At 33.8% G+C, this 288358-nt stretch overlaps 2 protein-coding genes and 1 long non-coding RNA gene across 6 annotated transcripts; 2 read left to right on the top strand and 1 right to left on the bottom strand.

Annotated features, from left to right (window-relative positions):
- Positions 1-58334: 58334 nt before the first annotated feature.
- On the bottom strand, positions 58335-135919 carry LOC124983649 (uncharacterized). The gene is made up of 4 exons (XR_007108476.1): positions 135511-135919; positions 134428-134525; positions 66162-66400; positions 58335-58389 (listed from the first exon to the last, which is right to left on the bottom strand). It is a non-coding gene; the product is annotated as an uncharacterized LOC124983649 (long non-coding RNA).
- Rnpc3 (RNA binding region (RNP1, RRM) containing 3) lies at positions 135434-160093 on the top strand. 2 transcript variants are annotated; one of them, XR_007108470.1, is made up of 16 exons: positions 135434-135925; positions 137562-137609; positions 141460-141578; positions 142702-142785; positions 143197-143308; positions 143991-144059; positions 145108-145250; positions 147342-147467; positions 148549-148700; positions 151600-151761; positions 152803-152897; positions 152982-153040; positions 155434-155566; positions 156136-156207; positions 158718-158793; positions 160072-160093. XR_007108470.1 is itself a non-coding variant. In XM_047551041.1 (15 exons), the coding sequence occupies exons 1-14, from the start codon at positions 135734-135736 to the stop codon at positions 156193-156195; spliced, it is 1554 nt and encodes a 517-aa protein (XP_047406997.1). In that variant the 5' UTR covers positions 135434-135733; the 3' UTR covers positions 156196-156207; positions 157238-157377. The 2 variants fall into 2 exon arrangements, 1 of the variants encoding a protein (XP_047406997.1); XM_047551041.1 differs by lacking the exons at positions 158718-158793; positions 160072-160093 and adding an exon at positions 157238-157377.
- On the top strand, positions 158662-203877 carry LOC124983625 (pancreatic alpha-amylase). 3 transcript variants are annotated; one of them, XM_047551065.1, is made up of 11 exons: positions 158662-158793; positions 196594-196807; positions 197168-197314; positions 198126-198323; positions 198821-199051; positions 199819-199952; positions 200683-200805; positions 200903-201002; positions 202019-202137; positions 202237-202362; positions 203660-203877. In XM_047551065.1, exons 2-11 carry the CDS (start codon positions 196640-196642, stop codon positions 203847-203849), a joined length of 1536 nt encoding a protein of 511 aa, XP_047407021.1. In that variant the 5' UTR covers positions 158662-158793; positions 196594-196639; the 3' UTR covers positions 203850-203877. The 3 variants fall into 3 exon arrangements, with proteins under 3 accessions (XP_047407021.1, XP_047407015.1, XP_047407029.1); XM_047551059.1 differs by lacking the exon at positions 158662-158793 and adding an exon at positions 187800-188106; XM_047551073.1 differs by lacking the exon at positions 158662-158793 and adding an exon at positions 188228-188332.
- The last annotated feature ends 84481 nt before the right edge of the window (positions 203878-288358 follow it).

Here is a 288358-nt window from a genome sequence, read left to right as displayed (position 1 = left end):
TATTGTAGGAGATAGTATCTTTCTTGTAGTAACCAACTTTATTATAACTTTATAATTTCAGAATGTTGTGTGGCTATATGGCTAGTTTCCACCTTTTAATGACTCTAAGAGTAAATAAATGGCCCATTCAGTCTCTTATTGACCCTTTGAAGTACAAAACCAGACATTATTTCTTTTTCTTAAAATACCCATGATAATTTAGAAAGTATCATGTTAATAAATGTTCCAATTGTCTATATTCTAGTTTTAAGTATGTCAATATATTGTAGATAAGAAGTTTTGGTTGTCTAAATATATCCTATGCTTACTAAATAATTATTTCTTGATATTTAATATTGATCATGCGCCAATGATGTAGGTGTGACTCCAAATAAACCTAAGATCTGACATGGCACTGAGCACGGTAGGCCAAACCTGTAATCCTTGCAGCTCAGGATACTGAGGCAGGAGGATCAAAAGTTCAAGTCAGCTCAGTGAGGCCCTCAGCAACTTAGCGAGACCCTGTCTCAAAACATTTTTTTAAAAAAGGACCTGGGATGTAGCTCAGTTGTAAAGTACCCCTGGATTTGATACCCAGTGCCAGGAAAAGATAAATTAAAAAGATTTGACATAGTGTCTTTTGAAAAAATCAAAAATTTAAGTGGAACAAACTTTAAATATATAAAAATCTTGGAAAATTCAGAGCTTACCAGTATATTTTCATATACCTGAGATCAAAAATATAATGAAAATATGTATTGTTAGGCTGGAAAACTAAGACATTGTTCTCAGTAAAGAAATCTCAGTGAATAAGAATATTCAAACATAAAATTACCAGTGATAATAAAAGTAAAAAATGGGAAAATAAGATATTATTTTTGCTATGATCAATTTTGTCAATTGAATATATGGTTTTACTGAATGACAGCAACTAGTTACTTTTAAAATACTATAATGTTTATTTTGTTCCAAGTCTTCATAAATTTATCTCAATTCAATTTTAATAATTTATCATTCTCTAAAATATTAAATACAATTTAGTAAATGTTATGTACTATTAACTATATTCATTCCCCCTATATATACCTCACTTAAAAAATGTTTGTACAGTAAACAATACTCAAATATTTAGTCTCTACCTAACATCTATTGTTGCTAAACCATTATTAGTATTTAGAAAATCATCTTTTTTCCTATAATATCTGAGTTATTATGGTCATTTAGACTTCTCATACAATAGTGTTGGTAAAACATGATGATTAAAATGGAATCTGAACTAAAACAGGAAAGGACACTAGAAATGACAATGTTTTATTAATTGAGAAATAAGCATGAAAACCCAAAAGCTGCATCTGTTGGTGGTACCAGAGAAGGAGTTTGAGCATACTCTGGTGAGGAGGAACACAAAAGAGCATTCCAGGATTAGAAGGGTTTCAGGTCTTACAGAACACATGGTTATGACAAGCAGAAAATCTGTACAAAAAGTAGAGCTCTCAGTCACCTAACCTACTCATCACAGCTAGGTAACTGCCATTCTTCCTCCAGACTCCCACATAGTTGTGGATAAGCTCCCACCTTCCAGAAAACTTGCAATTTATTCTCTGATGAATTTTAATAGAAGATAATTTAAACTTGAGACAACAGGCACAGGCGAAGACTGGAGACCTCTTCTAAAATTAGCAGGACTTGGGGAAGTTTACCACTGGACAGTGAATCCCCAGCCTTTTTCTATATATGGACCCCATTGCTATACTAGGACAGTAAAAGAGCTGTTTCTGGGGAAATGAGCCCAAGAGAATAAAAACTTTCAAATGTCTAAGGCATTCCCCCCAAAAAGTGGATCCTTGTCCAATCATTTTACATTAAACTTCAGTAATAAATAAATTCCACTCTAAAAATACACATACACACAGTTATTAATAAGCATTTTTAGTGCTCTATTTATAAATTTAAGTAACTGCAGTATGAAAGACAAAGACCAAAATTCCAAGAAAATAAAGGAACTTACAGAAAATGGAAAAAATAGACAGTAAAAATTAGGTGTACAACTAAAATAAAAGTACACAAAGAAGAGAAGATTTTTCATCCATGCATTAATAAAAATATTTCCTTAGAGAAGGAAAATTTGGGGAGTTAGAAAATCTTATAAACTAAAAATAGCATTTATTAGCAGAAATAACTTTAATGAAGAGATACAATACAAAGCAGATAAAATTAAGCAAAGATGAAAATATATGAAATAGGAAGAATCAACCTAGAAATCCAATATTCTAGTAATAGGAATGCCAGAAAGACTAGAAAAATTAGAATGTTTTCAACAAATATAATGGCATTTCCTAGAAAAACACAAATTTTCAGATAAATTGAGCTTTAGTATATAGAATGAGAGATTTTCCAAGTCAAAAAACCCAAATCATGATAATTTGGTTTACTCCAAAATTTCAGAACATCTAGTATAAGAGAAAAAGAAAAAAAAAATCTGAAAGTTTATAAAAAGCAAAAATAGGCAACACGTAAGAGAACATGAATAAGGATGATGTCAGGGCTTTCCGTAGCAACAATAGATTCAGAGAGAAAATCAACAAATGCTTTCAAAATTCCGACAGACCATTTCCTGTATATATATGCATATACACACACACACACACACATAGATCACATCTATATCTGTACTTATGTATATACTGCATATCTACATATTTATCAAGATTTATATATACACATATTATGCATAAGTATAAATATTTATATACGTGATGTTTATTCATGTTTATATAGATATAGATACACAGAGGGAAAGTTATTTTAATGAATTGTCTCAAAATATGTGATGGCCAAGTCCAAAATTCATAGGGCAGCCTAGAAATTCAGGTAAGAACTGATGTTGCAGAATTCACTGCAGGACCATGGGCTGGAAACTCAGGTAGGGTTTGTCTATTTCCATCTTGAGATTTCCTTCCCTTTTAAGGATCCCCCATGTTTGCTCATATGGTCTTCAACTAATTGGATAGATCTATCAACATTGTGGATGATAATTAGTTTTATCCATACTCCACTAAGTTAAGTGTAAATCAACCTCCCCACCCCCACACACACAAACATAAAAAGAGAAAAACAAACAAACAAACACACACAAAAAAAACTCCGAGCAACATCTAGATTGGTACTTTACCACATACCTGGGCACCAGAGCCTAACCAAGCTGATGCGAAATTAACCATCAAACCTATTGAGGACATTATACCCAATCAAAAATACTCAAAATGAAGAGGGTATAATGAAACCCTCATTCAAGGTCTCAAACAAATATTTCCTATGCACTCTTTTTTGGAAGAAATACACAACTAAACAAAGGAGGAAATGAAGACACAGTGCTGGTATCAAGAAAATAAATATCCCAACATGCAAAATATATAAAAGCCAGTTGTGAACAAAAATCCAAAGACAATAGAAGTACATCAGGCCTAGATATTAGCCAGTCTAAATTAGAACAAGAAAATGGGAGAGTTACAGGAGGAATATCCTCGCACTAATCTCCAAAAATGGGTCAGATGGAATATTTGACATGTTTCTGTTATAGAGGGGAATTTACACTTTAAGTCAGAACATTCATCATGAATTTTTATGGGCATATAGCAAATCAAGGAGTCAGCACAAAAGCACCAATTATGAAATAAAAATCTTCAAGGAAATGTGTGAATATATTACATGAATCAATTATAGGTTTTCACTCTTTCTCAAAATATATCTATAATATCACCTGTGAAAGTTAATTTTATGTCAGTTTGAGTTCAGTAATGGATGCCTGGCTAACTTGTAAAACATCGTTCGGATGTCACTGTGAATGTTTCTGGAAGAGATTAGCATTTGAATTGCTAGAAGAATACAAAAGATCTGCTCTTACCAATGTATGTAGGCATCATTCAATCCACCTAATGTCCAGAAGAGAAAAAAAACTGATGGAAAAAGGGAGAAATCTCTATATCTCTGAGTTGGAACATTCTTAGTTGCCTATTCTCAGATACCAGAGCTCGGACATCAGAACTCCCAGTTCTTGAGCCTTCACATGTCCCCACACACCTTCACCACTGGTTCTCAGGCTTTCTGGCTTGGAATGAAAGTACATCATAGAATATTGACTGTCAGAGTTTTCATGCCTTTAAACTGAATTACACCACTAGTTTTCATGGTTCTCTAGCTTGCAGAGTGAAGACGGTAAAATTTCTGTTTCCATAGTCATGTGAACCAATTCCTTTTATATATGTGTATTATATACATTTACACATACATACATGTTCTGTTTCTCTCATGAATGAATGGTGAACACAATCACCATTTCACAAAATTCCCACCACTCTGGTTCAAGCCATCATTCTCTTACATGGATTCTTGCAAATGCCTCCTAACTAGTTTCCCTGTATATTAGTCCATTTCAATTGCTATACCAAAATACCTGAAGCTTAGTAATTTAATGGGAAAAAAGGGAGTGTTTTCTTTTTGTTTTACCTCAGTATTTTGGAGGCTGAGAGTCCAAGATTTGGTAGCTCATTAGTTTGGCCTCTGGTGAGGGCCTAATTGATAGTATCATTGCAGGATCGTTTGCAAGAGGAAGAGATCATATTACACTAAAGAAGCCCAAAAGGCCTGGCCTCCAAATCCCTTCCAAGGGCACACTCCAATGACCAAAGCACCTCCAGTTGGGCTCCACTTCAGCCTAGCCATCCTGAGAACCCAAGTCTCCAACACATGAACCCTTGGGGAAGAAACAACCCCCAAACCACAGCACCTGGCTTTCTAATAATCCCTTCTACAATCTGGTCTCACCAGAATAGATTAAGTGATTCAAAGTTGAAGCAAAAGTGAAAATATTATCACTCTACCTCAAAATCCTCTAAAGCTCTCCATTTCAGTTACAGTAAAAATTGCTAAAATTCTCATAATGACCTTCAGAGCTCAACACAACATGGCCCTCTACTTACTCTCTAACCTTCTTTAACCTTAATTCCTCCCACTCTGCCTCTTCTTCCTGCTCTATTGTATGAATGTACCAGGGACATTTATAACTCAGAGTCTCTGCCACAGTTATTCGGTCTATCTGGAAATGTCATTCCCCTATATCTCCTACTGGTTACTTGATTACCTCCTACAAATATCTGCTACATGTGATCTCAATAAGTATACCTGAAAACCTTCATTTAAATTTGGAAGACACCTTCACATTCATCCTTATTATTTGGTTCTATTTCTTCCCTTAGCACTTACCTTCTATGAACTTAATGTACTTTATTCATTTATCTTGTTCATTTTTTATTGTCTGTTTCCCTTCGCTAAAATGTAATCTCCTCAAAGTCACAGATGTCTGTCTGTTTTGTTCACAGATGGATCTTTAGTATCCATAGATTGGTATGGCAACTTACAAGCATATGATATTTTTTATTTTTATTTCTTTTATTTTTACGGACTGCATTTTGATTCATTGTACACAAATGGGGTACAGATTTTCATTTCTATGGTTGTACACAATGTAGATTCCACCATTTGTGTAATCATACATGTACAAAGGGTAATGATGCCTATGTCAGTCCACTTTCTCTACCCACATTTAACTCTACACAATCCACAGTTCCTCCATTCTTCTCTTACCATCTCCCCCAGTTATGTATCATCATCCACTTATCAGAGAAAACATTCGGCCCTTGTCTTTTTGGGATCGGTTTATTTCACTTAGCATGATATTCTCCAACTTCATCCATTTACCCGCAAGTGCCATAATTTTATTCTTCTTCATGGCTGAATAATATTCCATTTTATATATATATATATATATATATATATATATATATATATACATACACACATATATCATAGTTTCTTTATCCATTCAACTATGTTGGTTCCATAATCTAGCTATTGTGAATTGAGCAGCTATAAACATTGATGTGACTGTGATACTGTAGTATGCTGATTTTAAGTCTTTTGGGTATAAATGAGGAATGGCATAACTAGTTCAAATAGTGGTTCCATTCCAAGTTTTCTAAGGAATCTCCATACTGCTTTCCAGAGTGGCATTCAGTGTAGTTCTAGTTTGCACAAATTTGCAATTCTCCCAGCAATGTACGAGTGTGCCATTTTCCCCACATCCATACCAACACTTATTATTGCTTGTATTCCTGATAACAGCCATTCTAATTGGAGTGAGATGAAAATATTAGGGTGGTTTTGATTTGCATTCTCTAATTACTAGAGATGATGAACACTTTTTCATATATTTGTTGATTGCCTGTATATCTTCTGTCAAATGTCTGCCTAGTTCCTTCCCACTATCACTATTTGAAGACAACATGATTCTATATTTAGAGGATCCAAAACACTCCACCAGAAAACTTCTAGAACTAAAAAATGAATTCAGCAAAGTAACAGGACATTTGATGTATTTTGAGTGAACAAGTAAATAACATACACAGGCATAATCTTATAAATGCTAAATATTAACCCAAAATTTGCTAAGCTCCTAACCAAATCTTGGAATGGATAGAGAAATGAGACAATTAAGTAGGATTATGTAATATAAGAAGGCTAAATCTTTTATTCAACTCCAGACTAGCAATAAATAGTATTTGAGACAAAGAATTTACTTTCAGAAAACATTAAAAATATTATTCTGTTATAAGCAAATAAGGAGACATGGATAAAGGAGTGAAAATACACATCTCAAATACTAAAAATGAGGAATATTGAGGAAATGACAGAATAACTGACTTTTATAAGAAATCCTATTAAATAAAAGCATTTTATACCCCATGTATTAACTTAATTTAAAAATTAAATTTCACATATGATTCTGGGATAAGGTCCAAAACTATCTTGAATTTTAAATCTGAAGGTCTGTTTTAAAATCCCCAAATCCTAGAGTTTCTTAAATGGGTTGGGGATGTAAATCAAAATCCTTGAACACACTGAAAGTAAAAGAAAATTGTGAATTTAGGAGTATGTTTACAATCTTTTAGAGACAAAGTGCAAAGCTTATTAGATTTTATGAAAATCTCTTTATGGTCCCTAAAGAGTAAGTTCAACACTCTTATTTTCTTTGTACTATCACTGAGATTCAAAGTAAATTGATCAGAATCACACACATGACGACACACACACATAAACACAAACACACACCACACATTTGGAGCTCAAGCACTGATCTCCTAACTCTAATAGATTTTGATTAAGTATTCATCAATGTAAGTTAACTAATGGTAGCTCCTATTGAGTGTGAAGTATTCTTTCAACCAGTAACATAATATTGTGAATTTCTCTTATTTAAAGAATTTCATAAAATATAAAGAAATTAATTTACTTTATATTTTTTAATTTTTTCTTTTTAGCTATACATGACAGTAGAGTGTATTTTGACTTATTTTACATATGTGGAGTATAACTTATCCTAATTAGGATCATTCTTATGATTGTACATGATATGGAGTTTCACTGGTCATGTATTCATTAATATACATAGGAAAGTTATGTCCCATTCATTTACTGAATTTCTAATCCCCTCTGTTCTCCCTTCCCTTCATTCCCCTTTGTCTACTCCAACGAATTTATATTTTCTCCACCCCTTATATTGTGTTAGCATCCACATATCAGAGAGAATAGTCAGCCTTCGGTTGTCGTGAGATTGACTTATTTCACTTAGAATGATATTCTCCAACTCCATCCATTTACCTGCAAATTCCATAATTTTATTCTTTTTTATGACTGAATAATATTCCATTGTGTATATATACCACAATTTCTTTATCCATTTATCTATTGAAGTGCACCTAGGTTGATTCCATAGTTTTACTAAGGTGAATTGATCTGCTATACACATTGATGTGGTTGTGTCACTGTAGTATGCTGATTTTAAGTCCTTTAGGTGTATACCAAGGAGTGGAATAACTGGGTCAAATGGTGGTTCTATTTCAAGGGTTCTGAGGAATCTCCATTCTGTTTTCTACAGTGTTGCACCAATTTGCAGTCGCACCAGCAATGTAGAGTGTACCCTTTTCCCCACATCATTGTCAACATTTATTGTTACTTGTATTCTTGATAATTGCTGTTCTGACTGGAGAGAGATGGAACTTCAGTGTAGTTCTAGTTTGCATTTTTCTAATTACTAGAGATGCTGAACATTGTTTCATACATTTTTGACCATTCATATTTCTTCTTCTGTGAATTGCCTGTGCAGTTATTTTGCCTATTTGTTGATTGGGTTATTATGTGTGTGTGTGTGTGTGTGTGTGTGTGTGTGTGTTAACTCTTTTGAGCTTTTTATATATCCTGGATATTAATGTTCTATCTGAGGTTCTGGGAGCAAAGGTTTTGTTTCCTATGCTATAAAGAAGCTTTTCAGTTTGATTTCACTCCTTTTATAGATTTTATTTCTTCTATTTTAGAAGTCATGTTGAGGAAGTCCATCCATTCCTAGGTTGACATGATGGAGAGTGAGGCCTACATTTTCTTCTAGTGGGGGCAGGTTGGCTGGTCTAATGCAAATATCCTTGATCCACTTTGAGTTGAGTTTTGTGCAGGGTGAGAGACAGGGGTTCAATTTCATATTCCACTATATGTGGATTTCCAGTTATCCCAGCACTATTTGTTGAATAGGCTATCTCTTCTCCAGTGTATGTTTATGGCAACTTTGTCTAATATGAGAAAACTATTTATGTGGGCATGTCTCTGTCTTCTATTCTGTTCCTTTGGTCTTCATGTCTGTTTTTGTACCAATATCATGGTGTTTTTGTAACTATATCTCTGTAGTATAATTTAAGGTCCTGTATTGTGAAGCCTCCCGATTCACTTTTCTTGTTAAGGATTGCTTTGGCTATTCTGGACCTCTTATTTTTCCAAATGAATTTCATGACTGATTTTTTTGTTTCTATGAAGAACGTCATTGGGATTTTAATAGGAATTGCTTTAAATATGTATAGAAATTTTGGTAGTATGGTCATTTTGATAATATTAATTCTGCCTATCCAAGAACCTGGGAGATCTTTACATCTTCTAAGGTCTTCAGTTTCTTTCTTTAATGTTCTGTAGTTCTGTAAGTCTGTAATATCTTTTTTTAGATTGATTCCCAAATATTTGATTTTTTTGAGGCTATTGTGAATGGGAGAGTTTTCCTAATTTCTCTTGCAGCTGATTCATCTTTGGTATATAGGAACACAATTGATTTATGGCTGGTAATTTTTTATCTTGCCATTTTGCTGAATTTGTTTATGAGTTCTAGAAGCTTTTGGAAGAGTATTTTGTGTCTTCTAAATATAGAGTCATGTCATATGGCATATAGGGATAGTTTACACTCTACTCCTATTTGTATTGCTTTAATTTCTTTCCTTTGTCTAATTGCTCCTGCTGGAGTTTCAAGGATTATGTTGAATATAAGTGGTGAAAGAGGGTATTCCTGTCTTGATCCAGTTTTTAGAGGGAATGGTTTCAATTATTCTCCATTTAGAATGATGTTGGCCTGTGTTTAGCTTTTATAATGTTGAGGTAAAATCCTACTTTCCCTAGTTTTTCTAGTGTTTTGAGCATGAATGGATGCTGAATTTTATCAAATGTTTTTCTGCATCTATTGAGATAATCATATGATTATTGTCTTTAAGTCTATTGATGTGATGAATTACATTTATTGATTTCCATATGTTCAACCAACCTTCCATCCCTGGAATCAACCCCACTTGATCATGGTGCACTATCTGTTAAATATGTTTTTGTATGCAGTTTGCCAGTATCTTATTAAGAATTTTGCATCTATGTTCATCAGGGATATTGGTCTCAAATTTTCTTTCTTGATGTGTCTTTGGTTTTGGTATCAGGATGATAATAGCATCATAGAATGTGTTTGGAAGGTTTCCTTCCTTTTCTGTTTCATGGAATAATTTGAGGAGTATTGGTGTTAGTTCTTCATTGAAGGTTTGTAGAACTCAGATGAGAATTCATCTGTTTTGTCTAGTTCTGTGCTTTTCTTTGTTGGTACACTTTTTTTTTTAATTTTATTTTTATTATTGTATACAAATGGGATACATGTTGTTTCTCTATTTGTACATAGAGTAAAGGCATACCATTTGTGTAATCATACGTTTACATAGGGCAATGATGTTTGATTTTTTTTTTCCTTCCCCCCCAGCCCTCCTACTCCTGTTTCCCCTCTATACAGTCCTTCTTTCCTTCATTCTTACCGCTCTCCTTATCCCTAACCCTAAACCTAATCCTAAACCTAATGCTAACCTCTCCCACCCCCCATTATATGTCCGCATCCGCTTATCAGCGAGATCATTCGTCCTTTAGTTTTTTGAGATTGGCTTATCTCACTTAGCATGATATTCTCCAATTTCATCCATTTGCCTGTAAATGCCATAATTTTATCATTCTTCATTGTGGAGTAATATTCCATTGTATATATATGCCACAGTTTCTTTATCCATTCATCAACTGAAGGGCATCTAGGTTGGTTCCACAATCTGGCTATGGTGAATTGAGCAGCAATGAACATTGATGTGGCTGTATCTCTGTAGTATGCTGATTTTAAGTCCTTTGGGTATAGGCCAAGGAGTGGAATAGCTGGGTCAAATGGCGTTTCCATTCCAAGCTTTCTGAGGAATCTCCACACTGCTTTCCAGAGTGGCTGCACTAATTTGCAACCCCACCAGCAATGTATGAGTGTTCCTTTTTCACCACATCCTCGCCAACACCTATTGTTGCTTGTGTTCTTGATAATCACCATTCTAATTGGGGTGAGATGAAATCTTAGGGTAGTTTTGATTTGCATTTCCCTTATTACTAGGGATGTTGAACATTTTTTCATATATCTGTTGATTGCTTGTACATCTTCATCTGTGAAGTGTCTGTTCATTTCCTTAGCCCATTTGTTGATTGGATTATTTGTATTCTTCGTATAGATTTTTTTGAGTTCTTTATAGATTCTGGAAATTAGCACTCTATCTGAAGTATGGTTGGTGAAGATATTCTCCCACTCTGTAGGCTCTCTGTTCACATTGCTGATAGTTTCCTTTGCTGAGAGAAAGCTTTTTAGTTTGAATCTATCCCAGTTGTTGATTCTTGCTTTTATTTCTTGTGCTATGGGAGTCCTGTTAAGGAAGTCTGATCCTAAGCCAACAAGTTGAAGATTTGGACCTACTTTTTCTTCTATAAGATGCAGGGTCTCTGGTCTGATTCCGAGGTCCTTGATCCATTTTGAGTTGAGTTTTGTGTAGGGTGAGAGATAAGGGTTTAATTTCATTCTATTGCATATGGTTTTCCAGTTTTCCCAGCACCATTTGTTGAAGAGGCTATCTTTTCTCCATTGTATATTGTTGGAACCTTTGTCTAGTATGAGAAAATTGTATTTATTTGGGTTTGTGTCCATGTCCTCTATTCTGTACCATTGATCTACCTGTCTATTTTGGTACCAATACCATGCCGTTTTTGTTACTATTGCTTTGTAGTAGAGTTGAAGATCTGGTATTGCAATACCCCCTGCTTCACTCTTCCTGTTAAGGATTGCTTTAGCTATTCTAGGTTTTTTATTCTTCCAGATGAATTTCATAATGGCTTGCTCTATTTCTGCAAGGTACATCATTGGGATTTTAATTGAAATTGCATTGAATCTGTATAGCACTTTAGGTAGTATAGCCATTTTGACAATATTAATTCTGCCTATCCAGGAACATGGGAGATCTTTCCATCTTCTAAGGTTTTCTTGAATTTCTTTCTTTAGTGTTCTGTAGTTCTCATTGTAGAGGTCTTTCACCTCTTTTGTGAGATTGATTCCCAAGTATTTTATTTTTTTCGATGCTATTGTGAATGGGGTAGTTTTCCTAATTTCTCTTTCTGAAGATTCATCACTTATGTATAAAAATGCATTGGATTTATGAGCATTGATCTTGTAACCTGCTACTTTACTGAATTCACTTATGAGTTCTAAAAGTTTTCTGGTGGAATTTCCAGGTTCCTCTAAATATATAATCATGTCATCAGCGAACAGGGATAGTTTGAGTTCTTCTTTTCCTGTTCGTATCCCTTTAATTTCTTTGGTTTGTCTGATTGCTCTGGCTAGAGTCTCAAGGACGATGTTGAATAGAAGTGGTGAAAGAGGGCATCCCTGCCTTGTTCCAGTTTTTAGGGGGAATGCTTTCAGTTTTTCACCATTTAGAATGATATTAGCCATGGGCTTAGCGTAGATGGCCTTTATAATGTTAAGGAATGTTCCCACTACCCCAATTTTTTCTAGTGTTTTTAGCATGAAGGGATGCTGTATTTTATCGAATGCTTTTTCTGCATCTATTGAAATAATCATGTGATTCTTAACTTTAAGTTTGTTGATGTGGTGAATGACATTTATTGATTTCCGAATGTTGAACCAATCTTGCATCCCTGGGATAAAATCCACTTGATCGTGGTGCACTATCTTTTTAATATATATTTGTATGCGATTTGCTAAAATTTTGTTGAGAATTTTTGCGTCAATGTTCATTAAGGATATTGGTCTGAAATTTTCTTTCCTCGATGTGTCTCTGTCTGGTTTAGGTATCAGGGTGATATTGGCTTCATAGAACGAGTTTGGGAGGGTTCCCTCCTCTTCTATTTCATGGAATACTTTGAGGAGTACTGGAATGAGCTCTTCTTTAAAGGTTTTGTAGAACTCGGCTGAGTACCCATCTGGTCCTGGACTTTTCTTTGTTGGTAGGCTTTTGATGACCTCTTCTATTTCATTGCTTGAAATTGGTTTATTTAAGTTGTGTATGTCCTCCTCGTTCAGTTTAGGTAATTCATATGTCTCTAGAAATTTGTTGATGTCTTCAAGGTTTTCTGTTTTGTTGGAATATAGATTTTCGAAATAGCTTCTAATTATGTTTTGTATTTCACTCGTGTCTGTTGTGATGTTTCCTTGTTCACTCTGAATTTTAGTAATTTGAGTTTTCTCCCTCTTTCTCTTTGTTAGTGTGGCTAAGGGTTTATCAATTTTATTTATATTTTCAAAGAACCAACTATTTATTTTGTTAATTTTTCCAATTGTTTCTTTTGTTTCGATTTCATTGATTTCGGCTCTGATTTTACTATTTCCTGTCTTCTACTACTTTTGGTGTTGGTCTGCTCTTCTTTTTCTAGCGCTTTGAGCTGCAGTGTTAAGTCATTTATTTGTTGATTTCTACTTCTTTTTTTGAATGCGCCCCATGAAATAAATCTTCCTCTAAGTATTGCTTTCATAGTGTCCCAGAGATTTTGATATGACATGTATTTGTTCTCGTTTACTTCTAAGAATTTTTTTATTTCCCTCCTGATGTCTTCTGTTATCCATTCATCATATAATAGTGTATTATTTAATCTCCAGGTATTGGAGAAGTTTCTGTTTTTTATTCTGTCATTTATTTCTAATTTCAATCCATTATGATCTGATAGAGTACAAGGTAGTATCTCTATCTTCTTGTATTTGCTAACAGTAGCTTTGTGGCATAAAATATGGTCTATTTTAGAGAAGGATCCATGTGCTGCTGAGAAGAAAGTGTATTCATTCTTTGTTGGATGGTATATTCTATATATGTCCGTTAAGTCTAAATTGTTGATTGTGTTGTTGAGATCTATAGTTTCTTTATTCAATTTTTGTTTGAAAGATCTATCCAGTGGTGAGAGAGGTGTGTTAAAATCGCCTAGTATTATTGTGTTGTGGTCTATGTGATTTCTGGAATTGAGAAGGACTTGTTTGACGTACATGGATGAGCCAACATTCGGGGCATAGATATTTATGATTGTTATGTCTTGCTGATTTATGCTTCCCTTAAGCAGCATGTAATGTCCTTCTTTATCCCTTCTGAATAGTTTTGGTTTGAAGTCCACATTATCTGAAATGAGAATGGATACTCCAGCTTTTTTGCTGTGTCCGTGTGCATGGTATGTTTTTCCCCATCCTTTCATCTAGTCTATGGGTGTCTCTTTCTATGAGATGAGTCTCTTGCAGGCAGCAAATGGTTGGATTTTTCTTTTTAATCCAATCTGCCAGTCTATGTCTTTTGATTGATGAGTTCAGGCCATTAACATTCAGGGTTATTATTGTGATATGATTTGTATTCCCAGTCAATTGACTCATATTTGTTTTTGACATGATTTGATTTCTCCTTTATTTGGCTATTCCTTTAGGCTAGTTCCTCCCATTGCTGATTTGCATCATTGTTTTTCATCTCTTCCTCATGGAGTATTTTGCTAAGAATGTTCTGTAATGCTGGCTTTCTTTTTGTAAATTCCTTTAGCTTTTGTTTATCATGGAAGGATCTTATTTCATCGTCAAATTTGAAGGTACGTTTTGCTGGGTATAAGATTCTTGGTTGGCATCCATTTTCTTTCAGGCTTGGTATCTGTTGTTCCAGGCCCTTCTAGCTTTTAGGGTCTGGATTGAAAAATCTGCTGATATTCTTATTGGTTTCCCTCTGAATGTAATTTGATTCTTTTCTCTCGCGGCCTTTAAAATTCTGTCTTTATTTTGTATGTTAGGTATTTTCATAATAATGTGCCTTGGTGTGGGTCTGTTGTAATTTTGTATGTTTGGAGTTCTATAAGCCTCTTGTACTTGGTTTTCCATTTCATTCTTCAGATTTGGGAAATTTTCTGATATTATTTCATTGAATAGATTGTTCATTCCTTTGGTTTGTTTCTCTAATCCTTCCTCAATCCCAATAATTCTTAAATTTGTCCTTTTCATGATATCCCATAATTCTTGTAGATTCTGTTCATGATTTCTTACCATCTTCTCTGTTTGTTCAACTTTGTTTTCAAGGTTAAATATTTTGTCTTCAATGTCTGAGGTTCTGTCTTCCAGGTGTTCTATCCTATTGGTTATGCTTTCTATGGAGTTTTTAACTTGGTTTGTTGGTAGACTTTTGATGGTATATTCAATTTCATTACTTGAACCTGATCTGTTTAAATTGTTAATATCCTCCTGATTTAATTTCAGTAGGTCATATAGCTCTAGAAATTTATTGGTGTCTTCAATATTTTCTACTTTATTATAGTATAAATTTCCAAAATAGTTCCTGATTATCATCTGTATTTTATTAGTGATATTCCCTTTTTCTTAAGTCTAGTAATTTGAGGTTTTTTTCTCTTTTCATTACCTTGGCTAAAGCTGTATCGATTTTATTTATTTTTTCAAAAAAATAGCTTTTGGTTTCATTGTTTTTAAAATTTTTTGTTGTAATTTCATTGATTTTTAGCTCAGATTTTGATTATTTTCAGGTTTCTGCTTTCATTGTTGAGTTGTTCTTTTTCTAAGGTTTTGAGATGTAATCTCAGGTTATTTATTTGGTGATTTTCTATTCTTCTAATGGATGAACTCAATGCAATGAACTTTCTTCTTAAAACTACCTATGAAGTACCCCAAAATTTTATATGTTGTATTGCTATTCTTATTTCCATGTTTTTTATTTTTAATTTCATCTCTGACTTCTTTTGCTATCCTTTGGTCATTCAATAGCATATTATTTAGTTTCCAGTTGTAGCTTCTATTTTTTTTTTAAACATTGATTTCTAATTTTATTCCATTCATATCTGACGGAATGCAAGGTATTATCTCTATTTTTTTTGTATTTTCTAAGAGTTGCTTTGTGACCCAAAATATGGCCTATTTCAGAGAAAGATCTATGAGTTGAAAGTGTATTTAGTCATTGATGCATGAAATATTTTATATATTTTATATATTATATATATATATGTTTGTTAAGTTATTTTAGTTCTATAGCTTTTTCATTTGCTTTTTGTTTGGAGGATATATCCAGTGATGAGAGAGGTTTTAAATTCTCCAAGTATTATTGTATTGTGGTCTGATTGATTCTTGAAATTAAGAAGTGTTTGTTCGATGTATGTAGATGCTCTGCTGTTTAGGGCATGAATATTTATCATTGTTATGTCTTGTTTATCATAGAAGGTTTTTATTTCATCATCAATCCTGAAGCTTAATTTCTCTGGGTAAAGTATTCTTAGCAGTCCTCCATTTTCTTTCAGATCTTGGTATATATTATTTTAAGACTTCCTAGCTTTGAAGGTCTGAGCTGAAAAATCAGCTGAGATCTAGATTTGTTCCCTCTAAGTGTGATGTATGTTTTTCTGTGGCAGGCTTTAAAATTCTATCTTTATTCTGTATATTAGGCATTTTCATCATAATTTTCCTTGCTGTGGGTCTATTGTAATTTTATATATTTGGGATACTGTAGGCCTCCTGTATTTGATTTTCCATTTCATTCTTAAGGACTAAGAAATATTCAGATATTATTACATTGACAAGATTGTGCATTCCTTTTGTTTATATCTCTGAGACTTCATCTTCCCAATAAAGCTTAAGTTTGGTCTTTTTATGTTATCCCATATTTCTTGGAAGTTATGTTCATGGTCTCTTCACATCTTTTCTCCATGATCTACTTTATTTTCTAGATTATATATTTTTGTCTTCATTGCATGAAACTGCCTTTCAAGTGGCATCTAGTGCACTGGTAATGCTTTCCAGTGAGTTGTTAATTTGGTTTATTGATTCCTTTATTTTGAGGATTTCCAACTTATTCTTCAGGATCTCTATTTTCTTACTGAAATGATCTTACACTTCTTCCTGATTTCATTTTTCATTTTCTTTCCTATTTCATTTCTTAGGTCATATTTTACCTCATAGATCAGTTTAACCAAGAACTCTGAATTCCATTGCCGACATTTCCTCCACTGTGATATTCAATGGTGTCTATTGTTGAGGTATTGTGTGTTGTTTGGGATGGTTGTTCCCTTGATTTTTCATATTTTTTGTGTGTCTTCCCATGTTTCTAGATGGATCTGAAGCTCTAGGGTTTATGTGGTACCTCTACAATACATGTACTTCACAGTTTGGAGTGGGGAGACCAATGATAGCAACAATTTATGCAAACAATGTATTGTGGTAGACTAGATACTCAGTTCCTATTTTAATATATTCAGTGTTAATTGGTACAATATGCAGAAATAGAATGATCAGAAATTCCCATCACTAAAAATAATAATTAATCATGAATTATGTCTGGCTTAAAATCAAATAATAATTGTTGTCTATGACTTCTGCCATATTAATTATTGTTGGGATGTTGGTAGTAGAGGCAAATGTTTTATACATCAATCAATATTGAAAGGAGTTGAAGACAGAGTTGAGTATGAAGAAAGAAGATAGGAGGGCAGAAACGTGTTTGCAATTTCAAAGGGTAAAAGGGACAGATGCAGGGGTAACTTAGGATACGTTGTTAATGATAAAGGGGAAGAAGAAATATAAGACTATAAAGGAGGAGAAAGAGAATGGAATTTGTCAGAAATAGAAAAAAGAGAGGGAAACAAGGGAGCTAGAGTAGTGGCAAAGATTATACAAAACAAAAATCAAAATATGCTATTCAAAAACACTAACCCTCAAAACACAAAACATGGGAAAATAACAACTTCAAAAAAAAAAAAAAGGCAAAAAATGAGGAGAGGGAGACAAATATGTATAAGCATAGGAGTCCTTGAATCAATCAGCACACATTCAAATAACAGAAAATCCAATATCAAAATAGAAAAACAAAAAGCAAAGCAAACCAAAAATAGCAAAAGAAAAAAATAAAGGTGAAATCTTAGTGAAATATTAAGAAATTAAGGAGTAGTTTCCACTATGGTGGACAAAAAAGTGAGAGCATGTGTTCACTGTCTGTGCCCAAATGATTTTCTTTTTTTTGTTTCTTCTTAAGGTATAAACCAAGTGTGGGAGTATGGATTGTGGGCTGTGGAGTTCTTCCTTTTTATTGTGTTGCTCACCAAGTTAAAGTTTTGGGTTTAATACTTCCCAGTTTCCCTTTCTGGTAGATTAAAATGGGTGGCCAGGCTCCAGGTCAGGTGGAGAAACTGCTGACTGGGGAAGGTGAACCTGGCAGCAAATTGGGCAATGTGGGCTATGGTCAGATGAAGAAGCAGCTGGTTGGGCCAGGAAGGGCAGTGCCCTGGCGGGTGGGCCCAGCCAGACAGGACTGGGTGGGTCTGGCAGGTGGCTGGGAAGTGGTGGGCCAGTCAGACCGGACTGTGGCTGGTTGGTGAGGTGGTTGGCCATACCTGACAGGACTGGTGGGCCTGAGTCAGGTGGATTAGGGTCAGATGATGGATCCTGTAGGCTGGCAGTGAAGATGTATGCTAGACTGGACAGGTGTGGCAGTGAAGTGGCAGCCTGACAAGGTAGGCTATGGGCTGGGGTGAAGCTGTGGGCCTAGTAGGTGGAACAATGGGCTGGACAGGGAGGCTAGGGTTTCAAAGGATTGAGGAATGGGGGGTTAGGGGGCCTAGGTGGGTGCTGGACCCAGTTTCCATTCGGACCTGGGAACCAGGTGGGTGCCAAACTGGGAAGGGTGCCAGGGACTGAGCTGGTGCTGAACCTGGCAAGTTCCAGGCCCAGGTGGGCCCCAGGAACCCGGTGAGTGCCCAACCGGCTGACTGGGCACACCAAGAACTAAATGCCCTCATACCCACCCTTCCAACCTCATGATCCACTGTAGCTGGCCCTGTCAGCTCTGACAAGCCTCAGGACTCACAGGGCTGGGGAGAGATAGGCTGTGTCTAGCCTCTCCAACCTGTGTTTCCCCAGGGCAAATAGTTCCCAGTTTCTGACTTCCATGAATTTGCTAGACTCAGATAGGCCCAGGCAGACCTAGTTGTGAACTCATGTATCTGGGTTTCTCCAGTTCCCATTGGTTCTGCCTCACTGCATTTGCAAGGGGACTCCTGAATCAGCTTTCTGATAAATTTGGGGTGATTTTAAAAATAAAAAATTTTAGGTCTGTTTAATAAGTTGAACAGGCTCTGGTTCAGCTAGGGCATACTGCCTATCCAGTCTTGAGATTTTTTACTCCAAAACTTGGGGAGAAACAGTATTTCTGCTGCTTGAGTTCTGAGTAGCTGAGTTAGGAGCAATGTTGCCTCACTCTAATCCACCAACTTGCCCTCCCCCAGGAAATTATTTCAATGGTCTTGCCACAGGTTTTTATTTTCCACCAGCATCCTTTCATTCTTGTGATTTCCAAGTTGCCTAGGATGAGGTCAACTTTTCTGGTTGGCAACACTTTGTGCATGTTGCCACACATTTTAGCCAGCAGTATATGTCACTATTTATGATTTTATGGGGACAAAACAAGAAATTCCACATTTAGGTACCTCATACACTGCCTTATTGCATCTCTTCCTATAGCTTGTTTTCTGCATCCTTTTCCTGTAATAAATGTAGTCATGAGAAAAACAGGTATCAGTGAGTTCTGTGACTCTTTACAATAAGTTATCAAAACTGAGGATGATTAGGCAAAATTCTTGAACTTGTAGTAGTTATCACAGTGGGGGGTGTCCCTGCAGACTTGGACAGGTAGCTAACTCTGGATATCATGACCATGTGTTTCTCTGTCCAGTATCATTACCTTTAAAAATTCATGTCTTGAGGGGCAGCTTCTCAGAGCAGGGCAGGGCAGCTAAAGTCTTCCCCAGGCAGCCCTGCTCCCTCCGGCAGCAGACTCCTTCCACGGCCAGCTTCTCGGAGCAGGCCGCCCAGTGAGATCCTTTTTGCACAGATCCAGCTCCAAGTCCCGGAGCCAGTGGTGAGCTGCGGCCCACAGGCAGCCTCTGGGAGCAGGGAAGGCCAGCCAGAGACTTCTCCAAGCAGCCCTGCTCCCTCCGGCGGTAGGCTCCTTCCATGGCCAGCTTCTCGGAGCAGACAGCCCAGTGAGAGCCTTTCCGCACAGAGCCAGCTCCAAACCCTGGAACCAGTAGCAGGCTAGGGGCAGCTTTCTTCGGAAACACTGCATTATCAAGTTCCGTCAAGACTTCAGGCTACTGATGGCTGGGAGGTGATATAGTGGAAATCTAAAGGGACACTATAAGTCAATAGAGGAAATCTGCAATATCCCAGAGTCCCACTGACATCTGACCAATATGAGAAAACAAGGGAAGAAAATGTCCCAAACAAACCTAGATACTATATCAATAAAACCCAAGGACAGCACAGCAGAAGAAATGTCAGAAAGGGAGTTCAGAATGTACATAATTAAAACATCAGGGAAGCAAACGAAGAGATGAAAGAGAAAATGCAGGCATTGAAGGAGGAGATGAAAGAGCAAATGCAGGCATTAAATAATTGCACCAATCAACAGTGAAAAGACCAAATACGGGAAGCAAGTGATCATTTCAATAAAGAGTTAGAGATACTGAAAAAAAAAAAAAAAAAAACAGAAATCCTTGAAATGAAGGAAACAATAAACCAAGTTAAAAACTCCATAGAAAGCATAACCAATAGGATAGAACACCTGGAAGACAGAACCTCAGACATTGAAGACAAAATATTTAACCTTGAAAACAAAGTTGAACAAACAGAGAAGATGGTAAGAAATCATGAACAGAATCTACAAGAATTATGGGATATCATGAAAAGGACAAATTTAAGAATTATTGGGATTGAGGAAGGATTAGAGAAACAAACCAAAGGAATGAACAATCTATTCAATGAAATAATATCAGAAAATTTCCCAAATCTGAAGAATGAAATGGAAAACCAAGTACAAGTGACTTATAGGACTCTAAATATACAAAATTACAACAGACCCACACCAAGGCACATTATTATGAAAATACCTAACATACAAAATAAAGACAGAATTTTAAAAGTCGCGAGAGAAAAAAATCAAATTATAAGCAGGGGGAAACCAATAAGAATATCAGCAGAATTTTCAATCCAGACCCTAAAACCTAGAAGGCCAGAAACAACATTTACCAAGCCCTGAAAGAAAACAGATGCCAACCAAGAATCTTATGCCCAGCAAAACTTACTTTCAGATTTGACGAAGAAATAAAATCCTTCCATGATAAACAAAAGCAAAAGGAATTTACAAAAAGAAAGTCAGCATTACAGAATATTCTTAGCAAAATACTCCATGAGGAAGAGATGAAAAACAATGATGCAAATCAGCAATGGGAGGAACTAGCCTAAAGGAATAGACAAATAAAGGAGAAACCAAATCATGTCAAAAAACAAAAATGAGTCAAATGACTGGGAATACAAATCATATCACAATAATAACCCTGAATGTTAATGGCCTGAACTCATCAATCAAAAGACATAGACTGGCAGATTGGATTAAAAAGAAAAATCCAACCATTTGCTGCCTGCAAGAGACTCATCTCATAGAAAGAGATACCCATAGACTAAAGGTGAAAGGATGGGAAAGAACATACCATGCACATGGACACAGCAAAAAAGCTAGAGTATCCATTCTCATTTCAGATAATGTGGACTTCAAGCCAAAACTAGTCAGAAGGGATAAAGAAGGACATTACATACTGCTTAAGGGAAGCATAAATCAGCAAGACATAACAATCATAAATATCTATGCCCCGAATGTTGGCTCATCCATGTACGTCAAACAAATCCTTCTTAATTCCAGAAATCAAATAGACCACAACACAATAATACTAGGCGATTTTAACACACCTCTCTCACCACTGGATAGATCTTTCAAACAAAAATTGAATAAAGAAACCATAGATCTCAAAAACGCAATCAACAATTTAGACTTAACAGACATATATAGAATATACCATCCAACAAAGAGTGAATACACTTTTTTCTCAGCAGCACATGGATCCTTCTCTAAAATAGACCATATTTTATGCCACAAAGCTACTGTTAGCAAATACAAGAAGATAGAGATACTACCTTGTATTCCATCAGATCATAATGGATTGAAATTAGAAATAAATGACAGAATAAAAAACAGAAACATCTCCAATACCTGGAGATTAAATAATACACTATTATATGATGAAGGGATAACAGAAGACATCAGGAGGGAAATAAAAAAATTCTTAGAAGTAAACGAGAACAAAGACACATCATATCAAAATCTCTGAGACACTATGAAAGCAGTACTTAGAGGAAGATTTATTTCATGGGGCGCATTCAACAAAAGAAGTAGTAATCAACAAATAAATGACTTAACACTACAGCTCAAAGCCCTAAAAAAGAACAGCAGACCAACACCAAAAGTAGTAGAAGACAGGAAATAGTTAAAATCAGATCCGAAATCAACAAAATTGAAACAAAAGAAACAATTGGAAAAATTAACAAAATAAATAGTTGGTTCTTTGAAAAAATAAACAAAATTGATAAACCCTTGGCCACACTAACAAAGAGAAAGAGGGAGAAAACTCAAATTTGACGCCATCCAGTGGAGTCAATTTGACACAGGGGACAAAAGAGTAGCGAAGCTCTTGAAATTGGAACGGTTTATTGATGAATCAGGAAACCTGGGAACTGGAACCTCGAAACTGGAACCTCCAACCTCGAACCTCAAACCTCTAAAAAAAACCCCTTTTTTGGCGCTCAAGGAGAGCTGGCTTATATCCCCTCCAGGAGGCGAAGGGTAAGGCTGACGCCAATCATGCAAAGATTAGGCGAGAGCTAGCTGCCCAGTCATGGTAAAGGTCAAAAACGAGCAGGCACGAGCAGGAGCACCTGTCACATGTTGTGTGGGTGGACTTAATTGGAGATGGCCAATGACAAATCACCTGGGTGTGCTTATGTCAATCAACCTCTTCACCGCCGATGTGATCAAAGCTACCTCTGGCTGGCTGCCAAGCGCCATTCCGGCGCCTTCTCCACTGCATAGCTCCCAACAAAATTACTAAAATTCGGAATGAACAAGGAAATATCACAACACACACAAGTGAAATACAAAACATAATTAGAAGCTATTTTGAAAATCTATATTCCAACAAAACAGAAAACCTTGAAGACATCAACAAATTTCTAGAGACATATGAATTACCTAAACTGAATGAGGAGGATATACACAACTTAAATAAACCAATTTCAAGCAATGAAATAGAAGAGGTCATCAAAAGCCTACCAACAAAGAAAAGTCCAGGACCAGATGGGTACTCAGCCGAGTTCTACAAAACCTTTAAAGAAGAGCTCATTCCAATGCTCCTCAAAGTATTCCATGAAATAGAAGAGGAGGGAACCCTCCCAAACTCATTCTATGAAGCCAATATCACCCTGATACCTAAACCAGACAGAGACACATCGAGGAAAGAAAATTTCAGACCAATAACCTTAATGAACATCAACGCAAAAATTCTCAAAAAAAATTTAGCAAATCGCATACAAAAATATATTTAAAAGATAGTGCAACACGATCAAGTGGGTTTTATCCCAGGGATGCAAGGTTGGTTCAACATCCAGAAATCAATAAATGTCATTCACCATATCAACAAACTTAAAGTTAAGAATCACATGATTATTTCAATAGATGCAGAAAAAGCATTCGATAAAATACAGCATCCCTTCATGCTAAAAATACTAGAAATAATTGGGATAGTGGGAACATTCCTTAACATTGTAAAGACCATCTATGCTAAGCCCATGGCCAATCTCATTCTAAATGGTGAAAAACTGAAAGCATTCCCCCTAAAAACTTGAACAAGGCCCGAATGCCCTCTTTCACCACTTCTATTCAACATCATCCTGGAAATTCTAGCCAGAGCAATTAGACAAACCTAAGAAATTAAAGGGATACAAATTGGAAAAGAAGAACTCAAACTATCCCTGTTCGCTGATGACATGATTATATATTTAGAGGAAACTGGAAATTCCACCAAAAACTTTTAGAACTCATAAGGGAATTCAGTAAAGTAGCAGGTTACAAGATCAATGCTCATAAATCTAATGCATTTTTATACCTAAGTGATGAATCTTCAGAAATAGAAGTTTGGAAAACTACCCTATTCACAATAGCATTGAAAAAAGTAAAATACTTGGGAAACAATCTTACAATACAATGAGAACTACAGAACACTAAAGAAAGAAATTAAAGAAAACCTTAGAAGATGGAAAGATCACCCATGTTCTTAGATAGCAGAATTAATATTGTCAAAATGGCCATACTACCAAAAGTGCTATACAGATTCAATGCAAATCCAATTAAAATCCCAATGATGTACCTTAAGGAAATAGAGCAAGCAATCATGAAATTCATCTGGAAGAATAAGAAACCCAGAATAGCTAAAGAATCCTTAACAGGAAGACTGAAGCAGGGAGTATCGCAATACCAGATCTTCAACTCTACTACAAATCAATAGTAACAAAAACGGCATGGTATTGGTACCAAAATAGACAGGTAGATCAATGGTACAGAATAGAGGACATGGACACAAACCCAAATAAATACAATTTTCTCATACTAGACAAAGGGGCCAAAAATATGCAATGGAGAAAAGATAGCCTCTTCAACAAATGGTGCTGAGAAAACTGGAAAACCATATGCAACAGAATGAAATTAAACCCCTATATCTCACCCTGCACAAAACTCAACTCAAAATGGATCAAGGACCTCGGAATCAGACCAGAGACTCTGCATCTTATAGAAGAAAAAGTAGGTCCAAATCTTCAACTTGTTGGCTTAGAATCAGACTTCCTTAACAGGACTCCCATAGCACAAGAAATAAAAGCAAGAATCAACAACTGGGATAGATTCAAACTAAAAAGTTTTCTCTCAGCAAAGGAAACTATCAGTCACGTGAAGAGAGAGCCTACAGAGTGGGAGAAAATCTTTGCCCCTCATACTTCAGATAGAGTGCTAATTTCCAGAATATATAAAGAACTCAAAAACCTCTACACGAAGAATACAAATAATCCAATAAACAAATGAGCTAAGGAAATGAACAGACAATTCACAGAAGATGTACAAGCAATCAACAGATATATGAAAAAATGTACAACATCTCTAGTAATAAGAGAAATGCAAATCAAAACTATTCTAAGATTCCATCTCACCCCAATTAGAATGGCAATTATCAAGAACACAAGCAACAACAGGTGTTGGTGAGGATGTGGGGAAAAAGTTACACTCATACATTGCTGGTGGGGTTGCAAATTAGTGCACCACTCTGGAAAGCAGTATGGAGATTCCTCAGAAAGCTTGGAATGGAACCACCATTTGACCCAGCTATTCCACTTCTTGGCCTATACCCAAAGGACTTAAAATCAGCATACTACAGAGATGCAGCCACATCAATGTTCATTGCTACTCAATTCACTATAGCCAGATTATGGAATCAACCTAGATGTCCTTCAATTGATGAATGGATAAAGAAACGGTGGCATATATACACAAATGGAATATTACTGCACCATAAAGAATGATAAAATTATGGCATTTACAGGCAAATGGATGAAATTGGAGAATATCATGCTAGGTGAGATAAGCCAATCTCAAAAAACTAAAGGACGAATGATCTCGCTGTTAAGCGGATGATGACATATAATGGGGGGTGGGAGGGTTTAGCATTAGGGTTAGGGTTAGGGTTAGGGTTAGGGTTAAGGAGGGAGGCGTAATGGAGGAAAGAAGGACTGTATAGTGGGAAAAGAGGGGTGGGAGGGGTGGGGGGGAAGGAAAAAAATAACAGAATGAATCAAACAACATTACCCTATGTAAATTTATGATTACACAAATGGTATGCCTTGACTCCATGTACAGAGAAACAACATGTATCCCATTTGTTTACAATTAAAAAAAAAATTCATGTCTTACTGAAAAACATGAAATAAAAGATACAGAATTGTAGTTTCACGAAAATAAAAAGCAAGCATTTCTAAAGAAATTTGTGTCTTATATTACCAAGAATATATGAAATATCCATCTATATTACTTGTTTCTATAACAGATAAGACATTATGGGAACGTCATGATTTATAATCAATTTCCTTTTTCTTTTAAAAAATATTTATTTATTGGCTAGAAAGTTGCTTTCAATCTGTCATGAGCAAATGCTTTGGAACAAAATTGAAAAAACATGAGAAATTAATATTACCATTTATCAACTTTTATATAATTGATACTTTGAAAGACATCAGTTTGCTCTTCAAAATGGAGGTATAAGTGAAAAAGTAAGAAAAAAGATGTTCTAATGAATGGATTATAATGATATTATGTTGTTAATGCTTGTAATAATAATACATTCTAATTTATGAATTCAAAAGTATCTCAGTTATTTTGCAGTGCTAAGTAAATAAACAGTGTTTCTCCAAGCAATTGTGAAAAACCTAATAGTTGATTTTTCTAGGTTAGAATTATTAATAGAATGTGGAAAGAATTGTGTTCTTAGTCAAGACCAACAGCCTGCAGTAAAGACCTTTATGAAAAATATTTGAAGTTCTCCTCTCAGAATGGAAAGAAAAATATGAGTGTTGATTCTGGCAGCTACCAGCATATGCTTAACCACTGATCTTCCTGTGAAATGATGGACAGAATCATAACAGAACATACTACACAATCAAAACCAACCCAGTGTTCCTCAAAGCTTTTTACGTTTAGAACACTTCACCAGGAGGATCATTTCCCACGAACTGAACAAAGTAATAACTGCTTAAATGCTTAAGTAAGAAGACAATCCTCTAAATACTGCAAAGTCAAAAGATCATGCCTCTTACTCTACCAAGTGACACAGGTAGATCTGAGCACACTGTTAGAGAACTGACATCTGCCACAAGAACTAATACATCATAGAATTTTAGAAACACTTAGAGTCATATACTGTCAGAGACTAAAGTGCAAAATAAGACCAGATTCATCTAAGTTATCAGCAAATCATATTCTGTGAAGATCTATTAAATAAACAAAACATGTCCTCAAATGGCTCCTGAATACTAAAAAATGGAAATGGTTGGAGACATTATTGTCAACTGGCTGAAGTAGGCGCCTGATTAAGTCCAAGACTGGGTCAGATAAGGTGATGTTTCCTTTGAGGAGCAATGTTACTGTGCACCCTACTGTTGCCATTTAAACAATCTTCAGTCAGGGACTTCCCCTGGAGGATGCTACTGAGGGTTCAAAGGGGGATGCAGGCTTCGTGTGGTCCCCTCCCACAGACTGACTTGTTTGTGTAAAATAATTGCCCTGCCAGAGACCTCCCTCCCAGAGATTCTGATTTCCATTTACAAACCTGCTGTTAAAATTTTCAGGACAAAATATTCATAATATTAGAAAAATATTTTTGATGAAAGCAGCACATAATTCAATTAAAAAATTAAGCATTTAAAATTATATTTTTATCATGTCTATGATTATTGATTAGCCAAAAAATAGAATGTTAAAGTGCTAATAGAAAAAGCATTGGGACTGGGGATGATAAAGCTCAGTTGGTAGAGTGCTTGCCTTGCAAACACAAGGCCCTAGCACTGCAAAAAAAAAAAAAAAAAAAAAAAAAAAAAAAAAAAATGCATCTTAGGGATACTAAAATATTGAATGGAGAAATTCATTTAACACTGAATCATCACATGTGTATTAATTTCATGATTAAATCACAAAAGAAGTCACATATTACTTGACTATATTTTACTTGAGGTTAGGCAAAAATTAGAGGAAATGAAGAAAAGATGTACATTATCTGTCTACTGTTTATCATTGTCCAAAAACATAGTTGTTGATAAAAAAGTTGGAACACCTACATCTTTAAATCTTTTCATCTAAATTTAATCATAAATAAGTAAATCACCTCTGAAAAAGAAGTTTTACTTATATGTCCTATAATTTTTAGAACTATTCTATAATTCAGTTTCATACTTTAAAGAAGAAATAACTCACAAGATAAAATAAACAGATATAATAAATCAGCTAATTTTCTTATCAAACTAAATATATTAAATTCTACAAAAATAGTTTCACAAAGACTAAAACTGATTCCCTGAATCTAACCATATGTTTAGTTGGTAAATTCTCAGCTATATCCCCTCTTTATTCAAACACAATTCAACTAGATTAACATCTACTTGCTATATGGGGATTTTAAAACAGTAGACAATATTTATCCTTGTTATGAAAGACATTTCAGTGCAATTGATAAAAACCAGCATACTCTGAAGAACTGTGGATTCATCTATTATGGCAATTACTATTATACAAACAAGTTACAGTATTTACTAATGCTCTACTATACTGCAGGATTAAGCAATTGTATCCCTAGGAAATAACAGAGCACCTTACAAACATGAACAATATTAGGAAATAGTATCATTCATTCATTCATTCAGCAAAGATTTATTAGGCATTAGTTGTAAGCTAGTAAGTTTCCAAGAATTGACTACATAACAGTGATAAAAATGAATAAAGTACAGAATTTTAAGGAAAATTATATTCCAGATATAGTTAGCAGTTTTCTTCTTTATCTTTTATCTGAGTCTTCAATCTGTTTCCCTACCATCACTTCTCTAAATCTGGCAAAAACTCAGTCTGGACCTATCATGGTATCATAATCTTCTGGCAATAATTAGTTAAGTATTATGCATATGACTTAAATAAAATAATATGTTTCCTCTTATAGAGTTGATGTTTCTCCTTAAGTTAGTTTCCATTTCTGTCAATTCAATTTAAAATATTCCAATTAAAAATAAATTCATTGTGCTAAGAAATTTTAAAATAAAGATAGTCATTGTGGTTTGTCATCGGAGAAAAGTTTGGAGGAAAAAAATAAATTATAAGCAAACCTTAATAAGAATAAGATTTAATTTGGTAAATTAGCCATCTCCAAAGAAGTTGGTCCCTGGAACTTATTACTGAAGACAAGTAGAAAAAGAGGAACTGACAGCAATTTTTAGGAAACTACAGGGAAAAGTAAATTGTGAGGAACCAAAGGTGATCTTCCCTTTTCCATGCTCCTCTCAATAACTCTTGGACCAAATTGAAAATGCTTTGTTTCACACATCTCCACCCTTTTCAGTTTGGAAATTATAAACTCCTAAGAGCCATGACCTTCACAGCCCTTAATTCAGAAACCAGCAAGGGGCAATGGGGGATTAAAACAAACAGACACACATAGAGAGTTAAAAGGCGGGACCAGATGGAAGAACAGTGACCCTAAGTTGGCTCTACACATTTATTATATAGGTTTTATCATCAAAAGGTTATTTGTGGGAAAGTTTCTGCAAAGCGGGCAGCTTGAAGATCATAGCATGGGCCAGACATAATGGTTATCTTGCTAGTTCAGAATCCTCTGTTCCTAGGAGACAGTGTCTGCGACTCAAGGTTAAAACTGACATCTCTGGACATTTGCCCAAAGAGACCAAGGGCCAGCATGCCATAGCAACTGAGGAATGTTAACCCTGTTTTTTTGCACAGGGAAGTGTTAACCCTATATTTTCATACAGGGAAATCCCAGCACAAGTGCACCACAACCACAAGGTAACCAGACACTTGATTCACATCACAGCTTCCCATTCTTAAGTACATAAATCTCTGAGAAAAAACTGCTGAAAATTAGTTTTCAAAGCCACCACTTTGGAAGAAAATTACTAAAAATAGATATTTTCAGAGACTCTCTAAAGATTTTTTAAAAGAACACATTCAATAATAGTCCTAATTAAGATATAATTTTGAGGCCTCAGTTAATTTACAATATAGCTACATTGTTCCCAACCAATATAATTGAATTTAGTCAGCTTTTCCCTGCTGTGACTAAAAGACCTCACCAAAACAACTGTAGAGGGGAAAAATTTATTTGCAGCCTCATAGTTTCAGAGGCCTCAGTCCATAGTAGGTTCCATTTCTGGGAGATGGAGGTGAGGCAGAACATCACCGCAGAAGAGTGTGACAGAGGGAAGCAACTCACATGATGATCAGGAAGCAGAGAGAGAGATTCCACTCTCCAAATACAAAATATAAGACCCAAAACTACACTCCTCCAGACACATCCTACTTGCCTTCAGTTACCACTAAATTAATCCCATCAGGGCAATTACTTCACTGATTGGATTAAGATTCTTAAACCCAATGATTTCTCCTCTAAACCTTCTTGCATTTTCTCACATATGAGCTTTTGGGGGACACCTCTCATCTAAATCATAACAGTAATCAAAATTCATGTTAAGTTCTTTGTGTATATTATCTTATTTTTTTAAAGTCCTTTTGTATGTTGTAGATATCATATTATTATTATTATGTATCCTCAGTATGTTCATCAAGAAATCAAAGTGTAATATGCTAAATGCAGATTCCAAAGGTCCATTGTAATCTGAAAAAATGTGAAGCAGGGAAGGCCATGGGAACTTCGGGGAATGAACTCTACCAAATTACACTATGCCTATGTACTAATATACCACAATGAATCCTCTGTGTGTGTGTGTGTGTGTGTGTGTGTGTGTGTATGCATATATATACATGTTATTTTACATACTAATGAAAATAATAGAAGGGAGATCAGTATAGCAGAGCAAGCAAATTGGTGAAAGGAGGAAGGAAGGGAAAGAGAAGGCAGTGAGGAATGTGATTGATCAAATTATGTTATATGGATGTACAAATATGGTGTAATGAATTCCACTATTATGCATAATTATAATGCTCCAATAAAAGTATGTAAACTGAACTTATCATCAACTTCAAATATCCTAAATAATCTCAAGAAATAATTTGAACAGATAATATAATCTGGACTCTTCCCTTTTTTTCTCAGTACTCAATATATACATATCTTGAGGCTGCTCCTGAGTCAAGGGAAGACTTCTCCCAATGAAAGATGACTATCTTTCTAGAAAGTTTACAATTCACCATGTACCCTTGTTACAACTAACATTTATAGAGATTCTATTTATAACTGAGGTACACTGGGAATGCTTTTGGTGAATCGTTGAATGTCTGCAGATACAATCCAACACTTAACCAGAGTTAGTGTTTCCAAATTAAATATCATCATCATAGAATTAATTTCTACATTATAAGCATACATATGAAGTTTTATCAAGTAATTTAATTTTTATTAGAAATTATTAAAACACATTAGTCAAAATTTTAAAAGTCCGACACCACTGTGCAGCAACAGATAATTGCTAAACAGAAATTCACTTTCAACTGAGGTCAGTAAGGAGGGAAGACCTTGTTTGGCTGGCTCCACTAAAAGACCTGTATATTTATATGTATATAAGGCATGTAAGATGATGCCACCATTACCAAGTCATTAATCCTTTCTTCTCTAACAGTAATTGATATATATAAAGAATCGTATATATATTTTTACTCTTAGACACAAATATTTTAGTTAGTGGTGATGATGCAGTTTCAGGATGCAATCTCACGAACTAAAAATTGTATGCAACTTGAAAAAAATAGCTCTTAAATTTATATGAAGACTTAAAATTTTATTTTTTTCACCTGTAGTTATGAATTATAGTACTTTTTTATAGTTAGAATTTTTTGTAATGGCTCAATAGACAAATATTAGAAAAAGAAATATAGATAAATGATTCCCTGGGGTTGAGTGTAGGAGGGTGATGGGTAACAATTACTAATGGTTCTAGAACTTCCTTTCTGACTGATGAACATGTTCTAAAATTGACTGTAGCAATGGTTACATAAATATCGAACACAGTAAAACCATTGGATTGCACACTTTAAATCGGTGAATTACATGAAGGACAGCTGTATTACATCTCAATAAAGCTGTTTGAAAAGCAAAAATGTAATAAAGTCAAGGAGCTTTCAGTTTCTAGTCCACCAAGTAGAGTTTAGAAGTCACCACTGTGCCCTAGACAGTGAAAAGATGAACCATCTGAAAAATCAACAAATGAATTGTAGTACTTTTAAAGCCAATTCCTTGTGAAAAAAACCTTAGTGGCCAATTTTACATTCTTCTAAAATTTTTCTTAAGATAAAAAGAATCTCCAGGATAGGATTAAGTAACAATAATATATAATTTTTAATATATTTTATTTGTAGATAGGTGCAATAACTTTATTATATATTTTTTATTTTTATGTGGTGCTGAGGATCAAACTCAGTGCCTCACACATATTAGGCAAGTGCTCTACTACTGAGCCACAGCCCCAGCCCTAAAACATATATCTTAAAATTTATTTTGCTTATTATTGAGAACAATGGATGTGCCACATACTTCTAGAAATATTAGAATTTTAATATGATGCTTTGAAGAACATTAATGCAGCTAAAAATTCTTTTTACTATGGTCATTGTCATTGATGTATAATAGGACTGTAGGTGACCTTCTCACGATGAGCATTAAATATCAAAGCAATAGTGGGAAATTTATACTGCTAGTCAAGTTTTCCATCTAGAAACTTAGAATTTTGAATTGAGAGATAGAGAGATGAAAATTATTTTTAATGGGTCATCTTATTGTCCTAGCTCTAAAAGGATGTCCCAGTGTCTCTACTGGTAAGATTTCTGGAGCTGTCCTGGTGTTAACCCTTCCTAAGTTCTTAGATACCATTAGCCATTGATATATTCTCTCAATAAATTTGTTCTTAGATTCTGTTACTTATGACTAAATGTACCTGAGATGTAAAGATTCTATGCTGTCACTAGCCTTTTACTCCTAACATTTAAGTATTTCTTATTATATTTAAACATTTTTGATGGTTGAAATTTTTTCAGTTATTCAAAGTTCTGATAAATAATATATAGTATATTGGAAGTTTTGTGTCGATACATGAATATTAAAATATCTTAATGAAGATTATCTTAATATTAAACATTCTAATGTAGTATTGTATAGAAGAGTAGACATGGAAATCTCTTAGGAAAGATAACAAACAAGCAATAAGTAAGTACCAAAACTTAGGAACTTTTAAAAAAAACTTGAAATTTAAAAATATAAAAATCTTTGTTTTCCCAGTAGAAAGCCTCTGGTTTTTAATACCCAGTTCTCAGTGGATATCTATTTATTTCTCTGTACAGTTTCTGGTCAATGGTAAAATAGGAAAAATTATATTTTCATCCCTATAAGTTATGGTTTAGATATGAAGTGTCCCTCCCAAACTCATGTGAAACAATGCAAGAAAGTTTAGAGGTGAAATGATCGGGATATGAAAGCCTTAAACTAATCAGTACATTAATCCCCTTAAAGGGATTAACTGGGTGGTAACTGTAGGAAGGTAGGGTGTGATTGGAGGAGATGAGTCATTAGGGATGTGTCCTTGCAGTTTATATTTTGTCTCTAGTGAGGGGATTCTCCCTCTCTCTCTCTCTCTCTCTCTCTCTCTCTCTCTCTCTCTCTCTCTCTCTCTCTCCCCCCTTCCTATTGCCATATTCCCAGCTATTCTCCTCTGCCACATCTTTCTGTCATGATGTTCTACCTCACTTTGGGCTTACAGCAATAAAATTATGCATCTAAGGACAGAGACCTCTGAAACCATAAGTGACAAATAAATTTTTTTCCTCTAGAATTGTTCTTTCAGGTCTTTTGGTCACAGCAATGAAAAAACTGACTGAAACACTAAAACTCTGTAAAATGCTGTTATGAAAATAATGTGCAGGAAAACATTTGTGTTGCAATATGAATACAATTGGCAGATTTTCACAATTACATTTTGATATGACTGGTGCTGTGAGTAACATCACAGTGTCACAGAGCTAATCTATCATTGTTTTTTGTCCTCTAAAATGTTTTCAGCCTGAGCTTATTTTTAACTAGTGTGGTGCAACTGCTACCCATATTTTTGAGAAAGTGATGAATTATAGAGAATTTAGCAATTTAAGTAAGAAAAGTGATTCAAGTGGAAGTAAATAGTTTTTCTGCATAAAATAGTAATGTTTAACAACCATACCAACTGCTTGGAGATCAGAAATTATTGTTTTAAAAAATTGTTATTAAATCCTAATCAAATAACTTGTTATTTACATTTTATTTATATCTTAGATTTTTTTTTTCCTAAAAGAAGAATGAAGGGAAAACTTGTTACTATTTTCATGAAGTATTTGAAGCAACAATTTCCTGCAATTAACATACTCTACAGTGTAGAGAAAAAAACAGTTCCCAAATTAATTTATAAGAATTCAGCAGACAACTTAAGGCCATTCTTCCTCATTATTTTTGATGCAAAGATTATACATAAAGATTAAAAAAGAGCACTAAAAGAAAAAAAATATATCATGTATTATGAAGTTAAAGAAGTAAAGATTTTTCCATGTAATACAAAAGACATTTAAAAAATTAAACATTCATATGAAATTTTTTGATGCAGGAAAAGTAAGCTTAGTGGTGTAACATTACAAATATTCCTACTAAAGTTATGAGTAAGACAATCCCTACCACTATTTGAAATTGTCTGAAAAGTGCAATGTAATTTAAACAAGACAATGAAATGAGCATCAATTTTTTTTTAGTTTTTGCAATGATAGTTTGAGTTCTAGGAAACAAATAACAACTGAAGTTCAAAAGAGAATTATTTAAGATAGCTTATTACAAAAATGAAAATTCTTCACTTAGACAAATGATAGGAAGAAAGTATAACAAAAGAAATGATATGTACAAGTATAACAAATGTTCATATATAGAAGTGAATCAGTCTGGAAGACAAAGAACAGAAATGTTCCTCAATTTATAATGAATTTATGTTGTTAAACCCATCATCATTTGAAATTCTTTTAATATACCCATGTATGGGATTTCATAGTTTAAATTCAATAAGCTCAGAATACTTACATGAGCCTATATTTGAGTAATATCATTAAACACAAAATCTTTTTTATAAAGAGGTTTCAATATTCCATGTAACTTCTTGAATTGCTTTTTTAATGAAATTGAAAAACATAGGTTTTATGGGCACACTTTTCACCATCATAAAGCCAAAAACTTGTGTCAAACCATCTTGAGTCAGAAATCAGTCTGGAATTCTCTGGAGGGAACATTAAAATTCACTTAAGTATTATAAGTAATTATCTGAATAAGTGAAAATAAATGGAAAGAACTTTCTCTTATATTGCCAAATTCAATATTGTAAAAATTCAGTCTGTGATGGACTGACAGATCTGGCTCCATGAGAATGTTATAGGCCAGACAGACTCCATTTTGCTCTGAGACTCCATGTTATGTAGGAAATAAGCTTCTCCCATGGGAACACCCCACCTCTATACCCATCATCAGTTACTTAGTGTGACATGTTTAGCAATACAAAATGACAATTCTTATGTAAAGAAAAATTGCTCTTTTTTGATTCCTATTGCTCCTAAACAATGTACCATGTGAACAGTGATTGTGTGGATGTTAGTAACCATTCTTTAGTTTGTACCTAGGTAAGGGTCCTTTTGACCCACTTCCCCCTCTGTTGATGATTTCATGATGTTAGTTTGTAATTTCAAGTCAGCAACAGACACTTACGATTGATGTGATTTTTGGTATAAGAACCCCTCCAACCCTATGGTTGGGGCTGTTCTCCCAATAGCCATTTTTGGAGGCATTGTGTGAGTCAGTAGACCAACTTAATAAAGGCTCTCAAATTTGGACTTCTCAGCGTTGATTAATCTGTTCTTAAGTTGCACCCCACAACAAATCCTTCAAAATGAATATATAAAGTTAACATACTCTCAATATAAAGCCCAATATATGCTTTACCATTCTTGTTTCTTTTCTATGCTCTTAAAAAAATTAAAACAAGTCTAAAGCTCATTCAGATAAATGTCAACATACAAAATATCCAAAAAAATTTGAACGTGTCATAAGTGAAGATTCCCAATAACATATTAAAATATAAAACTACAGTAATAAAACATTGCATTTCAAGCACTGCTACAGATAGATTAGTGTGGAGAGGATTAGATAATAGATACACATGTAGTAAACATGATGATTTAGTACATGATGAAATTGTCCCATATAATTCAGAACATTTAAGGTTACAAGTGAAAGGAACACAAGTCAAACCAGTTACTTTGGTTTGAAGGTTTGTATTCCCCCCATATTTGTAGGTAGAAACATAATCTCTAATGTAACAGCATTAGGAAGTAGGGTATTGGAGAGAAAATTAGATCATGAGGGTACAACCCTCATAAATAGGATTAGTATCATACATTAAAAAAAAAAAAAAGGCCCCAGAGAGCTGCCCTGTCCCTTCCACCATGTGAAGACACAGAAAGCACAACCTATGAACTAGGAAATGAATCCTTATCTGACTCCAAATCTGCTGTGGCCTTGATCTTAGATTTCTCAGATTCCAGAATGGTAAGATAAATTTTTGTGCTTTATAATCTACCTAGTCTATCATATTTTATTATAGAAATCTGAATAGACTAAGACACTAGGTAAAAGGGGAACTTTATTAGTTCATGGAACCATACCAGGCAAATAAAATATTTGTAGCTGTATCAACAGAAATCAAGGATTCCTCTTTCTGTGACAGTCTATAATGACTTCATTACATGAATAATAAATGCAATTCTTTTTTCTGGTCTATAGAATAAAAACAACAAATATTTGTTAATTGAATGCACAGATTAAAAAGTAGCCTGGAGTCCAGAATCAGTAATGGAGATGGGAAATGCAGTGGTAGGTATAAAATGGAACTTGATTCTCAGTCTCAGACAATCATGAGGTTAGAAGCAAGATTGTGTCCAAATTGTTTATACCTTAGAGGATACACAAAACTGGGAACAGAAGAGAAGGAAACCAGTTAAATATTGGGTGAGGTTTGAGATGCAGAATTTGAGGGAGAAGGCAGAATGTGTAGTGGAAGAGATAAATCTACAGGTGCGCAGGGTGTGCTTCTTGAAGTGGCAGGAGTAAAGTACAATGTAGACAGAAAAATCACATACAAATAAAAACAAGAAATAATAATTTTAAGTCAAATGAATTCTATTGAGAGAGAACATTACTCAATTGTAATAAGGGAATTTTTAAAAGACCTAATGTTCATTAAATTCTTGCTGTGATTCAGAGAAATTTCTAAGTTATTCAGTAATCAACAATAGCTTAATAAGAATTACAATGTTATCATTCTCATTTTTTGGGTGAAAAATTAAGAGGGTTAAAAATTTGTCCAATATCACAAGGTTAATAAACAGAGATCTGAGTTGTACTTGACTTCAGGGCCCATGGATATAAACATTACACTGAACCTAATTGTGTGTGAATAAATTTGAGAGGAAAACTAAATTCATTAGAAAATTTAATTATTTTAAATTGATGTTACATGTATTTATATGCATTCATTTATACATAGCAACTGTTTCTTCCAGTTAATATGGAAATTTGAAAAGCAGCTTTCAGAACATTTTGTAAATAATGTATGTACCAATCCTGAAATATACTCATATAGCTTTAAGTATTTTAGAGCATTTATACAAACATAACACAAAATATTATTTGATAATTTAGGGGTATTTCTAAATTTAGACTTCTTTTAAAATTAACAATAAACTATAATTTAGCAAGTTTGAACACAGAATGCAACTCATTGAGAAATCTGTATGCGATTTGCTAAAATTTTGTTGAGAATTTTTGTGTTGATGTTCATTAAGGATATTGGTCTGAAATTTTCTTTCCTCCATGTGTCTCTGTCTGGTTTAGGTATCAGGGTAATATTGGCTTCGTAGAATGAGTTTGGGAGGGTTCCCCCCTCTTCTATTTCATGGAATACTTTCAGAAGTATTGGAATGAACTCTTCTTTAAAGGTTTTATAGAACTCGGCTGAGAACCCATCTGGTCCTGGACTTTTCTTTGTTGGTAGGCTTTTGATGACTTTTTTTATGTATGTATGTCTCTAGAAACCTGATGATGTCTTCAAGGTTTTCTATTTTGTTGAAGTATAGATTTTCAAAATAGCTTCTAATTATGTTTTGTATTTCACTCGTGCCTGTTGTGATATTTCCTTGTTCATTCCAAATTTTAGTGATTTGGGTTTTCTCTAATCTTCTCTTTGTTAGTGTGGCTAAGGGTTTATCAATTTTGTTTATTTTTTCAAAGAACCAGTTATTTATTTTGCCAATTTTTTCTATTGTTTCTTTTGTTTCAATTTTATTGATTTCAGTTCTGATTTTAACTATTTCCTGTCTTGTACTACTTTTGGTGTTGGTCTGTTCTTCTTTTTCTAGGGCTTTGAGCCATAGTGTTAGGTCGTTTATTTGTTGAGTTTTACTTCTTTTATTGAATGCACTACATGAAATAAATTTTCCTCTAAGAACTGCTTTCATAGTGTCCTAGAGATTTTGATATGTTGTTTCTTTGTTCTCATTTACCTCTAAGAATTTTTTAATTTCCTTTCTGATATCTTCTGTTATCCATTCATCATAAAATAGCATATTATTTAATCTCCAGGTGTTGGATTAGTTTCTGTTTTTTACTCTGTCATTTATTTCTAATTTCAATCCATTATGATCTTATATAATACAATGTAGTATCTCTATCTTCTTATATTTGCTAACAGTAGCTTTGTGGCATAATATATGGTCTATTTTAGAGAAGGACCCATGTGCTGCTGAGAAAAAAGTGTATTCACTCTTTGTTGGATGGTATATTCTATATATGTCCGTTAAGTCTAAATTACTGATTGTGTTATTGAGATCTATGGTTTCTTTGTTCAATTTTTGTTTGGAGGATCTGTCCAGTGGTGAGAGAGGTGTGTTAAAAATCACATAGTATTATTGTATTGTGGTCTATTTGATTTCTGGAATTGAGAAGGATTTGTTTGACGTATATGGATGAGCCAATGTTCGGGGCATAGATATTTATGATTGTTATGTCTTGCTGATTTATGCTTCCCTTAAGCAGTATGTAATGTCCTTCTTTATCCCTTCTGACTAGTTTTGGCTTTAAGTTCACATTGTCTGATATGAGGATGGATACTCCGGCTTTTTTGCTGTGTCCATGCGCATGGTATGTTTTTCCCCATCCTTTCACCTTTAGTCTGTGGGTATCTTTTTCAATGAGATGAGTCTCTTGCAGGTAGCAAATTGTTGGATCTTTCTTTTTAATCCAATCTGCCAGTCTATGTCTTTTGATTGATGAGTTCAGGCCATTAACATTAAGGGTTATTATTGAGATATGATTTGTATTCCTAGTCATTTGGTTCATTTTTTTGTTTGTTTGTTTTTGACACAATTTGATTTCTCCTTTATTTGGTTGTTCCTTTATGGTAGTTCCTCCCCTTGCTGATTTACATTGTTGTTTTTCATCTCTTCCGCATGGAATATTTTGCCAAGAATGTTCTGTAAATCCGACTTTCTTTTTGTAAATTCTTTTAGCTTTTGTTTATCATGGAAGGATTTTATTTCATTGTCAAATCTGAAGGTAAGTTTTGCTGGGTATAAGATTCTTGGCTGGCATCCATTTTCTTTCAGAGGTTAAAAAATGTTGTTCCAGGCCCTTCTAGCTTTTAGGGTCTGGATTGAAAATTCTGCTGATATCCATATTGTTTTCCCCCTGAATGTAATTTGATTCTTTTCTCTCCCAGCTTTAAAATTCTGTCTTTATTTTGTATGTTAGGTTTTCATAATAATGTGCCTTGGTGTGAGTCTATTGTACTTTTGTGTATTTGGAGTCCAATAAGCCTCTTGAACTTGATTTTCCATTTCATTCTTCAGATTTGGGAAATTTTCTGATATTATTTCATTGAATAGATTGTTCATTCCTTTGGTTTGTTTCTCTAAGCCTTCCTGAATCTCAATGATTCTTAAATTTGGCCTTTTCATATTCCATAGTTCTTGTAGATTCTGTTCATGATTTCTTACTATCTTCTCTGTTTGTTCAACTTTGTTTTCAAGATTAAATATTTTGTCTTCGATATCTGAGGTTCTGTCTTCCAGGTTTTCTATCCTATTGGTTAAGCTTTCTATGAAGTTCTTAATTTGGTTTATTGTTTCCTTCATCTCAAGGATTTGTGTTTGGTTTTTTTCCAATATCTCTAACTCCATTGAAATTGTATTTTGCTTCCTCTATTTGCTCTTTTAACTGTCGATTGGTATGATCATTCAATGCCTGCATTTGTCCTTTCATCTCATCCTTCAATGCCTGCATTTGCTCTTTCATCTCCTCGTTTACTTCCCTGATCATTTTGATTATTTACATTTCTGAACTTCCTTTCTGACATTTCTTCTGCCATGCTGTCATTGGATTTTATTGCTATACCATCTAGGTTTGTTTGGGACATTTTCTTCCCTTGTTTTCTCATACTGTTCAGGTATCTACCCCTCTAATAGTGAAAGCCTGGGATATTGCAGATTTCCTCTATTGACTAATATTGTCTCTATAGATTTCTAATAACTCATCTCTTAGCCTTCGGTAGCCTGAAGTCTTAGGAGGAACTTGATTATGCAGTGCTCCACTAGGAAGCTGGCCTTCTTGGGGTGGTGGCCTTCAAGTGGAGTATATTTCCTGGGGTCTCTGAGTTGTCCCCGAGTCTCTCAATACCTCCTCTTCTTGGCTCCTGGGTCTTGTCAAAGGTCTTCTAGCCTCCTGTAGGTGTCTCAGGAAGGGAGTTGCCCTTCCAATGATGATGGTCACGCCCTCAGGAGTAATTCAAAATGCCTGCACCAGCCTATAAATGAAAACAATTAACTTATTACATAATACATTTAATTGTAAGAGGTAAAACTCCAAAACTTTTAGAAGGAAATAAGGGGAAATATCCTTTGAGACCTAGAATGAGGCAAAAAATTCTTAGACAAACAACAAAACACAACCACCAAAATAATAAAATTGAAAACTTGACTTCATTAAAATTAAAGATTTTTTGTATAAAAAAGAACCTATGAAAAAACATGGAAGACAAGCTACAACTGGAAAAAATTGCTTGTCTAGAATATATAAAGTACCCTTAAAATTTAATAAAAACTTCACACCACTCAATTTGAAAATAAAAAAGATATACATTTTCAACAATGAGAATGTACACATATGTAGGGAACTTTCCTCAAGCTTATCTGACAGCAGTCACTGACACCATGGTCTAAGTAAGCCAAACAGTCTGAACAGAGAAACTGAGGTAATGCTAAAGACTCGCCATGGAATGAAGGTCTTTGCAGTTGCTGAGGCTGAGTTTGAGCTGAGGGGAGGCTTTGTTCCGACATGCATCACAGAAAGCTGTGATGTGAACCCGTGCTGCCTTGCCTCATGCAGTGTGCTGGAGCTTGCCATTCCCCCAGTTCTTTGTCTCAGATGTGTTGCTGGGCAGAATTGGTTAGGCATGCTTGGTTTATTTGTTCTACCTCGACCCTCGACGTATAGTTCACCTATAGGCTGACTCTGTTATACTTTAACAAATGTTTTAACCTGATTGGATAATGTGCCTATATATGTCCTGTGCAACCCTAAATAAAATTAGATATGTGCCTTGAGAAATCCATCTCCCATGCCTGAGTAAGCGCGCTGGGTAAGGCTAGGTAGGGTAGGCATTATTCGTCCTCACCCTCAGCAAACCTGTCTCTGAACATCTACACACAAAGGAAAAATCATTTTAAAAGACTTTCAGAGGGGACAAGATGGTGGAAGAAAGGAACCAACACCCAGCAGTTCTTCAAAACAGACTTATGAAGTGGGAAGACTACCCCTCAGTGAGGTGAGTAACAAAGCAATCTCACTGAAATATAATACTTAACTGTAAAAAAAAAAAAAAAAAAAAAAAAAAATCCTAGAACTACTGAATGTTGGTAACTTAAGCATAAGAAAAAAATACCTTAGAGTGATGCCCTGGTTCTGGCAGTCCAAAGAGCAGAGCAGGGAGCACAGATAAGAGATGCATGGACAGTAGGTAAAGAAATCAAAAGATAAAGAAAAATTGATTTAGGGAAACCTGTGGTTTATTGAGAAAGGTTGATTTTAATGACACAGAGTTGCTAGGGTAAGTGTCTCAGTGGGAAAAAAAAAAAAATCTAAAGTGGACCTCTGGGGTGAAAGTGTTCCATGTGGGCAGCAAGCCCTCCACAGGCACAGAGTGAAAGGCCCTATGTTAATGTAGAATACACAGGCAGGTAAGGAAAAGTTCCCAGCCTCTGAAGGCTGTCCCTATATGCAGCTGTGAACAGAGAAGGGGGAACTCATAAAGGAAGTTAACAGCAGCCTATGAAAACATTCCTAGAGGGTACCTGAATCAGAAAGACTAAAACAGGCATAAAGAATATTTTACCTGAACCATTTACCTCTAAATCCCAAGAGAGAAAAATCCCATAATAGCTGGCACTCCATACAACTCACTGTGGCCATAGGAGCACATTTGCTTTCCAGTGAGGACACATGGCAATTCACATCCATAGTACTGAAAGTGAAACGTGGAATCTCAGTCCCTATGCCTAAAAGTGGATTTTTCTGGAAGCCCCAAGAAGTTCAGAAGCCCAGCAGATATAGGAAGCTCCACATCAATAGGGGGAGTGGACAAAATCTCAAATATCCACCAACAGAGTTTCAAAAGTCACTGAAGTCCAAACCACAACTAAAAACTCCAGCCTAAAATTCTGCATCACCCCTAGTACAGGATTACACAATTTATCAGCACTCTCCAGTCTATACCATCCAAAACTGGGAGATTTGAAGCTAAGAATTATACCCGATTGGCAGCTATGTAAGGAACATAAGAACAGTGGCCTCCAAAAATATAAAGACTGAAAATCCATCCCTGACAACAGATTTGACTACCATCATGGAAACAAGTACTCTCTTATTAAGATTTTTTTTCTCCATTTTTTAGACTATTTTTTCCTCCATATTCCCACTTCTTTTTACTCTTTTTAAATTTTAATCTTTTTCAATTTTTTCAAACATTTCATTTCATTGTATTATTCTTTGCTTTTTTTCATTTTGGATGATTTTGTGTGTGAATGTGTATGTATGGTGTAGGGTTGTATATGCTCTCATTGCATGGATATACACACACACACACACACACACACATTTTAGTAGAACTTTACTTACACAATAATAGTTCTCTCTTACACACACCTATCATTTAGCTTAGATTAGACTTAATTGGTGTACAATAATACAAGGGTTCAAGTTATTTTGATCTTTGTTGGTTCATTCATGCCTAGCTTCTGGGCTCTCCTATCTCTCCTTCTTTACTCTATTTCCTAAGTAACAGTCAAAATTTACTATTTCCTCTTCCTCTCTTTCCTTTTTTCACTACCTTCAGTTAACTTATTCCTTCTTCTTTATAGTTGACACCTGCTCCCTATGCTTCTGCCTTTCCTCTGATCACTTTTTCAAACACTTCAAACTTTCTCTTGCCTTCCTACCCTGTTTCTTCTTACTTAAGAAACTAATTCAACTAAACAATATAAATTATATAAATTAGATAGTTCCTACTCCATTCAAGTTGTTTCGATTATTAATACAATGGACAACATCGTAGACACCTGCCATCGAATGTCTGATCAAGTTCATGGTTTTTATTGAGGGTAATGTTGTTAAATGCTGACCCCACCATTCCTACATAGGTGGCAATGAGTGTTATAGATGTGAAAGTAGACACCAGACGTTTATCTTAAGATTGTAGTGTTGCAAACATTAGTGCCATTCCTGGCTCCCTCTTACCTCTAAGAGGGGCTGGAAAGAGATTGGGACATTTTAGGATCATAGAGTAAAGATTCTGCGGGTGAAAAGTATTCACACCTCAACCAAGCAAGAGTGAATATCATCCCAAGAGTGAATATCACCCCAAACACAATCAAGTCCCACTAGAGCCTTAACATTATTCCAACCAAAAGAACTGAGGAAACAAAAGCCCCAAACCATAACCAGGAGCTAAGGAGGAACAATCAGAGAAGGACGTCAGGTCCCACCCTTTGACATCTACTCATAAAGCAAAAACAGAGTGAAGTTCCAGAACAAATAAGATAGTTACATGCAAAAAGACATATGTAAAAAAGAGGAAGGGGATTCCATCTCAACTGACTCATAAGTCCAAGACCTCTGAGAACACAAGGAAATTGGAAAACAAATCTTCCCCCAAAATTCACAGTGCTCCATGTAAGGATCCCACTGATATTAAAGTGGACAAAATCCCAGATGAAGATTATAAAAAATTGAATAGTAAAATGTTCAATTAACTAAAGATCTAAGGAATGAATTAAGACAGCAAATATAGGAGATGAAAGACTACTTCAATAAATGAATAAACATTGAAAGGAAACCATCAGACCTCCTAGAAGTGAAAGACACAATCAATCAAATTAAAAACTTACTTGAAAGCAACAGATTAAATTGCATAGACAACAGAACTTCAGCCCCTGAAGACAGGGTATGTGAACTTGAGTACACAGAATGAAATAAAGGGGAAAATGATAAAATGTGACCAGAATATACAAGAATTCTGGGGCAACATCAAGAGACCAAAACTGAGACTCCTTGGAATAGAGGAGAACATGGTGATATAAACTAAAGGCATTAAGAATATTTTCAATGAGATGGTTATGGAAAACTTTTTCCATCTCAGAAATGAGATAGACATCCATATACAGGATGACAAATATACCTAATTAAATATGAAGATCTTCAAGACACATCATAATCAAAATGCCTAACATAGAAAATAAGGAAAGAATATTTAAAACTGCAAGAGACAAACATCATTTATCATTTAGAGGCAAACCAATAAGGATCATGTCTGATTTCTCAATTTAGACCCTAAAATCAAGGAGGGCCTAGAATGAGATATACCAAGATCTAAAAGAAAACAACTACAGCCACAGTTACTGTACCCACCAAATTTCAGTGTCAGTTTCAAATTTGAGGAGTAAATAAAAATTTCTATGAGCACAAATTGAAATAAAAAATTAAACAAAATTAAAGCACATATTAAATTAAAAAGTATAAATTGAAATAATTCATGAACACCAAGCCAGAACTACAGAGAATACTCAAAGATAAAATGTACATAGAGGAACTTAAAAACAAACCCCAAAGCTCCCAAATAGAAGATGATCAACAGAATAGAATCAAGATAGTATTAAATGTAGCAAAACACCCAAAAGGAAGGAAACCACAAACACATATCCACACTAACACTAAAGGCTAATGGTCTCAATTTGCCCCTTATAAGATATAGATTAGCTGAATAGATCAAAAAACAAGATCCAACTATATACTGTTTACAAGAGACTCATCTTATAGGCAAATTCTCAAAGGCTGAGAGTAAAAGGATGGAAAAAATACTCCACACAAATGAACTCCAAAACAAGGAGGAATACTTATTCTCATATCTGTCAAAGCAGATTTTAAGCAAAAATTAATCAGAAGAGACAAAGAAGACCACTACATCCTGGTAAAGGGAAAAATTTAACAAGGAGATATAACTACAGTAAATATTTGTGCCCTAAATGTCAGTGAACCCAGTTACATTAAAAGAAAAGAAAAACATTCCATGACATTAAATCTCAGATAGACCCCAACACAATAAAATTGGATTATTTCAACACACCCTTATCATGAATAGACAGGTAATCAAAACATAAAATCAATTACAATATTTCCAACCTAAGTAAAACTATGAAACTTTTTTCCAAAATAGACTTTATTCTAGGTTCCAAAGTAAATCTTATCAAATACCAAAAAAAGATATAATTTCATGCATTTTATCAGATCACAACGGAATGAATCTAGAAACCCACAGCAAGAAAAATAATAGAAATCACATAAACACAAGGAGATTGAACAAAACTCAAATGAAGACTGCCTCAAAGAATAAATGACAATAGAAATTAAGAATTTCTTAAAAATGAATGAGATGCAACATATCAAAATATCTGGGACACCAGGAAAGCAGTTCTAAGGGGAAAATTTACAGCACTGAGTATCTACATTTAAGAAAATAAAGAGATCCCAAATAAATAAGTGTATTCCCTACCTCAAGATCTTAGAAAAAGAATAAACTAATTCCAAAATCAGCAAAAGAAATGAAATAATTAAGATAGAGCTGAATTTAATAAAATTGAGAATAAAAACAAAATACACAGAATCAATGCAATGGAGAGTTGGTTCTTTGAACAATAAATAAGATTGATAAACTTTTAGCCAAACAAAACAAAAGAGAGAAGACCCAAGTCAATAAAATTAGAGATGAATAAGGAGCTATCACCACAGATCCTTCTGAAATTCAGAGAATCATCAGAATATATTTTGATAAGCTATACTCCAAAAAATTGGAAAATCTAGAAACATTGACAAATTTCTAAACACATATGACCTGTCCAAATTGAATCAGGGTGACACAGAAAACAAACAGACCAATATCAAGTAATAAAATTGAAATAGTAATCAAAAGCCCAAGACCAGATGGATTCTCAGTTGAGTTCTACCAGACCTTTACAGAAGAACTAACACCAATATTTTTCAAATTATTCCATGAAATGGAAAGGGGGAAACACTTCCAAATATATTCTATAAAGCAAATACAACCCTAATAACAAAAACAGATTAGAATGTATCAGGGAAAGAAAACTGCAAACCAATGAAACCTGATGAAAAGAAATGCAAAAATCCTTTATAACATATTAGCAAACTGCCTTAAAAAAAACACATCAGGAAGATAATACACCATGATCAAGTGGGGTTCATTCCCGGGATGTAAGATTGATTCAACACACAAATCAATAAATGTAATTCACTGCTTAAAGAGAATTAAGGACAAAATCACATGACCATCTCAATAGATGCAGAAAAGGTCTTGGATATAATTCAGCACCCATTCATGTTAAAAATTCTGGAGAAGTCAGAGTTTGAAACAACTTCCCTCAGCATCATAAAGGCTATTTATCACAAACCCCAAATGAACATCATACTGAATAGAGAAAAGCTAAAAGCGTTTACTCTAAAATGAGGAACAAGGAAGACCTATCTACTTTCACCCTTCCAATTCAAATATTAACCAGAGTGATCAGGCAAGAGAAGGTAATCAGGCAAAAGAAGGCAATCAAAGTGATACAAATAAAAAAGAAGTCAGAGTATCTATGCTGATGACCAGATCCTATATCTAGGGGACCCAAAAAATTCCACCAGAAGATTTCTAGAGATTATTGAGTTCAGCAAAGCAGCAGGATACAAGATCAACACCAATAAATTAATAGCTTTCCTATACTCCAACAGATCCAACTGAGGAAGAAATCAAGAAAACCATCCCATTCATATTAACTTGAAAAAATATTTGGGAATTAATTTAACCATGGAGGTAAATAACTTTACAACAAAAATTATAGGACACTGAAGAAAGAAATTTAAGAATAGCTTAGAAAATGGAAAGAACTACCATGTTTTTGGATAGGCAGAGATATTTTCAAAATGGCCTATTCCCCAAAGCATTATCATACAGATTCAATGTAATCCTTATCAAAATGCCAATGACATTCTTTACAGAATTAGAAAAAAAAATCCTTAAATTTATTTGGAAGAATAAGAGATCCAGAATAACCAAAGCAATACTGAGCAAGAAAAGCAATGTAGGAGGCATCACTATACCTGATCTGAAATTATACTATAGAGCTATAGCAACAAAAACAGCATTGTTTTGGCATCAAAACAGATGTGAAGACCAATGGAATAGAATAGAAGACACAGATACTTAGTCCATCTGATACTTGACAAAGGTGCCAAAAATATATTTTGAAAAAATCGCTTTTTTAACAAATGGTGCTGAAGAAACTGGGTGGTTTTATGTAAAAGAATGAAACTATAATCCTATTTCTCACCCTACACAAAACTCAAATTTAAATGGATAGAAGACTTAGGAATTAGAACAGAGACCTTGTAACTGCTAGAAGAGATGACGTCAACACTTCATCTTATTGGTGCTGGCAATGACTTACTTAACAAGATCCCCAAAGCACAAGAAATAAAACCAAGAATCAGTAAGTGAATGCCATCAAATTAAAAAGCTCAACAGTAAAAGAAATAATTAACAGTGTAATGAGAGATCTTACAGAATTGGGGAAAATCTTTGCCAGTTACCCCACATTGGAAGGGTATTATCATCCAGAATATATAAAGAACTCAAAAAACTTAAGTGTGGGGAGCCATCCTTATCTAGCATAATCAGACATGGTTGAACCATGCAACACAGAGGCCTGACTCCTAGGAACTGGCAGTCACGGAGGACTGTCCCAGATTGCTGGGGAGTATGTGGCACTGTGTCAGAGTGGTTCCCTGTCTGGTTCTATGATAGTTTCTCTGAGCAAATGGCTCCCTAACTCTACCCCATCCTGTTCATCACAGAAGCAGCTCCTCCTGGTCTTGGCCCCCTTTACCTGTGTGACTATAAATGAAGGAGTGGTGGGCTACTCCATCTTGTTAGAGGCCAGATCTGGTATGGCCCGATCCGTCACACTCCCTCTCATTTAAAAAGTTTTGGCTCTTGTATGTTTATTGATTAGATAAGTTTATGGATACTTGATTTATAGTCAACATCGTCATCCACATGGGATGTGGCTGAAAACCCCCTACACTTAAGAGCAAAAACAAAATAATCCTGGGCTGGGGCTGTACCTCAGTGGTAGAGAGCTTGCCTCACACATAGGATGCACTGGGTTCAATCCTCAGATTGAACATAAAATAAATAAATAAATAAAGATATTGTGTCCATCTACAACTAAAAAATATTTTTAAAAAACCAAATAACCCAATCAAAAATGGGCAAAATAAATTTTAAAAAAATTCTCAAAAGAAGAAACACAAATGACTAATGAATATATGAAAAAAATGTTCACCATCTCGAGCAACCAGGAAAATAAAAATCAAAACTACACCTAAGATTTCATCTTATTACAGTAAGAATGGCATTTATCATGCATGCAAGTAACAATAAATGTTGGCAAGGATGTAGGGGAAAAGGTACACTCATACATTGCTGATGGGACTGAAACTTGGTGCAACCACTCTGGAAAGCAGTATGAAGATTCCTCAGAAAACTTGGAATGGAACCACCATTTGACCCAGTTATCCCACTCCTCGGCATATACCCAGAACACTTAAAAACAGCATACTATCATGATGCAGCTACATCAATGTTTATACCAGTCCAATTCAAAATAGCTAAACTATGGAGCAGATGAATAAATAAATAAAATGTGGCATATATATGCAATGTAATTATTACTCAGTCATAAAGAAGAATGAAATTATGGCATTTGCCAGTAAATGGATGGAACTAGAGACTATCACACTTAGTGAAATAAGCTAATCCCAAAAAACTAAATGTTCACTCTGATATGTGGATGCTGACTCATAATGGGCAGAAAGGGGAGGAAGGTTCATCAGATTGGACAGCGTGGAGTGGAAAGAAGGGAGGGAGATGTGAATGGGAAAGACAAAAGAATGAATCAGACATTACTTTCCTATGTTCATATATGAACACATGACTAGTGTAACTCCACATCATGTACAACCACAAGAATGGAAGTTATGCTCCATATATGTATGATATGTCAAAATACATTCTACTGTCATGTGTAACTAAAAAGAACAAATAAAAAAAATTATAAAAAGAAATAGGACTCAAAACCAGAGAAACTTCACAATGATTCTCATGCTTAGGGCCTATGGAGCAAATAATGGGGTTGGAGGTGAATAGGGAAGTAGAGAAGGAATGGAACCTAGAGTTTCTGTGAACTTGGTTTGGGTGTTTACAAATAATGTCAACAATATTTAAGCAGTCTATTGAAACATTTGGAAGAAAAATTATTAGTACATTCATAGGAAAATAAGCAAATGAAAAAAATGAAACCATTATTAAACATCAAGATTAAAAGTTTATACAAAAAGGAAATCTAATCATCAAACATTACTTGTGTCTATAGTGAACAACTTATATGGTCATTATAATGTAAATGCTGAGCATTGATTTAACCAAAATTTTATAACTACATTATGAAGATGGGGTAGCAGCCACACCAGCAGTGGTGACAAGAGGAGAGAAAAAGACCTACGGCCTTATTCACCATAATAGAATAATACCTAAAACTGAAAAAAAATACAATACACCAGAATAAACAAATTGGTTAGAAGTACTGCAATTAATACTGAAAGAAGAAAAAAAAAAAAAAAAAAAAAAAAACCAGGCTGGGCCCAGTGGCACCTGCTTGTAATCCCAGCAGTTTGGGAGGCTGAGGCAGAAAGATCTTAAGTTCAAAGCCAGCCTCAGCAATAGCAAGGCACTAAGCAACTCAGTGAGACTCTAAATGAAATACAAAATAGGGTTGGAGATGCAGTTCAGTGGTTCTAGTACCCCTAAGTTCGATTCCTGGTATATAAAAAGAGAAACAAAAACAAAAACTAGGGATGGAATCACCATAAGACCCACTTATCCTACTCCTTGTATTTTCTCAAAAGAACTAAAATCAGTATATTATAGTGCTACTGTTTGTAGCAACACCATTTACAATAGCTAAATTATGGAATCAACCCAGGTACTCATCATTAGATGAATGGATTAAGAAATTGTGGTATATATACACAGTAGAGGTCTATTCAACCATAAAGAAGAAAGAAAGTATGGCATTTGCTGGTAAATGGGTGGAAATGGAGAACAATTATGTTAAGTGAAATAAGCCAGACTCAGAAACTCAAAGGTTGAATATTTTCTCTCATATATGAAAGCTAAAATAAAGGAGGAGGGAAAGATAGGATATTATAAAAATATAGGGAATATCAGTAGTATATGGAAAGGAGATTGAGAGAAAGTGGAGGGATGGGAAAGGGGAGGTATTGTAGAATGGATGTTTTTAAAATCATGTTAAGTGTATATATAAATGTAACACAGGGAATTTCACTTTTATGTATAAATAAACAGGGGCAATCAAATATAAATGAATAGATGAGTAAAAGGAAGTCTAGCAGAATAGAGGAAGAAGAATGGGAGAGGGGAGGGAAAAATGGGAGGAAAAGGGAGAGGGAAAAGGGGAGACAGTGAACTGAAATTGAATTCTATGCATGTATGATTTTGTCATGATGAACCAACTACTATGTATAACTATAAAGCTCTAATTAAAAAAAAGATTTTTAAATTTTTAAAAATCATAAACTAATAGTGTACTACAAATTAAAACAATAGGATATCATTATATATCTACTAGACATTTATAATTCAAACAAAGTGAAAATACAAAATTCTGATCTGTAAAAGATCTAGGTCTCATATATATTGCTATTGGGGATGTAAAATGGTACAATCACTGGAAAAGAGTCAGGCTGTTTTGTACAAAACATAAATGTTGATAGCAGCTTTATTATTAATAACCAAAAAGTAGAATAAAATCCTTCAATAGATGAATGGTTAAATTGTGGTACATCCATACACTGTGAATTCAAATTCTTATAATTGTTAAATTCTGAAATTTAATACATTAGTTATTTTAAAAGTTTTGAGCAGTATAAGAAATAGAATTTACAGTTTCTGCTAGTTTGTAGTAAGCTCAGTATTGTGATCACCCTGACATCTAGAAAAAAACATATAAAATCATAACTTTTCTTGAACCTATAAGAGAATTGATGTTGCAGCACAACTGAACAGTCTGAAATCTAAGGAAAAACAGGCACTCCAGGGAAAGACAGGACAAATTAACTTATCTAGGGAAGAAACAGAAAGGAAATGGAGCTGGCATTCATATGGCTAAGTATTTAGTCAAATATGGAATAACTGCTGAGATCTGAGTATGGGATAGCATGAGATTATAGAGTCTCTAAAAGCCAGAAACACAAAGGTAGTTTGTTCCATTGACATGCCCTTCACACAGCCTCCCTTGTGGTGCACATGGAGGGAACAGCCAACACTGTGGAAGAATAGAAAGTTCTACCTGAATTCTTCTTCCTTACCCAATAAAAAGCCTAAGTCACTAAGCAAAAGGCAGCAAACAATCCTGTTAGTGATATTATGAGTGAAGAGTCACTGTAGCAGGATAAGACTTGAACTAATTTTTATTTTTCTATGATTCTTGGAAGGAAGCAAGAAAGACTCCAGGAGTCAGACCATCTGAGAAGATTCCTTACCACTTGGGGCAGGACAGTATTTCTGAGAAAGCTACAACCTCAAGAAATGGGACACAAAGCCAGCCCAAGATCAAGGATCATCTAAGACAACAAAAGGCACAAAATAGCCATCTTCTTCCTTCCCACTTATCTTGGATTTACTACTATGCTAACAAATGAAATAAGCCAATCCCCAAAAGCCAAAGGTCTTATTTTTTCGCTGATATGTAGAAGCTAACCCACAATAAGCAGGGTCAGGGAGAAGCACAGCTCTTCATCATTGGGAGAGGAACAAGAACATGAGAGAGAGCCTTTGAGACATGCAGCACATAGGGAAAGTCTAAGGCTGAGGTTAGGGAAGGAACTTGGGAAAAAAAAATATCTCCCTATTAGCTGCCCATCCTCAAGCAAAGGGTAACACTAGAGCACCAACTTGAACATGGTGCAACAAACAAATGCATGAAAAGTACCTTCACTACCAACAAGATTTACTTAAAACCTCAATTAAATGTCTAGGAAAAAGATAGTTGCTTATTTCCAGGCATCACCATTTATCTCAATCTCTACTTTCCTACACAGGAATGTCTATGTATGAAGCATGTGCACACACACACACACACACACACACACACAAGCATACAAGCACACACACACAAGCACACATTCAAGATACAAAGCAATCAGCAACGAACAAAACTATACTTAGCTAAGGCCCAGACACTGAGACTATCAAACTGGGAATTGTCAGTTCATAATTCTTTCCAAAACAGATGGGAATTTCAAAAGGAAAGAGAGTATAGGAAGAAATCAAATAGGAATGCTGGAAACACACACACACACACACACACACACACACACACACACACTAGAGATGAAGAATGGCTTCAACTGGCCAAAAGTATACTCATTATGACTGAAGAAAATGTCAATAAAAGATACATCAATAGAATTAAAACAAAGAAACTAAGAAGAAAGAGAATGGAAAGTAAAAATAGAGAGAACCATAAGCAATCAAACAGTATTGAGCAGTCTAACAGTGTAATGAAGAGACTAAAAAAAGAAGAGAAAAAAAATAGTTTTAATTATTTTAAAAATATTTTATGAGATAATGGCTGAATTTCTTTTTAAAATAATAATAAATTAAATTACAGTACCAAGAAACTCAGAGAAAAGCAATAAATAAAACAAAAAATATTAGATGTGACACTTTAAAGTTCTCAAAGTCAAGAATAAAAAGAAGACAACCATAATAAAAAGGTATTAGGAACAGAGGAAGAACTATAAGAAGTGCAGCAAAGTTCTCATTAAAAAAAAATAGGCAATTACAAGATAATGGATTGAGAATATTAAAGTGTTGAAATAAAACAAAATTCTCAGTCCATAATTCTATAATCATTGAAAATACTTTTCAAAATTAAAGAAAAACATTTTTCAGAAAAAAACAAAAATGAAAACTCTGAGAACCTATCACCAATGAAACTGTTCAATAAAATTCTATAACCAGAAAGGAAAGTACCCCAGACTGAAACTTAGATGTAAATAAATAAATAAGTTAGAGTAATAGAAATGATAAAAAAAGTGAAGGTTAAACACATATTTTACTTTTATTTTTAATATCTCCAAAGAATTAAATGTTTAAAATATTTAAAAGATTTAAACATCTAAATGATTTAAACTTTCAAAATACAGTAAGAGCAAATAATCTTTTTATAGAATATGTGAAAAACAATATATGATAATAAGGGTTGAAAGATGGGAGGGTAAAATTGAGAGCATATTTTTAAATTTTCTTATACTTTGGTAGAATGTTATTTAAATGTGGATTGATAAATTAAGACATTTATTGAAAATGCTGTGAAAAACATTAAAAATTGGGGAAGTGCAGCTTTATCAGTGCTTGAATAATAAAAAAATGTATCTCTGAATGTTTCTGTTAAAAAAGGAAAATGATTCTCAAATCAAAGATCCAACCTTCTGCCTTATCAAACAAAAAGGTAAATAGAACAAAATAACCCACAACTCACAAAAGGAATCAAGCACGATCCAAGCAAAAACAATGAAATTGAAAATCAATAGAGAAAAACCAATTAAACCAAATACTAGTTATTTTTAAATACAAAGAAACTCACAAACTACTAGTTAGACTGACAAAGAAAAAATAGACAAATAATGACTATCAAAAATTAAAGAATTGACATCTTTATAGATTCCACAAATCCAGACCTGAAATAATTCTACAAATCACAAATCTAGAGATACCATTATGTATATATTACAACTTTATATTAAGAACCCAAAGAATAGAAGCTGGCCATGGTGGTACATGACTAATCCCAGAGACTCAGGAGGCTGTGGCAGGAGAATCTCAAATTCAAAGTCAGCCTCAGCAACTTAGCAAGACACTGTGTCAAAATAAAAAATAAGAAGGGATGGGAGTGTGACTCAGTGGTTAAGTTCCCCTGGGTTCAATCTTCAGTATCTCCACTACCACCAAAAGTAAAGAAAGTAAACAAGTCAATTAAAAGTGGACAAAAATGTCATTATGAAGTATCAACATTTCGTCCAAATTATTATGATATTGACACCATGTAAAAGTATTTTGTGCTTAGCTTGGGTCATTACAGTCTACCACAAAGTCCATCCTGAATTATGTACACAGTTTCAAAAGTATGGCATAGGCAGTAGATGATCCTTTCAACATTCTTAAACAGAGGTGAAAGTGCACTTAAGTCCAGATCTAAATGAAAGCTAATTCCTCAGGCATTATTGTTTAGCAAAGAACTTTCATATTTGAGCCTTATATTCACCTATGATGGTATGGCAGAGAAAGTATATTCCTGTTTATTTAAAAATAAATTACCCTATGTACATGTATGATTACAAGAATGGTATGAATCTACATTGTGTACAACCATAAAAACGAAATTATGTACCCCTTTTGTGTACAATGAATCAAAATGCAGTCTGTAAAAAATTAAAAGTTAAATTTAAAAAATTATTTAAAAAATAAAATAAAATAAAAATAAATGAGGAAATTGAGACAGAATTCAAATTGCACAGTTAGCATCCAAGCCAAGAAAAGAATATATTTTTCTGACTGAATTCCATGCCAATTCTATGATCCCTAATAACCCTGAACAGAATATTGGATAAAACCAGTTTATCTTGAATCACATTTGGGGAAATTTAGTTGTGTCTGTACTAAAATGTAGGTACATTTATAGGTTATTCCAACATATATGCCAAGTAGAGTGTTAGGAAGTTTGCCATTGCAGAGTGCTTTCACACATCTAGTATGCTAGTCAATGTCTGTCTCTGACAACGTTGTGATTTTTCTTTTCTTTTTTTTTTTTTTTTTGCGGTGCTGGGGATCGAACCCAGGGCTTTGTGCTTGCAAGGCAAGCACTCTACCAACTGAGCTATCTCCCCAGCCCACGTTGTGATTTTTCTAATGCTGAAATATTACTATTTATTTATTTATGATTTTTAAAATTTGTTCTACTTAGTTGTCCATGACAGTAGAATGCACTTATACATTTTGATAAATCATACATAAATGGAGTATAATTTCTAATTTTTCTGATTGTACGTATTGTAGGATCACATTGGTCATGCAGTCATGTATGTACATGAGGTAATAATGTCTGTTTCACTCTACTACCTTCCTACTGCCACACCCCTTCCCCTCCCTTCACTCCCCTCTATCTAATATAAAGTAACTCTATTCTTCCCTAGCGTGCCCCCCACACCGCCCGTTATTGTGAATTAGCATCCACATATCAGAGAAAACATTCAGGATTGGTATTTCACTTAGCACGATATTCTCCAGTTCCATCCAAATTACCAGCAAATGCCATAATTTCATTCTTCTTTAAAGCTGAGTAATATTCAATTGTGTGATATATATATATATATATATATATATATATATATCACATTTTCTTTATCCATTCATCTGTGGAAGGGCACCTAGGTTGGTTCCATAGTTTAGCTATTGTGGATTGAGCTGCTATAAACGTTAATGTGGCTGCATCATCGTAGTATGCTGATTTTAAGTCCTTTGGGTATAAACCAAGGAGTGGGATAACTGGGTCAAATGGTGGTTCCATTCCATGTTTTCTGAGGACTCTCTGTATTGCTTTCCATAATGGTTGCACCATTTTGCAGTCCCACCAGAAATGTATGAGTGTATTTTTTAAAAGAATGAAATTCACTTGTCTAAATTTACTGAAGAGAGAGAGAGAGAAAAAAAAGGAAACAAGAAAAGAAAAGGTCTATCCTGAACCTCACTGTAAGTAGTTAATATGACAGAAAGATTTTTTTTTGTTTTGTTTCACTTTGTTTTTACAAATCATCTGGAGGGTTTCACGGCTGTTTCCTTACTTTGTAGAACTTCAGTGACCAATTACTCTTAACAGACAAGTAAACTCAATTGTATTCTTGGTCTAAAGAATTATACTCTAATTGGCTTTGTGAGATAGTAAACTGCTCTAGTCTCACTCCCTGAATACTATCCTTATTGCCACAAATTTCTGGCTCTTTCACAGGGTCTACTTGCCCAGAACCGTTGGAGTGGAGGTTTTATATTTTTATTATTGTGTTTTAAGCATACTTACCTCTTAGACTAGAGCCAGAAGTTTTGAGGGTAGTTGTTGATAACAACCTACACCTGATGGGCAACTGAACACTTGACTGAATTTTCCACTTGGACTACCTCAAAAGCACTATCATACTAGTCTCTGGTTCCAATGAAGACAGACTTCCTGGAGCATTCTGAACTGGAATCTCTGGCCTACTGGGCACATGAAATCCTGCCAAATTAGACCTGTATTCCTGGACTCCTGATTTATAAAATAAATAAATAAAGAGTTGCATATCGGATATCTCTGACCTTCTTTCATATCCACTGATAGCAAAATTTGCTTGCTTTTCTTTGATCTTAGCAAGATTTCTTTGAATAAACAGAAAAGGAGTAGAGATGATAATAAGAGAGTGAGACCAGTAGGCTAACTTTAAAAGCAGCTCCCACAGGAATAAACAGGGAGTTTGGCTTAGAAATCTTTTTCATGAATTATATATTTGTGTTTTGTCTGTTTGTTTTTTCTTGATAGGTTGGCCAAAATTAGAAATATGAGAATTTAATTCTTGTTCTAATAGGTTATCATTACCAACTTATTTTTCATATATTTCTAGCGTTCACGTATTCTAGTATGATTTCACTGACAATCAGCTAATCATATTGAACTTTACATGTTTAGAAATATAATTTATGTCCTCTCTAAGTAAAACCCATGGTAATAAGCAAATGACTGGATGAGTTAATGGTGCCTTAGAAACATAACTTTGAAAAGTGAAATATCAGTCTAAATCACAATACCCATTAAGACTAAAGTTTTCAATTCTGCAAATATTTCAACAAAATTTACATGTGCATTAAAATAGGTTGGAAATTATAATCTAGAGCTTTTATATTTACATTATATTAGTATATACATATATATTTGCTATTAATATTATTTTGTTATGATTATATAATTTTGTGCCATATTTAAGTTTTTATAGGTGTTTTATACCTGGGAGAATGGGACAAAATGGTTTGAAAGACTAGTGGTTTCTAAACTTTGCTGAATATTGGAATCACCTAAGAATCTTCAAAAATTGCTAATGCCTGACTCCACCCACCAAGTCATTTAATTAGTATGGATTTCAAACTGAGTACTGAGATTACTAAAAGATTTCCAGATAAACAGTCTAGTGGGATACAAATGACACAAGAATCTTAAGTTTTGAGTTAAATTCAATTTGCTTATCTACTGTAGCAGTGTCTTGAGAAAGTTGATCTCTCCAAATATTTTTTCTTATCAATAAAAAGATGTTGATCATGCATTTTATGACTAACAGAAATTTTAAGATTTTTTATTACTTCATTTTAACGATACATAATGTTGAGGTTCATTTTGACAAATTAACATGCATAGAATAAAATTTGCTCCAATTCAGCCCCCAGTATTTCCCCTTTCCCTTTCCTCCTACCTCCCTCTGCTCCCCTTTCTCTACTTATCTTACTTTTATTTAAGGCTTTTTAAAAAATTAGTGAATTATGGATATATACAAAAGTGAAATTCACTGTGGTATATTCATTTATGTACTTAGGATCCTAACTTTTGTCAGATTGATTATACCATTCCTGCTTTTTTCCATTTTTCTTCCCTCCCCTTCTTTACTCCCCTAATCTCTCTTCTATTTTCATGGAATCCCCCCCACCAATCTTTTTTAGTTTCCACATATGACAAAAAACATTTGATCCTTGGCTTTTGGAGTCTGACTTTTCAATTAGCATGATGTTCTCAAGTTTCATCCGTTTACCAGAAAGTGCCATAATTTCATTCCTTTTTATGGCTGGTAAAACTCCATTGTGTATGCATACCATATTTTCTTTATCCATTCCTCTATTGGGTGCACCTCATCTGGTTCCCTAGCTTGGCTACTGTAGATCGTGCTGCTATAAACATTGATGTGGCTGCATCCCTATAATATGCTGATTTTTAGATTTTTTGGATATATACCAAGAAGTAGGATAGCTGGGTCATATGGTCTTCCATCCATAGTTTTTTGAGAAATCTCCATACTGCATTCCAAAATAGTTGTATTAATTTGCAGTCCCACCTATGAAAATAAAATGAAATAATATAAACGAAGTCATGTTATAGGTTAGCAAGTTTAATGTTAAGCGACTTAAAAATGAGTATAAGCGTGCATGTTTTTATATATGTACATATACACACATATGTATCTTTTTTTCAGACCATAGATAGTTCTATGATGTTCAAATGAGATAATGCATGTGAATTTGCTTTGAAAACAATTAAGACTTTTTAAACATAAAGTATTATCATGGTTACCCTTTTAAATAAGCCACGCAGCATAAAATTTCAAGGAAGAATAAGACCAATACAAAATGTAAGTTTATAACTACTGCATTATTTTAATTTCTCTTTTGGCCCTTATCCTCACCTCTACTTTGCCCAAATTTTACTATATTCTGACTTGAAAACAATAAATCAATTCTGACAAATTGTTATGGAAAAGTCATATTAAGAGAGATCTTTTAAACTTTAATTTTTTTCCTCAGAGTTACACCTAGGAAAACATATCTCAGTTAGATTCCAGTGGTTTCTGAGACTGACCATATGAGCAGGTGGTATGATCTGAGAAATACCAAGAGGCCTCCTGTGCCAAGTATATCTTACCTTAGGGCCATTCCTGGAATTCTCATCATTACAGACAAAGCAGAGTCCTTTTACATTGCACAGAGGCTAGGGGTTTCACTCAATGATAGAGCACTTGCCTAGTATGCACGAAACCCCAGGTTCAACTACCAGGACCACAAAATAAGTAAATAAATAAAAACAAAATAAAAAGCATAAAGGTGTTAACATATCATTGACTCAAGTGACTATCTGAATAAAAAATGGATAGAAAATAATTTGCTATAATTCTAGGTGGAAAAAGAAGCAGTGTGTTATATTCATCTTTGCTCTTAAGAATTTTTTTATTTTTAGACAAAAATATAGTCCAACTATAGAAATTCACAATAAAGAATCATAAGTCAGCCCCACAAAGGTTTGAAGTAATCTTCTTTGGCAAATAAGTTTTTTTTCTTTGAGAAATAGTTTTTGGTTTGTTAGCAGAATATGAACAAGACTGAATGACCGATTATGGAATAAGTGACCATATGATTTGAGTTGTTTATCAAAATTTGGTGTTCTATGATGAACCAAAACCTAAAGTTTGGCATGCTTAAAAATCCTTTTTTCATTAAATGGAAATTATATAGAGAAAGGTTCAGTCTATAGCATCATATATATTCATGACCAAGGGCATTCTGCTTTTCTTCCTATTGTTTTCATCTTGAGATGTAATTGTCATGATGGATACACACCTCCATTAATATGCTAAAAGTCTTTAACTTTTACTTAGAAATTAAGTGAATTTTATAGAATAAAGAACATACTTTATGTGAATGAATTCTAAAATATCATTTAGAGGTCTGGAAATCCCAGGATTAAATGAAGAATGTTATAAACAAATCTAAATGTATTGCAAATGTATGAATGAATCTCACTGAGGTGTAAGATAAAAGAGTACTTCCCATACGATTTTGGACATGAGTAGAGACAGAAGTAGTCTCTTTGTCTTAAAGGAGAAAGACATGTAAAAAGGTATTATATTCTAGCCCATACAGTTGTTCATGATTGAGTTTATGGATTAGCAATTCTGAAAATACAATACATGTTTTCTGGACTAGGACAATTAATTAAATGAATTGTAGGAGACAAATTTCTCAGTGTGGGGAGAAGGAGTATAAAGATAAGCAAGGAGAGAGACTACAATTGTCCAGTTGGTAATGCGATAAATTTGGAGACATCAGCATGAATTTATGCTTGCATTAATAGAGATACAGTAGTCTCCCCTTATCTAGGAGGATATGTTTCAAGACCTCCAGGGAATGCTTGAAATCTTAGATAATACTAAACCATATTGCTCTGTTTTTCTCCTGCACAGGCAAACCTATGATAAAGTTTAATTTATAAATTAGACAAGGTTAAGTGTGGAGAGTGGTGTCAGAGGATGGGAGAGCAGTGACTGAGATTGGGGGTCTCTGATGACTTCATGGCTGTGGCATGCCCAGTGCCTGGGAATGTTTCTGTGGGAGGGCACAAGATACTTAGCTGCTGTGGCAATGCCCTGCATGAGGAGGCTCTGTGCAAGAGTCCTTTCAGCTCTGACCTTGATCTCAAGTACACAGCTCCCAGGAAGGAAGGAACTCTTATGCTAGACAACAACAATGTTTCACCAGCTCTGTTTCTCCAGTTCCTGCAGGCCATATAGTAACTTTTACCAATGGACTTTCTTGAGAGTTACACAAAGCTCCTAACATTGCACTTTGCAACTGTGGATTGCAACTATGGAAAAGCTACATAAGATGTCCTAGTTTCTGTAACTTTCCCGAATACAAAGAATAATGGTTGCATAGTCTTAAACCTGATAATGAGACATATAAATAAAGATTGCTGGCATAACTCTTTAGATCTGCATCTCCACCAGAGAGCAGAGCTCTACCTGATTCCAGCTTAATCTTAGAAATCTGTGTTTGTGAATCTTTATTTTCCAATCCCCCTTTGCCCCTCGCAGGACCTGAGAGTTTGGTTGCGCTGGTTGCTGCAGGTAAGAGATGAACAAAAATAAGTAGTGATAAAATACAACTGTTCTAATAATATTGTAACAAAATGATAAACATCACTACTCTTGCACTTTTGGGTCATTATTAAGTAAAATAAGGGTTAAAGGATATAAGCACTTAGATACTCTTGTAGCTAATATGATAACTGAAATGGCTATGAAGTGATTAATGGGAAGGTAGTGTATACAAAATGGACACACTGGGAAAAAAGGATGATATCTTGGTGGAAATAAGTGGGACTACATGAGTTTTCATTTACTCAGAGCAGAATACAATTTAAGACTTATGAATTATTTCTGGAATTTTCTTTTTAATACTTATTGGACTGTGGTTGGCTTTAGGTAGCTAAAAATCATAGAAAGTGAAACCACAGACATGGGGAGACTACTGTATCAATGGTTGCATATGGATTTATAGATATGTAAACATACAAGCATCCTTGCTCTGTCAGTTGAAAGGGAGTATAAATCATGGGTTTGTTTGAGCCAACATAAGGCAGGGAAGCTGCTTTTCTGAGAACTCCTAGGTGAAATTCCCCAGTTCAAGAAAGCCCAGGTCACACTGGCACCCTGCCTTAGCTCACAGTCCCAGGTTCAAACACAGCCATCTGGAGATTGGAGTAACCTGCCAAGCACCAAACAACCTGTTTACCTCAATAACCCTGCCAAACTGAAATCTTTGATGTACTTTCCCTTAAATAAAGGATTGGGATCCTTTTCAGTTGTTCAGTTCTGCTCTACCAGGGTGCTAGTAACCCCAGCAAAAGGGCATAAAAATAATAACACCATAGTAAAAATGAGCACACCTAATTTCCATATTGTACATTCTAATATCATTCTTCAGTACAAGAAATCTAGGATCCATCAAGAAATGGCTAATTCTAGGACTGAGGCAGAAAATATACAAGATAAACACAGCATATCTTTTAATGACAATAGGCAAGATATTGTTTAAACCACAAAAGCTCACAATTATGAGAGGAAAATATGACAAAGGGAAGCAGGAGTCAACTGAAGAACATCCAATAGACACATATGGAATAATTAAAGCAAAGAAATTAAAACTATTGAATTATAATCGAAAGTAAAAATTGATAACTTTGAATCCATACTGATTGATAAAAATAAATGATTAAACAAATAAAAAAGTGAGAAAATATGATTCTCTCATTCAGAAGAATTATAAGTAAATTTTTTTAAAATACTCTGCCCTCAAGAGGAAGTTCATAATTTCCTACTCATTAAGTATGAGCTGTACATAGGAACTGCTTCCAAAGACTATATAAAAAGAAAATAAAGAGTAACTTTATAGTGCATAAATCTGACAAACAGTATCTCAAGCCAGGTGGTCAACATTAATATCAATAGTGATAGCTTATATTGGTAGTATATTCCAGTATATAATGAGAATGGCATTTTAGCTCTGTAGTCTTCTCCAAAACATATTACTCCAGTAAAAACATGAGAAAAATATCATAAGAATTCCAATTGAGAGGCATTCTACAAAATACATGACAAGCATTTCTCAAATTATCAAAGTCATCAAAAATAAGGAAAATCTGAGAAATTGTCATAGCTAAGACAAGTTTAAGGAGGCATGGAAATTAAATGCAATGTACTCTAGATGGGATCTTAGAACAGAAAAAGAACATGAGGGAAAAACTGAAGAATGTGAATAAAGTATGAAATTTAGATACTAATAATGTATCAGTATTGGTGAAATAATTTTGATCAATATACCATACTATGGCAAGATGAGGAACTGGGGAATAATAATAGGTGAAACTAGGTATTGGGTTTATAGGAATGCTCTGTACTATCATTTCAATAAGTCTATGAATCTAAACCTCTTCTAAAATAAAACAATTATTAAAACATCTATGCACAGTATTATTAATTAGTATTTGAAGAGGTTTACCCCATATGTAATCATTTTTTGGAGGACGTTTACTGCCACTCTAGCCCTTTTGTCATCATTTCCTAGAAAGAGAAAAAGGGACCTTTACAATATTTTGAATAAAAATAAACTCTGTCAAATGTATGTACTTGAAGAAAGTAATTTCTATTTTGATTAATATATGCACAATATTTTATAGGTCAAATATTGATAGTATCTACTATATTAACTGTGCCATATCTGAGCATAATTTTTAGGAAGTTCAATAGCTTTTTCAGAATTAAGGAACTGAATTAGGTATGTAGATCCCTTTTATTCCAAGAAAGTTTATATTTATCTCATTTGAATTTCCTAAATAGCTTCATGACACTGCATTTTTTGTTTTTTTATAACATATGGGTTAGCAGAGGCAAGGCATATAACGATATCTCTAAAAATTTGCACTTTCTATTATTTTATACTTCAGATATATACGCACGTGTGTGTGTGTGTGTGTGTGTGTGTGTGTATTATAAAAGACCAAGAGAATAAGTTCTCAGTATTATTTCCCTGACTTTACTATAAAAAGAGGTATTCAGATTTTAGCTTATATTCAGAATAGGTATGGCTAGATGTTTAAGCCTATTTTACCCCTGACCTATATTGAACACAATGAACCTTCTATTTTATGTTTCTTAAGTTTCTGCATTTATTTAAATAAAAATGTTAACCAAGCCAAGTAAAATACCAGTTTGGTAAAGCTGAGTTCCAGCAAAAAAAACTTGAGCCAGTTCCACAAGTACAAATGAAAGGGGCCTGGTAGACTCTAAACTTTATTTTTCTCTTTATTTAACTACTAATTAAGAATGGTAGCTGTAAAACAAACCTAAAACTACATAATGGAGAAACTTAAGATTTTCAACTCTATTCTTCTAGGAACAAATACACTCAAAATACTTTATTCCATTCTTAACAAGCATGAAAAATCTGAACTCCAGATGGACCTACTTTACAAACCTATTTGTAAATATTACATTTGTTCTTTCCCTCACTCTTTTTATGCTACCATTCTAAATACTAAGTAAGATTTATAATTTTTTAAATATATATAGATTATAATTTACTTATGGGCAAAGATCTCATAAATTTGCAGATATCCACAAACTGCACTTTTGCAATAACCAGTACCTACAATGAAAATCACTTCTTAAATTACTGCATTCATTCTCTATATGGTCTCTGTTGTGTACAAGATGACATAATCACATGACTGATCAGCACAGATTCCCCTACATTCTTCCAAGTAACAAGTTGACCTAAAGCTATTAGGTATGGTTTCCAGGTGAGAAAAGTCACAATATCTAAGACTATGCTGTTACCCTCAGGTTATTTTTCTATCAGTTATTAAGTGTTCTAATTTCTCTAGATTCACTGCAATATTTGAAAAGAATAAAAAAAATTGTGAATTCACTAAAATAACAAAATATTTTACAATAATTGATTATCAGGACTAACAAGACCATAGGAGGAAACAGTAAATATAACCAGCCCTGATATTCTCAGGACTTGGTACTCTTCTATGGTACATATTAGTATAAATTCCATGTGGATATTTTTGCTTGAGCTGTCTCTTCCAAATAGTTTTAAGATGACCCAAATGCATTGTTTACATAATGTTAAAAGATATATTCATACCACTTTTCAAATGAAGGCATCCAAACAATGAAAATTCAATTTTGTTTTTAAAACTACATAGATCTACATTATTTTGTCTTTGAAAAGATATGAATTTGCCAAGTGTGAAGAAAAACAATATAATTCTGCATATATTAAAAAATAATGGAATAGATAATGAAAGATTTTGACTATGCTTTCTTGACTGGCGCTTATATGTCATTTACTCTTTAGGTAAGAATGTTGTCAGTCTCCTTCTTTCCATTTACTCTGAAATGAAGCTTCCGTGTAATTCTCCCCTGAATTCCAGACTGCAATTACAAATTCCCTGCTAGACATCTCCTATTGAATGTGTAATAAGCATTTTAAGTCTCATACATCCCAAATTGGAACTTTGTTTGCCAATTGCATTAATTTTCTATCACTGTGGGACTAACTTTAATAGCTTAAAACATTTATTATTTCACAGTCCTACAAGTCAGAAACCTAAGCATAGAGTTTATGAGTTCTCTGCTTAGAATACACATAAGGTTACAACAAAGGTATTGGCTCATCTTGAGCATGGGTACACCTCTAAGTTCATTCAGGTAATTGACCAAATTCAGTTCTTTGTTGCTATATTACTGAGACTCCTATTTTCTTGATACTGACCATGGACAATAATGAACTCCCAGGCTGTCCTCACATCTTTGTTATGTGATCTCCTCCCTCTCACCACACATCAGTTTGCTTCGTTGAGGTCAATAGGAGAGCATTTTTCTGACACTTCACTTTTTGTTGCTATCAATCAAGATGTCATAAAGTTCTGTAAACTCTACCTCCAAAACATAACCCCAATTGTTTTTATCTCCTTCTTTTCATTAATTTCATCTATAATTCTTTCTCCATGCAAGCAGAACTTTTTAAAATTTTAAATCAAATCATTTTATACTTCTTAGTTTCCTTTCACTGTCTTCCTACTTTGAATAAAAGTCAAACTTATTAACTATTATAAGGTTCTATGTGAAGATGCTATGGATTGAATATTTCTCCAAAGGCTCTCACTTTTGTGTTAAAACTTAATCCCCACTGTGATAGTACTAGGAAGTGAGTTCTTTTGGGAAATGATCAAATCATGAGGGTTCATGAATGGATTAATTTCTTTATAAGATAGGCTTCAGGGAGAATTCGCCCCTTTTTCACTCTTATGAAGACACAGTGTTTGTTCCCTCTAGAGGATGCAACAACAATGGAAGCAGAATGTAGTTCTCATCAGACACCAAACCTTCTGAATATGTGATCTTAGATTTCACAGTTTCTTTATGGCAATAAAGTTCTATTACTTATAAATTACCCAGTTATATTTGATCACAGTGGTACAGAGTAAGAAGGCCTATCTGAAGGGGTATTATTTAATATTTAAACAACTGACTAAAGGGAGCCAGCTTGGTAACCATCACAAGGTAACCAGGAAAGAATACAAAAATTCTGAAGCAGAGATATGCTTGACATGTTTGAGGAACTACAAGAAACCCAGTATTACTAATAGCACCTTATAGTGAGTAAAAGGGGGTGGTTAACCACAGTATCTGACTCCTCTGGGAAGTTTCAGGAAAGAGAATATTGTGACTAGTACCAGTGTAATTTAGCATTGATTTTCACTAACCTTAGATATTTAAGCTGCTAGTTTTGGGGTACTTTGTGGATTCTCTGAACATCTCCAATCACTGAGGTCTTGCACATTTAGTTCCCTTGATGAATGTAGTATATCCATATTGGGTGTTACTTATTATTTCTGTCAGTATTATCTATATATCTATAACTTGTGTTATGATATCCTTTTCCTTTTAGGCAGAATCTTGAAGTGGGTATAAGACAATTCTGGCCCTCTTATGTAGCCCACACCTGGAACAGAGGAAACATAACTTCAGTGAAATTATGGTGGGAATACCACCACTTTCCATCTCAATGTCTCCTAGGCTTCCTCTAGGCTTCCACAAACTGCTTCAGTCATACTTTTATGTTTATCTTTCTTAGTGTTAATCAGTCCAGGTCTCTGTGCCCATCAAGCTGCTATGAGTACTTATGAAGTTCAACATATATTCTGAATGAATTTCCCATTTGACTTGAGGAAAGTGTTCTCAATATACTACCATTTGTGGGACGCAGACACTCTTACAAGTACTTTCAAATTCCTAATTCCTGGCTGAACTATTAATCATTACTTATATAAAGACTGGCATTTACATTATTTCCTATGTTATTAGTACATAGATTACATGGTGGCACTCTTCAGATGGTAGGAATAGTGTATATACAGAACAGAGAACATATTTGAGAGAACTAACTCTGGCGCTATTTTGCTGGATTCAACTCCTGACTCTGCCACTCACCAGCAGTATGACTATAACCAAGTCACTTAAACTTTCTATGTCTGTTTCTTCATGTATAAAATATAGAAAATAATAGCATGAATAAGATTATTAGAATTAATTATATATACATTCTTACACATAATCCTATGCATACCTAGCTATACACACACACACACACACACACACACACACACACACAGAGCTCGATATGTATACATATTTGTACTTATTTATATAAGTGCATGTATATATTCTTTTTTTTTTTTTTTGGAAGTATAGCAAAATTTATTTGAAGGGAAAAGAGAAGGGGTAAAAAGAGACTCTTAAACGGGAGTGGGCCTTATCAAAAGAGCAACAACTCACTCCTTTGTGTCCCAGCTTTTATTGGAGTAGAAGGGAGATTATTAGAAGGTTCCAACCAAGTATTAACTCTTGGCTCTGGATTGACAGAGTTCATTAGTTAATGACCTAAGGGCAACTCATGGTCATCTTGGCCTAGCTGACAAGTCCTTACTGGAACTAGTTTTGCAGAATTTATGGTCACTGGGCTCTGGTCTTAATTATTTCACATTCACAGGTCTGGGAAATCTCTGATCTGGCTTGAATTGCCCCTTACTTTCAAAGAGTCCCATCTCTATGCTAACCTTGTAATACAGGGTGGTCTTGGAACTTTCCCCTTATCTCCTAAGAACCAGATCCCTCCCCACCTTTGTCAGCCACATATTTTTTTAAACTGGATCATATGGTAGTTTTATTTTTATTTATTTTGTTGTTCTAATTAGTTATACATAACAGTAGAATGCATTCTGATATATCATATATAAATGGAGTATAATTTCTCATTCTTCTGGTTGTACATAGTATAGGATCATACTGGTCATGTAGTTACATATACACATAGGATATTAATGTCTGATTCATTTTACTATCCTTCCAACTCCCATACCCTTTCTCCTCCCTTTACTTCTGTCTGCCTAATCCAAGGTACCTTTACTCTTCCCTAGTCAAACCTCCCCACCACCATTGTGAATTAGCATCCACTATTCAGAGAAAACACTTGATCTTTTGTGGGGGGGATTGCTTATTTTGCTTAGCATGATATTTCCTGGTTCCATCCATTTACCAACAAATGCCATAATTTCATTCTTCTTTAAGACTAAATGATATTCTATTGTGTGTATATACCAGTTTCTTTATCCATTCATCTGTTCAAGGGCACGTAGGTTGGGTCCATAGTTTAGCTATGGTGAGTTGAACTGCTATAAACGTTGATGTAGCTACATCACTGTAGTATGCTGATTTTAAGTCCTCTGGGTATAAACCAAGGAGTGGGACAGCTGGGTTAAATGGTGGTCCCATTTCAAGTTTTCTGAGGAATTTCCATGCACATATGTATTCTTATTCACTAATAAATACTCTATGTATATATTGCCTTGTTACCTATTTTGTTGTCAGTCTATGTATGCCTTAAAACCAAGATAAAAAGGACTCATGTTAAGGTGCTATCAGAAAAACATAAGAAAGAGAAAATAAATATATTGAAATATATTCACAAATAAAATATGGCATAATATTTATAAGTAAACCATGTGTGTAGTATATATACATGTGTTCCAAAAATGTCTGAAACACATATGAACATAAACTTTCAAACAAAAAAAATCAAATCACCATTTTATAACAAAATAATTTGAATGTATAAGTTCTACTAAGAAAGGTCATTACATTTTTTAACATTAACACCCACATATGTATTGCACTTCATTCTCAAAATGTATTAATTCCATTATGAATTTGATTTATATTATGGCATTTGATGCAAAAGGCATTTCACAAAGCATTATGACATTTTTACTTATTTTCACATATGAAGAAGTTGTAACTAAGAAACACTGTGAAGATTACAAGATGACTAGCAAAAAGGGTGATGGTGCTAAGAATAAAACAATCCTCCAGCAGTTTCCTGTCTAGTGATCTTTAAATTGGACATTGCTCCTTAGCTTAGATACAGGAGTAGACAGTCCCTCCATCAGCAGTGATTATCACACAACATTTTACAAATTCTTTATAAGAAACATGATTAGTATGTTGAATGCAAGTCTTGTAGGGTAAGTTCAAATCACATTTCTGTTTTAGCTCTAACACCCCTTTAAAATTTATTCAATGTGAGTAATCTTTCTTGCCCCTGGATGGAAAATTGGCTATATTACACTACTTTCTAGCTTTATCTTAGGTAATAGCAGCATTATGACCCCTTACGTCACAGAATGTTGACTCCAATTAAAAAATATAATATCTATGATCCAATCTATTAATCAATGTTTCAATGACTATTCAAATTAAGATTTCTCCCTGCTAAGGTCAAGGCCTAGAGTTGCCTGCCTCAACACAATGAGAATGGTTGTTTGTCTTCTGCCTTTTTTCCCTTTTTCTACTTCTTCTTTCACTGGCTAGCTGCTTTCTCGAAGCTTTTGGGAGATCAAAATGAGCAGAAGTAAGAGAATAAAATAATATTCCCCTGGCTGATTGTACCATATTCTTTGTATCTGACATGTAGACAAATTTTATTTTCTTATAAGAATTAAATTTGGCAGTTTCTATAACTATGGAATTTTATTCTCCTGACTGTATGGTCACTCACTATTCAGTTCCTGATTTCCCTGGAGATCTCTCTCACATAATCTCACACTACTGGAGACTACTGGTGTTCCTTGGGTAATTTTTGTTTATGCTCTTGGTTAGTCTTTAAAATGGCTCTGTCCAGCTCTCTTTCTTACAGTGGCCTATATGTGGCCCACTGATATATACTTTACCATAACAAAGGTTTCTTGGAGACCAGACCAGACCAATCTCAGAGCAGCAGCAAAACTGTCCTGGCTATATACTATGCAGATAGTCATTCCTTTCCATTCCTTTTCTCACCCTTTAGATAAACTGGGCAAGTGTCTGACTCCAAGTTGCAGTCTGCCAATGTCAGGAAACTCACATACAGTTGTGTTAATGGTTTCATTGAAGCCTACTCTAAGACCACATCAGTCTGAGAAGAAGAGTTTTACCACACCATATTCTTCAGAGAGTTTCTCCTCAATGCATTTAACCACTTTGTACGCTGATGTTTTTCAAATGTCCTTGAACTACCCTACGAACTCAAAAATCAGAGAACTGGGTTTCTAGATTTTTTTTTGTATATTTGACAAAGGGGCAAAAAGTAAGGTCTATCTTGTTTTTATTTCAAACTATTATATTATCACTTTAGTAAAAAATTTAGTTTTAAAGGTATCTACTTACATATTATACATTTCTTAGTTACCCTGCTAAACTATAACCTCCTTATAAAGAGATACTGCGTTTTAGGGCTGGGGATATAGCTCAGTTGGTAGAGTGCTTGCCTCACAAGCAAAAGACCCTGGGTTCAATCCCAGTACCGCAAAAAAAAAAAAAAAAAAAAAAAAAAAAAAAAAAAAAAAGAGAGAAGAGATACTGGGTTTTAGTTTTTTTTTTTTTTTTCTATATTTGTTATGACACACAAAATAGAATCTACAGTTGGATCAACATGGACAGCTAGACAAAGGCTAGGGCCTGGGATTGGGTGGGATATGGCAGAGTGTAATAGTGAAGAAATTCAAAGTAAGAAAGACATGAATTTAAATCTTCACTTGGACTTGTGTTAAACTTGGAAGGCACTGAATTTCTTATCTGCAAAGTGTAGATAATAAAGCTTCCCTCAGGAAGTAAAAAATTACAGAAGAATGTTAGCTACTTTTATTAGTAGTACTAGTAGTATATTTAATATTACACACTTTTCTAGAAGAATGATAGATCTGGCTCCAAATAGAAATAGACTAATATTTATTTTATAAATAAGCTTATGATTAAATTAAACAAATAGTTCAGCAATTATATGAACAGATTAATTACTAAAACATAATTTTAGTGAATTCCTAGTTCCTTTAAATTCATTTTTCATATATATGTGAGAAGGAAGAAAAGAAATGAAGGGAGCAGGGAAGGGAGGAAAAGAGGGAAAGAGGAAGCAGAGATAAAGGAAAGAATTGCTGAAAAAAGACTATTAAAATACTACATAAGGGAAAAAGAAGGTGAATGTTACATGTTAATTTCTTTTAATATGATTCATCATAGAAAATGTGATCACAATATATGTTGGTTTCAAATTTACTATATGGTAGTTAGTTGGTCAGTGGTAAATCCAAAAGCCACTCTCTAGATGGGAACCACCTCTTTATTGCTAATAAACACCAGATATTTATTAACAAGTTCAATGATAAGTTGGATTTCACAGGTAACATTAGATAAGTAGATTAACTAAAATATTATATAAACATTTGATTCCCTAATTGGGTGTACAGGTTATAAGATTCTGCAAATCTTTCACTTTTTAATAAATGATACCTTAAACTTTGCTATTTTCTAAATAGTGTTGTATTTAGCCAGTGATTCTGGAAAGTTATGGGTCATCTGACTGAGTAGAGAGCTAAAATACAGTAGTTTCCCTTTATTTGCTGTTTGGCTTTCTGCTGTTTCAGTTACCAGCAGTCAACCACAGTCTGAAAATATTAAATGAAAAATTCCAGAAATAATTCATAAGTTTTAAATTGTGCACTGTTCTGAGTAGATTCATGAAAAATCTGTGGTCCCACTATATCCCACCCTGGACATGAATCATCCCTTTATTCAGTCCATCCACATCGCGCATATTACCCATCCATTAGTCACTTCATAAGCATCATGGTTATCATCAAATCAGCTGTCATTGTGTTGCAGGCATTGTACTTAAGTAGCTCTTATTTTATTTAATAATGGCCCCCAAAGTGCAGGAGTAGTGATGCTGGTGATTTTACTATAGTTAACGTTTATAATTATCCTATTTTATTATTAGTCATTGTTAACCTCTTACTATACCCAATTTATAAATTAAACTTTATCATAGGAATGTAATATATAGGCAAAAAGCATAGTATATATTGAGTTTGGTACTAGCCTTCATTTCTGGCATTCACTGAGGGCCTTGGAACATATCCTTTTTGGTAATCACAACAATTTGGGAGGCTGAGGTAAGAGCATCACAAGTTCAAGGTCAGCACAGGAAACTTAGCAAGACACTGTCTCAAAATAAAAAACAAAAGGGCTGAGAACATAACTCAGAGGGGCTGGGTTCAACACCTAGCACAAAAACAAATAAGCAAAAAACAAAAACAAAACAAAACAACAAAAAAATGTAATAAATAGTTTGGAAGAGATGCAAGGTATAATCATTATTTTAGGTTATAAATGCAAGAATATATGTGTTTATATGCCTATGTAATATTTTTACCTTGCATCTCTTCTAAACTTATATTACATATATACGCACATCAGTAAATGCCTCCTTTATAGAGTCTACTGTCAAATACTAATTAAAAAAAACTTGAATATAGCTCTTCCATACCACACGATACAAAGTTAAACACAGTTTCTGTGGTTCTGTAGTCTGCTCTTAAGAAAATATAGAAAAGGAGCTGCAGTGTAAGTCAAAGACAGAACACTGCAATTGATTCGTATTTCACAGGGATCTGGAGAACTGTGGGTCTAGATTGCAGCTCTTAGCCACTAGCCAGTTTTGCCTGAATTTCCATGATAGGCTCTGTCTTCACTTTTTAAAATACTAACAGGCTTCTTGTGGGTGGGATCAAATGACTGCCCCTCTCCCTTCACCTGTGAAATTTCAGAGCCTATTTGAAAAGGTCCATTGTTTTCCAGGAATGCCAGGCCTAGTCCAGGAAAGAAAGTCTTCATTTCAACAGGAATTTGGAGCCTGCCTGAGAAGGCCAGCCAGTTACTTGGTGAAAACTGTGGCAATTCATTCAAGCTCTGAGCAGTTACTATCCAAGCCTTACTTGCTTACTTTCAACTCCTAATTTTTATGACTAATGTGTTTTTTCCTTTAAATCACACGGATGTGTGCATGTGCATCTGTGCATGCACGTTGCAGATAAAAAGAAGTATGTATGTGGTGCAGCATGTACACAGGCAGTGAGATGATGGAGAAAACCTTTCCCCAAACAGTGAGCTGCTGCCTGAATGTGAGACATAGGTTCCTCTGTTCTAGTGTTTGCCCCTGTATTCACAGCACTTGAGTACATTCATGTGAATAAGCTCATATGTTTAACAAGAATTTGAAGTAGGTTCCCAATAAAATATATTTGTACAAGAATACAAAACAAAGATACAGTACATGTATTCAAGACCTGTACAGAAGGCTCCTGTCTGAAGCACATTAAAAATAATTTCTAAAGCAAAATTAGGACTAGAATCCAAAAGAAGGGAAATAGGTACCTTGATAGAGACAGAATCAAATCTTTCTGGTTAGAGTCTACAGGGAAAGACTAGCAGTTATCTAAATTTCCTCCTGTTTATATTCTCTGACACTTGCTATAAAATAACATAGAAATTTTCCAAAATTTTTCATACTACTAATTATTTATGAATCCTTAAAATTTACCTCTGCTCCTGAAAAAATTCAAAACATAACCCAAGAATTCAATTGACTAAAGTGTAAAAGTAAAATCAACAAACAAAAATAATGTCAATGAACTTGAAAGGAAAACATTTATCCTTATGATTTTTTATCAAAACAGTGATGCCAATACACCTTCAGGATAGATTTTGGACTTTTATTTTCCCTAAGGAAAAGGCAAGTAGTCCTGAATATGAACTGATATTAATTACTATGTTGAACATCTAAAGATTAGGGGAAAGCTTTATTTTATGACTCTGACACATAACAGATTTAATCTGTAATTTAATGTTAAAGCACCGTTAATTTGTGGCAAATCACTATGTAATTATTTTCCAAAAGGAATGTTGGAAAATCAGAAACAGAGTGAAACAGGCTAATCGACTCAAAAGACAGCTTTTTTTCCTCCTCTTCTCCTTCGTCAGATGTTTCCTATGATCTTGGGAAAAACCTGATGTGACATTATTAGTCACTGGACTTGAGGGTGCACAAAAAGAAGCTTGTCCTTTTGGGACCTGGTTTTGAACCAGTTTCAGACGACAGAAAAATACTCTTTTGTGGCTATTAAAGTTCAGGAATGAATTCTGGCAGTCTTACCCAATTCCCTAAAGCAGAGTCCACATTACCAACATCTAATTGGCAGGCTTTGCTTGTACTCCCACTAGGGCCAAGGTAATGAATGGATTTAGTGAAGGTGTCCTGAGTCATCTGTACTGTGGCTGGTTTAGGCACTAAGGCTCTTCCTTCTAACCTCCCAGACATGTCACTCAAGGGAAAGAGAGAGGTCTATGTGCTTGCATAACAGTGACAAGACACAGCAATTTTATTGAATTGTAGTCCCAGAGAAAGCTGTTATCTTTATTTGATCTGGAGAAACAAAGGAGTCTTAGGAAAGAAGACATATTCTTTTTGAATCACTTTATTCATTAATTCCCATTCCAAACACTTATTTTTGGCTTAAATATTCAGTTAACTAGGGTTGAATGTAACTTCCTACAAGCCTACTCCAGATTATTCTTTAGGCATGCAAGAAAGAAATTTGGACAATTTCTACCTAGACAAGTCCATAAGGGTTTAGTTTCATAACTAACTTTTATTTCTTGTATTTAAGAGGGAGAATTTGTTTATTCCCTTTTTTTAAGTACATATAAATAATATCAAATACTTAGTGTTGATTCATTTTTATCTTGTTAATTCTTTAAATCATGAATGCCAAATCCTTATCTGAAAATATTACATTCCTTTTTAGTAAAGCTCATCAGTCTCCCAAATCCAGCAACCGGAATTGAATACTGACAAATTTTATTGCCAATAATATTGCCTTACTTAAGTTAAGAGTATAGGAGAGAGGTTGTTAACAAAAATAAAATGGCAACCATGAGAAAAATTAATGAATGATTCATTAGGTTGAAGAAAGTACACTCATTTTCTACCAACAGACTTATGAAAAAGTAACATTATTAACTTTCCTAGCAAACATTTTTAGCACTGATTCTGCTTAAGCTCAAATAAAGAATTACTATGTGAATGTCACAAGGATTATATTTTCAGAGAATTTTCCTGTATTTGTTATGTTCTTAAATCCTTTCCCTTTTCAGAACCAAAAATCAACACATATGCTACACTCCAATTTTTTTAATGAATAAAAAGATACAGTGAAGTCCCAAGAACAAAATCCACATTGAAAAGTTAGGTGCTTTGAACTTTCTCATCACCTTACCAGGGTTTCCGCACGGGTAGTCTAAAAGACAACTCAGCAATGTCTGAATGAACTACAAACAATGGCTCCTTCACAAGTGGGTCTTTAATTGATTACGGCTGTGTTTATGGAAGCAGAAGAGAATTTACAAAAAAATAACAGATTCCCTTCATTTTGAGGGAATTCTACTGGCATTTGTGGTAAGGGTGGTTCCTCTATTAAACAGTCCTGCTCCCTTTCCCTATCTATGCCCTCCTAGTAGCTATCCTAACTGGAAAAAAAAAATTAAAATTATTACTTTATATCAATTTTTTACTAGAATTGTCCCCTCAGTTTTGTTTTGTTTTTTAATGGGTTGTATTCATGCTAAGACACAGCTCATGTTCAGAGAATCTATGTTATAGATTCTTATATTAAATATTAGAGAAGGTAATTAATTAGGAATAATTAGAACTCAAATTAGTGTGATCTCTTTGCTGTCAAGTTGCCTATAAACTAGAGACAGGAAATGTGGGAAGTCGAATGATTTGGCTAATCCATTCAAGGAGTAATATGTACTTTTTTTCATTTAATTTTCCGAAAATTAAAATTTAATGTTGTGTTTATTTATATAACACCTTAATATGGGATAGTGGTATGGACTGTCTAGTGAGTTGAAACAGATGGAAATTAAAATTTAGCTATCTTAATGTGTAATTTCAGAAGTTTTTTCATTTGTCTGTTAATAGTGACCTCTACAGGTCAAATGTAACAACAACAAAGCATCCACATATAACTGCTTTAGGGTGAAAGATTTAAGGGAAGACAAGGGGTAAAAAGTAATATTAAACTTAAAATTTCTAAGGTTCTCAATATCAATTTATATCTTTGAATTCAAAAAATTAGTAGTCTCATAAACATCTGTGGACTCAATCTCAAAACAAAGTAATATTTAATAAGATGTTAATTGACTTATTCAAAGAGAATTAATAAACTTATTAATTCATGCATTTTTATGTTCTTAAATCCTTTCCCTTTCCAGAACACATATTTTTGGTGAAACTTAATGCTAATCTTTCCTTATAAAAATGAAGATGATAACATAATATTATGGATTCTTTTTCTGAAAATTATGTGAACATGAAAGTTGATAATAAAATATTTATCTTACCTCAAAGCTTAAATGGTATGCTTTTCACTCATTCAAGAGTGAAAATAAGTAGTAGTGGAACCTTTTTTGGGGGGGTGGGGGTACAGGACTTATACTTTTATTAACATGTTATTAATTTATTGGTTTTTAAATGAAAATATACTCTGATAAGTCCACACAAGATAAACATCTCTGATTGAAACATTAAATTTGATAATTCTTAATAAATAAGTTGGGAAAGGTTGCAATATTGCTTAAATTACTTAAACATTTTGAATTTTCATTCTAAAATTCTTTCTAGCTCAAGTCACTCAAAATAATCCAATAAATTGACTCTCTAAATTTACTTATTATTCTCTAGTTAAACTAGATATTCTTCTAATGAACACCTAAAAACTGTAAGTTAAATACACCAAAACTTTCTCTCTTCAACCTCTTAATTCTTCCATCTCATTGGTTTCTCAAATTCATGGATCTCTTTATATTTTTCCTATCATGGCCCTACAATTCAGATACTCTCTTGTGAATATCCCAAACTCCTCCCCTCTAATGCATTCATGCCACTCGACTAACAAACACCAACCCTTATACTTTCATATCTATCGTGGGTATGACTATTTTCAGACAGAAGAATTTGACAACTTAAGGATATGTTTAAGAAATATATAATGCCCAATAAAGCTAGGCAAAATCTCTTGAAAATAACAAGATAGGGTTTGTTGACAAAGAACTATTGGTTTTTAGAATGAATAATAAACTTCTGAAATCTGGGATAAAAATGAATTATGAAAAATAGGTCCAGAGTTATCCAGCTGTACATTAAATGATGGCTTTGAAAGCAGTTATTGTAAATAGGTAGGGTTATGCGACACTCTTGGTTTTCTAAAGTTAATATTAAATGATTCTTGCTCTGTTCTTTGCTTGCTAAATACCCTATGTATCAGTTTTCTCTTGTGTAAAGTGAGCATTAATGGATATCTAATATGATGAAATATAAGTACATTTGAATTGCACTTTGAATGGTGATCTGTTTTTAATATGGTAAAGAAAATAAATACTACTCAAATTCACACAATAGTAATTAATGATTCAAGAATTTTGAAAAATAGTGGAAGTATGCTTCCTTCTTCATGTCTTTTAAAGTCATTCTGCTCCTAATTTTGCACATGAAAACTGAAAATATTTTATGCATACCAGATAAATTTTGCTAATTACTGAATAAGCTTTTAAGTATATTTTTTAAAAAATTAAGAATTGTAAATAGAATATTGACTATATTTTTAATTTTTAATTTTTAACTTCAAACTCATTTTAAATCTCAAACTCATTTTAAATCTCGAACTCATTTTAACCTAAAACTCATTTAGCATGATTTCTATCAAAACAAGAAAGAAAGAAAGAAAACTGAGGATGCAGAGAAACTGAAACTCCTGTGCACTGTTGTTAGAAATGTAAAATGATGCAATTGTAGTGGAAAACAATATGATGATTCCTCAAACCAAAAAAATAATAAAGAATGACCATATGATCTAAAATTCCCACTTCTGTGTAAATATCAAAAGGAGTTGAAAGCACTATCTCAAAGAGTTATTTACACATTCATAACAGTATTATACATAACAGACAAGAAATGGAATCAATCCCAGTGTCCCTCAATGAATGAATAAAGAAAATATGATATAAATATATATGCTATTACATGAAATAAATGAGGATATTATAATAAATGAAGCAAGTTAGTCACAAAAAGACAAATACCATATGATTTCACTTAGGTGAGGTACCTATACCCCTCAAATTTATAGATGAGGCAAGTAGAAAGGTGGTGTTCAGGGACTATGGGGAGAGAGAAATGGGAGTTGTTTCATGGGTACAGAGTTTCAACTACTCAAAATAAAGCAGTTCTAGAGATATGTTACACAACAATGCGAACATATTTAATACTATTAAGCAGTACAGTGAAAAATTATAAAATGGTAAATTCTGTTTTTACCACAATTAAAATTTCAAAATTATGTAATATTTTAAGCATATAGAAAGGTTCTTGAAATAATATAATAAGCATCTATGTGTCCATCACATAAATAAATATTACTCACTTGAGATTAGAGAATTGAATACTGGGTCTTCTAGCTTGAATGGATGGATGAATATTTATATTCAGAAAGGAAGAAACATTTACAACAAAGAATTTAGAGGTAAAGAAGGAGAAGGTATATAGATATAGATGACTGAGGGTAAATTTGGCTGTAGAAATGTGGTATTGTATTGAAATCAGATATCTTTTATAATTTGTCCAGATGTACTACAAAAGTGATAGTCAATTTTCTTTAATGACCCCACTTCCATTCCCCTAACTTCTGCCAAAGAATGCATAATTCCTTAGGATAGGTTCCATGAGAACAAAACAAAAGGAACATCTGTAGGAAATATTAAAGGTAGTTTCACCTTATTTCATCAAGTAAAAATCTCATGGCTGGATTTATACCTTGCCTGTCTATCTCTTTACCAATCTAATTATGAACTGAGATAACTAATGTACTTACAGTAATACACTTATTTGAATTTCAAAATAAATGTAGACTTATTGACAAAGAGTAGTCAGAATGTGGCAGATCTGCTACATAATGAAGACAGTCTGTACTAATAAGACTATTTAGTGTTGTTTTCATATATTTAAAATAGTTTTTAAAAATTCAAGAGTTTGATAAAATAAAAATAGTATACACAATACTATATTCTCAATAATTAAAATTAACAATGTCTATATTTTCCTAATCTTGTTTCAGCAAATGTGTTACAAAATCTTCTTAAATTCTCTTATTTCAATTACCTCCTCTCAAATAAGAAAGCACATTCTAATGACTTGATAAAGAGTCCTCTATGTCAGGCATTTTTCAAATCTTTGCTTCCAATAAAACTAAAGGATAAAGTTAGCAGATAGAGCATTAGGAATAAATTTTTAATAAATTGCCATGTCAATTTTGTACTATAAATGAGTTTGGAAAATTGAGTGTACACTCCTTCCATTGTTACTTATTTACATAAATGAGAGCTCTGCTGTGACCTGAATGCTTATGTTCTCCCCCCAAAATTTATATGTTGAAATCCTAACCCTAAGACAATGGTATTAGGAAGCAGGGGATTTGGAGGGCATTTGGATCATGAGGGAAGAGTTCTCAGGAATGAGACTGTTGCCCTTATTAAAAAGGGCACAAGAGACCCATATCCCTTCCACCACGAGCCGACACACCAAGTTGGTATCATCTGTGAACCAGAAAGTTGTTCCTAATCAGACACTAATCAGAATTTTCCCATACCTTTACCTTATACTTTTCAGCCTCCAGAACACTGAGGAACAAACCATGCCCGGTGTGCACCCCTACAATCCCAGCAGCTCAGGAGGTTAAGACATGAGGATCTCAAATTCAAAGTCAGCCTCAGCCACAGTGAGGCGCTAAGCAACTCAGTGAGACCCTGTTTCTAAATAAAATACAAAATAGGGTCGGGGATGTGGCTCAGTGCTCGAGTGGCCCTGAGTTCAATCCCCAGTAACAAAAAAGAAACACTGAGAAATGATTTTTTGTTTTTATATGTAAGCTACCCTGTTGATATTTAGAAGAACAAATGAATTAAGAAATTTGGTAATCACATTTCCATTACTGGCTTCTGCTGAGCTGAAATATTAACTGGAACCTTAAGTCATAGTCCTAAACACTTCAGGTATAGACTTTCCATCCATACCCATGAAGCTCTCTCCAGAGCATTCTTTAGCACCTTTGCCATATGAATTAGCTGGGAATTTTCCAAATCATCAACTCAATTTCCTTATAGCTTAAAGTGTCTACCTCAACTTATCTTTTACTTCTCTTATTTTACTATAAACAGCAAAGAGACACTATGTCAAACTTTCCATACTTCCAATATGTCTTTCTTTCCATGTCTAATAGCATATTCTCTATTTCCATATATGGCTTTTCAAAGTACTTTACTCAATCCAGTAGATTTTAGTACAGTAAGTATTAAATCACTAAGGCATCTCAGTTTCATTTTATAGAACTGTGATCTAACATTTTTAAAATGAGATGCTTATAACAATGGCAATTATATTCTTTCTAACTTTAATCTTATAAAAATTTAGAAATAAAATATTTGTTATACTTAATTTTTCAAAAATTTTTAGTAGTAGTAACTTTTGTAATAAATATATTTAGTTTTCTGCAATGACAAAATTTTCCTGGAAGCAGAGATATTAGTGGGAATTGAGTGATTTGACAAAATTATTTATCTATCATCTGTGTGATTCAACACACTTCAGTTAAGTAGAATGGGGATAGAAGGAGTCTGAACCCATTTGTCTTTAGAATGTAATAAAGCACAGCCTGTCTCTTCTAGTTCAGACTTCCTTTTTCCAATCCATAGCCCTGCAAGGAATATCTGTTTATTTCATGTAGTGATTGAGGTTTTGGGGGCTTGTCACAACGTCTGAGTTGACCTAACTGTCCCATAAGGACATTTGCTGAATAGGGGATATTCTTACAATTTAAAAAGAAGCCATTTTTATAGTAGGAAAACATAACTGAAAAGATATTGATGACCGAGTTATTATCAAGCAATGAAAGAGGAGAAGGGCAAAGAAAATGGAATGAGTAGTGGCGTGAAAGCCTAAGAGTGTGGTTTATTGGAGAAAGAACAAAGGATACAGTGTGGCCGGGTGTAGGATACTGTGGGAGAATAGGATACTGTGGGCGAATACTTGACATCAAAGGTGAATTAGGGAAGCAGTGCAAGGTAGAGGACCAAACCAGTCTGGGAGGTCACTTGGGGATCTGAAATAAGGCAAGAGTTGTTTAGAAAGATTTATTTTAAGAAGTATTAAGGATGAAGAATGAGTAAGATTTTATTATGTGGAAAAATGAGTGGAAAAAGTTCTAAAATTAACTCCAGAGACATGGCTTGAGTGGATATTTGCCCCAAAAAAGATGACAAAAGAAAAAGCATCAGTAATATTTCAAGTTGTACACTATGTGTGGGCATGTGCTTTTGAGTCCAAGAATATGGGAAGGACACAGAATAAGACAGACTCATTTTTCATTTTATGAACTGAACTGACATTGTATAGATGTTTTAAAAATTAAGCCATGAATGTTTTTAGATTATTAACATTAGACATAATTCCTAAAAAATCATAACCTTTTTTTGACAAGCTTCAAAAGAACAACAATGTTGGTAAATGGAGTAGACTTTCTATAATGTGATGCTAAGATACCAAAGCTTATTCATCTTCCTCTTTCCAGAGGGGAAAAAAAAAAACACTGGGTTTAAGGTTATAAAATTTGTGTTCCAAACCAAATTTTACTATTTTTTTTTAAACTTGAATTAGATCCTAGGCATCATTTTCTTCTCTAATTGTCTTTTCAATCTCTCTAGAAAATCTATTGTTTTACTCTTTTCCTTGTTTTTTTTTTTTTTTTTGTTTTCTGAAGTAGACATTATGTTTCTTCAACCACACTGTTGGAATTTTACCTCATATATTCATAGATAAATATTACTTTAGTTCCAAATGTAGAATTAGAATCCTGAATATTCTCCTTCATTTTACTTTATTCTTCAATATCTCAAAAACTGGTATAAAATAATATATGATAATTGCTTTTAGTATAATATTCATAACAAAATTTTAAAATGTAAATTTATTTCAATAGTATAAGAACATGACAAAAATAATATGCTAAATATGCTATATTAATAACATGCAAAATTGTATATAACATTTATTATGCTTTGTCAGTAAATTTATTTTTTAGGATTTTGTCATTGTTTACAACTTTATTTCTCAAAGTCTTGAATGTGGTGCTTGTAACAGGGGCAGGATTATAAGGAGAGAAAGATGAAGCTATACCCATGAAAAGCTTTTAATTACATACATCTGAATTAAATTCATAGTATTTCCAAAAAGCATAAAAGATTAATCCATATTTTGTTCAAGTTTCTCAGAACTTACAAAATTCTACTTCAGTTAAAAACTAAAGTATTTCTATAAAAGTTTCATTTTAATTCAACACAAAAAATTTATCAAATGTTCTTATCAACTTGTTTATAGAGAATTTAAGTTTTCAGAAGAAAAGGATAGAGATAAAATAGATAAATAGAATTCATAAATAATCCAAAATCAGATTATAGACAATGTCTGACCATCTATGATAACTGAATACTAATAAGAAATACTAAAATTTCCTATGTAATTCATTTTTTAATTTTCTATCTTCTCAAAGACTGAAAGAATTATGATTAAGATGTGAAAGTCAATTTGGAAAATAATTCAACAAATATGAACCAAAGTAATACTTATATGGATATAGTAATTACAAACAAAAAAATAGCTATTGAAGCATTCTTGCTCTGTGTATGTGTGTATGGGTGTGTGTGTGTAGTCAGTAAATAAATGCTAAAAGTAGTTTTGTGAGGACTGCATAGCACTTCTAAATTTTTATTTAGTAGTTGATCCCAAAATATATAAATACTTCAAATAGAACTGTATGAAAAAATATCAAACTTAATGTCATAGTGGGAAAATTTTCACACAGTTATGAAATGTTACTGAATCATAATCACAGTGGAATTAAGATGACAATAAAAAACTCCAAAAATAACCAGAACATTCTTAGATGTTTGCAGTCAGGAAAACCACTTCATATTGCTTTATGAGATAAGGGAGAAATCTACTCAAATCAGAAAATATATTTGAACAGATTAGAATTACTATACTAGAACTTGGGTATATAGTGAAAGTCATAGCTAGAAAAAGACTTATGATTGTAAATGTATATAATAGAATAAATGAAAATCAATAATGACAATTTGTATTTAAGTTGCTATTTTATTTTTCCAAATTGTCATTATTGATTTTCATTTATTTTTTGGATTTTGAAAAAAATAGAATCAATAAATTTCTTATAAAATTGACCAAGTAAAAAGAAAATCCAGATAAACAAGATTAGAAATGAAGTGGGGATATAACAATATATACTTTGGGTATTGAAATTATAATGAAAATATATAAAAAATGATTTATGTCAATAACTGAAAATTTGGATGACATAAACAAATTAGTAGAGACATGGAAAACCTCAAAAAGAAATAGAAAATAGAAAAGACCTACAACTCTTTGATTTAAGACCGATTAATTATGATCTCTAACCAGGTATCACCTACAATTTCTACAAAGATTAAAAAATACTAGACCCGAATGCAACAAGAATGGGTGATTGACATCTAGAGAGAAAATGTAGCAAAAAGAAAAACCCCCAAATGATCAAATGTTGGAATAGCAGACAACAACTTAAATCATCTCTGTTTAAAGACAAGTGGATATTCTAACGTTGGAAAGTATTATACATGAAATTTCAAAATTATGGCTCTAATAGCAGATAAGAGATTTCAGAAGAAAAGATTACTGAGGGTAAATACAGGTCAATATAAGTTATCCAATACAAAGTACACAAATTAAAAAGTTAATAACCAGAGCCTAAGTGCCTTGTAAACAAGTATCACAGTTAGTAGCATTTTTAGGTAACAGAACAAATGTGCAGAAAACATATTTCAGGAAATAATTATTAAAAAGTTTCATAGACTTGGTTTAAAAATTTACTCAAGGCAATCCAAGATGGAGGCCTAGAGGGAGACTGCACCCCCAGTCGCTCCAGAACCCAGGAGTTAAGAAGGGGAGGCATTGAGAGACTCGGACTGAAATAGAGCCATGGGTGAGTCTGCCCACTGGTAAAGCTCGGCCCGGGTGGCAGGCCCAGATAGAGGCGGCTTATCGGAGCCGGGCAGGGCAGCTAGAGTCATCCACAGGCAGCCCTGCGCACTCTGGCGGTGGGCCCCGCCCACACAGCCAGATTCTCCAGGTTCTCGGAACGGAACTGGCCCGCTAGTGAGAGCCTTTCTGACCAGAACAAGCTCCGAGTCCCGGAGCCACTGCAGCGCAGCGTACTCCGGCAACGAACCAGCGGAGAGCCTCGATCCGCAAGCAGCCTCTGGGATCAGGGCAGGGCAGCCAGAGACCTCTTCAGGCGGCTCTGCCCACTCCGGCTGCAGGCTCTCTTCATGGGGCGATCCAAGATGGCGGCCTAGAGGGAGACTGCACCCCCAGTCGCTCCAGAACCCAGGAGTTAAGAAGGGGAGGCATTGAGAGACTCGGACTGAAATAGAGCCACGGGTGAGTCTGCCCACTGGGTAAAGCTCAGCCCGGGTGGCAGGCCCAGATAGAGGTGGCTTATTGGAGCAGGGCAGGGCAGCTAGAGTCTTCCCAAAGTAGCCTTCCACACTCCGGCAGTGGGCTCCTCCCACACGGCCAGCTGCACGGTGCCGGCCCACAGTGAGAGCATTTCCGCACAGAGCCAGTTCCAAACCGTGGAACCAGTAGGGGGCTAGGGGCAGTTTTCTTCGGATGAGCTGCTTTATCAGATTCCTCCAAGACATCAGGCTACTGAAGGCTGGGAGGTGATATACTGGAAATCTACAGGGACACTATAAGCCAATAGCGGAAAACTGCAATATCTCAGGGTACCACTGACAACTGACCAAAATGAGAAAACAAGGGAAGAAAATGTCCCAAACAAACCTAGATACTACATCAATAAAACCCAATGACAGCACAGCAGAGGAAATGTCAGAAAGGGAGTTCAGAATGTACGTAATTAAAACGATCAGGGAAGCTAATGAGGAGATGAAAGAGCAAATGCAGGCATTGAAGGAGGAGATGAAAGAGCAAATGCAGGTATTAAATGATCGCACCAATCAACAGTTAAAAGACCAAATACGGGAAGCAAGAGATCATTTCAATAAAGAGTTAGAGATACTGAAAAAAAAAAAAAAAACAAACTGAAATCCTTGAAATGAAGGAAACAATAAACCAAGTTAAAAACTCCATAGAAAGCATAACCAATAGGATAGAACACCTGGAAGACAGAACCTCAGACATTGAAGACAAATTATTTAATCTTGAAAGCAAAGTTGGCCAAACAGAAAAGATGGTAAGAAATCCTGAACAGAATCTCCAAGAACTATGGGATATCATGAAAAGGCCAAATTTAAGAATTATTGGGATTGAGGAAGGCTTAGAGAAACAAACCAAAGGAATGAACAATCTATTCAATGAAATAATAACAGAAAATTTCCCAAATCTGAAGAATGAAATGGAAAACCAAGTACAAGAGGCTTATAGAACTCCAAACATACAAAATTACAACAGACCCACACCAAGGCACATTATTATGAAAATACCTAACATACAAAATAAAGACAGAATTTTAAAGGCCGCGAGAGAAAAGAATCAAATTACATTCAGAGGGAAACCAATAAGAATATCAGCAGATTTTTCAATCCAGACCCTAAAAGCTAGAACAGCCTGGAACAACATATACCAAGCCCTGAAAGAAAATGATGCCAACCAAGAATCTTATACCCAGCAAAACTTACCTTCAAATTTGACGATGAAATAAGATCCTTCCATGATAAACAAAAGCTAAAGGAATTTACAAAAAGAAAGCCAGCATTACAGAACATTCTCAGCAAAATATTCCATGAGGCAGAGATGAAAAACAACAATGCAAATCAGCAATAGGAGGCGCTAGCCTAAAGGAATAGCCAAATAAAGGAGAAACCAAATCATGTCAAAAACAAATATGAGTCAATTGACTGGGAATACAAATCATATCACAATAATAACCCTGAATGTTAATGGCCTGAATTCATCAATCAAAAGACACAGACTGGCAGATTGGATTAAAAAGAAAAATCCAACAATATGCTGCCTGCAAGAGACTCACCTCATAGAAAGAGACACCCATAGACTAAAGGTGAAAGGATGGGGAAAAACATACCATGCACACGGACACAGCAAAAAAGCTGAAGTATCCATCCTCATCTCAGACAATGTGGACTTCAAACCAAAACTAGTCAGAAGGGATAAAGAAGGACATTACATGCTGCTTAAGGGAAGCATAAATCAGCAAGACATAACAATCATAAATATCTATGCCCCAAACATTGGCTCATCCACATACGTCAAACAAATCCTTCTCAATTCCAGAAATCAAATAGACCACAACACAATAATACTAGGCGATTTTAACACACCTCTCTCACCACTGGATAGATCGTCCAAACAAAAATTGAATAAAGAAACTATAGATCTCAACAACACAATCAGCAATTTAGACTTAACGGACATATATAGAATATACCATCCAACAAAGAACGAATACACTTTCTTCTCAGCAGCACATGGATCCTTCTCTAAAATAGACCATATTTTATGCCACAAAGCTACTGTTAGCAAATACAAGAAGATAGAGATACTACCTTGTACTCTATCAGATCATAATGGATTGAAATTAGATATAAATGACAGAATAAAAAACAGAAACTTCTCCAATACCTGGAGATTAAATAATACACTATTATATGATGAATAGATAACAGAAGACATCAGGAGGGAAATAAAAAAATTCTTAGAAGTAAACGAGAACAAAGACACATATCAAAATCTCTGGGACACTATGAAAGCAGTACTTAGAGGAAGATTTATTTCATGGGGTGCATTCAAAAAAAGAAGTAGAAATCAACAAATAAATGACTTAACACTACAGCTCAAAGCACTAGAAAAAGAAGAGCAGACCAATACCAAAAGTAGTAGAAGACAGGAAATAGTTAAAATCAGAGCCGAAATCAACGAAATCGAAAAAAAAGAAACAATTGGAAAAATTAACAAAATAAATAGTTGGTTCTTTGAAAAAATAAATAAAATCGATAAACCCTTAGCCACACTAACAAAGAGAAAGAGGGAGAAAACTCAAATTACTAAAATTCGGAATGAACAAGGAAACATCACAACAGACACGAGTGAAATACAAAACATAATTAGAAGCTATTTCGAAAATCTATACTCCAACAAAACAGAAAACCTCGAAGACATCAACAAATTTCTAGAGACATATGAACTACCTAAACTGAACGAGGAGGACATACACAACTTAAATAAACCAATTTCAAGCAATGAAATAGAAGAGGTCATCAAAAGCCTACCAACAAAGAAAAGTCCAGGACCAGATGGGTTCTCAGCCGAGTTCTACAAAACCTTTAAAGAAGAGCTCATTCCAATACTCCTCAAACTATTCCATGAAATAGAAGAGGAGGGAACCCTACCAAACTCGTTCTATGAAGCCAATATCACCCTGATACCTAAACCAGACAGAGACACATCAAGGAAAGAAAATTTCAGACCAATATCCTTAAGGAACATCGATGCAAAAATTCTCAACAAAATTTTAGCAAATCACATACAAATATATATTAAAAAGATAGTGCACCACGATCAAGTGGGTTTTATCCCAGGGATGCAAGGTTGGTTCAACATTCGGAAATCAATAAATGTCATTCACCATATCAACAGACTTAAAGTTAAGAATCACATGATTATTTCAATAGATGCAGAAAAAGCATTCGATAAAATACAACATCCCTTCATGCTCAAAACACTAGAAAAAATTGGGGTAGTGGGAACGTTCCTAAACATTATAAAGGCAATCTACGCTAAGCCCATGGCTAATATCATTCTAAATGGTGAAAAACTGAAAGCGTTCCCCCTAAAAACTGGAACAAGGCAGGGATGCCCTCTTTCACCGCTTCTATTCAACATCGTCCTTGAGACTCTAGCCAGAGCAATCAGACAAACCAAAGAAATTAAAGGGATATGAACAGGAAAAGAAGAACTCAAACTATCCCTGTTCGCTGATGACATGATTATATATTTAGAGGAACCTGGAAATTCCACCAGAAAACTTTTAGAACTCATAAGTGAATTCAGTAAAGTAGCAGGTTACAAGATCAATGCTCATAAATCCAATGCATTTTTATACATAAGTGATGAATCTTCAGAAAGAGAAATTAGGAAAACTACCCCATTCACAATAGCATCGAAAAAAATAAAATACTTGGGAAACAATCTCACAAAAGAGGTGAAAGACCTCTACAATGAGAACTACAGAACACTAAAGAAAGAAATTAAAGAAAACCTTAGAAGATGGAAAGATCTCCCATGTTCCTGGATAGGCAGAATTAATATCGTCAAAATGGCTATACTACCTAAAGTGCTATACAGATTCAATGCAATTCCAATTAAAATCCCAATGATGTACCTTGCAGAAATAGAGCAAGCAATTATGAAATTCATCTGGAAGAATAAAAAACCTAGAATAGCTAAAGCAATCCTCAGTAGCAAGAGCGAAGCAGGGGGTATTGCAATACCAGATCTTCAACTCTACTACAAAGCAATAGTAACAAAAACGGCATGGTATTGGTACCAAAATAGACAGGTAGATCAATGGTACAGAATAGAGGACATGGACACAAACCCAAATAAATACAATTTTCTCATACTAGACAAAGGTTCCAACAATATGCAATGAAGAAAAGATAGCCTCTTCAACAAATGGTGCTGGGAAAACTGGAAAACCATATGCAATAGAATGAAATTAAACCCCTATCTCTCACCCTACACAAAACTCAATTCAAAATGGATCAAGGACCTCGGAATCAGACCAGAGATCCTGCATCTTATAGAAGAAAAAGTAGGTCCAAATCTTCAACTTGTTGGCTTAGGATCAGACTTCCTTAACAGGACTCCCATAGCCCAAGAAATAAAAGCAAGAATCAACAACTGGGATAGATTCAAACTAAAAAGCTTTCTCTCAGCAAAGGAAACTATCAGAAATGTGAAGAGAGAGCCTACAGAGTGGGAGAATATCTTTGCCAACCATACCTCAGATAGAGCGCTAATTTCCAGAATCCATAAAGAACTCAAAAAACTCTACACGAAGAATACAAATAATCCAATCAACAAATGGGCTAAGGAAATGAACAGACATTTCACAGAAGAAGATGTACAAGTAATCAACAGATATATGAAAAAATGTTCAACATCCCTAGTAATAAGGGAAATGCAAATCAAAACTACCCTAAGATTTCATCTCACCCCAATTAGAATGGCGATTATCAAGAATACAAGCAACAATAGGTGTTGGCGAGGATGTGGTGAAAAAGGAACACTCATACATTGCTGGTGGGGTTGCAAATTAGTGCAGCCACTCTGGAAAGCAGTGTGGAGATTCCTCAGAAAGCTTGGAATGGAAACACCATTTGACCCAGCTATCCCACTCCTTGGCCTATACCCAAAGGACTTAAAATCAGCATACTACAGAGATACAGCCACATCAATGTTCATTGCTGCTCAATTCACCATAGCCAGATTGTGGAACCAACCTAGATGCCCTTCAGTTGATGAATGGATAAAGCAACTGTGGCATATTTATACAATGGAATATTACTCCGCAATGAAGAATGATAAAATTATGGCATTTGTAGGCAAATGGTCGAAATTGGAGAATATCATGCTAAGTGAGATAAGCCAATCTCAAAAAACTAAAGGACGAATGATCTCGCTGATAAGCGGATGAGGACATATAATGGGGGGTGGGAGGGGCTAGCATTATGTTTCGGGTTAGGTTTAGAGTTAGGCTAAGGAGAGCGGTAAGAATGAAGGAAAGAAGGACTGTGTAGAGGGAAAAGAGGGGTGGGAGGGGTGGGGGGGAGGGGAAAAATAAAATAAACATCATTACCCTATGTAAACGTAAAAAAAAAATAAATAAATAAAAAAATTTACTCAATATTCAAGAATCTTAATGCAAAACATGCTAAATACAAACAGCCATAATGAGGCTGTCATAGTCAAGTTTTTGAAAAACAGAAACAGCAAATATTTCACCCAGGGGGAATAAAATCTATATATTATACAGGGAAAGAACAATAATAATTATGGCTGTTTCTTAAAAGGAAGAAAATGGAAATAGAAGGTAATTTAACATGTTTGGCATCCTTAAAGAAAAAAGAATGACAACCCTGAATTCTATTTCCAGTGATAATACATTCTATTTATATAAGGGTTTAATACAGACATTTTCAAATAAAACATGAGAAAATTGGTCCCAAACAGACCCACCCTGCAAGAATAATAAAGGAAGTTCTTCAGACTGATAGGAAATGGCACTGGATGAAAAAAAATCATCTGAGAAACAATGAAGAGGACTAAAAATAGTAAATTGATGGGTAAACACTAAAAGGAAAAAAAAAAGACATTTTATTTTGTTCCAAAACATTTTAAAGCAAAAATCAGAGCACTATATAATGATGTTTATTGCATATGCAGATTTAAAATACATGACAACAGTAGCCAAAAGGATGAAGTACAAATGGAATTTTACTACTGTAAGGTTATTACAGGTTTTTATAGTTATATGAAGTAGCATGGTATTAACTTGAAATATGCTATGACAAATTAAAGATGCATATTGTAATTCCTAGAAAAAGTGCTTACAAACGATGTACAAAGAAGTATAACTAAACAACTATGAAAGGAATTTCAATGGAATTTTGAAAAATAGCTAAAATGGATGAGTTTGAAAGCAAGGACAGTGAAAAAGAATTCAAACTATAGCATAATAAACTGAAAGTGGAGGTAGTGATCTTCAAATGCTTCAGGCCAATTTCCCTTTCTCTGTTCCCCTGATAATGCATTTCACTCTTCAGTGTACTGTATTGTCAGCTTACTTGTGAAATAATTCTTTTAGGTTTGTTTTGGAATTGATTACAGAGACATATTATGAATGTAATAAGGCTTAATATTCCTTATGTAATATTTATATTTGCCCAACATGGAGAGGTTGGTTTAGTACAAAGTTGTTTGCCAAGAGCCAAAAATATACCTGTATCAATGATTGTGAGCTGAAGGCACAAAATACCAAACATCTACTAGAAGAAAAAATATTACTTCATGAAATCCCTGAGAAAAAATGCCTGTGAATACAGGGCAAAGGATCTATTTGTAGTCCCACTCTTTTGATTATCCTGATAATATTAACACTTGTTACAGGTAAAGGGAAGAAGTTTAATTTGGAACGGTACTAGGCAAGATTAAAGAATAAAGAAAGGGTTTTAAACCTCTGTGAAAATTTACTTGTTGCAACTTGGCTTGAGATATCCTAGTAACTATTTTGATGATGTCTTATGAATTTCAATGAATTAAAAAATAAATTATCAATAAATTTACTTAAAACTTTGGAATTCAGAATAATTGACCAGTGTAATGATCCTCAATATGTTACTCAAGTATCTCAGAGACTAATAATCCTAACACAGAACTAACCCTAGACAAGGGAAAATAGGACTCACCCTTAGAGGCATATGAGTTTTAGTACTTTGGAGCAACTTCTGTGATCGCTTCCAAGTAACCTTCTAAGTTCCTGAAACCAGTCAGGTTTGTAAAGGCATCTGAAGTTCAGACCAGGTTCCACATAGAGTTTATCTCTGTTTTTCCCTTTGACACTCTCCAGATGGCATACATACTATGGGATTTGCACCTGTAGGGTCTATGATTGAGCTCTGATTCCTGGGAAGTCTTGAATCAAAAAGGATCACTCTTACTACCTTGAACAGTATTTCTCTAATGAGATACTGTGGGATTGACTCCAGAATGCTCTTGGTATGATAATAATTTTTTGACTCACTCCTGTGAGGCACATGCCTAGTTGTGGACTACCACTGTCCCTCATTGAACCTTAGTATGAAACTGTACGTATAGTCCTGTGCATGGGCTATTACCTACATGTAGTGTCACCCTTGGCAAACAAAACCCAAAGAAGGTTGTGATAGCAGTATTCTTTAACCTGTGAACTTTCTGTTGCTGTACTCAGAGTCATCAACCTACTCTCTCAGAAAACTCCACATCACAGGTTAAGCCAACTTTCAGTGGTGACCATTAGAGACTTTTGTTGGAAACTAGAGTTTTCACTGTGAAGGGTTTCTTCGAATTAATGCTCTTTTTTATATTTAATCAATGTGGTAATATCATGTTACTGCAGGTGAATTTTAGGCCTTTCCAGGCCTAAGGAACAGTCATCATACAAATGGGACCATTCTTCCTGTACACGGATAGGCCCTCATCTTTTCTTCTACCATCAGTAGTATGTGTTGGTGCAGTTTACTTTGAAAGAGCTCACATTTTAGGAATGTTGTTTATAGATGAAAGAATTCAAGAGAAGATATGGTTGGAAATGGGTTGCTGTTTGTATATGCTATAAAATAACAAACTTAAGTAAGTTTAACCAGACTAGAAAATAAATTATCAGTAAAATTATTCCATGTACTAGGACTTGCGTGTCACCACGATGAAATACTTTGAGAAAGGCAGTGTACCACTATTAAGAGCAGAATGATGGAGGATATAGCATCATATGTAGTAATTAACCAGCATTAAATAAATAATAAATGGTACTGGAAATATAGAGGCAAATTGGTCTGTTTTGCTTCAAAACAAATGGGTTCCAAAGAGCCATGTATTGTGAATAATAAGTGTTGCTACCTTTTTATTGTGATGGTAAATAGGTGATTATGTAGGAATTGTACTTTTGACAAAAAATAAATGGTTCCTGAATCTAAACACGCAGAAACAGTGCCTGAACACTATGAAGAATCTTCATTTTTTTCTTGATGGCAATAAACAAATATGTATGTGTTATTCTCTATCCAATATTCTAAATCTTAATAAATTTCTATGCCTTAATGGATCTATGAATTTCACAAATGTTTTAACTCAGATTATTTATTTTAACGAGTCTCCAAAAACGTTTTTTCCTGCTGTTCTATATATCCTAGCAATGGCTCTACTTTTTGTAAAAGGCAGGGGCCAATATTGTATGTAAGAGAGTTGGAAGACAGTAGAGTTAACAACTATGTTTGAGTCTCTGTACTAGATATTTAATATTAATTACACATCTAATCCCCACAACTGGTCTATAAAATAGACATTTATTTATTGCTTACCAATGAACAGAAACTTAGAAAACAACTTGTTCAAAGTCATATAACTGGTAGTGTATAGAAGCAGGATTGAAATTCACATCTGTGTTCTATGCTACATTAGTCAAATTTTAAACTGAAACAAATAAATTATTTCTATCCAGAAGAGTTTGTTTCAATATGATGACTCTTAGAAAAATAATATAATGATAAATACATCTCAACAATAATTTTTACAACTATATAATCTGTCTTGTGAGTGGTCAATTGTATTTTTAAATTTTCCTGGCAGTCTTCCCTTTACCAAAAAAAAAAAAAAAATTATTTAACAATGTAAAACAAAGTTTAGAATATTCATGTCTAGTTCTATAATAAAGGCATATAACAACAACTTTAAATCAGATTTTGCTGCCATCAATGAGAAACTAAATAGGTCCGCTTAACACCAATTTTAAAGTGTAGGATTAATGCAGTTTTAGGGAAACTCATTATGGGAAATACTGATCTTTAATGGTAATTGACCAATTAAATAGAACAACTGCAAAAGATTCATACTATTGGGTGTTCTGGTAAAATTGAATGCAGGCAGCAGGAAATTTTTTAAAAAACGCTGATTGATTTTCCTGTGTTTCTCCAGATTGCTTCTTTCAGGGAAAATAATCTTTCATTCTGAGCATAATGTAAAGGAGGTGATGTAGCCATAGCTAACATTTAGATAATGGTAATCCCAGACACTATTCTAAATGCATTACACATATTAACTCATTAGATTCTTATAACATCCTAATGAGGAAAATATAATTTTAAGTATTTTCATCACCATTTTATAGAAGAAACAATTGAGACACAGAGGCTAACTCATACAATTGGTTAGTAGCAAAGGGGAACTTGAAGCCATCAAGCAGATTTCAAGCTCTATGCATTAATAATAACACAATACAACTTCTCTGTGTGGTTGTGGTGGCAAAGAGCATAAACTCTGGAACCAGACTGCCTGAATCCAAAACCCAGCTTTGCTACATACATTATGTGAGCAAAAGTTTTCTCAGTCTCAGCTTCCTCCTTTGCATACTGAAATGATATAAAATCTTCATCAGGACTGAATGAAGTAGTCCACTTAAAGCACTCAGCACAATCATTATGATAATGAAATAACTCTTGCTAGTAGATAGGTAGGGTAAAGTAGATTAAATGAGAGATAGTCTAATTCTTTTGTAACCCTAGATGGGGAAAAAGCATCAACCAATATATGGATATGTTAACATATAAATATGGTATATCCTTAAACTTGGACTTAATTTTTTAATAAAAATTAATTTTTAATAAAAATTATTTAATAGTAAGTATTAAATAGTAAGTATTTAATAGTATTTAACAGTACTTAACTACTATTAATTAGAGTAAATATTATTTAAAACATTTTCTCTAAGAAGCTCCTGATTATATCACACAATATATTTATAACATAACATTGGCAAATTCCTCCTAATTAAATTATGAATAAATGATTTTTCACTTACAAGTTTATTGAAAACATTAGCTTGTAGTTAGATACACATTTTTAATATGTATCTCTTGAGGAAATATTAGAAAAATAAGTTAGTTCATTTATTAAAATCTTCCTTACAGTTTGACCTTACTATGTTCCAACATAATATTGTTCCTATGTCATCAAAAATATTGGTGATACATTTTTTAAGAGTCCTATATTGTTGTCTTCAGATTTTTCTTTCAAGTTCCTGACATCCAGTCTGAAGTTATGGTAATTTTGCTTTCCTAATTGAATAAGTTCAACTGTTTTTCTTCCAATTCAATTACATTTTGTCAGACCTTAAGCAGCTCTGTTAAGCCAACAGAATGTTGTTTAACAAATTAACATTTCAATACTCTGTCATTTATCTTGTATGACACATGAATTTGATCATTTCAGTTTCTTTTACCTTTGCAATTTATCTATTTCAATAAATTTAGTAATATCTCCTGGTTCAAATGCATTACTTAATATGTAGTAACATCACATGTGGTTTCAAAACACGTAACTCAATGAGGAAGATACAATATAAATCAATGTACCATGTTTACACAGGTACAGGCACTGACTACTATGCCACAATTGATACTTAGTTGACCACAGTTGTAAAATGCAAGCTCATTTCAGATATGTTAATTTTTGGAAAAATAAATATCTTCAATTTAATGAGAAATATCCCCAATCCCTCTAACTGGAACATTTTTAACATTCTCAAACTTCATAGTTTGGAATAGAGAGAGCTACTTGTCCTGTAGCAGTGCTTATACTAACTAATCTTCAAAAATCTAGATAAAAACTCGTGAGATGTATTTTATACAGATTTGACCTGTTCTATTTTATATTTGTATTCAGATCTTCCCTCATATTCTACACCCATCATTGAACTTAATTATGCTTTTTTGAAGTATATTATATTACAAGAACTTGCTAATTTTTTTTTTCTAGATCTGAAAGACATGTTAACTACAAATCAGAGTTTCAAGATTATGTTTTACATATAAAGGCTATAATCATTTAGTCAAAATTCCTAGGTCCTTTCCAACAAAGCTGTTGAAAGGTTTGCACAAAGTTGAGAATAAAAACTCAATTGGATCTTTGCATCTCCAGCATAAAAGTAATTAAATACAAATTTTTGGATAATGACCATTAAGTTTTTGATAATTGTTTTTAAAATCTTTATCTTAATAGTGTTTGCTTCCATTTTAAAAATTCTATATTAATAGTTTAATAATCACACAGAAATAAGCCACACAGAAATAATCAAATGTAGTATAACTTTTCAAAGTATCCAACAAGTTCCAGACAATAGAGGTTAGGGATTAAAGAACAAAAAGAATATTCTGACTAAAACTGAAACCTTAAGTAGAAATCTTTAGCAATCTTCCTTAACAAACTAAGTCTTTCTCTGTTCTTAATAAACTAAAGGGGAAACTTTTCCAACTATTTGGACTATAATTACATTCTTAAATGAATTGTTTTAACTGGTATTTTATCTTTTATATTTACTTTCAAGGTATTTTACTTTTTCCAGGTATTTTAGAAATTAGAGTACTTTAGTATTTAAAATATTTTAAGGTATTTTAGAATTTAGAGGAAATATATGCAATAAATTCCAGTTCATTTATTTATTTACATACTTAGATATATTTATGCACACAGTATTCAGTTGTTAAGTTATAGGAGATTAAATATATATAGTGCCAAAGTCTGCATCAAGAAAAAACAAAATGATAAAAAGTAGTATCATATGGTACAAAAATGTGTTATTTTAAGGGCACTGTATTCCTTTACCTCTGTTGTGTTTTATCATTTGAAATTTGGTTTGGTTTATGTATCAAAGATCCACGTTCAGAAACCTAAGACAGCGGTGCTCTATTTTTAACCTGGGCCTTGTAAGGGCATCTGAGGAAAAATCTTCATTTGTCAACAGGAAGAATAGAGTGTGAAAGGACACATTTAGGAAGCTTTTATGGTACAGATCTGAAAGGATAGTGAATCACTTTTATTTTCCACTGGCTGGAATTAAGTCACATGACTATTTCCAACTGCAATGGAACCTGGAAATGATTATTAGCTGAAAAGGAAAAGTTGTAGTTTTGTGAGCAATTGGCAGTTGTGTCATTTTTCCTCAGGGGATATTTGTAATCATTAAATGAATTAATACCTATGGAGCACTTCGATGATATCTCTTTTATGATAAGAGCTCCATTAGTGTCTGCTATTATTATTTTCCATTCTTTTCCCACAAATTCCAGTTCTCCAATACAGAATAACTAAGTTTTGTTAAAAGCATCTTAAAAAAAAGTATTTCCCCCATTTATTTTGTCTCTCTTACAGGTGCTGATCCCTACTAGCTAATTATTTAAAGAGATCTAGCTTACTGAAATATAAATTTCAGTATGAAATTTCTACATTTCCATATTCATTGTATTGCTTATCTAGATTATTAATTATCTTAAATGTGAAAAAAGTTTTCTCATATTGTTGTTATATATAAATTTTATAGTTAAGTAGGGAGATACATATTGAGATTTGTTGGTTTATATGTTGAATTGTGACATATACAATAGGATTATTATTTCTTCTTCCACTTCCTGACATTCTGTTATAACAATTCAGGGGGCAAAATGCCCACACTGGTGTAACTGGGCTAGATAAGATAGTGAAAAGGAATTCATGAGAAAGTTTTGCCTATTAAAGTAAAATTTTAATTGATAACCAGTACTTAAAAGCTTCATTTAACTAAACGTTTATCTTATTAAATATTACTGTCCTTGGAACTTGTGATTAAACAATTCTTTTAGGTAGCAGTTCAAATGGAAATTAGTGTAAATATATCTTATTTTATTCTGCTTAAAAATACAGCATTATAAAGTTTTCACATTGTACTCTGAAATCACAAATCATTAAACGTCTCAGCATGCCATTAAATTGTGTATTCCAATTCAGAATGTGGCTTTAATGATCTCTTAAATGAACTTACCTTAAATAAATTAAATGTTAAAGGAGAGCTATTGCTTGGTCAACAAGGCATCTGAAGGATATTATTAAATATAAAAGGATATGTGTGGCAATCACTAAATGGTAAAACACATTTTTTAAAAATTTCTAAAAGCTTTGTGAATTTTTTGTGATTGTAATTTTAAGGACCAACTAGGACACCATGAAAGTAGTCTGTTTGGTAAAATGGATAATAATTGATGTTGGGCAAAAGTGAAGGATATCGGAATGGGTTTACAACTTTTATATTTTGCTGATGCCCTTCTGCCAAACACCAAGAACATACATACCTACAGTACAAAAGGTTAGGTTCTACTAATTGTTAAAGCAAGAAAAAATGCATACTCTGGAGAATTATGGGACTTTTCAGTAAGAAGATGTTAGAATTTATAGGATTAGAACTTTGCTTGGATAGTTTGTGAGGATCAAATAAGGATGCCCTGGATTGGATTCCATCAGAAAGTTAGTACACTTTATGATTGGTATCTCAGTAAATATAATCTGTAGGTAAAGCAGACTAGAATGCAGATAAAGCTGTAAGTGGCAAAGCGTCAATCACTCACATTAGCTAAGACAAGGAAGTGTTTGCTTGCTTTGGCTTCCACATTGTTCATGTTTTATTTGTGTTCAGACATGCTTATAAAGTGGGCCAGTTATTGTCTTGCTCCATCATGGTCACAGAGTATCTTTATCTAATGTTGGTGTTTTATCAAATTGTTCTATTTTTCACTAAGCTTACCTCTAAATGTCTGAGTAGTTAATAGAAATACCAAAGCCTAGTTGATAGTATTGTCCCTGGAAGAGTTCTTAGAGTGGGGCAATTTTTATCAGGACACAAGGGGTCCTTGGCAAATGTGACAGAAAAGATTTTAGCATAAACTAGTCAAGAGACACAATTTATTTAGGAAAACAGATAATCAAAGGAGAATATCACCTATCTTGAGAGAAGTGTCTTTTGTGATAAAGTAAGAATACACTCTCAAGGGAGAATGCCAGGCTTTTCCAAAGGGAGAGAAAGCAACTTCTTGTGTAAGGGGTCAATATTTATAGAGGGAAAGTTACTAAGAACTGGATTAGAGGTAGTATCAGGGCAGAGTTATCAATTTATTGTCAATTTTCCCTGCACTTGAGAGTTGCACGCATTGTTACTTTTTAAAAGTAAGGACGTGGCCAAAAGGGTTTGAGTCATGGACTTGGGCAAAGGCTGGGCTGCTCAGAGAATACTTGTTTTGCATCTCAGAGGTTCATGGGCATTTCTGCATTCTAACAGATCATACATACTTCTTTTTTAAGACTCTTCTTTTTCTGTGTCCCAAATCCCTCAGTAGTAGGCCAGTTCCCAAATGTCGGGGTCTGCTTTTCTATTCCTAAGGAGACACTTGTAAAAATAATTATAGTCAGCACTCCATATCCATGAGTTCTGCACTCATAGATTCATCCCACCAAGTATGGAAAAATATTTAGAAACAAAAGTTGAATCTGTACTGAAACTGTCATTTTCCTTAAACAACAACAACTTGTTTAAATAAGCAACATGACAACTATTTACATAATAGCATTACTAGCATTTACATTGCATTTTAGGTATTAAAGTTATCTAGAGAAGACCCAAAAGTATACAGGAGGATGTGCATAGGTTATATGCAGAAACTATGTCATTTTATATCAAGACCATGAGCCAAGGCTTTGATATGGTTGGGGGTTGGGGGTTCTGGAACTAATCTCCCTATGGAGAGATTTCAAGGAATATCTGTAATGGATTTGAATTGGTAAATGTGTACATGAAAAAAAGTACAAATTTTTACTAAATTTCGTACTATATCATCATTTGTACTGACACAGGTTAGAGTGAATTCAATATTAATTTTACTAAATTTCATTTTTATTATAATCAACAATAAATTTTTTAAAAAAATCTAAATGTTCATAATATCTAATGGTCTTCCACTTTATACTTTGAATCACATGAGAAATTTATCATTAAAAATAAAAATGCAATAAGCCTTGAAAACATATGGAGATAATATTAGTTGATGTAAGAGCTGGATTTTTGTTTGCTTCAGAATTACAAAGTTTCAATAAAGTAGCAGAAAGTACATAGGGCAGAAAGAGTCACTAACATTTTTGAGCTTTATAAATCAATTATTAACCAACACTGAGTGCTTACTGTGGGCCAAATTACTTATAAGTAGTAACTAATTTACTTGTTTTTGTATCTTGCCTTTAGTCTTTTTTTTTCCTCTTTTTTTATTTTGACTCAGTGTACACAAATGGGGTACAACTAATATTCCTCTGGTTGTACATGAAGTAGAGTCATACCATTTGTGTAATCATACATGTACATAGGGTAATGATGTTTGTCTCATTCTATTATCTTTCTTTCACCCTGCCCCCTCCCCATCCCACATTTCCCTCTACACAATTCATCCTTCTTACATTCTTCCCTTATCCCTCCCCACTGTTATGGATCATCACCCACTTATCAGAAAAATTATTCAGCCTTTGGTTTTTTGGGATTGGTTTATTTCACTTAGCATGATATTCTCCAACATCATCCACTTACCTGCAAATGCCATAATTTTATCATTCTTTATGGCTGAGTAATATTCCATTGTATATATATATACCACCATTTCTTTATCCACAAATCTATTGAAGGGCATCTAGGTTGGTTCCACAATCTAACTATTGTGAATTGAGCTGCTATAAACATTGATGTAGCCGCATCACTATAGTATGCCGAGTTTAAGTCCTTTGAGCATAGGCCAAGGAGTGGGATAACTAGGTCAAATGGTGGTTCCATTCCAAGTTTTCTAATCTCCACACTGCTTTCCAGAGTGGATGCACTAATTTGCAACCCCACCAGAAATGTATGAGTGTACCTTTTCCCCCACATCTTCACCAATACCTATTGTTGCTTGTATTCTTGATAATCGCCAGTTCTAGTTGGGGTGAGATGGAGTCTTAGGGTAGTTTTGATTTGCATTTCTCTTATTACTAGAGATGTTGAACATTTTTTCATATATCTGTTGATAACTTGTATATCTTCTTCTGTGAAATGTCTGTTCATTTCCTTAGCCCATTTATTTGTATTCTTGGTGTAAAGGTTTTTGAGTTCTTTATAGATTCTGGAGATTAGTGCTCTATCTTAAGTGTGTGTGGCAAAGATTTTCTCCCACTCTGTAGGTTCTCTCTTCACGTTGTTGATTGTTTCGTTTGCTGAGAAAAAGTGTTTCAATTTGAATCTATCCTAATTGTTGATTCCTGCTTTTATTTCTTGTGCTTTGGGAGTCATGTTAAGGAAGTCTGGTTCTAAGTCAACATGATGAAGATTCAGACCTACTTTTTCCTCTGTTAGGTGTAGGGTCTCTGGTATAATTCCTAGGTCCTTGATCCATTTTGAGTTGATTTTTGTGCAGGGTGAGAGATAGGGATTTAGTTTCATTCTGCTGCATATGGATTTCCAGTTTTGTCAGCACCTTTTGTTGATGAGATTATCTTTTCTCCCTTGTATGTTTTTTGGCACCTTTGACTAGTATGAGACAACTGTATTTATGTGGGTTTGTCTCTGTGTCTTCTATTCTGTACCATTGGTCTACCTGTTTATTTTGGTGCCACTACCATGCCATTTTTGTAACTATTGCTCTGAAATATAGTTGAAGGTCTGGTATTGTGATACCACCTGCTTCCCTCTTCCTGCTAAAGATTGCTTTAGCTATTTTGGGTCTCTTATTCTTTCAAATGAATTTCATGATTGATTTCTCTATTTCTATGAGGTACGTCATTGGGACTTTAATTGGAATTGCATTGAATTTGAATTTGTATAGTGCTTTTGTTAGTATGGCCATTTTGACAATATTAATTCTGCCTATCCAAGAACATGGGAGATCTTCCTTCTTCTAAGGTTTTCTTTAATTTCTTTCTTTATAACAACATGAGTTCTAGCATTTTCTCTATTTTACAAGTGAAAGAAAAAAGATATGTTGCATACCTTGTCTGTGTGAATGCAGAGGCAAGTCCTCAATATTTATACTAATATTTGTCCTAAACAGAGTTTAAGATTATGAGATATCAACAGCCAGAGTAGACCCCTAAGATGAGGGTTTAGATCATATGGTATCAGTCATTAATATAGTAATTATTTTAGACTAGATAACACAGTGTAATATTAGTATAAATTAGAATGGCAGGGTCATAACTAGTTCATATATATGGTTTTCTGATATATGTAGTTTTCTATACATACTATATGTGTATATATGTACACACTACATATGATTTAATGAGTAGCCCTTTCACAAGAAAATGGGCTAGAACCTTTCATAATCTATTTCACAGAGCAAAGAATTAGTTGCATTATGAATATATAATAGCAGTTATATATTTTTAAACACTCCTTAAAACTGTACTTTCCCTTAATTTTTTAACAAGTATACTAGACATGTCTATCAGTTCTCTCCTAGACCTTCATTTTCTTGGATCTGCTACAACCATGGATCAGGAAAAAGCACATGACCTTTTCATCCACCTCCTTGTGTGCAAGTATGCAAAATCATCTGGTCAAAGTCAGTCAAAGTACTGATAATCCAATCATAAATCTAAATCTCAGTAATGTAATTGAGACAGAGAAATTATAATTACTGACAAGAATATAAGCTGAATAGTCACAGGAATTATTGCTAGTGATTCCAGTGAACAATATACAGCAAATAAAGGAATGGTGAGAAAGATAGCCAAATAGCAATTAGAAATTAGGAAGCACATTTTAAAGTCAATAGGGTGCATGGGAATAAGAGTCGTCTCAGTGTCTGACATTCTAAATTCAGCCTCCATGAGGCCCAACATTTTCATTTTCATTCTTAGGAATCCTGGGACATCTGTAACTTTATAATAAACAATTTCTTCTTATTTGACCTAGTTTTCATTGGTTTTTGACCTTGAGCCAAAAGAATGTGACAGAATATACACAAGTAAATATTAGAGAGCACTTTTTTTTTTTTTTTTTTTTTTTGTGGTGCTGGGGATCGAACCCAGGGCCCCGTGCTTATGAGACAAGCACTTTACCAACTGAGCTATCTCCCCAGCCCCTGGAGAACACTTTAATAATTCCACTTCATATGAAAAGTTGGGATTCCAGCTAGCACATTACAATTTTTAATTGTGTTCCTGGGACAACCCCAACCTGACAGTCAAAAGAGAAGTAAGGACATCAGTCTTACAATCTTAAGAAATAAAGACTGCTAACACCTTGAATGATCTTGAAAATGGATTCTCTCTGGACCCTTATTCCAATGCATTGATTTTGACCCTCTGAAAGCCAGAGCAAAGTAACCAGCTGGACCAATCTGGACATCTGACCTGTGGCATTGTGGGTTTATGAGAAAATAAATTTGCATTGTTTTAAGCCACTCAATTTGTGGTAGGAAATTAATACTTCATCTTTGACCATCTACCTGCCACTGAATCTTCAGGTGACTACAATCATGTAAGGATCCAAAGTAAACCTAGCCCAACTGCTAATCCATAGCTAAGCCATCAAGATTCTTTGTGGTTTGTTAGACAGTAAAAGAAAGGCTGATAAATAAAACTAAGTACTGAAAATTGGAGTCTGCAGTATTAAAAATATAGAAAAAATGACATGGGTTTTATGATTTGGTAAAAGGTTGACCTTAAAAAGCATAAAGGCAACTGTTAGTGAAGACTCCCCCCCCCCCCCCAAAATTGTGAGGAAACTGCTTTAGGAAGCAGAAAAACTCATATGCCTAGATGCCTGGAGAAGATAAGTATAGTAGGAAGAGCACAGTCAAATCCCTTGGAAAAAGAAACATGTAAGGATTCAGACAGAAAAAAAATCTAAGGAGATTGACAGGTAGTTTTTTAGGAGAGGAGACAGGTAATCAAGAAAGAGTGATCCAAGCAAATCAACATTCAAGGAGAGGCCAGAAAGTTGTTAGAATTTTGACAATATGGATTCCAGGATTATAAAACATATGTACACTTTTGACTTATAATTGCACTTTCAGAAAATTATCCTAAGGAAAATCACGAAATATTTTAAATAGAAATTTTCAAAAACAACCATAACATATTAAGTATTGATTAAATAAATAATGACACAGCCATATTGTGCAACTACAAAATGTTGGATATTGGTTGGCATTTCAGCAAACAGTAGAAGGAACGTCAATCTCGTACTTCCTGCTTCTCTTCTTCTCTAAGTTAGCCATAAATCCTGGCTGATAGCAGTTTCTTCTCTAAAGCAATCCATAAAAGCAACCTTCCCCAGATGTAGGTCATAAAACCCTCATTCCAGAGGAGTACTCCCAAGTTTTGGAAGAAAGGAATGTTCTCATCTCTGAAGTAAGACACACCAAAAACCTGAACAAATACGTCTCACTAAGTTCCCTCTAGTTTATTACCCTTTTGTTTTTCAATTGTACTCTTCATAATTGTCCATAAAATATACTGATTCCCATGTTTCTTTGGGTCTTCCTTTCTGAAGACTCCATATCATGTAAAACTTAAATTAAATAAATCTATATGCTTTTCTCTTTTAATTCTGTCATTTGCTGTAAGGGTCTCAGCCATGAACAATGCAATGAGTGAGGAAAAGACATTACATTTTCATATGTGTGATTGTGTATGTGTTTATATCTGCATTAAATAGATATACACATGTATTAGAAAAAAATCTGAACATTTATGTAATAAAATATGAACATACATATATAATGTTAAGGTAGTCATTGGCATAATTAAATAATAATTTATTATTTTTTCTCTTAATGTATTTTTTAATTTTCCTATTTTAAATAAATGAAAGGCAAGCTTCATTTTTAAAACTTTAACATTAGTGAAGACATCTTTCTCTGCAAAGAGTGCCCAGAAATAAATGCCACAAAAAATAAATTTTTTTAAAAAAGAGTGCTTATTTGACCTGGCATTCAATAGGTTGTTCACAACTTAAGAAAAACCATTTCAGTTGAATTTGAGACCCCTGGAGTTAATGAGCAGGAGTCCTCACTTAAGGGGGATGTCATGAAGATAAAACAAGAAAATGTGAGTAAAGAACTTAATCAGTTCCTGATCATCACAGAGTAAACAACCAATTTTATGGGAGAATAATATCCATATTTTAGTATGCATGCTTTGGTTCAAGTTACTTGCAGCAGCAGATCTTTTAGCCTCTTTCAATCTGTTTCCTCATTTGTAAATTAAGAGTAGAGGATAGGTGCATATATTTCATCCAATAACAAAGAATTAAATTTGGTAATATACATGATGCCTAATCCCTAACATTGACTTAGAAATATTTCTGCATAAATGAAGAAGGGGTGGTGAGGGTAAACTGGCACAACCCTTACAAGAAGGTTGGCTGTGAAATGAAGGCATGAGTGTGGTCACGATATACAGAACAGACAGAGCACAATTTCAGGAGAAATTGAGTATATCAATTTCCTGAAGAGAAGAAAAGAGTGATGAGTGAAGAGAAATGATAACTTATTTGTGAAACAATGTCCTTGATGTGATGAGAGTGAGTGGGCTCTAAAGCATAGGAAATGCATTGACCTTAGTTTGTGTTCCTATGGGAAGGAAGGTATGGATATTAATGTGGAAGAATCAAATCCTTAGGAAGAGATTTTCTTGGAGTGATCTACCTTGAGTGACCTATATTCATGTTGACTCATAAGTCTGGAGGCATCTGCTGTTATGATTATTAGGATTTTTATGTTCTTCTTGTTTTAAAAAAAGGCATCCTTGCCCTCACCCTCAAAAAAGAAGTAAAAAAAGAGTGGAAACTTAGAAAGGTACCTCACTGAATAAAAAATAAAAAACAAGAGAAGACATTTACTTACTTGAGCAGTGCCTTACCCAAACACCTTACCCCCAAATTACTGCCAAGTCCCAGATAACGCTACATAATTAAGCCTCAGTAATTTGAATTCCCACTTCATATAAACACTGGTTGACACAAGGTATGGGCTTGTTCCTCAGTACTTCAAATTAACATTTTGAACATTTTTAATTTGTGGGGTTGTGTAAAGGGAACATTTTTGAAGGTATTTTTGGCAGGTGCTTTGGCTAGCTTCACTGAATCTATTCATTAGTATAAGGGGGCATTCTCCACTGGTTTCGGACAAAACTGAAGGTAAAACTTACTGAGTAAACACTCCTGTTTACCTGTGCTGATACATTATTTATGATTGAGTTATTTCACTGTACACAATAATTTTGTGAGTTAAATTAATAAATAACAAAAAGGAACTAAGTAGACAGTAAAATCTCAAGGACAGTATAACACTGTGAGGTCATCAAGTGCATTTTAATATATGTAGCTATATTGCAATTATGATTATCATCATCACCATCACCACCATGACCATCATCATTTTACTTTCATGTGGAATAGAAGTTTATATTTGAAAAATAAGCATTAACATACTTCACATTTAGTAACTATGTTGGTTATGTTCCTTATATTAGTCTTCTCCAGAGAAACAGCAACAATGAGGTGTGTGTGTGTGTGTACATGCATAAAGAGACTTATTTTAAGGAACTGACTCGTGATTATGCAGGCTGGAAAGTACAGATTCTACAGGGTGGAGCAAGAATAAATAGCAGTGTTGACCACATATATAAACTTCGGGGTAATAATTACATAGATATTCACATGTGTGAGGGTACATGTATACATATATATTAAGAGGAGAAGTATCTGGGCATGGTGGCATATGCGTGTAAACCCAGCAGCCCAGGAAGCTGGGCAGGAGGATTGCAAGTTCAAAGTCAGCCTCAGCAACTTAGTGAGGCCCTAAGCAACTTAGCAAGACGCTGTCTCAAAATAAAAAATTAAAAAAGGGGTGGGGATGCAGCTCAGGGTTAAGCCCCTCTGGGTTCAAATTGTGACTACACGTTTTCTATTTTGGTAAAATAATTCATCTCCCTCTGGTAAGAATTTGCTTTGTCATAAGGTATATTAGACTCATTTTGAAAATGACAATTTGCAAACACTGGAAAATTTTTCTGTAGGTACAAAACAAACTGTGAATTGTTAGTTACATAGAAAAAAATTTTTTCATACATAAGTACAAGCCATTACCACAATTGTGCTTGTAACAACTTATCCCACAACTAAGAGGCATAGAACAACAATATTTTTTTTCTTGTTCATAAATGGGTATGCTGACTAGAGGCTTACTTAGGCTGAGCTTGGCTCCAATCTATAGTTTAAGCAGAAGTTCTCTCTGTGTTTCTCTTGGACTCACAGGACTAGTGACCCGATGAAAACATATCATTTATGTAACAATAACAGAAGTACAGGAGAGTCAGCTCAACTGCTACATTAATTTTCAGACTTTTACATGTATCATGTTTGCTAAAAGTGCATAGGGCAGTGCTGGTCATATGTTCAATTTCAAAATTAAGAGCTGAAATAGTATCTCCCACACATAGCAAAGGTGTGAATATACATTATTGTGTAACATATATGATTAAGCTGAACTCAGAAACACATTATCTCCTAAAATATCATTTCAAGTCACAAGACAGCTCAATATCAAGGAGTAGTAAAGAATACTTTTTCTCTTTAATTTTGTTTCATTTATTGTGTGTGTGTGTGTGTGTGTGTGTGTGTGTAAGTGAAAGGTTACATGGTAAATAATTATAGATAAGGAAAGAACTGAAAATAATTCCTTCTACCGTAAAAGCGAAACAATTTACCCAAACCCTAATTTCTTATAAATGTTGAAATGTTGATCAATGCATCTACATATGTATGTATGCAAGTATGTATCTATCTATATTTCCACTATTCATGTGTACACACACACACATATACACACACATATACACACACACAATATATATCACCAGTTTTGGATATGGAAGTTCAAAAGAAAAGAAATCAAGACAGCAGGTAGGAGACAAAAATAGTATTCAATTCTTATTTATTATTCTGATATGTACTTTGAACATAATCCAAAAAAATGTACTATGTGAATACACTGAAATAACATTTGGGACTAGGGAAATTAAGATGCAGGTTATTTTTTGTTTCATTAGCATGTACATTAATGCAATGAATGTTTAGCTGACTTTTCCAATAGGAAAAGCCAAAATAAGATGATTTTCAGATTCTCTTTTGTTTTTATTTAACAGAAGACTCTATAATTTGCTTTGTTACTCTTCTACTACTAAAATGTTCTTGGTTTTCATGACTGATGTTTCTTATCCCAAGTCTTCTCTAATTTATCTTACCTGCTATAAAGAAATTAGTATAGTTGGACAAACCAATGAAGATTTTCAGCAACCTTGATATCAGGCATTCTATAAAAGTGGCTGCCAGCAATATTCTTCAATTGAGACATTTAACGTGAAACTTTGATGTGAGTATTTAATAAAATATAAAATCCACACTTGACCAGATATGCTTAGCATCAAATTTAACTATAGATTTAGTTTTAAGATTCTTTCAAGATGGCAGAATAGAGAATGTCACTTTCCTGGTTGCTCTGTGGCATAAAACCAATAAATCAGATACGTAGCTTTTCAGCAAGGTGGTTGATAAAAAGAGGGTCTTTTCTGGGATTTAATACTAGACATTCAAAGCAGATCAGGTACTCAGGAGGTTGGATATAATAAAATGAGAAAGAAATCCCCAGCACAGCCTCCCTTGCCACAGCCGGAGACAGTAGCCAGGGTGGTCCTCCAAGAGCAAAGTGGAGGGATAAGGCAATTAAAGGAACCAGCATTTTAGGAGGCCTGAGGAGTGTCTGATTATGGAAAGCCCAGTGATCAAAACCGAAAGGTGTGCTGCATGATATCCTTGTGTGGGCAAGAAACCACATCTCTCCCATGCTGCCTGCAGAGAACAGAGGAAAGAACCATTTTGCAGCTGTAGTGTGGGACCCACCAGCTGGGGGAGCCAATTCCTGGCAAATTGGAGTTTGGTTTGAAATAAAGTTCTGGCATACCCACACTATGTGACATAGAGTATGCCTAAGTGACCGGGAGAGAAAGTCAAATGTAGAGAAGGGTTTACACAGGAGATTGCTGGTCTTGGAAACCCACCTGGCTTTCTTCCTCATCATCCAACCTGGCCACTTGTGAGACAGCCTGGGTGAGATATGCCAGGCCAGGAATTTGAAAGTGTGGGGCAGAAGAGATTGAGTTTGGAGACTGAACCCAAGGGACCAGAAAATATGGTGTCTGCAGGTGATGGAGTGGACTAATCATTGACTTCTCCATTGCATGAGTAAAACCCAGGGGAGATGCAGAGATCTGTGAGGTCCAGTCTTCCAGCATAGACTGATAACTGCTGGGCCCTGAAGCTGTGCTGATTTAAAAATCTTCAGACCAGTCACCATTCAAACGAGAACCAAATGATTAAGTGAGCTTAAACTCCACCTCCGGGAGTTCTGCCTACAGGATTCCTCTTACACTGTAGCAACCCCACCCTGAAGGTGGAGGAGGAGGAATCACACACCAACATTCTAGGCGACTCCACCTAACACTGCTGAGAGGGAAGCTGAGAATCATGTGAACTCCAATGGAAACAATTCTTTAACCTTCATCAAATCTTTTTTTATTTGATTGTAATGTTTTTCTATTTTCTTTTCTCTGTTTAACTGTAACCTGAATGGTTCATGGACATTTATACATACTCATATATTTTTTTTTCTCATTTCAAGCATTTTTGAAGTCAGTTATATTTCATGGATCAGTATTTTGACAACTAGGATGTTTGATTAATACAGTTCAGTTTTATTTTGAATTTTATTTTTATTTTTAATCATTTAAATTTTTACTTTATATATGATTTTTCTTTCATTTGTTTCCCTTGATTCTCTTTCTTCTTCCACTAAACAATCAATCTCTGTCCCTCTTCACTCTTCTTTTAATTTTTTCTATTTTCTTTCCTTCTTCCTCATAATCATCACATTCTACATTGCTTCTGTTCTCTCCCTGTCTACCATTTGAAATTTCAAAACTGTTTGCAAACTTATTATTATTACTGTGGGTGATAAATGATCACATCATTTCTGTTATGGTGACAATTAACCCTGTAGATGTCATAACTGGAACTATTTGATTAAATACTATATATTGTCTGCATTTGTTGTTGTTATTATTTGTCTCTCCCTAAATGTAAAGATACTGGAAACCTTCAGCGATCCTATAAATTCACAGGGTAGAAACTCTTCTGCCTCAGATTCATACTATTAGATGGGTAGACACACAAACAACATGAAAAGCAAGGGAACAAATCACCCTAAACAAATCAAGATACTTCAAGAATAGAATCATTCCATTCTGCTTAAGAGAATTATACATTGACAAGACATAACAATAATAAATATTTATGCCTCAAAGAGTGGAGCAGCTACATACACCAAACAAACTCTTCTTCATATCAAGAATCAAATAGACCACAATGCAATGATAATGGGTGACTTTAACATGCTTCTCTCACTACTGGCTAGATCCTCCAAGCAAAAATTAAATAAAGAAGCTGTGGAACTAAATATACAAATAATAACTTAGACTTAATAGACAAATATATATATATATATAAAATATTTCATGCATCAATGACTGAATACACTTTCTTCTCAGTCACACATGGATCCTTCTCTAAAACAGACCATATTATAGACCACAAAGCAAATCTTAGCATATACAAAAACAAACAAACAAACAAAAAAGAACCAGAGATAATACCTTGCATTCTATCAGATCATTATAGAATGAAATTAGATATCAATGGTAAAATAAAAAATAGAAGCTACTCTAACACCTGGAGACTAAATAATATGCTGTTGAATGAACACTGGATAGCAGAAAAAATCAGGGAGAAAATAAAAAAAAATACTTAGAGGTAAATGAGAATAGTGACACAACATATCAATCTCTGGGACACTATAAAGGCAATGCTAAGAGAAATGTTCATTGCATTGAGCTCATTCATTGAAAGAATAGAAAGTCACCAAATATACAACTGAACATTACATCTCAAAGCTCAAGAAAAAGAAGAACAACTTAACACCAAAAGCAGTAGAAGACAGGAAATAATCACAATCCCAGCTGAAATCAATGAAATTAAAACAAAAAAAAAAAAATTCAAAGAAACAATGAAACAAGAAGGTGGTTCTTTGAAAATATAAATGAAATTGATAAACCATTAGCCAAGCTAAGGAAGAGAGAGAGAAAAGTCAAATTACTAACATTCTTGATAAAAAAGGAAATACCACCATGGACACTACTGAAATACAGATGATAATCAGACACTATTTTGAAAATTTTACTCTAATAAAACAGACAATCTTGAAGGCAACAACAAATTTCTAGAGCCATATGAACTACCCAAACTGAATCAGGAGAACATAGAAAATTTAAACAGATCAATTTCAAGCAATGAAATTAAAGAAGCCATTAAAAACCTATCGACAAAGAAAAGCACAGGACCAGACAGATTCTCAGCTGAGTTCTACCAGATCACCAAAGAAGAACTCACACCAATACTCCTCAAATTATTCCATTAAATAGAAAAGGAGGGAACCCTTCCAAACTCATTCTATGAAGCTAGGACCATCCTGATATCAAAACTAGACAACAACACATCAAGGAAAAAATATTTCAGACCAATATCCCTCACGAACATAGATGCAAAAATTCTTAATAAGATACTGACAAACCGTATACAAAAAACATATTAAAAAGATAGTGCACCTGATCAAGAGGGGTTCAATCCAGGGATGCAAGTTTGGTTCATCATATGGAAATCAATAAATATAATTCATCACATCAACAGAATTAAAGACAAGAATCATGAGTACCTCAATAGGTGCAGAAAAAGCATTTGACAAAATTCAGCATCCATTCTTGTGCAAAAAACTAGAATATCTAGGAATGGTAGGAACATACCTTAACATTGTAAAAGCTCTCTATGCTAAACCCAAGGCCAACATCATTCTAAATGGAGAAAAATTGAAAGAATTCTCTCTAAAAACTGGAACAAGAGAGGAATACCTTCTTTCACTACTTCTATCCAACACAGTCCTTGAATTAGCTAGAACAATTGGACAAAAGAAAGGAATTAAAGCCATACAAATAGGAGAAGTATTAAACTAGCTCGGACTATCCCTATTTGCTAATGACATGATGCTATATTACAAGACACAGATTCTATAGAAGACACAAAAAACTTCACCAGAAAACTACTAGAATTCATAAACAAATTCATCAAAGTATCAGGATATAAAATTAACACACATAAAGCAATTGTGTTCCTATATAACAATGATGAATCAACTGAAAAAGAAATTAGGAAAACTCTCCCATTCACAATAGCCTCGAAAAATAAAATACTGGGGAATCAATCTAGCAAAAGAGGTGAAAGACTTCTACAATGAAAACTATAGAATACTAAAGAAAAAAATTGAAGAAGACCTTAGGCAATGGGAAGATTTTCCTTGTCCTTATATACACAGAAACATTGTCAAAATGGCCATACTACCAAAAGTACTATACAGATTTAAAGTAATTCCTATTAAAATTCCAATAACATTCTTCCTAGAAATAGAAAACACAAACATGAAAATAAAAGGCCCAGAATACCCAAAGCAATCCTCAGTGAGAAAAGTGAAGCAGGAGACATCATAATACCAGACTTAATACTACAGAACTATAGTAACAAAATCAGCATGGTATTGGCACCATAACAGACAGGTAGATCAATGATACAGAATAGAAGATACAGAGACAAACCCACATAAATACAGTTATCTCATACTAAACAAAGGTGCCACAAACATACACTGGAGAAAAAAATAACCTCTTCAACAAATGGTGCTGGGACAACTGGAAATCCATATGTAGCAGAATGAAACTGAATCCCTATCTCTGACACTGCATAAAAGTCAAAGTAGATGAGGATCTATCCATTAGATCACTGACCCAAGTAGAAGGAAATGTATGCCCAAGTCTTCATCATGTTGGTTCAGGAACAGATTTCCTCAACAAGACTCTCAAAGCACAAGAAGTGAAATCAAAAACAATAAATGGGATGGTGTCAAACTAAAAAGCTTCTTTACAGCAAAGGAAACAATCAAGATCATGAAGATAGAGCCTATAGGATGGGAGAAAATCTTGGCCACCAGCACCTCAGACAGAGCATTAATCTCTAGGATATATAAAGAATTCAAAAAACAATACCAAAAAACAAATAACTCAATCAATCAATGGGCAAAGGAACTGAACAGGCAATTCGAAGAAGAACTACAAATGGTCAACAAATATATGAAAAAATGTTCAACATCTCTAGCAATTAGAGAAAGGCAAATTAAAACCTCACTGAGATTCCATCTTACTCCAGTCAGAATGGCAATTGTCAAGAATACAAGTGTAGGGCAGCTCAAGATGGTGGACTAGAGGGTGGCTGCATTTCATGTTGCTCCAGGACTCAGGATTCAAAGGAAGAGATATTGAGAGACTTGGGACCAATTCAAAGCCACCGGGTGAGTCTCTCCTTTTGGGGAGGCATCCCGGATGGGGTGGTAGTCCCAGAACGCAGAGAACATTGTGAAGTAGAGTTGCCCAACAAGACACCCCTCCCCCTGCTGGAGCAGTGAACACAGACAACTGGGAGCAATGTAGAGGAAGCTACTCAGCAAAACGCTTGCACTCGGAGCAACCCACCGGGGCTCCGGGCAGCTGCCCAGAGGAGGGGGAGCACGGCGAGCTGTTTGGACTCAGAGCGACCGCTCCTGAATACCGGGGGGGGGGGGGCTGACCGGAGGATGAGGAGGAGCGTGGCGGGTCGCTTGGACTCAGAGTGGCTGCACCAGAGCTCCGGGTGGCTGCCCAGAGGAGGAGGGGAGTGGTGAATTATTTGGACTCAGACCGATTGCGCCTGAACACTGGGGGGCTGCCTGGAGGAGGAGGAGGAGCAGGGCGGGTCCCTTGGTCTCGGAGAAGCTCTTCCTGAACACCAGGGGGGCAGCCCGGAGGAGGAGGAGGAGGAGCGCAGTGGGTCGCTTGGACTCAGAGTGACTGCACCAGGGCTACGGGTGGCTGTCAGGAGGAGGAGGTGCGCAGTGAGTTGCTTGGACTCGTAGCGACTGCACCGGAACTCCGGGCGGCTGCCTGGAGGAAGAGGCGTGTGGTGGGTCCCTGGGGCTCGGAGCGTCTGTATGGGGCTCCAGGTGGCTGCTCAGAGGAAGGGACGCATAGTCAGGCGATTAGGTACAGAGCAGGGTCCCAGGACCTAGGAGGCTTCTTGGTGGAAGAGTTGCACAGAGACAAGCTGAGGGGCAGAGAGAAGGTTCCAGGACTCCGGGCAGCTTATCTGAGGAGGGGCAGCCTAAGGAGACTTGTCTGCAAAGGGCAAGGCTCCCAGGCCCAGGAGGTAGGTCTGGGCCCCTGGGAACGTTGCAGAGGAAGGGTGCCCAGCCTAGGCAGTAGTTGTGGATTGAGGGGAACCTCTCGGAGGGGAACTGACCAGTGAGACCTCCCCACCGGGTGAGTCTTCCCCGCCGGGAGAGGTTTTCCCACAAGGACGGTAAAGCCAGAGACACAAGCCCAAACAGGCCTTGCCTCAGCCCGCAGCCTACTTCCCTTTTGGATGACCACTGGTCAACAAGTGGAGGCACCTCTGCCCACTAGCAGGGAATATACCCCACCTGAAGGCCACCACCCCTAGATAGACAGCTTCCTTGTGGAGCACTGCATTATCAACTTCCTTCAAGATTTCAGGCTACTGAAGGCTAAGAGATATATCAGAAATCTTCAGGGACATTATAAGTCAATAAGAGGAAATCGGCAATATCTCAGCGGTCCACTATTACCTGAACAATATGAGAAAACAAGGGAAGAAAATGCCCCAAACAATTCTAGATGTTACATCGATAAAATCCAATGACAGCATGGCAGAAGAAATGACAGAAAGGGAGTTCAGAATGTACATAATTAAAATGATGAGAGAAGCAAACGATGAGATGAAAGAGCAAATGCAGGCATTGAATCATGAAATGAAAGAGCAAATGCAGGCACTGAATGATCGCACCAATCGAAAGTTAAAGGAACAAATACAGGAAGCAAAAGATCATTTCAATAAAGAGTTAGAGATATTGAAAAAAAACCAAACAGAAATCCTTGAAATGAAGGAAACAATAAACCAAATTAAGAACTCCATAGAAAGCATAACCAGTAGGATAGAACACCTGGAAGACAGAACATCAGATATTGAAGACAAAATATTTAACCTTGAAAACAAAGTTGACCAAACAGAGAAGACGGTAAGAAATCATGAAGAGAATCTCCAAGAACTATGGAATATCAATAAAAGGCCAAATTTAAGAATTATTGGGATTGAGGAAGGCTTAGAGAAACAAACCAAAGGAATGAACAATCTATTCAATGAAATAATATCAGAAAATTTCCCAAATCTGAAGAATGAAATGGAAAATCAAGTTCAAGAGGCTTATAGGACTCCAAATACACAAAATTACAACAGACCCACATCAAGGCACATTATAATGAAAATACCTAACATACAAAATAAAGACAGAATTTTAAAGGCTGTGAGAGAAAACCAAATTACATTCAGGGGAGAACCAATACGAATATCAGCAGATTTTTCAATCCAGACCCTAAAAGCTAGAAGGGCCTGGAACAACATCTTTCAAGCCCTGAAAGAAAATGGATGCCAACCAAGAATCTTATAACCAGCAAAACTTACCTTCAAATTTGACGATGAAATAAAATCCTTCCATGATAAACAAAAACTAAAAGAATTTACAAAAAGAAAGCCAGCATTACAGAACATTCTCACCAAAATATTCCATGAGGAAGAGATGAAAAATAAAGAAGCAAATCAGCAAAGGGAGGAACTATCCTAAAGGAATATTCAAATAAAGGAGGAACCAAGTTGTGTCTAAATAAATAAATAAATAAATAAATAAATAAAATGAGCCAAATGACCAGAAATACAAATCATATCTCAATAATAACCCTGAATATTAATGGCCTGAACTCATCAATCAAAAGACATAGACTGGCAGATTGGATTAAAAAGAAAGATCCAACAATTTGCTACCTGCAAGAGACTCACCTCATAGAAAGAGATACCCATAGACTAAAGGTGAAAGGATGGGGAAAAACATACCATGCACATGGACACAGCAAAAAAGCTGGAGTATCCATCCTCATTTCAGATAATGTGAACTTCAAGCCAAAGTTAGTAAGAAGGGATAAAGAAGGACATTTCATACTGCTTAAGGGAAGCATAAGTCAGCAAGACATAACAATCATAAATATCTATGCCCCAAACACTGGCCCGTCCATGCATGTCAAATAAATCCTTCTCAATTCCAGAAAACAAATAGACCATAACCAATAATACTAGGCGATTTTAACACGCCTCTCTCACCACTGGACAGATCTTCCAAACAAAAACTGAATAAAGAAACCATAGATCTCAATAACACAATCAATAATTTAGACTTAATGGACATTTATAGAATATACCATCCAACCAAGAGCGAATACACTTTCTTCTCAGCAGCACATGAATCCTTCTCTAAAATAGACCATATATTATGCCACAAGTCAATGTTAGCGAATACAAGAAGATAGAGACACTTCCTTGTATTCTATCAGATCACAATGGATTGAAATTACAAATAAATGACAGAGTAAAAAACAGAAAGTACTCTAACACCTGGAGATTAAACAATATGCTATTGTATGATGAATGGATAACAGAAGATATTAGGAAGGAAATTAAGAAATTCTTAGAGGTAAATGAGAACAAAGAAACATCATATCAAAATCTCTGGGACACTATGAAAGCAGTTCTTAGAGGAAAATTTATTTCATGTAGCGCATTCAATAAAAGAAGTAAAACTCAACAAATAAATGACCTAACATTACAGCTCAAAGCCCTAGAAAAAGAAGAACAGACCAACACCAAAAGTAGTACAAGACAGGAAATAGTTAAACTCAGAGCTGAAATCAATGAAATTGAAACAAAAGAAACAATACAAAATATTGACAAAATAAATAGTTGGTTCTTCGAAAAAATAAACAAAATTGATAAACCCTTAGCCACACTAACAAAGAGAAGATGAGAGAAAACCCAAATCACTAAAATTCGGAATGAACAAGGAAATATCACAACAAACACGAGTGAAATACAAAACATAATTAGAAGCTATTTCGAAAATCTATACTCCAACAAAATACAAAACCTCGAAGACATCAACAGATTTCTAGAGACATATGAATTGCCTAAACTGAACGAGGAGGACATACACAATTTAAATAGACCAATTTCAAGTAATGAAATAGAAGAAGTCATCAAAAGCCTACCAAGAAAGAAAAGTCCAGGACCAAAAGGGTTCTCAGCCGAGCTCTACAAAACCTTTAAAGAAGAGTTCATTCCAATACTTCTCAAAGTATTCCATGAAATAGAAGAGGAGGGAACCCTCCCAAACTCATACTATGAAGCGAATATTACCCTGATATCTAAACCAGACAGAGACACATCGAGGAAAGAAAATTTCAGACCAATATCCTTAATGAACATCGACGCAAAAATTCTCAACAAAATTTTAGCAAATCGCATACAAAAACATATTAAAAAGATAGTGCACCATGATCAAGTGGGTTTCATCCCAGGGATGCAAGACTGGTTCAAGATCCGGAAATCAATAAATGTCATTCACCATATTGATAGACTAAAAGTCAAGAATCACATGATTATTTCAATAGATGTAGAAAAAGCATTTGATAAAATACAGCACCCATTTATGCTCAAAACACTAGAAAAAATAGGGGTAGTGGGAACATTCCTTAACATTGTAAAGGTCATCTATGCTAAGCCCATGGCTAATATCATTCTAAATGGTGAAAAACTGAAAGCATTCCCTCTAAAAACTGGAACAAGGCAGGGATGCCCCCTTTCACCACTTCTATTCAATATCATCCTTGAAACTCTAGCCAGAGCAATTAGACAGACCAAAGAAATTAAAGGGATATGAATAGGAAAAGAAGAACTCAAACTATCCCTATTTGCTGATGATATGATTATATACTTAGAGGAACCAGGAAATTCCACCAGAAAACTTTTAGAACTCATAAGTGAAATCAGTAAAGTAGCAGGATATAAGATCAATGCTCATAAATCTAATGCATTTTTATACATAAGTGATGAATCTCTGGAAAGAAAAATTAGGAAAACTACCCCATTCAAAATAGCTTCAAAAAAAATAAAATACTTGGGAATCAATCTAACAAAAGAGATTAAAGACCTCTACAATGAGAACTACAGAACACTAAAGAAAGAAATTCAAGAAAACCTTAGAAGATGGAAAGCTCTCCCATGTTCTTGGATAGGCAGAATTAATATTGTCAAAATGGCCATACTACCAAAAGTGCTATACAGATTCAATGCAATTCCAATTAAAATCCCAATGACGTACCTTACAGAAATAGAGCAAACAATCATGAAATTCATCTGGAAGAATAAGAAACCCAGAATAGCTAAAGCAATCCTTTGCAGGAAAAATGAAGCTGGGGGTATCGCAATACCAGAACTTCAACTATTCTACAAAGCAATAGTAACAAAAACGGCATGGTATTGGTACCAAAATAGGTCGATCAATGGTACAGAATAGAGAACACGGACACAAACCCAAATAAATACAATTTTCTCATACTAGACAAAGGTGCCAAAAATATGCAATGGAGAAAAGATAGCCTCTTCAACAAATAGTGCTGGGAAAATTGGAAATCCATATGCAACAGAATGAAACTAAACCCACATCTCTCACTGTGTACAAAACTAAACTCAAAATGGATTAAAGACCTCAGAATCAGACTAGAGAACCTTCATCTCATAGAAGAAAAAGTAGGCCCAGATCTTCAACATGTCAGCTTAGGACCAGACTTCCTCAACAGGACTCCCTTAGCACAAGAAATAAAAGCAAGAATCAATAACTGGGATAGATTCAAACTAGAAAGTTTTGTCTCAGCATAGGAAACTATCAGCAATGCGAAGAAAGAGCCTATAGCGTGGGAGAAAATCTTTGCCAATCATACTTCAGATAGAACACTAATCTCCAGAATCTATAAAGAACTCAAAAAACTCAACACCAAGAATACAAATAACCCAATAGACAAATGGGCTAAGGAAATAAACAGACACTTCACAGAAGAAGATATACAAGCAATCAACAATTATATGAAAAAAATGTTCAACATCTCTAGTAATAAGAGAAATGCAAATCAAAACTACCCTAAGATTCCATCTCACCCCAATTAGAATGGCGATTATCAAGAATACAAGCAACAACAGGTGTTGGCAAGGATGTGGGGAAAAAGGTACACTCATATATTGCTGGTGGGGTTGCAAATTAGTGCAGCCACTCTGGAAAGCAGTGTGGAGATTCCTTAGAAAACTTGGAATGGAACCACTATTTGACCCAGCTATCCCACTCCTTGGCCTATACCCAAAGGACTTAAAAGCAGCATACTACAGAGATGCAGCCACAGCAATATTCATAGCTGCTCAATTCACAATAGCCAGAATGTGGAACCAACCTAGATGTCCTTCAATTGATGAATGGATAAAGAAACTGTGATATATAATATATATATATACACACACACACACAATGGAATATTAGTCATCCATAGAGAATGCTAAAATTATGGCATTTGCAGGCAAATGGATGAAATTGGAGAATACCATGCTAAGTGAGATAAGCCAATCTCAAAAAAATCAAAGGACAAATGATCTCGCTGATAAAGTGGATGATGACACATAATGGGGGGTGGGAGGGGTTAGTGTTAGGGTTAGAGTTAGGGTTAGGGAGGGGGGCAAGAATGAAGGAAGGAAGGACTGTATAGAGGGAAAAGAGGGGTGGGGGGAAGGGAAAAAATAACAGAATGAATCAAACAACATCACCCTATGTAAATTTATGATTACACAAATGGTGCCTTTACTCCATGTACAGAGAAACAACATGTATTCCATTTGTTTACAATAAAAAAAAATAAATTAAAAAAAGATGGTATCTTATCAATGTAGGAATATAGAATGTATTTTACTTAATAGTTTCCTAGCATTATTATAATATTTAAATAAATACATTAATGGTTAAAAAAAAAGAATACAAGTGTTATGGTTAATCTGAATTGTCAATTTGATTGGATTAAGAGATGCTGATGATTAAGAGGCTTCTGGGTATGTCTAGGAAAGACTGGAATGTGGGATAGTGAACTGAAGTGGAGACCCTCCCTATGCATGGGCAGCATTGCTCAAGGATAATGGCTTGGATGGAATAAAATTTGGAAGAACAAGGAAGCAGATGCAGATGCAAGCTCCACTCTTCTTGAATGGGTTCTTGTCTGCTGCTTCAATCTTCTGAGGATATTGGACAAGAAAGCTTCACTCTTCCAAGATGGACTCTACCAGTGATACTCCAGGGAGTTTCCAGAAGCCTTGGTCTGAGACTAGGGTAGCACTGTTGATCCCTCAAGTTCTGGGGCTTCCATCTTTCATATTGGACAGCTACTGGTTCTTCCAGCTCTCCAACCTGCAGACAGCCCTTGTGGACTATCCAGTTTCTAGTCGTGTAAGGCTATCTAATAAATTCCCTTTTTATAGTCGTACTTCCTGTTGCTTCTGTTCCTCTAGAGAACCCTGACTAATACAACAAGTAACAATAAATTTTGTCAAGGATGTGAGGAAAATGGTACACTCATACATTGCTGGTGGGACTGAAAATTGTTGCCACTACTCTGGAAAGTAGTATGAAGACTCCTCACAAAACCTGGAATGGAAACACCATTTGATCCAGTTATCCCAATCCTTGGTATGAAGTCAAGGACTTAAAATCAGCATACTACAGTGATGCAGCCACATCAATGTTAATATTAGCTCAATTCACAATAGCTAAGCCATGGAGCCAACCTAGATGCACTTCAACAGGCGAATCTATAAAGAAAATGTGGTATATATACGCAAAGGAATATTACTCAACCATAAAGAAATGTGAAAGTATGGCATTTGCTGGTAAATGGATGGAACTGGAGACCATCATGCTAAGTGAAATAAGCCAATGCCCCAAAAGTCAAAGACCCATTGTTCTCTCTGACATGTAGATGCTAATACACATTAAGAGTGGGGGAGGGAAGGATATAATTTAATTGGATTAGACAAAGGGGTCTGAAGGGAAGGGAGGAGGTGGAACTGAAAGAGAGAAGAATGAATTGGGTATAACTTTCCTATGTTCATATATTATACAACCAGTGTAATGCCACATCATGTACAACCACAAAAATGGGATCCTAATTAGAAGTTATACTCCATGTGTGTATAATATGTCAAAATAATTATACTGTCATGTATATCTAAAAAGAACAAATTTTAAAAAAGAAAAAAAGGACTATTAGCCTTTTCAAATGTATTTATAAATAAATATCAAATCAGAAAAAAAGATTGTTTTAAACAAAAATTTAAAGGTTATAACAATACAACAATAACTAAGTGTTATTAAATTAAGGCAAGTTGATAATTCATTCATTGCAACAATGGTAATTGATATTCACTGAACTCATATATATATTACATAAATTATTAAATTCCTACTTAATTATTTAACTTGATATTATTATTACTTATGTTTTGCACATGAGTTTCAGAGAGTTAAACAATTTCTCATGATCAGAAACTAAGAGTTTTCTTACTCATTTATGCCTATCTTTATATCAATATATTAAATCAGCTTTTTAAAAATTATCACGTAGTTTAGGCAAAACAATCCTAACTTTTTTTCTTAACAACTTATAATGTTATTTTATTCATTATTCATTTTTTAGACAGGTATTAACTATGCAGTTACAAATGTGCAAACATTATTTTAGGAACTGAGAACAAAGACATAAAAAAGGAAGACATGGTCTACTTTCGTTAGTCTTCCTGTCTGACAAGTTTAATAAATGTATACTGGCTGACCAAGTGGCTAAGAACTGTGGGCCTGTTATCCCACATCAAGTTTGTATTTCAAATGGTTGCTCAAAAACCAGAAAACAGAGTTTTTTAGACATATTCATAAACTAAACATACATATTTTAATGAAGAACTAAATAAATCACCTATAAATAAATTTGTTTGGATTCTTTTGGTTGCAAGTGACAGGAAACTCAACAAAGTTCAATGTTATAAAAATAAATAATAAAGAAAACTGGTTAACATAAGGGTAGATTTATCTCTAGGACAGAAAGAAAATTCTCCTTGATAAATTTCCGGGCTCTGCTCCCTTTGGTACCTGATCTTAAGTCACTGCCTCTACTTTTAACAAAATGCCTTGCTACTTCCACAACACTCACTGTCATTTCAAGTCCAGTGTTGAAGGGAGGATCAATCTCACCATTTTCACAACAAAAGTCATGAAACGTGTTTGACAGGTTCAGCTCTCCTGCCTACCCCAGTCTTTCTGTGACTGCCTTATTTCCCTTAATGTAATCTGCAGTTTCCATCCACAATGTCACAAATGATAGGATTCCTTTGCCTCATAGCTGAAAAGTATTCCATTGTGTATATATGCCACAACTTCTTTATCCATTCGTCAGCTGATGGACACTTACGTTGTTTTCACTTCTTAGGTATTGAACAGTCTTGCCCCAAATGCGAGATTTCATTGCCTTTAGACATATACTCCATAGTGGGATTGCTGAATCATATAGTAGTTCTATTTTTCAAATTTTTTTTGAAATTAATTTGAATGTATTTTAAAATGCATTATACTATATCATTAGAATGTATCATGTATTGTGCCATGTATCTAATATATTTTCATTTCAATAAGAAAAATTGAGATACTTAACATTTTAGAACTTGACCTTCAAAATTTTGTATTTTACAATTAACACCATTTTAATTTGGACTGTCCACATTTCAAGTGTTTAATACCTCAATTTCAAGTGATCAACATGTTGTTAATGATTACAATATTAGACAGTGCAGGCCAAGTACACATTTCCATGTTTAGTTACAGTCACTGCTTTTCTTTACTCATTTTTTAAAGATATGAAATGACTACTGTATCACAGGTTCTATAATAGATACAGAGATAGGATGTGAAGGAGCAAAATCTGGACCCTCTTGTCATAACTTTCTCAATACAATATAGTGTATTTAATATCCCAGTGAGTAGAGCTTTGGCAACATCTACAAATTTTAATATTTAGGTACTTAAAATTATCCCTTTCAAAACTAATTTTCATTAGGAAAACAAATTTTCAAATATATAAAAAATCATGAAAGAATTGCAGAAACAAAACAAATTTTTAAAAATTCACCTAACATTTATATGGCTTTTTTTTTTTTTTTTTTTTTTGTGGTGCTGGGGATTGAACCCAGGGCCTTGTGCTTGTGAGGCAAGCACTCTACCAACTGAGCTATATCCCCAGCCCTATTTGGCCATCTTTTTCCCAAACTTGTGTTATCTCCCTCACTTTCCTTTATTTTTTAAATTTATTTATTATTTTTAAATTTGGTACTGGGGATTGAACCCAGGGGTGATTAACCACTGAGCCACATTCCCAGACCTTTTTATTTTTTATTTTGAGATAGGGTCTGACTAAGTTGCTGCAGTTGGCCTCAAATTTGTGATCCTCCTGCCTCAGCCTCCAGAGCTGCTGGCATTACAAAGGCAAGTGATGCTATCTATGCCTGACCCTCAGTTCTTTTTCATGAACATTTAAAGGAGATTCCAGACATCATAGCATCTTGTATATATAAATTTCAGAATTTATCCCTAATGAGTAGACATTTTTTTACATAACTAAAATGCTATTTTCCACACCCAATAAAAATACTTTCTTAATATTATCTACTAGAAATATTCCCATTTTCCCAATTGTAAAAATGTCACAACCTGAAGAGTCATTCTTTCATTGCATTTGATTGATATGTCTCTAAGTTTTTTTCAAAATTTTAGGAGTTCTAGGCCTTTTTTTCACTGTCCATTTTATGGGTTGAGAAGCTGGGTCACTCCTTTTATATAATTGCCCACATTTAGATATGCCTCTTGTTTGTCATGTAATTTATTCTTCCATTCCCTACCATCTCTAAACTTGTAGTTGGATCTTCAGGCTTAAATTCAGGTTCTATACTTTTCGTGAGATGTGTGTATTTTATTGCATCACATTATGAGGCACACATTTTCTTGTCCTACTTCTGATCAGTGGATGCAGATGCTGTTAGCCTGTTCTGTTCACTGTAACATTCAATTCTGTGGAGAATTAGTTCTATATCCATTATTACATTATATGTTATAACATGTTTTTTTCTAATAGAACTGCCTAATTCTATAATTCTTTCTGCATTTATTAGCCGGAATTCGCTAATAAAGAACTTTATCTCATCAATTTCTGGTTGTCCTGAAATACAGTGTATATCACAGGCTACATGACTTTTCTTTCTTTTCATTTATTCATTTTCAGAGTGAGATGGTGCCCTGGCAAACTTCATAGGTACACCACACAGATAGAATAGGGCTGATAAAAGTAAGGACAAAAGCTTTTTCACATTTACTTCTTTAACAAAGTTCCTTTCTAGACTGAATTTCCTATAGTTTAACATGGCTTGAATGGCAAGGAAAAGCTTCTACATAGTTATTAAATTAACATATTGTTTCCTTTAAATACAAACTTTATATTAAGTTGTGAGAATGAAGCAAGAGGGATTCCTATATTCAAACATTTTCCTCTACAATTTATTTTCTAATGCTCCTTAATACTACATTCACATTTGAAGAATTCTTATAATTATTAAGTTATATTACAGATTTGCTGATGGTAAGGTGTGAATGTTGTCTGAAGGTCTTCTTACATTCTGAACATTTGTAGGGTTTCTCACCAGAATAATATATAATGATATCTGATGTTGAGTAAGCAACAGTCTAAAGGCCGTTCCACATGGGGTTTCTCATCAGTCTGAATACTCATGTTGAGTAAGTTGTGAGAGCAATCTGAAAGTCTTCTTGCATTCCTTACCTTTACAATGTTTCTCACCAAAATGAATGCTCCGGTGTTGTGAGAACAGCCTAAAGGCCTTCCCACATTCCTTACAGTTATAAGGTTTCTCTCCAATATGAATATCTTGATGTGATATTAATTCTGATTAAGATGAAAGAACTTCTGACATTCCTTGTATTTGTAAGCTTTCTCACCTGTACGGATTCTCTGATAGAGAGTAAGGTCATAGCCTGGACTAAAGGTCTTCCCACACTTCTTACAATTACAGGGTTTCACACCAGTGTGAATACTCTGATGTAGTATAAGTTGTTGCCCGACCCTGCAAGCCTTTCCACACTTTTTGCAGTCACATGGTTTTTCACCTGTATAGTTTGTGATGGGTTTGAAGGCTGGTACTGCACAGAAAAGCCTGCATGCATTCCTTACACCCACAGCACTTCTCATCAATGTTACCTCTCTAGTGTTGAGTAAAGTACGCATACTGTCTGAAGGCCTGCCCACATTCCTTACATTCATAGGGCTTCTCACCAATAAGAATTCTTTGACGTACTCAAAAGTGTGAGCTACATGTAAAGATCTTTCCACACTTTTTACATAGTTTGTCAGCTGTATGAATTCTCTGAAGTCTACTCAGGTGGGCACATCATCTAAAGGCCTTTCTACATTCTTTGCATTCATAGGGTTTCTCACCAGTTTGGATTCTCTGATGGAAAGTAAATTGTTGGTGTACTCTAAAAGCCTTCCCACATTCCCCACATTCATAGGGTTTTCCTCTGTTATGACTTTTCTGACATAGAGCAAGAGATGTGTTTTCTGTAAATGGGTATTTTTTCAGGGTTTTTTTTTTTTTTTTTTTTTTTTTTTTGTCACTTTCCTTAAGTATAATTTGTGAGGACTCTCTTGTTCCTCAAACTTTTTATATCCACAGTCTTTTCCAAAAAAGGAATAATCAAGGTCATGACATTTAATTCTTTCCATTATTTCCCAGTGAGATAAATTCATTTCATAATTTATCCTTTTCTTGAAATAACTTTTAGTGTCATACTTGGATTCCAAATCTAGGCTCCATCTTCCTTTTTCATCCCTCACAATCATCCAGAGCTTCCTCCCTTTTTCCAACATCAGGCTTAGAAATGGAATATCCCAGTGACAAGAAGTTGCTACAGTTCTCTACAATCATATCTCTGTACAAATTTCTCTCAAAGGAGTTCAAGCATTCCAATTCCTCCTGAGAAAATTCTACAGTCACATCTCTGAACATCACCAAATCATGAGTCATGATTTTAGAATTGCAAGAAATGGTCAGTTTTCCTCAAGTTTCATTTACTGAAGAAGCACAGTTCACAGAGGCCAGAGTGCCCTCAGTCCTCACTGGTCCCTGAGGGCTGTCTAGTCCCAGATTCTGCAACACAGAGATCCTGGAGAGTGCCTAGCTTGGTACGTTCTATTTTAAAAATTTTTGAGTAATCTCCATAAAATCTTTCCTCTATAATTTAAAACACTATTGTATAACAAAAAATTCTTCCTCAGTTTACTTTATACTTACCTGAAAATATATCATTGTACTATATATTATGCTAAGATGTTGTCACTGCTTCTAATGTGCTAAATAAATTAGTGAGATGAATGAGATTCAATAAAGACAAAATTTACACACAGGTAGCTTGAGGCTCTAAAGTTAATACATTAACATATTTATTTTATATAAATTTTAGATGATTTGATATATATAAATGCTATTAAGGATTTTTTATTTTTATTTATTTGTTTTTAAACTTAAACATAAAAACAAAATTTGTGCAAATTGTTAGAATAGTATGATGTTTTGCTAAACTGTATAATGCTTAAATCAGATTAAACATATTTATCTCCTCAGATATTTTTCATTAGTTTTTGGTGAAAACTTTCAGAATACTTTCTTCTAGCTTTTTGAACTGTTATCTATGTGCAATAACACCAGAATTTGTAATTTGAAAACAATTTATAATCACACAATATGATGTTACCTGAATATGGCTAAAAATTTCAAAGCAATATATATAGTATAAATGGTAATATTTAATTTTTACAAATACACATAATATAGGAAGAGTAAGGAACAGAAGTAATCATACACAAAGTTGTTATAAAATCTTTATCAGTGGTTGGTAGGTTATACTTTTTTTCATTTTGCTAGTAAGTATAGAGTTTCAACAATAAATATTACCTTTAAAAATAATAATGTATAATTTCAACTAAGTATAATTATTTTTCAAATCTGTTCTTTAGGTTGACTAAGTCTGGGATATTTGTGGGACATAAATGTAGTTGAAAATGTACTTGCATGACATCTTCTCCCTAGAATAATAGCTCATCTCATGAAGCCTCCCTGAAGTTGGCTATAAAATAATTCATGAATTATGTTTGAAAGAGAAGTGGGAATGGGGTAGTGGGAATAGAGGAAGTTGAAGTCCATTCTAAGACTCAGAATTAATACTATGTATTCCCATGATAAAAGAAATCACTCTTGATGAATGTTTCCTTCTACTTTGAATCATTTAAGCTGAGAAAGATTATCAGTATGTTTGAATCCCAGCTACCATCACTAATGATAGCATCTTAGCTATGCCTAGTTTAACTTGAAAATGTAAGAAAGAAATTAATGCCAGCAACTGAAAAGCAAGAATAAGCTGTAATCACCTTTCTTACTAAGGAGAGGTGCTGTGGTAAATGTATCCCTCTGAAATTAATATGCTGAAATTCTAATTCCAAGATGATGGCATTAAGATAAGAAGTAGCCTTTGGGATGATGATTAAGTTTTGAGTATACTAGTGTTCTTACAAAAGGACTCAGAGAGCTTCTCTTTCCCTTCTACTGTGAAGACATAATGAAAAGATGCCAAGAAGAGACCAGAAAGATACTTCGCCAGATCCTGAGTCTGCTGGTACCTTGATATGAATCTATTAGCCTCCAAAATGTAGAGAAATACATTTTTTCCACCTACAGATGCTTAATTTATGGTATTTTGCTAAATCATCTCAAATGGACTGACACAAGAGAAAAGGGAGGAAAAAAGTTTCTTTTAGTTAATAATATGTCACATCCAGGAGTAAAGGATAAAAGAATATTTTAAACATATTTTCAAAGTCTATATCATTAAATAGCTATGTTTTCAAGAAATGAATAATGATTCTAAATACTACTCTAATGAAAACTATTACTGCTGCCTTAAAGTGCTGTTGTTCATTTTGCTATTCCCATAATTTGAATATACTTTGATAAATGTAGCTTATGAAAGAATATATATATATATACACATACACACACATATACATACACTTAAATAATTCTAAGTAACATATATATATATAATTAATTTCAATAATTCAAAAAGATGACCATTTAGAGATTGATTATCTAATCTGTAGGTTATTCAACACTAAAAAAATTAGGAATTATTTTTGCTTGTTAATTTTATTACACAAAGATGAGGTTGGACATGAACAAAAACACTGGTCTAATAATTTATTTTCCAAAGATGGCACGTGGAGAATTGGAAGAGAACAAAAATCAGTATAGGCTGTATATATCAACATCAAATGACCAATAATAAGACAAAATTACAGAGGTCTTGTTCAATAATGGAGAGTGTTGGGGGGGATATGATAAAGAGTAATTTATGTACCAGTCAAAATAAAAGCATTTTGGAACAAGCAGGTAAAGGGCTTGAGGCTGAAAGAACTAGGAAACAAGTACATTAAGAGTTCTTTCTCACATCGTTTTTTAAATAGCAATAAATTACTATAGTAACAAGAGATTAGTGGAAATAAAAGTCACTATGCAAAAAATGAACTATTCAGGAAGGTTACAGTATAATGGAATAAGCAGAAATATCATATAAGCAATGCTTACTTATGATTAAACCTTCAGCCTTTTATCATTTTAGTAATCTAAAAAACATGTATGACATTTTTCCCTACCTTAGGTCTGCTGTCTTCAGTTTATAAATGCCTAGTGCTTGTACCGTTCGTGTTTTCCTAGGACAAGACTGCCTTCTAGTGACAATGGCTGGTAACTACAAAATAAGGGAATGCGAGGCATGTACACAAACAGCTGTGTACCGTACCTTAATTTTAAGCCATCTTTTATTAATCCGAGAAATATTTATAGAATTCCTATTATAAGCAGAAATTTGAAGATGGAATTACAGAAAATTAACATTATTACTAAAATTCTAGTGAAAAAGAAAGGCACTAGTCAATTAAATATAAAAATAATAAATATAACTTCTATAGGCATTATATTTGCCTACTACTGCCACTAAGCCTATTAGGTAGACACAGTATCTACATTTTACAGATTTGAAAATTGAGGCAGAGTGGTTAAATAGCTTCCTCTATATTCCACAATAGGATAGGAATATTACCCTAGTAATTTGAATCCTCAAACCTGTGCTTTTAGCCACCTCTAAATGAAAAAGACAGAGTAATAATGACAAGATAAACAAATGATTAGACAACCTCCATTCATTCATTTTTATCATCTGTTTATCCAGTCAACAAATATTGCGTACCTACAATGTGCCAGGTATATTTTGGGTCTGAGGATAAAGTAGCAAACGTGACCTTTGTCATGATTAGCCTCAGGCAGATTATGTCTTAAACGTGCATATTAACATGTACTTTTCTAGGCTGTTATATTCCAAGACATTTATAAGGCAGGATAAGTGATTACTGCTGGGTAGGTGAGGAAGGGTACTATTTTCAGAGTAGTCATGGAAATCCTCTCTAAGGAAAAGACATCTGAAGAAAAATGAAAAAAATATGAGCATCTGGAAAGACAATGAATGCAAAGACATCAGAAGGGATTCCACTTCTCATTCTGCATCTCCACCCCCCCATTGCAGCAAGAGTGACTAATATGACTAAATATTCATGAAGTAGCATAGTAGGACAAGAGAGTTTAGAAGTGCCTAGAAAGACTTAACAGGACAAGATACGAACCTTTAGATGGTACTGCAACATTCCCAGTAAGATAAAGATGATATTGAATAAGCAAAATAAATTCAAAAGTGATTATATGGGAAACCGGGTCATAACAAAATATATAGATATCAAAGGAAAGACCACATTTAAATAAGGATCAAGAAACTTATCACCAAGGGGGTAGCATATGCAGCACATCTGAGCATACAGAATAAAAAATGTATATTTAAAAAGAAGTAAACAGTTCAATTTCCCTGCAGCATAAGGGGAATATAAAAGTAAAACATAAATTAGAGCCAATGGAAGCACTCAAAGGATTAGAAAGATAAAAATTAATCCTTCCTTTATTTTTATTTCTTCTCTTGGATTTCTGATATTGCTTCCAGGATATTGCTTACATACTGGTTTCTATCTAATATGGTACTATACATGTCATTTTAATGTCTTGGAGAGTACTGGGCACAAAAAATATTCAAAATTTACTATTTATTCTTAAAAACAGCCAGACAATAATGCATCCATGGATTGACAAAGTTAGGCTTATTAATTTGTTATAGTAAGAGAATCTGCACATTAAAGAAATGATGGGGCATTTCACCAAAACAAAGGAAGGAAGAGCCAGTGTTCTTACCATTTGAGAGTAAGGTACAAGTGAAATTTAAATGAATAGTTCTCTGATAGGTTAAAAGCAAAACAGGGCTGTGTTAGGAGGAGGCCAGGACTACAAACTACAAAGTTAAGAAGAGTGTGAACTTTTGTCTCTGAAAACACATTACCTGAAGCTTTTACCTGAGTAAGAAACAGGCCACTATTCTGTGTTAAAGTGCTCACATAGTTCAGTTCCCTCGTTGAGGGGTTATGGAAAATAATATTCCTGTAAGGCAGACCGCAAAGAAAAATGGAGAGAGGGAAGGCTCCAGAAGAGAGAGGGGAAACTAGCCAAGGATTTACCTCCCAGCAGATCCTTTTCTGATAACAATGGGCCCTGGGGGAAAGGGGCAGATACTGAATGCTGGGCCCTAAACCTTGATCTTTCCCCATGGATAATTAGTCCTAAATGGAGGCACAGCAAATAACAATGGGCAAGATTTGAGTACTCATCCATGGAGCATGGACTCTTATCTCCCCAGACAACAAGTTTCAACCTTTTTACAACTACCCTCCTAAGTTAAAAAAGTTTTAACCTGTACAACTAGCCCTTGACAGTCAAAACTGCATGTGCACAATTTCCAATGATTACATCCTCATTGTACCCTATAAAACCAAAATCCCCTCTGTAACTGCAGGTCATTTTCACATTGGAAAAATGAGCCCCAATGGTACCTGAATCTGCGAATAAATAAAAGTTTCTCTGAATCCTTTGAGGTCTGCATCCCTTTTGCACTTACACCATTAATGGTGGAATATTCCCATCCCAGCAATATTTTTAAAATAAAAGTTTCTGATAATCTGTGGCTTTAGAGAATTAAGTTTTTCAGTACCATCACTGGAATTAATTAACAAAAGAATTTTTTGTAGTATTATGCATTGTAGCATGATTTTAAAACATCCATTTTTCTGTGAAGTAGGAGCATGCATCTTGGGAATGAATGAGGAAGAAAGCAAAGGAACTTAAGTAAATTGGGGTGAGACTACCATTTGTTCAGACCACTTTTAAGCTAGCACTAAGAAACTGGAGCTTTCCTGGAAACTAACTCATAATCAGACCAGCAAATCACCAAAAGGGACAGCTGGACTCAATCTTTGGGACCCTACCCCAGGAGTCTATTTGCTGGGATGGATGAGTTCACGTGGATGGAAGCAAGGACTAACACAGCACATAGGTGTCAACCAGAAAGTACATTACTGATATCATGAAACTACAAGGCATAAATTCTTCAAGTCTCCCTTAAGGAACCCCAAAATGCTATATAATTTAGTTTCCATCAACAGCCAACAGAATTGCCTCCTGACACCCAGAAAATCTTGAAATAGGAAGAGAAAGTGAAGGAACAGGGAAAGCAAGGGCTATGCCTCCAACCCTACTACAGGTTCCCTGAGATCAAAGGACATAGCCTAGAAGTAAGATTAGTATTTGAAATTGGATTGAAAGTGAATTCTAAGTAGTTGATTGTTTTAAAAATCAAAATGAATAGGAAATCTAAAGAATATTATAAGGAAGAGAGATCCAGTATAGCATGTTTGAAGCAGTAAAATAAAGTTTTTGTTTCTTCAATATTTTTTGGTAGTCCACTAGGTTCAAGTAATTCAACCATTCAGTAAATTAGTGATGTACAAGTGCTTTTATTTCAGTAAGATACATTTGAAAAAAAAATGCTGAATCAAAAAAGCATATATGTACATTTTATCTGAATATTCAGTTGGTTTTCCAAAAGCCTGTGACAAAAATTTACCCTGATATGCATATCAACATTAGATTTTTTGACTATACAAAATATTTTCCAGTCTGATAGTGAAGTCACAATTAAAGACAGGCAGTTAGTATAGATAGGTGATCTGGTTGGATCGAGAAAATGGAGGTTGGTTTGGATTTGGGAAGTTTGAAACTGCCTCTGGGAGAGTGGAATGTTAATGTCTCCAGAGCCCTTTGATTACCAAGATTACCTGCCTATACTACCCCTCCCAAAAGGTTGCAGACAGGGAGTTATTAATTAAGGTCCCCTGGGCTGCTTCCTGCCTGGATCAATCCCTTTGGCCCTTTCCCCTGGTCCACCTTTTGGCCATCCTATGGGCATCTCCTGGGTCTAGTACTGGGCCTAGTCACTGTATGCAGGAAGGAGAGAGGTAAGGGGGAAGAAGGCAGGAGAACAAAGAAAGTCTAAAATATATAAATGGGGCAGGATGCTCTCACTTCTTGGGATACCAGAATACCAGCTAAGGCCCCCTTCTCCCTCTGGGGAGAAGTCTGTGTTACTACTTTTAAATAAAACTTGCTTTATATGTTTGCCTTGGCATGCTTCTCTAATGTTCAAAGTTGAACATTTCAAGAAGCAGAACTCATCACTGATAACTGGCAGTATCAATAGTTATGAATTAATATCTTCCCATGGAATGGAATCAGTATTTACTTTACTACTGGTGAGGTCAATCATCTTCTCATCTATTAATGACTCATTTATAATTCTCTTTTGAAAACTTACCTGCATATATCCTTTACATACTTTCCCCATTAATTCTTCTTTTCCAAAATGTTTTAGTGACCTATATTTTCAGACCGTTTATCATTTGTCTATATATATTTTTTTATTTTATGAGAGGGTAGTCTAGCTTTATTATCTTACAGAAAGACTACTTATGCCAGTACCAATTATTGGCAGAATTATCTTTGAATGTTTATTGGTCAATATTTTGGTTGACCAATAAACACTAAAATGTATAAGTTTTATATGTAGAAAAATATCCATTCAGGTTGTATGTTTTAAAAACTGTGTATGCTAATCAAATCAATCACTAATTACAAATGGAGTCAAGCAAATATTTTAGAACAAGCATGTTTTTATGGTGCTACTTCACTACCTTCTATAGATTCTATCCCAAAATAGCAGAAATAAGCAAGTTACATTACAAGAGGCTGATTTTCCCTGTAGGAGCCAAAAATTCATGAAAATTATACTTTTGCTCATTTGTTATTTAAAGGTAAAGAATAAACCTATAAATGACTATGTGTGAAATTCACACATATACATCTATAAAAAGTAACAGAAAAATAATGACATATTACATTTTTCATAATTTTATAAAAGAAATCTTTAGCCTTGTTTCTTAAAGTCACCATACAGATGACTATATAATACAATGACTATATAATACAATGAATATATAATACCTTGTTGCCACCAGAATGTATTTTATTTCTTGTGAGTAACATTAATTTACATGCTTTAATATTCAATGATCATCAATCTATTTGTAAGGTTCTATGTCAATGCTGGGAGGGTGTGAATATGAATAGATCATTTCCTATCTTCAAGGAGCTTACCAGTGATAAGGAAATCATTTATATATATGTAATTATAATAAAGTCTATATGTGATGACTTCTATACTAGAGGTAAAAAGTCCTGCAAAAAACAAGATAAAGACAAATTATGCTTTGGAAAAAAGGAAAACTCTTTGATGGTGGTTATTCTTAAATAAGTTCTGAAGTTTTGAGATGGGTTATTACATAGCAATAGAGAACTAAAACACTGGAAAATCTGTCTCTAATGTGATCTCTAGTCTTTCAGCCCCTGCAATATAGAGAAGACAATAGAAGATGTAGAGAGGGTATTGACTGATCATAGACAATTTAATGAGGTTGTATTTGAGCAACTGAGGGAAGGAAGCTAACCAAGTAGATAACTGTGAGAAAGGATTTCTGAAAGAACAACAAATGCAAAGATCTGAGTTGTGGGTCTGCAGAGCACAAGAGACAGGTCATTGCTGGTCCACAGCAGTGCAAAGGAGGAGGAGAATAGATATCAAAAATACACTGGGTGAGCCAGATCATGTCAGCTCTTATAAACCAAAGAAAGAGCTTCAGCTTTTACTCAGAAAAAAAGCCGGTAGAGAGTTTTGAGGATTTAACAGACTCACTCTGGTCTCTGTGATAAAACTATATTGAGGAGTTTATTTTTAATCATGATAAATGGGCTTTGCCATTGCAAAAATACACACTAAACTTTCAATGTCTTTAACGTAAAAAGCTTATTTTCTACTTATTCAAAGTTAAGTGGGAGTCAAGCAACTCTGCAGGGCAGTTGGGCTGTAGTCACTTACATTCTCACTTGTTATTCTTGGCAACATTTACCTTATAGTTCTACCACCTCAATGTGGCCTCCACAAAAATGCTTTCATTGGTTTCCTCCAACACACACCTACCAAAAAACAAAAACAAAAACAAAACAAAACAAAAAAATTCCATTGGTTGCCAATTGTTTTTCAGATAATCAAGGTTCCTAACAAACCTTCAAGGGCTGTCTCTGACTACTGACAATTTTGGGATGGATTTTGTTCCCAATCAGTGCTCCAGAAGAGCAGAACTAAGAGCAGAACTTTGATGTATTGTTGTCTGCTACATCTCTCACAAGTACTTGCACAGCAAATAAAAGACCAGGAAGAGGCACTCCAGTTCTCTACACTGTAGCAGCTGCACCTAGGGTGCTCCTGGAGTCAGGGCTTGATTTCTGACCTTCACTGTATTCAGATTCTAGGCAGAGTAGTGGATCAGAGTGTAGACCTCAAGCCAGAATACCAAAGATCAAATCCCATCCTGTATATTAGCGGTTAACAATCTCTTTTTACATCAGTGTCTTCAAAAATCAGGGAGAAGAGTACCCACATATATGTATGTTGTGTATTCCAGCCTGTTTAGTTATTAGGAGGATCTCTCTTCCTAGAGGCTGACAGTTTTGTGTAATGAACCCTGGCAGGGGCCCGTCAGGCTGCTATACTCCTGCTGATTCAAGGAAATAGTCTCCATTTTTTTGTCCCTTACACGGAGTTCTCCTGTCTACATGGACGCTACATGTCCACAGATTTCCTATAGACCAGTTATGGGTTTTACCACACCCCATATTTCTGCATAAACTTGGGCTCCCTGTGAGGCTGTCAGTCACTTCCCCAAGGCTGGGATTAAGAGCCCAGAGAGCAAAGACTCACGCTGGCCCGCTCGCACATGCGCAGCAGTGAGTTCTTCTGCCCTTAGCGTACAGATGTTCCTTCATTTACGTGGCTGGGGGGTGTTTTTTTCTTCTTTAGTTATAAGGTTTTTTTTTCTTTTTAAATCCTCCCGTATCTCTGAGCAGTTTTTGTTTTTAATACTTTCGGCCGTTATCTGGCATTTAAAACACCTTGCTTTACCTTCATTGTAGCACCTCGTACTCCGAGGAAAAGATCACCGCCCAGGGCCCGCTTGACCGTGGCGCATTCTCGCGAGAAGTAGACAATCTCTCGCGGTGTTTCCTTGTTTCCAGAATCCTTAGCGCGAAGCGGAAAAGTACTCATTTATCTCAGGTTCTGTTGATGCCGCAGTTTTGACGGAGGCTTCTTCCCCTGCGGTTCTTTTGCTTTTTCTCCAAGGAAAATGGCGGCCCCCGAGCAGCCACTGCCGATGCCGAGAGGATGCCCAAGCTCCACTTCGCTCTCCCCACCCCGGGGCGACAGGACCCTTCTAGTGAGGCACCTGCCGGCCGAGCTGACCGCCGAGGAAAAAGAGGACTTGCTGAAATACTTCGGGGCGCAGTCGGTGCGCGTTCTGTCCGATAAGGGGCGACTGGTAAGGGTGCACACCTCGGTTTCTCCCCGGAAGGCCCTTGGGTACTGGTCTGGGAACGGGGATTGCTCAGAAGGAAGGGGACCGGGAGAAGGGACAGGGCGCTCGCGTGGTGGGAGAGTCGCGGTCTTTCCTCTTTTAAATCAGAATACTTTGCGTGAGAGGCGAATCTTTAATTATCTCTGGTCTAAGTATTCGCGGCATTGCGGAGAAAGGCGAAGTAGACGAATGGGAAACAGCTTAGTTATGTTCCGTTTTTGGACCCATCCTCCAAATCTCCCAGCTCTTCTGAATTGAGGATGTTAGATCCAGAGAACTCTTACAGATATGTAACAGATTATTATTTTTTAAATCCTGGGTTCAATCAGAAGTTTTAAAACAGAATAACGAAAGAGCTACGATAGAGAAGGAGCTACAGTAGTCAATAATATGAGTAAATAATACAAGATTTCTACTAGAGTTTTGATAAGAAGGCTCTTTATAAAGGTCTTCCGACGGAATACTTTAAAGATTAGTATTTTAACACTTAAAAGTTCCTCTGCAGGAATTTGAACACTTTTTAAAAAAATAACAGCAGTATTTTTGATGGTTTTCTCTTTATTAAAATATTAGCGGTGGTGTTATATTTGCAAGATAGCCCGTGATAAAGCAAGACATCAAATGTTTTATCTTCTTAGGTGATTCTAATGTGCAGTCAAGGTTGAGAATCCCTGAATTAGAAAAAGACTAATTTTGATCAGTCTAAGTGTCATGTATGCCAGCAAATACAAATATAAGTACTCCTTTGGCTCAATTTAAATATACTCAGATCATCTTGGATCAGATTAAATTAAATTAGGAAGTGTGGTATTAATTACCCAAGCAACTTGTAATAAACATTGACATCTTATCCCTAATATAATTTGTTTACTTTTGACCTTTTTTTGGTGATTAAAAATTAATTTCAATATGTATTTAAAAGTAGAATTCTCTCATTGTTACAAAAATAAAGCTCAAATGAAACATACCTATTGAGAAATAGTTTCTGTATTTAGTGAACATTTTTAAACTTTGCCTCAGGCTGTGTAAATTTTAAGATCTTTGGATGTGTTATAAATAGGGGATAAATATATAACATATCCAAAGATCTTAAAATGTAGATGTTTACAAGTATTCTTGGTTATCAAAAATAGTCATGTAGCTTTGGGATTTTGAATTGGTGAATATTCACAATGTGTGGAAAAGCGTGATACGACGATCTCAATCACACGAAATGGAATATTGTATATGTATACACATGACCTGGAGGGACATGTCCAACTAAGCTGCTCGTGACTGGATACTTTTTTCTTTGCTTGTATTTTTATTTTTCCTGTAATGCACATATTAACTTTTAAAAAATAAAAGCTATTTTTTTAAAAAAGTGATTGTGTATAATACAGGATTTTACTCTTCTGGCTTATTGAGCTGTTTGTATGTATAATATATGCTAGTTTGTACACCTTTATATGAAAAAACTGCATAGCTTTCATTTCAAAGTCTGACCTAACCAGGATCGAAACTAGTAATCAGTTCAATAGTCTCAATTTCCCATTCTTTACTATGATTTTATAGGAACTGAAATTATATTGCAGTAATTTGTGCCTTTATTCTGTTTCAGAAACATACAGCTTTTGCTACTTTCTCTAATGAAAAAGCAGCTATAAAGGTAAGTTTTTTTCTTTACTATTAAAGTTATCAGTAATTTTTTTTTTTTATTATTAGTCGTAATGTTGGGAAGTAATGTTAAGCCCTAGTTTTTAGAAGCAAAAACTTTGTATTCCAAGAGTTTACCAAATAGGTTATGTTTGTCATTTGGTTGTCATTTGGCAGACCTTGTCCAATGCTTAGATATTAGGACACAGAAGTGGTAGACTAACTATAAAACAAATTAAAATTAACTGCATATGTAATTGAAAATAACACGTTCTGAAGAATGAAAAATGGATAACTATCTCTATAAATGTTTCAAGGAAAGGTGTGTTAAGTATTATAAGGAATACCCAGGGAATCATTTGCAAAGGAGTTGGCTTTTAAACTAGACTTTTGATGATTAGTTGAATTTTGAGAACAAAACAAGAAAAAATGGTCCTTCCAGATTTAGGGAATACTAAGTAAAACTAGGACCATGGAAAGTTTTAATTAGGGCAAGAGCTAAGAGCTGAGATGGAACGAGCACTTGAAAAATATAGAGCCTAAATTTGAGTGGAAGAGAGGTATTGAATTTTGCTTAGTAGTTTACTCTAAAGGCATTTGGTGCTTTTGAGCTGACTAAAAATATAATAAGATGTTTGAAAAATACACAATAGCATTTATATCTCGGATTGGATATAGAGAAATATTGGAGATGAGAAGACCAAATGGAAAGATATTTTAGTGGCTAAGACAAGAATAAGTATCTGAAGAAATCAAAGGTCAATTTACATAAACATTTGGTAAAGATTGAGTTTATAGTTCTTGTGGCGAATGGGTTGAGAAAGAGGGAATAGTTCAAATTTTTGTGGTCGTGAATTTAAAGTGGGACCATGCAGCTTCTGATGAGCGTCCATAAGAAGTCAGAGTAGGAATGTGTTTGTAGAGGTATGTAATGAATTTATATGCCATTTAACTTTGAGAAGACATTGCACTACTTCTGTGGAATATTTATTAAACATTTGAAAATACTGGTCTAGAGCTAAGGCAAGGTCAAGAATGGAAAATTTCTTCAACCATGTGAGTAGATATGCTAGATATCATGACCCTCTGGAAGATGAACCCAGTGAAAAGACTGGGAGGCAGAAGTTAAGAAAATAGGAGAACTAGAAAAGAAATTTTCATAAATGTAAAAAGAGTAGTGTTAAGAGGACCAGTTTCTGTGATGACATATACTGAGGAATGAACACAGTCTGTTAAGGACTTTTTACCATGAAAAAATAGAAATACCAAATTCTCATCAATAAGGGGAAAGATAATTTGCTATACAGAGAGCATCCTCAATCTGTGATGTTCCAACACGTAGTCACAAAGTTGAAAAATTCATACTTCATGGAACAGGGCACAGTCAAAATTAAGGTACATTAAAATTATTGTATAAAATTAACTTTAGGCCATATGTAAAAGTTATATCTGAAATATAAATGAATTTTCTATTTGGACTTAGGTCCCATCTACAAGTTATCTCATTATGTATTTGCAAATATTCCAAAATCTGAAAAAAATCCCAAATCTGAATTCTGGTCCTAGGCATATTGGATAAGGTGTACTTAATCTGTGTGGGTGGTTAAGGTAATATTTAGCTGATGACTTGAAGAAGGTGAAGGAAGATAACTGAAGAATTATCTGGAAGAAGTGCATCCCAGTCAGAGAACAACTAGAACAGAGAGACACTAGGATGTGAACATGCCTTTTGTGTTCAAGGAAGCCACTGTGACAGGAGTAGGCAAAATGAAAGGGAGATTGTTGGATTTGAAGTTAGGGAAGTAATAGTGTCCTTACTATCTAGTTTACATAAGGACCTTAGACTTTACCTTGAGAAAAATGGGATCCACTAGAGTTTTATGAGCAAGGTAGTGATATGCTCTGACTTATATTTAAAAGGACCACTTCGGTTGTGTTAACAACAGACTGAAGAAGGGGGAAGAGTAGAAATGGGAAAATCTACTAAAAGATTATTATAATTTAGTCCAGAGATGATTTTTGCTTGGATAATTATTGCTCAGTCGTAACATGGGAAGCGTTAAAGCAATGGTTAGATTCTGGGTAAATTTTGGAGGAAGAAGCAATCAAGATTTCTTAGTGGCTTGGATATGGAATATATGAAAGAAATAGGATAATTCTAAGATTTTTGACCTGAATAACTGGAAGAATGGAATTATTATTAACTGAAAGAAAAAAAGCTCCAGATAAAGGACATTTGAAGTTGGGGGAGTGTTAAGTGGTTCAATATTTGAAGTGTTGAATCTGAGATGCTTGACACTTGAGAGGAGCTGTTCATCATTTGGATATTTATTCCTGGACTTCAGGACAGTTCTGGGCTGAAGATATAAATTCAGGTATTTTCATCATAGAGCTGGCATTTAGATAGAGAGGAAGACCAAGTTGGAGCTCTGGAGCATTCCAACCTTACAAATGTAAAAAAAAAAAAAGAGATCCAGTAGTAAAAAGACCGTGAGCACCCCCCCACACACACATATGTGTACATGTATATATTACATGCCTGAAAATAAGCAGATAACATGTATCAAGGTGGGAGTAATCAACTATTAAATGTAGTATAGTGAAGACTAAGAGTGAACCATTGACTTGTTAATGCAAAATTTCTAGTTGTCTGTGAAAGGCAGTATCAGTGGATTTAAGTCATAAGCCTGACTGGAATAGATTTGAGACTGAATGGGAGGAGTTATAGATAGGAGAGTTTATATAATTCTTATGGAGTTTAGCTACAAGAATAAGAATAAGCAGTGCTAAGTAGAATCATAGAAGAAGAAGAAAATTAGAATGGGAGAAATGGGAGCATGTTTGTATAGTGATGTGGGAGATCCAACAGAGGACAGAAAATTAATAACATAGGTAAGAACACCCCTTGGACATGTCTAGAGAGTAGCTAAAGAAACACTTTATAGATGAAAGAGGATTAGATTTAGCATGCAAGTCAAGCAGCTGGATTTAGATTAAAAATATGCATAGTTAATTTGTGGTAACAGATGGAAAATATGTTGATGCAGGTGCTGATAGGGAGTTTTGAGAGGAGTCTGAAATTCTCATCTGGTCTCTTCAGTTACCTCAAAGTAAGGAAAAAAGGTGCTAGGCTAAGAATGGGAGAGGAAATATTGTAAGGTTGAGGATCAAAGAGAAAGTACAAAAAATATTCTGTTTGAGATTAGTAGGAAAAAATGGACTTAGATCGTCACATGTAACTGACATCATTAAGGACCGTCCTGAGATGTGTGTGGTTGTGAATATAAAATGGAACCTTGCAGATTTGTTATTTATTTTTTTTCTAGCCATTTTCAGCTTCCTAATTATAAGAAGAGTTGACAGAGGGTTGGAGTTAGCTAGATTTTTATTTTGCTCAGTTATAGGAAACAGTCCTTTGGTAAATAATAAAGACTTGAACATAGGAAAGTTATGGCCAATTGATTCTGCTGTTTCTTATTCCTATGTTCATATATGAATTCAGCACAATGAATCTTCACACCATGTACAGTCACAAGAATGGGATCCTAATTAGAATAAGATATAGTCCGTGTGTGTGTGTATATGTATATATATATGTATATATATATATTAAAATATACTCTACTGTCAGGTATATCTAAAAGGAACAGATTAAATAATAAAAAAAAATTAGGTTGTCTAACAAATCAGTTCAAAAAAAGTAAGGAAGACTTGATAGCCTGAGATTATAAATAAAAGAAATAGCCAAGTAAATAAGTAAATGTTTACAGCAATAAAACATGTAGACATTATTTTTTTAATGTAATAACTAGCAACTGGTTTTTGGTATAATAAATTTTTTATTCTTGTTCTTCCAACTTAAGGCATTGACAAGACTTCACCAGCTGAAACTTTTAGGTCATACTTTAGTAGTTGAATTTGCAAAAGAGCAAGATCGCATTCATTCTCCATGTTCCACTTCAAGCACTGAAAAAAAGAAGAGGTATGTAGATTTATTTAGGTTTTCCTACCATTTTAAGTTGGTGTGTGTGGGTGTTTTTTAACCAGTTGTGTAATTACTGCATTGTTCTCAGACTAGTAAGTAAATAATTTGAAGCCATAATGATAAATTTCTTTATTAAATCAAGTATAGTGAAACAATATCTAATTTCACTTCTGATTTTGCATCGGGATCCTGAGTGTTGGTAAAATAAATATGAAGTGAGAAGAAAGTGACATACTTCATTTTTTTTTAAGTTTTGAAATATTTGCAGATACATAATGAGTTATCTTCGAGTTGAGACTCAAGTCTAAACACAAAGTTCATGTATGTTTCATGTATACCTCATATACCTGAAGATAATTTTATGTGATATTAATAGTATGCCTGTTATATGAGGTCAGGTATGGAATTTTACACTTCTGGCATGATGTTGACTCTCAAAAAGTTTCAGATTTGAGAACATTTTCTATTTCAACCTGTAATAGAGAATCCTTTCAATGATGATAGTAAGGTGTCATGAATAGGCGTGGCCTTTGAAAATGATAAGTATTTGGTTCTCAGTTAAGACTCTTGGTTAGTTTATATAACCTTCACAGATTTACTTTATACAAGTGGGTCTCAAAGTAAATGCCTGGACTAACTGAATCATTTAGGAATTTGATTCAAATACAGAATTCTAGGCCTTAATACACAGACCTAGTCTTACTGAATCAGAAACTTAAGTGGGGTAGGGAGAAGGAGGTACAGTGGTAAACACCTGTGAGATTGGACAAAGATACACAATAAAAAAAATTGGGGTATTGCTTATGCAATATAAAAATTTTAGTGTTTTTTTTGGGGGGGGTCTTTGAGAATTATCATACTAAGTTCATATACTTCCTGTGAAAAGTAATGAAAATGTGGAGTGTCCAATTTTACAATAATGCAAAGATATACAGTATAATTAAATTCTACCTCTCTTCCTTTTCATTGATGATTGCTTGAGAAATGCATAAAAGTTCTTTTTTTCCATAACCGAACTGTTTTCATTGTTATATTTGAAAAGATAATTTTTCTTTTCTGTATGTAATTTTTCACCATTTCAAAAAAATAAAATCAACTTTGATTCTTACGCTCTATCTAGGTCTGATGACACTGTGGAAGATGATAAAGAAAAGAAAGAATTTGGTTGTTTAACAATAGAAAATGGAATTGCTCCAAACCACGGGTTAGCATTTTTTGTTTGTTCTTTTGTTGGTTTTTTGGCTTTATCGCTCTGTATGTGTGTGCACATACACATATATATTGCAAATAAGATTATTTCAATGAAGAAATTTAATGTCATGTATAATTTTACTATGTTGAATAAACATTTTGAACTAGGTGTTTGTCCTTGAATTCAGTTCAAGAAGCATCTATTCAGGTGTTCAGAGCTATATGTAAACTCTGAAAATGTTTCCTTTTTTGGTAATGCAATGAGAAGTACTTAAAAATACTTGTCTAGATCTTTAAGGAACAAGGTAACTGTAAGAGTGTATCACTTGAGCAATTTTTTATGTTATCAGCTTACCTAAAGTGAGTTATTGATATAAAATCATTAAAACATAATAAACACTCAGTTTTTTGTTTTTGAATTTAGGTTGACTTTTCCTCTGAATTCATGCCTCAAGTATATGTACCCACCACCTTCAAGCACAATCCTAGCAAACATAGTAAATGCTTTAGCAAGTGTGCCTAAATTCTACGTACAGGTATGTAAAATAAAACTTATTTTGCTCAAAATACTTATTTGTTTAGCACAATACTGTATTTCCTATGCTGGTTTTCATATTTATGTATAATGGTATCAATCAGACTAAGTAAAGACAGGCAATGATATACAGTGCTTCAATGTAATAAAATATTACTCTGAAGTAATGGGTTTCATAAACTGTATTGAAAATGGATTCTAATAAAGAGAACCTAATTTGGGAAATGTCATTTCTGGTAATTTTCTCTTACTTTAGAATATACCTTTAATGTGGAATTTCCTAAGGAAAAGAGTGGGTCCTCCAGCAATTGTTTGATAATTTTAGCAGTAATAGGATACTTCTCTGCAGCAGAAAATATAGATGATGTCTTTTTCATTATTGTACTCTGTAGTCTCAGTAATCAGAAACATTGATTGATTAACATTAGATTTTACATTGTAAAAGCATTGCATTCTTATTAATGGAGATAATCTGTAGAATTGACAAAAATTTAGGAACATTTACCTGAGACATATCAGTGCTTTGTTTTTCCTTGTCTTGGGTTGGTAAAGACAAGGGATGACCTTTCTTTTCACTAAATTAATCAGTAGTGTTTTTGTAAAGTTTTTAGTACATAAAATACAAGATGTGAGTTGAACATCTTTTTAATACTTTATGATTTTAAATCATTTACCACTTTAAGGTACTTCATCTTATGAATAAAATGAATCTGCCCACACCTTTTGGACCAATTACTGCACGACCTCCCATGGTAAGAAAGCTCTTAGAATTTTCAACTGTCAAAATGTCTCTTCCTGATTAGAATTATTGAGGATAAATTATACAAGTGTTATGTCAACTTTTGATGTACAGTAAAGATAAAGAATATGGTATAAAGTAAATGTGATGCTAATAATAAAGCTGAGAACGAACAGAGAGGAAAACCAGAATATGAAAGAAATGCTTTGGTAATAGAGACCAAAATTTCTTCCAGTGTTCAGTTCTTTAATGTTGCATCATTATAAGATAACCACAATAATGGAAATAGATAAAAATTCCATTGTTGTGGTTCTGTTGTAAATAGTGCATCATTTGGGAAAGACAAAAAGGTTGCTAATATTGTTTTAGATTTTACTGTGCAAATCTTTTAATAATTTATATATTAAGCTGTCTGCTCTGAAAATTATTTCCATGTACTACTGTGTATATTTTTGGATAATAGTAATGCAAAATTATTTTGAGTGTTAATATACAAGTAGAAGAGAATTTGCTTTGGACTTGACTGCTCTTCTGCTATATGTACTGTTAACTTTATAATTTTTCTTTGTAGCTTCAGCACCTACTCAGTGGTTGTTATATTACAGGGTTATTAAGGATTATGCTAACTGCTGTTAACAAAACTTAAACTCTTAACTTTTAATACAGAAAGATATTCTACTCTACGGAGTTATTCAAAAAACCTGAGTTGTCTTCACCTAGTGCCTTCTCAGGTTGATGAGGGCATTACCAGTCTCCAGATCAGAAAAGAAGAATTATGTTTGAGTTCTTTTTGCTCCTATTCCATTGACTAAAACTTAGTTACATGGGTAAGGATCACTGTAGGGGACATTTGCAAATTTAGTCTAACCAGAAGTCAGAGGAAATTAAACAAATTTTGTGATCAACTATTAGTCTGCCACAGCACACCTGAATGTGTGCTGAATATACAAAAGAATATTATGAGATAAAGGGAAGTGAGATTCAGGTGTTTATATGGAAATAGGTTTGATCTGCAAATATCACAAATTGCCACAGTGTTTTTGTTTTGTTCTTTTAACTAGTACGAAGACTATATGCCTTTGCATGCCCCTCTTCCACCTACATCTCCTCGGCCACCTGAGGACCCTCCTTTGCCAGATGAGGATGAGGAGTTATCTAGTAAAGAATCAGAATATGAAAGCAGTGATGATGAGGACCGACAGAGGTAGTAATGTGAATACATTGTTTAGCTTATAAGAAGCATAGAATGCAGGAAAGACTTTTTTGTTTTTCCTATATTTTGCATATAATTCTTCAGAGTTTGGAGTCATTAGAATTTGTCTGTTCTCAGCCACCACTCCTCTAGCATATATAGTGTGATAAATTAAGACCTGAGAATAGATTCTAGGACCTAAGGGAATATTTGGGGAATATGCATGATTTTTTAGATGGGTGATAATGGCATTATAAGCACATCATGGAACCTCATTATTTGTGGATTCTGTGTTTGAATTTGCCTACTTGATAAATTTATTTTAGCCCCCAAATCAATAGTTACTATACTTTTGAAGTGTTTTGTGGATGTGTATGTGCATAGCTTGGAGCAAGATTTGAGTCACCTGAAGTACAGGTACCAAATGAAGTCAAATAAAGTGTCTGTAATTACATCATTATAATGGAATACGTGAGGGCTTGAGATAATTAGAAAAAGATCTATTTATTTATTTATTTGTTTATTTATTTATTGGCCTCCCCAGTTTTGGAGGTTCTGATCTGTGATTGATTGGCCTCATTATTTTAGGCATGTGATGAGGCAGCATATCACACATGGCAGAGCAGAGCAGAACCCACTCACCTTATGGTTAGAAAGAGGAAGGGATCACAGCTCATAGTACACTTCAAGGGCATGTCCCAGATGTCCTCAGGACCTCTTTATTAGGCTCTGCCTCCTGAAGGTTCCCTTACTACTTGACAAGGCCACGCTAGAAACCAAGATTTTAAACACATGGGCCTTTGGGGGCTATTCAAAATGCAGATTTTGCAGTTATCCTCTGCCTTATTGTTTTAACTCTCATACTATATATGAGTGTTCTTTGCAGAGTCTATTGAGTATCGTGTTTTTCTCTTTTTTTTTTTTTTGAGTTTTTTTGGGTCATTTTGCTGTTTAGAATGGCCTGCCTAGGTATAGTACTGAAGTGTTACCTAGTATTCATTTCTGCCATTAATTCATCTTGAGTCATGAGAGAAAACAAAGACTGCATATACCAACCTGTGTTTTCATGCTTCTCTGTGACCTATGAAACAATTTTTTTTTAAAAAAAAGGTAATATTCATTGGTTTGGCAAATGTTTATTGACTTCCTAATATATGTGTGATCTTGTTTTAGAGATTTGGTGAACTTTAGGTGAGCAAATTATGAATGTAGACAATGTGATTTAAATCACTGGATTCTTCATAAAATTTTTAGTAAGCTATGGTTATAAAGAGACTTTAACAAATTACACCATATGTTGTCTCTGGGGAAAAAAATTTAAAACCTACTTTAGTCATACCTCCTCTGTATTTTGTTGAGTGTATTTGTTATGTTTCCAAATTTTACAAATGAAATTCTGAGAGGTGAAGTGGTGACTGCTGGTTTCTGAGCTCCTTCTGTATGGAAAATGCAAAAAAAAAAAAAAAAAAGCCTAAATAAGATTTAAATATTAGGTATTCATACTCCTAATGAAGGAAAGGTATCAGTATCACTTCCTAATTATTACTTTCAAGCTACTTTTGAGTATAGTATTTGAAAACTACTAGGTAGTTTGTTACCTTGCTTATTTAATGATTCATTTGTAGCATTTATGCACTGGCTGCTTTTCAGTGAAATACTTTCTATGATCTGTTTGAATGTGAATCAAAATAGTTTTATTCTCTTGGTAAAGTCTTTTGAATATCTGTCAAAAAAAGATCAATACAGTTACCTAACTTTGTATTAGTGTATCCTATTCAATTGTTTGGTATAAGTCCACCATTTTATTTGGACAGCTGACAATGTTTATAATAAAAAATATTTTTTAAGATAATTTGACAAATTTTAAGTAAATTCTTAACTCTTTCAAAGAAAGTTAGAATATAAGCTTCTGTCAAATATTTTATCCCTGCATTTATGGCTTAGAAGTTCTTATTCCTTGTAAATATTTTCCATATTAGAAAAGTAAATTGTTATAATTTATTTTTATACATTCACATATAAATTTAAGCTTACCAGCAACAGTGTTGAATAATTATACTTCTAGATAAGGATCTCGTTTACCTTCCCTCTCTTCCAACATAGAATGACCAAACTAATGGAACTAGCAAATTTTCAGCCCAAAAGACCAAAAATGGTAAAGCAGCGCCATGTGAGAAAAAAGCGAAAAATAAAGGATATGTTGAATACACCTTCATCTGCTTCACACAGGTAGTTATATGTAGAATTATGAAAATATGTGTTGTCCATATGTACTTCATTTACTTGCTTAACTCATATTATTTATAAATGTGGCTTTTCTTTAATATTAGTTTACTTGATTCACCATTGGCTTCCTATTTGCCACATTCACAACTATTCATAATTCTCTTACAGTTCACCATCATTTGATAATATTGAGTAGCCCAGATCTCAGAATTTTCCACCTTTCATTTTATAACATCATGATCTCTTTTTGTCTTTTCTATTTACTGTCTCAATATTAATTGAAATTTTAACTTCATTTAGTTTTTCTACAAGATATATTTGCCTTGTATAAATTAATAGAATTTAATTTTAAAATTTGATTTTAAAAATTTATTTTTTCTATTTTTAAAGGAATACATTTTTAATCATTTATTTCAATTTAAATAGAAATAATATGATGTATAATTTGATGCCCACCTGTCTTGACACTTCTTTCCATGGTTTCAATCTCTATAGCAGTACTGAAGAACAAAAACAATGTGAGCCACAGTAAATTTTCCAGTAGCCACATTGAAACAATAAGAAGAAGCAAATGAAGTTAATGTTGATAATATAATTTATGTAACATATATATTGAAAATATTATTTAAGCCTAACTCAGTATAAAGTGCAGATATTTATTATACATTCCTTTTTCATAAAGAATCAGTAGCTACATGTAGCTATTAGTTACTTTGTTAACACAGTACTATGCATATTGTGTAAAATATAGTACATTTAAAACTCACATATTTATATAAAATTAACCTTTTTTATTACTAAATATCCTGGGGTATAAAATCAGCAATCTAGTATTGCCCCTGTTACCTAGTAACTTTATGCAAATTATTAACATCTTTTAACTTCTATCTCCTCATCTCTAAAGTAGAAATTAAATAATATATTAGTGCATTTGTTAGGATTTACTGAACTATTTCAGTCACTTTATTCAGTTCTTGTAAGTGTATTGAATGTTTTATCAAAGTGTTAGCCTTTTAAATTGAAATTGAAATAACAGTCTCAGGATTTACAATTACAAATTCATGCTGTGGTTATTTCTAAATAGCAATGTACATCCTGTGCTGTTACCTTCGGATGTATTTGAACAACCACAACCTGTAGGTAATAAAAGAATTGAATTCCACATATCTACAGACTTGCCAGCTGCATTGAAGAAAGATTCAGAGAAGGAACAAAATTGTGAGGAAAAAAATTCTGGTAAGAATAGTTAGTTCTTTCACATGATACAGTCAACCTTATTGTACTAGAATTAAGTTTCATTTATAATGTTTGTCTACTCTAGTATTTGTCAGTTTTATTTAAAATATGAATTAGATCTTCCTTAATATAATGAAATAATACATTTTCAACTGTTTTATGTACATAAAACAAACTAATTTATAAGATTGATATTGTTACTTTTTTACTAGGAATGACATCTAGAGTAAAATTTATGTTTTTTGGCTGGTATGTACACTAATAATATGACTTTTGTCTTAACTTCTTGTTGCCTGTTTAATGTATTCTATGGTTTTATATCATTGTATTATTAGGAAACAAGCAATGTGGCTATCCTGTGAGTTATAGATTTTATAGATGCATGTATATGTGTGTGTGTGTGTGTGTGTGTGTGTATGTATGTATGTGAGAGAAAGAGAATATGTGTGTGTGTTTTATTTTTAAATATACAGCTCTTATAGGATTGTTTACCAGATACTGTTCTTACATTTAAATATAGCATATTGAAATTACAGGGTTTGTTTCCTGCTGTTTAAGACATTAATGTTTTATTAACAGTGGCATTTCTTTGTTCCTTAAAGCTTTATATTTCCAAAATCATACAAACTCATTAGAAATTAATTCAGAACAGAAATATAAAGTAAATTTTTTAAAAATATTATCATCTCCAAACCCTACTAACCTCTGTCCCACTACACAGAGGAAACCAATGTTTTTGTTTGTGCGTTCTTCAAGACTTTATCCTGTGCATTACTTTTGCATTGCTATAACACAACGTCCTCTATAATCAATTTAGAGGAAAGGTTTATTTTGGCTCACAGTTTGGGAGGTTTCACCTCATTTTAAGTAGGCTCATTTCTTTGGGAACTATGGTGAAGCATCACATGATAAATGAAGCATGTGGCAGAGGAAGCTGCTTATCTCCTGACATCCAGGAAGCAAAGAGAAAGAAAGTGCCACAGACCAGTGTTCCATAAGTCCTGTCAAGAGCAAGCCCCCAGTGATGGGAAGACTTCCCACTAGGCCCCACTCCTCAAGTTTCCACCACCTCCTTATATTGCCATGGGCCTATCAAGCCTTTAACACAGACTTTTAGGGGACAATCTAGATCCAAACTGTAGCAGCCAGTACATGTAAACATATTTTTCTTTCATTCTTGTTTTTTAAATGAACATCATGTTTTACAGTGTTCATCATTCACTCAGTGACTTATTGAAAGTTTGTTATATAGCAGACTCTGGACAGGTCAGACATTGTCTCTTGTGTTTTAGAATTTACAGTCTAGTGGGGCTAGCTTACTATACCAAAACATAAAAATATATACCATACTTTTTTTATGACTGTATAATAGAACATAATATAGTAATATCAGTCATTGTTTAATCATACCCTATTATAAGTTTTCCAATTTTTAACTGTTACAGAAAACAATAGAATATACTGAATATCTGAATACTTTTGTGACTATGGGATAGAATTCTAGTGGGTATTATAAATGTAGTGAGTGAAAATCTCTTAGTTTTAATTCCTGTCTGATAGTTAGTGAGAATGCACTGATTTTTGGGTAGCTTCATTTTTGTTGTTTTCAATATTTATATTTTTCTTTTTGTAAGTTCATTTTTAAGTTACTCATTAACACAAAATTCTATTAATCTAATTTTGTCTGTACTAGGACATAGAAATTGTACTTATTTATGGAGTACAATTTTCTTAAGTTTAATTTGCTCAGATTTATGCATGTATGAAAGGGAGACAGTCATTCTACATCATTGGAAAAATAGTAATGTTGAAGGAATAGTAGAAGCATTTTAAGTTTTTGTTGTTGGTTTTAGGCAACAGAAGTTGTGTTTCTACAATGATTATTTTACATTATGAAGAGATTTTTATAATTCTAAATGTAGCATGCTATTTACACCATTTTCCCAGCTAGCTTTTTGGAGTCTTTTGGTTTTCTTTTTTAGGTAGTAATACTTAGAATATTTCTATCCTTCTAAACAATTTTCCCCTAGCCAGATTAATTGTTGCTGATGCTAAAATTCATATTTTATAAATGAAATCCAGTATGTTTATCTGAAGTAAAAAGTCTATAGTATTTTTTAATTTACTTAATTTGAGTAAGTTTTAAATTTTGATTTTCTTCTTAAAGAATCAAGATTATAATTGTCTTTTTTTTCTTTGTCGTGTGGGGAGGTGAATGGATTTTTAGTATCCACCAAAGGATATACCTTGTTCTATGGCATTTATTTCAGCATAATATACTTACCCTAATCTTATAATTGTTGAGAAGATTGAAGGTTGTTTCACAATGTTCTGGTGTAACACAATAGAATCTTCACAACCATTCTATAACCTTGAGTAACTGTATCTTATTAGCAGAATTATGTAACTTATTTAATGAGTTACTAATTTCTTTTTGTTCATACAAATTTTGTTATTAATATTTCAGAGAAGATAGGTTAATCACAAGCCAGTGATTGCCCTGAAAAATACACACACATTCTACCTAGTGAACATTTCTGATGCCCCTTTGGCACCTTAGATTGATTATGTTGAAACTGGATTTATTTTCCTTCCTCTTTGCAGATCCTGTTATGTAGCAACACAAAGCAACAATTTAACTGCTTAGCTCTAGTCTGTGGGTGTTCTCATGTTACAGTAACAGAATTGAATAGTTACAATAGAAACCATGTGGCTTGCAAAGCCTAAAAAATATTTACTCTTTGGGACCTGTACAGGAAAGATTTTCCTATGTCTGTTCTAGAATGTTGAGAAGCACCAAAGAATTTCAGTGATGCAGAAAATATTTGTTACATTTAAAATAGGGAACAGAAACTTGAAAACCATATTGTAAAGAGAAATGTTAATGTTAAACTCTTAGATTTACCTGCTACTGAAGTTGATGCATCCAGTGTAGGATTTGGGAAAATCTTCCCCAAACCTAATCTGAACATCACAGAAGAAACTAAAGAAGACTCTGATGAAATGCCTTCAGAATGTATTTCTAGAAGGGAGTTGGAAAAGGGCAGAATTTCCAAAGAAGGTAATATCATGAAATAAACCAGTATATGTTCCATTTCAGAGTTCTTTAACTCTACAGAAACAAAGCAAATCCATTTATGTCAGGAAACTTAATTTAAGGCACAAACATCAATATTTCTATCTGGCTATTATTTGTATCTCTTTTGGATTTAAAACCCCATACTTAATAGGTAGATTTCCTTTCCATATTCTTTCCTACTTATATTTGTTTGGGGTAAAAAATTTGTTTTCATTCCTAAAACATTTTAATATGGCATTTAAAACAAATAATTGTACCCACAAGTTTGGAGTTCTATGTTCCAAATATAAGTGTTAATAGATCATCATGTACTGTATCTGAGATGCATACAAAGCAACTCTAAAACAATGTTGATGATTAGAAGTGCATATGTTAGGATTTTGTATTCTCACATAATAGTTTTTCACTTTTAAAAAATTTTTAGTGTTCATTTCAGAAAAATGTAAGATTTTTTTGACTATGTGTAACGTAATTTTTTTCCCATGATAATGAGAGATGGACTTCCAGCTAGCATTTTTGCATATAACTTCTAGTTATGAAGAACAGATTGCTTAATAAACATGAGGAACTGTAAAGAGGATCTGAAATACATTAAATACACAATTGTTATTTTTGAGTACTTCATAATTATTTTTGAATATGGAGGTGGCTGGTGATTTGGAAAATTTATTTTGATCAAAATAATTATACAAATAATATCAGATATACTTTATTCTTTTTAATAAAGTAACTCATCTTACAGGACCTTTAATAGTAAATATTTTATTAAACAAATTTTAGTTATTATAGATGCCCAGAGATTTTTCAGGACAAAAGTTAAATTTTTTTCCTTATAATCATTTCAGATTTTTAATTAGTAATATATACCCATCAGTAATATTGCTACTAATGTCTATAGCTTTAACATTTTCATAAAGCCTATTTTACTTTTTTTAATAGTTATTTGTATGTTATAAGTTTCTTTGAAAAATTGGTAAAAATATTTTAATTCTATATCCTTGTTTTGTCTTGTCTTTAAATAAGAAATGGAAACACTTTCGGTTTTCAGAAGTTATGAACCTGGTGAACCAAACTGTAGAATATATGTAAAGAATTTAGCTAAACATGTTCAAGAAAAGGTAAGTTGAATTTACAAATCAATTTTATTATTTTACATTTTACCCCTGGCTTCCTTATTTACTTTTTTCTTATTGAATTTCTAGGACCTTAAATTTATTTTTGGACGATATGTTGACTTTTCATCAGAGACGCAACGAATCATGTAAGTAGCAATCATAACCTCAAATTATATTTTGTTTTTATCTGTTGATAACACTTTCTGTAATGCCACCAGTTTCCTTTAAAAGATAAAGATTGCATGAATATAGTGGTGTATTTTTTTGCATAAGTAACCTGTTAGACATAGAGTAGGATATGACAAACTTCTATAAATGAGCAGATAGGAAAAATACAGTGTTTTTATTTTATTGCAGGCCATGTTGTCTGCAGTTACTCACTTTTGTAGTTCTGTCTTCAAAACAGCCATAGGTGATACATAAACAAACACTAAGGGTTGTATTAGGTAAATTTTTACTTGTTGGAATGACCTGTTGGTAAATTCTGGCCCTTTCCCTCTCTCTAAAGCATGGGTACTCAGACTTTAAAGCTGCATAACAATCACCTGGAGATCATGGAGAAGCAGTTTCTTAGGCCCATTTCTAGAGTGTCTGGTTTTCTAGATTGTAGTAAGACTCATGAGTTTGCATTTCTCAAAAACTTGGATGATATTGAAGCCACTGGTTCAAAGAGGACACTTTGAAGAATATTATTCTAGTGATTTACCCAAGAATATATAGTAACCAGGAAAGTTTGTTTGTTTGTTTTTTAATTTGTACTCTTGCAAAAAAGATCTCATCTTTTAACTGGACTGCATTAATCAAAACTTGCAATTCTGTGAAAGTAGAACAGAGGAATGTGATTTATAATTAATATAAAAACTAATAATTGGAGTTAGAATTTCATTCTTTAAAATCCTGTACTAGTTAATTTCAAAGTAAAGACTCTTCATCATATAAATAAAAAGTAGAATGAAGAAGAAATTAGATGAGAAATATTTGAGTGGAGGTAATATAACAAAGTGACTCTTACAGTTAGTTTTGTTTTAACTTTCAGTCAAAACCAGTACTTTTTAATTCTTACCTGACCTATGTATCTTTTTAGATAGGTATGCAGAGATAAGACCATGTCTTAACATTTTCTCTCTATATTCATTAATGGCAGATGTCTCATTAGGATATCAAGTTTATTTTTCTGGCCATACAAAATGCTTGTTCTTTGTTGTTACCAATAGGACATGATTGTATAGGAAAAATTATGTATGCATATGTGTAAGTACATTTGTGTATATATGTAAAATACTGAAATTAGAATTTGAACTGGAAATATATTTCTATATTGAGAAAACTGTAGATAGCAAAATAGTTTGTTTCCCATGAGACTGATTATATGATTAAAAAAAAAGTGCATTCTTTTTAATTGATACCTTTATATGTTTGTGGGTTTTTTTCCATCCAATAGCCCATACTTTAGTGGAAAATTAAACTCTCATTTTTTCTAAGTAGCTTTTGAGTATAGATTTCTCTCAAAAATGTTGAAGTATGAATATGCTATGGAATAATAGAACACTGTACTAGGAATAAAGTATGATTTGAGCCATCTCCTTTTGAGAGTCATCTCTCTAGGTATCACTTATAAAATGATAGTTTTGACTAGAAAATAACAAGGTCTTTACCTATCCTGAAATTCCATAATTTCTTTTCCTATTTCTTTTTTTCCCCTTATGGTTCTTTTTAGTTATACATTACAGTAGAATCCATTTTGATATAATTGTACAAGCATGTAATATATCTTATTCTGATTAGGACCCTATTCTTATGGATGTACACAATAGTGGGATTTACTATGGTGTGTGTGTATGTATGTACATAGGAAAATTATTTTAGATTCATTCTACTCTTTCCTTTTCCTGTATCCCCTCCCTTCCCTTCATTTCCCTTTGACTAATCTACTGAATATCTATTCTTTCCCTCTCTTCCCTTTATAATTTCTTATAATAATAATATAATAAATTACACAATTGCTTATATTGGTTCCTGTTAACCTTCTATTCTTGGTCATATGGGTTTTTTTGTCACTTTGAGCAGAAATTATTGAATTGATTGCAAGAAAGTTTTAAAGATAGAAAATAAGATATAAGAAATAAAAGATAAGGAAAAAGAGATAAGAAATAAAAACTTAAGAAGTTTGCTTTCTAGGTGGTGAACCTAAGTGGTAGAGAACATACCTAGCATGCACAGGACCCTGGATTCAATCTCCAGAACAATAATAACTGTATTTACATTTATCCTTACTCTGTAATTTTTAAATCACATAAATATATTTATAATAGTTAAAAAATAGATATATGCACATCTTGAAATTTGTATTATCTATTTGTAGAAGGAATAGAATATAAAATAGAATTTTAGAAAGCCTACCTAATGTGTTAATCATATAGTATTGTCATTTTTATTTTGAAATAGCAACTTTTAAATTGTTGAAAACATTTTTATTCATTGCATCAAAATCATTTTATATTCTTTGAATCAAAATTACTTTTTCTTCCTTGACTTCTAGGTTTGATATACGCTTGATGAAAGAAGGTCGCATGAAAGGACAAGCTTTCATTGGACTTCCAAATGAAAAAGCAGCAGCAAAAGCCTTAAAGGAAGCAAATGGATATGTTCTTTTTGGAAAACCCATGGTGGTTGTATCCTTTAAATCAGTATGTTGCAAAACTAGGTTATTTTTAGGAAAAGGGTATAACTGAAATTAATTCTCATGTTACCCTTCAAAAAATTCAACAAGTGGCAATCTGCCTTGAGATATGCAGTTACAGTTAAACATTCTTCAGCAGAGTTAGGTGATGATTTTATTTAAATTTTTTTTAGAAAATAAGGTAACTTAAACATGAGGTTCTTAAATTTCATCCAAGTCTAATTAAACATTTCTCTTACACAACTCAGAAGTACATCTTCCTAAGCCTTGCAAAGAGATCATAGTATCAGAAGTATATTTGGAGTCATTAAAATACAATTCATTATATCATTATTATTCTCTGGATTATAATTTATAGTTTTGCTTGATAACTTTAATATACATATTATGTTATTTATTAACCATCTTCTTTAAGTCATTAATGTATAAAGGTGGAAAGGTCCAGGTATAAAAACTAATGATTCTATAGGAAAGGTTAATTTATATCCCCTGCCCATGATAATTATTTAGAAGAAAATTACTTTCATGTTTGTGAAGGAAACCTTAATTTAAAAATATTAGCAGTTTGCTCGATCTGCTAGACCTAAACAAGACACTAAAGAAGGGAAAAGAAAGTGTTAAAAATTAATAAAGGTAAGTGTGGAGGAAATAAAAAGACAAGACTTTCTACACTAGCAAAATTGAAGAAGTGCAGAAGCCTGATAGGATAATAATTATGGTATCTCTTAAGAATTTTAAGGAATTTCTATGTATGTAGTTAATTCCCAAAAAATTTCACAATTGTTGACTACAGAATAAAGTTCATTTGTATGTAAAAATTAAGTTTGGAGAAAATTTTATAAAGGAAATGTATTCCTTATTGATAAAGAAATGGGTTTTAACCTTTAAAATATATTACAATCATTTGGAGAGCTTGGTAAAGCAGATTTCTAGGCTTCTCCCTTCCTACCAAGAGTTTCTCATTCAGGATATCTAATGTGGATAACAAGTTGTCCTGGTTTTCCTGTGACAGGGATTTCTCAGCATATACTACCTAAGGTGCTAAAAAGATCTGGCATGCCAGAACAAGTTGGTCACCCTGGGTGGCACCTGGTAATTTGTACAGTGAGTTCCCTTATAATAGACTATTGGTCCAGAGGCCACACTTGGAAACTGACAGAAAACAGTGAAAGCAAAATTTTCCAACTCTCAAAATTCTGCAGTGCTGAAAATATAAAGTCAATTAACATAAAAGTTAAAAATATTTTTTGTGGAATTAAATCTTTTCTCTGGATCAAACAATTTTAATGTTATGATTAGAAATAATAGAATTAAGTATTTTATGTTTCAAAGTTTATGTTATTTTAAGAAATAAGCAGAAGTAAATTCCTTTTTTTCTTTTTATTCTTTCTCCCTTCTTAAACTGGAAGGACATGAAATAAATTGCTCAAAATTACTGTTGTCTAGCTGAAAAAAAGCTAAATAAGAAACTTTTGCAGTGTTTAATCTCTCTGAGATGCCTTGAACATTTGGATTTTGTTTTAAAGTATACTGTTGTAATCAGAAATCTTATATTTTAGAGGAAAATTGAATAATTTCAGTATATATTAAAGTCATTTATTTGTAAATCTAATGCTGAAAAAATAAGAGAAAAATTAAACTGCATTCTGCTGTTCTTCTTTAGAAGCACTCCTGCGTAAATACTGCTGTAATACTGTCATGCAAAGTGTATCCTTTCTTGTTGTATCCTTTTTGGGGCAGTGTTTTTGTTTTTTTCCTAGAGATGTTTTGTCCCTCTCCTACCCACCAATCCAGATTAAGCAGTCATTTTTCTGTACTTTTATTCAAGTAAACTATTTCTAAGATTATTTGTAGCTTGAGCAGGTTTGTTGTTGAATTTTCTATGCTTTCATTTAGGTTACATAGTTTTGCCAAGGAAAGTTAGTGAATCAGGTCAACTTAATTAGAGAATGTATGCATTTGCTTTAACAGAGAATGTGGTCTTTCTTCTATTTGTGTATTTCCTAAACCTAATCAGTAACGTATGTTTTTTATTTTATGATATACCTGGTTTAGGTGTTCTATATAACATGCTCAAAATTTGATTTGGAATTTTTTAAATGTACATATATTGAAAATTAAAATAACTGGATTTCTATATAAATGCCAAATAATAGTAGTGAACCTCACATTTGAAGTCTTCTTTTTGAAATCTTTTTTGGCATAGATAGCAAGTAGAAATATCTTCTTTCCTGTTTCTTTTCCTAAGCAAACAAATAAAAGAATAATAAGGAAAGAGAAAAGAAATAATGTTGACTTAGGGTAGTTCAGTAAGTGAAAAGAAATGATCCTGATAGAAATGTAAGAACAGAGATTGCCAGACCAGTTGGTGACCATAATCAAACAGAATACAGTGGTTCTCAAATTTGGCTGCACATAGGAACAACATGGGAACTTAAATAAAATAAAATAAAATCATGATTAAGAAAGGAAAAGAAAAAAGCTTAAAAATATCAATAGATACATAGTTCCCTCCCACAGAATTTAATTGGTTTGGAGTATACCATGGATGTTGGAATTTCTCAAACCTTTCTAATGTGCAGTTAAGGTAGAGAGCTACCAAGGAAGGGTTTTTTATGTATAAAGACTCCTAGACTGTGTAAACAACACTGTTGAAGCAGAATCTCTGAGAATGGGGTCCAATAACCAAATTTGAAAAAGTTTCCTTAGTAATTTTAAGGACTGACCCATTGGCATACTACTTTGTTAGAGTAATGATTGGGCAACTACTACCTACTTAGTCATCCAACCTTTTACAAGCCGGAAAATAAAGGGGTAGAACCTCTGCATCTCTTTGTGGGAAATTTTGCTATTACACATACTACGGAAACTACTCAAAATTCTCTTAAGAACCATTATCACCCTAAGGGTATAAAAGTTTATAGATAATTGAAGTTACCGTTTTTTGATATGCACAATTAAAATGTTTATTTTTTTAATGTTGTAAATCGGTTTCTGGGTAAGATGGATGTTTGCATAAATTTTATTATACTGACATGATTCACTAATTTTCTAAGAAAAATGTTTTAACTTTTAGTTATTTTTGAACTAATAAGCTATTTTATGATCATGATTATCTTTAATGTGCTTTTTTGGTATTTTAGGTTCCTTTTGAATTCCATATCTTTCAAGTGCTTTCCAACTTTGATGAGAAGAAATTGACCACCTGGCTATGGAACTGTGCGTAACAGCTTTGAAAGTATATTTAAAAATTAAATCTATATGCATTTAGATCAGATTATTGAAGATAATGATTTTAATGATTTGCCTCATATATAATAAATTATTTTATTTCCAATAAAATAGTGCTTGTAATTTTTCATTATATTTAAGTTTACATATCTGGAAAAGTACAAATTATATCAATAATTTAATAATATAGTTATACAATATTTTATGATTATAAATTACCATTTTCATTCTTACCTTGATACAGTGCACTTACACAATTTTTTTTTATAATAATCTTATTTCTTATAATATTTCTAGTAGGTTTTCAACTAAAAATTTGTCCCAGTTTAGGAATTTTGAACCCTGGTCTTAATTTGGAGTTTCATTTTTATACCCCTAAATCTGTTATTTATTAGAATATCATTCACATGTAAAAATGTTTCCCATATGCATTTATTCTGTTCCCTTAAAATTAGTTTCAGGAATATATAAGTGGGAAAATTTGATTTTTTAAAAAATTCACTTGTCCTACTTATAGTCTGTGAGTATGTGATAACAGCTTCACATTAGAGTCACTGCCCACAGGTATTTTGTAAAACTGTAAAAATGTTGTGAATCATGGCTTTTTCCTTTTCAATCAGCATTTTGAAGTAGGCAAAGTAAGAACATTAAAGATAGGAATTAAAACTATGGAAAAGTGAATGTTGGACTTACTAATAATGTTTACATTTCAAGTAGTCAAAGAATCATTGAGGAAGACTGAGGAGGAACAGCTAGATGAGGATGGTATCTCAAACATGAAGGGATGATCAAATATGTTTGCTTTTTCACAGTGATAAAAAATGAGTTTTTAGGATTGAGGTTTATCAACATATGTGACCGTGACCTTTACAAACTGATTAGATGGATAGAAGGGAGAGGAATTGTTCAGGAGTATAATAGAGACAAACAATATAGTGAGAATTGAAGGCAACTCTTTGAAAGGGAATCTTGCATTCATGTGGAATAGACATGGGTTATTAATTGAAGGTAATATGGTATCATGAATTTTTATTTATTCATTTTAAGATTAAAAATATGTCAGGTTTGTATACTAAGTAGGCTGAGCCAATTAACATGATGCAGAAAGGAAAAGAATATTTCTGGGTCTGGCGTACAAATAGAAGAGTTAGCTTTAAAGACAGGTGTACAGATAATAGCAACGGGATGAAGAAGACATTATGTAGGTCTAGATGTTTGTAGTTTGGTAGATAGTAAAAACTTGAAAGTTTTGTTTTATTTTCTCAGTGAAATAGGAAGAAGTGAGGTCATGGAGAACAGAAATAAGTCAGAAGAATTGAGGAATGAAAGGAAAGGGTGAAATTGTAAGGAAAATGGGAGGATAAACATGCTCTTGGAAGGACTGGGTAGGTAGTACCTAAAATATGTACTTGTCTTTAAAGTTTGTGGTTCTTAATTTAAGTGAGATTAGTCAACATGTTGTGAGTCTTTTTTTTCCAGTTAAGTTCCACATGGGTGCCATCACTGAGTTTAGGCTCAGAGTTTGATTTGATGAAAGTTGAGTGTTTTAAAGGTGAATACAGCACAGTTGGAGAAGGGCAAGACTATTGATATTCAAGAGATTGATAATAATGGGGCACAATGAAAGTAATCTAGTTAAGGAGTGAAATGAGAGAAGGTTGAGACATGGTGGAAAATGGTATAGCCAATTGTAGATTGCAGTATAGTTGAAGATGTATTGAAGTTTCTTACTAGTAGCAGGAACTAGAAATTTGGTAGTTTGAAATAAGCACAGGCTGACTGAAATTGAAAATATCAGTACAGTAATTAATGACTGTAAATTCTAGAATGTGAAGATGGGAATAGGGGTGGTGGCCAGATAATGGAAAGAGATGAATTAAAGAAATTAATGAGTTGGAAAGCATTACCTAAGACAGGAGCCAAGAAGTAAATTATCCTCAGAGCATATAAATGTCAAATATGTAAGAAACTAGTTAAAAGAAAAAACTTTATAAAGCTCTTGATTCCCTATCTTGCCATACTGACAGGGAATTAAATAACGAACTATTTTGAGTTTACTGAGATATAATGGGTTTTATGAGTATGGGTTTTAAATTCAAATCTTATATCTATGACTTGACTTTAAGCCTGAGGAAAAAAATCTTTACAATAAAATTTCTTTATTTTTTTCTCATTTCCATGGGGATAATATCTACTTTAATGTTGTGAATACAATTTGATGAACATAAATACTGAATACAAGTCTGATATATGCTACTGAAGTATTATATTAGCACTCATGGTGGTGTTTCTCAAATGTATTAATCTCTTCCATTCCTGAGATGATAATTTTGGAAAGAAAAATGTATTTAGCTCACAGTTCTCAAGGTCCAAGGATATGGCACTAACTTTTCAACTCCGATTAGGGTTTCAAGGTGGATGGCATCACAGTGGCAGGCATGCATGGTGAGAAGAGATCACATAGTGAAACAGGAAGTCAGAGTGGGAAGGGGCTAGTCTTGCTCTTTTTCAGCAACCCCCTTTTTGGGAGCTAACTGGGTTCCCATAAGTAAATCTTGTCTAAGGGTGATGCCCCAGTCTTAAGGGTACAAGGCTGGTGCCACGCTCCTGTTTTAGGGTCTCCTCCATTTCAAAACTGCCACACTAAGGAACAAGCTACCGACGTTTGTACCCTTGGAGGACAAGCTGAAATGAGCCATACTGTAGTATCTGCTCACCTCATTTCTGAGTTGTGTGAATATTCTTAAGTGTTAGACAAAACCTCAGTCATCCTTCTACCTTAATTTTGACTGAGATGCTCAACACCCCCACTAGTTTCTTGCCTCACTTGGAGGATGAAGGTATTTAACAAATTTAGGAACTTAAGTATTGAGGACTATAAATATCATACAAACGTACCCTACCTCATTCTTACTTCATAGAGCATATGGATAGAGCTGGCCCCAGAACTGAAAACCATAACCCTGTTAGTAATCTTAATGATAGTTCATGGTCATTCCTAAATTTTAAAAATAGTTATCATGGTATTGGGAAAGTACTGATAATATAATTTGAGCCTATTGCAAAAGCTGTGTCAGATAGTCTAATTTTTCAATTACTTTAAACATTTAGTTCCCTATTTTTCTTCTTACTAGAGGATTTGGCATCATAACTGGCTATGTATGGGTCAAATACATTACAACTGAGGATGAAGAGTGAAATCTCATCTAAAATACATGAAAAGAGAGTAGGGGCTTTTCCTGTAGAGGAAAAAGCATAGAACTACAAAATCAAGAGGGAAATTAGGTATCAGGCAACTGAAAATGAATGTATTACTACAATATAAAATATGTAAAACTTAGTGTCATGTGGTTGTTTTCCATTTATGCCTCCATCCAGGGCTGAACTAGTGTAAGGTGAGTGAGACACCAAGAGTATAACATATAAGGAGCAGTCTCTCTCAGAGTAATGCAAATATCCTTCACTTTATCCTATTCATGACTCTGCCTTTTTGTATTGATAACATTAACTGAATAAGCATAATCATAGTCCTTATTAGGTAAATCACCAAAGGGAGGTAGTTTTCAGGTTTCTATTTTAGATTCTACTTGGAAAGTATTTGTTGTACAAATGAGACTCCTTCAGAATCAAAACCAAAAGATTCATTGAAAAGAAGGAAGGGGAAGAAATCAATACCTGTATGCATTTAACACTCATAGCATTTTGCTTCATGATGATAGTAATGATTATATCTTTACCTCTACTATGAGAACACTTCCCTTTGTAACAATGTTCTTCATGTGTCTTCTGTAAGAATAACGTTTATTACATTAATTCCCTTTACTAATGCACTTAAAAATGGTAACTTCTTTGGGATTATTCAGTAGAAATGAGAGGTAATCATATGTCAGTAACAAAAGGTAGAATTGATGGGTCTTAAGAGAAACAGAGAATTTCCACCCCAAATACTTTATTATATTCTAAGACGAGAGGTACAGTATTCACATGAAAGTCATTGAGTTGGGAGTAGCAAGACTCCTACAACTTTGAAAAATAACAATGAAAGAGACCCTGTTAACAACAATTATAAACTTTAAAGTAACAGGGAAAGTGGTAGGAGATTGACAGGAATTTAAAATATTAATGATTAATATATAAAGACCTGAAAGGCAGTTATATCTATTTTTAAAAGGGTAAATTAAAAATGAGAAAAGGTGTATTTGACTCTAAAAGAAGTTGTATCTTTTAAATTATGAGGGAGGATTTATAATCCTGTGGAGTCTTTGAAAATCTAAATTCAAGAAGAAAATTTGAGCAATTGAACTTAGAAAGACTTGTATACAAAAAGACCATTTTACATTTTTCATGGGAATATAAGTAACATCACAAAAAAGTACATGGAATTGATAACCAAATATATGAGGTAATGGTGTCTTCTCTGGAAGGAAAAGATGGAAAAAATGTGATTGGGTGGACAACTGTGTGTGTGTGTGTGTGTGTGTGTGTGTGTATATATATATGTATGTGTGTGTGTGTATATATATATGTATGTGTGTGTGTATATATATATATATATATAAATATAAATCTTATTTAAAGAAATTTTTGGCAAAATACCAACTTCCATTAAAATCTGGGTCTTGGGAAATGAGCCTCTTTTATTTTTTATTTTAATCTTTCTCTAGATCAGTATTACAACTTAAAAATAAAATAAATGCCTGTGACCCAATGTTTCTCAACCTTTTTTTTTTTTCAATATGGGGCCTTGTCCCCAGGGAACATTTTTAGACCTTTTTTTTTTTCCTAATCACCTGCAGTATTTTAAAACCACAATATACTGTATATCTGTTTATGTACCATATATTTATGTGTCCTTATGGATACAGAGTATAAGATTTTTCTCCTCCACCTCTGGAACCAAACTATATACCACATTTAGACACATGATCCTGTACAGTGAAACACTGAAAAAATTAAAACCTTAACAAATCATAGAGGATATTCTCTAACCATTGCTGAACTATACTAGACATCAGTAATAGGGGAAAAAAAGCACATTGCTAATTAACATGGGTTAAAATGGAATATTCAGGAGAAGTTAGAAAATATTTGAGTGAAAATAAAAATATGGTATTAATTTGTGAGGTTCAACTAAAGGAGCATTTAAAGGGAATATGTGTATTTTAAAAGAGAAAATCACAAGTTGCTGATTTGACTTTTCTTTTGAAGAGGCTAGAAATGGAAGACTAAATTAACCCCCAGAGAAAGCGGAGGGAAAGTAAAATGAAACTTGAATCAGTGAACTTAAACATGAAACAGTAGGGGGAAGAATAGTGTAAAGAAAAGCTAGTTCCAAGAAATAAGTCAAATTGAAAAAGTTATTGCTAGACTACTAAGAAAAGATGAATGACCAATGTCAAGAGTAGAAGGTTAATGAAAGGTATCATTAAATCCCCCAATTCTAAGATATACTAATGTGATACTTTGAACAATTTATCTCCATAAATTTGATGAAATAGACCAATTTGATGAAAGTCACAAACTGCTACTTATTTAAGAAGTAAGTAACCTGAATCCTTAATCTGTTTAAGAAATTTACTTTGTAGGTAAGTTTTCACACAAGGAAACTCAGTTGTTTTTCACATACTGTTTCACTGGTAAATTCTGCCAAACATTAAAGGAAGAAAGTGCACTATGAATCCTGCATATAAGACAATGTTCAGTAAAACTGCAAATTACTATTTTTCATGAATACAGAATCAAAATCCATCTTGTCAAGTGCGATTTATTTTGGGGAATGCTGACTAGTTCAACCTTTGAAAATCATTGTAATTGACCATAACATTAAAGAAAAAGCATATGATCATCTTAATTAGGGAAGAAGAGATATTTGACAAGATTAAATATCCATTTATAACAAAAACTCAGGAAACCAGGAATGAAAGAAACCCTCCAGTGTCTACAGAACCTATAGCCATCTCGATGGTGAACTACTCAATGAAAATCTTTCTCCTTAGGTTGTGAACAAGGAAAGGAGGTGCAAACTCTAGATTCCTATTCAGCATCTCACTGGCAGTGTGACCAGTGAAATGAAAAAAGAAAAGTAAAAGCTATACAAATTAGGAATAAAGTTGTCCCTACAGATGGCATGGTTTTAGGAAATTCCCAAGAATTAGCAAAATGGCTCTTACAAGCAATAAGTGAGTTGAACAAGGTAAATATAAATAATTGATCGTACTATATACTAACAACTAGAAACTGAATTTCCTTTTAAAGTATTATTTCCAGTAATACCAAATATAAGAAATAATTGGGTGTACATCACTGAAATATGTGCTGGACCTGAGTGTTGAAAAATCTTTGCCAATTTTTATGGAAAAAATGTATAATATACTCCCTGGGTCAGAAGATTTGTTAAGATGTCCACTTTTCACACTCTTGATTCATTCTTTTAAAAAATCCCAGCAGGATATTTTGTTGATATTGCCGGGTTAACTCAGATTTGTTTGGAAAAGCAACAGAACTAGCAGAACCACCAGTTTTGAAAACATGCACAATTGGAAGGCTTACACTATAAATTCCAAAACTTATTTTACAGCTACTCAAGATAGTGTGGTATTGACAAAATAAAAGACACATATATCATCGAAATAGAAAAACTCAGCAATACACTCACACACGGCCAATTAAATTTTGACAAAGTGAGAAACCAGTTCAGTGGAGAAAAGATAGTTTTTTCAACATATAAGAGAAAAATTTGATATCCATATAAAATAAAAAGGACCTCAACACATTTTTCTCTCTTTACAAAAATGTGTATTCAGAATGGATCATAGACCTAAATGTAAAATGACTAGTCAGTTTTAGTCCCTGTGACCATAGTTTAGCAAGGGATTCTTAACATCCAACACCAAACATTGTATCCATTTTTAAAAAATATGAAAAGATTAATAGGACTTCATCAAATAAAAATCTTTTGTTTTTCAAAAGACGAGAAAAAAAAAAGCCAGAGACTGGGAGAAGTTTTAAAAACCATGTATTTGGTGAAGATTATATCCAGGATATGAAAAGCACTCTCAAAACTAATTTTAAAAACTCCCATGCACATTCTCAAAATGGAGAATTAATTTGAACAGGCACTTCACCCAAGATTTATAGATGACAAATAACCATGTGAAGTTATTCAACATCATTAGACTGTAAACGAACATAAAATATATCTACGATAACAGCACCAACACACTGTTAGAATAGCATGACAGATTCTAATAGCAAGAATTATTAAGAATGCAGTGCAACTATAACTGCATTGTTTGTCATGTAAAATTGTGTAGCCACATTACAAAACACTTTGGGGACGGGTTCTTATAAAGTTAAACATTTAAATATGACTCAATCTTCTCCTAAGTGTCCAAGAACAAAAGCTGCTCACACAAAAAAACATGTGAGTGGAGTGCTTTTATTCATCCCTCAATGGAAACCCATGTATTTTTCAACTATTGTAGTACATCTATACATAGTACTGATGACTGCTATGTGAAACTATGACTTTATCCTAAATACATCATGTTAGATATAAGAAGCCAGACTCAAAAAAGTTACATAATGTGACATTTTCATGAAATTTTGTGACTTGTAGGACAGAGACAACTGCTTGCCGTAAGTCAACATGTGGATGAATAAGTTGACTACAAAGGGTCATGAGAATTTTGTGGTGTAATAGAAATACTCTGTATTGTGGTTATTGTTATGCACTGTGTATTTGTCTAAAATGTTTGCATCTGTATACATTACATAAAGAATTTTACCATATTCAAAACTTCATTTAATGAAAAGAAGGTCCCCCCTTTATCTGCTTGATATAAATAGGATAGGACATCAGTTGATAAATCTAAGCTCTGATCCACTTTAGGTATCTTTGGCATGAAATATACTGTTATTTAAAATTAAACATGCTATTTTCTCTTTTAAAATTATGAAGGAATTTCTTTTTTAGGTAAATGGAGTTCAAGGATTTTTCCATTTAATTTATGATCTATTTCAAATGTAAAGTGTCTTTAGCTTTGCTAAAGGAGATGGTTGTTCACTGATTTTTATTTCTATAAATCCACCAATCATTATTTAAGGTATTTAGTAGTTCATTACTCTATCTCTGTATAGAAAGGAACACTTTATTATCTTTGGAGGCAGAATTGTAATTTTAAAAACTCCAATTCTTGACCTCAGTAAGCCACCTCTCTGAACCTTGGCTTTCACACTTACAATTTGGACATAACACCAATCCAGAAGTATTGTTTAGGAGACAAATAATAAATACCCACAGATAAAAAAGCACCTGTTACTACTATGAATACTTATTAGATGACCTCTTTTTTAAAACTTATGTATGACATAATTTACAAAGTACTTTCATATATAAAATCTTCATGCCATTTCTGTGAGAGATGGGCAGCCATAAGTCCCACATTAGATTCAGCAAACAAAGTTTGTGTAATACTAAGGAAAGGATTTAACAAAGAATCAAATTTCTTATTGTTGCACCAGTGTCTCAAAACAGATAAAGGTTTTGAGAGGACTTTGTGCCAACCTAAGCTTCTCCATAAGGGTTTGATCACTTGGCATTGCCTTCCTAAATAACCCTATCCTGCAGCAGAACTGAGAGACCTTGCCTCAGGCTGGGGTGTTTTACTTTTAAGAGAGGCGAGTAGCTAAGTGATGATGGTATAGAAGTAGTCTTCACAAGTTTTATAATCACTGCCCCAAATTATAATTGGTAAATGTAATCACAATATAAATGGGGCAAGACTTAATTCAAACAGTGACATTAAGCTTCCTCAAGTTACTATGAATTTTGTAATATGTATTTGTTAGTAAGTAAATACTGATAATTACTAGTGTAATCAGAATTTAGACATATTTCCTTTTGTTTTTAAGCAAATTTCAACATTGTAAAAATAATTTTGTATGTTTAATACTGCTTTGTTAAGAATTATGGCATGAGTGAGATTTTAATACATAGAATATAAAACTTACAGAAATATATTAGAAATCATATACATAATAGCAAGATTTATATTTGTCTAGACAACTTGGATTTGTCAAGTTTTTTTAATGTGTAGGAACATTTGACAATGTAGTGTGAAGTGATTAACATTTCTCTAAAAACTATAACGTTAGACAAGGTAAATACTATATAGTCAGATGTTACACATTTTTACTTTTTGCTTTTAAATCTCTATGTAAGATAGAACTTAATTATTTTTATATTGATCTATTAAGGAATTATGGCATGGATAAGATTTTAATCACCATTTCAGACTTCTGAAAATTGAATAAAAGTAACAAGTTGAGAAATATATGTTAATACAAAGCTGCCATAACATATAAGAGCAGGTACAGTTTGGGTCTCATGTCTAGAACTGCTCTCCAGGTTAACCTGCAGCCTTTCTGCCATACACAGTGAAACTGATTTGATATGGAGACTATAAACTTAGGACAGCAGTCCCCGTAAATGTAGCAAATGCTTTAGGAAACATTTGGAAAACAGCTTTTTTATTGCAATATTGCAATATCAGTTGGTGGGAGTTGTGAAACAACCATAAATTTACTAGGAAGATCCTGTGAATAAGAGAGCCAAAGTCTGAGATAAGGTTTCCACACATTCCTAAGAAATTAGTTGTCCAACAAGAGCAAATCAGAAACTAAGCACAGTCAGATTTGAGTACTCCTAGAACTGTGCGTTCTCATCCCAAACACAGATGTTCAAATAAACAAATATGACATACTAACAATTGTTAACTGAATCCAGCTGGGTCCAGATAAGGATGATAAATATATTCTTAGAATTAAATTAAACATTGTTTAAATAATCAAATGAAATATAATAATTATTCAACCCAGTAAATCGCAGCTAAGAAATTGAAACAATAAAAAAGAACCAAATGAGAGTGACATCAGCAAGATGACAAAATAGTCATCTAGTCCTAGTCCCTCACATGGTCCATACAGATCAAAATACTTCAGGGAGATACCTAGAAACCTAAAAGTTCTGTGAGTCTCAAGCAAGCACAAAACCAATTGCATAGAAGCTGTATAGGAAATCTGGGATTCTGTCCACTCCTCAGAATCATACCACCCTTCCAATCCATAGATGAGGCATATTTAGGAGAAGTCCTGCAATTTCCTATTTCTGTATAGGAAGGAGGAGCAGTAGAACATACTGCCAACTGTACTTGAAGGAGACTGCCTAAAGGACTGATTTCTGTCTTGTCTGTATCCACCTAATGATAGGAACAAAATACCAGGAGGTATTTGAAAAATATTTGGAGGTATTTGGAGATCTTGAAAAACAAACTTCAGTCACATTTGATATTGCAGTTCCTCAGACAGACAGTAGGTGGAGCACCAGGTTCGTGATTTAAGGTAACACCAGGGAGACTAATATTGTGGATGAAAGGGAAGCTTCCGAATAGAAACCAGAAAACTTCAAAGAGAAGATTACTTGCAAAAGCTCAGGAAGCACACATACTCAGAAAAATGTTTGATAGAAACTAGCCAGACTATGAAATCTCTGTGAAGCTGAATTGTAAAATCTGGGTGTGTCAGAGGATTCTTTAAGGAATGAAATGCCAACTCCCAGAAGGAAAATAAAAAGGAGAAAAAGAAGTTACACAAAGAAATAGGTGACCAAGACACATTAATTAAGTTTCCAGGAATCAAACATAAAAAAAAATGGAGAAATAGACCAAGACATCAAAATTATTTTCATAAAATGCACATGAATTAAAAGAGAACACTCTGAGTTAATTAAATAAAATCAGGAAGAATGATGCATGGACAAAACAAGAATACCAACCAAAGGAATACTATGTAACTGCAGAATACAATGAGTACTAAAACCCTGTAGAGGGACTCAATAGCAGACCTTACCAGGCAAGAAGAGACTTGAATTAGGGCATACCATAAAATGGAACAGCATTCATAGTATGGGACTCTGGTGGGAGGGGAGATGACAGAAAATCTATTTAAAGATGTAATAAGTGAAAATGTCCCAAATATCAGAAAAGAAATTCAAATTCAAGAAGTTTAACAAACTCCAACAAGGATAAATATAAAGAACCTACACTGAGATACATTATAATTAAACGGTCAAAATAGGTCAAAATACAATCTTAACAGTATCAAAATAAACTTTTCATGTAAAAGGGAGCTAATTGTTAGATTACCAGTAGATTATTTTTAGTAGAAACCTCACAGGTTGGAAGCTAGTGGGATTATAAATTCAAAAGTACTGAAAAAAAACTGCCACAACAAGAATAATATATATCTAGCAAAGCTGTCTTTCAAAAATGAATGAGGACTGGGGAGATAGCTCAGTTGGTAGAGTGCTTGCCTGGCAAGCACAAGGCCCTGGGTTCAATCCCCAGCACCGCCAAAAAAAAAAAAGAATGAAAAATTAAGACTCTTCTATATAAATAAAAGATAAGGAATTCATCACAACTAGATCTGCTCTACAAGAAATATTGAAGAGTCTGACAAGTTGAAATGAACAACAAATAACAATGCAAAATCACATGAAAATGTCAAATCCCTGCTAAAGGTAAATATACAGAGAAATATAGAAAACTTTGGTATTATAATGTAAGTGAGCAAATATAAATCTGGTATAACATTTTTTTTAAAACAAGAAACATGGTATATACCAAATAGAGTTTCTTGTTGCTGTTTTTTTGTTTTTGTGATGCTGGTGATCAAACTCGGGGCCTTATGCTTGCTAGGCAAGCACTCTACCAACTGAGCTATATCCCCAGCCCCCAAATAGTGTTTTATATACAAGTAAAGTTAAGTTCTTATCAGTTTAAAAGTAAATTGTTATATTTACTTATTTTTAATTTTGTATTTCTAGTACTGGGGATTTAACCCAGGTCCTCATGACATTCCAAGCCTGTGATCATTATAACTTCAAAACATGTTATATAATTGCAATGGTAACCATTATAATATACAAACTGGTAAGTAAGGAAAGAACTAAAATAAGCCATTGCGAAAAAAAAAAAAAAAAAAAACAAAGGAAAACCATCACAGAAGAAAAGAGGAACAAAAATCTTATAAGACAAAAAATAATTAATACAATAGTAAATTCTTATTAGTAATTTCTTGAAATGAAAATGGATTACATGCACAGCTAAAAGACTTAGACTGAATAGATAAGAAATAAGATCCAATGATATGTTGCCTGTTAGCAACTAACTATAGATCTAAGGTCAAAGTGAAAGGGTAGAAAAAGATATTTCAGTTATATTAGAATCTAAAGTTAGCAAGGATGACCATACTTAATGGATGGATTTTAAGACAAAATTTGTCACAAAACAGAGAACATTATACGATGATATTATCAATTTAAATGGAAGGTAAGTGGTTTTATATGCACCTAATGTCAGAGCACCTAAACGTATTTGGCAGACACTGAAAGTACTCACGGGAAATACAAGAAAAAAAATAATAGGAGACTTCAATATTTCATTTTTCAGCAACAGATAGGAAAACAGTATCAATGAGGAAACAGAGAACTTGAACAACACATGAGACAAATCAGATCTACCAGTCCTTTACAGAATACTACATTCAACAACAGAATATGCATTCTTCTCAAGCACCAATGGAATACTCTCCCAGATAGCCACATCAGGTCATGAAATAAAACTTAACAAATTTAGGAAGATTGAAAATACACAAAGCATCTTTTCTGACTTCATAATGGAAAGTAAGCAAAAATTAATATTGGAAGAAAAACAGGAAACTCCATAAATATGTAGAAAATAACAATGCATTCTTAAGTAGTCAAAGAAGAAATGACCAGAGAAATTATAAAATATTTGGAAACAAAAGCAAAGTTATGCCATGACAACTTACGAGATGCAGCAAAAACAGTTCTACGAGGGAAGTTCATAGTGGTAAATACCTGCATCAAAAAAGAAGAGGTCAAGAACCTAAATTTATTTTCCAAAGAACTAAAAGAAAAACAAACTAAATGCAAAGCAGAAAGAAGAAAATAATAAAGACCAGAGTATGAGTAAATGAAATAGAGAAGAAAGAAGCAATAGAAAAATCAATGAAATCAAGAACTTTTTAAAAGATCAACATAGTTGACATACACTTATACTCACATAAAAAAAAGTTTCGAATGTCTAACTTAGAAATAACAGAAGAGACATTACAACTGATATTATAGGGATAATAAAAACTCATAATACTACTTTGAGAATTGTATGCTGACAATTTGGTTGACCTAGAGGAAATGGAGAAATTCGTAGAAAAGTATAATCTACCAAGAATAAATCAAGAAGAAATACAAATGTAAACACACCTATAACAAGTGAGGTTTTTGAAGCAATAACGAATACCTCCCAACAAAGCAAAGCCCAGGATTGCAGCATTCACTGGAGAATTTACTGAACAATAAAAAAGGAATTAACATTTTTTCTCTAATTCTTCTAAAGAAAGGAACAGGAGGAGACGAACCCAAACTCATTCTGTGAGGCCAACATTTCCTCATACCAAAACCATGAACAAGAATATTACAGACCAATCTATCTAGTGAATGTTGATGTTAAAATCTTTAACAAAATACTAGCAAACTAAATTCAAGAGCACATTTAAAGAACCATACATATGACCAGTTATATTTATACATGAGATTCAGGTTGATTCATCATATACAAATCAATGAATGTGATATACCACATTAACAGAATGAGGAACAAAATAATAATAATACAGAAAAAGCACTTGATAAAATTCAACCTATCTTTATAATAAAAATACTCATCAAACAAGAAACAAAAAGTTTCTCAATATAATAAATTCCATATATGAAATGTCCACAATTAATATCCTACTCAATGGAAAAGGCCTTATTATTTTCTCTAAAATTAGGAAGAAAATAATGATGCCCCTTCTAACCACTATTTTTTAACACACTATTAGAAATTCTAGCCAGATAAATCAGACAAGAAAAAGAAATAAAAGACATTCAAATCGAAAAAGGGAATTTAAACAATTTCTTCATGAGGTGGCATGATCTCATCCATAGAAAACTCCAAAGATTCCACATGATTTTTCTGTAGAAAATTAAAGATTTCACATACACATGAAACCTGGTTTTTTGTTGTTGTTTTTTTTTTTTTTTTTTTTTTTTGGTGCCAGGGATTGAACTCATGAGCACTCAACAACTGAGCCACATCCTCAGCCCTATTTTGTATTTTATTTAGAGACAGGGTCTCACTGAGTTGCTTAGCACCTCACTTTTGCTGAGACTGGATTTGAACTTGAGATCCTCCTGCCTCAGCCTCCTGAGCTGCTGGGATTACAGGCATGCAACACCCAACTTGGCATAAAACCTATTCTTATTAGAAATAATAAGTGAATTCAGTAAAGTTGCTGGATGCAATAGCAGCAAATTCAGTTGCAGCAATAACCAAACCATAAAAGAAATTAAGAAAAAAAATTCCATTTATTTTGACATCAGAAAGAAAAAATATTTAGGAATAAACTTAATCAAGGAGATGAAAAAACATACATTGAACTTATATTGCTAAGGGAAATGAAAGATAAAACAATAAATGAAATGCATCCTACATTCATGAATTGGAAGATATCAAATTGTTACAATGTTCATACCACCCAAAATGATCTACAAATTCAATTTCAATCCTTATGAAAATCGCAATAAAATTTATACAGAAATAGAAAAAAAATTTTTAAATTCATGTGGAATCTTATAGAGTCATGGATAGGCAAAACACTCTTGAAGAAGAACAGAGTTAGAGGGTTCACACTGCCTGATTTTAAATATTCAGCACAGCAAAAATAGTTAAGGCATGTGGTATTGGCTGTAAAGATAAATATACAAATAGAACAGAACAGAAAACCCAGAAATAAACCCCTGCACATATGGCTAAATAATTATTGACAGAAGTTCCAAGACTAAGCATTTGTCTTCAACAAATGGTGCTGGGAAAACTAAGTATCCACATGCAAAAAGAGTGATTTGGACCTTGACCTTACACCACACACAAAAAATTAACTCAAAACGAATTAAAGACCTAATGTGAGAACTAAAACTTAAAATCCCAAAAGAAGACAGGAGCAAACCTTCCACACATTTTTTTTTACAATGATTTCTTGGGTACAACAGGAAAGCACAGACAAAAATAATTGCAAATCATGTATCTGATAAGGAGTTTATATTTAAAATGTATAAAAAACTTCTACAACTCTACAACAATGGTAAATATAAACCCTAACAATCAGACTTTAAAATTTGTGAACTTAAAACAGTCATTTATCCAGAGAAGATATACAAATGATCAATAAACATGAAAAGATGCTGAGTATCATTAGTTATTAGAAAAATGCAAATGGAAACAATACAAAATAATTTCTTTTATATAAAAAAGATTATATAAATAGAAAATAACTATTGTTAAGGATATGGGAAGTTGTAAAAATTTTACACTGTTGAAAAAATTCTACACTGTTAATGAGAATGTAAAATGTTGTAGCCATTATGGAAAACAGCATAATGTTTTTCAAAAAATTAAAAATAATATTATCAAATAATCTATCAATCTCACTTCTGGCTGTATATCCAGAAGAATTTAAAGTAAGGTATTGAGGAGATATATTTGAAACCATGCTCATTACAGCATTATTCATAATACCCAAGTGATGGAAACAATCCAGATGTTAATTTTAAAATGAATGGATAAATATAATTTGATAGACATGCAATGAAATATTATGTGGCCTTAAAAAGTAAATTCTGTCTCGTTCACTACCCAAATGACCCTTGAGGGTGGTAAGCTAATCAAAATATGACATCTACAAAAGGAAAAATACGATGTGATTTCACTCACATGTAGTATCTGTTGTAGTCAAAAATCATAGAAATAGAGAGTAGAAAAGTGATCACTATGGTCAGAGGGAGGATATGGGAAATTAATGTCATTAGGTATAGAGTTTCAAGCTGAAAGAAAAAATTCTAGAGATTTATTACACAATAATATGAATATATATAATATTATCAAATTTATATTTAAAATGGTTAAGATGGTAAATTTCATGTTATGTGTTTTGTACCATAATAAAGAGTTTTAGGAATCAAATTAAAATTAGACTAGAATAGTAAAGTGCAATACCTATAATGAGAAATTCATTAAATAAATACATAAGTCTTGAGATGGCAAAGGAAAATCAATATAGTTGAAAATAAATCAATATAAATTGATTAACCTATTGACCAGAGAGGAAAAAAAAAGGAAGACAAATGGATCAATCCTTAGATATATTGAAGACATCAACACTAAGTTAGAAATATATCGCAGATATCTATAAAATATTCCCAACATTAGCAAATTTATTAACATAATTTTAAGTCATCTCAGGTTCAAGAGAATTTAGAAAAAAATTGAGATAAATAATGACCTTATAATACATCAAAATCTGATATATCTTATCAAACTACAACACCTGACCTTTTTAGTTTTAATCATGCCATTACACTGTAAGTAGTTATTTTTATGAGAACATTAAGACATAACAAGTCTTATAAGAAAAAGAAATTACAAACCCACATATTTCATGAACATACATGCAAATACCCTTAAGAAAACAAACATTCCAATATGGAAAATAAGATAATAGGTCACTACTATGTGGAACTTATTCCAGTAATGCAATGTTTTAATATTTAAAAAATAATTGATCTAATTTACTATAATAATTTTACATCAGAGGAGACAAAAATATTCAACAAAATTCCTTAAATATTCATTATAAAAAACAATCTGGGAATAAAATAGCCTCAACTTGATAAAAGTATTTTAAAAATCTTACAGTTAATGTCATTCTTAATGGTAAAAAATTCAATGTTTGTATATTAGTGTTTAAAAAATTTTTTTATTTGTTCTAATTTGTTGTACATGACAGTTGGATGCAGTTATATATTTTGATAGATCATACATAAATGGAGTATAATCTCATTTTTCTGATTATACATATTGTAGGATAACAGGGATCATGCAGTCATATATGTCCATGGGGTAATAATGTCTGTTTCACACTACTATCCTTCCTACCCCCATACCCCTCCCCTCCCTTCACTCCCCTCTACCTAATATAAAGTAATTCTATTCTCCACCCCCACCAGCACTTTATTGTGAATTAGGATCAACATATCAGAGAAAACATTCAGCCCTTGGTTTTTTGGGTTTGGCCTATTTCCCTTAGCATGAGGTTCTCTAATTTCATCTATTTACCAGCAAATGCCATAATTTGATTCTACATTAAATCTGAGTAATATTCTATTATATATATGATATATGTGATATATGTATATATGTATCATTTTCTTCGGCTATTCATCTGTTGAAGGTTGGTTCCATAGTTTAGCTATTGTAATTTGAGTTGCTATAAACATGGATGTGGCTGCATCACTGTAGTATGCTGATTTCAAGTTCTTTGGGTATAAACTAAAGAGTGGTATAACTGGATCAAATGGTGGTTCCATTCCAAGTTTTCTGAGGAAAAGCAGTATGCTTTCCATAATGGTTGAACCATTTTGCGTTCCCACCAGTAATGTATGAATATACCTTTTCCCCCACATTTATTGTTGCTTGTATTCTTCATAATTGCCATTCTGATTGGAGTGAGATGAAATCTTAAGTAGTTTTGCTTTGCATTTCTCTAAGTGCTAGAGATGTTGAACATTTTTTTCAACATTATTTATTGATTGATTATATATCTTCTGTGAAGTGTCTGTTCAGTTCCTTAGCTCATTATAGTTCTTTATGTATCCTAGAGATAAATGCTTTATCTGAAGTGTATTAGTTTAATAGGGCTACCATTAAAAAAAGATACATTGTATGGCTTCAGTGACAGAAATTTGTTGTTGCACAGTTTTGGAAACTAGAAAGTCTGAAGTCAAGGTGACAGCAGTGTTGCTTCTTTCTGATGCCTGACTAGGAAAGATCTGTTGTATGTTCTTCTCTGTATCTTGTAGATGGCCTTCCTCTCCCTAAGTGGTTTTGCATCATCTTTCCTCTTGTATGTATCTGTGTAGGGAACATTCCTCAGGCTTATCTGACAGCAGTTGCTGACACCATGGTCTAAGTAAGCCAAACAATCTGGACAGAGAAACTGAGGTAATGGTAAAGACTCACCATGGAATGAAGGTCTTTGCAGTTGCTGAGCTGAGCTGAGGAAGGCCTCCTTTATCAAGCATCCCAGCAAGCCGTGATGTGAACTCGCCCATGCTGCCTTGCGTCATGCTGTGCGCTGGAGCTTACCATTCCCCCAGTCCTTTGTCTCAGACTTGTTGCTGGGCAGAATTACTTAGGCATACTTGATTTGCTTACATTATCTCAATGTGTAGCTCACCTATAGACTGATTCTGTTATGCTTTAACAAGCATGTTAAACTGATTGGATAATGTACCTATATATGTCTTGTACAATCCTAAGTTAAATTAGATCTGTGCCTTCAGAGCCTGGTCTCTGGTGTCTGAACTGGGTAGACACCATACGTCCTCACTCTCAGCAGGACCCCTAGGCTCCAAACATCTGCATATCTGTGTTCCAAATGTCCCCTTTTTACAAGGACAATGGTCATATTGAATTACGAACCACTCTAGTAACCTTTGTTTAACTCTACCACCTCTATAAAGCCCTTTTCTCCAAATAAGGTCACATTCTGAGGAGCTAGGCATTAGAACTCCAGCCTGTGAATTTTTGAGGGGTTCACATTCAACTCTACCAGTTTCCTTTTTGAGATCAAGAAAAAGGTAAGGATGTAAACTACTCAGTGGTTTGTTGGAAGTTCTACCCAATGCAATAAGGCAAGATAAAGTAAGAAAAGGCGTAGATATGAAAGAAATAAGTAAAAATATCTTTATCCTCAGATGCCATGATTACTTATGCCAGAAATCCTAAATCACCTTAAAAATAGAACTAATCTTAGAACTAATGAATGAATTTATCAAAGAAACAAGATAAACTCTATATACAGTAGCATCATTTGGAAAGTGAATTTTTTAAAAAAATCAGTTATGGAAGGATAAAAACAATAAAATAATGAGTAACAAATATGGCAAAAATAGACCCATACAGTGAAAATTATAAAATATGGCTAGGAGGAATATTCTCAACCTCATTAGTTATAAGGAAAATAAAAATAAAGCCTAAATAAAATAATCATTTTGCAATAGAATGTCAAAATTAGAACCAAATATCATTTAAATGATGTGTAGCAACTGAATTAGTCTTAAATTGCTAATGGGAGTATATAGTATCATGTTGGCAAAGAGTTTCACAATCTTTATAAATGTATACACTTAAAAACACATGATATTAAAAAGTAGGGATAGAAAAAAATAAAGCTAAGAAACTAGAACAAAATACTCTATGAATTGTCTAACAAAATAAAAACTAGTATAACTTTGTTAGTATTGAAAATATTAGTTTTCAGATCAAATAAATACCAAAGATAAAAAATGGTTATACTTTATTACACTTTAAAAGATTTGGAGGGTTCTCAAGATGGTGGACTAGAGGGTGGCTGCATTTCATGTTGCTCCAGGACTCAGGATTCAAAAGAGAGATATTGAGAGACTTGGGACCAACTCAAAGCCGCCGGGTGAGTTTCTCCCATTGGGAAGGTGTCCCGGATGGGGCGGTAGTCCCAGAACCCAGAGAACTTTGTGAAGTAGAGTTGCCCAATGAGACACCCCTCCCCCCGCTGGAGCAGTGAACTCGGACAACTGGGAGCATCGTAGAGGAAGCCGCTCAGCACGACACTTGGACTTGGAGCAACCCACCGGGGCTCCGGGTGGCTGCCCAGAGGAGGAGGTGCACGACGAGTTGTTTGGACTCAGAGCGGCCACACCAGAGTTCCGGGCGGCTGCCCAGAGGAGGAGCGTGGTGGGTCACTTGGTCCTGGAGTGAGTGCACCAGGGCTACGGGCGGCTGTCGGGAGGAGGAGGTGCGCAGTGAATTGCTTGGACTCGTGGCGACCGCTCCTGAACACCGGGAGCTGCCCGGAGGAGGAGGAGGAGTGCGGCGGGTTGCTTGGACTCTGAGTAACTGCACCAGGGCTACGGGCGGCTGACTGGAGGAAGAGGCGTGCGGCAGGTCGCTGGGGCTTGGAGCATCTGTACGGGCTCCAGGTGACTGCTCAGAGGAAGGGCCGCACAGTCAGGCGATTAGGTGCAGAGCAGGGTTCCAGGACCTAGGCGGCTTCTTGGTGGAAGAGCTGCACAGAGACAAGCTGAGGGGAAGAGGGAAGGTTCCAGGACTGCAGGCAGCGTCTCTGAGGAGGGGCAGCATAAGGAGACTCATCTGCGAAGGGCAAGGCTCCCAGGCCCAGGAGGTAGGTTCGGGCCCCTGGGAAGGTTGCAGAGGAAGTTCTGCCCAGCCCAGGTGGTAGTTGTGGATTGAGGGGAACCTCTTGGAGGGGAACTGACCAGTGAGACCTCCCTACTAGGTTAGTCTTCTTCACCTGGTGAGGCTTTCCCACAAGGACGGTAAAACCAGAGACACAGGCCCAAACAGGCCTTGCCTCAGCCCGCAGCCTACTTCCCCTTTGGATGACCATTGGTCAACAAGTGGAGGCACCTCTGCCCACGAGCAGGAAATACACCCCACCTGAAGGCCACCATCCCTAGAAAGGCAGCTTCCTTGTGGAGAACCGCATTATCAACTTCCTCCAAGACTTCAGGCTACTGAAGGCTAAGAGGGGATATATCAGAAATCTTCAGGGACATTATAAGTCAATAGAGGAAATCTGCAATATCTCAGCGGTCCACTGATACCTGAACAATATGAGAAAACAAGGGAAGAAAATGCCCCAAACAAATCTAGATGTTACATCAATAAAATCCAATGACAGCATGGCAGAAGAAATTGCAGAAAGGGAGTTCAGAATGTACATAATTAAAATGATGAGAGAAGCAAATGATGAGATGAAAGAGCAAATGCAGGCATTGAATCATGAGATGAAAGAGCAAATGCAGGCATTGAATGATCACACCAATCGAAAGTTAAAGGAGCAAATACAGGAAGCAAAAGATCATTTCAATAAAGAGTTAGAGATATTGAAAAAAAAACCAAACAGAAATCCTTGAAATAAAGGAAACAGAAAACAAAATTAAGAACTCCATAGAAAGCATAACCAATAGGATAGAACACATGGAAGACAGAACCTCAGATATTGAAGACAAAATATTTAACCTTGAAAACAAAGTTGACCAAACAGAGAAGACAGTAAGAAATCATGAAGAGAATCTCCAAGAACTATGGGATATCAATAAAAGGCCAAATTTAAGAATTATTGGGATTGAGGAAGGCTTAGAGAAACAAACCAAAGGAATGAACAATCTATTCAATGAAATAATATCAGAAAATTTCCCAAATCTGAAGAATGAAATGGAAAATCAAGTTCAAGAGGCTTATAGGACTCCAAATACACAAAATTACAACAGACCCACACCAAGGCACATTATACTGAAAATACCTAACATACAAAATAAAGACAGAATTTTAAGGGCTGTGAGAGAAAAGAACCAAATTACATTCAGGGGGAAACCAATATGGATATCAGCAGATTTTTCAATCCAGACCTTAAAAGCTAGAAGAACCTGGAACAACATTTTTCAAGTCCTGAAAAAAAATGGATGTCAGGTAAGAATCTTTTTTTGTTTTGTTTTGTTTTAAAACATTTTTTTTTTATTGAAAACAAATGGGATACATCTTGTTTCTCTGTTTGTACATGGCGTAAAGGCATACCATTTGTGTAATCATAAATTTACATAGGGTAATTTTGTTTGATTCATTCTGTTATTTTTTCCCTTCCCCCCACCCCTCCCACCCCTCTTTTCCCTCTATACAGTCCTTCCTACCTCCATTCTTGCCCCCCTCCCTAACTCTAACTCTAACCCTAACACTAACCCCTCTCACCCCCCATTATGTGTCATCATCCACTTTATCAGCGAGATCATTTGTCCTTCGGTTTTTTGAGATTGGCTTATCTCACTTAGCATGATATTCCCCAATTTCATCCATTTGCCTGCAAATGCCATAATTTTATCATTCTTTATGGCTGAGTAATATTCCATTGTATATATATACCACAATTTCTTTATCCATTCATCAATAGAAGGACATCTAGGTTGGTTCCACAATCTGGCTATTGTGAACTGAGCAGCTACGAACATTGATGTGCCTGTATATCTGTAGTATGCTGATTTTGAGTCCTTTGGGTATAGGCCAAGGAGTGGGATAGCTAGGTCAAATGGTAGTTCCATTCAAAGTTTTCTAAGGAGTCTCCACACTGCTTTCCAGAGTGGCTGCACTAATTTGCAACCCCACCAGCAATGTATGAGTGTACCTTTCTCCCCACATCCTCGCCAACACCTGTTGTTGCTTGTATTCTTGATAATCGCCATTCTAATTGGGGTGAGATGGAATCTTAGGGTGGTTTTGATTTGCATTTCTCTTATTACTAGGGATGTTGAACATATTTTCATATATCTGTTGATTACTTGTACATCTTCTTCTGTGAAGTGTCTATTCATTTCCTTAGCCCATTTGTCAATTGGATTATTTGCATTCTTGGTGTAGAGTTTTTTGAGTTCTTTATAGATTCTGGAGATTAGTGCTCTATCTGAAGTATGATTGGCAAAGATTTTCTCCCACTCTGTAGGCTCTTTCTTCGCATTGCTGATAGTTTTTTTTGCTGAGAGAAAGCTTTTTAGTTTGAATCTATCCCAGTTATTGATTCTTGCTTTTATTTCTTGTGCTATGGGAGTCCTGTTGAGGAAGTCTGGTCCTAAGCTGACATGTTGAAGCTCTGGACCTACTTTTTCTTCTATAAGATGCAAGGTCTCTTGTCTGATTCCGAGGTCCTTAATCCATTTTGAGTTTAGTTTCGTTCACGGTGAGAGATATGGGTTTAGTTTCATTCTGTTGCATATGGATTTCCAATTTTCCCAGCACTATTTGTTGAAGAGGCTATCTTTTCTCCATTGCATATTTTTGGCACCTTTGTCTAGTATGAGAAAATTGTATTTATTTGGGTTTGTGTCTGTGTCCTCTATTCTGTACCATTGATCCACCTTTCTATTTTGGTACCAATACCATGCTGTTTTTGTTACTATTGCTTTGTAGTAGAGTTGAAGTTCTGGTATTGCGATACCCCCTGCTTCACTCTTTCTGCCAAGGATTGCTTTAGCTATTCTGGGTTTTTTATTCTTCCAGATGAATTTCTACTCAGCAAAACTTACCTTCAAATTTGACGATGAAAAAAAATCCTTCCATGATAAGCAAAAGTTAAAAGAATTTACAAAAAGAATGCCAGCATTACAGAACATTCTCAGCAAAATATTCCATGAGGAAGAGATGAAAAACAAAGAAGCAAATCAGCAAAGGGAGGAACTATCCTAAAGAAATTGTCAAATAAAGGAGGAACCAAGTCGTGTCAAATTAATAAATAAATAAATGAATAAATAAATAAATAAATAAATAAATAAAATGAACCAAATGACCAGGAATACAAATCATATCTCGATAATAATCCTTAATGTTAATGACCTGAACTCATCAATGAAAAGACATAGACTGGCAGATTGGATTAAAAACAAAGATCCAAGAATATGTTGCCTGCAAGAGACTCACCTCATAGAAAGAGATACCCATAGACTAAAGGTGAAAGGATGGGGAAAAACATACCATGCAAATGGACTCAGCAAAAACGTTGGGGTATCCATCCTCATTTCAGATAATGTGGACTTCAAGCCAAAGTTAGTCAGAAGGGATAAAGAACGACATTTCATACTGCTTAAGGGAAGCATAAATCAGCAAGACATAACAATCATAAATATCTATGCCCCAAACAGTGGCACATCCATGTACGTCAAACAAATCCTTCTCAATCTCAGAAACCAAATAGACCATAACACAATAATACTAGGTGATTTTTAACACACCTCTCTCACCACTGGACAGATCCTCCAAACAAAAATTGAATAAAGAAACCATAGAACTCAATAACACAATCAGTAATTTAGACTTAACAGACATTTGTAGAATATACCATCCAACAAAGAGCGAATACACTTTCTTCTTAGCAGCACATGAATCCTTCTCTAAAATAGACCATATATTATGCCACAAAGGTAATGTTAGCAAATACAAGAAGATAGAGAAACTACCTTGTATTCTATCAGATCATAATGGATTGAAATTAGAAATAAATGACAGAGTAAAAAACAGAAACTACTCCAACACCTGGAGATTAAACAACATGCTATTGTATGATGAATGGATAACAGAAGATATTAGGAAGGAAATTAAAAAATTCTTAGAGGTAAATGAGAACAAAGAAACATCATATCAAAATCTCTGGGACACTATGAAAGCAGTACTTAGAGGAAGATTTATTTCATGGAGCGCATTTAATAAAAGAAGTAAAACTCAAAAAATAAATGACCTAACACTACAGCTCTGAGCCCTAGAAAAAGAACAGACCACCACCAAAAGTAGTAGAAGACAGGAAATAGTTAAACTCAGAGCTGGAATCAACGAAATTGAAACAAAAGAAACAATACAAAAAATTGACAAAATAAATAGTTGGTTCTTCGAGAAAATAAACAAAATTGATAAACCCTTAGCCTCACTAACAAAGAGAAGAGGAGAGAAAACCCAAAATCACTAAAATTCGGAATGAACAAGGAAACATCACAACAGACACGATCGAAATATAAAACATAATTAGAAGCTATTTTGAAAATCTATACTCCAACAAAATAGAAAACCTCGAAGACATCAACAGGTTTCTAGAGACATATGAATTGCTAAACTGAACGAGGAGGATATACACAATTTAAATAGACCAATTTCAAGTAATGACATAGAAGAAGTCATCAAAAGCCTACCAAGAAAGAAAAGTCCAGGACCAGATGGGTTCTCAGTCCAGTTCTACAAACCCTTTAAAGAAGAGTTCATTCCAATACTTTTCAAAGTATTCCAAAAAATGGAAGAGGAGGGAACCCTCCCAAACTCATTCTATGAAGCCAATATTACCCTGATACCTAAACCAGACAGAGACACATCGAGGAAAGAAAATTTCAGACCAATATCTTTAATGAACATCAACGCAAAAATTCTCAACAAAATTTTAGCAAATCCCATACAAAAACATATTAAAAAGATAGTGCACCACAATCAAGCAGGTTTCATCCCAGGGATGGAAGGTTGGTTCAACATCAGGAAATCAATAAATGTAATTCACCAATTCGATAGACTTAAAGTCAAAAATCACATGATTATTTCAATAGATGCAGGAAAAGCATTTGATAAAATACAGCACCCCTTCATGCTCAAAACATTAGAAAAAAATAGGGATAGTGGGAACATTCCTTAACATTGTAAAGTCCATCTATGCTAAAAGCCCATGGCTAATATCATTCTAAATGGTGAAAAACTGAAAGCATTCCCCCTAAAAACTGGAACAAGGCAGGGATGCCCTCTTTCACCACTTCTATTCAATATCGTCCTTGAAACTTTAGGCAGAGCAATTAGACACACCAAGGAAATTAAAGGGATATGAATAGGAAAAGAAGAACTCAAACTATCCCTATTTGCTGATGATATGATTGTATACTCAGAGGAACCAGGAAATTCCACCAGAAAACTTTTAGAACTCATAAGTGAAATCAGTAAAGTAGCAGGTTACAAGATCAATGCTCATAAATCTAATGCAGTTTTATACATAAGTGATGAATTTCTGGGAAGAAAAATTAGGAAAACTACCCCATTCACAATAGCTCCGAAAAAAATAAAATATTTGGGAATCAATCTAACAAAAGAGGCGAAAGACCTATACAATGAGAACTACAGAACACTAAAGAAAGAAATTAAAGAAAACCTTAGAAGATGGAAAGATCTCCCATGTTCTTGGATAGGCAGAATTAATATTGTCAAAATGGCCATACTACCAAAAGTGCTATACAGATTCAATGCAATTCCAATTAAAATCCCAATGATGCACCTTACAGAAATAGAGCAAGCAATCATGAAATTCATTTGGAAGAATAGGAAACCCAGAATAGCTAAAGCAATCCTTCGCAGGAGAAATGAAGCTGGGGGTATCGCAATACCAGAACTTCAAGTATGCTACAAAGCAATAGTAACAGAAACGGCATGGTATTCGTACCAAAATAGACAGGTAGATCAATGGTACAGAATAGAGGACACAGACACAAACCCAAATAAATACAATTTTCTCATACTAGACAAAGGTGCCAAAAATATGCAATGGAGAAAAGATAGCCTCTTCAACAAATGGTGCTGGGAAAATTGGAAATCCATATGCAACAGAATGAAACTAAACCCACATCTCTCACCGTGCATGAAACTAAACTCAAAATGGATTAAGGACCTCGGAATCAGACCAGAGATCCTGCAGATTATAGAAGAAAAAGTAGGTCCAGATCATCAACATGTTGGCTTAGGACCAGACTTCCTCAACAGGACTCCCATAGCACAAGAAATAAAAGTAAGAATCAATAACTGGGTAGATTCAAACTAAATAGCTTTCTCTCAGCAAAGGAAACTATCAGCAATGCGAAGAAAGAGCCTACAGAGTGGGAGAAAATCTTTGCCAATCATACTTCAGATAGAGCACTAATCTCCAGAATCTATAAAGAACTCAAAAAACTCAACACCAAGAATACAAATAACCCAATCAACAAATGGGCTAAGGAAATGAATAGACACTTCACAGAAGAAGATCTACAAACAATCAACAAACATATGAAAAAATGTTCAACATCTCTAGTAATAAGAGAAATGCAAATCAAAACCACCCTAAGATTCCATCTCACCCCAATTAGAATGGCAATTATCAAGAATACAAGCAACAACATGTGTTGGCGAGAATGTGGGGAAAATATAAATTATTAAATTAAATATAAAAACAAACAAGCAAGACAACAATGTGTTTATTTTAGATTTTTTTATATTGAGGTATCTTTTTATATAATATTTAGAAATTTTGCTGGGCACTCAGAACTGAAATTCTGGAAAATACTGAACTAATTTATTCCAACAGTGTCTTTTATTATTATTATCTTCTGATTCTGTGACTTATTCTTCCCTTAACTTCGTATCACATGAAAAAAGAAAGATCTTATGAATCATAAAGCTAACAGGAATCTAGTGTATCAGTCAAGAGGAGTAGGTTATGCTATAGTAAGGAAAACTCACAAATTTCCAGTGGCTTAAAATAGCCAAGTTTATTTTTCATTTCATCTCAGATCAGCAAAGTAATTGTTATTAGTACCTTTGTAATAGCAATAAAATCTTTATTTTGACATATGCTTTAGCAATTTAGGAGGCCCCTAAATAAAACATTATTTTTTCTTGCATTTCATTGCAAAAGCAAATTCAACAGGATAGTGGCATATTTCACCTGCAAGTGAGGAGTACCAACTGTTGTGAACAACAATCCATTCTGTGAGGTTATAATTGAAAACTATCAGAAAGAAGCAATTGCATTTGAGTTAACATTTGAAAAGCAAGAAATGTGTGAAGACCCCCAGCCACTTCCACAGTCTTCATATTAACTAAACAAACATATTAACTAAACAAAATTTTCTATATTCCAAAATATTTTCAACAACAATACTTTGATTTTCATAACAACAAAACAAGGGAAACCATTGTAATAGCTCACTGGAAGTTGAACTACTTTGTCTTGAATTTTAGTCCAATGTTTTCTACAATTTGACAATGAAGAAATCATATGACCTGCTTTTTTCAATATCCAAAGAAGACAAAATCAGCATACTATGATGACACAGCCACATCAATGTTTATAGCTGCTACATTGACAATAGCTAGGCTATGCAGCCAACCTAGGTGCCCTTCAATAGATGAATGGATAAAGAAAATGTGGTGTATATACAGAATGGAATAAGACCCAGTCATAAATAGGAATGACTTCATGTCTTTTGCCAGTGAATAGATGGATCTAGAAACTGTCATGCTAAGTGAAAATAAGCCAATCCACCAAAAAACAAATGTCAAATGTTTTCCCTGATATGTGGAAACTGACCCACAATAAGAGAGTGGGGATAGAAGTTCAGTGGAGTAGACAAAGGGGAATGAAAGGAAGGGAGGGGGATAGGAAAAGGAAAGACAGTGGAATGAATCTGGCATAACTTTCCTTTGTGCATATATGAATATACCACAGTGAATCTCACCATCATGTATATCAACAAGAAATTAATTAAAAATAATGATGGCAGAAAGATCAGTAGAGGCAGGAGGTGGAAGCAAAAAAGAAGGAGAGGTGCTAGGGTATGAATTAAAACAGGATATATTCTATGCTTGTATAATTATGTTAAAATGGATTCTACTGTCATGTATAACAAAAAAGAACCAATAAAAATCTCTATGAAAACAGTGGTAATCATAATTCTATCTTGCAGGGCCTGTGTGTTGGAGTGCGGGGGTGGGGGGCGGGTAGGGATCAAACTGATAAAGCATGGAAGTGTTACAAAGCAACACTCAATACATATTAATATTGTTAATGGATTTTGTTCTTTCATCATATTCATTAAAATACTACCATCCTCATTTTCTAAGTGAGATCCTAAATATTATCAGTAGATTTCAATTCGTTATCTAAGGTTCACAGCATAAATGACAGAACTTAGACTTAAAATTAGTTTTCTTATTTAGTCACTTTATTTACATTCTAGTCTAACTTATTTTACTTAGCTAATTTGACCCAATTACATGCTGAAACAATCTTTATGGTTGATTGAGCAAAGGTCTTTTTCCCTGTATATTGGTTTAAGTGATTCAGGGAAAAAAGATTAGTTCAGAGTGGGAGAGGACATTGTAGAAAAAGAAAGTGAAACAACTGAATAGTATGGTGTAATCAGAAGAGTTTGCAGAGCAACAAATTTAGCAGAGGGGAGACTGGTTTGCTCAGGAAGCAAGCAAGGGTGATAGTGGCCAATGTGGCATCATTGAGGAGATCGGATTAGACTGCTTGTTGAAAATTAGATTTGAAGAATTGGAGCAGGGCTATAGGATTGCATTTTGAAAGGAAGAGGTTATAGAAAATTTATGAAATTCTATAAGCCAGCAATTTTTTTTCCTACTGAACAGAAACAAAAGCAAAACTGAGATTTTTTTTGATTTTATGATTGAAAAACACTTAACTGTGGATATGGGATATTGCTGATTTGAAGTCAACGTGGTAAGTTGCTTTAATATTTTGTTGAGTTTCATATAGATCCCCCTCCCCCCTTTTGTCTTGAAATAGGTGGTTTCTGTCATATGATTTGATACAGTTCAGTTTCACAGTCTATTTTAGGTTTGTTAACAGCTCATATTTCAGTGTCCAGCAGCACAAACTGTACTATTTAATGTTGGGAATGTGACAGAATGTTGGCTCAAAACATTTCTCTAATTTCAAAGATCTGGTAGGCAAACTTCATTATCTTTGCCTTTTTTCTTTAACGTGCACACAGGACTTATCCTAAGCTTAGGTTTATTATCTTTTTCTTTTTTTTTTTTCTTTCCTGGTGGGGGTTGCTGATGGTTGAAGGTTTACTGGTTTGAGAAAATCTTACTTAATCCAGTGTAAAATTAGAAGAAATTATGACTTCTTTTCAGTTAGAACAACTATGCATTTGATCAAGTTGTATAGTAATAATTCTACCTAAAGCTTTAGAATATAAAAACATAAAAAATAGAAAAAAATTGAAGTTGCAATACTTGGAGGTGGATACACATGATAACATACCATGCATAGTTATGACATTAAAAGTATGTCCTTTTCGCATTCTGTGGAACTATGAGAAATCAACTTCTATTGTTTATAAATTATAAAATAAATAAATATATTTCTATTGAATATTTTAATGATACTTTATTAAACTATTTACTACAAAATACATAACTATGAGTTCTCTAGGCTAATAACTATAAATGACAAGAGTAGGTAATTTGTCTCTTCTTTATCAATTCCTTTGTATGTTAAAAGCCATTCATTTTGACATAGTTGTGAGACTACTTAGAATAGGGAGAAAGAATTTTGTAAATTATTGAGATTCATATAAGTAGACAGGAAGCTATAGAAATATGCAAGTCTCTTGGAGGTTATTACCTTTGTTTAACATTTTGATAGAACTCCATCAATTTATGTGAAGTCCAGCTTTGGTATGACTCAAGTAGGGTTTAAACTAAATGACTAAATTTATGGTATTCAATGTGTTAAGAGAAATCCTGAATTTACACTGGAGTCTTACCTTTATATTGGCATTTATATTGCAGCATTCATCAAAATAACAATGTCTCATATAATATTGATTTAAAAAATATTTTTGAGAAAACTATACACTGGATAATTTTCATTTAGAATTTTATTCCTGTCCTTGTATATACTTTTTTTATAATTATTTATTTATATTTGTTATTTTAATAGTACATACTTATGGGGTGTGGTATGATAATTGGACACATTAGACAAGGTATAATGATCTAATCAGCATAGTTAACATTTACAGCCACTTAAACATTTATAAAATATTTTATTAACATAATAATTGTACATATTTATGGTTTGTTTAATAGTGCGCAATAACCTACTAAATACCTTTTGAATAACTAGAAAAAAACTTGAGAAAGTTTTGAACATAAAACAATGGTAAGAAGATGGAAACATTAAATACTCTGTTCGATCAGTGCGTTTTGTATATACATGTATATACACTGTACCCCATAAATATTGGGTATGTTTTATTGATACTTTGACTATAAATATACTCCGGAAGGATTGTTGCTTTACTATTAGGATATTATTAAATACCCTGTTTTATATATTTTATGTGTATTAATACCTAGCCCTATTTCATATTTTTAAGGAATTTCCAAGATATCTCATTTTCCACTTTGTATAGTAATGATAGAACTTTTGAATAGATATTTCATCTTTGTAGAGCAATGCAGGAAATAAAGATTTATGGGTAACAGAATTATTATTACTAACTGTGATGACTTTTTGGAGGAAATTGTTACAGGATAGCTATGCTAGGAAAGTAGATACAACAAATATTTCAACTCCATATTTTTTTCCTTTGTTTTTGATGCCAAAGATATCCAGGATTTGTTTGCAGATTTTATTTCCCAAGATAGCAGTTTCAATTCTTCTTCTATGGCATTTATAACTCTTCAAATTGCTTGTTTGTGGGGGAAATTAAGATTAAATGGGTCATAACTGCTTTCATGTTGATGGATGACCTCAAAAGCAAGATAACAATTCTTTAATCAAAATGCAGTCTGTAAAAATAAAAATTTAAGTTAAAAAAAAAAGGACTGAGTGTCCTCTGCAGTGCCCAAGGAGGCCAAGATCTGTTACTTTGGATACCAGTGGTCAGAAATGCTCATGTTTCAGTATTTCTATAGGACTGACTCACACCAAGATGGTATGGAATACAGCACCTTCACCTGTCATCAAGCCCCTTTTTGGTTCCAAGACATCCAAGGCTGTGTCTCTCTCTATTGAACTAGTGAGAGGGTTGTCAGTGTTTTTATTCCTGGGGATGCTCTGGCTGCATGTTTGAATCCTTGCTTTGCAGTGGACTTTTACTTATTTTTTGTAGCCCTCACTGTCTGTAGGCTGGAGCCTCCGACAAGTTGTTACCATGTTTATGGGGATATGTTGCACAAAGCTACCCAAGCAGTCATTTTGCAACTCTCAGCTTTAACCTTTGCTGGCTTTGTAATTTCAATTATATCGTGGGGACATGGGCAAAGCTGTTGTTATGCTGTTGAAGCTTTATATTCTTAATATCCTAAGAATGGGGACATGGGCAAAGCTGTTGCTATGCTGTTGAAGCTTTATATTCTTAATATCCTAAGAATGGATCCTATGCCTCTTTGCCTCTACTGTCATGCTGTTCAGCTCACAATAAGAATTAAGAGATCAGTCCATTTGTGGACAAACCTTATCTGAATTGCATGACTATTTTAGAATTTAACTGTTAAGAAACAAATTTGAGAGAAAATGTATCCATGTAATAAGACCGAATTCTGGATTATGGTGAGTTAATGGGGTTGTCTCCCAACTCACAAGACTCACAGTATAACTAAACTTTATATGTGACCTTTTTCCTTTTGATTTATCAATATTTTAAAGAGAATTCAGTTTTATTATTATCAATACATGATCATACTTCTGCATTTGTCTTGGGAATAATGGAAAAAGGGAAATATTTCATTCATGGGTAAGGACTGAAGAAAATTAAACACAGTCTACTTAAACACTAGAAACTTTCCTCTGTCCTGTTGATACCAGCTAGTGATGGTACCTGTCCCCAGGAATACTTTAAAATCAGGAAATGCTGAAATGAGATTTCTCATTTCTAGGAAGGAAATCTCATCTCGGAGAACTAATAGAGAACCTCCAGTTAGCGAAGAGCTCTCCCTTGTCAATGTATCAGAGTATTACAGATTCTAACAGACTTCATCCTCAACTGTGCTTTACTTGTCCAAAAGTAATCTTTCCACAGATATAAAATCATAAATAATAAATTGTGGAAATTGATAATGACCAAATGTATTCAATGAAAAGAAAATTAACAATGCTGTTGTTAATGTTGTGTAAAAAAATGTATTATGCTCTTTAAAAATAATAAATGAGAAAAATATATGACAATGTACTTGACCAGTAATAGAAGCTTATATTTGTATATCTCCACCTATCATGGGTAGCTAATGAAATTTCCCAAATAATATTGTCGAGTCTTCCCTTATTTTAATAACATCTTAATTGCATTGTGAAAATCACTGATCTGTTACTAAAAGAACAGAAACAGGCTATGATGAAAGTATGTTTCAAAAACAACATAGGTGTGGAAGCAATCCTAAAGAAGGAAAGAAACAGAAAGAGATGGGAAGGGAGAGAAAGGGAAGGTAGAAAAGAAGGAAGATAGGAAGGAAAGAAGAAGGGAAAAAGAAAAAAATGCAAAAAAGCACAGGTGGAAAACAATAATGAGGTCCTCCCATTCCCATATCATCCTTTGGGGGAAACAAAAACATTTCTGGAGAAGTGGAAAGAATTATTAGAAGTTGAGAAGTGTGGAAAGGAAAGAGAATGCCAAGGAATGACAGAATGAAAGCTGGAAAGAGAACTGAGTTTGTAACAGTTTCAATAGGACCAAGAGTAAAAATAGCAATGCTGTAATAACAATATCATAACAAACAAGTATACTGAGATTTTATCATATTCATATACTGATAAAGCTTTATTTGCATTAATTTATTTAATCATGATAACTTCATGAGATAGACAGTACTTTATCTAGTTCATAGATAAATTAAATTTATAAAGGCTACTTTCCAGGGTCACACAACTGATAAATGGAAAGGTCAAGATTAAAACTAGCTTGACTTAATTTTAAGGTCATGTTCTGAACCATTACATTTTAGCATTTGTAACCTTGAATCAAGTGTGAAGTTCAAATGATTCCTCTCTTCTCTCTCCACTTTTTAAAGCATCACTCCTATATTATCACCAACTGTCTTATTAGTCTTCTTTCCTAATCTGATTCTAATACTTAAAACACATCCAGTTAGTGTCTTGCACTCTGCAAATTTTCCTTGTTTGTTTTTGAAAACCATTCTCTGGTAATGAAAGAACTCTTTATTCTCTCCTTCCAATATCCTCTACCCCATCTTTTATATCAACTGGTGGACTTTGCCCAAAGCTGTATCTTTGATTTCAACATCTCTCTTGTTACCTTGTCAGCTATCAAGGATCCAGTTCTCAAAGCCAGATAATTTAGCTGGTTAGTGTTACCCTGGATGTTGTTTAGGTATGACATCTGTTCTGTTCAGTATCTCAGGCAAATTAATAAATATTTTTGTGTGCCATTCCTCAAACTATTATTGCTTTATTGGAAATTCCCAAATTTCTCTGCTTTTTTTCCTTACATCTATCTTTTAAGTTGGTTTTATATTGGCATTTAGGTTTAAAATGGGACCTCAAACTCAGAATTTAGTTTTTCAGTTTTCCTATAATCAACCTACCTTTAAATTGCACTGTAAGTGACAAGAGCATTGCCATTCTTCCACTCACCCAAACTTTAAATAATAGCATCCCCTTTAACTCCTTTTTTTCACTTTCCTGACATCTGTTTAGCTACCATTTCCTATAGTCAATCTTCACCAAATTTATTGCATCTCCCCTCTCTATATAAATTAATTATTATTGAATAAAAATATCTCATGTCTTATAATTCTGTGGGTCAAGTAGATGGCCCTCCTGCTGATTCAACCCTGGAGCATCATTCACCTACTGTTACCTAGTGGGTCAACTCAGATGATTGGAATGGCTTGGTACAACCAGACCTCTTTACCTATTTGTTCATTCCAACTACGCACACCGCATAATAGTCTCATATTTTGAAGAGATTACAACCCTGTGTAAATCCTAATAAAATTTTTGCTTGTTTCTTGTTGACTGACATTTCACTATAATAAGACAAGTCACAAGTCAATTCTACAGACTTGTAGAAAGAGACTCCACCTATGGTATGGCTACTGGAAAATGTTATTACTTGGATAGCACTTATTGTAACAATCTACAATACTCTCTTAACTCTCATTCTTATTGCTCTAACCCTAGTTCAGATTTTCATTACTGCTTGGTTTAATAATGCACAGGACTTCTGCTGTTTCTATCTCAGCTGCCTATGCTTTCTAATCCAACTGTTATACTTAAAAAGTTCTAATCAAATTCCTTTCCTGTCTAAAGCAAACAAACAATAGTTTCTTATAGACTTCCAAAAAAACTGTTTTCTTCTTCCTGATTTTGAGCATTCTCAATATATCTTTACTACCTTGATGCCCATGGCTCTCCCACACCTAACTTATGGTTTCAAAGCATTACTTTCCTCCTTGACTTTATTCATATTTGAAAATTCTATTTTTCTTACTAAAATGGAATTTCACCTTATCTTTTTTCATTAAAGTCAAACATATTCTTAAAATCAATTTCATCTTCCCCTATTCCTGTCAGAAATTACTTTTTGTGACACACTTTACTCATGACTGTTTTACAATGATCTTATCCTTCACTGTACTTTTGTTGGTTTTTGTGTGTGTTTGTATCCCTTCTCAGACTTAACCTCTATAATAACTCTAACTAGAATATGATACATCACATATGTAATTTAACATTTTTAATGACCATTTGTGAGGAAGCAAAAAGTAAACTAAGGTAATTCATGCTAATAATAAATTTTATTTAGCCTAATGTATCACAAAATATTATTTCAACAAGTAAAAAAGAAAAATTATTAATTAATTATTATTAATAATTAATTTCAAGTATTAACTCTGAAATACAGAGTATATTTTATACTTACAGCATATTTCTGTTCAAATTAGCAACATTTCAACTGCTCCATAGAAAATTCTTGCTGTGGACTCTGTACTGAACATCCCAACTTTAGAAATATGGAAGAAATTTTGGTGTAACACTGAGATGTCACTTTATAGTCAGAACTGTTATCATATTCTGCCCTCTTCACTTACTACAGAAACCTGGGCAATTTGCTTAGTCTCTCTGGGCCTTAGTTTCTTCATGTGTATAAAATTTTTGAAAAGACTAAGATTGAAGTATTACACAATTTCTGACATGGTGTTCATTTATTTATAAACCTCAATGTCTTACATGATGCCTGTAACTTAGAGTATATGTTAAACAGTCATTTATTGAGCACATTAGACATACTAATCATTTGCTAGGTTCTAGGATCATTACATATGATGTCTACCTTTTAAAAGCTTGGTTCAGAATGGTGAACGTGTAAATACTTAATTATTTGTAACATATTTACAATATAAATGATATATATTTAATAAGTTTAAAAAGCTGTTACATAGCATAGGAGTTATAAATTATGCCTGGGAATATAAGTGTAGGCTTTATAAAGATGTTGCTTCAACTCAATATATACAAGGTACACATGATGATGGAAGAGGATCATAGGAAGAATACCATGGGGGTATGAACTTACATGTAAAACACATGGAACTTTTAGTGTTGATTGGAACCAGAAAGGACCAAAGGAGAATGCCGTGACTACTAGAGCAATAATTAGGGAATGATTGGTACTCTTCCCCAGAGATAGTACTTCCTCATTTTCCCTCATCTTAATAAATGATATCATCTCCAAATATCTTTATCTTTAGTGTTTGCATTTCCTAATTCTTTAGTTTTAATATTCCCATAAACCTGTTGCCTCTCCACCTTTGAAACATCCTGTCTGTGCCCTAGTCTAAGCCACCCATTTCTTGAACCACTATAAAAAAGCTGCTAACTTATCATCTTCCTTATTCCACTGATATACTCCAGTAATTTGATTTCTTCCCAGAGACAATGGTGATTTCCTTTTAAAGTACAGCATGATGCTTCAGCTCTCCTTACAGTCTCATTGGCTCTCTCTTGGTATGTCCTGAGGTCTGGCCTATCTCTCTGTCTACAATCCATTTACTTTTACGTTTATCACACATGCTTTAGCCTTGCTAACTTTAAAAAAAAAAGTTTCTTAAGTATTCGAAACTTTTTTCACCTGTGAGTTTTTGCTTTCTTCTCTATCTAGATTGTTGTTTCTCTTCTTCAAATGGCTACTTACTTTTAATTCTTTAAATCACAGATAAAAATCACTCCCTCAATAATCTTTCACTGACCATCCTGTCTAAAATGCCCTGATGGTGAAGTTACTCTCTATTTTATTATGCTCTTACTTCATACTAGTTTTTATTGAAATCTGAAATTATTTACAATCACTGTTGTTATTATTACTGATATTATCTTTACTTGCATATTTTCTTTTTCTTCCACTAGAGTGTAAGCTCTCTTGGAACAAAAACATGACTGTCTTGCTCATCATTATATCCCTTACATCACCTCAGTACTTGACCAAAGGATACTCAATATTTGTTGAAAGGATGGAGAAAAGTTTCCCACCTATACTATTAATTAAGGAGGAAAAGGATGTACATTATTTGATTTAGTGTTTTATTAGACATAAAAGATATTTGACAATGGGAAAAAAATCACAACCACCACAAATCCTGCTATTCTAGCATAAATCCTACTATGCTAGCACAAAGCCTACTACTCTAGCTGTTACTAATCTCTTGATTTAATGAGGGATCTAATTATCCAATTCATGGGCATTTGAATTTCAAGTAGTTTCTTAAATTTCAATACAGAAATTTAAATAACTAAAAATTGGTGTTTGGGAAGGAAGATAAGGAAATTAATGTCTTTTTTTTTTAAATGGAAATATTACAAACATAGCAGATAAATAGTTAAAGCATCATTTTGAGTATAAATTCAGTTGTGTCTAATTGTAATTTTATTCCTGAATTAGTGAAGGACATCAGAAATAAGATCTAATTCTAATAAGATTTAATCCTGAATAATACATGAATAAGGACTGCTTATGTATGTCAAATGCCAGATATTTGAAAAGGCTAATATTCCTTCAGTAAGAACAACATTAAGTTCTAAAAGGTCATTTAAGATTATTTTCCTGGGAGATTTTATGAATGTTCTTCACCTGTTGAGTTAACATTATTATTGATAATCCTTTTCACATTTCAGTGTTTGTACTCTAAATATTTATTCATGTTAACATTTACTTTGTCAAATGTGCTCATTTTACAGGAATATAAATAGTTGCTAGAAAGAACACTGGCAACCTGAGAGCAAAATGAAGTTCTTTCTGTTGCTTTCAGCCCTTGGGCTCTGTTGGGCTCAGTATTCACCAAATACTCAACAGGGACGGACATCTATGGTCCACTTGTTTGAGTGGCGCTGGGTTGATATTGCTCAGGAATGTGAGCGATATTTAGCTCCCAATGGATTTGGAGGAGTACAGGTAAGGATTGTTCACATCATAAATTGTAGCATTTACTTGAGCTTATGGTAAATGGTATAGTATAGTAAGATGGCAATCAGTTTCTGTGAATCTGAGATAATATGTTACTTCATATATAAGTACTCTAAAACAGTTTTCTGAGGAAGAAAATATTTAGTATTAGTGGCAACTTTATATTTTGTTTCAAGATAACAACAGGACATCTCTAATATTTTGTTAATATTTTGGAGTGGTTATGAAGCAAGGTAGCAGCATATACAAAGACTCAGAATTAATTTTAGGTTATTTGTTAGTTTTAGAGGTTTTAATGACATGAAGTAAGCCATAATCTGATACTTATTAAGATTGCTTTATTTGTAGATCTCACCACCCAATGAAAATATTGTAGTTAACAACCCTTCAAGACCTTGGTGGGAAAGATACCAACCAATTAGCTATAAAATATGCACAAGATCTGGAAATGAAGATGAATTCAGAAACATGGTGACTAGATGTAACAATGTTGGTGTAAGTGAATTCAAGTTTCCTTTAAAAATATATAGGAAGATAATTTCTCCTTTTTCTTTCTCTCCTTTGAGCAGAAACTTTCTGGTATATGACTTTTTAAAATTTTACTTAATGGTTGAGCTAAAACTCAAATGAACTATTGCATTATGTCCAAGCTTTATAAATCCTTATATATGTATCATTTATCTACTAAAGAAAAGACCATTTAAAGTTTAAAGTTTACTTGTAAGGCAAGAGACAAACTTTGGACCCTTATAACTAAACACATTTCTGATTAGGTATTAAAAGTTCCAATTACAATAGTTGCTGTCATTTGTATGTGATTTTTAAACATGTAAGTTCCTGAGTACTCTTCTCCATCAGTTTTTTAAATGGTAAATAGCTGTTTTCTCCCTATAGTGAGGAGCATAATGATAGGCAATGTCTATCTTCTTCTCTTCAGATCCTAAGCAGAGAGTAAAGGCTATTTGTTTCTTTCTCCTTGTGATCCACTGAAATTTCAAAGATTAATCATTTCTTTTGTCTCAACTGATTCTTACCTCCTTAAAAATGACTTTGTTCATAATTATGATAGCTTCTTCTTTTCTCAATATATCATTTACATAAATATATGACCAAACAACTAAAATGAATATCAGTCTTCATTTCACATTAGTTTCTTTCACACTTGACTTTTTAGTCTTGTAGGAAAATGAAGTTATAAAATAATAAAGAAATATTTTGGACTTTAATGAATATCCTGTATTGTTCAATCAATAAAGTTTCAGATTTCTACCTAAAGTCAAACTGAAGTAAACACTTTGCTTTTCAGGTCCGAATTTATGTGGATGCTGTAATTAATCATATGTGCGGTGAAGGGGGAGGTGCAGGAACAAGCAGTACTTGTGGAAGTTACTACAATGCTCAAAATAGGGAGTTTCCAGCAGTTCCATACTCTGCTTGGGATTTTAATGATGGTAAATGTAAAACCTCAAGTGGCGGCATTGAGAGCTATAATGATGCTGCTCAGGTAATTTTCTTTTTAAAATAATGATCTAGAATTACCTATGCCTTTAAGTATGCACATGTAGCTTACTTAAACTCCATTTTAAATACTAGTTTAGATGCCTTAATAAAACATATTACCATGACTGAGTGCATAAAAATAAGAAACTCAATAATCAAAAACATTATCTAGTCATGGTACTAGGAATAGAACTCAGTGGTAGAGCCTTTGCCTGGCATGTGTAAGGCACTGGGTTCACTCCTCAATACCACAAGAATAAGTGAATAAATTCCCCCAATCAATTAGAAAAGCTCATCTGCTCATTTACTACGTTCTCCATTTTTATTCTAGAAACTATTTCAAAGGTGCATCCACAGTATAATGCCAATATTCTCAATGCCCAATGTAAAAGAGGAATTATGGAAATATATGTTGATGAATAAATGAATGAATGAATAATCAAATGGATTCTCAGATGAAAGATGATATTTTTTAAAAGACAAAATTTTTTACCTCAACAGGTCAGAGATTGTCGCCTGGTTGGTCTTCTTGATCTTGCACTGGAGAAAGATTACGTGCGCACCCAAATTGCTAATTATATGAACCATCTCATTGATATTGGTGTAGCAGGGTTCAGACTTGATGCTTCTAAGCATATGTGGCCTGGAGACATAAAGGCAATTTTGGACAAACTGCATAATCTAAACACAAACTGGTTCCCTCAAGGAAGCAGGCCTTTCATTTTCCAGGAGGTACATCCATCCATATATGTGCATAAAAAAATATAATTTCATTCATTAGAAAATAAATGGTCAATTTAATTAAACATGAAATTTCTGTAGGTTAATGGCTAAGTCATTTATATATAGCAGTATTCTTAAAATTTTTATTTAGAAGAAATACATTTAACTCTTTATCAAAATATGTTCTTTAGAAGTACAGAAAATTTATTTAGGCTACAAATCACTGCTATTTATTATATCCCCAGAGACTATTACACAAGATAGAAAATCATATAGTTGTTCTCTAAGCCAGTGTGATTTTGAATTTTCACTATACCACTACTAATTTACTAGTTGTGTAAATTTTTAGTCAAATTGATTTTCCTTTCTGTTAAACAATTTATTTTTCAACTAAAGGAAAGGACTAATGATAATGTTTATGTCTTTGTTTTCTTTGGAAAGTTAAATGAGTGAGTAATTATCAAGCACTGAGAAATATTGATCAGGTAGTACATTCTATGATGGTGTGAGCTATTGTTATTATAATTTATGTGCAAGACTGAATGAGATCAGGATTCTCACAGGACGATAGATCACCTTGTCATAAGATTTCTTTCAGTATTGTAGCATATACTTTATCAAAACAAAATAAGAATCTCAGTGTGATAAAAACCATTTTGAGCATTTCAAATAACATAAATGTTTTAACGCTATTTTTCATATTATATTAATTTGTTTGTTAAAATACTTCAAAATTTTTACATTAAAAATGATATTTTCCCCTGTATTTCCACTAGGTGATTGATCTGGGTGGTGAGGCAATTACAAGTAGTGAGTACTTTGGAAATGGCCGTGTGACAGAATTCAAGTATGGAGCAAAACTGGGCACAGTTATTCGTAGGTGGAATGGAGAGAAGATGGCTTACTTAAAGTAAATATAATTTATCATTTGTAGTATTTCACAGATCTATTAGACATACGACTCCAGTATGAATTGCCTTCTTAGAACCTTTTTAGATAATCAAGAAATTGATTATTAATAAGTGTTATTCTTCCTCAAATCACAATTACTCATCATTTTTACTTAGAATATCAATCACAAGGAAGTATTCTGGAAACCAAAACATCACCTAAATATTTTAAACTATCTATGATTTGAGTAAACTAGATTTGAGTAATGTTTACCTATAATCTATTAAAGCCAGATTATTATTAAGAAGATACTACCATTTATAAATTACCTACAATGTGGCCCTAATTATGGAATATACATGCATTCTATCAACTCATTGATTTGAAACATTAAGGAGCTCATACTATGAGAATACAGTGTCAAAGCCTCATTTTAACCAAGTTTGCCTTTCTGTATAACTTGATATGAATATTAACTCTTCTGAAGTTCATATAAAATACATATCCTAAAACCTTTCAAAGAACATTTTTAAAGACAAAAATCTTATATATGAATAGATACAAATAATCTTACACATATACAAATGCAGAATGAATTTATAGATTTCTTAATCTGCAAATAACCCTAAATTCTATGGAATAATCATTTAATTAGAGAATTTATCTAAGGATGCTATATAAAAAGAGATACAGATTTAGGTTATCCTAAATCTATTGTAAAAGAAGAATAATATTTATTGTTTTAATAGGAACTGGGGAGAAGGTTGGGGTTTCATGCCTTCAGACAGAGCACTTGTCTTTGTGGATAACCATGACAACCAACGAGGACATGGAGCTGGAGGATCATCCATTCTTACATTCTGGGATGCGAGGTAGGAGAAAAACTTCTCTACCATGTTTTTAACTCACCTTTTAATGAAAATGATAATATTATATTCTTTTATTATAATATATTTTTATTACTTTCAGACTGTATAAAATGGCAGTTGGATTCATGCTTGCTCATCCTTATGGATTTACACGAGTAATGTCAAGCTACCGTTGGCAAAGAAATTTTGTGAATGGACAAGTAAGTTTTGAATTTGTCCACATATCTTTTTTTTTTTTTTTTTTTTTTTGCGGTGCTGGGGATTGAACCCAGGGCCTTGTGCTTATGAGGCAAGCACTCTACCAACTGAGCTATCTCCCCAGCCCCCACATATCTTTTTATCAAGAAAAAGTAGGTAATTTTATTTTAATTTCTCATGAGGTTATTATATTCAATATTTATTCATCAAGTATTTATTTAAATGGAAACCTGATGCTGATCTCTGATTATTTTTAGTAATGCAAAGGATATTAAATACATAAAATTTATATTCTCTCATGTCAAAGAGTATGAAAACTGTTCAGTAATATGACAGATATCTACACACTAAGAAAAAAAAACACTAAAAAGAGCAAGATGCAGGGTATAAAATATATACTTCTCAAAAGTACCAGTTTCACAGACTTGATATGAAGATTATGCATACTAAAACTTATCAAAACTTTAAACAGTTCCTGCCTATATTATGAGAAATACAAATGTTGTAAAAATATTTTTTTTAAAAGTTTTGTGGAATGCAAAGAAATGGTTGAGTTGAGCTGAAGTTAAAAAAGAAAAAACCTTAAAATATGAAGAAAATGATATACATTAAAGAAAAAAATTGACAGACCACTTCAGGAAAAGTGAGAATGAGAAAAATATTGGAGGAATGATAAAACATTAATCAAAATAGCAGTTTCAAAAATGAACTGAGAAATTATTAAAATTTTAAAAGTTAGGTGAGGGTTCTCCTTTTAAACTGGATTTCAGAAGCAGCATCATTATAGAGACTTCATACCTAAAACAAATCCCTTTCTTATAAGTCAGACAGATACCTACAGAACCAGAGTTTACAGAGGTGATCAAAGCTCAGTAAAGATCTGTACAAATACTGAACATGATGGATTCTAAACAAAGACACTGCGGAGACAAATATGACCAATTAATTGGGTTTAGTATAATGAAGGAAGAGAAAGATACATATATGTTAAAAATGTTTTTTTTTTGTTTAAATTAAGGATGCTAATGATTGGATTGGACCACCAAATAATAATGGAGTGATTAAAGAAGTTACTATTAATCCAGACACTACTTGTGGCAATGACTGGGTCTGTGAACATCGATGGCGCCAAATAAGGTAAGAATAATTATTTAGATGTATCATCTAACTTTCCTTAACATTTTAAACTGTTTGAATCTAAGGATATTAACATTTTATATGATATTGTGCTTTTAGAAACATGGTTATTTTCCGAAATGTAGTTGATGGCCAGTCTTTCACAAACTGGTGGGATAATGGTAGCAACCAAGTGGCTTTTGGAAGAGGAAACAGAGGATTCATTGTCTTTAATAATGATGACTGGTAAGTAGATAGCAATTTTAAATAATTTTTATACTTTTATATTCTAGATTTATTCTATCTCCACTTATTTACCTTTTTCATATCTGAAAAATTCTTTAGTCAGGAAATTAAGAGAGTAAGAAATCAGAAAAGTACAGAAGAAAAATGATGATGGCATTTATTTTTTCCCCTATTTTTATAAGGATTTTTGTTTTAAGTAGAGCTTTTTTATGCATCCTTGCAATAAATATGTGTGTGCATACATATAGTACACATTATATGTTCATATTACATGAGTCACTATATATACCAATAGTTAATATAAGGATTGCAAAATCACTAAAAGAACATGGTGTTCAGTTCTAATCTCAGTACTGGAATATCTTTTTTAGCTCTGTATCTTGACTATTCCTCTATCTGCTCCTTTGGTATACATTCTCCACTTTTCCACCTCTCAGGGACAAGTACTATTTTTTAAAGTATATGTGTAAGAAATATATATCTTATGGTCAATTATTTTCCTCAGTAGATTTTGAGTTTTATTTCTAAAACTTCTCATTGCTGGTCTTTCATTAGTGATATTTATAGCCTACTCTTGTCATCTAATGAGTCTCTCATATGGAGAACTACAGCCAGAAAATCTCCGCAAGCTTTGGAATGTCTCAGTTGGAGCCCAACTTCTACTCGTGTTTAACTCAGTTTAGCCTAAATCATATTTTATTTTTTATTGGTCAAAAATAAATAAGTAAAGTGCCTCTCTTTTTTGCCAAAATAGCCCATGGCTAGCTCTTTAATTCCTGTGTTTTCTGGATAGAAGAACTAAAATAAATTTATGCATGACAGTTTTATATTCCAAGCTATGTACTTCTTCATAAAATGCTACATTGTTTTTACTTCTAGCCCTATTTTGGCCTCTGGCAAAAAATATATTTTTGAAGAAATATTTCAATTTAAATTCTTCAAAGTAATCAGTATTTTTATAAATTCACAAAAAGACAAACAGAAAATATTTATGTTTACCACACAGGCAGTACTTTTATCTAAGGATAGCAATTCCTGTAGATCTTCACTGCTATTCCTCAGCCTTTATTGCCTGGTGATACTCAGCACTGACTAGGAATCATAGATGTTCTGTATGATTACTTTTTGCACTCAGAACACTATTCACATCCACTAGAGAGGTCTCTGTATTTCAGTTTTCTTCTTATTGAGAACTTGACTGCTTAGAATTCTATAGCACAAAGTTGTTTATTTATTTTAGAGAGAATCTGATTTCTTATATTTGTGTTGAATTTAAGTAGTAAACTTTGTTTTACAGGTCATTGTCAACAACTTTGCAAACTGGTCTTCCTGGTGGCACATATTGTGATGTCATTTCTGGAGATAAAGCTAATGGTGACTGCACAGGAATTAAAGTCTATGTTTCCAGTGATGGCAATGCTCACTTTTCTATTAGTAACTATGCTGAAGACCCATTTATTGCAATTCATGCTGATTCAAAGTTGTAAATTTTTAATTAAATGCATATATACAGCATTACTGAGTATATTTTTTATTGTACATACATTACTTTTCATCATTTTTTTAAATTTTAGGATAAGCTATATTTTATCAACTCAAAAAGGTCAAGCATAAAAAAATCACATTAGTTGTACATACAATTTTAAGAAAGCTACAGCCAAGGTGTTATTGTTTTCAGAATATATACTTTAACCTACTTGCCAGCAATTTCTAAGAACTCAGAAAGGCATCCTGACAAATACATTTGTTGTCATCAACACCACTTGTCCACTCTGTATCTCTTGTGTCAGAGATATAGTCTGTCTTCAATTAGGAATAGCTGGTTTAATAATGATTCACATACTAAGACAGCTCAATTGTATGGTTTTTACAATACAGAATGGCTTTTGTAATTTACAGAGTTAAAAATAGGAGAGACTTCAATTATACAGTCTATAATTTTTAACAATATTGGTCTCACAGGAATATTCTACTACTTTCACTATAGTCTTTTCTCTCATTTTCTTTCTGTTGTTTTGACTTGCTGTTATATGACTTTTGTTCTTTCTTCAACCTCTAATACGGATGTTCATGTAAAGCTTCCATGACACTATGTTCTCCAGATTTTCTTCCTAACCCTCTAGTTATTTATTCTTTATCATCTTGAATTTTAATATAAAATTTCTCATGGCACTAACCTATATATTCTTATAACTCAGTTGTTTTTTAATGCTTAAGTGAAAAGATAGAAGACAAAACTCTTCTTTTTGTCTATAAATTTATCTGTTCTTGCCAAGAAGCAGATTTATAGTGCATTGGTCACCACTTCAGCCCAATGCATCTTGGGCTGCAATTTTCTACAATTTTCATGACTCTTATGATACAGATCATATACACACACACGCACACACACACACACACACAAGAATTTTCATAAAGCAGGTTAATTTTTTACAGGTAGGCAGCAAGGGATAACAAACACCTAGAATAGCCAGCCTCCCAAGGCTCAGGAAAGATTCACAGGATAGACAGAATCTCATCACCATGTGCCTTATTTGTTCCACAGCAGATAGCAAAAGAAAGCCTTCCCTAGATTTTATAACCCAGGGTTCACAAGATTTACTGGGCTAAAGTGTAGAAGGATGTCTGGTTCTTGGAAGGATAGGATAAAAACAGAACTTGGGCTATTATTGTTCCTCCTTATTTCCGGATGTTGTATCTCAGCACATTTCTACAGTTATTCTTGAGAACTACAGTATGAAAGGGAGATGGACTGACTTGGTCCACAGCAGCTTGGAAATAGTCATTTATTTACCCATAGGATTTTCTCCTTTTTTCTGTCATGATACAAAAAGAAAAAAATACCACATACTACCAAAGACCATTCTATCCACTTGTGTCAAAGACTTCATGCCATTTTTAACCTTTCCATTGTAGCCATCTTTTCCTTCCTGCCTCATTAGTGCCCTCAAATTGCATGCACTACAGTCTTTCTACTAAAAAAATTTCATACTTTGAAGCAGGCACAGTAGTGCATACCTGTAATCCCAACTACTTGGAAGTTAAGACAGAAAGATAAAAATTTCCATGCTAGCTTGGGCAACTTAGCAAGACTTTATCTCAAAATAAATTTAAAGGGGCTAAGGATGTAGCCCAGAGGCAGAGTACTTGCCTAACATGAGCAAGGTCTTTGGTTCCATCCCCAGCAGTACAAATAAAAAAATAAGTCCATTCTTTGGTTTTGATATGGTTGTCTTCCAAGGGTTCATGTGCTGGGTCTTTGGCCCCATTGTGCTGGTGTGAGAGGCAATGGGACTTTCATGTGGTGAAGCCTTGTGGGAGTTGGTTAGATCATTGAGGGTGCTATCCTCATTGTGGATTAAGGAAGTTCTGTGGGAGCTTGGTTAGTTCCCAAGAGAGTGAGTTTTTGCAAAACAGTGAGTCTGACTCCTGACTCTCTCTCTGGCTTCTTGTCTCACTATGTAATCCCTTTATATGTGCTCCCACCATGATGGCATTCACAATGAAACCCTCACCAAAGGCCAAAAAAAGGGGACCACCCAATCTTGGTCTCTTGGGATCTAAAACTGAGAATAAATAAACCTCTTTTCTATGTTTTCAGGGTTTCCACAGTCTCAACATTGTTTCTCATCTCTTCACTGACCAGTTTCCATCATCAATAAATCCACTGAATTTTCTCTTTTCTATATCACTAACATTTATGCTATCTGTCTTTTGTACCTCTCTATTCTTAATGTATTCTACTTCACAGTGGTATTCAATATGGTAGGTCACTCTCTCTTTCTTTGACTGCTATGATTCTACTCTTTTCTAGTTTCCTTTTGTCTCATTGATCAGTCTTTTTTAAAACAATTATTTGTTGTTTTTATTTATACATGACAGTAGAATGTATTTTGTCATCCATTCTTCTTAAGATCCTTTTACTGAATAATCTTTTTATGTTTTACCCAAACCCTCATTTTTTGTCCAATTCTTCTTTTTATCCTAACTTCTCCAGATGATTGCAAGCATTTCCATGAATTTAAAGCAAATTCCTTTGCATAATACCTATATCTCCAAATGCAGAACACTTCTTAGACTTTATTTTCACTTTTCCAGTAGATGCTTGGTATCCACTTCAGTGTTTCATAGACATTTTATACTTAACATATCCAAAATGAAACCATTAATTTTTATTTGCACTATTTATTACCTCCTTCTTTTTACTGCTTGCTCAGAAATCTTGGGTATTTCTTTGATCCACTCCCTTTCTCTCAAGGATTCTTATGGTTCTTTTACATAAGCTTTAGCTTAGGCTTATGACCTGCTAATTGTAACTTCTTAGAGTAGGGTGCCTATGATATTCAGGTAGTGATTCCTTTCAACTTCTTTTGTATCTTCTGCCTCCTTTTCTTCCTAGTCACCATCAAAACCCTGCATTCCAAACAACCATAAAACAATTCTCCTATTTCCACGGGTTTACTCCCTCAGTCTATTTTACTATAGAACAAAAATTATATTTATAAAAATTAAATGAAAACAAACTTTTATACTTAAAACTCTTAAATTTGTATTGTGTTTAGAATAAAATCTTCAATCATAATATTCTACAAACCAAATGTTATAAGTTATGAAGTTAGCTCTCCAAACTGAACGGTTGTTTCTTTCACCTTGGCAGTTCCATACCCTCAGCTCTTCTAGCCTTTCTCCATTTTCTTGAATATGCCATTTTATTTTTCATCTTGAGGATTTTGTTGAATGAATGTCCTTCTTCTTTTTCTTTTTCTTTCTTTTTTTTGGGGGGGGGAATGCTCTTAAACCATATGACTGGCTTTGTCCTTTAGAAATACTCCCTCACTCAGTGACTACCATTGCCATTTATTCAATTCTTCAATCCAGAAATCTGTGTTGCATCTTTGAAATCCTCCCTTATATCTCACATAACCAATCAAGCATCAACTTTTTTAGATTTTGCCTTCTAAATATTTCTTGAATGTGTTCTTTTTTCTCTTTGTCTTGTTATTCTTTTCATAGATGACCAAAATCTGCTATTTTACGTTCTTCAGTATGTGCAAAAAGCTGCAGACAACAAATTGAAAGCCAGAATCACTATTATTTATGACAATTACAAGTAATACAAACAAAGGGTTGTCCCACCTCTTACTTACCATGTCAAGATTACCTTTATTCTTTTGTGTAGATGAGTAACCAGTAAACCCCTTTAAAAAAGTCCTAATAGTTAGCGGGGGAGTAGAGCAGGCAGAGATGAAGAAGTATCTTTACCTCAGCAGTAGAAGGGAAGAAGAACATTATGTGGGCATATGCTAGTAAACTTCAAAAAGAATATTTGAAAGTGATTCTATAGTGGCATAACTATGTTTACACAAGGGAATATATTGTACAGAGGTTAAATAGTTTGTCCAGGGCTAACGCAGATGCAGATGCTGCAGTCAAGTTCTTGATAAAATAAAAAAAAAAAAAGAACTCTATTTAAGGCATTCTTCCAAAAGAAGTTTATATAGTAGCTGAAATTTTAACTCTTAGAATGCCTAAAATGAAGTTCCTTGATTTATCAAGGACTTGACAGCAGCATGTGCATCTACTTTAGTTCTTCCTCCAACTACAGGGGGAATTTCCTCCAACTACCATACAATCAAGGTGATTTTCAAGTCAGAAAACCATCACCATACCCACTACAACGTTTCCAAATCTCATTAATGGATTTTCACTTATCTTACCATAAAAAGTTAAAATTCTAACTAGACTATTAAGCCTGCATTTGAAGCCTCACCTCAAAAAATTTCTTCTCTTTAGCTTCTGTTTTTAGCAAAGCTAACCTTTTAGTTATTTAAACTTAACAAACCTGATTTAGCTTCTTAGGTTCAATACAAAAACATTCTGTTCCTTCTACTTGAGATATTCCTCACCTCTTCCCCTAATAAACTCCTATTCATCATTCAATTCTTGGTTCAATGACTAACTAACCTCATGGGTTAGGTCAGGTCCCTGGATTTCTTCCATGAGTGCCCATATGATCCTCCTTATCACTCATTAGTACTATGGAAAATGTCTGTTTTGCTCTTTATTGAATCCTTAATCTCAGGACAGCATCTAGAACATATTATGTAAGAATTCAATAATTATTTATAAAATGAATTGAGAAGATGAAAGAGAAGAAAATAATATGTCAATTTGTAAGAAGAAAAAACTAGTAGATATGTGGTCTTGAAATGGAGATGCTCCTTTCATATTCTCCTCAATTCTTCCCAAATTTAATTAATTCCTGATTAGCTCTGATGTCTCAGGTCATGAAAGTCATGAAAAAGTCAAGTACTTTGGCTTTAAAACCATAACCATACTAAATCAACAAAGTATTCTTAAAACAATATTGGGACAATGATGTCATACTGGTCTAGAAATAAGAAATTTAAAATCGTTTTCTACTGTGTCCTTAGAGCTTTGTAGTACTGTCTTATTTGTAATAACTTGTTACTGGTTTTTTTTTCTTTTTGATGTTTCATATTACCTATAGAATTAATCTTGCCTGTGAAACTACTGGGTTATTTGTCTTGTCATAAAAGGAAAAAATAACTATTCATGTTGAAAATTATCCTTACTCATGATTAGACTCTCATTTCCAAGTCAAAACTTAGAGAACAAACATATTTGTCAACCAAAAAGGCAAGTTGAGGCTGCCGAAAGCATGGGAACAAATAGTTTATTTCTGCTAAAGTGAGAATTACAAGACAGAAAAACACTGTTTAATTGCCCAGGATAAAAATACTCCAAAGTGGGATCTGGTTTTCTGCATTAAAAAACAAAAAATAAATGAAGCTATAGCAAATCATTTGTTACAATTGCATTTGTTGTCAAGAATAACTTAGGACTTTAGTTGGTTACAGCTCACTTTATTATATATGTTTCATGTAGGATTTGAAATAAGCAGAAACAGGGTATTTTCTGAGTTACTTTTTACTCTAATGGCATCTACAAGGAACTATGTTGGTTAAAGGCTAACATTAACTTGAACTGTAATTCAGAAGGCATGTTTCAGGTCCCTTTTATTTCTGTCTTTGTAATCACACAGCATGAGTGAACCCAGAGAATAGTTGGAGCATTTGTCTGTCCAAAAGTACCTCAATATTTTTATGATTAGTACTGTTATTATTATCATTGGGCTTCCACATAAAGTTCATCTAGCTGTTAGATCAATGTATAATAAAAACTTCCAAAAAGATGTTATCAGAATCATAGGTCCAGGCTGCCCACTTTGGAAGGTCAACATTCAGGAAAAGGGAAAGTTGGTAGGAAGAAAGAAAGTTTATTCAAGGACCAGCAATCTTGAGAAAATAGGCTATTGCCCCAAAGCTCTATCTTGGCAGGGGATAGGGGCATAAGGGACTTTTATACAGAGGATGGGAAAGTAGGAACAGGCCAAAAAAGTCTATGTGCTGAGTGATGCTTTATCATCCAGGGAACATCTCCTATTTTCTTCTCTGAAACTGCAATAGACCTTGACCTTCTGTGGCAGGCTCCTGCAGTTGTTGTTTTTTTTTGTTTTTGTTTTTTTTTTTTTATGTTGTTTTTGAATTTACATACTTTGTGCTAGTTGATGTATGGAACCAAAGACTAAGGAGGAATGTTCAAAGGTTATCAAATGTATCAAATGTTCTGGATTCTGTAAATCTAAAGAAATATTTAGTAGCTAACATCTTAACCATATAGATGAGGCTTCTCTTAAACAACAGCAAACAGGGAAGGGCAAAAAGGCAAAGGGAGGGGGAAGCAAAGGAAAATTCTGAAGGAGTAACCCTGTTACAAAGATACTTTCAATGAGCCAAATCTCTAAAGAGTTTACTTTCTGAGTTATGAAGATAAGAATGAGTTTTTGTGAAGGAAAGAAAAATCCCTGATCATTTAAACCAAAGTTTTTGGAGCATTTGAATTTTGTTCTTATGGATATATCAAAGTAAATGCTTTCAATCATTTTAAAAGTAACTAGAAAAAAATTCAGGGTTTTCATGCCAGTTTTAGTGAGTTTCAATTTTTCTTCTGTTTACCCTTGCAAGTTTCCTAAAAATATAAAAAAATATAGAGAGAAGATAATCCAAACATAACAGATCTAGCTTATAATTTGCTGCAAAAATGAGAACATTTTAGAAGAAATCATGTAAGAGATCTAATGAAAACAATACTTAAAAAAACAGAAGTGAAAGTGATATATTAAAAGACCTTTAAAAGGTCTTTCACAAGAAATTGAACAGATGAACAAACAGTCTGTTTGCTGTTTTTGTCCTTGAACATAAACTTAGAAAAAAAAAAAAAAAGCGTAGCTCAGAGCTATTCATATAATCTGTTTTTAGCTTCAAATTGGTGTGTTGAAAGTGTTTGGGTACAAATAGTACACCTAGCCTTGAATTAAAAATTGATATTCATCATTTCTCTATAATTGCTGATTTGCCAAACACATCTCATCATTTTTGTTAATGCATTTAAGGATTTTTCGAATCATGAAACAATTATATTCTTCATTGTCAATTCAATCAGTGGACTTTAAAAAAATTCCCTGAGCCTCATTTCCTAAAATGAAAATAGTATTTATTCTTTCAGTTTGTTGTAGTAAATAAGAAGTTGTAATATTCTAAACACTGTTTCTGGTGAAATGAATACTTCCTCTTCTCTTCAAAAAACATCTCATATTCTCAGTACAGAGGGCTGGCAAAAATCTACTTCAAGCAAGAAAAGGAAATCATGAAGCTTTAGAATTGGAGCAGAAAGTGATATGGTACTCTTGTTTGAAATCTTGACTTATTCAGTCTCTGTGCCATTGATGACAGTGCGTTTGTAAGTGAGCTTTAGAGACTGCTTTTGCTACAGGTATCAACTCTTCACCTGGTCCTGCACATGTCCTATAAGTGACTGAAAAAAGATCAAAGCTTAACATCTCTGCCTTCCTATTGCATCAGTCCTTTTGCTATCTTAAACTTGGGGTCAGATTCCTCTCAATTCTTCAAATAAACATTTATATCATTCAAAGAATGTATGTCTAAAACTAATACAAGGTTGATTATCTCTAAATTTCCTAATTTCTCTACTCCCCCTTAATGGCTGAAGACACTAAGATAAGAGAAACTAAGATATTTTCAAGACTTACAGGAACATCATAATTAAGATTTTCAACCACCAACTTTTCCAGTGTCCTACTTCAGACCACTGCAGCGTTGCCCTGAAGTCTCCAGTCATTGCCCTAAATGTGAAGGAGGGTCAAATCGTATCCAACAACCTTCATTTTATTCCTTGAACCTATTCATTCTCTTTGTGTCACTTCTCCTTCCCAGTCTATCACAAGTTCAAGAACAGTGAGACTCATGGGCAATGATTTCCTCTGGTGTTAGTAAGATCCCCACAAAATCAAACCTGAGATAATGAATAACTAGGCCACGGTTGACCAAGACTGCTTGACTGTGCATACCTCTTTTTCCTTCCCCTGCATAATAATCCTAGAGCTATTATCAGTCCCTGGAATACAGATATTAGGCTGCTACACCACTATTCTTTATGGAATGGCCACATTGGGATCAAATTGTTTTCCTACTTTATCATCATTTCTCTCTCTCTCTCTTTCTCTCTCTCTCTCTCTCTCTCTCTCTCTCTCTCTCTCTCTCTTTTTCTCCTGATTGTATTATTATGGCAAGTGGTCAAATTTGATCTGTTGGGAGTCCAGGAATTGGGTCCCCAGCCTAGGACTCTGGTAAAAAGCCAACAGGATTTAACTGTTTTGAGTTTAATATTCTTTCTAAATCAGTTTTAGGTCATAGGATACGTAGGAATGCTTCAGCTTTGTGTGTTATGATCTGTTATCCTATGTGTGCTCTAAAACTATAAGTAAAAAAGATTAAATAAATTTATTTTACAATAAAAACCCATGTTCACCAATACATCATATATTTATCAATTCATAGCATTCTTTCAGGTACATTGAAACACATAACTCATGTTTAAATATAGAAGATAGTTGGGAAAGCAAAAAATATATATGTTAATAAAAATCCAGTATAATAGTTGAAGTGATGCATAATAAATGATAGAAGGTAGGGTGTTTAGGGTTAAAGGTGCATATGTCAAAAGGGTCTGAGAAAGCTTTCTGGAAAAGTATGTTCTTGATATCAATCAGGGGGATTTGTTAGAGAACAGAGGGATGGACACTCCAAGAATAAAAAATATATATAACAATGGTATTAAGGTATGAGAGACTGTGTGGCAGTGAACAGACCCATTGATTAGTAAGGCTGGAGAGGCAGATTCATGGGATATGAGTGGAAAATACATCAGAAATGTAGAATAAGACCAATGGAAGAATCCATTTCCCAACAAAACTTTCCTATTAGGTTCAATGTGCTCATACAAGCATATCCATCTCAATTTAAGTGGTATCTTTAGTAATGGAAGATAACCATTTAATATCACTAAGAAATTCAGGAATTATCATTCTATACATTAATATTAATACAGAAATTATATTTGTTTTAGTGTACATAACCTTTATAGTTTTCTTTCCTTCTCCTCCAATCCCTTTCTGTAATTTAAATGAACCCAAATTCCACTATGTTTACTAGCACATAAGTCCTATCTTTGAATGGTTTCAGTTTTGCATGAATCTGTATTTGTCAACATTTACTCTGTACTTTTATTGTTATGGGTTGAAATAATTGATTTTGAATGACAAGTTGCTCATTGTTTACTATTTTTATATCATTGGGAATAGAGATAATAGAATTATCCCTTGATTTAACTGTCACTCAAATGACAACTCAAGCATACTATAAAATTAAACAGAGCCCCACAATCTGCCAAGGACTAATGGTTTTGAGAATATTGCTGTCTTTTTAGAAGAAAGTTCAGTTATGTTTTTCTATCTCATAACAGATACTAATGTAATACATTGAAAAATAAAAATATAGGATTACATCAGCAAAAGTCACCAATAGCTGACTGAAAACAGGATAACTGATTTTTTTGGGGGGGTACTTTGGGGAGTGATTGCATATCATCAGATTTATATCCTTTTGCACTTCTTTGAGGACACCTGTTGCATCCTTGGCTACCTACATAATCAAATCCGTGTGGGTTTTTTTTTTTTTTTTCTGTTGATCATTTGTTTTTCATTAGTTTGATTCACAGGCCCCCACCATCATTCCCAGGATATTAAAGGAAGAGTTTCTTATCCTCCCCTTTAACTCATTCATTGAGAATAAACTTAAAATTTTATTTTGAGGATGAAAAATATTACATGATATAAATGTTTTCTGCCTTTACTTCAAAACTACCAAATCAATGAAGTTATTTGTATCCATTTGACAAAAATTTCTGAATAAAGAAAAAAAATGAGGGATTAGTGCATCTATAAAACTTTATCAGAGAATGTTTTCTGCACAATACTGTTCCAATTTGCAAAGGCATATTTTATACTTGATATAAGAAAAAAAATTTTGTGTGTGCAGGCTTAAAGATTTCCCAATCTATATGTAGTGATTTCTCCTGTGTCAGTGGTTCCAACTAATTGAAAAGGAAAACAAAATAACAAGGAAGCTAGAACTCCAAATCACCTTTTCAAATGTCATCTTTGTTAAGAATCTGATTTAGAAGAACACATTTTGTATCAAGGGGCAAGTGGGCTTCCTGTTAGATAACCTAAGAATTGGATGAACTTTCCAAACCAGCTGACTGAAGTGGGGCAGTGCTGCCCTGGACAGGGACAGAATCTCTCTAGAGGAGGAAAGCAGACTATTTTTACCTATAAATTACCGCCAAGAGAAATAGAAGGAGGAGCTGGGCTACACATGCCATATTTGTTTCCAAAACTGATAGAAAGATGTTACTTCTCCTGAGTGAAGGGGCTGAAATCCAGAGTGTTACATAAATTTAGTTGTTTCTCAGAAGAAGAAACAATGAATAAGGAAAAATCATCTCCATGCTTCCTGGTTTGTTATAAGAGTATTGAATATGTCTTTTTATTGAAATCAACATTTTTAAAGGAGATAAGGAAAAAGAAGAAAGGAAATGCAAATATTATTTCCAATCTTCTTTTACATTTTTTTGCTTTTATTTACCAGTGACTTTTTGATAGAGATTCAGAGCTCTCTCTAATACCTGATTGGCTGGAGGATTTCTAGTCCATGTCTTTGATCTTCTTCCTACTTCTGGAAGCCTCCAATCTCTTGCAACACTTAGACATGGAGAACTCAGAGACAACACACCCAAATTTTACAATTTTACTTTCCCCAATACTTAAACTTTTTTTTTTCTTTTTTAAAAAATATTTTTATTGCTTTGCTAACAAATTTAAAAAAGTAATAAACTTATCATTCCAAGGAGATACTAGCTTCATTATAGTAAATATAATAGACTTATTGGGGGGAATATTATAAACATATACTCCTTCAGAGTTTTCATTACTCCACAGCTACACTTTGGTTGGGCACCTCTGGATTGGCTGCATCACAGAAAGCGCAGTAGATAATAGGGAGATTCACCCTCATAGTACAATAAAAATATAAGGAGGTTCTGGTAATTGGTGGCCCTTTGAGAAAAGGTGGCTTCTGGAACCTAACCTCAGCATTATTACCTGGTCTTCCATTGAGCTGAATTAGACTGTGGAGTTAGCTTCTTGTAAACAAGAAGATGAGATTTTAAAGAAAATTCTCTCCTCATCGTCTCAAGGTTTTAATAGGTATTAATGACTTAGTACAGCTTCTCTTTATTAACTAACTTAAATTTTAATAATCATAAAAATAATCTGAAGATAATATCTTAACCCAGAGGTATTGACATTGTGATGGGGCAGATATGTTAATAGGCTCTGGATCATCTTCAAACACTAAAGCTTAGTCACTGCCTAGTAAGTCATTTTGAAATCAAGGTTAAAGAGAATGCTCTACATGTTAAAATCTCTCATAATTATGTCCACTTACATATTAGCTAGAAATTTGCATGAAGGTATTTTTTAAATTTTTCTATTTAGTAATAAAACATGCATTATAAACGTATAGGTTTTTATAAGTGCAAACAATAAAATTCTTTCTTTTCTTTCTGAAGAATAATTCCTTTCCCAATGAAATATCTTTTACATTACAATTTTTAATAAAGGAAATATTCTGATTAAGACATGAGTTAAAGGAATGAGAGGGAAAAAAATCACAATTATTTAAGCTAGGAGGAAAAAGATATATCCTCAATGAAGTACAATTTACACAATTTCTTATTTTTTTATTTGGAAGTATTTATGTTTGAATTTAATTACATTATGTATAAATATTACTTTTAAAATCGATTAAACATTTTTCAATTTTTTAGTTAAGATGACTATGTAGTGAAGTAGGTTACAAACTTGTTTCTAACTTAGCGAAAGAGCCTCCTGATTCTTTAAAAACTAAAATGTTATGTGAAATCCTTACTAATGTATGAAAAATTAGCAATGAGGTTTCCCTGAAGTTGCAGTGAAGTCTGTTTGGGGTGTTGAGTTCCCTGCCCCACCTTCTCCCTTCTCTCTCTCTGCTTCCTGATTGTCATGAACTGTAAGCTGCTTTCCTTCTCCATGCTCTTCTGCCTTGATGTTCTGACTCACTGAGGCCCCAAAGCTGTGGAGTCATCTGACCATGAACTGAACCTCTGAAATGGCCAAAATCAACTTTTCCTCCTCTAAGTTGCCCTTGTCAGGTATTTTAGTCACAGTAACCAGAGATGACTAAAACAATATGGTTGCTTTTAAATTTAAATACAGGAAGAAACACTTTAAATTGTAATTTTAATTTTCATATCTTTTATGGGAAATGTTTTTGAGAGGTTTCATAGTTACATCTTTTAAAGAAACAATAATCTATTACATGCAGGCATTTTCTTGCCATTTTCAAAAATATTAAACATTTAGAACAGTGAATGTTTATTTTTCTTGCTCCCAAGTCTGGTGGTTTTTTGGGGAAGCTCTGCTTTATACTGCAGTTTCCCTGTCCTTTACTTCAGACTGTGCATTGAATTAGACCTGATCCATTTTATTTTAATTGGTGACTAGTCAAGGCATGTTCCTTTCATGGTACAATGGAGAAATTTAAGAGACTAAGTTTCATGGAGGAAGTATATTTAAAGTTTTTGATTTCCTCAATGGGCAAAAATTATGTTGGTGAAAGCAAGACACCTGGATAAGCCTGATCTTGTCAAGTAGGAAAATGCATTGTGTATACTCTAATAGGGGAAAGTCAAAAACCTATGGCAAAGACATGGATGTATAATTAACACTGACAGAGTAAAGAGTTTGAAATAAATAATCCAAACAAAATATATCAAAGGCAAATAAAAGCAAAGAAAACCAAAAAAACAAAAAACTCGGGTTTTTTTTATAGATAGTTCAGAACAAAAATGGTGTAATGATTCAACAGTGTTTTAGATAACACATGCACATGCATGTGCACATTTTTTACCACTGTTAAGATTGTATAGTTTCCTTTTACAATCAGGTATTACAGTTAGCTTTAACTTTTAGTGATAATATTTTCTAGGTCCACATGAAACAGAGGCTTTCAATATAGGTATGTGATGAATTTTGTTTGAACCCATCAAGATTCTTTCCTCTTTTGGTAATATCTTACCACTCTGTGAAGAAACCACCCAGAGAACCAATGTTTCACTTATGTTGTAAGGCACTGGTTGACCCATTTTTAAGTGGAACAAGACTGATGTTGTAACAATCATGGCTTTCATTTTCCCTGTCACATGCTTGGCTCTGTGATAGGCTTAATCACCAAGCTAGATCAATTAAGGGTTAGCCTTGGGACTTTGGGTTGAACTTTTGGGAAAGAGTTGGAACCAGGGAACTATTGCAAAGAGGTGCTTACTTTTCTCTGTTTGCCTATGTGATAGGGGTAAACTTGACATTGCATGCAAACTGCTTTGCCATTGCATGGGAAAAACCTGCCTGAGAAAGTAAAGACAAGAAATGGAGAGAGAAGATTTTTTGTTGTTGTTGTTTTTAGCTCCTAATTCCAATCTGAAGTCATCTGTAGTCATCTGTATCCTTACATTTCCATATTATAAAAGCTAACAAATTTTCTTCGTGCTGAGTCAATTTAATCTTGTCTATCACTTCTAAAGCATTTGTCCTAACACCTGTTGCTTCTTTCTGTAGTATTTTCCCAGAATCCTTTCGCTGGACTCACTTGGCACATTACCCTCTCTGTCACACAAGATATCCTCATGTTTCAAGGGTCATCTATTTCCCTGAGACCTTAATTTTTTACCATGTCCTGGACTAATGATTAATTCATGTGTTTCCTGAGAGTGTAGCCTTGCTGAGTAAAATGTGTTCTTAAACAACTTTGTTTACTCAGTCTGGCATTTGTATTAATTCCCAGGTCTCAGTGAAAATGTTTTATTATTCTATGTCTCAGACTCTGACTACCCCTATGACTGTGGCACTACCAACTTGCCTTCAGAGTCTCCCAAATTATCTGTGGAAGGTTTCATGCCATAGCTCATGTATGAACACATTCCTCAGAACCACATGGAACTGGTCATCTTCCTTCTTATGATAATCTAGATGTCTTTTATACTACCACATAAAATTGTTTTTTAGTTAATATAAATTACCAACCCCTTTCCTGCTAATGTGAACTCTCTGTAGAAAAGACCATGCCTCAGTGAAGCCACACTTTCATGACAAAGTCACTAATAGAGCTTATGTAATGTTGGTCTTCAGTTATCTGTGGGTTCCACATCTGTGAATTGAACCAATTGTAGATAAAAAATATTTTTTAAAACCTATAAACTATGTCTACACTGGACATGTACAGACTTTTTTCTTTGTCATTATTTTATAAACAATCCATTATAACAGCTATTTATATCATATTTACATTGTATTAAGCATTAGAAATAATCTAAAGAAGACTTAGCACGTGTGGGAGGGTGTACATAGGTATATGTAAATGCTTAGTCATTTTATATAAGAGACTTGAGCATCTGCAAAATTTGGTATCTTATGTGGGTCCTGGAACCAATCGACTGTGAATAGCAAGGGGCTGCTATACTTACTAGGAGGTGGAAGATCTTTCTATGTTCAAGTCTTATTTTGGAAGAAACTCTTTCTGTCAACACTGATGTGCTGCATGAAGTCTGAAATTAGTGTTGCCCAACTGATATCCAACTATATCACAAGGATTTTCAGTTATTAAGCATAATTTCTGCGTTCAGACCTCAACTGTCAATCTTTGGGAACTATCACTTGATGAGAAACCATGTGATGGACAGGGGCAATAGTATAGTGCTCAGAATCATTTCTTTCCCCTTAACTTTTTGATCAAATTTTACCTTTCTTTCCTTATGAGTTCTGTCCTCAAGTTTTCATAATCTTTGAGGAAAGACAGAGGTCTTGTCCCTTGCAGTCCTTCTTCATTGACTAAATTCTATCAGCAATAAAATTGAGCATGTTGAGAATCCCACCATGAGATAAAACATTTCAAACTGGATGTATAAGACATCATAAATTCTTTTTTTCTTTCTTTCCTTTTTAGAGGAGGAAAAGTTTATACATTTATTTGGGGGCTCATGGTTTCAGAGGTTTCAGTTCACAGACAGCCGACTCCATTCTTCAGGGTTCGAGGTGAGGCAGGACACCATGGTGGAATAATGTGACAGAGGAAAGCAGGTCAGGACATGGCCACCAAGAATCAGAACTTCATGAATTCTTTTTTTAAATTTTAAATTAAATTTTAAATTTTAACTGATATTTAAACACAAAAATTACAAATATTTATGGGTTAGCACATAATATTTTGATATCATATACTATATATGTGTGTACATATAATATATATATATACATTTTGTATAACATTCAAAATAGGTAAAACCTATCTATCTCCTCAAACATTTTTCAATTCTTTATGGTGAAAATAGCTTTTGAAATATATACTATTTTTGTCATTATCTGTAGTCATTCACTATATTCATACAGGAACTTATTCTGTTTTAATCATAACTTGGTACCCACTGATCAACTAATCCCCATTCACTATTTCCCCTACTTTCCTCAATGTTTGGTAACTACTCTTGTACTTTCAACTTTTATGATATCAACCATTTTATATTCCACATTTGACTGAGATCATGCAATACTTGTGTTTTTGTACTTAGCTCATTTCACTTGACTTAATAATTCTCATTTCCATTCATGTCATTGTCAATGATAAGATTTTATTCTTGTTTAGAATTGAATGATATTCCACATGTGTATGTACTATATTTCTTCATCCATTCATCTGTTCTTGGATATTTAGGTTGTTTCCATTTCTTGGTTATTGTGAATAGTGGGACAATAAACATAGGAATACAAATATCTCTTTGACATATTGATTTCATTTCTTTGGATATATACCCAGTAGCGAGATTGCTGGATCATGGTAGTTCTACTCTAAATTTTTTGAGAAAACTCTGTATTGCTCTCCATAATGGTTATAGAAATTTACATTCCCAACCCATTTCTCCATATCCTCATCAGCACTTATGTCTTTTGTCTCTTCGATAATAGTCATTTTAACCATTGTTATTTAAGTGAGGTGATAATCTCATTGTGCTTCTGATAGCATTTTCCTAAAAAAGTAGTGATACAATGCATTTTTTCATTTACCCAGTGGTGGTTTGCATGTCTTCTGTTGAGAAATGTCCATTTAGGTCTTTGCCCATTTTTAAACCATATTATTTGTTTTTTAACTCTTGAGTTTTTAAGTTACTTATTTATCCTAGATATTAACCCCCTAGCAGATATATAGTTTGCAAATATTTTCTCTCATTCTGTAGTTTGTCTCCTTACTGTTATTTTCTTTGCAGTACAGAAGGTTTTTAGCTTTATATAAACCTACTTATCTATGTTTTATTTTGCTTCCTCTGATTTTTGGAGACTTGTATAAACTCTCTTTACCCATTCAAACATAAAACATAGAATATTTTTGATTGGATATATTGGTTTTCATATAATCATACAGTTATTAAACTGTAGGACACAGTCTCATTATCTTGTCTTATTCTCAGAACAACAAATACATTACTGTAGATTAAGACCATAATCTGTGCAGTTGCACATACCTGTAATCCTTGCTACTTGGGAGACTGAAACAGGAGGGTCTCAAGTTCCAGGCCAGCCTCTGCAATATAGTGAGACCTTGACTCAAAGTAATAATCATTAATTAATAAAAAGGCTGGGAAGGGCTGGGGATGTAGCTCAGTGGTAGAGTCCCCCAGGTTCGATCCCCAGGATATAAAAGGAAAAGAAGATAAAAGGAAGGAAGCAAAGAAAGAAAGAAACAGAAAATCATAGACATTTAATGTTAAATGATAAAATGAAGCACTATCCTGTAGGCAAGTGGAAGCACTTCAGGATTCAGGATTTAGCAAGAACTGTCAGAAATCAGAGGAGTATTAGGATTATTTCAATAATCAGATATTCCTATGGTCCAAATGTTTATAGTCCTCTGACTTGTAAGCTGAAGTCCTGCCCCTAGAGATCATGGTGTCAGTAGTTGATATGTGTGGAAAGTGATATGTCATGGGTGGGGGCTGGTAGGGTCCTTATTAGTGCTCTTATCAAAGGAGGCTGAGGGAGCTCATTGGCCCCTTCCATCCTGTGAGGACAAGAAAGAAGACTCTTGTGACGCAGTGAGACTCTCGTCAAATACCGAATTACCTTGGAATTCCCAGGATCCTGAACTGTAAGAAATTAAGTTCTGTTTTTTGGTTAACAGTCCCAAAAGTCTAAGGAAGACATATTCTTGGCTTCATTCTTTGAGCATCTGAACTCATCACTCTGGCTTCCTGCACCTAATCCTACTTCCAAACCCAGCAAAAAACTTATAAATAATTTATAAGTTGGGAATTGTCTTGTTTCACTCAGTCACCCCTATGTGTTTATTCAGTTAGCAAAAGACACAAGTAAGTGATACCATGCTTTAATGAGTCAAAGCTCGCACACTGAAATACACACTGTAACTCAGTACTGTGGTCATCGGTATTTAATAATTTACTTTATTCTTCCAAAACCCAAAGCTTTACACAATGATGCTGCTTTAGATGGTAGAACCTATAGCTGTTTCCAATGTTTCATTGTTATCAGATTGTGAGGGAAGAAAAAAAGTCAGGTGAGATGTGCTGGTGGAAGGGCTGCCCAGATGTTCCAGATGCTCCAGGGAGCCATAGGGGATGGGATGCATTAAAGTATGAAGACCTTACTTCTGGTCAGAACAAGGCTCTCTGATGGTGGCCCAGTGGAAAAGAAACCCCAGAAAACTACCTTGTCTGTGCTAGTAGATGATATTATATATATTGTTAATATCTATTAACCTCAGAATGAAATATTCTAATGAAATTGAGGAGGGATGTTGGGACTCTGCTAAGGAAGGTTGCTTTTTCAGATGCAATGAGATATGAAATGAAACCTCCTTTTCTACTTGTACATTTTACAAAAATTGGGTGTTAACTTTAGGAACTGTGCAAAATTCTATCTTAAGCACTTGTATGCTATCAGTGTCAGTCTTCTCAGTAATTGAATTTGACCAAGATATTTCTTTTTTATTTTCTCTTTTTGTTGGACAAACGTTATTTTGCTGAAGATTTGCTGTTCCTATCCCAATAAAATTTAACTCTTTGAAAGAACATGTAGAGTCCTTAGAGAGAAATTACATGGAGCAAATGAAGAAAAAAAAGGTTGATATTTTAATTTTTAATTGAGTTATACTAATTAATTAGGAGAATGTTGATAAAAAAACTTATTGCTTAAATGTTCCTATCACATTTTAACAGTATCATAACACTTATAAAGAGCAAGATAAGGGCTGGGGAGATAGCCCAGTTGGTAAAGTGCTTGCCTTGCAAGCACAGGGCCCTGGGTTCGATCCCCAGCATCACAAAAAAAAAAAAAAAAAAAAAAAAAAGAGCAAGATAAAATGGTAGGAATGACAGGGAGAAATTAGGTAGGTGTGACTTTTGTTCTGGAGGATATTTCATTTGGTAGAATCTGGCCAGTAGTTCCCTATATCTTCAGAAAATTTGGCATTTGATTCTGCTATTAATCAAAAATATTAAAAAAGTAATCTACAATATATATAAAAGACTCATATAGTATAATACACTGTTTTTCAGTGTTTACCTTAAATGAATTACATTTTCTGTAGATAAAATTCAGTGCTGTAGATGCTTGCTTAAAGCAATTGAAAGTGAAACTGAAGATCAGTATTATTTTTTTCTGTATTTACCTTTCTATTTGTCTATATCATTCATATTTCCAGAATCCAAAAATACCAAAAAAGTCAATCATTTTCTTTCTAAAAGCTTATAGAGACTTATTAATCATAAATTTTTAAATTGGTTCATACAAAAAATCAAATAAATGCATTTGAAGTAAATATATTTATAAATTTATTTAAATTATAGACAATTTAGCTAGAGTAGTAGACATTCTCATTTTCTTATGTTTGAAGATAGCCAGGTAAAAGTGTTTCCACTCTAACCCCCTCTTTAATAAAAATAGAAAATAACAAGAAAAAAAAACTATAGGAAAAACCTGTCTTTAATAATAATACTGTGACTAGTCCAAATAATAAGTTGTAAGGACCAACATATAAATACCAACAGAATGGGATTTGGACTAATATAGAGAAGAAATAACACCAAAATCTTGGGGCATAGTACATGCTTCTTAGAACTTTTGAAGTTTTTAGCCTTAAATACTTAGATTTCTTACTCTGAATACTGAGCTGCTAGGGTCTTGGAATAGTCCTATCCACAAATCTTGTACCATAATGTAAGAGCAAGACAAGTCACAAAGAAAGTCCAAATTTTTCAGATGAAGTCAGTAAGCATTTTAAGAAAAGGCAAGGGATATATTTGATGATCAATTTAATAATTATTGGACAAAGTCCATTCAGTGGTATGAAGAAGTAATTAAAGTAGATAGTCTGCAATTTCTGTTCACTCTTTTAACTGGTGAAAGTCCTGAGGGAGAAAACTAGAAGATAGGTGACCTGGTTAGTCTCCTTGTCAGCTGGACTTCTGAAAAAGGAACTATCGGTATTTGCTAGAGGGAAGAGACCTTATCTCTGAAATGCCATTTGCAGTGTCTCTTACTTATGGTGGATAGAATTCAGAATCTATGAGGCATTATGTGACAGTCTAAGGTATTCAGTGAGATGCACTGGAATGCTCTTGCTGTGTAAAGTAAACCCCTGAATGTTATTTAGAGACCTAATTATTGTTCTGATCCAGACATGCATGTCTAATGCTGTTGAAATCTCAGACCTTTCTCTGCTTTGTTGGAATCTCTGGATTGACTACATAATTAAGATTATTAGTAAAGACTGAAATTGGAACCAGATCTCTGACTTACATGTGTCTGATTTTATAAATTAATCTTTTGGTTATCTCATATAGATTTTCTGCTTGTTCTAAAAAAAAAAAAAAAAGGATAATAGGCAAAAGTATTAGAAAGAAAAGAAAACACCTTAGAGCAGATACTGAAGATTTGAAGAAAAAGAGTTCTGAGAAAATGACACAAAAAGATGTTCCAGCTAACAGATATTCCCACCTCAATCCTAACCTGCATGCATATGTGTGTACACACACACACACACACACACACACACACACACATACAGCTTTCGATTATGCATATCAAAAATGGGTAATAATCAAAAAGGAAAGTACACATGGCCCATGTTAACTAATATTAAGGAAGAAAATAAAGATAAACAAAAAACAGGTATAAATTCACAGTAGTACAAAAATCAATGGCATTCTGAAAAAGTATTTGGAAAAAGGTATTTAAAATATAATTTAAAATAACAATAAAGCCGTATGCTACTTAAACCTAATAAAAGATGTAGATTGAGTGTATTGAGAAAATTTCTAGAGTTTTTAAGACACACAAAACCAAAATATGGAAATATATTTCATGAATGAAATTCTTGAAACTAAAAATGTAATAACTGACATAAAAATTCAATAGAAAATTTGGAATCTAAAGTTTAGAAAATTTCCAAAAGAGATTTAACAGAAAGACAATAGATGGGAAAAAAATGGAATAGGTTTAAAAATTAGAGAATTATTCCAAAAATTTCATAATTTAGTAAAAGCAAGATGATGGGAAAGGAGTCCAGAGCCTTCATTCCCTACAAAGTATAACAATTAGTCATCCATGAACCAAAAACAGATCTAGGAAAACTCATGGGGTCAATAAAGAACTTACAGTAACACCATGGAGCTAAAAATGGAGAACAAGCATACAAAAAGAACTCTGGGAGACTGGCACACTTGGCATATTTGGAAATGATTAGGATGAAAAGTGAGGGTTGACTTGTGGCAGGTACCACCACCTCACCCCTCACTTGCTCTGGAGACAATACCAGCAGCTTTGGCCCCTGAGGCAACCAATGTCCCTGGTTGCCACAAACCTCCCAGAAATAAAGATACTCTTGACTCCCCCTCTCAGGTAAAAACTACTCTTATAGTATGTTATGGTGTTATGAACTATATTTTTCTACACTAAAAAACATTTTGGGATTTGGTATCCAGTGTGGCAGTGTTAGGTAATGGTAACTTTCAGAGGCATCGGGCCTTTAAAATGCATTAATACTTTTCTCACAGAAGTGAGTTCTTACACTCATGGCACTGGATTGGTTTTTGTCAGAGCAGGCTATTATAAAGAAAACCTGTTATCTCCACTCAGTCTCTTTGAATTTATGCAGTACCCTATGTTCTTCTTTGCCATGTTGTGATGCAGTCAGAGCCATTGCCAGATGCCAGAACTATGTTGTTTGGGTTCTTTGGTTACCAGAATCATAAGTCAAATAAATCTCTTTTCTTTATTCATTACTCAACCTCAGATAATCTGCTACAGTAACTGAAAATGAAAAAAGACAACATCCAAAGAAAATAAAATCACTATGTCCTATTTGTTGCAGCATTATTCACAATAAGCAAGATATGAAAACAATTTAATCATTCTTCTACAGATGAATGGATAAAGATATTGTGGTGTGTCTGTATACATGATGACCTTAAAGAAGAAGAAAATCCTCCCATTTGCAGCAACGTGATAACCAGGAAGACATTATGCTAAATAAAATAAGCCAGACAAGGAATGAAAAATACTATAGGTTAAAACTTGAAAATTGTAGGTATACAAGGAATAAGTTAATATAGTGACTATAGTTAATAATAATGTATTTATATTTTAATTTAGCTAAGAGAATAGATCTTAAGTATTCTCAGCACACACACACACACACACACACACACACACACACACAATGTGCAGTGATGTGTATGCCAATTAGCTTGATTGTTTAGGTCATTGCAAATGCATACCTGTATCAAAACACCATGTTACATACTTTGAATACATATAAATAATTTTGATTAGTAATCTCTATTTTAATAAAGATAAAAATCCATCTAACTAAATAATTTTTGAATAGTGTTTTAGGGGAAAAATAGAGAAAATTATGAGCTCAAGATGGAATTGGAGAATATCATGCTAAGGGAAATAAGCCAATCCCAAAAAACCAAAGGCAGAATGTTTTCCCTGATAAGTGGATGATGATATATAATAGGGGTGGGAGAGTGGGGGTGTGGGGGTGAGAGAAGAATGGAGAAACTTTAGATTATATAGAGGGAAATGAGAGATTATGAGAGGGGTATGAAAAATGGTGGAATAAGACAGAAATCATTACCCTATGTACATGTATGATTACATGAATGGTATGAATCCACATCATGCACAACCATAGAAATGAAATGATGTACCTCATTTGTGTACAGTGAATCAAAATGCAGTCTGTAAAAATAAATAAAAAAAGATATGAATAGATAGAAAATTAAAATATCAATAACAATACATATTGTATCATTTTAAAAAACTAAAGAAAAGAAAAGCTATACTAAAAATAGAGAGAGAGAAAGAAAGAAATATAAAAGTCAACATATGGTGGGTGAAAGCAAGATTAGCATAATTGTGCCAGAATAAGACAGTGGATAGGTGTTGGATTCAGATCTCAACTATACAATATATTTGCTAAGTAGTCTGAGAAAAGCTGCCTAATTTTTTTGTACATCCATTTCCTCTTCTGTCATTAAGGATAATAATACTTTTTATAAGTTTGATGCAAGGAATAAAATCTAAAACAGAACTTGATGAATAGGAAGTGCTGAATTAATGTTAGCTACTATTCAAAAACTTATAAACCAGCTACATTGGAAGCTTGAGCAGAATACATATTATCTTTAAAATTCTGAGGGAAATTATTTCCAACTGAGAATTTTGTAGTCAGTAAAATTATCGATCATGATTTGTGTGAGGGACTAGATATTTTTATTCAAAAATCATAACCCCATATACCCTTTATTTTCCAAATGAAGAACTGAACTCAGAAAGAGAATAATGAGTTTCCTGAGATAGATATTCCAATATAGAAGAGAGGCCAAGGGAATTCTCAACATAATGACTAAGAAAGTAGCCACATATTAGGATTCCAACAGCTAGAGATAACCTAGTAAATATTGCATCAGGATGATAGTAGGCTTTGTGAGAAACGTTTTTCATCAAAATATAATAAAGTTGATACATTATCTGAGAAGCTTGACCACATTTGTTTTGAAAGGCATTTTACAGAGCTGTTGGAAGTTTAGAATGACTTAAGCAGAGTTTTGAAGTTGCTAAGCAAATGAAAATTAAACTTTATGAAAAGCAAAAACTGTTGTCTAAGAAAGGCAATGAAATCTTAGTATAATACGACACAGGATGAAAAATGTTTATGTAGTCATAATACTAAATACAGAAATTTTGGATTTAACTAATCATATTGAGTGAAGAGGAAACAAAATGTCCATGTGTGAGTGCAACATTAGCATGATAAATTATAAAATTGGAAGTTGATGCATAATATATGAAGTAGGGAGAGAGGGAAGGACATATGGAGTGAGAAGGGAGGGAAAGGAAATGACACACACACACACACACACATACACAGAGAGAGAGAGAGGAGAGAGAGAGAGAGAGAGAGAGAGAGAGAGAGAGAGAGAGAGACTGACTTTCATAATAAATATCTCCTGAAAATAAAAAACAAAAGAATTCTTATTTTGCAGTTTACATTTATTTGTTAATATCACCTGAATTGTGCAGGCGTTAACTACTAAAACCATTTTGGAAGATAATATAAATAAATGAACAAAATACTACATTGCATATAACTTCAAGGAATTCTAATAAAGTTTTGAGTTTATATTGGGACTTTTTGGTATTTTTGTTTTTCAAAATATATTTCTCTTCCCATATGTACTTTTTTCTCTTTTTCAGTTTTTCTTAAGTCACATAAAGTCTGCCCATAGTGGGGTTTACCTCAACTCACACTACAGGCAGTCCTGTCACACGCTATGCATTAGCTAGAAATGCAAATGAGAAGGGTAAAGGTCCAGTGCAGTAAAAATCACCTGTGGCCAGCACCCTTCCACCTGCCATAAGAATAGAAGAAGCAATGTAATTGAAAGAATTGTAGAAGGCAATGCTCAGAGAGTGGGGTGCTGGTCCCAGAGGGAACTGGTGAAGGTGGGTGTCCACGTAGTATCTACATTCAGGGATACAGGCAAGTGTTGTTTTCCCATATACACCAGAGAATGGTGATGCTGATGTTTGAAGATGAATTAAAATTATGTGTATAAAGATTTTTGTACCCTTCTTTTTTTTCATATACCTCAGATAACACCTCATGTCACTTTGACTTTGTCGGAGAAGGAGATATACAGGCTTATATGGGTGTCCTGTGCGGGTGGTAGTCCAAGAGTTTCTCTGAATTCTCTAGAAATTTAGACACACGATTAATTTAAATCCAAGAGATTTGTTGCTTTTGACCTATCTTCCCTCAAATCAGTTGAAGTAGATATAAAACAGGTTTATATCACTTAGCTCGCCCTTGATAGATTATGAGAGTCAAGTCTGTATTTTAAAAATGGATTTTGAATTTAAAAATTTTTTCAGGTTTAGTTTGAGAAAAATACATGATTTATCCTGGGACTATTGACTGCTCATAGAATTAAATCATCTGCATTAGTGAACACTGTACATGCTGCTAAGTCAGGGTTGCCCACACTCTTATTGCTGCCAAGTTAGTCCATCATTACATGTCACCCAGAAAAATGCTGACATATTGCCAATTAGGGTGAGTCTTCCTGTCACCCCATCCTAGATTTTATTGCTTTGGAATGAATACTGTGCAAGCATGAATCAATATGTTAGGTCAAGTAAAAAAAGTCTAAAAGAAATCTGTTTCATATAATTGGAAGAGTGAATCAGGTACAGGTCCAGCAAGTATATATGCTCATATTTCCAGGGATTTTTGGAGAAAAAAAATGTTAAATTAGGAACTGGCAACATTTTCAAAGGGGAAAATTCCTCAAATAGTTGTTTAGAAAAAAATGTTTCAAAAGTTATTATTGCATTAATAGTACTTTAAGTTATCTATTTAATAAGTACTGAAATAATTTGAGAAAAACCCATAAAAGAAAAAACATTGGGAAAAACAAATATTTATGATTATTTAAATAATAAAAACAAATCTTTATAATTATTTACACCTAAGGATACATTGAAACCTTAACACATAGTTTGCTGATAGAAATCAGATTTTAAAGAAAAATTTTTGAATGCATTGATGAATGAATAATTAAAAGAAAATATATTTCCTTAGTAGATATTAATATGCAACCTTGAAAAGCAACCTATATACAAACCAATATAAATAGTACAAAAATATTCATAATTACAATTTTATATTGATAAAAGTGTTTTGGGGTGAGAGAGACCAATCTCTCCTTCTGTATTTGGTGGTTGTGGGTAATTTAACTTTTCTGCACTTTCGTGTTATCAGTTATTAATAGGAGAAAACACCGAGCTTACAGAAAGTTGTAGAAATGCAGTAAAATATACAGCACTACTTTAATGAATGTGCAAATAACTGAAGTTATCATTCCAATAAAATTTTATCTTGACTAGAAAAAATAAGTAATAAATAATGTAATTACATAAATTAGGAGAGATATGAACCTGTTTAATTAATTCAAAGGATCCTTTTCCTTAAGCACCTCTGAGTCTTAGATTTTGTAAAGTGGATTTACATATATTGAAGTCAATCCCTATCAGGGGATTCATGTGCTGATTGGGTTAAAGTCTCTCATAACCCAATCACGTCACCCTCCTGCATTGTCTTAAAGATGAACTTTTGGGGTGCACTGAATATCTAAGTCATAACACTCTCTCTGTGTCTACATACTATACCTGTGATTCAGGAAGGGAGATAACAAGCAACTACTATAAAAAAGAAAAAGAACAAATCATTGTGTTTTTAGGACTTTTTTTTAGTGAGGAAGATGATTTTGTTGAGGTCAGTAAGCTACTCAGGGTGTTGCTAACTGGAACTGGGACAGCCTCAGCAGTACTGTGAGGATAGAATTACAGTAAACTCTCAAACACATGCAGGAAGTAGAAGTGAATGGAGACAAATGGAATACACAGACAGTTGAAAAAGAAGGACTTAAGAATGTAAAGAATTGGAAGCAAGTAGAATATTGGATACACAAAAATAATTGAATAGTAATAAAGAATTGGAGGTGAATGAAATAGGAAAGCAATGGTCATTACTTTATATTTGTTTCCTGGTGGTGATATTAGGTGAGTAACTGGACATGTAGATTTAGACTTCATAAGTCTTTTCTGTCAAGAAGATATATATTTGGGAAATTTTAATATAGAAGTAATAATTGAGTCCTTAAGTAGAGCTTCATTTTTTACGTGAAAGGAGCGAAGAGGGAGAAAATAAATACAGAAAGAGAAAAGGAAAGGACAGAAAAAAGAACTTGCAAAGACAACAAAAAATGGCTACAAAGGTTAGAGTCAGAATTTTTCAGTGCTAACAGAAACCAAAGAGCTAAAATAAGGGGAAAGAACAGGAGATATGGGTGTGAGAAAGTTTGAATAAGACAATCAGTTACTTTCTATCTGTGACGATGACAATTTCAGTGGAGTAATAGTCTGGAAACTTCTTGTCTGTGAATCAGACGGGGAAGAGAAACAATCAACTTCGGATAATCATGTTTAGATATTTAAACCTTAAATTCAGGAGAAACACAAGAGTAATTTCAAAATTATACTGATTACATGGGCACTACATAATATTAAATGATTTTACCAAAGAAATGTACTTTTGCCGAGAGATGAGTAGATGTTTGAAAACAATGTAGGTTTTTAAAGATTTTAATTTAATTGTGTATATTTTTGATAGTTTGTGTTTTCACAGCACTATGGCATTTTAGATTTTAAGCTCTGTAGAATTGCTAGCTGAATTGAAATTGATAGCTTAGGTTTTTCAATTTCCATTTAAATGTTCAACAAACTGTCACGAGGAAGTGGTTTTGCGTGGTTTATAACAACTTTAAAAGATCTGCAACTGTACTATGAATATATCCACTCATACTAAATATGCCTTTAAAAATTACTTTTTACTATTACCTGGACAAGTTAGTGTAGAATAAAGTGGTTTGTCTAGATACAAAATACTAATATAGATTTGAACATTTGATATATTCAAAGAACTATATGCACAGAAAAAGGGAAAATTATGGTAGCTGTTTATTACAGATAAAGCTTAATTAAAATAAAGAAGAGATTTTAGGTCTGAATTTTTCATTTCAGATCCAGATATTTGTATTAAGTGGCAGAGAAGTCATTTGGAGTTCTCAATACTATCTGTTGGATTTTGGATGATTTCATTGTTAGGAAAGGAAGATACTAAAAATACTAAGATACTATGACTATCATCTTGGCCTTGAACTCTTGTTTTTTTTTTTTTTTTTTTTTTTTTAAGATGAAGAAATTACAGTTTGAAAAAGTAAAAGGGAAACAAAGAGCCTGGCAGGTTAGGTCTGAATAGAGTACCTCTGCCTTCCCAGAGGAATAGGAATGAACACATGGTGGCTTCTCAACACTAGGTAACTGGACTGTGGGCCGGGGAAGGCATGAAATGGAGGCAAAGATGAAGCTCCCATATCATGAAGAATTGCAAGACTCTAGCAGAAGCAGCTCAGCTACGGGGTAACATGTTGGCAAGCACTTTCACGACTGTCAGTTTTTGTTATAGAACCACTAAAGTTTATGAGATTTCTAAATAACTGAGATTGTAAGAATAAGAAAAAAGTATTTGGTGTTATCCCTTAGTGAAAAAAGATGTCACAGCTCATGAAGTTCACTCCCCATTTAAAATTGCACATTTATCACTAACACTTGGATGCTAGATTTTCAAAAAAAGAAAGAATGTGGGAAATAATTATCCTGGAATAAATTAGCACATTTATAATTTATCTTTTAAAGTGTTCTCGTTATCACTTAAAGATTAAGAGATAGGGAACCAAATAAATTTCAAAGAACAAGAAAAAGTGGGATAAATAATTTGAAATCTACATTTATGATGACTCATATATGTACTCATTAAAAAGCATGAATTCAAAGAAAGTATAATGAGTTTGGAAAAGATAATTTTATAATAAGAAGGAAGAAGATGGTTGTTTACTATGTTAGCCAATTCTGCATTACCATATCAAAATACCTGAGGTAAGTTAAGAAGAAAAGAGGTTTTTAAAAACTCACAGTTGGAAGCTAAAAGTACAAACAGCCTGATTCAGGCTCTGGAGACAACCTCATGGAGGAGGAAGAAGTGCATGTATGAGTGAGTGATTATATCTTGAAGCAGGAAAACAGAAAGGCTGAGTAGGTCCAGTCTTAGGTTTTTATAATTATTCTATCAGGAGAACTACTGGGGTCTCATGAGAAATACCTTAATCCTTTTCAAGGGCATGTCTGTAATTGCCCTAAGAACTCTCACTAAGCTCCACTTCTTAAAGGTTCCATCAGCTGCCATATCATCACACTGGGAACCAGTCTTCCAGCATGTGTACCCTTGGGCAACAAACCAGGTCCAAACCCTAGCATTCATCTTATGACCCTGTATTAGTCACTTTTCATTGCTGTGATCTCAATACCCAAGAAGCACAACTTAGAGGAGGAAAAATTTATTTCGGCTCAGTTTCAGAGGGTCCATCCATGGTCTGCCAATTTTATCACTCTGGATGTTGGGGAGGAAAGCTGCTCAGCTCATAATGGTTAGGAAGCAGAGAGCAGAGATGAGGACACAAGGAAGATGAGCCCTTCAAGGGCACACCCCCAGGGACCCCGCTCCTCCAACCACACTCCACCTACCCATAGTTCCCACCCTGTACAATATTTCTTTCAAATTATTAATCTGTCACATGAATTGATACACTAATTAGGTTATAGCTCTCATAATCTAATCATTTCACCTCTGAGCATTCCTGCCTTTTTTCACACATGAGCTTTGGGGGGGACACCTCATATTCAACCCATAACTGGCTCAAGGTTCATGTCCTTCTCACAGTGCAAAAACATTCATTCAATCTCCAATAACGCAAGGTATTAACTGTTTCAGCATCTCTCACAAATCCAAATCCAAACTCTCATCTGTGGCTCAAGAAAAACCCTTTCAGTTGTGATCCCTTGTAAAATTAAAATGAACAAAGAAAAAGTAAGTTACATATGAATAGTGGGCAAGGATAGGATAGATATTCCTATTCCAAAAGTGAGGTATGAGGAAGTAGAAACGAGTAATCAGCCCAAGTAAGACTGAAAACAGTAGGACAGACTTTAAATCCTGAAGCTTTCAATCTGGACTCTTGTGCATATGATATCAAGGATATGATATGATATCCTTTACCCATTATAGTACAGACAGTGACTCTGAGGCTACACAGTGATGTTGGTATTTCCCTAGGTCCGAAGTGCACGTGGCTGCTCACTCTACCTTTCCAGGGTTTCCATTTCAGTTCCACTCCCACAGTTGCACTAGGCATCAGTCGGAAGTTCCCTGCAGGGTCTCCAACTCTAGTTAAATTTTTTCCTGACTTTCTGGTGTTTTCTTAGAAATTTTAGTGGAAGCTGCTGTGATCTCATAACTTGCATTCACAACACCTGCAAAGCAAGCAACATGTGGGCAACAAAGTCTGCCACTTACATGAGCTATGCCTGGGGCCCATGTTAGCCACATGGTATTTCCCAGGTTAAAAGCAGAGAAACAGATCCCAAGGTAGTCCTAGGCAGTGAACCTGTGCAGACTGTCCTGGGGTCTCTCCCTGAAACAATACTGCTGTAGAAGTTCTCTGAAACAAATTTGCACTTCTAGAGCTCTGTGCCCGTAGTGGGAGGGACAGCTTCAAAGATGGCTGAGATGATGGGTGGCCTCTTACCTATTTTTTGATGCAAAACACTTGACTTCTTTTTATTTGTGCTAATCTCTTTAGCAAGAGCTTGGTCAACCAATAGCATCCTTTCTGGCCACATCCTTGCATTCCTTTTCTTTGTTCCTTCCCAGTCTAGGCTATGAATTTTCCAAATCTTTCTGGTCCTGAGTTTCAATGTAAATCTGACTAAATGTAACCAATAATACCTATGCTGCAGCCTGAATGCTTTGCTGTTTTGAAATTTCCTCCACCAAGAACATAGTCCATCATTCGTAATTCTGACCTTTTATTAAGTCTTAGAGAATGGACACAAGGTATGTGAATTCTTTACCATAATGTAACAATGAGTGACTTCAGTCCAATTTTCAGTGTAGTCCTCATTTCCATCTAAGACTAATTCCCTACTTTTGTCTACTGAGCCCTCGTCAGAATTGCCCATAGTGCTCTGTATATAGCAGTCTAGGCTTTTCCTAGACTGCTTCTCCACATACTCTGCCAGTAACCTATTTCCAAAGGTGTTGCCACAATTGAAGTATAGTCATAGTAAGGACAGTACTCCTTGGTACCATTTTCTGTATTAGTCAATTTTTTATCACTATAATAAAATATCTGAGACTGATTAACTTTATAAAGAAAAGTTTTATTTAACTTACAGTTCTGAGTTCAAGGAGAGAGAACTGGCATCAGGTTTGGCACTGGTGAGGACTTCATATAAGTACAGTCACAGGAAAGATCACATGGAAGAGGAGAAAACAGAGGGAGAGAGGCTGGGTGAGGCCAGAATCAGGCTTTTATAAAAGTCTGCTCTTGAGAACTAACCAGGGTCCCAGGAAAAACACTAATTTCTTTTGAGGGCACTCCCTACTTGCCCTAATGACCTCCTTCTAGGCCTCACCTCTTAAAAATTCCATTAATTCCCACCTAACTATAATGGGGACCAAGCTCCCAACACATGGAATCTTGGGGAACAAAACAAATCTCAACTATAGTAGATAGATAGATAGCTCAGTAGATCAATTGATTGATAGATTATCAGCTAGATATGGACAAAGGAAAAATTTTAAAAAAGTTAAAAATAACCTGCTATGATTGTATCTGCTGATATTTATGCTTTATTTCCCTGTATTTTCCAACCTCTTAAAATTTTTCTCAATAATGACTTTATTGCTTTCATCATCCCTTGTACTTTTTATCAGGTGGGATTCAGTCAGGAGACAGTTAAATGATTGCAATAGGGTGAATTTAATATGAAGAACGGTTATCCAAGTATGGCTAGTTAACTGCTGAATGGGGTAAAAGCAATATATGAGTACAGTGGGTTAGCAATAGCAGAAGACTGGAAAATACAGTGCACCGCCTAGACACTAACTCACTCTTTCCTTGGTTTGTCACACCCTCTTCCACCTGTCACCTCTACCTTCCCAGAAAATATTTTCTCCAAATAGATTTTTTCTCACCATTCTCCCTATAAACAAAAGTATATAACAAGTAGTTGATACATAATATATATAATTGGCATTATAATATATATCATTTAAATATAAATATATACATCTAACGCACAGGCTTACACATAAATCTTCACGTTTTAGGTTTATTAATTGATCACTATTTAGCAACTTCTTTACTGAGTAACTTAGTGGCTTTCACTTTCTAGAAGAAGATGTTGGGATTTTATGAATAACTACTTTAATTATATCAGGTATTTGATATGGTGCCATGAATCTAAAATAATTTCCTAAAATGTCCTAATATGCTAGAGTAGAGGTTGTAAGTGAACATTTACTCCTTTTAGCTACTTATTAGAGTATGTTGTCTTTCAGAAAGAACTGGGAGTAGGATATGATGTGATTTTTAATTTTATTCTATTTAATTAATAAATTTAATTTAAAAAAATTGCAACCATGAGGATAGAACTCAGGGTATTGTGCAGACTAGGCAAGTGTTCTACCACTGAGCTATACAACTCCAGGCCCTTGATTCCATTTCAATAGCAGGATTGTTTAGGATAATTGTAGATGGTCAGCAATGTAAACAGAGCACTGAGTACCTGGATAGACTCCAGCTTGTGTGTAATTCCAACAGATATGACCCTGAATCTCATTATTCAATTCTGCCAGTTTTGGTAATTTCCCTTTGGTGGTACATACTATTTTCCATTGAAAAACAATAAATTTAATGATGAAAATTAATTAATTTATAAATTAATTAATTTATAATTATTACTGCATGTTATTTTTAAATTAATAAAATTAACTTTATTTTGGCTTTATAAATGTGTCCACAATTGTTAATTTCAACTTCACTTATATTGTACTAGATATATTTATTTAGCTCAATCATATGAAATATATATGATGTATTTCTTTATGTTTGTAAGTATTCACACATGAAAAATGATGCAAAACTAAACATTGTTGTATTGTTTCTCTCTGACTTTATCTCCTGCTCCTTTTGCTATATTTGGTATGATTTTTTTTACTGTAAAGGTATGTTTAGGGACTACAGGTGACACAGAATATTGCTTATGGCTAGATTTTGGAATAGTAACCTAAAATCTTTGTAAATTTTGAGATTCTAAATGCATTATTGTCCACTTCTTTTATTAAACCATTTAAAAAATAAGCCATAGTTTTATTTGGTATTAAAATTCTGAAGTTTACGCTTTGCCTTTTATGAGTGAATTTTTATATTGACAGAAATAGAGCTATATGTGGAATAAATGTAAGTCTATTGTCTGGTATAAGTGAAACCCTTTAAAAACAAACAAATAATAAATTACCAGGAGATTCACAATGAGTCGATTATAACCAGCCCTACATTTTCACCCTCTAGGCTCATTCTCACTGTTTTCTGGTTTGCAAATATTCCCCCTGCTTTTGGCTTAAACTTGTCTTTTATCATCAAGAAGGAACGTGGTTCAACGTAGGAACTTCCAGGGGAAATGTTCTATCCTCTCACAATCTGTGTACCCAGGAATTGCCTCTTTAATCGCACTCATTTCTGCCTAACCTAGCCTAGGGGAAAACACACTTCTCTTTAATTTTCTTTTATAAAATACCACTAGATGTAGGGAAGGCGTTTGTAGCTAACAGTCGTTAAGGGGAAAATGTCCTCTCAGATTATTTAAAAATTGTGATTAAGGATGAAAATTACAAGACAACCCAATGTCTGAGAAATAGCCATTTTGCCTTAAAGACATGTTTAGAGGATGAAACCCACTTTTATATAGGGCTAATGATAGCTGAATTTCCAATTTCCACTTTAATGAAAGGTCTTCAAGAACTTTGACATACACTGAAATTAAGCACTGAGGAAGAAAGCAACAGTTTTAATTCTATGACTACTTATTATTGTTCAGCGTGCACAGGCTCACAGAGAACAAGGTGCTCAGCTTTCAAGGAACCTTAAATTTGAAGAAAATAAAACAAGTAGCTTTTTGCTACAATGATTTCATTGCCAAGTTAGATATCATAGACACAAACTAAATTATAATACTGTTGACTTGAGAAGACAAAGAAAATAATTAGCTACGGTTTTATTGGTGTTGCTTTCTTATCTTCTCTTTTTAGTGCTACAATATTAGGGCCCAGAGTCCATCTGACAGTCTAGCCCTAGCTTCACAGAGAGGAGTATGTTAGAGGTGGATTTTAGGGTGGGGGAAATTGCAATTTGTCTTGATATTAGTCAGAGTTTAGTCAAAGCAAACTGCACTCATAATATATATATAGACTTGCTATTATTTTCCTTTTCTAGTAAGTACTCAGTATTTATTATTGGTTTGAATTGAATCAAATGCACTAAGCTTTATTATAGTTTTCAAATCATTATACAGATCATGCAATAAATTTAATTATTCAATAGATTAAAAAATTCCCTCTAAATATAGTAATCTCATGCTGGGGGAAAATCAAAATATTAGAAAATGTTAAAAAAATTTAGAGGCCACTAGTTTAAGTCTTCAGCACAAAAATGAACCCTAACATCTGTTCTTTTCATGTTTTTGTGATAATTTTAGTTTTCCAAATATATTTTTCATCTCTAATCACTGGAATAATGCAGTAGAATGTAAAGACAAACATATTTGATAATATAAAGGTAAGGGTTCCCCATCAGTCTCCAATAAATTAAAAATTTGTTCCATTTTGAGTGATGAATTGTGAGAGAATAGAAATGTTTTTCTTGTCCAGGAATTCTTCCTAGTTTGAGATAACTGAAAAATGCCATTCTCTGCTATTTAGTTCTTCATTTGTTCACTGGTTTCATCAGTGTTTCTATTTGATTGTGAGTTTCTCAACAGCAATTGAGAAAACTGAGGATCATTTCTTTCAGGAATTTTTGTAAAGCCTCAGGAAACATTCTAAATTGAGTAGGTGCTTTAAAACGTTGATGATTATTAGTCTAATGGTTAATAAATGAAACTGGCCACTTTTTCCTTTAAAATAATTTAAAGATGATATAAAATTAAAGTAATTATTTTTCATTTATTTTTCTGTTACAAGGTCAATAGAGTCAGTTAAGAAAAGGAACTATGAAGCTAATTACACTGAAATGTAATGTGTCACAAGATGGCACTGCTGTTTCAAATATGCAAGGAAACCTAGCATTTCTCTTTTTTGAGGTGATCTTTTAAAATGTTTAAAAATATTTTGTGAACATATCGTATTACCTTGAGGATCTTAGATTTCAGATAAACATTTGAAGAGAAGCATCTACAATTAATATTGTATATTAGTTGTGATTTTGGTAGTTTGCTTTTTTTTTTCTACTATCAAGTTCTGTGAAGTTCCTTGTCTAAAGAAATCACCTTTGATTGAATTTAGACATCCTAATCCAATCTAAAGCCCTTAGTGGAAAAATAATCAGACAATCCTATTTCAGGTCATAATACTTCTATTTTTGACATTCATTTTAGTGACTTGTTCAGAGAACAATTGATTCCATATTATGAAATGTCATTACTAGGAAGTGGCAATCAACTTTTATCAATTAGTTGTCAGGTTAGTAGTCATGATTACTTTTAGGAAAAAGGGAAAAGGAAAGATTCTACATTGGCATTTTGGGAAGAAGGTAGGATCATAGAGCTTATTAACAAAGTACATCTCACACACACGAAGTTGAGATAAAAAACCAAGTAGAATAACATCACCTGCTCATCTTCTTTGCAATAAATATTTATTTACATGCATTTTCTCTGTAGGTATAGTCAAGGTTCTATAGCTGTAATTGCAGTTACAGTTATCATGAAAACAGGACTCAGAATAAAGTATCTGAGTTATAGGAGCCAAAGGTGAGAGGTGATGCTCATTAAAGCAGACTACAAAGACTAATAGGATAAAGTTTGCCAAAGGCAAACAGTCACCTTCACAAGTGTAAAGAGAAAAGAAAAATACTAAAAACAACCTTCTGCCTGAAGTGAGCCAGAGATATAGAATAATGTAAAACCAGTTTTAGGAAGAATAGCACAAAAGCTTTTAAGCTTAGCAAATTGCATGTTCTTAAGGAGTCATTAAGTTAGATCCCAAATTCTGAGTGAACCTGCTTGCCATATATAAATACCTTTTTTATTTGTCTTTACATTTAACACAAAATTTGGTTATACTGGCACACATGGGAAAAATGCCAAAGCCTTATAGGTCTATATTCTGTAGTTACTCTGCAAAGAACTGTACTCTGAATATTCTTATTTATTATTTACTTGGACATGAGAAAAAGAAAGAGTACTGTGTAGTTCTAAATGAGAAAAGAGTAGAGAAAAAGGAAAGGATGGAAGAAAGGAAGGAAGGGAGGGAGGGAGTAAGGAAGTGAGGTAGCTAGGGAGGGATGGAAGGAGGAAGAGAGACAATGCCAAATTCTCAAGTCAGAAATTCTCTACTGATGTCAAATAATCAGGAACCTCTTCTTGGACCCTTATTCTTTACTCTGTGTGTTTCCTGTCTCCCTTCCATGGCTATAAACTCCAAAGCAATAGAATTACTGCTCTGTTCACTGTTGCATCTTTAGTACTTTAAGCACTTATCACATAATAGTTATCAAAATAACGATTTATCACAATACTACTATTTAATACAATAAATATTTGTTCAATAAATGAATCAATTTTCATATATCATATATAGAGAAATGCAATTCCTTATATCCCACATAATAATAAGCAACCTGTAGTTGTTATAAATTATGGGTCCTATTAGTAGACAATGTCTGAAATCTGCCTGTGTCTAAGAACAAAATATTTGGATTTCCAGCATGATTTTTCTCTAATTTGTTTACAACATACAGAATATAAGAAATAAGCCCAATTTTGAGAAATCAGAATATTTGAGCTGTGGCTACCAGCAGGACTCATCAAATGGTTTTAACTTTGTAAATTCTACATATTTTAGGTCTGACATTAGCTGTAGACACACTAGAGCTCAGTGTTCTTGCTACCTGGGATTTTATTATCTTCAGAGTCTGATTGTAAAGCTGGGATAATCTATTTGAATATCTCACGCTAGGGCATGCTACACCCCTGGGCACAGCTGTAAGTGTCTTTCCAACACATTAGAGGAGGTAGGTGCAGGGGTGCAGAGCTAGAGAAAGACAAGCTTCAGTAATGACCCAAGTGTAAGTGAGTGGGCTGGCAGACTTCTTCTCTATGAGCTTCTTTGGGCAGAGTATGGGAATACAGGTTAAAATAAGTTATCTTGAACTTTAAGATCATAACTTAGTATGTTTGCATATTTTATAGTTACTTCATAACATATCTATGTTTATTTTAAGATAAAAATAATGGTCTGACCTTTTTACTGCCCCAATAGGATGCTGTAGGGTGCTGCTCTCTTGTGAATCTTCACAAACTCATGACACACTGCCTTTGATAGGCTAGATGGACATAGTGGTGTCCATCAGTCTTCCATTATGTTGCCAGAGGTTTCTGTCCTCTCTGTGTTGCTTTCTATCCAATTTTATCTCTGGGTGATTTTCCATCCCAAACAAAATGATCTTGCTACTCAATTAAAAATAATGTTTTGAAGAAACAAATTGCAAAAATGTTCACTTAAAATTTTATACATTTTTTTGATGATAAAAGCAATACCTGCTTGCTTAAGTACCTGTCTACAGTAAAGCATACAGAAGCAAATAGAAATCATCGTGTTGTACTACGAAGTCCAGAGTGATACAATCTGAATGGTGGCCCCTTGAATTATGCAACGTGGTATCCTAGACTGGACTGGTAGACTAGCCACCTTTAGCATTTGGCTCTTTTCTCTCAGTTTTCTGTTATGAAGGAAAACAAAATAGTGAAAAATAAAAGAAAGTATACTGTATATGTAGTTATATATTCTTTTTCTCCAGTCACTGTAGTTAGATAACTTCTCCAATTTCATTTAAATTTGCTACAACAAACCTTGAGAAGAAAAACTGATGAAAATGCTCCAAAGTACAAATGATAAGAATTCCATTTTTTACAAATAAAATGTTTTCATTTCCTGTACCCATAAAAGTGTGTCAGAGTGAAATTGTAATAAAATGCAATAAAATGTATCACAGAAATTGTGAAATGGTGAAATGGCAAAGTGGTGAATGGGAAGGGAAAACTGATTAGAATTTGGAACCAACTATTAAGAAGCATGAAACCTAAAATTCCTTTTGTCATTGACAATTCAGAAACTAAGTGTACCCAGTGTTATTACATATGGTTCAGACCTCTATTGGTTACCCTCATTTCTTCCTATTTTCCCCCAAATTGGACTATGGGAGACACAGGTAGCCAGTATTTTATCTACCTATGATATAGTGATACACTTTTTTTCCACTTATTTTTATAAAGACATCCAACATGTAGAAGAAAGAACCCCATTTACTCATCTTTCAGCTTAGCAATCAACATTTTAACAGTTTACTTTTATATACTGCTATCTTCCCAATTTTTTGTACTGCTGCAATTTGAAGCAAATATAACATTGCCATACCCAGTATAAAAACTGCTCAAATGGATTAAAAGTAGCAAATATAGTGTCTTATTAGTTGAAACTTTACCAAACATAGCATAATATAATAATCATTTAAATAAAATATATAAAATATTTCTAGAAAATATGATATTACAGGTTTTTTTTTTTTTGAGCAAGAATTTACTAGTGCCTATTCCTGGGTTGGAAGAATATCTAGCTTTGAAAACAACATTCTAACTGGTTTTGAGAGCTTGGGTAATAAACTTCACAGTACTGTGTTAATTAGGGTTCTTTTAGTTGCAACAGCATATACCAAACTTAGATTAGACAAAACAAAAATTAAGTTTATTTGAAGGATGTTGGGGTATCTAATGAATGAATAAGCATGGAGAACAGGTTCAGGAACCAAGTGGTACAAAACTTAAGTGCTGATGGGATTCTCTGCTTCTCTCTTTAGGCTTCATCTTTCTCTATTGTTGCAGAGAAATATTTTTTCTAAATGATGGAAGACATAACTGCTAAGAGTTTTATAATTTAGAGTTTATCAAAACCTAACAATGTTTGGAAAGATACCGACTTCCAGAACAATGAACAGTGGCCAGAAGTAAAATGAAATAATTTAAGAACATGGAAGTAGAAGTCATGTGGATAGAATGGGAAAATATAGTTCCCAGGAACTCAAAAGAGGGTGCACTGCGAAAAGAATTGCAGAAATATCTTCTGTGGGACTCGATGATTTTATCTGCAAAATGAAGTCTTTGCATTACAGGAATGCTAAGATACCTTCTGATTCCTCATATATACTTCTTTCAAAGTTATTAAATGTGCCTGTAGGAAGTTGTTACTTTAGAAGGTCAGGAGAAAATATAAATAAATAATAAAATGTCCCATTCTATGAGTTTATCCAAAGTTCATGACTATAATGTGACATTTTTGAGCATACATTTTAAAGTGACAGGCCATTAATATTAAATTTTAATAAGGGAAGAAATCCAAAGCAGATGATTTCACTTTGCTTTAAATACCTCTTAGCTATGTTGTCATACTGATATTCCCCACCCATAGAAATTATGGCAAAGTAAATTAAACCAAAGAACAAGAGAAATTTTGTGTAAAAACTGAGTTTCCTTATTTTTGTTATTTCATATTTAGATGCCCAAGTTTATTTTAGATCTTATCTATTAAACATTTAAAAGTTTAATGCCTTTAATATAGCTTTTTTTTTTTTTTTTTGGAGTTTTCCTTTTAAAATCCCAAGAGCAATTTTTGGGGGATATGGGTGGATATTTTATTTTAGTTATTATTTACTAATGTCAAGTGAGTATTTTGTGCTATGATCAACAAAATATACTTTCAATGTAGAGAGGATTCATCATTATTTCTTCATTTTTAAAAAATTAATGTAGAAATTTCAAACATACTAGAGAAGATAATATCACATAATGAACCCTTATGTACCATTAGCTTCAGTGATGACTGACACATAGTCTTTTCATAGAAGTTAATTTTGAAACTAATCCCAATATATGCCTCTAAGGATAATGATTCATTTCTTTTAAACATTATTATAATAATATCACATCAGATACTTAAAATTATTTTTAATAATATGAAACATTTGCTTATCAATTATATTCATTCATTAGTCTTATAAATGCTTACTATGGACTAGATGTTTGTGTCTCCTCAGAATTCTTGGGTTAAAGCCTAATAACATGATGGTATTTTGAGATAGGCATTTGGAAGGTAAATAGGTCATGAAGGCTGTGCCTTCATCATCGGATTATTTTGCCCTAGTGAGAAGAGACATGAAAAATTGCTTCCCCTTCCTCTGCTGTTCACCATGTGAGTTCACATTGAGATAGATTTCATCAGGTGAGAAGGAAGTCTCTCACCAGACACCAAATCTGTTGGTGCCTTCATCTTAGGCTTTTCAGACTCCAGAATTGTGATAAGTAACTGTTCCTCATTTTAGCCATCTTGTCTATGGTTATTTTTGTTACAGTGGTCTGAACTGACAGAATGCTTTTTGCAGTTGAGTCATGGAACAAGATTGCAATTCATTGAATTGTCACTTAGGTAGGCCACGATTTTGCCTTTTAAAAATAAATGTATTTTTACATTGAAATATAACAAAGATTACGCACTGAAAAGTGTACATAGGTGTGAAGTGAAAATAATGTTTTTCAAAGAGCACTCATTCCTTTTTAACCCTGCTCATGTCCAGAGGTAGAACATTATCAAAACTCCAGCAACTTTCCTTGTGTCTTTTGCCAGTCACCATTGTTCCACTAAAACAAACTAAAGCTGAATAGCTTTAGCATCTGTAGATGAGATTATCTGCTTTGAAATTCATATATATGTGAAATAAAACAATGTAATATTTTGTGCTCACCTTTTTTAATTTGACATATTGTGAGATTTCTTCATGTTCAATTTGCAGAGCATTTCATTTTGGCAATATTCCACAACCTATCCATTTTACTCTTAGTGGCCATTTGAGTTGTTCCCAGTTAGGGGGATTACAAATAATGCTGCAACAAATGTTCTTATACATTTTATTCTATCTGAAAATATGAATTTATTCTCATTATTTATGTCCAGCATCCTTTAATACAATGAAGATTCTTTTTCCACTGTACCACACAATCACCATTTTAAACAAAGAATTGATTACATGTGTGGGTTTCTTTCTGGATTCCCTAAAATGATCCATTGCTTTCTATATGTTTTTGAACCAATAATGATTTAGTAATCACTGCTTTATGATAAATATTCATATATGGTAAATATTCCAATTCCATTTCTTATCAACATTTATTAACTGCTTTTGTATAATTTAGTATTAAGTTGAGAATTTCTGCCAAACATCTTAATAGGATTTTCCTTCTTATGGCACATAGTATTTAGATCAATTTTGAAGGAACTAATATTTTTATCACATTGAGTCAATTCTATGAGAACAGCACTCTCCTTTGTCTTCTTTAGTTTTTCTGGTTAATGATCCTTAACATTTTGATGTAGAAGTTTTACATATTTTCAATAAATTTATTTCTAAAGGTTTGATGCTAATTTATTCTATTGTAAAATAATTTTACTAGAATTTGTATAAGGATTTTTAAGGGTTACATTATCCCATTTCCCAAAAAATTGAAATAATTTTGACAGTGTTTCTTCTCACTTTGTCAAATTATAAACACCTTCTTAAGTAAATGCATAAGCCTGTTTATATAAACTTGATTAGCACATTATTTTTTTCCAGATTTCTTGAGATATAATTGAAAAAAAATATTGAGGGTATCTAATGCAATGACTTAATATGCATTATGCATATATATTGCAACTACTTATCACAATCAAATTAATTGATACATCCATAAAGATTATTACAAATCAAAAAAGATTGTTGAGTTGAACTTTCTTCAAACTGGAATACATAGATCATATAACTAATTGATCTATGTTGTGCAGATGGTAAGAAGAAATTTTTGATAATAGAAATCACTGACTTACAGTTTGGAAGTGAGTTGCTATACAAAAAGTTGTGTATTCCTATCTCAAAAATTGTTAAACTTTCTATATATTTTCCTTGTCTTATTGCCTTGGCTAAGATTTCAAATTTAATGTTGCAAAGAAGTGGAGATAGTGGATATTCGTATTTAATTCCCAATAGTTGGAGAAAGCCTTTACTATTTGACATGAAGACTGAGGTTTTCAGTAGATTTTTAAGGTATACTTTATCAGACTACAGATTTTTTTAAAAAAATCATGAATTATAGAATTTATCAAATTTTATGAAACTTAGTTGTAAGACATTATGATTATAATATATTGATGAATTTGATCATCTTGATATAGTTATATCTTCCTTAATTTTTCCATCTAAATTCATCAGAGAGAATTTTCCTTCAGTTTTTACATATTGAAATGCCTTATTAGATTAGGGAATCAATTTTATACTGCCCACACATAGTGATGTGAAAATTATGTCCTCTATGTCCATATTCCTTCAAAAAGTTTGAGGAAGAATGATATTATTTCTTATTTAAATGTTCAAAAGATTTTACTGGTGATACCAAAGTGTCAGTTTTCTTTGCTGTAAGCAATTAAATGTCACAGTTAATAATTTAGTAATTAATAATAATATTCAGGTTTTTCTAACATTTCTTTTTTTAAAATTTCAATTCATTGTACACAAAGGGGGAACGACTTTCATTTCTCTGGTTGTACACAAAGTAGAGTCACGCCATGTGCGTAATCACATATGTACATATGGTAGTGATATTTGTCTCATTCTCTTTCCTTCCCCCACTACCCCCCACAACCCTTATTTTCCTCTATACAATCCATCCTTCCTTCATTCTTGCCTCCTCCCACCCCCCATTATGTATCATCATCCACTTATCAGAAAAATCATTCAGCCTTTGGTTTGTTGGGATTGACTTATTTCACTTAGCGTGATATTCTCCAACACCATTCATTTACCTGAAAATGCCATAATTTTATTCTTTATGGCTGAATAATATTCCATTGTGTATATATACTAGTTTCATTTTCCATTCATCAATTGAAGGACATCTAGGTTGGTTCCACAATCTGGCTCTTGTGAATTGAGCTTCTATAAACACTGATGTAGCTGCATCACTGTAGTATGCTGGTTTTAAGTCCTTTGGGTATAGGCCAAGGAGTGGGATAGCTGGGTCAAATGGTGATTCCATTCCAAGTTTTCTAACGAATCTCCACAATGCTTTCCAGAGTGGCTGCACTAATTTGCAACCCCACCAGCAATGTATGAGTGTACCTTTTTCTCCACATCCTCGCCAACACCTGTTGTTTTTGATAATAGACATTCTAATTGGGGAGAAAGGAAATCTTAGGGTAGTTTTGATTTTCATTTCTCTAATTACTAGATATGTTGAACATTTTTTCATATATCTGTTGATCACTTGCTTATCTTCTTCTGTGAAGTGTCTGCTCATTTCCTTAGCCCATTTATTGATTGAGTTATTTGTATTCTTGGTGTAAAGGTTTATGAGTTCTTCATAGATTCTGGAAATTAGTGCTCTATCTGAAGTGCGTGTGGAAAAGATTTTCTCCCACTCTGTAGGCTCTCAATTCACATTGTTGATTGTTTCCTTTGCTGAAAAAAAGCTTTTTATTTTGAATCTATCCCCACTATTGATTCCTGCTTTTATTTCTTGTGCTTTGGGAGTCATGTTAAGGAAGTCTGGTCCTAAACCAGCATGATGAAGATTTGGACCTACTTTTCCTTCTATTAGGTGCAGCTCTCTGGTCTAATTCCTAGGTCCTTGATCCATTTTGAATGAGTTTTGTGCAGGGTGAGAGGTAAGGGTTTAGTTTTATTTTGCTGCATATGGATTTCCAGTTTTCCCAGCACCATTTGTTGAAGAGGCTATCTTGTCTCCATTGTATGTTTTTGGCACCTTTGTCTAGTATGAGAAAACTGTATTTATGTGGGTTTATCTCCCTGTCCTCTATTTTGTACCATTAAGCTACCTGTCTATTTTGCTGCCAATACCATGTCCTTTTTGTTACTATTGCTCTGATATAGTTGAAGTTCTGGCATTGTGATACCACCTGCTTTACTCTTCCTGCTAAGGATTGCTTTAGCTATTCTAGGTTCCTTATTCTTCCAAATGAATTTCATGATTGCTTTCTCTATTTCTATGAGGTATGTCATTGGGATTTTAATTGGAATTGCATTGAATCTATATAGTACTTTTGGTAGTATGACCATTTTGACAATATTAATTCTGCCTATCCAAGAACATGGGAGATTGTTCCATCTTCTAAGGTTTTCTTTAATTTCTTTTTTAGTGTTCTGTAGTTCTCATTGTAGAGATCTTTCACCTCCTTTGTTAGATTGATTCCCTAGTTTTTTTTTTTTTTATGCTATTGTGAATGGGGTACTTTTCCTAATTTCTTTTTCAGAGGATTCATCACTTAAGAATAAAAATGCATTACAATTTGATAAATCATATTTTTCAGAGAATTTGTTTATTTCATCTGAATTTTATAATTTATTGGAATAAAGTTGCTTATAATATATTCTTTCATTTTAATACTTATATGCTGCATTGTAGTATCTCTATTTTATTCATGATTTTGATATTTCCTGATTTATTTCTTTTTATCTAGATTAATTCTGTCAGGAATTTATTGTTTATAGATATTTCAAAGAATGAACTCTTGATTTTGTTATATTTTTTCTATTATATGTGTTTTGAATTTCATTTAAGTTTTGGTTTTTGTATTTACTAATTGCTGTTTTCCTCTATATGTTGAGATAGATTTTTTTAAAAAAATATAAACTTTCCTTCTTTCTAAAATATTTATTTTAGGTTATAAAATTTTCTTTAAAGCACTTTAACTGTACATCACAGTTTTGCTATGTGCTGCTTTTATTTCAATTTAATTAAAAATATATCCTAATTTCTTGTGTGGTTTCTTCCTTTAGGGACTTTCAAGAAGTGCATTTCTTAAATTTGTAAACACTTTGATATTTTATACTTATTCTTGTTGTTGATTTCTAACATAATTCCATTGTAGTTAGAAAACATAATTTGTATGATTTTCCAGAAATTTGAAATTCATTGATACTTGTTTTAAGACTCAGCATGTGATCAATTTTGATAAATGTAAGATATTCATTGGTGAGATTTTCGGATACATTTTTCATGATATTTCAATTGTCAAGTTTTTTACTCATGATTTTCAAAGATCTGTTTTCATATCACATGTTCTATAAGTCACTGTAGGAAGTATGTTAAATAAAATGTCAATATTTTTGCATTATATTTGAGTATTCAATTTATCTTAGTTCTGATCCTTCAAGATTTTTCTTTTATATTTTAAGTCTGTGTTTTAAATGCATATGCATTTAGAATTCTACATCTTTTTGGTGGATGATTTTGTCATCTTGGCACCCTCATTTATATTAATAATGTTTTTATTTAAATTGTCTAATTTATAAGCTACTTTTAAAGTTATGGGATTCTTAGTATTTTTCTTACAGGGTATTTGTGTTTAGTTCAGTTTGATTCTAGTATTAAGCAAATGCAGTTTCTTATATTCAGGATTTTGCTGATTAAACAATTATGTTCATCTTTATGCTGACAGTAAGTCTATTCTTTTGTACTCTGTGTTCTCTCTAAAATAGTACAGATGCTCCTTCGTTTACAATGGGATTATGTCCCAATAAATCCATTGTAAGCTAAAAATATTGTAAAAAGAAAATACATTTAATACATGTAACCTTCAGGAGATGAAAACTTAGCAACACAGTGTACTGAAGAGTATAGGTTGTTTACCCTTATGATTGAATGGCTGGTGACAGCAATGGCTTGCTGCTCAGCAGTACATGAGACTATCTTACCACATATCACTAGCTTGGAAAAAATTGGAAATTCTAAACCTGAAGTAGGTTATTGAATGCAGATAGCTTTTGAACCATCGTAAAGTTTAAAAGTCTTAAGTAGAGCCATCATAGATTGAGCTCCATTCACACTTAAATAGTTAAAAGAGTCTTCTTCTACCTATAGTTTCACTGTTCATGGTTTTGCTTCCCAGAGATTCAAGTATTAGCAGTCAATAGCAGTCTGAAAATATGAAATGGAAAATTTTAGAAATTATTTATAAGTTTAAATTTTATGGTATTACTAGTAGTATGATGAAATAATGTGCTACACTGCTTGACATGCCCAGGATATGCGTTTTTATTTGTCTAGTGTCTCCACACTGTATATGCTGCTTGCCCATTAGTCACTTTGTAGCCATCTCCATTATTAGATCAACTGTCTTAGTTTCACAGTGCTTGTGTTCAAGTAGCACTTATTTTTCTTAATGACCCAAAAGTACAAGAGTAGTGATGGTAACCATTTGGATATGCCATGGAAAAGTTTTTTATTATAGGTTTATGTTTGGGTAAAACATATAGTATGTATGTATACGGTATGGTATGTCAGTCTTGGAAGATATCCAAGGTAGGACTACTGTAGAGCATATGTATTCATATCAGGGCTACCTTTTCAGTTGGCTTTTGGGTCTTCTGACATTTTGGTATCACAAATTGTTTCATGTTCAACTTGCCTGTTTCCCGTGTTAAATCTTTAATTAAAACCATACCCTTGAAGTCCTGTTCTCTTTTATCCAGTTTTTATTTATTGCCTTTCTGCAGGAAAACAATTACCTGAAAATTAGAGTTTCTCCATATGTTTAACTCCCCATACTCTTTTAAACTTAAAGACAACTATAGAAAGTTTATAATTACTATTTTGCGAATGAGACCATGAAGTACATAAGAAAATAACTTGCCTATGATCATACAATCTATGTGCAACAGAGCTCAGTGAAAACAGTGACAGACCTTATTTTAAGTTAAATGACTTTTTAATAAACCACTTCTATTTTTAATTCATTGTCACCTTGGGTGTTGCTAATGAGGGAGACTAATGTTAGTTTTCTGTTATTTCCTATGGAGAATTTAAACCCAATTTTTAAAATTAATTTTTAGGGTAGATAAAGATATCAGGAAAAGCAGTAAAACAGAATTGACTTGAAGAAATAGAATCACTTATGATAGGAATGAAAATGTGATTTCTGGGAACTATAATTTTGGTTTTAAAATTGATATATTTTTGTGTGGGCAAAACTAACATTCCTAGAAAATGTTACCAATATAACTGAGGAAGAGAAAGCAATAACTCTGTGTATCACATGTCAGGGTTTAATGTGTTACATGTTCCCTGAGACAAAATATGAAGCACCTAATAAATGTGATGTAAATGTTTGGATGTTGTTAAATAAAAAATATAATTTATCTTCACTTTTAATAGACTATTTTAGTAGTAATGGTATGCACATACATATCACTGTTAAAACAGAGTTTTTAAATGATAAATAATTTTTGTGTGTGATAACAGAATTGAGCCCAGAATGTAACTGAGTTACATTCCCAGCCTGTAGATAAAATTTCTAAAAATTACTTTGGAAATTTATGTCTTTATGTTGAATAGTACTAACTTATTATAGTTTGAAAAACTGCCTTCTACCTTGGAAGAAGATGCTCCTTATTACACTGAAATAATTGGTCAAAACATTTAATTACTGATGTGTAATGTGTAAGAACTTTCAAACAAAAACTTAATTCCAGGTAATACTAAGAAGGCTGTATAGACATTATAAAATGTATGACAGCAAATAAATAAACTTCCAAAAGAAAAGAAAAGAGGACGGGTCCTAAGCATTCTAAGTAATTATAAAATGGAATGTTATAGCTAAGACTCATTTTTATGCTTATTTGCATCTTTTTCAATGTATTTTCTGAAGCTAAATAAGTAGAAATTTTAAGACAGTAGACAAAAAGTACATATCTTAGGCATAATGCTGGTCATTTTTTTTTTCAAATGGAAATAGAGAAATTTGTCATGATATTTCACTATTTAAATTTAATAACAACAAAATCATACCACTTCATTTTATATTAACTTGTATGTTTAAAATATTTGAAAATTCAATATTTTAAAAATATTGAATATATTGCATTACTTAAATATATTGCAATACTAAACAAAACTAAAACCTAGAGAAGACTTCTACTTTTGGGAAGATGGAATAGATTCGCTTTGATTGCACTTTTCCCTATTCTTCCCACTAAGTATGACTTACTTACTGGATATTATATGTGAGACAAATGAAAGAAAAACCTGAAAAGTGAAGATTTTTAGGCCCAATTTTTTTTTTTTTTTTTTTTTTTTTTTTTTTTTTTGGTCTCAAATATCCCAGACAAGGATCACAAGGGGCTGAAGTACCAGTGAGCCCAGACTAAAAATGCCCCCAAGAAAACTTGCTGTCATTAGCCATGGGACCCAGAAGACAGAAACACTGTACATAATAGCAGCTCTATTCCAGATAAACAGCATTGAAAAAGTTGTTCCTCCCATACTCATACCAGCCAAGTGCATATTTATACCAGCCCCTCATGGAAGTGGTGTCAGAGAAGTTGAGTAGAGGGCTGGGTCTTTATCCCACCTCTGGAAACAAAGTCTGTCCGTGGCAACACTGTGGTGTCTGTGGAAACCACCTGGGGAGTGTGGACTTCCTTCTCTATGCACTCAGCAGTAACATTCCCCTCTCCTGGAGGAAAGGTGTCTGTTCTGGAGGGCTGAGGTTTCATCATCTCCCAGCAGTAATGAGGCTCCCTATGCTGTAGCGTTAATAGATACCACCACACGGAAAATCAGCACTCCTGCCCCGCTCAACTGTAATAGTAGATCCTCATTCAAGGATCAATACAGGCCAAGTATATAATTCTACCTGCTTTTAGCATTGCAGTACTTGAACTTGCCTTCCCAAAGTTATAGTAAAGAAAGCCAGTTAAAAACTAAAGTTTAAATAAAATATAGAATCTCATAACAATACAAAAATGCACAGGTTTCTATAGTAATCACTCATCATATAAAGAACAAGAAAGAATTAAACTTAATCTTAAAAAGTCAATAGACACCAGCATTGAGGTGACAGAGATGTTAGAGTTATTTGACAAAGATTTAAGGGATTCATGATAAAATATTTAAATATGCAACTAAAAACGTATTTAAAACAAATGAAAAAGATAACACCTCAGCCAATTATTGGCAGTTATATGAAAAACACCAAAAGAAAGTTTTGAAAATAAGAAATTAACACTGAAATAAAAACATTTGTGTATAAGCTCAAAAATATAGAAAATAATCAAGGATTAGGGAAACAGGATGCATTCTGAAAAATATGTCATTGTGTCATCCTGTGAGCATCATAGAGTGTGCTCAGGTAAACTTAGATTTAGTATATACCTAGGTTACATAGTATAGCCCATTGCTCTTAGGCCACAAACCTGTATGGCGTGTTACTATGCTAAATACTACAAGAAATTATAACACAATGGTATTATCCTGCTAACTGTATATAAACAAAGAAAAAGTAGAATAAAAACATGGTATAAAAGATAAAAAAAAAATGGTATGCTTGTGGATAAGGCACTTACTATGAATGAAGTTTTAAGGACTGAAAATTGCTCTGGATGAGTCAATAAGTGAATGTGAGTGAATGGAAAGGCCTAAGACATTACTTTGCGGTAGGCTTAATAAACACCGTACACTTCAATAATAAATTAGCTTTAACCTACTGTAGCTTGTTTACTCTATAATCTTTATTTTTAAATTTTGTGAGTCTTTCATAATAATACTTGGTTAAAAAAATAAACATAGCTGTATAAAAAATACTTTTCTGTTCCACAGGTTTTTTTCTGATTTACTTATTTTAATTTTTTAACTTTTTGGTTAAAATCAAAGGCATAAATACACATTCTCTTAGGCCTACCCAGGGTCAGTATCACCAATATCCCTGAATTCCACTCCATTTCTTGTCCCAGTGGAAGGTCTTCACCAACAAGAACATACACAGAGCTGTCATCTCCTGTGGTAACAGTGCCTTCTGGAATACCTCCTAAAGGTCCTTTCTGAGGCTATTTTACATTAAATTTTCAAAAAAAAGATGGTATATACTCTAAAATCATAAAATATATAGGACAATAAATACACAAACCAGTAACATTTATTGTCATTATCAATATATGAAATATATATAATTGTATGTGCTATGCTTTTACACACTTGGGAGGAGCATGATGGGTGTGTTTACATAAACGTCACCACAAACATGTGGTGCACTTCTCTATGACTTTATGATGGCTATGATATCACTAGGTTTTAGGGCTTTTTCAGCTTCATTATAATCTTATGTGGTCTGTCATTGACTGAAATGTTGTTATGCAGCACTTGTCTGTACTAGCAAATAAAGTTCAGAAATACATAAATAACCAACTGAGGTTTATTTCAAGGATGCAATGCTGATTTAATATTAAAAAATCAATCAATCTAATAAACCACGTTAAAAAGGTTAAAGAACAAAAGTCACACAGACATATAAATCAATGCAGAAAAATTACTTGACAAAGTTCAACACTTATTCATGATGAAAACTCAGAAAATAAAAATATATGAGGAGGTCATCAACTTGATAAAAAGAATGTATAAAAATTTATAACTAACATACTTGATAGTGAATATATGAAATGTTTTCCTCTTAGAATCAGAAATACAGTCAGGATGCTCACTGTCACTACTCCTACCCAACACGGTGTTAAAAGTTCTAGCCAATGTAATGAAACAAGAAAACTTTTAAAAAGAAAATAAAAGAAAAAAAACTTCAAGTCAAAAAGGAAGGAATAACACTTCCCTTATTTGTAGATAATATGATTTTCTACATTGAAAATACCAAGGAATACACAAAAATCTACAACAAATATGTGGGTTCAACAAGGCAAAAGGATGCATGATATATATGCAGAAATCAGTTGTATTTCTATATCCTAATAATAAGCAAGTAGGTACCAAAATTAAAAATACAATACTATCTTCAACTGTAAGGAAATAAAGAAATACCTCAATGTCAATATGACAAAGCATGTCCAAATCTTGAATGCTGATATTACACAGTGCTAATAAAAGACATTTTTTGAGAATACAAGTAAGTGGAGTGATATACTATATTCATGAGTCACAAGATTCAAAATAGTAAACCTGCCATTCTTTCCAAATTGATAAAGAATTTTAATGCCATTCTAGTAATACATTTTATAAATGTGGACGAGATTATTCTAAAATTTAAATGAATATACGAGTGAACTAGAATAGATAAAAATCATCTTGATAAAGACAGGTAAAGTGGGGTAATCATATATCTGACTTCACGACATTTTGTGTAGTATATTAATCAAGAATTTATTGTACTGTTAAAATAATAGACACATTTAATTCCTATTCAATGATGTCACTTAAATATATCTAACTGTTTTTTTTTTTTTTTTTTCTTTTTTTTGCGGTACTGGGGATCAAACCCAGGGCCTTGTGCTTGCAAGGCAAGCACTCTACCGACTGAACTATCTACCCAGCCCCATCTAACTGATTTTTGAGAAAGGTTCAAAAGCAATTGAATGGAGAAAGTACAGTCTTTTCTACAAATGTTTTTGGAGCAATTGAATATCCACGTGTTCAAAAAATTTAGCTGAAGCTAGATCTAGGATCTAAATGTTAAATGTGAATGTATAAAATTATTAGAAAACTATTAGGAGAAAATCTTCAGAATCGAGGACTTGGAATAGAATCCTAAACATATAACATGAAATGCACAATTCACAAACACAAAAATTGATAAATTAGGCTTTATAAAAATTTTGCTCAGTGCTATAGTTTGGATGTTGAATGTCTCCTAAGAACCCATGAATTAAAGACTTTGTCTCCAAGATGGTGCTAGCGGAAGTGGTGGAAACTTTGAGAAGTATGGCTTAGTGGGAGTTCCTTAAATCAATGGCAATGTGCCCTTGAAGCAGACTGTGGAACCCTGTTCCCTTCTTTTTTCCCTTTTGCTTTCTGGCTCATGTTGTGAGTGGTTATGCTGTCACATGTTCCCATGGTGGTATGGTGCCTCACCATAGACCTAAAACAATGGGGCTAATCCAACATGACTTGGAACCTCCAAATTGGTGAGCCAAGTGTATCTTTTCTCTTTTTGTTAATTGTCTTATTTATTTTGTTATAGTGATGGAATCTGACTTACAGATCTTGTAAAATATCCTGTTAAGACAATGAGAAGATGAACTACACAGCTGGAGAAAATATTTACAATATTAATATTTAAAATAAGAAATGAATATTCATAACTCAAGATTTAAAACAGGTCAAAATGTAAAGTGAGCAAAAGACATTTGGGGAAGTTTCACCAGGAATATATATAGACAGCAAGTAAATATAAGAAAAGATGTTGAACATCATTGACCACTAAGGAATGCATATTGAATTGGCATTGAGATATCACTTCCCTTCTTTTTTTTTATTAAAATATTTTTTATTTTTGCAGACACATTTTGATTCATTGTACACAACTGGGGTACAACTTTTCATTTCTATGGTTGTACACAATCTGTATTCACACCACTTATGTAATCATACATATATATAGGGTAATACTGTCTGTTTAATTCTACTGTTTTTCCATTCCCACCCCACTCCCACCCCTTTTCCCTCTACACCATTCAAATCCTTCAATTGACAAATGGATAAAGAAACTGTGGTATATACACGCAATGGAATATTACTCAGTCATAAAGAAGAATAAAATTATGCCATTTGCTGGTAAATGGATGATGTTGGAAAATATCATGCTAAGTGAAATAGGCCAAGACCAAAAAGCTAGAGGCTGAATGTTTTTGCTGATAAAGTGCATGACAATATATAATGATGGGGAGTGGCAAGGGGAAGAGAAGAATGAGATATCACTTCTTTTCTGTAAAATATATTTAAAAAACCAAATGATAGCAATGATACAGAAAAACTGGGTCATTCATGAATTGCTGGTGAAAACATGAAATTTTATGAGACAGTTTGTTAGTATCTTATAAAGCTAGCCATACAATTAAGCATACAATTCAGCAATTACACACCTAGGCATGTATCCTAGGGAAATGAAGACCTATGCTCACACAAAAATTCTGTACACAAATGTTTGTATTAATTTTATTCCTGACAGTCAAAAAGTGTAAACAATTCATATTGTCCTTCTACAGTGACTAGTTGAACAAACTGTGGTATACCCATGCCATAGAACACCACTTAGAAACGAAAGAAATGAACTATTGACACAGGCCATGATCTAAACAAAACTCCAAAGAATTATGCTGAGAAAATCTTTGTATGTAACACTCTTGAAATGACAAAATTATAGAATAAAGTAAAGAATTGTGGTTTCATGTGGTTAAGGAGGAGGGAAAGCAAATGTGTCTGTAAAAGAGCAGCACAGGGGTTCATAGTGGTGACAGGAACGCTCTGTATCTTGGCCATGTTAATGTTGATGTTCTGTTTACAACATTGCAGTATAGTTTCGCAAGAAGTTACCTTGGGAAAAAATTATACAGAATGTCTTAGTATTGTTTCTATCACTGCATGTAAATCTAAAATTATCACAAAATTAAAAGTTTAATTAAAAAAAACAGAAAGAGAAATTCCTCTTTGGAAATGAAACCAGATTTCTTTTTTGTTGTTTTAATTGTGGGAAGAAACTTCATGGTATGGGCAATCTCTTTTTATTCTTTAACATTCATCTGTTCTTGTCCTTGATAGTGTAAAACTATTTTTGCACCAACTAAGGAATAACATTATTACTGAAGAGGTTTGAATTTTTGTTTTTCCCTGCAGAATAAAGGTGAGAAAAAGGTGATTCAAATGAATTAGAAATGAAGGACATTTTTCTCTGTGTTTATAGTCTGTGTATTATAGAGAAAACCACAGTAGCAGAGATTTATTTAGTAAATAGGTCACTGGGAATATTGTAACTCTAGAACTGAACTATAAGAAATCAGCATTTTTCTATTAAATTTGTGTACAGAGCATAATATAAAATTCTATTTGTATCATAAAGTAAATTATTTTGATAATTAAACATTTCCTGAGTAGCAAAACTTAGAAAAAGAGCCTTATAAAATCTGTTGGGAACTTGTCATTTAAAAATATTTGACACATTATAAGTCAGAATTAGGCCATTGCATTTTCAAGAAGTTTTAAGATTCTTCAAATTATATATACAATAAAGGACCAGAGCATTAATTCTATTTCTACCTGGTTTTATGTTTGAGGCTTAGAGACTAAATCATTCCTCCAGTGTCACATTGGTAAGGGATGTCCGAAGGGTCCTCAGACACTATTTTCAGTATCAATTTTATAATTATTTCTAGTTGCAAATTTTTTACTATCCAATTTAGAATCATTTCTGAATTTATTTGCTGTTGTTTCATTAGAAGTTAATAATGTACGTCTAAGAAATTTTCATAATTTTCTTCTACTTTAATACTGTAAATTGAGCAATATTTTGAATAAAATATTTAATAGCAAAATAATGAATTATCCTCATAGACAAATAGAAAAATTGTTATTGGTTTTAAATAACAGGGGATTTATAAGAGATTTAATGGGCTTGTGTTGATAACTTTATTAGTCTTATTACTTTATTTTCTGTTTTTAGATGCAATTTTATTTTATGGTGATGAAGTCATAACAAAAATTTGCTTAAAAGTGTTAAAATAAGTGGATACTTGGTTCAGAGTTCTTCAGATTCAGCATGAAGGGACAGTAGAAAAGTAAAAAAGATGAAACAATTCCATATATGCCAAACCTAAAGATAAGTAGAAGATAGTCTCCCAGGAGCTCTTATATGTTTCTTGCACTCCCTACAAATTTGTTCAAGGTGAGGAAAAAGGGATGGAAAAACCCTGTAGAACATAGGTGGCCCAGTCTGTATTGCTTGCTATTTGCCTTTAAAATGGCCCTCTCATTCCAATTGACAGAGGATAATCAAAGAGAAAAACTCAGTAGGACTTTGCTCAATAGGACTCAGTAGGACTTTTTCTAACCCAAGGGAGAAAAATATATTTTAAGAGCACTTTTTCTACCTTATGATCACACAAGAAGGTACCTCAGGGCTTCGTAAAAGGAAACCCTTCAGAATATTTATAAACTATTAGATGTTTTCCTGTCCAAGAAAAGATGGCTTCGCACCTATCTCAGAGAAAGAATTATCAGCACTTTCCCAAGACTTGCCTTGGATGACACTAAAGAATTTTTTAAAAACTTTTGTTGTGAAACAACTTTAGAGTTTAGGTACAAGAACAGAACAAAGAATTCAAATAAATGTCAAATGCTAACATATTACCACATGTTCTCTGTTTCCCTCTCCCTCTCTTTGTATGTATACATGTATGTGTATATATGGGGTTTGTATATTTATATGGAAATATATGTATATATTGAATATGTATGTAATATATATGTAATATTTTATTTCAAAACAATTGAGAATGAGTTTTCATTTTATTTATTACACTTGCTTCCTTCAATGAGTATTTCCTAAATTATAAGACCATAGTAGAACCATTAAATTCAGAAAATTAACATATAATACTACCCTCAAATTTATAGACCCTGTTCACATTTCATCATTTATCTCAATAACATTTCTTATGGTGAAAAAACATTGTACCTGTCTCTGCTTAGGCTGCTATAACAGTACCATAGACTAGGTGGCTTATAAAGAACTGAAATTTATCTTTCCTCCCGTCTGGAGGCTAGGGAGTCTGAAGTCAGCATGCCAGCATGGTTTAGTAAAGGCTCGCTCCTAGGCTGCAGGCTGCCATCTTCTCATATTCTGCCATTTCAGAAAGAGGGCTTCAAAGTTCCTTGGAGTGTCTTTTATAAGGGCATATTCACATTTAAGAGGACTCCACTCTCATGATTACTTTCAAAAGCCCTGCCTTCTAATATCATCATATTATTGGTATTGTTTTCAACCTATGAATTTCGGTGGGGTAAAAAGTTTCAATCCACTGTACTACTTGTTTTGGACCCAATCCAGGATCTTGTATTGCAGATAGTTCTTATTTCTCTTTATTTTTTTCAATAATTCCTAAACTTTTCCTTATTTTTCATGACATATGATTTTGAAGAGTGCAGGCCATTTCTTTCACAGAGAGTTCCTCCTGCTTTGATTATCTGATGTTTCCTCATGATTAAATTCAGGTTCTGTGTTTTGAGCAGGGATATCACAGAAGTGATTGTATTTTTCTCATTATATCATGTAAAAAAATGTTGATTTATTCCAATATTAGTAATGTTAGCTTACTTAGGATGTCATTTGCTAAAATTCTTCCTTATAAAATTAATATTTTCTCTTTATTGTATGCTTGTATGAAACACTGTATTTGTCTCTAAAGCCAAAGAGTCAAGTAATTTTATATGTCTAAATTTCTATTTATTCATACAAATATTATATTTCATATGAAATATGATGTTTAAAAACTACATTCAGTTACACTAGCCAGATCAGCAATGTTCATTAAAAATATAATGTGAATCACATTTATACTTTCAAATGTCTTGGCATTCACATTTAAGAAGAAAGATAAAAGTAAAACTAATGTTAATAATGTGCTTTATTTAATCTAATGTATCAAAATATTATCATTTCATCTTCTAAACAACATAAAATTAATAATGAGGTACTTTGCATTTTTTCTATTAATTATCTAAAATCTTGGGGTTAGTTTTCACTGAAGGCACATCTGAATTATAACAACCACATTTCAGGTACTCAGTAACGGCAGGTGGTTTGTGGCTACTGCATTGGAGAGCACAGATATACATAATTGAATTCAAAGGATTTAGAAAATTTGAATATATTCATACTCATCTATTCACCCTAATTTGCATGTGTAGACACAGTGCTAAATAAAATAGAAAATCAGAAAACAGAATGTGAAATTATTAACAAGGACAGATTCTTATAGATTGTTTATTTGGGAGTGACATTGCAATGGGAATAATAAACTGGGAAAGGGGAAGTTTTTAAAAGACAAAAGGAAGAGGATTAAGTAAAACACTTAAAAAAAAAAATAGTCCTTGGCCTTGGTTATGAAGAAAAGAGTAGTTTCAGTTCAAGGCTGAACAGGCCTTGGCAGAGATTCTTTCAAAAGTATATTGTAGTGTAAAGTTTTGGTGGTATGTTAGTGAGATTTTCATCACTGACAAAATGTCTGAGATGAACAACTTAAAAAGGGGAGAAATTTATTTTGGTTCATGGTTTCAGAGATTTCAGTCTGTGGTGACTTGTCCCAGTTGTTTTTAGGCCTGTAGCATGGCAATATGTCATGACAGAAGCAGGTGGCAGAGGAAAGCTGCTTAACTCATGGTAACCTGGAAGTTAAAAGAGGGAAGAAGTTGGACTTCAGGGAAGAGGGAAGTTTCCAGAGTCCCACATGTCTACCTCTTGACTTTTGACTGACAGTAGGATCATATCAGATCTTTAAGTCCCCACTGCATATAACAACGACACTAGGTCATTTTGGCCCATGTTGACTGGTTCTAATTGGAATCTGTTCATACAGTTAGGGGAAATTATTCTTATCTCCCTCAATTCTGAAACCTTTTTCATGTAAGGGTCATATGTCTCCCCACTTCAAGGTAGCAGTGTTCTTTTTATCAGCATTTCAGGCCTGCATTTCTCCTGCAGATACCAGTTTGTTTGCTGAGGAATAAACAAAGCTGAGCTGCAGGTAAATTGCTTTTTAAAATAGAAAGCATGTTGGACCCAGTTTATTGAATTATTATTCCCTTAACTTCATGTTCCCACTGCTTACATCTATCTGTTCCCTATCATTGTTACCAAGAAACTGTGCATGGGAGCCCTTCTTTCATAAGACACCACGTACTTTCTTTTTCTTTTCTTTTCTTTTCTTCTCTCTTTCTTTTTGTTAGTGTAGACATAAGTAACTCCATTTTGATTCTAATTACTTTAACAAGAGTAAAATCATAATTATCATACTCAAAAAATGCCATAAATAATATTTTATGAGTGAGATTAATAGGAATGTCTATAATGGATTGCATTATGTAGAATGACTTAATCAAACCTTATTTTAAAAGTAATCACATTTTATCAAGATTTTTGTATTATATTAATTTGTTCAAAACAGCTCTTTTTAATCAGCTTCTTAGAGGACTCCTATAATTATAGTTTTGTTACTACGAAATACTAGTTTTGATATATATATATATATATATATATACATACACACACTATTTCCCATACCCTTGATTGAAAAACACAAGCACATACATACCTAGACACATATACTTAAGAAAATTTTTTATCTATTGGACTTTCTTGCTCAAATACATCCTATGTTATAAATTTAGGATGAAATGATTTATAAACAAAAGTAAGTCATTTATTATGGAATGATCTTGCTTCTGTTTAATGTAAGCTAAAATTAGTATGTTGGAAGAGGATGTGAGAATATATTTAGCTAACATTACATATCAGGCAGTATCCTAATTTTGCTAGCTTATTTGTGCATGAAACTCATTTTTCACAGAAACCTATGATTAGCTACTGTAATAATTACAATCATATATAAGAAAAAATGCACAAAGTGGTTAAATATCTTCTTCAAATTAATTCTGCAAGTGTAAATCTCAAAATCAAATATAGGCATTCTGCAATGAGTCCAAAGAAGTGTATTGACTACTTCAGATGACATAAAGGAGGATATTGGATAAATTTACCTGGTATAGAGACTGTCTTTGTAATAAATGTGAGGAAAGCAGTTGGATTTTGTACACAGAGTCAAGCAGCTCTGATATAGTAACTACCAGTTCATACATTGAGTAAGTATGTTTTTCTCTGTGCTAAACACAGTGCTGGACATTGGGGTCAGTAATGTATAAGATATAAGAATTTATAGTTGAGTAGAAGTAGGAAACAAACATAGGCAATTAGAACATAATATAGAAAGTGCTCTCCTAAGAATAAGCATAAAATGATATGAGAATATAAAGAAGGGATACTTAATGCATCCTTGGCCATTAGGAATGAGTAAGAGAAAAGCTGTTTGGCTCCTAATGATTTGCAAAATATATTTAAAGAAACCTGAAGGTCCATAGTGTTACTATCTTAGGGATAACATTTTTACTTGGATGTGCTAGATGCAACTCAGCCTCAAAAAATGATTAATGAAAATCATAAACTGAAAATCTCATATGGAAAGAGAAAGTAATGAATGTGTTAACAATTGTCAAGTAGGTACCTTCTCCATAAGCAGGGGTTATATGTATTATATATTTTCTCTTTGCTTAATTTTACATATACGCATGAGAGTCAGAAGAGTAGGAAACTCTCCCAACATTAAGGTATCAGAATTTTCTAAATTCAAAGGGCTTGATTTTTCCTTCTTAATATAATACTGTCTCAGGTAGACTACCACATAAGAAAAAATGACTTATTTACTCCTATGAAGTACTCAGATAAAGATAAGAAGCATTTAAAATTTCAAACAAATGATTTTTGAGATATTCCTAAAGAATTTTAGCATTTATAAAGGTAATAACATTTGCATTTGAAGAACAATGGATTTTTGTGTATGCAAAACTTTCTCACTTCTCTTACTGCATTTGGTAGCACTATTCTCTATTTAGAAAATACAGATATCTAAGCACATCCCAAAATTAAATCATTCATGTGCATGCTGTTGAATGGAATGTCCTGCACATGTTTGTTAGCCCCGTTGTTCACTAGGGCTGTTCAAGTCTTCTTTTCCTTGTTTATTTTCCATCTCAGTGACCCGCTTGATGCTGACAATGGTATTGAAGTCCAGTATCATTATATTGCTGGACATTCTTCCCCTCAAATCTCTTAATATTTACTTTGTATATTTAGGTATTTCGATTACAGTACAATATCTATCTAAAATTACTATACCTGCTTGATAAATTGGTTCTTTTATTATTATATAATGACTTTATTATCTTTTAGATTTTTTACTTTTTGCTTTTTTGACTTAATCTATTTTTTTCTGATTAAAGTTCAGATATCCCACTTTACTTTGGTTACCATTTACATGCAACATTTTTTTTCATTTCTTCCCTTTCAGTCTATGTATGTCTTTAAAGCTAAAGTTATCTCTGTAGAAGCAGATGGTTGTATCTTGTTTTCTATTTGTTTGTTTTTATACCAATTTAGCCATTCTACGTCTTTTGATTATGGAATTTGATCTGTTTACATATAATGCAAATATTGATAAGAAATAACTTATTATTGGCATTTTGTTGTTTGTTTTCTCTCAATTTGTAGTTTGTTACTTTCTTCTCTTGCTATTTTGCTCTGTGGTTTGATGACCTTTTTGTAGTGTTGTGCTTTGATTCCTTTCTCTTTCTCTGTTGTGTATTTATCATAATTTTTTTGTGATTGCTATGTGTCTTACATAATCTATCTTGTAATTATATTTCAAGTTGATAAAATATAGATATATAGATACACACACAGGGGTAGACCTTTTTTGTATGACTGGAGTGAAGATGTGGGTGATTTCATATGTAATAAATAAGAATGGCTGCCTTAGGATAGAATGTCTTAAGGAGGGAGAACTTTACCTTTTGCTACTTGTCAGAGAATGTTCAAGTACAGGTAACAGAAAACCTAACAAAGCATTGACTTAATTGATAAATAAATGTATTAGTTTATTTAATAGGAAAGCTAGAACAAAGTTGGGCATCTGGTTGATTAATAAAGCAATTCACTTATGTGATCAAAGTCCCTCAGTCTTTCTTTTTTTTCTACCATCTACTGTCTATATCAGTCTTCATGTGCATAAGAGACCTGCAGATAGTAGTAAAGGCTCTCTCCTTTTCCAAAGATGATATAAATTCACTCTCATTTAAGAATGAGGATTCCAATAATCCTCCTTTTTGCATCTTAAGGCCAAAATTTGGTCATCTAGAAATTAGTCAGCTGATCACTGAAAGGCTGATGCCACTTCAAAAATCACTAATCAGGTTCATTCCTTGATCTCAAGTGAGTTCCTAAACTATGCTGCTGCTCCCTGACTGATATATCTGTGGTGGCATTATACAGTTAGCATGTACTTTTTAAGTAAAAATAAATGATTTGAAAGAACATTTTGAGTATTGATAATTTTTAATATGTTTGACAATAATTCTGTGGACTATGTGAAGATCTGATAAAATTTTACTTAACCGAAAATAGTTTTAAAATTTCTTATATTATTATAAAAGGAGGTCTAATGCTTTGAGGGGAGATATTTCTGACAGTTTACAATAGAAATAAATATCTTTTATTATTTGCATTTTGTAATACTTGGTAACTTATCTTTACTTAAAAATTAATGGGAGGCCAGGTGCAGTAGTGCATACTTGTAATCCCAGTGGCTATGGAGGTTGAGGCAGGAGGATCATGAGTTCAAAGTCAGTCTCAGCAAAAGCGAGGTGCTAAGCAACTCAGTGAGACCCTGTGTCTAAATAAAATAAGAAAATAGGGCTGGGCATGTGGCTCAGTGGTTGAGTGTCTCTGAGTTCAATTCCTGGTACCAAAAAAAAAAAAAAAAGAAAGAAAAAAGACATTATGGTATACATAAAATCCTATGGATGGAACATTTTTAATATTAGAAATTAAAGATGGGTATGTAAGATCAACTTTCTTCTAATTTTGAGAAATCCTATCTTAAATTTCCAACAGAAACCATAGTAAATCTTATTTCAGAGACAGAAAAATATAAAATATTTAAGACACTAAGTTTTTGAATGCTGCTAATGTGAAAAAAAATCCACTCCCAATATAGTTAGGAAATATTACAATTAGAACAATAACTAAGAGATAATTTCTACTAAATTTCATCTCTTTCTCTGTAACTAATGAGGTAATAAAATTCTGGGGCTGAGCAGGGTCAGGGTCAGTTCTGAGATCAACCAGGTTATACATAAAACTAGGAAGTTGGAAAATTCATTTGTTGTCTTCTATAGTATTGTGGCATTCAATGAATTATATGATACGTATGCCAAAAGTAAACAATACTATCACAGTCTACAATTATGGTATAATAGAAATAAATTTCTTTCTTTGGAAACTGTGTAATAACGACATATATTTTTCTATGAAACACAAATTAAAGAAAACAGTTTTAAGTGGCAAAGTCTCATTTCCCAATAAAAACAGCCATATATCTGTATCTATATCTATATCTATATATTTATATATTTATATATACACACATATGTGTATGAAAATATATATACATATATTGAACACACAGACATTATTCTAACTACAAATAAATTTATGAATTTTAGACCCGAAGATGTCCCTAGTAATTTTCCTGTGTTTAAAATTCACTTTGATTTTATAAAAACTGAAAGAGGTAAAAAGTAGCATTTTTAGGTTTTGATTTCTAGTCTTGATTTTGTCTGATCATAGTTTTTAAACAGAAAGTAGAATTGTTAAAAGAATGCATTAATAAATTTCCAAATCTTTCCTTAAAATCTAAATTGTGGCAGATATAATTACATACTTGCAAGTGGTATGAGCAAACATGACTTTAATAAATGGAAATCTAATCTGGGTCCTTTGTTGATAAGAATATATTACTCTCATGTTTTTTACCCAAATTTATTATTGATCCTTTGTGAATAATATTCCAAAAATGCATTCTTCCATATGAGAATGTATTTTCAACAGGGACTTCTCTTCTTGCAAGGGAGGTCATTAAATGGAAGACCATAGGGACATCATTCTACCTATTTCCTAGCTTTCTCCTCTATGGGGCTTATCTTTGTTTGTTTTGTGTTGCTATGACAAAATACCTTAAGATGGATGATTTGTAAAGAAAAGAGTTTTATTTTGCTCACAATTCTGGTGGTTGGAGGAACCAAAAAATATGGAACCCAGAGTCTGGGTGAGGGATCCCTGGCTGCATCACAACATAGTGATGTGGGAAAAGGAACTTGCTTACGTGCAGAAGAGGAATGGAAAAAGCACACAGAAAGATAGGAAGCAAGAAGCTTGGGAGGGGCTAGTCTTTCTCTTTATATAAAATTCCACGTTGATAGGTATTAATCCACATAGCAGACCTGACCCATTTCACTGAGAAGCATTAATACATTACTAGGCCCCATCTCTCAAAGATCCTATCATCTCAACACTGTCATATTGACGATTAAGTTTTCATCCTATGAATGTTTGGTGGATTAACTGTAGTAGAAACTCTTTTATCAGGAAGTCTTCCTGAATCCATACCCTTAAGTTTGGCTGGTGTGGATGCTTCTATACTATACTTCATGAAATCCTGAGACTATAACTCCATTACTGGATCATAAAAGTGATTTTCTATGGGTGCATGTGAAGAGATTGCTACTGACTTTGGAACAGTAGGATTTCTTATAGGGATAACCAAAATGCATTTAAGAGTAGAGATTTTTAAATAGAAATATCTTTTACAAAATCCACTTTGTTGTTGGAAAGATTGAAGAATCAAAGACTACATTTCAAGAGCTTCTTTCAGAGTACCTGCTGTGATTTGGAGAGTAAAATGTGGAAGTCATATTCTTTGTTTTCGCTCATGTCAAGCAAAGCCCTGGAAACCAGAGAACATACAGGCAGTTGAGAAGCCCCACTTAGCCTCAGTCTTTAACCATCAACCTCATGTGGATGAGAGACAGGTACTCTGGATTACAACTTCCATCACATGCCCTTAAACCCAGGAGTTTAGTGGCTGCTCCTGATTGCCATTCTTAGCTAGTCAACAATTTTCTAAGCTATAAATTCCCTTAGATTTCCTTTCTGCTTGACGCACTTTGACAAGATTTACTTCCTGCCATGAACCCAAACTGATACATACTCCTTGTTATATTCTTTGCTTGCCTGTCTTTTCTCTGGCTAGATAGCAGTCTTTATGAATAGGGATAAGACCTGTCTTTGTTCATTCTTTCATTCACTCCTTCTTTCATTTATCATATAACTTTTTATATTTGTTTCTCCTGCAATTATACCTAGGTGCCCAATATATATTCACCTAATGAATCAGGAAATGGGACATCTAAGGTAACATTGAAGGTACTAGAGATATAGAGATGACATCATTATTGATAATAAAATAATAAATAAAATTCACTAAGTATACCTTACATGTTAGGTCTGGTGTATAGCATTTTATATTCACCAACTTAGAAATTTTTGCTTGATTTTATGTTTATTTTTGTTTGTTTTTAAGCTATTATTACATTCCCTAGAGGCAGGTACCAATTATCACATCCCCCCACACATATACATATAAACACACATAGAAAAAATATATGTACATATACACACACCTAGAAATATATATATATATATCTTTATATATATATATATGTATTTATATACACATACACATTTTTTTCCTTTCTTCTCTTTCTAATGTTACTAGGAGGGAGCCTTTTATTATTGTGTTGTGTTAATGTGTTTTCTTTCTTTTTTTCCTGGCAACTGTTTCACCCTGAGAGGCAGTATTCTCTTATGAGGTCCAAAGATTGACATTTCTGTGGACTTATCTATATGTCCAAGAAAACTTCAAAGGTTAAGTAAATTCTATTTCTAATGCCATGATCACTAAATTGTAAAAGCTAGTAGCTTTAAGTTTTAACAACTTTAGGTCCTTAATTTTGAATAAATAAACATTATTCACTGAATAACAGCAAATGTTCTTTTGCAGTTAACAACTGGGTTTTCCTAGTTATAGAAATATATCCCAAGTTAAACACAGAGGAAAATGGCTCACAAGTCCAATAAAATTTGGAATGCACAACTACCAGCAATATCAGGGGATTTTCACCCAATATATTTGCCAACAAATCAATAACATGAGTAAATCCTTCTGCATTGTGTGTAATCAAATGCTCACTAACAGGTACCACTGCCTAAATTAATATAATCCCAGAAGTTCTTTGTATGTTTCAAAGCTAATACCACTGAGGCTTAAAATTCACATATGATAAGCTGTAGGATATTTCTTAATAATGGTTTAAATAAAAGGAAATTATGTGAAGATTTTGAATTAAATGTTCCCACACGAAGTGGGCTCAGTTTAAATTGCTCTTGTCTCTAGATGGCATGTTTTCAATCATCCATATTCCTTTACGTGTCAAATAAAATAATAATTATATATATTTAATATATACACATATGTATATATAACTTGTTTTACTAACCCATTTGATTTGACTATTTGAACTATGTGTTATGAAGATTATGTTGAATCTCATGGTTTATTGAAATGTCTGTTATCACTCACATTTTCAGACTCAAATCAAAAGTTACCAGCTCTTTGGAGTTGGCTCTAGAGTCCTGTAGGACAATCATGGCTTCTCCTTTGTTGCTAACTACACTCTTGTAGCTTTATCACATTATTTTGTAAATATTCCTTCTTATCTTTAAATGTAGCATAAGGACCTGACACATTTTTTTTGAGTAAATGGGAATACTATATCAAATAGGCAACAAAGCTTAATAACATTTGTCATAGAGTTTAATAGTAATAGTGGGTCTTTAGCAAATATATTTTTATGTTGAGAGTCAAAGTTTGATATGAAAGATCGACATGCAAAGAAAAGTCATTTCTTTGGGTTAGAGGTGGTAGAGCACTTGCCTAGCATGTGTGAGGACCTGGCTTTGATCCTCAGCACTGGAAAACAAAACAAAACAAAACAAACAAACGAGACAAAAGCAAAAAAAATGCAACAAATAAACCAAAAAATTTTTTCTCCTTTCTTTTATAATTATTAAGTTTAAGTTGCCACACCCAAAATTTATCAGTGATGAAGCACCATGCTCTGCTCCCTAGGAAGATTACTAACACAGTTTTATAAAATTTTGTTAGCAAGTTATTGCCTGCCAAACATGGTATTAGGTGCTAGAGATAAAGATAGTAAGAGTTGCCCTAATGGATATGCCAATTGAGTAAAAGAGATCTATGATCAGAAATCTTCAGATGTACTAAAAATATATTCTGTATATATCATTTATCTGTTTTTATTGAATAACATTGATACTGATGAAACAAAATAGAATTTACATCTCATTCATATAACCAATTTTATTTTCTCCCTAGGGAATTAGAATTATTTGGCTAACTTGAAAAATTTGACAACACAACCTAAATATTTAAAAAAGTGTCAATATCTATAATATTTTAATGCTTTGGCTAGTCAGATATATATGTGTGTGTGTGTGTGTGTGTGTGTGTGTGTGTGTGTGTGTGTAGAGGGGGAGAGAGAGAGAGGAGAGAGGAGAGAGAAAGAGGTTTAAGTTAAAAAGGAAAAGGATAGGATACAAAGTATCAGTAAAGTTAGAAAACACAAGATTAAGAAGGTTCCTGAAGAGAAATAAAAGGGACTAAAAATGACAGTGAAGAAAAGAAAATATATTGGAGAGGAAAAGTATAACAGAGAACAGAGGCAAATTTAGACACAAAGGATGAGAGGGAACCAAAGGGTCAGCTAAAAAGGTTGACTGTAGGAGTCTTAGGATTGAGGAATGGGGGTGGGGTCTGCAAGAGATGGCTACAGGTCTATAGAATTACTTAGGTCTTTAAATTGTGTGTATGTGAAACTTGAAATAATATAAACCTAAAATTAAAATCTTTCCTTTTCCTTAAACTTTTCATTCACAAACTGTCTTCCCTTTCATAGTAGCATCCTTTAAGTAATTTTTGGTGCTGTTTTCTTATTCCAGTTTTTTTCTCAAACCACTCATCTTTAGTCTGTAATACTTTACTGAATTGTCAAAGTCACCACTGACCTACATCTTGCCAAAGTCAGTAGTCCAATGGAACTCTCTTGACTTCTCAATAATATTTGACACAGTTGACCACTGGTTGCATTCTTGAAATAGTTCTCATAAATCCACAGTGACATATTTAACTGTTTTTTCCCCTTCCCCACTTAGTTTCTCTTTTGAAGTTTCCCTTGATGAATTTTCCTCCTTTTGCAGGTCTCTGAATGTTGAAGACACTTGGCACTTGGTCTCCAGTTCCTACTTTCCTCCTGCTAGTTTCTCCCGAGATGATATTTCTAATCCCATGACTTAAACACCTGCCATATATTAATGACACTGGGGTTCATATGTATAGACCTCTCTTGGGCTTCAGGTTCCTATACCTAACTGCTTGTTAAACATTGCCATCTGCAATTTACTAGACATGTGAAAGAACAGGAATAAAACAAAACACATAATTTCCTCCCTTCCTCAATCTTTTCCTGCCCACATTTACTCATCCCAAACCTTCTTCATTCCAGGTATGAGCACTGTTTTCTACCCTGGAAGTCAGAAGTCAGAACAGAAGTATGAATCATATTTCTTCACATTTCACACCTATTCCTCTTTTATAGACTGTCATAATTCTTCTGCCAAAACATTCCCAAACCCCTGACATGATCGTACACTTCTGTAATTCCAGTAACTCAGGAGCCTGAGGCAGGAGGATCTCAAGTTAGATGTCAGCTTCAGCAACGTAGTGAGACACTCAATAATTTAGCAAGATCCTGTCTTAAAATAAAAGTTGGTAGGGATGTAGCTTAGTAGCAAAGCATCACTGGGTTCAATCCCCAGTACTAAAGACAACAAATAAACAAACAAACAAGACACCAAACCAAACCATATTCCAAATCTAAACATTTCTTTTTTTTTTTACATGATCCTCAAATAGCCTGCTACCTAGAATCTAGTAATCTGTTCCTCACATAGCAGCAAGAGGTATCATGCCATTTCATGAACATAATCTTCCAGTGCATTTCCATTGAAATAAAAATTATATCAACATGATTTTACCTAATTTACATATTTCTGTATAATTGGCTCCATCTGACTCTTCAACTCATTCTTAGTTCTTGCTTTCTATATTCATCCCACATGCTCTCAAATGTTCAAGGTTACTCCTGTCTCTGTGCCCTTGTTTTTATTCTCCTTTGAAACTTTTCCAAATATATTCATAGCTTTCAATGTTCGTTAGTAGGGTTTCAACAAATGTTACCTCTTCAGAGAAAGATCTTATCACTCTAGCTAAAGCAAATCTCCCTCTTTCTTCCTCCACACCATATTCTATATAACACTAATTTTTCTTTCTTCAGAAATGTAGTGTCTGGTTTTACTTTTATTTCTTTATTTAAAATTTTTTTCCTCCTATTATGATATAAAAATTTTGCCTCCATCTGTTGTATCTAAGAGAGTATGACACAAAATAAATGTTTAAAACAATGAATTGTTTAGTTAGTAACTGAATCTGTTGCTTTAAATTCTACTACTTGCAAGGAAAATTCAAAATTCCTTTGGATGATTTAAAAGAATGTATAATTTTCCCAAAGTATCTTCTTTCCATTCTTCTTAACTGTCATAGACATTCATAATTCCAAACCACTTGTAACCCACTGATGTGACATGCTGATTTATACCTATTAATATGTAATGTGCTAATTTATATCCATTTATATGTAATGGGTTGATTTATATCTATTTATATTTATATTTACATTGTGTTATTCCCTTTGAGATTCTCTTTCCTTCACTGTGTGAAGAATTACAACTTGAATCCACAAAATGTATCAGCTGTTTCTTCCTTTGTACCATCTTAAAATCGTTTATGTATCCATAATATCTAGGACTTGTTTACAGTATTATATCACCCTTCATTTTATCCTTTTCTAGATCATGACATCTTGGAAGATGGGGATTTTTATCTTATTAACATTTGTATAGCTACTACTTACAACCGTATATGACTAATTTCTTCTTATTCTCCTTCCCAAACTCTCCCCTCCCCCTCCCCTCCTCCTCCTCCTCCTTGTCCATTATCTTGCTTCTGGGCATTGATTGAACCCTCAGGCTTCATGCTTGCTAGACAAGCACTCTACTGCTGAGCCATCACTAGCCCCTGAGACTAACTTTTTGGATCCTAATTCTTTCTTAACCCTTTCCTCATACTCTCTGCAGATCTTACTGACTCCAACTCTTTATGCTACTGTCATCTTTTATTTTATTAGACAGCAATTTAGCTTTCACTTTGCTCCTTTGTCTTATATTCTCATTCTCATTGTGCTGTCTCAGCAATAGAAATAGTTCACATCCCTTTAAAAAACTGAATTATAAATGGAAAATAGCTGTTCCTTAACAAGAGACATTTTTCCCTGTTTTCCTCTCATCATAGTAGGTAATAATAATAACAAAAAAAAGTGGTAGGGCTGGGGGTATAGCTCAGAGATAAATGTGTATTCAGTATGCCGGAGACCCTGGTTTCAATCCTAAGCACCAAATAAATAAACAACAGCCACAACAACAACAATAACTTTTGTATGTTGTTCTCATTGGAGTCTTCAGCTGTAGAATCTGCTTGATTTTTCTAGTGTTAATGACTACTGCACTAGAACTATGGTAAATGAATCTTTGTATTAGTTGGAATATGATATGGTATCTGTGAAGAAACTCATATAACAGTCAATTAAATGAGATAGAAATTCCTCCCATGCAACCAAATGAAAAAAGAAGTTAGTTGATCATTTGGCAAATCTACATCATGGAATTTTCTAGGAACACCTGCACTTACTGCATTGTTGTTTTATAATAGAAAATTGTTCTCATTTTATATGGCGCCAAATGTCTCATTATCAAATTCATATTATAGGCAATGGAATGAAATGTGTATCCCTTCTCTTAAAAGACAAAACACAGAATTGTTCTGATCACTTCTATAACATTATACTGGCAAAAATGTAGTTATCACTCTACACTTAGCTAAAAAGAGAATGGGATATTTATATTTCATTAGTTACTAATTACTAATTAAAAATTAGAGATTCTCATACTAAACACAGAAGTGAAGATGGGATATTGGCTAGAGATAACTGACACTTTGACCATATTTTCATGTTTCTTTTGAATATATCCAACCTAGTAGGGAAATGGGAAAAATATGAACAGAAGGATTATAGAAGATACAAATGTAGCCCTTAGATATACAAATGTGTTCAATTTCATTTATAATAAGAAACATGAAATTAAAATTGAAACAGTGGCATCAGTAAAAATGGTAGAATATATAGTTTCAATGTCAAACTCACGACAAAATGAAAAAAAAAGTGAAAAATTTCAGAATTAACTTTGTCCAAAATGGTCAAAAGTTTATAGCAACCAAGCAAATGCTGAATCAAGAAAGGTTCAAACTAAACTAGAAATAGCAAGGTATGTTGTAGCATTTTTACTTGTCCTTAACCCACCTCTCTGTTTGATACTTTAATGGTACCAAACAGTCTTAAAGATGACAGTCTCTGCTCCCTGTGTGATATCCTGGTCCCTGGATTTAGGGAAAGTGGAGAAGAACTTATTTTAAAAAGGTTGTTTCTATACCTAACTGAGGGCTATTAGAAGGACTCATGCAAAGCGCCTGTCTTTGTTTTTTTCTAAATGGAAACTCCTTCAGGACAGGAAAGCCACTACATGGGGGATATTTCTCTAAAATATTAAAAAGAGCAAATTTGTTATTGTTTAGATGTAGTGTCTTCCAAAAGCTACTGTGTGAGACAATGCAAGGTTTGGAGGATAAATGATTGGATAATAACCTTAACCTAATTAGTGAATTAATCCCTGATGGGATTAACTGAGTGATAACTGGAGGCAGGTGATGTGTGGCTGGAGGAAGTGGTTCATTTAGGGGTGTAGCTATGGGATATTATATTCTGTATCTGGAGAGTGGAGTCTCTTGCTTCCTGATCATATGAGCTGCTTCCTTCTGCCACACTCTTCCGCCATGATGTTCAGCTTCACCTTGAGCGTCAAGGAATGGAGCCAGCTTTCTGTGGCCTAAGACCTCTAAAACTGTGAGCCCCCAGATAAACTTTTCCTCCTCAATGGTTGTTCTGGTTGGGTCTTTCAGTCACAGCAGTGAAAAACCTGACTAAAACAACTTTGTTCCACCAAAATAAAATATAGTTGAGGCAAATAAACATACTGAAAAGCTCTTAAGCAAGAGAAAAACACTGGAAGATATGTTCTTAGGAGAATTAGGGAATTGAAATGCTACCATGTTACTGTGGGATTTCGAAAGCCATGCACTTGCTTAGAGCAAGATACATGCTCCGAAAAGACCTTGAGAAGATCCTGAATTTCACCTTTAGCTGATGTTTAGGCTCAGCAAAAAGAAGAGGTGAAGGCAGAGGCAAAGTTGCAAGCAACCTGGCTAAGCATTGAAGGAGTGCCCTAAGAAAAAACAGTCTACCAAGACAGGGATGGTTTTTTGTTTTGTTTTGTTTCACTTTGACTCCAGGTTTCAAAAACATCTCTATCAAAACAGTGAGCATAAACTCGTGGACCAGAAATCTCAGGGCCTACATATGACAAAGAATTCTATCTTAATAAAAATAGTTCAGAAGAGTTACTGAAGAAAAAACTGTATCACACCAAATTAACAAAATCAAACCATAAGGAGGAGGATAATTTGACTTCTACAGTCAACACATTATAATCTTCAAAATATCTCTTTCAAAACAAAAAATTATTAAGTGTGCAAAGAAACAAGGAAGTACAGCCTGTTAACAGAATTTAACAGAATCTGTCCCTGATGAAGCTGAAATAGTGAACTTCCTAGACTAAATCTTAAACATGCTCAAAAAGTATAAGAAAATGTAGATAAAGAACTAAAGGAACTAAATATGTTTTAACAAATTAGAAATATCAATAATAAAGAGAGAGAATTCATAAAAAGGAAAAAACTCAGAAAAATTAAGATTTAAAAGTATAATAATTGAAATAATTGAATTTACTTGATGGATTCAAAAGTATAAATGAGCAGATAGAATAAAGTTAGTAAATTCATATGCAAATGATGGAAAAGTTAATAAGAAAATCAAAAGCTGAGGGTGCTTTTGTCTGGTGACTTGTTCTACAAGAAATCTTAAAGGAAGTCTTATAGGTTGAAATAAATTGACTCTGGAGAGTCACGTGAAGCATTATAAAGAAATAAAGACTACCTACAGGAAACTACTTGGGAAAATACAAAGTCTAAGAACTTTTATTTATTTATTTGTTCGTTTGTTTGCAATTCCTCTCTTCTCTCTATATAAATTTAAAAACAAATACATAGAATGTTAATTAAAATCAATGTTAATTGGCACAAAATCTATAAAGATATAATGTGTGATAAAATATGAGGAGGAAGACAGGTGTGGTAAGAGTTTTGTAGGCCATTATTGAGGGAGTTGTAGAAATAGATTGTTTTAAGTTCAAGAGATAACTAGTAATATTCAGTGTAAGGTAAGATATATTTTATCATGGATATATATTTAGTGGGAAGAAAATGAGAACAGAACAAAAGTAAACATTAAAAGAATTAAACACAAAAGAAAATAAGTCAGCAAAGAAAAAATAAGGAATAATAATTCTGACATATAGAAAACAAATAGCAAAATGGCAGGAGACTCCTTATCACAAATTACTTTGAACTTAAGTCTATTAACCTTTCCTCTTATAAGACAAAGACTGACAGAAAGATCAAGTGATACAATTTTATGCTATTAATTGGAGACTAACTTGAAGGAAGTTACATCTATACAATAAAGATTCCTGAAATATACAACAGAAGGAAAAGTCATAAGATATTTGTTTAGATTCCAATTCCAAGAAACAAATATAAAAGTACATTTTTAAGCAAATGGTATTTGATTTTGACAATCCAATCATGATATTGGGGGGACTAAGGAATATAATAATCTTTACTAGCTATGATAATTCTGTGGTTTTAGAAGCTCATACGACAGTAATTGTTGGGAATTGGCAAAATATTTAGGAACTGCTTGAAAATACCTTGCAAGGAAGAAAATGATAAAGGGGGATAAAACCCATATGACAAAATCCCGATAATTCTTTATGGGTGATGGGTACATGGGCTATATTAAACTATCATTTTTATTTTGCATTCAAATAGAGTGATTGTTTTTGAGCCCCCTCTACAACTTTTACTATGAAAGAAATCATCCTCATTTCTTACCTGGATTACTGTAGTATCATATAAAATTGTCCCTTTTATTTACCAAAGTCCATTAAGTCTATTTTTGGGCAGTCATCTCTTGCAGTAGCAATAAAATGCAATCTGACCTTTACTCCTAGCTCTGTTCTGGCTCCCCATGTTTCTCAAAGGCGAAGTAAAAGTTCTTACAATGACCTATAAGGCTGTACGGTGCATAGCCTTGCTTCCTTAAGCTTTCTAAGCTGACCTGCACTACTTTGTCCTCATTCGACCCAGGTCACACCAGTCTCTCTCTTCATGCCAAAGGTATACCACCTTATGGCCTCTGTTGCAGTTACTTCCTCCTTCTGACATCCACATAGCTAACTCCCTCATATCTTGCAAGGTTTTACTCAAATGTCACTTTCTCAATGAGCTCTAGTGTGATCTGTCTTATCTTGTCACAATTAAAATTATAACTTGCCTCTCTGTATCTCAGACTTTCCACCCAGACTACTTCTTTTTCATAGCATTGATCATCCTCAACATATTTCTAATTAATTTAGTTCATTTTCAATTCTCTTCTCTTCTGGAATGTAAGCTTCAACTGGGCAGAGAGTTTTATATGTTTGTTTTCTCATTTGTTAACTGCTTTGTTCCAAGAGCTTAATATAGTTTGTAGCAACATAGATAATCAATAAGTATTTATTGGGTAAATGACTGAATTTTTAAACTAATGGTAAACCTATATTTTAAATTTTTATTTATTTATTTATTTTTATTATTTATCATAAAAATACAGTCTTTAAAAATGAAAAAATAAATAGTAAGCATATTTTTTAAGGATTAAATGTGAGTACATGTAGTCAATTCATAGTATAGTAATTCATAATTCAATGAGTGTCAATTTGCATAAAACATGAAATACATTTGTTAATTTATGAAGTCTTGATTGGTTTGTTTATGCCCCTAGATTAGTTTGATACTCAGTCTCCAGCAAAAAAGAGCACATACATTCTAATTAGTGCCATGATCTGGTTTAGTTTTGAGTGAGGTAAGGAACAATAGAACTTTCACTTCTGTCAAGATACATGTTAGGTTTTTAAAAATATCTGTTGTTTTTCAAGGAATGGTAATTAGCAAAGCACACAATAATTTTTGAGAGTTAGTTATTACAGTAGGTGCTATAAGATATATCAGGAATCGTGCTTTCATGAAAAAATGTGAACTACATTATTACTATGTTTTGATATTCATCTTTTCCAAAAGTGAAAAAAAAAACCCTCAGTAAATGAAAATTTATTTAAAAGCTGTGTTCAGCACTTGTATCTTCTCAGTGTGATGCTCAAACCTCTTGCTCATTAAGAACACACCTGTACCGTGGTATTAAATAAAAGAAATAGAAAAATATATGAAATTGGAGACAAAATTTAAAGAGTAAAAAAGCACAGCAAGTATCAATGCTTATACTTTTGGGTAACAAATTGGAAACATTAGACAGCTAAAATGTTAAAAAAGAAAAGATAAAATACATTAAAAATCTAGTGGGCATTTTTCCAACTCATTCTTTGATAAGTAGTGGTAATATTGCTGAGAAGGGTAAGAAAAAAGAGGACTGTGTTTTCTGTCACCATAGCAAATACCTGAGATGACCAATTTATGAAGAGCAGAAGTTTATTTGACTCATAGTTTCAGAAATTGTAATTTATGACCTATTGACTCTGTCGCTTTTGGGCCTTTGATGAATCAGCACACAAGGGCAGGGAGCATGTCCCAGAACAAAACCTCTCACTTCATGGGAAGAAAGTGAAAAAGAGTAAGAATGGTGGCTAGAATCCCACTATCCCCTATGAGGACATGCCCACAGTAAAATAAGTCCTCCCAATAGGCCTTACCTCTTAAAATTTTCACAGCCTCTCAATAATGTCAACCAAGGAGTAAACCTTTGACAGATGAGACTCTCCGGGACATTCCAGATCCAAATCATAGCAAGCACCAACAAAATCTTTATTTCAATTAACTGAGTTAATGATAAATCAATTAAATGAAAAAAAAGGCATGTATGTATTTTATATCCCGATTTCAGCAAGCCATTTAATCCTCTGCTACATTATTTTTATGAACCAAATGGAGAAATTTGGTTTAAAATACAATTTGTATATTTTTAAGTGGTTGAAAACTGTATCTAGATGATTGTTGGTTAATAGATTGGCAAAAGCTTTCATAACATACACAAGCTTCTTTTGTTTCTATTAACTGAGAAGAGTCATAATGCTTGATATTTCACGGTTCTCAAACAACTTACAGGTAAAATATTTCCCTCAATCTAGTTACACTCTTGTGCTGGGACGATGGGATTATCTTTGTTAACTAGATATGGAAGCTAAGATTTAAAGGGATAAGTGCTTTACCTAAGAACATGTTTGCAATGCTTATTATTATTTTGGATGACACAGAGCTAAGAGGGATAAATAGTATGATGGAAAAAATAATACAAATTCACAAACATTTTCAAAGTGTCAGCAGAAAGCAAATCTAACAAGATAAAATTAAATTAAAATGACTATAAAGGTACCTGGTAAACTACATTTAGTTATTTTGACATTTATCTTAGCTCATTGTTACAAATGTGTTTCTCTAACTATTTTGTTAATATCTGACTCCCAAAGACTGTCTGGTTCATTTGATTGGAGGCATGCATCTGGTTCCATGAGAATGTTACAGGCCAGACTATAAGGGAAATGACTAAACAGCCTCCATTTTTCTCTGAGAGTTTCTCCCATGGGAACACCCTGCCTCTGTACCCATCAACAATTGCTCAGCTTCTCCCATAGGAGCACCTGCCTCTGTACCCATGAGTGACATGTTTAGCAATACAAAATGACAATTCTTATGTAATGAAAAATTGCTCTCTTTTGATTCCTGTTGCTCCTAAACAATGTACCATATGAACGGTGATTGTGTGGATGTTAGTAACCATTCTTTAGTTTATACCTAGATAAGGGTCATTTTGACCCACTTCCCTCTCTCTTGATGATCTCATGATGTTAGTTTGTAATTTCGAATCATAGCAACAGACACTTATGATTGATGTGATTTTTGGTATAAGAACTCCTGCAACCCTACGGTTGGGGCTGTTCTCCCAAAAGCCATTTTTTGGGGCATTGTGTGAGATAGTCAGCCGGCTGGCTTAATAAAGACTCTCAAATTTGGACTTCTCAGTGGTGATCGACTGTTCTTAAGTTGCACCCCATAACATACTCAGCAGTAATCTCCACAACCTGGAGTGGTCTTTGGTACTGGTGGTTCCTCAACAAATAAAGGAATTCAGCCAAAGGTTTATGAAAATGTCAAAGATAATTTTTGAATTTCATAAACTTTCTTGACCACTTTATACTGAGAAAAAAAGGAGAACATATGAAAAGTCTATTGTAATCAGACTATGCTACTACTTGAGGTTTTAGATTCCACTCATGAAAGCAGGGTGATGGACGCCCAGATAGTGTGTGGATGAGTATATTGGAAATTATTGAAGCAGATTCTAGACATGTAATCTGAATGTCTTTAAATGAAATACTTTTAAAAATATTTGCAAGAAGGTAAAATATAAGCACATTTTTATGTGAAAGTTTCGAAGTAAGATGAACGTCAATGAATAGTCTAAGAAAGCAAGTTTCTTTTCTACAGAAATAAAAATACTATAAAACATAAAAATACAGCAACCCAATGTTAAAGAAAATAGTCTTATAGAAAAGAAAATCTGAGTGAGTAATGTTTAAGCAGATCTGGATAAACTTGTTGAAGTCATGTTTGCAAAAAATTGAATTTTTAAATGGAAATTCATTAGATGTTACTACATTAAAACAATTTCTTTTAAACATGTTCATGAATATACAGTTAGTACAAAGGACACATATACCCTATAACTGTATATTGGGTATTTTTTTCCATTTTAACTTCTTGATTTTTGGTACCAGCCATTATTCTTAAACTTAAAACACAGAAGATAAGATGTAGTTTTTATAGTTATCATCAACTTTAAAAATATTGTTCTAAATAAAAAGGAATTATATAGGATATTTGTCAAGTAAAGTTTTAAAAATATTCAAAATACATATGCATTAATTGTTTTGGTAACACCAATGTCGGATAAAGTAGGCTTCAAATAAAAATGAAGGAAATGAGCTTATTTTTCAAAAGAATACTCTATGTTTAGAAATTTCTAAAGGAATTTGAGAGTTTTAAGAGAGTTATTTCTGTTAGTTTCTGGCAATATGAAACGGGACCTTTTTACAATACTTGTGATGCTAGCTTTTACTTTACCGTTCAGAGTCACGCTCTGTAAGACTATCCATTGTGAAATTCTTCCTAAAGTTCACCTGAAAAACTAATTGTGCCCTGCTGTGCTGGGTGTGCTAATTTCCAATACATTCTACTGCCTTCCTGTTGGTAATCACCTGTAGACAACCACAGACTAGCACTGTGTTTATGTATAAATAAAATAGGCCATTTGTGTACTTTTCCATTCTTCTCTCAAAAGATAGTGTTTTACTTCTGCTGTTCAACATATTTTGAACACATAATGTTCTGTAAATCTAAAGGAAGTTTAAAAAGAAAATTAAACAAGATTCATCTGGCAGCATTGCAAGTTAGTACCATACACCTGGTATATAGTTCTCAAAGTGCTTGTATGGGAAAGAAATGCTTGATAAGCAAGGGAACTAAAAAAGAAAAAAAAAAGAAAGAAAGAAAAAGATGAGCAGATGACAGTGCATTGAAAATTAGATAAAAGCTTGCAATGTGATATTGAAGAAAGAAATGGAGAAGTAATGAGATGAGACAGAGAAAAGGGAAACCAGCCAAAAAACAGAGGAAAAAAAAAAAAAGTTAACTGTGATGTCTATTACAGTGTCAAATGACTTCTCAAGAAGTAGTGGAAACTCTATGCCCTGAATAATTTGAAAGTAGAATAGGAAATGAGATTGAGACTATAAAGTGGTGGCAAAAGTTTAATGACTGAGGAACAAGATGATAAAAGAAGAAAACACAAATTTAGAAATTTGGTTTTGGAACATGATAGTTTTGTTAAATTCTTTTTTCATTAACAATAATTATAATGAGGATTATAATAGTTTACGTTTATAGAAGAATTTTTCAATTATTAAAAATTTTAATCAAGCAAAACTAATGTGGTTTAATCTTTGTATATATGTTGGAAAACTAAGATTTATAGTTGAGCCTCTGATGAAATTTCAGTTCCCGTTCATACCTGGATTGCAGCTTAGTAGAACCTGAACAGAAGACCCAGTTGACCTTTGTCCAGGCTCTGATCTATGTACACTATGGGATAATAGATATTTTTTTGAATTTTTTTTTTCTTTTTGATTTTGTACTGGGTATTGCACCCAGGGGTGCTTTACTACTGAGCTACATCTCCAGTTATTTTTATTCTTTATTTTGTGATGCAGGGTCTCATTAAATTGCTGAAGGTCTAAGTTTCTGAGGCCTGTCTCCAATTTTCAATCCTCCTACTTTAGCCTCATGAGTTTCTGGAATTACAGGTGAGTTCTACTGCCCCTGGCAGTGTATTTTGTTTTAAGTTACTTAAGTTTCTGAACAATAAAAACCTAATAATTCTGGCATTAATACTTAAGGCAAGGCAATGCTGCTTAAAAGATTTTAGCAAGACTATGTACCTATTATAGTACTGAGTTGAAATAAGTGATGACAAGAAAAAAAAAATGATGGCAGGAATCCCTCTTGCTCTTCTACCTGCTCATCTGTTAGTGTCTTCATAACCTAAGACTTTTCCCACAGCACGTCTTTGTTTTCCATTTCTAGATAAGTTACTGGAGTTTCTCTATTTGTTTTGTTTGTTTGTTTGTTTTGTTTAATTTTGCTTCCGCTTTTGGGAGGAAAAATCCTTAAAATGCTTGATTCCAATTTTACTTAAAAATGTATTGACTTTTAAAAAAATAAGAGAGTAATCAGAAGTAATTTAGGAAAATCTACAGTTCTGTCTTTGTCCAAAAGATAACCTAAATATCCTGTTAAATGATCTGTTTGAAAAATGCCATGTATGAAAAGGTCAAAGCTAATAGGATAGTCAGTAGTGAAAAACGGAAACTCTCTGAGATCAGGAACAAAGCAAGGATGATCACTCTTGTCATCTGTACTCAGAGGAGTATTGGAAATGCAAACCAGAGACATTTGGCAAGAAAAAGAAATAGAATGCATCAAAATAAAAAAGAAAGCTGGATGTGGTGGCTCATGCCTGTAATCCCAGTGACTCAGGAGGCTGAGGCAGGAGAATCTCCAGTTCGAAGCCAGCCTCAGCAATGTCAAGGCAATAAGCAACTCACTGAGACCCTGTCTCTAAACAAAATACAAAATAGGGCTGGGAATGTGGCTCAGTGGTTGAGTACCCCTGAGTTCAATCCCCAGTACAAAAAGAAAAAGAAGTAAATTTGTGCCTGTTTGTAGATGGTATGATTTTACATGAAGAAAATCCTAAAGACTACACACACACACACAAAAAAAAAACACACATTAGAATGAATAAACTAATTTCATAATGTTTCAGGATTCAAAATCGACACACAAAAAGCAGTTGCATTTTGGGTACAGTAATAATTATCTGAAAAGGAAATTAGGGAAAACAATTCCACTTACAATAGCACCAAAAATAATAAAATACTTAGGAATAACTTTAAGGAAGTTAAATACTTGTATACTGACAAATACAAAATGAAATGAGAGAAATTAGATGTAAAAATGGAAAAACATCCATTTATGTATTGAAAGATTCAATATTACTAACATGTCTATGCTCCCCAAAGTGATCTACAGATGCAATGCAGTTCATCAAAATCCCAATGGTGTTTTTACAGAAATAGAAAAAGTAATACTAAAATTCATGTGGAACCACAACAGACCATAAATAGTCAATAGAAACTTGAGAAAAAAGAACAAATCTGGTAAAATTATGCTTCATAATTTAAATATGTATTATAAAACTACAATGATTAAACAATACAATACTGGTATAAAGACAGAAATATACACCAGTGGAACAGAATAGAGAGAGCCCAGAAATCATTTCATGCATATACGGTCAAGAAGGGTAGAATACACAATGGGGAATAAATAATATTTTCTATAAAGAGTGCAGGAAAAATGTGCGTTCACATACAAAAATCAACTGCAAATGGATTAGAGATTAAAACATGACTTGAAAGTATACAACTTGCAGGAGAAGAAAGCAAAAAATTCATGACATTGAGCTTGACAATGATTTTGTGGATAAGACTCCAAAACACAGGCTAAAAAGCAAAATAAAGAATAGAGAGTATATCATATTTAAGAACTTTTGCATAGCCAAAGAAGCAAAGAGTGAAAAAGGAATGGATGGGGGAGATATTCGCAAATCATTTATCAGATAAAGGTTAACCTTCAAAATATATAAGGAACTCCTACTACTCAATATCCAAATTTACTAACAAACCAATAGACACTTTGAATTGATGTTTCTTCAAAGAAAACATGCAAATAAGCGAACAAGAATATGGAAAAATGCTCAAAGTCACTAATCATCAGGGAAATACAAATTAAAATCACAATGAGTTTTCAGCTCCTGCCTGTTAGAATGGTTATTAGGTATAAAACACAGACACACACACACATACAAACCACATACACCACACAAAAGACATTAGTGAGGATGTGGAGGAATTGTAACCCTTGTACCATCTGTGGACATTAAGTCTCTATTTTGCAAGATGAATAAATTTTAGACACCTACTATACAACATAGTCCCTATGACTATTGTATTGTACATTTAAAATTTGTGAAAAAGGTTAAATCTCATGTTAAGGGTTCTCACCACAATAAAATAAAATAAAAATTCAACTAATGTGACAAATAATTGTCCCGACCCGCGGGACATCAACACGGGACCGCAAACCTGAGAGAGAAGGAATGAAGGGACAAGAGACGCAGGGAGAGGCAGCAAGACAGGAATTCTGATCAAGCTGCAAATTTTTATTGTTCACACAGGGGTATTTATACTGAGGGAAGGAGGGGTGTGACAAGGTGCAGGCTGGTTGGCTGTGTTCTTCTGCTGGGTTCCTGATAGGGTGCAAATTCGCGCCGGCCGGGAGGTGAGGTTCGCGCCGGCGGGAAGGTGAAGTTTGCGCCGGCGGGAAGGGAGGGGCGCTGCTGCTTATTGTAAAGATCAGAATGTTCTCAGAATAAGAACTTCTTGGTCCCTGACATTTCCCCCTTTCTTATATAAAATTATTGACCATTTTTCGATAGCCATATTTTAAGGGGGTGATAGAGGCTATGCGCTGAGGCGGGGGCGCGGCTTGCCCGAACAGGTACAGAGCTGGAGTGACAATCCCTCGGGAACTGCGCCTGTCTTGGGTTGTCCATGGCAGAGCAACATCCTTACCCGTCATTGGATAATGAGGCTCTAGCCCTCATTTCCTGTCTTAGGTTGGTATGAGCTCTCACGAATCTTACCCGTCATTGGCTGTCCAGTTCAGCTCACAGGGGTGATGGTCTTTTAAGATCATCATCACGATCCATCATCTCCAGTCGATGGTAATGAACCTGAATAGGTTTCGCCTGTATAGCCTCAATTTGAGCTTTAAGAAAAGCCATGATCTTGTTGAATATCAAAGGACCTATAGATACAATAAGCAGCAAGCAAAGGAGGGGACCTTGGAAGGGAAGGAGATAGGGAAGGAGTCCACTGAATCCAGTCCATAGTGGATTATCAGCCAGTGCTTGTCGGCGTTTTTCTGAGTCTTCCTGCAGCTGTTTGATCTTGTCCTTAACAATTCCTGACTTGTTGGCATAGAAACAGCATTTTTCCTGCAAAGACAGACAAATGCCTCCCTGTTCGGCAGTTAGAAGGTCTAAACCTCTCCTATTTTGTAGGACCACTTCTGCTAAGGAATCCACCTGATCTTGAAGATCTTGTATGGTGCTTGAGAGTATCTGTACATCAGAAATCAATTGTCTGGATAATTTTGTATATTGAGTAAGAGAGACCCCCAAACCAGCAGTACCTGAGGCCACTGCTGTAGAGGTTGTGCAAGAACAGGGTCTGTCATTCAGGGGATTTTTCGCATAGATTGTTAGCTGCATCTATAAGAGAGGAAGATTCATCCTCAGGGGGAAGGTTTCCGTCCCTGGGTTGTGGTAAATCATTGACCTGTTTGACCAGGCGTTCTGGTAACCACCTTGGGGCTGCTTGTTCTTGATCTAAAATACAAGCTGAGCCTCGTCCCCAAATGAGGACGGGATCTGGGCCTTTCCATTTATTTGTTAAAGGATCGCGCCACATAACAGATGGGCGAGCAGAACTAGAAGAGGGATGCCAATGTCTGTCTGCGGTCGAATGTCCTTCATTGTCTAGGGTAAGAAAGTTAAGAGCAAATAATGCATGATTAAGGCGATCCCTGGGAGTGGTAAATGCAAGGGAAGAGGCCTTAAGGCGGGTAAGCCAGGTTTTTAAGGTGAGGTGTGCACGTTCCACAATGCCTTGACCTTGAGGGTTATATGGAATTCCAGTAGTATGAGAGATTTGAAGAGTGGCACAAAACTGTTTGAACTTGGTACTGGTATATGCAGGGCCATTATCTGTCTTAATATGTGCTGGCTTTCCCATTATGGAAAAGGCTGAGACAAGATGAGAAATGACATCCTTGGTAGCTTCTCCGCAATGCGGTGATGCAAAAATAAAGCCACTAAAGGTATCTATGGAAACATGTATGTACTTTGTTTTCCCAAATTCAGGAAAGTGAGTAACATCCATCTGCCAAATCTGATTGGGCAGTAATCCTCGAGGGTTAACACCCAGATGTTGAATAGGAAGGGAGACAACGCAAGCAGGACACGCTTTTACAATTTCCCTTGCTTGTTGCCTGGTAATTTTACAAAGTAGCCGAAGGCTCTGAGAATTTAAGTGGTGAAGTTTGTGTAAATCTGTGGCCTCTCGGATGGATCCAATAAGAACTGGGAAAAGGGACCGAGTGGCTGCATCAGCCTGAGCATTACCCCGTGATAGGGGACCGGGAAGATCAGAATGTGCTCTAATGTGTCCTAAGAAAAATGGATGTTTTCTAGCCTGAATTAGTCGTTGAAGCTGGTTAAACAAAAAGGCTGCGTTGGAGGAAGCCTTAATGGCGGGTGAAATCTCCAATAGGGGCACAGAATGGGCAATGTAAGCACTGTCTGTATAAATATTAATAGGTTTATCAAAAAATGTCATAAAGACTTGTGTTATAGCAAACAATTCTACAAGCTGTGCTGATGGATAGGCAGTGTCAAAGGTGGTGGGCTGATTATCAACAACAAAGGCTGCACGGCCATTGCTGGAGCCATCTGTAAAAACAGTAAGGGCTTGTGGAATAGGAGCCTTCCGAGTAACCCGAGGAAAAATAAATGGATGTAACTGAGCAAAATGCAAAAGGGGGTCATTGGGAAGGTGGTTATCGATTATTCCCAAAAAGCCTGATAGAGCAATACCCCATTCATCCCTCGTCTGTAGCAAAAATTGGGTTTGATCCTTAGTGTATGGAATCAGAATGCTATCAGGGTCTTTGCCAAAATGTTGTCGAGAAAGCAAGCGACCTTTAATAATGATAGAAGCTACCTGAGCAGGATAGACAGCAATAACTTTAGAGGATGTGGCGGGCAAATGAACCCAAAGCAAGGGGCAACCTTTATTTTTAAAATGTGGATCCCGCTGCCAGAATAGTCCCGTGGGTGTATGAGGGGTGTGTAATATAACCAAAACCAAAGGAAGGTTATAAGATATTTGTGTAACAAATTGTTGAGCAATGGCTTCTGTGACTTGAATTAATGCTTGCTGTGCCTCGGGAGTAAGCTCTCGAGGAGAAGAAGGGTCAGAATCTCCCCTTAAAATATCATTAAGAGGCAAAAGCACATAGGTGGGCAGTTTTAAATATGGTCTTAGCCATTGGATATCCCCTAGTAGTTTTTGGAAATCGTTAAGAGTGTGGAGATGGTCCACACGCAATTGTATATTAGGGATTTGAATTTGATTAGTTTGAAGTTTGAGGCCCAAGTAGGTGTAGGGGTCCTGTGTCTGAACATTATCAGGGGCTATCTGAAGCCCCAAGGCAGTAAGGGCTTTATAGAGATCCAAATAACAATTATTAAGATCATAGGTATTAGGTGCAGCAATTAACAAATCATCCATATAATGTAATATATAAACTTGTGGCCACCGCTCTCTCACAGGGTCTACTGCTTGAGCAACATATTTTTGGCAAAGACTAGGGCTGTTAGCCATACCCTGGGGAAGGACCTTCCATTGAAATCTTTGCATAGGGCCCTGAAAATTGATGCGGGGGAGGCTGAAAGCAAAATAGGGTCTGTCATCAGGATGTAAAGGAATAGTAAAAAAGCAATCTTTTAAGTCGATGACCATTTTATAATAGTCCCTAGGAATAGCTACCGGTGTAGGGATGCCTGGCTGTAGTGCCCCCATCGGGCGCATAACCTTATTGATAGCGCGCAAATCCTGTAAAAGGCGCCATTTGCCTGATTTCTTCTTAATAACAAAAATAGGAGTATTCCAGGGTGAGGTTGAGGGTTCCACATGGCCGGCTGTCAACTGTTCCTGTACTAACATAGAGGCAGCCTCTAATTTTTCTTGGGTAAGGGGCCACTGATCCACCCACACAGGAGTTTGAGTTTCCCAAATAATTTTGTCTGCATGGGGTACAGGAGGGTCAGGGACCGACACTAAAAATCCACATACCCAAGTCCAAATTTGTCTGTTTTTTGTATGGGCTGTACAGGCTCAACCTGTCCTTGTCCTAGCCTCCCAAGGCCTGTACCAGGGATAAAGCCCATACGAAGCATTTGATGAGTGACTAAAGAGTCGGGACTAGCAAGAATAACTTTCATTTGGCTTAGAATGTCTCGTCCCCAAAGGTTGACAGGGAGATCAGGAACAACAAAGGGGGTAACGGTTCCTTTATTCCCTGTGTTATCTTTTGTGTCAGTCCAATTAAGCACCCTGGAGCTAACTAAGGGGTTTCTTGATTGCCCTATTCCTTTAAGGTCAGTTAGTGATGAGGTGAGGGGCCATTCTGATGGCCAATATTTTTGAGAAATAACTGTGGCATCCGCACCAGTATCTAGGATCCCTCGGAATTTCTTTCCTTCAATAAA

This window comes from Sciurus carolinensis, chromosome 1 (assembly GCF_902686445.1).
Source record: "Sciurus carolinensis chromosome 1, mSciCar1.2, whole genome shotgun sequence".
Lineage (NCBI taxonomy): Eukaryota > Metazoa > Chordata > Mammalia > Rodentia > Sciuridae > Sciurus > Sciurus carolinensis.
The sequence above is the reverse complement of the archived record's forward strand: the minus strand, read 5'-3'. Positions and strand labels throughout refer to the sequence as shown.

Coding starts and splice junctions, on each gene's coding strand:
- Rnpc3 (XM_047551041.1), top strand. CDS start 135,734: ATGGCGGCCCCCGAGCAGCCACTGCCGATGCCGAGAGGATGCCCAAGC. Junction 137,610..141,459: donor ATGAAAAAGCAGCTATAAAG/GTAAGTTTTTTT, acceptor TTCCAACTTAAG/GCATTGACAAGACTTCACCA. Junction 142,786..143,196: donor GGAATTGCTCCAAACCACGG/GTTAGCATTTTT, acceptor TTTTGAATTTAG/GTTGACTTTTCCTCTGAATT.
- LOC124983625 (XM_047551065.1), top strand. CDS start 196,640: ATGAAGTTCTTTCTGTTGCTTTCAGCCCTTGGGCTCTGTTGGGCTCAG. Junction 199,052..199,818: donor GGCCTTTCATTTTCCAGGAG/GTACATCCATCC, acceptor TATTTCCACTAG/GTGATTGATCTGGGTGGTGA. Junction 201,003..202,018: donor GAAATTTTGTGAATGGACAA/GTAAGTTTTGAA, acceptor GTTTAAATTAAG/GATGCTAATGATTGGATTGG.